General features: G+C 40.8%; 4 protein-coding genes across 5 annotated transcripts in view; 1 reads left to right on the top strand and 3 right to left on the bottom strand.

Moving 5' to 3' along the window:
- The window catches only part of Spg11 (SPG11 vesicle trafficking associated, spatacsin), a 51,137-nt gene extending 41,306 nt beyond the window's left edge, over window positions 1–9,831 (top strand). The window contains 10 exon segments of the mRNA XM_036184286.1: window positions 2,517–2,708; window positions 3,552–3,750; window positions 4,128–4,265; window positions 4,441–4,574; window positions 5,126–5,233; window positions 6,903–7,071; window positions 7,378–7,466; window positions 7,649–7,804; window positions 8,506–8,657; window positions 9,320–9,831. Coding sequence (XP_036040179.1) covers window positions 2,517–2,708; window positions 3,552–3,750; window positions 4,128–4,265; window positions 4,441–4,574; window positions 5,126–5,233; window positions 6,903–7,071; window positions 7,378–7,466; window positions 7,649–7,804; window positions 8,506–8,657; window positions 9,320–9,500 — 1,518 coding nt within the window. The 3' untranslated portion in view covers window positions 9,501–9,831.
- On the bottom strand, window positions 9,725–34,411 carry Eif3j (eukaryotic translation initiation factor 3 subunit J). Its single transcript, XM_036185302.1, has 8 exons — window positions 34,237–34,411; window positions 34,050–34,153; window positions 22,420–22,474; window positions 22,004–22,095; window positions 16,524–16,638; window positions 13,506–13,667; window positions 11,710–11,783; window positions 9,725–11,448 (listed from the first exon to the last, which is right to left on the bottom strand). The coding sequence occupies exons 1-8, from the start codon at window positions 34,286–34,288 to the stop codon at window positions 11,317–11,319; spliced, it is 786 nt and encodes a 261-aa protein (XP_036041195.1). The 5' UTR covers window positions 34,289–34,411; the 3' UTR covers window positions 9,725–11,316.
- Window positions 34,412–58,065: 23,654 nt separating this feature from the next.
- Ctdspl2 (CTD small phosphatase like 2) lies at window positions 58,066–106,300 on the bottom strand. Its single transcript, XM_036183882.1, has 13 exons — window positions 105,692–106,300; window positions 93,557–93,766; window positions 89,244–89,382; window positions 88,168–88,317; window positions 85,685–85,897; window positions 83,758–83,836; window positions 81,199–81,310; window positions 77,006–77,092; window positions 65,908–65,970; window positions 65,726–65,805; window positions 62,800–62,926; window positions 61,107–61,202; window positions 58,066–58,680 (listed from the first exon to the last, which is right to left on the bottom strand). The coding sequence occupies exons 2-13, from the start codon at window positions 93,740–93,742 to the stop codon at window positions 58,615–58,617; spliced, it is 1,398 nt and encodes a 465-aa protein (XP_036039775.1). The 5' UTR covers window positions 93,743–93,766; window positions 105,692–106,300; the 3' UTR covers window positions 58,066–58,614.
- A 30,465-nt stretch (window positions 106,301–136,765) lies between these two features.
- On the bottom strand, window positions 136,766–207,680 carry Golm2 (golgi membrane protein 2). 2 transcript variants are annotated; one of them, XM_036184079.1, is made up of 10 exons: window positions 207,011–207,680; window positions 179,701–179,755; window positions 176,306–176,408; window positions 174,051–174,141; window positions 171,357–171,498; window positions 170,663–170,743; window positions 163,643–163,741; window positions 159,450–159,620; window positions 145,406–145,573; window positions 136,766–137,639 (listed from the first exon to the last, which is right to left on the bottom strand). In XM_036184079.1, exons 1-10 carry the CDS (start codon window positions 207,335–207,337, stop codon window positions 137,569–137,571), a joined length of 1,308 nt encoding a protein of 435 aa, XP_036039972.1. In that variant the 5' UTR covers window positions 207,338–207,680; the 3' UTR covers window positions 136,766–137,568. The 2 variants fall into 2 exon arrangements, with proteins under 2 accessions (XP_036039972.1, XP_036039973.1); XM_036184080.1 differs by lacking the exon at window positions 145,406–145,573 and having other exon boundaries at window positions 207,011–207,679.
- Between the last annotated feature and the right edge of the window lie 485 nt (window positions 207,681–208,165).

The following is a 208,165-nucleotide window of genomic DNA, read 5'->3' as shown; positions in this document are numbered from 1 at the left end:
CACACCCACACACAAGCAGTCAACCTGGGGGCCAGATATCGGGGTAAAAAGCTGAGAGATCAGAAAAGCAGAAAGAAGCCAGCCACGTCCTTACCACTTGGAGATCCTCAGCCGAAGAGCATAGTTTGTGATTTTTGAGGAAACCTTTTCTTTCCTGCTTTCTGGATGATTTGGACTGTTTTCTTTTCTACCACATTATGCATTGTTTTTTGTTGTTGTTTCTTAAGAAATGTGCATGGGTGTTTTTCACTGTGTGTATATCTGTGCACCGTGTGTGCCTGGTGCTCGCACAGACCAGTACAGGGTATTGGATCCGGTGGAAATAGAGTTATAGACAGTCGTAAGTCTCCATGTGGATTCTGAGAATCCTCTAGAAGAACAGCCAGCATTCTTGACTGCTGAGCAGTTTCTTCAGCCCCTCACCTCTTTTTGACACAGGGTCTTTCTATGTAGCCCCAGCTGGCCTGGAACTCACTATAGACCCATGTTTGTCTGTACATCATATGTGTATCCATTGCCCTCAGCAGACAGCAGAGGGTATCCACCCCCTGGAACAGGAGTTAGGGTTGGTTGTGAGCTGCCATGTGAGTACTGGGAATTGAGCCCAGATTCTCTCCAAAAAGCAGTATGGTTTACCTCCTCCCAACCCCCAACTCACTGCAGCCTCTACCACCACTGCCAAGAGGTGGCTTGGATGCCAGGGCGGGGGAGAGTAAGCACAGGTGTTTATGCTCTACCTTAAAAACAATGGCTTGCTCGAGTGCTCTTCTATACGGACACACTCAGTCTCTCCTCTGCCTCCATGCTCAGGTCTAGGTTTCTACAGCTTACTAGACACAGGAAATGCCAGTTCTGGTCACCTCCAGTGTCCTTGCTTTGCTCTCAGGCTCCTCATACAGCCACTGCATGTCTAGGAGTTATACAGCCGGCGTTTGGGGGAGGAACAGAGTGCAGTGAGCCAATTTCCTCTTGCTAGCACTCAATGCCCTTAGTGAGGGATTCACATGGCCTGAGTTGTGCTCCATTTATCATCACCACCACCATCGTCATTTGGGGGTTGGTTTGTTGTGTTTTGAGACATAGCCTAGGCTGGCCTCCAACTGGCTGTGTAGCCAAGGATAACTTTGAACTCTTGACCTCCTACCCCCAAAGACTGGGATCAGAGAGATATCCCCCAAAACCCTGCTTCACTTTTAAAGTGTATGTTTTTAGACTTAAGCTGTTTTTGTTTGTTTGTATCACTGTATGGCCAGCGGTGGCCTTGAGCGTCTTACTGAATCTCTGTGTCCACTTCTGGAGGGCTGGGATCATAGGCTTGTGCCACTGTGCTGACTTTTGAGACAATGCAAGTGGAGCCCAGGGCTCCAGGCATGCTAGGCAAGCACTTGGCCAAGTGAGCTACAGCTTCAGCTCATGATGCTTAATAGAAGCATAAAAGTTTGCCATGCTTAGTTAACAAATGACAGAGTACAGTCAGGTAAAATGCGAAAAGTAAATTCAATGCTATCTTTTCAAAGTTGCCAGAATGCCAGTCTTTTGCTTGCATGGTATATGTTATTTTCTGCATGCCAGTACAAGCACATACAAAACATTTCCCCAAAAGTTAGATTCTGTCATATTAATCTAAATGTTTTCCCTGTCAGGATGTACCAGTAGACTCTCTAATGAGGAAAGGTTATTCTACTGAGTGGATGAGCCATAGTTTGTTGGTGTTTTATTGATAGTAAACTCTGCACTACACAAACAGCAAGGTGGCAGCTCACACCTATAATCTAAGCACTTGGGACGCTGAAGCAGGACAACCACTTCAAACTTAAGGCCAGACTGGGCTACGAAAAGGAGTTTCAGGCTAGCTGGTGCTAAGAGACAAAAAGGAAACAGTGTTATATATTCTACTTTCTTTTTTTCCTCATAGAAACCTTTTACCAAGTAAGCAACATTTCTCCTATTTCAGGCTAGGGTTTGGGATTTTTACAGTGCTGGGATTGTACCTAAGGCAAACACTCTTCTGCATGCCTGGCCTTACAATTTCTTTTTTTTTTCCCAGAGCTGAGGACCCAACCCAGGGCCTTATGCTTGCTAGGCAAGCGCTCTACCACTGAGCTAAATCCCCAACCCCACAATTTCCTTTTTAAAAACCCAGAATAAGACTGTAAAGGAGTGATTTGAAGGAGAAGGGAGGCTGGCAGCCAGGGGCAGAGCAGGGTGAAGTGAGGACCAAGGAGATTGAGAGATAGTCTGGAGATCAGGAGATGTATTGGCTGTGCAAACTGAGGCATTATTCAGGAGCAGAGGGGTCTGACAGTGTCTTGGTGCTGACCTCTAGAGTATCAGGAAGCTTTGAGTCTGAGGTAGTGTGAGATCATTGAAGAAATCATGGCTGGATTCCTGAAAGGTGGTGATCCAAGTTTAAGTGGGGCTCTGTCAGAGTGGCCCCAGACCCAGGAGCATCATGGGTGTTCAGTTGGGTGGGGGGGGGGGAACAGTACTTTTCAGAGTGATAAAGTCATGGGGAGCTCTCGGGAGAGGCCAGCCTAAAGCTCCCTTCAGACTTGGGTTTGCTTTCAGCTTCAAGTTTGGATAGTCAGTCATCTATGATGCTGCCATCTACGGATGAAGTGGCAAGGACTCTCCGAGGCCTCACAAGCAAGTGCCTCCATGGGAAGAGCTACTGCCGGCAGGTCCTCTGTCTCTATGAACTTGCCAAGGTATGTGTGAGAGGGGGATCCCCACAGAGCACTGTCTGAAAGGGAAGTGGGAAGTTGGGGGACTTTGGACATTGCAGTGGCAGCTCTTGAGATGATAATTATGAAAGTGTCAGGGGTAGAGTGTACGCCTAGCATGAGCAGGTCCCTGGATCCTCAAAGCCACAAGAAAACGGGGAACTATGACTTGTACGTAAGGCCCTTATCAAGATGTTGGCCCATCTGGGGACGAGTGCAGAGGATGCCAGGTCAGTTTGAAACGTAGGGCAAGGTACTAACCTTCCATGGGCTCCTGGCTCTTCTCTATAAATGATTTGAACATGAGTTCCTTCTAGACTTCATGATTCGAACATTACATATAACATTTGATGCATACAAAGAGGCAGGATTGCCAGGAGTTTGAGGCCAGCCTGGGCTGTGTAGTGAGACTGTCTCCTGCTTCATCTCCTTACTGCAAAAGATCCAGAGCAGCCAGGATTTGTATGTGGCCCTGTGCTGGTTGAAAAACAGTCAGAAAATGCAGATATGAGGGAAACAAGGCTGAGCAGTGCAGCCCTTTGCCTTAGACTGGGGTCTCTGGAGACTTAGGCCTCAGCTTATGCTCCAGGAATAAAGGGTCTTTCACATTTCATTCCACTCCTTTACATTGTATTATTGAAAAGACCAATGTTCATCACAAGGTGAGGAACCTGACTTGGTAAAATGGCAGGACTAGAAGGCACACTACTAGCTGCTTCTGGAGTGCTGGGATTGCTAATCTCTGGCAGCAGTGGTCTGCCCACACATTTCAGAATGCATTCTCTTACTTTTTGCTTAAAAAATGACTCTGCTCCTCCTTCCACTTAGGAGTTGGGCTGCTCCTATGCAGATATTGCTGCCAGGGACAGTGAAGCCATGCTCCGGACAATCTTGGCTTCTCAGCGGCCTGACCGATGCAGACAAGCCCAGGTCTTCATTAGCACCCAGGGCATTAAGCCAGACACTGTGGCTGAACTAGTGGCTGAAGAGGTGACCCGAGAGCTGCTGACCTCATCAGAGAGAACAGGTATCCTTCTCTCCAGACCTCCCCAACCTCGGACAGCACTGTTTCCCAGTACTAAAGATTGGAATGTTACAGTCATACACAGCTTGTATGTTATCCTTTCAAGATTCCAGATTGTTAAAAAACAAACAAACAAACAAACAACAACAACAAAAAAAACCTTTACATTCATCTTATTGCTCTGTATTGTTTTACGATCATGGTTAGAACAGTTCTGCCAATGAAGAATGCCCCTGTCCTATAGGACCAGAGGGAAAGCTGTCAGAATTCCCTCCTGCTGCCAGGCCTGGACAAAGCTGGCCTCCTGGCCCCATGCTCTGGTCCTTTTGCCAGCTCTTTTATGGCAAGCTCAGTGCCTGTCTCCACATCTTTCTGTGCAGGAGAAAAGCAGCCTTTCAACCCAGCAGAGGAAAGCCAGACATTTCTTCAGCTAACTGCTGTGTGTCAAGACCGCACACTGGTAGGCATGAAGTTGCTGGACAAGATTCCCTCTGTCCCCTACGGGGAGCTGTCCTGCAGTAAGTCCTCATAACTAAAACTTTTATACTGTTGTAGCACCTTTAGACTGCTTCCAGTTCTTGCTATTTAAGTTTAAGACTGTCTGAGGATGAGAGCTCTCTGCCAGGCTCTTCACTTTCCTGCCAAGCAAAAGTCAACAGTAGTAACAAGCCCATCTTACCCATCTTAACCTAGCCACAGAGCTCCTGATCCTGGCCCATCACTGCTTCACCTTCACATGCCACATGGAGGGGATCATCAGAGTCCTACAGGCTGCCCGGATGCTTACAGATAACCACCTGGCTCCCAACGAGGAGTACGGGCTGGTGGTGAGTAGTCCCCTCAAACCCACTCTCATCCTGAGGCAGCTTTGAAGAGAAACAGACAAGGGCCCCAGCTCACAGCTGATAGGGTCTTGGGGAATTTTGCCCTCTGGATCCCCACATCTACTTGATTACTGGCCAGACAGTTCAGCCCTTTGTTCCTGGTTGATTTGTTAAAGTAGTGTCCCAAAAGAGCAGCAAGATGTCCCCTGCCATGTCCCAGGGCTATTGTACCTTCTTGCCAGGTAAGTCAACTTTTCCAGGGGAAAGAACTGCTTCTCCTCCAAACCAGGTTCAAGCATGATGTGTCCCCAAATTAACCTCAGTGGGATGAGGAGTGACGAGAGGAAGCACCCACTTAGCAAGGTGTTTTGTAGACAGAGTGACAGCCAACGACATCCCAAAGATTGATTTCCAAATTATCCAGAGAAACCTCAGTGAGTGACTGGGAGGGAATGAAGCATGGTAGCCTGACCATTAACCCTTGTCATCACGGAGCTTGGCATTTGGTGATGGGGGTGGTTTGGCTCCAGGAACTCAAGTACTCTTTCCCTTAGGTACGCCTCCTCACTGGCATTGGAAGGTACAATGAGATGACATACATATTTGACTTGCTGCATCAGAAGCACTATTTTGAAGTTCTGATGAGGAAGAAGCTAGATCCGGTACGTGTTTAGTTATGATATAAGCCCCTCCTGCTCTTGGGACTGTATCTGTGTAGGGCTCTACAATGTTCAGAGGCCAAGGACTTCTGCTGGGTGCACACTACCACCAGTGACTTGAGCTAGTCAAGATGCTGAGAGCCAGGGCAGGTCTCCCATTCTGACAGAGGGCTCAGGTGTCTAATTCTGAGGTGAGGGCAGAAGATTGTAAAAGCCAGTAAAGTTAGACAGCTGCAAGGAAGCAATGTCTTCCAGACATAACAGGGCTGAAACACTGAGGAACTGGCAGCAAGCACCAGCCCAGCCCGAGTTCAAACCAGACAAAATTCCAGCACAGAAAAAGGGAAAAGGACACAAAACCCACCAGGAAGTCATTTGTAATTGATGCCTTCTGGGAGAGAGAAGTCACTTATGGCTGGTCTGTCAACCACACTCCAACTCCATGCTTTTTCTGTTTTGTTTTTGGTCACCACATAACAAACTTTTTTTTTTTTTTTTTTTTTTGAGAAAGAACATGAAGCTGAGTGGGTCTGGAGGATTTAGGAGGTGTTGGAGAAAAAAAGAATAGGATCAAAGTATATTGCATGGGGGAAAAAAAACACTCTAAAGCCAAAGTAAAAAAAAAAAAAAAAAAAACCACCAAGATAGGAAGCAGATGCATAGACCTGGGCCAGAGAACCATTTATAACAACCAGGAAAAAGCCTTGTAAACAGAGGCCTGGCTTGCTGGGTCTTTGGGCCGCTTTATCCCCATAATGTGCCATGACATGAGATATGTCACTCATGCATTGTTTACAAAGCATTTGGGTTGGAGGGTTGTCTTTGTTCATTTCTCCTGTCAAAAAACACAAAGTTAAGAAAAATCTGTTAGTTCATTTCAAGACAATCCTGCTGATGACAAAGGAGCAAGACCCTACACAGATCTGTCTTCAGGACCCCCAGATTTTAAAATTGCTGTTTTGAGGCACTTTTGCATTTAAAATTTTTTAATAACTTTTTTCTGATTACAAAAGTAATACATACTCCATATAAGACACTTAGAAAACAATATGGAAGACCTGTGTCCACCGTCTGGAGATGGCCACTACTGATATGATAAACCCTTTTTCTTTGCACATGCACCCCAAAAATATAAAAATCCACATTTTAGCAAAATTTTATGCTTTGAAAATAAGAGATAATTGAGGTTCTCCTTTTACAGTGTCTCCTATTGGCTGTTTCCCAAGTCAAGGTAGTCTGAGTGGCAGAGGCCATGGTTAAGTGGTAAAGCATGTGCTTAGCCCTAGGTTCAGTTCCCCAGTGGGGGGCTCCTTCAGCAATTTAATGGCTACAAGGTATTCTTAGCCTTTATTTGGGGCATCCAGGCTGCTTTTAATTAATGTTGTTAAATCTGCTGCGTTCACCTTCACACTTGTGTCTTGAGGATAGAGTCCTAGCAAACAGAATAACAGGTCAGTGTATGCTCTTATACTGCCTTTATCTGGTCAAGTTAACTTTATACTCCCAACAAGGACACATCTGTTCCCTTATCCTCCAGACAGCTTAAGACTGCAGTCATTTTCATCATTTACCTTTCCTTGGCTATTTTCCAGTTTATAAAAACCAAGGGACTCAGCTGATGTCCCCTGGGGTCCCTGCTTAAGACCTTGGATATCCCTTTTTTTCTGGGCAGAGTGGCACCCTGAAGACAGCCTTGCTAGACTACATCAAACGCTGCCGCCCTGGAGACAGCGAAAAGCACAATATGATTGCCCTGTGCTTCAGCATGTGCCGAGAGATAGGGGAGAATCATGAGGCAGCGGCCTGTATCCAACTGAAGATGATTGAGTCTCAGCCCTGGGGTGAGTGAGGTGTAGCACCTCCACAGCGGTGCCAACACGAACCCTGCCAGCTCTTTAGGAGGAAGGGCACTCGGTAGCAGCCCAGATGGCAGGGGATGGCAGCTCACAGAAGCTTTGAACCTTAGGACTACCCTCCTAGGGTGTTAGCCATCAAACCCTAGAGTTAAGTTCTAGTAAGGACATTTCTTGCCTGAGTGAAACATTCCTACCTATGAATATACTTAGACTCTGTTTCTCTCATGTAGCCTGCCTTCACTGAGTGGTCTGAGAAGTCACTCAGCTTTACAAGTATCCTTTATTCTGCAGAGGAAAGCCTCAAGGATGGAGCCCAACTAAAACAGCTCTTGCTTAAAGCCCTGACTCTGATGTTGGATGCAGCAGAGAGTTACGCCAAGGTAACCAGTGTTATTCTAGCCTGGCACTGGCATCCATAGTAGGAGAAATTACTTTGGCTTGGGCTCTTCCAAGTGAAGAGGGAGTGTGGAATGGGTCAAGCCAAGGTCAGGTACGTGAGTACAGAAGCTATGGTAACACAAAATTCTCCCTCCGTGTGCCTCCTCCACCGATCGTCCCTCAGGACTCGTGTGTGCGACAGGCCCTACACTGTAACCGGCTCACCAAGTTGATCACGCTACAGATCCACTTTCTCAACACTGGTCAGAACACAATGCTCATCAACTTGGGCCATCAGAAACTAATGGACTGCATCATGGCCCTACCTAGGTTCTACCAGGTAAGAACATTCTGACAGGCACTGCCAGTATAATCCTGTGAGTCTCACTCTTGGTACCCAGAGGCTGAGTAACAGAGGTCTCAGGGCTAGGGACAGACCCAGGGCAAACTAGTTATCCCAACTTAGCTAACAGTACCACGAAGAGGCAATTTGAGATAGATGTGCATGTGTTTTGTAGTGATTCAGATCAAACAAGGTCTTCACAAATGCTGGGCCAAGTGCTCTACCATCTAAGGCACACTCCCAGCACTATTTGGTGTATTATCTCTAGTACATCGTGTGGGCAAAGTTAGAGAATTTTGATGTTTGGCAGTTACAGTTCTAAGAAACTTTCTTGGCCTGTCCTCTTTAATAGTCTTGCAGACTGTGTCAATGGAATGGTGCATGCAGGTTAGCACTGAGAATCAAGTCTGCCCAGAGATTGGTTCTAGTCCTTTAAAATGAAAGGGACTAATGTCCCAACATCAGCTCTTTCCTGCATCCCACACAGTTAAGTTATAGAAATAATTATTCACATCAGTTTTACTGTCCATTATGAGGAAGACTAAAAACAAGTCACCAGAGGGTGTTTTATGGGAGGGAAATGCAAACACCAGACAACCTGATAGCCTTTAACACTGTGCTGTTTGCTAGACTTTGCCTTCAATTTCCCACAGCATGGGATCTAACAGCCACTTTCCCTTCACTTACATCCCTTTAAGGCTTCTATTGTAGCTGAGGCCTATGACTTTGTTCCTGATTGGGCTGAAGTTCTCTACCAACAAGTGATTCTTAAAGGAGACTTTAGTTACTTGGAAGAATTTAAACAGCAAAAGTTACTAAGACCCAATATATTTGAAGACATTTCCAAAAAGTAAGTATTAAAGTTGACTCTAATCACAGCACTTGCTTCAAGTCCTAGTGTGTGCCAGGACAGTCAAGGCTACATATGGAGATGCTGTCTTTTGTTTGTTTTTGTTTTGTTTTGTTTTTCCAGACAGGGTTTCTCTGTGTAGCTTTGCGCCTTTCCTGGAACTCACTTTGGAGACCAGGCTGGCCTCGAACTCACAGAAATCCGCCTGCCTCTGCCTTCCGAATGCTGGGATTAAAGGCATGCGCAACCACAGCCCGGATGCTGTCTTTTTTTTTTTTTTTTTTTTAAAGGGGGGGAGGGGGAATTGATTGTGAATGAGAAACTTTAGCAAGAGTGTCTTTTGCAGTAGTACTAAAGTTAATTAAGGTAGGTGCTGACATATTTTGTTTTGGGTTTAGCCCTAGCTGTCCAAGAACTTGACCAGACTGGCCTCAAACTCAGAGATCTGCCTATCTCTGCTTCCTAAGTGCTGGGATTAAAGGTATAAACCACCAATGTCCAGCGACATACTTGTTTTTAATGAAATTAATTCATCAAAATCCAATACTAGCTTGATTTCCTAAGCTGTAACACCCCTGCAGATAGTGGTGGCAGAGCAGACCCCCACCCACCCCTTGTTGATGATACAGTATTTAACCTGTACTTTACACATTTTTGTGTAGATATAAACAACACCAGCCTACCGACAGGGTCACAGAGAACCTGAAGAAGTTACTTTCATATTGTGAAGATATCTACCTGCATTACAAGTTGGCATATGAACACAAATTTTTTGAAATTGTAAATGTGCTTCTGAAGGACCCTCAAACAGGATGCTGTCTTAAAGATATGCTCGCCGGTTAGAAGATCTGAAAGATACCTGATTGCCTTTTGTACCTATACGGCAATAAAGTATTGGGAGATCTTTATCCCCACTTGAGGTAAAAAGCCCATAAATACACAGTATCACATCAGTCATTTGTGGCTGTAGGGAATGAAGGAGAAATTGGTATTAAGATCAAAAGCTTGTTAGAATGTCTTCTACATTAGGAGAAACAGTAGTGATTAAAGAATACCTGTGCCTGCAGGTTCCAGTTTCAAAGCAATTTAATCTTATTTACACAGTTAAGGAACAGGTGATACATTTTCATGAGTTAGAAACTGATCTTTCTATAATAAAATAGGTTTTAATTCAGTGTCTGTCATTATTACTGCTAAGGAGATCTTAGCCCTTGTCTGCCTTCAACAGTATTTACTATAGTTATTGCTGTGTAGTCACGGCCTTCTATTAATTCAAGTCATTTAGATGGTCCTGTTTTCCACTTAGTAGTCTGAGAGCTTTGAGGTTCCTATTGCCTAAACAAGAGAAATTAAAAATTTTTGCTCTGGTTGTGACAATTATGGGGACAAAAAAACTAACCATAAATTTGGTTAAAATTACTTAAAATGATCACCCATTATGTTTACTGTAATAATGTGAGCAGTAGGCGTCAATACTCCAAATAAATAGTTCTAGGTACTTAATTGGGCCTTAGCATCTAAACAAGATAATTTCCCAAATAAACAAGAGGAAGAAGGTAGCCTCTGTTGCTCTACACTAAACTAAAGACCCCAAACATTCTTGCTTCAAAGCTGAAACTACATCAGGCACTGGTTAAGCCTTTTTGAGTACACAGAGAATTCCACCCAAGAGCTGCATCCTGTACTCTCAACTATCTCTTGGGAGGTAACACAAAATTTAAGTCCTCACAATAGTGATTTTATTAAATTAGTTGCTTTATAAAACATTGCAGATGTCATAATTGTTAACATAACAATTTACCAAACTGTAGTTAACTGGTGCAGTTTGCTGAGCATGTTTTATAAAGAAAAGGAAATGCCAAAACCCTGTTAAGTTTTTCCGTTGCAGCCTAGAACAGAAAGATTTGTTTCTCAGACCCTTGAACCAGGCAGATAGAAACAGAGTTCCCTCCCTCGTCTGAAGTCCTCCATCAGTAGAGATAGGCCGATAAATGACTAGACAGTCAATGGCTGGGGCGTCCACCACTTGCACTGTAATGATGGAGAGGTTACCTTCTTCAGCTTCAAAGTTGAAGGGTTTCGGTCATTAAAATCTTAAGTATCAAACTAGTATTTTTCAGCCACAGTATCTTCGCTCTGAGATAAGCAGTCTTCTTCACAACATGTTTTTAATATCCTCACTCTCAATTTTAAGACAAAGCAAGTTTAATACTAGGTGCATCCCACATGCCCTTGTTTGCTGCAAACTGCTTTTCTTGACAAGGTATGAAGTAGTTCAAGGAGGTATGGTTAAGGCTGTATTACTGAATGGTGCTGGTAAATACTACACAATTTTTTTGTCATGTTGCAACCTTTGTTTCCAATTTAGTGACTGCTGCTATGGAATCAGATAGCAACAATGACAACATTATTAGGTTTCTTTTGTTTTTAAACTATGATTTAGTAGCAACTGAGGTTCCCAATTTTAACCCCTTGGCAACAAGATCCAAGTTCCCTCATTTGCTCATTAGCACCTGAGTGTCAAGGGGTTAAATAACCAGCACAAAAGATACTGCACTTCTGATTGTAGCATTTGGCAGAACTGAAAAGAAAGAAAGTTGTGCTACATGTTGAAGGGATTGTGGGCAACAGAAAGAAGACACCAGGAGAAGGTAAAATGTCACATGAAGTCTTCATAGTCTTGTACATATCCTCCATCATATCCACCATAATCTGCCAGATCGTCTTTCATGGTGGCCTTTAATCCCCCTCCAGGAACCACACCTTTCTTCTTCTTTTTGGCTTTGCTTTGCTAAAAATGAAGGAAGAGTTAAATTCATGAACCTTTATCTGCTATGGGCATTTCATCTGTCACAGCAAGCACTCAAAGAGATGCTAAAGCTATAGCAATTTTTATTGTCTCAGAAAAGAACACAAATCTGTGAATGGAGACAACAGGCACCACACTGCTGTTCAGTTCTGAGAATTTCAATGGGCTCTTTACTGTGTTGAGGGAATTCTGCCCACAGCCCCACCCTAACCTAAGTCATTTCTCTGTACTGCTTGCTCTTACCTTTTCTTGCTTCTGTTTTTCACTGCAAAGCACAGTCAATGAATTGGTAATCTTTTTCAAGTCATCAATTTCCACTTTAAAAAAGAGAGAGACATACTACTAAACTTCAATTTTTAAGCATTTAAAAAAATAAAATCAAAATAGATATCCTTATAAAAACTCATTTGTATGTCATTAAACTTAGGTAACTCCATTAAAACAACTATGGATTTCTCCTTCATAAATAAACAGGTAAGTAATTGTTCAGTCTATGGCTAGGCTCAGTGATAGCTCACTAAAGTACAAAGGTAAACTCAATGACTATAAAAACTTTAATTAGCCAGTCAGTGGCACATGCCTTTAACCAACACTGGGGAGGCAGAGGCAAGCAGATCTGAGTTCCTGTCCAACCTGGTCTATAGAGTGAGATCCAGGACAGCCAAGGCTACACAACACAGTGAAACCCTGTCTTTAAAAAAAAAAAAAGGGTTGGGGATTTAGCTCAGTGGTAGAGCGCTTGCCTAGCAAGCACAAGGCCCTGGGTTCGATCCTCAGCTCAAAAAAAAAAAAAAAAAAGGAGAAAAACAACAAAAAACAAAACTGTATTTGTGAACCCTTTAACATTTGTACTGCTTCTTGCTGTCTTTGCTCAGTCTAAACAGGGGAGAATAGCCACAGCCTCTATAATCATTGAGTAGCAGCTATATTGAATATGCAATGATAATTAAACACACAAATGATAAGCCTCTGCCATGTTTTCTAGCCCAGGAACAACACCATCTAGGAGACGACAACATATCCTTTTACTTTAAAAAAAAAAAAAAAAAAGACTGGAAAAGAAATCAGTCAGTCAGTCTTAGATACAGAAAATGTTAGGGTTTGGTCAGAACCTCGCCCCTGCAAAAGAAACACAGGAAAAACAGTACATGTAAAATGAAAACCCTGGGCCAGGCAGTGGTGGCGCACGCCTTTAATCCCAGCACTCGGGAGGCAGAGGCCAGCCTGGTCTCCAAAGCAAGTTCCAGAAAAGGCGCAAAGCTACATAGAGAAACCCTGTCTCGGGAAAAAAAAAAAAAGTGAAAACCCTGGGCTGGAGAAAAGGCTCAGAGGTTAAGAGCACTGTCTGTTCTTTCAGAGTCCTGAGTTCAATTCCCAGCAACCACATGGTGGCTCACAACCATTGGTAATGAGATCTGGCGCCCTCTTCTGGCCTGCAGGGATACACACAAACAACACCGTATACATAATAAATAAATAAATCTTTAAAAGAAAAAGAAAACAAGGAAACCTTGTGGGTTAGCAATCACTTTGAGCATCCCCTGCTTAGTCATCACTCCTCAAAGAAAATACAACTCCTAATTCATATGAGCTTTATCTCACCACTCCTAGACATTCCTGGTGTGGTGTCCCAGCATAAAGGTCCCCAGTTCTGTTGGGCAATTTGGACAGCATCTCAGACTCCATTTATAAACCAACAGTTCTTAAGGGTCTTGCTGAGCTCTAAACCTGAGGAACCCCTAGTCCATTCCTTCTAAAGACACTTTGTAGTCCTTTAGGAGATTATGTGCTTTTGCTTGGCATAAACCGGCTATCTCTGAAAAGCCCCTCACAACAATGAAAGCAGCCTGTCCCCACCCCCAAATACTCAAACTGGAGAACATTCCAAAAATATCTGCTAAGAAGGAAATCCCAAAGTCTACATTATATAGCATTAAAGCTATATTTAAAAAAAAAAAAACAAAAACAAAAACACTTTCCTAAGTACGGTGTTCTTAATATATTCATATCAAAAGGGGCTAGAAATCAGCATCACTTACATGAAATACAGACATCTCGAACTAAGGCTTCCAAAAAACTGGCATAATATAGTGATTTTTCATATTGTGTAATTTTATCTTTTAGTAACTTCCCGAACTCTGTGAAGTCATCTCTTGAAGATGGGTTCATAGCATCTATTCCATAACCTGTATTATTAACACCTGCAGGAAAGAAGACCTGAAGCATTAGGAAGATACAAACATTTTAAGTTCATCAACGAGGGGCTAGTGCAATGGCTCCCGGGTAGGAGAGCTTACCCGTGTAAAGATGGGGAGAAAGACCTGACTACACAGAACTGTCTTCTGACCTCCACAAGCCCCTCCCTGTAACAAAAACTTTAAAGTTCATAAACCAAGCTGCTATCTAAATCAGTTTTATTCTAAAGCAGGACTTAAAACACAAACCGTCACACCGTGGGCATCCCCCCCATGACCTACAGGTGGCCATCAGAGGTTAACTTTCACTCCCTCCCCCAATGAGCGTCCTGGGGAACCAAACTCAGGGTGCAGACTTACTACCCACTGAGCCACCACTCCAGCCTTAGGAAGCTTTTGAAACTACTGAGTTTTTTAACCTGGGCCTATTAGAGTTCTTGGACAGAATTCATAAGAGTGTCTTCAAAATTCAAATTTAAAAAGGAAAAAAAATCTATCGTGAATTTTACTGACCTCCAATTTTGCACTTGCTTCCATTTTTATTTTAGGCAACAAATCATATTTAACAACAAATCCCACCATGACTTCAGAGCACACTGCAGCTGGTGCAAATAACCCTCATCACTGTCTGCTCAGTACTGTCAAATACTATTAATAAAAAAGCACATGGAGTTGAGTAGTTACAAATACTTATAATTCCAGCACTTGGGAGGATGAAAAGTTCAAGGCCAGCCTGGCAAGAACCTGTCTCAAAAAAGAAAACAACCAACCAATAAAATAATAATAAAACCATATGGGCTGGGAATGTAGCTCAGGTAGTTTTTGTCTAACATGTATGAAGCCCTGAATTCAATCCCCTGCACTAAAAACCTATAATTCTGTGTCATGGATTTGTTTTGTGATTTGATTCCTGTTTCAGTTGAACAGGTTTCCTTTGTTAAAAATAAACAGTTAGAAAGCACCTTTAACCCTTGCATTCAGGAAGCAGAGGCAAGCTTTTCTGTGAGTTCCAAGCCAACCTGCTCTACCCAGTGAGTTCCAGATCAGCCAGAGCTACACAGAGAAACCCTGCCTCAAAAACAAAAACCACGCTAAAAAGGGACCCACAGGATTTACTAGCTGTCCAAAGAAGGAAGTTCTTAAAAGATCTGTCCAAGAAAAAGACAAAAGACGAAAGGGACGGGGTAGGAGATGGCTCAGTAGGTAAAGATATTTGTCACCAAGTGTGACTACCTACATTCAATCCCCTGAACCCCCATGGCAGGAGAGAAGCAACTCCACAAGTTGTCCTCTGGCTTCCACAGGCATCTTTGAATATATAAACCCAATAAATGTAAAAACAAAAACTTTTTACAAAGATGGGAAAGGATAAGAAAAAAGATGGATATAAAAATAATCAGCTAATAACTCCAAAAATTAAGTAGAGGTAACCATGTATTAAAACCTGAGAGAAACATTAATCTAGCCTAAAGGAATTCTGGGTTAAAAATACCTTTTTCAATGTCAAATAAATGATCTATCAATACCACAGATTCAGCACTGTAGTATAAGAAACAGTAAATTCCTATTAACCAAACAATGCCTGTGTTAGTTCATTTTTCACTTCTTAATCTGTAGCTGGTATCCTACATGAGATTTTCTGCACTGAGCATACACACATGAGCTGTCACAAATAGAGAAACACTCACAGTCACAGCTGACTAGAGACCCACTGAGGGGTATGGTCACACTTTCCTAAAAGGGGACCAAGCAAATCTCTTGTGTTCCAGAAAAGGGGGTTGGGTGGATTTTTTCACACCAGGTACTGACAAACTTGACAAATGAAGAAGTCTGGATTTCTCTGCTGTCTTTTAATATTCCTTAGGTGTGCTGGCTAGTTTTAAGTCAACATGACACAAACTAGAGTCTCCTTTGAGAAGTGGGAACCTCAACTAAGAAAATGTCCCTATCAGATTGGGCTGTGGTACATTTTCTTGATTACTGATTTATGTGGGACAGCCCAGCTCACTGTGGGCAGTGCCATCCCTGAGCAGATGGTCCTGGGAACTGTATAAGAAAGCAGACTGAACAAGCCATGAGGAAAAAGCTAATAAGCAGCAATCCTCCATGGCTTTTGCTTCAGCTCTTGCCCTGATTTCCCTGATGATGGACTATAAACTGTAAGATAAATAATGGCCCTGGCCGGGCGGTGGTGGCACATGCCTTTAATCCCAGCACTTGGGAGGCAGAGCCAGGCGGATCTCTGTGAGTTCGAGGCCAGCCTGGGCTACCAAGTGAGTCCCAGTTAAGGCACAAGAAGGTACACAAAGAAACCCTGTCTCGAAAAACAAAAAAAAAGGCCCTGAAAGATGGAGTATTATAAAGGCCAAGAAAAAGAAACAACCCTGAACACAAGGCAAAGCCACTACTGAATATTCTACATGGACCGACATGCTCTGCCCAAGTCCTAGCTAGACTTATGGCACCAGAATGCCCCAAAGACAGTTCGATATTTTAATTTCAAAGCTATAGACAGCAGACATCTATCCAGTTCATAAGTTTAGGTAACAGTACACTTTACTGTGTCTACTGATGTCTTCTGGAGGGGTTTGGGAGGAACAGTCTTGCTATATAACCCTAGCTGGCCACCACTTCTGACCCTCCTGTCTCAGCCTTCCAAATGCTAGGATTATAGGCATGTGTTATAAATGATGTCTTATATTTAATAATATGGTACTCTTAAAAAAATTACTCAAGAAATCTGAAAACATGTCTATACTTTGTTAAGTAATCTTAAATATATAAACAAGAGCTTAAAACTGTTCTCTAATTTCAGTAAGAATGTATGTGTCCTTTAACTCAACATTGCACCCACCATCTTACCAAACGTTTCTTTTGCTAATTCAAGGTCTGACTCTTCCTGTAGCTTCTTTAGCCGAAGTTTATCTGCTAATTGCTCTTCAGGTGTTAGCACTTTAGGTTCTTCCGGCTCTTCTAACTAAAATGAAACACAAGTTTCACTTACAAAAGCCAAGCTTATAGAGAACACAGTCTATTTTTCTATTATATGAATTTTATGTCAGCACTTAACACAAAGAACTAAGTACATACAAAATGATTACTGTATTTTAGCATTCTTCTAAACACTTTAAAGGATAGTCATATCTCAATTACACAGATAATTAAATAAAACTTGGAGACACAGCGGCATAAAAAAACTCGTACACAGTAATAGGAGGTAACATCTAACAGAAGTGATATTTGAACCCAGAAGGTAGACGCTATTTGTTTCCCTATCCATTGTTAAAAATGAGGAGATGAACTTATAGGCAAGATGAAATGGCAATCTTCATATACTGCCACAACAGACACTGAACAACCTTTCTAGGGCAATATGGAAACCTGTATCAGACATCTTAAAATATTTCTACATGCTTTCATCAAGCAATTCTATAATATTTGTGTTAAGAAACCTGAGATGGGAGCTGAAGAGATGGCTCAATGGTTAAGAGCACTAGCTGCTCTTCCATAGAACTGAGTTAAAATCCCAGCATCCCCATGTTAACTCATAAATCTAAGTTCCAGGAGCTAAAGGCCCTCTTCTGGTCTCCACAGGTACCACATGAGCACAGTACACATACATGCAGGCAAAACCCTCGAAAAATACTTTTTTTTAAAGGGAGGAGTCACTAAGATGGCTTGGTGGTAAAGATCACAACTGGATGTTCTTTCAGCACCCACATGGGGCTCACAACCATCTCTAACTCCAGTCCCAAGGGATCCAATGCCCTCTTCTGGCCTCAAGGGCACCAGGCACTCAAGTGGTACAAAAAGATATGCATGCAGGCAGAACACCCATTCACATAAAATGAGGGGAGGGGGAGAGAACACGACACCAAAGATACACACAAAGAGAACTATTGGAATCTTATTTATAATTGCAAGTAAATTTAGTGACATCCTAAATGTTCAACTACCAAATGATTAAAGTGTAGCATTGTGCTGGGAGGTGGTAGCACACACCTTTAATCTCAGCACCTGGAAGGCAGAGGCAGGTGGATCTCTGTGAGTTCCAGGCCAGCCTGGTCTACAGATCGAGTTCCAGGACAGCCAGGACTGTTACACAGAGAAACCCTGTCTCAGGAAAAGAAAAAAAAAATGTTTTCAAAGCATGGGGGAAAAAGTTCTATTTTATTTTAGAGTTACAAACAAATGTAATCAAAACAACCATGTGACACCCCAGTAATGTAAAGCTCTTACTTATTCCCCAACCCTCTGAAAGGGTAGATAGCAGTCTGGTGTCTTTTCTCCACCTGGTGATATAATTTCCTACAGATGTATGTTACTCGTAATAATAGTTCCTGGGAGAAGTAAAGCACCTTTGACTCTTCATGTATGTTCCTGCCTGTGCAAATTCTCATTCTGAAAACGTAGTTCCTTGTTCATGGAGAGGAAATGTAAAGAGGCTTAAAAGAAAAAATGAAATATTTCCAAGTGTCTTTAGACCTAGACAAGGATCAAAATTGAAAATATCTTGCTGGGCGGTGGTGGCGCACGCCTGTAATCCCAGAACTCGGGAGGCAGAAGCAGGCAGATCTCTGTGAGTTCGAGGCCAGCCTGGTCTACAGAGCGAGTTCCAGGACAGGCTCCAAAGCTACAGAGCAACCCTGTCTCGGAAAAAAAAAAAAAAGAAAAGAAAAGAAAATATCTCAATGTCAGGCCTAAGACAAACTAAGTATAATCAAGTTAAGGTCTCTCCAGGTTGGAAATTAAAAAACTTGAAAACCTAAGTGCCTAAGAGTCATTCAACATAATGCCTTAGGCTGAGTTATGATTTTACTGCTTGTTCTGATCATGAAAGCACACAGAGGTACCTTTAAATATACAAATTATAACGAGGCAGGCTGTTCACAAATGCAGAAAAGCACAGCCCCATATGGACAACAATTTAGGGGCTGGAGAAGTGCTCAGGGATCAAGAGCATCGACCGCTCTTCCAGAGGTCCTTTGCCAAGTCATGGCCCCACAGTAGTGAGGATGAAATCTCTGCTTCTGAACACTGAATAGAAAGGATTTTGTTTTGGGCTTCATACCAGTTAGGCTATACAATGCTAAGATCTTATATTTGAATTTCACCTGAAGCTGCAAATAGGTGAAAACAAACTAACCAGGTATGGTGGTACATGCCTGAAATCCTAGTGCTCAGTAGTTAAGAGACAAGAGGACCAAGAATTCAAGGTCATCATCAGCTACACAGCAAGTCTGAAGGTAATTTGAACTACATGAGCCTATCTCAAAAAAAAAAAAAAAAAAAAAGTAAGCAAATAAAGTATGTATTGAACTGTACATAAAGTAGCACATGGAAAATAATAAAATAACAGAACTTACTACGTTAATTACACACTTAACATGATATATTCTTTAAAATCTTTAAAAAAAAAAAAAAGGTGGGGGGGTAGTTTGAAATAATCCTGACAAGGTGGCACACACCTATAATCTCAGCACAGGCAGGTAGAATTCTGAGTTAGAGGCCAGCCTGGTCTACATTGTAAATTCCAGGCCAGCTAAGGAGGCTATATAAAAAGACCATGTCTCAAAAAGTTGGGATATAGTCTAAATTGAAAAAAAAATATAAAGAAATCCTACACTAGGCACAGTAGTACATGCCTTTAATCCCAGCACTCAGGAGACAGAGGCAGGTGGATCTCTGAGTTCTAGGCCAGGTCTGTTCCAGGACAACCAGGGGTGCACAGAGAAACCTGTCTCAGAAAACAAAACAAAAGTACTAAACTCCAGTTAGCAGATTTGAACTTTATTCTATAATCCATTATAGAATTTTTTCAAGTTTTTTTTATTTTATAATTTTTTTTTTTTAGATCGTAAGATGTAAGGAATGGATGAGATTACAGGTATACACCACCATTCACAGCTCTTACAAATTTGTTTGCTTCTTTATTGAGACACGGTCTCTATCTGTACCTCAGGCTATCCTCAAACTTGTAACCCTCCCACTGGGATTATAGGCATATAGAACCACACCCTGCTTGTAACTTCAATGTTTTTAGCCTCATACAGTTATTCATTCATATATGTATGTATCATTATGATTGGTGTGAACAAACAGACAGACAGACAGCCTCCCCCACCCCCCAGGGCTGGCCTCAAACTCACTATGTAACTCTAGATGACTCGAACTCCTTATCCTTCTGCTTCCATCTCCCAAGCAATGGGATTATAGGCATGTACTGTACCGCCACATTGTTTTAGGAAGTGCTAAGGATTGAACACAAGGATTTGTAGATGGTCCTATACCCATCTACATACTGGCAGCACTAAGTAGACTCTGATTTTTTGGCAGAGTTAGGCATGGTGGCACACACCTTTAATTCCAGCACTTGGAGGCAGAAGCAGACAGATCTCTGAGTTCAAGGCCAGCCTAGTCTACAGGAAGTCCCAGGACAGTGAAGACTATACAGAGACACTGTTGCCCCCACAAATCCCTCCCCCCAAAAAGAAGCAACACTGGGGATTGAACCATAGCACCTTCCACACAGGCAGGCACTCTATCACATCTTAGAGATGTAGATCTCATGCCACATCTCTCTTATGCTAGTAAAATATATATAATGTGTGTGTGTGTATGTATAGATATAGATCAAGAGGTATACACATGTATGTGTATACATACAGAGAGAAAGAGAGTGCTTCAAATCTAGAAATACAGATTTTTAGAATATCAGGTTGTATTTATGTAATCATATGAAAAAAAATCTCCTTTCAGAGGTTTAAAGGTAAAATGTATATTGGCTATATTAAGCAAAACAGAAGTAGATGAAACAAATCTGGGAACACACTAACAATATGTACTATTTGTTGTTGAGACAGTCTCACACTATACAGCCCTAGCTGGCCTAGAACTTGCTATATAGACCAGGCTAGCATCCAACTTTTAGCAATCTTCCTTCCGCTTCCTAAGTACCAGGATTATAGGTATGAACACCACCACATCTGGCTTTATGAGACTGGGCCTTACAATACAGCCCAGGGTAGTCTTGAACTTACAGTAATATAATTTGGGCTTCCAGAGTACTGGGATTTCAGGAGTGCACCACCATGCCTGATTATTTTCCTACTTGCATATTTGAAGATTTTGTTCTTAATAAAAAGTAAAAAAGGCCATAGGGTGGTGGCACACACTTTTAATCCCAGCACTCAGGAAACAGACATGCAGACAGATCTGAGTTTGAGGCCAGCCTGGTCTATAGAAGTGAGTTCCAGGACAGCAAAGGCTACACAGAGAAACCCTGTCTTTAAAAACAAAACAAAACAAAGAAAAAAAAGTAAAGAAAACTATTAGAGGTACTTCCATGTTAGAATTCACACTACACATGTTATGTATGGAAAGTGAAGTGGAAACTATACAAGGACAGCCAGTCAGTGATGCATGTGTGTAATCTCAGCACTTTGGAAGTGGAGGCAGGAGGAAATCAAGTTTAAGGTCAGCCTAGGTTATACAGCTAAAGCCTACCTCAAAGAGATAGGGATAATACATACAGAAATATAAAGATAGCTCGGAAAGGTAAGGGACAAGTGTTTACATGTGGATAGTGGGAAAGACAGAATAAATAACTAAAGGTTTAGGAGTGTTTTGTAATAGTTTTTATGTCTGAATTATGAAAATGTTTCCTATTAAGGAGAAAATTAATTAATAAATACAGTAGAGGGCTGGAGAGATGGCTCAGTGGTTAAGAGCGCTGACTCTTCTTCCAGAGGACCCGAGTTCAATTCCCAGAACCCACATGGCAGCTTACACCTGTCTGTAACTCCAGTTTCAGGGGACCCCACACCCATTGCAAAACCACAAATGCACCTATAAATGAATAAATAAATAAATAAATAAATTAGGTAGGGTTTCTGGATCCTGCTACAAATAATCAAACCACTTTGGGACATGACAAAGGTTTGCTCAGTGAGTCACTGTGTGTAACTGTGACTAGAAATAGCTGCAGGTGAGCTGGGCATACAGCTCAGTAGTAGAGGGATCACTTACATGCATGAGGCCCTGATTCAATCCCAGCACTGAAAGAAAAAAAACAAACTGCAGGTGCTAGCAGAAAACAGTAAGTGTGCTCACTGCACAATCTAACTGTCTGATGAAACTGAAAATATTTTCAGATATAAGACTTCTGGGTTCAATTTTTGCAAAATCAATTTGTTCTGGGCTTCACCTATCTTATGGTATATCCATTTTGTCTTTACAGAGCCCTTCAAGTTACTAGGTAATATTTGCAGTCAGTTAAGACACTGTACCAATTGACACATTATGAGTTCTGTATGCATTGTAAGGAAACTGACAGAACTTACCCTCTTTTTAATTTCTTCTTGCCTTTTCTTCTGCTGCCGTTCTTTCTCTTTTATCTTTTCTGCTATTTTTTTCTTTTCTGAAATTTTTACTTCTGAAAGAAATATTTTATTTACAATTATATTGAATACTTTCTAGTCTATAGTTAAGGCAGACATGATGCTTGAACACTTGAAGAAATGAAACCTTCCCCTAGCTTTCAGATGGTGAAATTCTGGCAATGATAGTTCTTTTCCTTTCAGATCTTATCCCCGAAGGTCCAAATAGATGATCCCCTACTCTTTTCTCCTATGAGATGGCCCAGCAGTCCAACAGAAAAGCAGCAGGCACTTACCCTGACTGCTGAGAGGACAGAGAGGGAGTACCGGGAGAGGAAGATGAGGTGCAGAGGGACACTGGGAAGGGGTAGAGTGCTCACCTGGCTTGACTTCTGCTTCCTCTTTACTTTCATCGTCGTCATCGTCCCAGTTGTCCTGAAGACAAGACCCATTAGTAATTCTTACATCTAGTCCCGTGCTCTCTAGAGTTAACCTAACTCTGCACAAACAAGCTTGTTGCTATTTTTGGTGTTATAGCCTTTATAGTAAGGCCCTTAGCCAAGGGTTATCTTCCCATTTTTCAAATCTACTTTTGTATCTCAGGAGTGTAAGATATATGTAGTTTTTCTTTGGGTTTGTTCCTAGTATTCTATAAATTCTGTTGCTTCTCTAAGCAGGTTCCCCTTGCTGCCATCATGCTCTATATTTAGTTATTTGTATATAGCAAAGGCTGCTGGGCTTTGAACATTAGTATTTGGGAGGACTGAGTCCAAAATAGCCCAGGCTGGCCTTGAACTCCTGAACTTTCTGCCACCACTTGCCAAGTGGGAGTAACAGGCCACCACACCCAGTCTTTGAATAGTAATTTTACCACTTAACTTAGATTTATCATCAATTCTTTGAAGTTGTCTAATTCAAAAATCTGCAATGTTTCAAAATTCAAAACATTTTTGAGTACCAAAATGTTGCTGCCACAAGAATATTCCACACTTAAAACAACTGGGCCTAGTACCACAAACCTGAATGTAATCCCAGCTACTTGGGAGACAGACCAATGTTTAAGGCCTGCCTCTACAAAGTAAGAAATCCTGTTTCAAAATTAAGTAAAAAAAACCAGAAAGCTAGGGAATATGGGAAATGCTTACCTAGCATGCACAAGACCTAGGTTCAATCCCCAGTGCTACCAAAAAATAAAAAATAGTAACAGAAAATTCCACATCAGATCCATTAATAGCTCTTTAGTCAAAGAGAATAAATGCTAAAAACAGTGTATAAAATTACCTTCCAGCTATGTGTATAAGGTAAATTTAAGACAAAAGAATTTCATGTTTACTTGTGTCCTATACCATTACACATACATATATACACCTCAAAATCTGAAGAAAAGAAAGTCCCTAAATGAAGATACTTCTGGTCTCAAGCATTTTGGATAAGTGACATACTATACAACCTGTACCACATCACCTGAAAACAACAGAAATGGTACACTACTTCTTGACTTTTGAGACAGGGTTCCCTATATAGTCCATGCTGACCTCCAATTCCTTCATCTACCCACCTCTGCCTCCAAGTGATGGGATCAAAGATGTGAAGGCCCTCCACAGCACGACTAATTTCTTCTAATTGTACTAACTCGATCTCCAGTATACTAGTAAGCAGAGCAAAGATAATAGGCACCCTTGTCTGTTCCTCTCTTAATGAAATTGTCCCTCAAATACAGTAAAATCTATGAGTCATTGGCTTTTGCTACCTCTGGATTTGCATTAAGTCAGAAAATCTCATACCAAAGAATTTACCATGTTTTCTTCTAGAATGGTTTCAATGTTTTTTAATTAGATTCCCTAATCCAGTTATAGTTAAAAAAAAAAAAAAAAAAAAAAAACCACAGATCTTGCCACATAGATTAGGCTAGTCTGAAACTTTCAATGATCCTGCCTCTATCTCCTGAGTGCAGAGATTATAGGTGTAACTAACACCCCATCTAGTACCACACTGCTTTCATTACAGAAGCTTTATGGTATGCATATATAAAATAATGTAAGTTTAATGTCCTTCCCCCTTTTAAGATTTTTAATGTTTTTACTATGGTGTTTGTTTTTTCCACATAAGCTCTTATATCCACTTATCTAATGCCATAAAAAGCTTACCAATTAAAATACAAGATAGCCAAGCTCAAATTTATAAGCCTTAAATCAGTTGCTATCTTATTTTTTAGTTTGACAGGTCTACCTATGTACCCCAAAATGGCCTTGAATTCATGATCCTCTTGCCTTCCCTTCCTGCATTCTGGGATTACAGTCAGGTGTTTACCACCCAACTTATCACTTATCAATTGTTTCGTTTACCAAATGGACCAAATATTCCACTCTCCAGCCAATGGGTCCATTTGTTTCAAGCAGTATTGCTTACAACACAACCATAGTCAATGAATCGAATTACACAATGTTTTTAGGCAGAGTATTAGAGATGAGTCAAGAAGTAATTAAACCTTTATGGCTCTGCCACCTTAAGCTGAGCAAGGCACTTTGAGGTAGACCTATACTCTGCTTTTTCTATGCCTAACTCTATCACTGAGCTACATATAAACCTAACATCAAACACAATTTTCTAAAGACTCTATAGAATTAGGTGATCCCTAATTTGGTAGGGATAGAGACAGCCTTCAATTTAAATTGAGCTTTAACCTATAGGTAAAACACAGTCTCAGCAACCATCAGACACAGTATGACATGTCATTTAAAGATGTGCCATCAGAGGGAAGGTACAAAGCAGGAAGCCCTGACGCTAGTAGAAGAGGCAAGGCTGACTAATATACCACAACTATGACACAAACACAAGCGTCTAGCTTTATAGCATTACAGATCACAGATCTAAATCAACCCAGGTATATATACTAAACCTCAATTAAGACAAGTTTATATAGCCAGCAAAGAAATCAAAAAATCCATCCTCCTGACTGAGGCTGCAATGAGTCAAACAAGCAGAGCAGGAATAATTTTATGTATATGTGTATGTCTAATTTTTTAAAACATTCTATTTTCTCTGTTTGGGTGTTCTGCCTTCATGTATGTATATGTATTACGTGTGCCCAGAGAGGCCAGAAGAGGGTTCAGACCACATGGAACTGGAGTTTATAGTTATGACCTACCATGGAAGTGCTGGGAAATCTAACCTGGGTTCTCTGGAAGAACAGCCAATGCTCTTACCCAATGAGCTAACTCTCTAGCCCCCAAGTAAATATATTTTTACAATCACTTGTCAAATTTAACCCATGGTTTTGAGTTTTAACAAACTGAAAACAAATCAATTAGTCATTATTTGAATAACTAAGACACTAGAGTTAGAAATTAAAAATGAAATGTTTGTATTGCCTTACTATTGTGCCTTAGTTCTTACATCAAAACTGTAATACAAAGGGAACCAAAGATCTAAAAACAGAATTAAACTACCAGGCATTTGGGGGTCTGTAATATGCTGCTTAGTCAGTGCTTCATATAATAGGGTCATGTGTATTTCTAGGGAGTGCAGATTTAAAACTGAGATAGTAATAGTAATAGCATATAGTGATGAGCATTTACTTTGCACCCAAAATTATACGAGGAGTTTTTTCATGTTTTAACATTAAGGTTAATCCTCATAACACTCGTAAAAGTAAGGTAGCACAATAAATATGCCCCCTCTAAAAGTAAGGTAGCATATTACATACCTATTACATATCCCATTTTACAGAAAAAGAAAACTGTAGCCCAGATGTAGCCAACAAATGATCTCAGTAAGAAACAATATAGGGACTTGCTCTAAATGGACCAGTGACACAGAACATAACTTCCTGTGAGACTTGAAATATAAAGTAACGACAAACTAAGTTCCTCCTACTAAGATTTGTTTTTTTCAATTAGTTCTAGAATATGCTCCCTTAGATCATAGGGAATCTCATTAAAGAGTAGCGTTAAGGTACATACTTATATGTAAAATATGCCCAGATACATACAACTGTATTAGTTACACACCTTCAAACCTCAAGATGCCTACAATGTCTTATTTTGTTTAGAAATTTAAAGACACTGATCTCCAAAGCTCTGTCTAGTACCACAAAGCCAAGAGAGAACTATAACTGAAAATAAGCAGTACCTTGGTGATACCTTCAACACAGAGAAGCACCCTTAGTAGCTTATCCACACCAACTCTATATCCCCTGTCCCTATTACTGGTTTCCCACAACAAAAGATAACCCCAGCTCCTATCCATGCAAACAGGAGGTTCCCTAGAAATCCTCCATTCCATCAAATTCCCTTTGGGGGGGGGGGGGGTTAGAGGGAGGTGTTATGGTTGGGTCTTGCTGTGTAGCTCAGGCTAGCCTTGAACTCATGATCCCCTTACTTCCACTTACAGAATGCTGGGCTTTGTGGCATGGGCCACTAAACCAAGCCAGAATGGGTTTTAGTAGCAAAAGAGGCAATTCCTGTAAATAAATTCTAGGCAGAGTCATGACACCTGCCTCATTGCACAAAGGACCATGAAAGGCAAGCCACTGTCTCTCACCATTACCCTCAAATACATGCAACAAACCTACCCTGGAATCACTACTAAACTATCATATTAATTCTCTTAAGAGAGCAAATAGCTGGAACTATCAAAGAAGGTTCAGTAGCTTCCTCGGGAATTTTTAAAATTTTGGCTCCTTAGTTATGAAATTAGCAAGTCCTAAAAAAATAAATGTACGGTAGAGAATGCCTACCACAAGTGCTACAGAAAAACTACAAACTATTCCTAAACACAAGGACTTTGTAAATACTGGCAAGTTTTTCAGATAAAATGACAAAAGTGTTGCAAAACACTTAAAACAGAGACTGTAAGCTTACCTATCACTGGAAGGAAGGAAGGGAGGAAGGGAGGGAGGAAGGGAGGAAGGGAGGAAGGGAGGAAAAAGATCAGCCTAGGTGTTATGTTCAAGATACAACCTATTAATATCCTATAAAAAGTACCTTCCCCAGAAGCTGGGGATATAGCTCAATTGATACATCATGTGCACAACATGCATGAGGTCCTGGATTCAACCTCTATTACTGAAACAAACAACAAACACTCCAGGAATCTGGTCCAGGTATCCTGGGGGTTTACAACTGTAATTCCAGCAGTTTGTGAGTAGACAGGAGGATCAATTCACAGCCATCCTCTGTGGAGTGGTCTAGGCCAGCCTGGACATTGAGACTGTAACGAAAACAAAAACATTCAAGGTGCCTTCCTAAAATGGCCAGCTTCTTTAGAAGAGAGGCTGTTTATAACTTCCTTATGTACATACATACATACTCATGCCCTACAAATAAATATACACCCAACATCATTTGAATTCAATTATTTCTCTGAAAGACATGGCTGCTTTTCAAGTCAAAATCCGCCCCCCACCCCCCGCCCCCAGACAGGGTTTCTCTGTGTAACAGCCCTAGCTATACTGGAACTCTGGAGACCAGGCTGTCCTTGAACTCACAGAGAGATCCACCTGCCTCTCTCTGCCTCCCAATTGCTGGGATTAAATGGATATGCCACTACCATCTGGCAAGTTCAAAATATTTTTCCTAACCAAACACAACCAAATAATAAAATCAAAACAAACACACACACATATATATATAATTTTTTTTAAATTTATAATAATGTACCTAACTAACCGTTGGCTGGTTCTGTCATTTTTACAATACTAAAATGCAGAGTGTCATATGCAATGAGAGAATATAGTCAAGGCCAAAAATGCTTTCCAACTGAAGGAAGACATATTTATGGATTGTCAAACAGGAATAGCTTCAAAAGAACAGTAAAACTGTTTTTGCCTCACAGCAATATCCCAAGAGCTAACTTATAATTCCCTCCCTTTTTCCTGAAAATAATTTGGTTTAGATAGAGCAAATTTAATTTAACTTTTATTTCCTTTTAAAGGCAAAGTAGCCCAGAGTAGCCTCAAACTCCCTATGAGTAGATGACCTTGAACTTATTCTCCTAAGTGCTGAGATCACAGGAGGGCACCACGGCCATGCCAGGGTTATGGAATGCTGGAAATGAAATCTAGAGCTCCATGTGTCCTAGGCAAGCACTATGACTATCAACTGAGCTATAACCCCAGCCCACAAAATATAGCAAATTTCTTACTGGAAAAACAACTTCTTAGTACTCTGTAAATTATGTGTTTTCTGCTCTAAACAGCCTTAGAACCGACAGAGCTACACTTTTCATAAAAATTCAGTTTTTAAAAGAAAGCTAAATAAATGTTCTACCATCCTTAGGTTAAAGTAATTGTTTCAGTAAATTCTACTCCAGTAAGACGGGACAGTATCCAGGAAGTAAAATAAATAGATGAATTAAAAACAAACAAACAAAAAACTGAACACCAGGGCTGGAGAGGTGGCTCAGTGGTTCAGAACACTTATCACTCTTGCCTCTTGCAGAGGCCCCTGGCTCACAATCATAACTCCAGGTTCATGGCCATGGGCACCAAGCAGACACGGTGCACATACACACATGCAGGCAAAACACTCAGACATATAAAATTAATCTTTAAAATCCCAAAACCAGACACCAACTAAACCAATAACTACCTTATTTGCAATGGCCCAATACAACAAATACAGTAAGTAAATACTTTTCAATAAAAAACATACTTCTTGAGATAACTGACTCCAAAGTTATCTATCTTTCGATTGTTACACATACAATGTAGCATGTGTGCCCATACAAAAAGAAAAAAATGTAAAGTATGTTTTAGGATTAAAAATGAAGTTCAAGCCGGGCGGTGGTGGCGCATGCCTGTAATCCCAGCACTCTGGAGGCAGAGGTAGGTGGATCTCTGTGAGTTTGAGGTCAGCCTGGTCTACAAAGTGAGTTCCAGGACAGCCTCCAAGGCTACAGAGAAATCCTGTCTCAGGGAAAAAAAAAAAAAAAAAGTTCAATGGTAGCACATTATGTGTATAAGCACCTAGATTTTATCTCCAGTAACTGCAAAATAACAATGATAACAATAATAATAATAAGCTTTCTAAGTAAAAACTTGCTATTTTACAAACTTTATCTTACAAAAATTATTACAGTACTGAAATGATTAGAATTTTCTTCACAGTAATCTGGTTGAAGCCAGACATGGTGGCTCCTTCACTCCCACAACCACTTGGGAGGCTAAGGCAGGAGAATTGACAGGGAGGGGTTTTAAGGCTAGTCTGGGCCATAAAAGTAAGGCTGTCTCAAGGGGGAAAAAATGATGGTGATTCTCTTCATTCAGTTGAGGAGCAGGAAGCAGTGAAGAACTTATTAAACTACTTCCGTATATTTGTACTTTTCTGTAAATTAGAAAAATAATCTCTTCAAGATAAGAATTTTCAGCCAAGCATGGTGGCAACACACTTGTAATTCCAGCACTCAGAAGACTGAGCAGGAAAAACTTGAGAGTTCAAGTCCAGCCTCATCTACATTACTAGACTGCTTCTCCTACCTCCCAAATAAAACAGGACTGGGGATATAGTTCAGTTGGTAATCAAGACATTCCGAGTTTGATTACTGGGACTGCATAAACCAGGCCCATAGCATACACCTGAAATCCCAGCACTTGGGAAGGCCAAGCCAAGAGACAAGAGTCCCAGGCTGTCCTTGGACAGGTACGCAGTGAATCTAACACAATCCTAGGCTGTAGGAGACACTGTTTTAAAGAAAACAAAACAAAAAGATACCTATTTTTTGCAAAATGGTCACCTTCTGAGTAATCACACTTTTCTCTAAAACATAGATCTTGAAGTGGTATGCACATATAATCAAAGAACTTCAATGGTCGAAGCAGGAGGATCCAAACTGGAGATCCTGCCTCAAAAATAAAATATAAGAAACAAAAATAGGGCCTGGAGAGATGGCTCAGAGGTTAAGAGCACCAGCTGCTCTTCCACAGGTCCTGAGTTCAATTCCCAACAACCACATGGTGGCTCACAACCATCTGTAATGAGATCTGGTGCCCTCTTCTGGCCTGCAGGCATACATACAGACAGAACATTGTATACATAATAAATAAACCTTAAAAAAAAAAAAAAAAATGGGCTGGAGAGATGGCTTAGAGGTTAAGAGCACCGACTGCTCCTCCAGAGGTCCTGAGTTCAATTCCCAGCAACCACATGGTGGCTCACAACCATCTGTAATGAGATCTGGCATCCTCTTCTGCATACATAATAAATAAATAAATCTTAAAAAATAAAATATAGATCTCCTCAAAATACTTGAAAAATGTCCTTATTATGTGAGATTTAAACTATTAGTTTCAATAGACCCTTAAAGAAAACAAGTAAGACATGACTGCTTAGTGCTCAGTTTTTACCTGGGTCATTTCTCTGAGATTTTGTATAATAAATCAACTTAGCTAGAGAAACGACTAGCTAAGGGCTGAAGATGTAGCCCAGTTGGTGGCTCGCCCTGGGTTCTATCCCCAAGTCAGCATATAAACTAGGGGTAGCTGTACATGCCTGCAATCCTAGCACTCAAGAATTCAACTGGCTAAGAGAGGCTTCCTAAAAAAAACTACACACACACACACACACACACACACACACACACACACACACACACACACACACGAGGGAGAGAGACAGAGACAGAGACAGAGAGAGAGAACAAAAAAAAAAAAGCCTGAGACAGCTGAACACAGCCAGAAGTTTCCTCTAAACATTTGTAACCTTTTGAATAAAGCTAATTTGTAACTTGTTCAATTGGAATATAGGGTATCTAGTAAGATGGATTTCAAGTTGTGTTGTCCCTGCTTCCAGTAGGTACCCAATCCTGCATTGCATCTACATCTGGCACATCATTCCAGTCATACACGCAAAGTAAAACATTCTTTCCACACCTCTGCATATCAGGTTGGTAAGAAAACATTCAAGTAAATAATGCCAGAAATCATGCTCCCTAGTTCTCACTTAAAAAACTAAAACACATAGATGTATGTCTGTCTGCCTGTCTGTGGGTATGTACGTGACAGACAGCAGGTCTATAAGAACGGAAACTCCGGATGCCCTGGAGCTAAAGCCACAGGCAATTGTGACACAAGTGCTAGGAAGCTGACTCTGGTCCCCAGGGAGAGAGGACTGCTCTTAACCGCTGAGCCATCTCTAGCCACTATTCTCACCCTTTTACGGGGAAAAGCCGACATCAATATTAAAGGTCTACCTACAGCTTTACTTCTAAGTCCATCTCTGCCACTGCAAGGCAGCTTCTGAAAAGGTAAAATACTGTCTACTGAAAAGGGCAGTCAACTAGAACAAGTAACTGAAGAAGATACTATAAGTAGCATTAAACTGGTCATTTATAAAGGTAAAGCACTTGGTCTTGACATCAAATAAAGAACACTCTCAGGTTTACGACAGAACTCTCACTCGATTGCCCACGTTGGCCTTAAAGCCCTGGATTAAGTGACCCTCCCCCAACTTCTCCAAAGTGCTCAAACTACAGGCACTTGACATTGTGCCCAACTCGGGTATTTTTTTTAAAGATGCACATATTGAACTGTTTAAGGACTATGATTATTTGATTTCATGAAAATCAATCCTTGCTTGCATACCCTCACAAAAAAAAGATTAAATGCTACAACATCAAAATTCAGAAGCTTGATACTCACTGCTATGCAAGATGACAAAATTCAATTTTAACAAATCTCCATCCAAACAGGCAAAAATCTGTTCAATAGCCATGATCTCCAATCCCCCCCAAAAAAACCCCACAAAATTCATAGTAAATAAATACTTTAGAAAATACTTAATCTTTCTACCCTTAGGAAATGATAAAATGGGGCACAAAATAAACCTCAGATACTAGATCTTAGCAGCCTAAATATTTTCATAGGATAAAAAAAAAAAAAAGAAAGAAAGAAAGAAAACATCACTGAAAACTAATATTTATTGAACACCTACCAAGTGCTAGGTGGCCCTGCTTAATGCTCATTTAAAATACAAAGTTACTCTCAGGCTGTTGCACTCCTTTAAGCTACACAATGAAAGCCTCTCTCAAAACAAAACAACAAAGTAACTATGTAATGCAGGGCTCATTATGACCATTTACATATTGAGAAAGTATAGCTTGCTTATGGCCACAAATCTAGTAAATGGCAAGGTAACATTAGAATCAGTATAATTCTAAAATCCAGGGGTCAAACTATTCTTATACTGTTATCAAGTCTCTAAAATTTAGATCTAACACTTAAGACTTACATACATCAGTTCTTAATTTATAGGTCTCAAACCCTTTGGGGGTCATATGATCCTTTCATGGGGGTCACCTATCAGATATTTACACTATGATTCAGAACAGTAAGAAAATTACAGTTATGCAATAGCAACGAAAATAATTTTATGTTGGGGGTCACCACAACTTGAGGACATGCTAAAAACAACATGTTAAAGGGTCACAGCATTGGGAAAGCTGAGAACCAATCTGTAGTGACAAGAATTAAAAACATCAGGAACAACACCATTTAGATTCCATAATCCCAGGTGAATACATCATTACAGACAACTTTAAACAACATTCTGGGACTTATTCCCAATTCCTCTAATTTCCCCAGCCCCGTTTTGATTCGAACTCACTCCCTTTCCTTTTTTAACTTTTTATGTCTTAACTTCCACTTCCCAGGAAAAGTGAAAAATCAAAACTGAAAATCTGCTGTTGTGTGGTAATGAAGGTCGGTAACAAATCACCCCCAAGTGCAGTGTATACAACAGGCAAACAAAGCATGTAAGTAACCATTCAATATACTATTAGTCATTATTAACTTCAATGTATGCAAAACTCACTTCATTCTTCAAATTCAGGTTGTCTGATAAAATGGACACACACTTCAACAAACTTCAGAGAAAAGCCAAAAAATCCAAACAGAACTATTAAATTCACAATATGATTACCTAGCTCAAAATTTTGAACACCAGCTGGGCCGTGATGGCGCACGCCTTTAATCCCAGCACTAGGGAGGCAGAGGCAGGCGGATCTCTGTGAAAGAAAAGGCGCAAAACTACACAGAGAAACCCTGTCTTGAAAAATCAAATAAATAAATAAATAAATAAATTTTATAGATAGATATAAAACAAGACTTTGAAAACTTCACTAGTATACAGTTATGGAGGTGAGACTTTTCAAACTTTTTTTTAATGAACACAGAAGATAATGAATTCTAAAGCTGTAGGATGAGCCCGAGGTAATTTTCAAAAACTATAAAGGTGAACAGGATTTGAATTCACAAGACAAGGAAAAACAAAACCACTGGCCCCTGGTCAACATCAACCACCAAATCTTTGGTTTATTTTTCTAGGCCTGTCCCTGTGTAGATGCATTAACTGTGAACTTTCCATTTTTCACAGTTGACAGTTCTGTCCTAGGTTTCTGTCCACTAACCTGCCAGTTATCTCGGTGCTGAGTGCATCCTTCTTACCAACAGAGTGGGGGAAGGGAGAGCTAAAAGTTGCTTTACTGTTCCCATTCTAATTAGGAAAAACCAAGGTATTTTCTGCATCCAACCGCTGGAACAAGCTACCGGCCCCTCAGGACCACGCCTAAGTTACTGACACCTGGGAGACCCGAACTAGGAAAGGCAGAGAAGTCTCCCTACTTTCCATATGGGACAAAACACCGAAACCGAGTCGCCAATCTGCTCGGCTCGTTCCGGCGAGAGGTCCTGGACTGCGGAGCTTGCACGTGGGCCGACCCGACTGCTGCTGTCACTTCTCGTCGCCAGTTAGGATCCAGGCCGGGGAGCGGACCCTCGGTGAAGGGCCGGGACTCGGGCAGCCACCACCCTCCCTCCGCAGAGTCCGGCCGGACACGCCGACGCCTGCTGCCCACATGGCCGGCCAGCCGAGGGAACCAGGGTACGGCTGGGCCGACGCTCACGCGGGACCCACGGCCCGCAGGCCCGGGCGGCGCCCTAGGGCCCCGAGTCCGCCCGCCCGCCCGCCCGCAGCCGGCGCCTGCCGCGCTGCCTGGCGCCCCGGCCCGCACCTACCTTCACGTCCTCGTCCTCGTCCTCGCCCTCCCAGCGGTCCCCGCCGGCCGTGCCGCCGCCCGCGACCTTCCGCATCGGGTCCTCCATAGAGAACGTGTCCGCGTCTACGGAAGAGAGTGAGGCGCGTTAGTACACGCGTGGGAGCGAGGCCGCCGCGGCCCGCACTCGGGCCGGAACTTCTGCTCACCCCAGGAGTCTGAGTCCCCCGCCGCCGCCGCCGCCGCCGCCGCCGCCGCCATCTCGAGTCGGGGGCGAGCGTGAGTGGAGGGAAGAGCTGCGAAGAGTTAGCGCGGCAGAGGTGAGTCACTGGGCTGCCTCTCGTTGGCCCGCGCGGGGCAGGCTGGGACCGTGGCTGACTGGGCGCCCGGCCGAGGCTCCGCCCCTTCGTGCGACGCGCGCGGCGGGGCGGGGCGGGGCAGGGCGGGACGGGGCGGGGCGGGGCGACGCTGGGCTAGGGGACGCCAACCCCAGCCAGGGGCCCCCAGGAAGGAAAAGGAAGTGCGCACGCGTGAGTAGGGAGGCGCTCGCCTGCCGGCCACCCATCATCTACTACTACAGGACTGGTGGCGGGCAGGCGAGCTGGGTGGAGGCAGCATTCGGCGTGCGGGCCTCCAGATCGAAGTTGATCCCGGGTTTTCCCTTCCCGTGAGCCCCCGGAGGCTAGCACGGTTCTTTGACGAAAACGTTTCGGAATCCCGTGGTCTGTGCCAGGCCTACGCTCTATTTGTCCTCAACCCAGTAGCAAAATAGTTATGTAAACAGATTCCGACACAGTGCGATGGCTGCAACAAAAAGAAGCATTATGAGGTTAGATGTAAAAAGGTAGCAGCATTAACGACGGCGGAGGTTGCAGTTTCCTGTCTGCCGTAGACCGCCTGCGGTAGGCACTGGTGAAGTTGAAGTTTGAGAAACTAAGTGACTTGTGCTCCGGTGCATTTCTGGTAGAGAGAAGGCTTGTGGTCCTCACCTGTCTGAGTGCAATGGAACGGGTAAACTAGTGATAAAGAACCTAAAAGGAGCAGAACTTTTTTCCTCTTTGGCACTGGGCTGCTCTGTAAGAACATTAAGAGACGAGCTATTTAGATATTTTGTTGTTTAAATTTATTTTCCCTGTATACTCATAGTTTTTAAAGTCTTCAAAAGTAGACAGTGATCAGCCATTCTCTTATCAGTCTCCGTTTCTTGTGTATTTTTGATCTAAAAATAAACGTTTCATAAGGTGGCCTTTCAAGAAATGTTCTACAGCATTATTAAATTGTGAGAAGATGGCGATCTCTAAAGAGAGCAACTATTTGTAAAGGTGGATTGAAAGTAAGCAGGAGAGACAGCAGCAAAAAGCTGGAATCGACATTCCTGAGGACACAAACATTCTCAATTTTTATCTTCAACATTTGGCAAAGTACCTAATACATAAATATAATTAATTAATTTGCTGTGCTAGGGATAAAACCAAGAGCCTTTGCAAGCCTTAAACTACCACTGAGCTATGCAACCCCCAACTTCAGTGAGAATTCAAGCCTAAATTAAGCTAAACTAAATGGAGAGGAAGGAACCAGTCTGAACCTAAAAGGAGCAGAATTTTTTTCTGAAAAAAATATTTAAAGATCAAAGGCAATAGAACTTAGTGATTGGATGGATTAATTTTATGTGTCAGCCTGACTAGATAGACTGTGGTACAAACACCAGTCTAGTTGCTGTAAATGTGTTAGATGTAATTAACGTTTAAGTCAATAAGCTGAGTAAAGCAGACAAATTATATATATATGGATACAGCCAGTAAGTCCAAATTAAGACAAGACCTTCAGGAAGGAAGACTTGTACCTCCAGACCACAGCATCAGATCTCCCTTGGGTCTCTATCCTGCTTGCCTGTTCTGCAGATTTTTGGATAGTTGTGATCTAAATTCCTTAAATTCTCTTTTTATACTTGCATCATATGTCTGTTTCATTCGAGAGCCCTAATATAGTGACTGAATGGATTGAAGCTCCGAGTAGGAAAGGTTATGCTTTAGGAGATTGAGTGGTGGTGACACTCACTGAGAAGTGTGAATCAAAACCTGAGAGCTGGGCTGGAGAGATGGCTCATCCGTTAAGAGCACTGGCTGCTCTTCCAGAGGTCCTGAGTTCAATTCCCAGCACCTACATGGCAACTCCCAAACATCTGTAATGAGATATGGTGCCCTCTTCTGGCATGTAGGCAGAACACTGTATACATAATAAATAAATCTTAAAAAAAAAAAAATCCTGAGAGCTATCCTTGATTTCTTGACCTCTCTGACCCCCTCCCGAATTCCATTTGTTTCCCAGTTTTGTAACTCTGTTTCCATAACTGAAATTCATCCCTTTCTCCACAATCCATCTCCCCCACAACAGTTTGCTTGCTTAAAAATATAATTTTTGCCAGGCAGTGGTGGCACACACCTTTAATCCCAGTACTCGGGAGGCAGAGGCAGGAGGATCTCTGTGAGTTCAAGGCCAGCCTGGTCTACAGAGTGAGTACAGCCAGAGCTACACAGAGAAATCCTGTCTGGAAAAAACAAACAAACAAACAAACAAAATAACAACAACAACAACAACAAAAACCTAATGTATACCAGGTGTGGTGATCCAGGCCTGTATCCCAGCACTCTTGAAACAGAAGCCAAAAGAGCCCAAGTTTCAGGCCAACCTGGGTTACATATCAAGACTCTGACTAAAACAGTAAATAATATTGCTTCCTCCCAAGTAAAATCTCTTTAACGACTTCTTGTTTATTTTTAGAAAAACATCAATTTCTTGACCTGGGAATGTAACTTAGTTGACAGAGTGCTTACCCAGAATGCACAAGGCCCTGAGTTTAATCTCTAGCACCACATAAACGATGTGGTAGCACACAGGAGATGGAGGCAGGAGGCTCACAAGGGCAAAGTCATCCTGAACTACACAGTGAGTTTGAGGCCAGCCTGGGTTACGTGTGACCCCATCCCAAAATGACTGTTCAACTTTTTTCATGGACAATAAGCCCTTGCACAGACTGTCCTACCTCCTGTCAGACATATGCTGATGTCTTATTCTCCCCCTTCCTTTCTCTTCTGTCTCTCCTTCCTTCTGGACTCCTGTCTCCTCCATCCTTTATTGCCTTCATTGCTGAGGCTCCTTTTTTCCTCTAGGAGCTTGCCTCACTGCTATTTCTTCCTGTGGTTCTCTTCCCACACTCTGCAAGGATGACCTCTCCTGTTTCACATCAAAGCTGAATGTTCCATTTGCAGAAATCCCTTCTGTGAGCTGAGCATGTAGCTCAGTTGGTACACTGTGTACCTAGCATGTGGAAGGCCCTGAATTGAGTCCGTAGACCAGAGTCTGGTGGCACATTCACTCTTGCTGTGGATATCACTCTGCATAAATAAAATGCTGTTTGGCCAGTGGCCAGGCAGGAAGTATAGGTGGGACAAGAGAGAAGAGAATTCTGGGAAGTGGAAGGCTGGGTGGAGAGACACTGCCAGCCGCCACCATGACAAGCAACATGTAAAGACACTGGTAAGCCACAAGCTACATGGCAAAATATAGATTAATAGAAATGGGTTAATTTAAGATAGAAAAAGTAGATAACAAGAAGCCTGCCACGGCCATACAGTTTGTAAACAATGTAAGTTTCTGTGTGTTTACTTGGTTGGGTCTGAGCATCTATGGGCCTGGCGGGTAAGAGAGATTTGTCCTGACTGTGGGCCAGGCAGGAAAACTCTAACTACACACTCTCCATCTCATCATTCTGTTTTCTGGTTTGTTGCATTTATTCTGTGATTATCTTGTTTTCTATATGAAGCTCAGTGTCTTGCCTGTTTCCCTTTGTTGTGAGGTAGCAGAGGGGGCATGAAACAAGGTCTTAGACGATGTAGTCCAGGCTAGACTGGAACTTCCTAGGTAGTTGTTTACTTCCACACTAGCTAGATTCATCCTCCTGCGTCTGCTTCCCAACTAGATGGGGTTGCAGTCCTGTATGCCACCATGTGTAGCACTTTGTGTTCTTTGTTGTTATATTCCTGGTACCTGGCACATAGTAAATGCCCAGTCAGTTCTCTTGAAAATGACTCAGTGAATACAGGGAAGAAGGGGTTGGAGATTTATCTCAGTGGTAGAGGGCTAGAGAGCTGGCTCAGAGGTTAAGAGCACCTACTGTTCTTCCAGAGGTCCTGAGTTCAATTCCCAGCAACCACATGGTGGCTCACAACCATCTGTAATGAGATCTGGCGCCCTCTTCTGTATACCTAATAAATAAATAAATCTTAAAAAAAAATACAGGGAAAATTATTTGGCTACGCTGTAGTCAGAAATTTTCCTGTGTCCTGCCCAGTCCACAGCTGCTCAGACCCAAGTAAACACACAGGCTTATATTAATTAAAACTGCTTGGTCATTAGCTCAGGCTTTCTACTGACTAGCTCTTACACTTAAACTCAGCCCATTTCTGTTAATTTATATGTCACCATGTGTTCGATGGCTTTACCTGTGGTGCCATTACATGCTGCTCCCTGGACAGCAGGCTGGTGTCGCCTGACTCAGCCTTCCTCTTCCTAGAATTCTCCTTGTGTGCTTATCCTGCCTATACTTCCTGCCTGGCTACTAGCCAATCAGTGTTTTATTAGACCAGTATACAAAAGCATCCCGCAGCATTTCCCATTTTCTGTTTAATTAAAACAAAGGTTTTAACTTTAACATAGTAAAATCACATATAACAAAGAAGCAAGAATTACAGTTACAATATCTAGTCTATTTGTAGTTAGCAAAATTAAAGAAAATATTCTATCTATCCTATATTTGTGAGTCTAAAGTTTTATATCTAATTTATCTTTTATTATAACCAAGGAAAATTACAACTATCTAGTCTTCAACTACATCAAAGACTTCAGGAAGGATACAGTATTACCTAAGTAAACAGAAAGATCATTGTAAGCAACTTCCAAAAATCTAGAATGACAGAGACAGCTCCCTGCCTGGACAGTTCTTAAAGATCCTCTGTAATGTTGGGGCATCCATCTTCAACCCATAGGCCTAGTCTCTCAGTCATTTTTTTTCTATGTTCTGTAGATTGTATGGCAGTTTCTTCTGTGAAGCAGGAACCTGAAGGACTGTCTTGCCATGCAAAGTTCACTGGTCACCTCCTTATGGGTCCTGCATGTCTAGTTTATATAACATATCATCAAGCAGTCAACACAGAGGCACTTTTTTTTGCACAGTGGCTAATTTTTACCACAAAGAAAGCAAACTCCATAATGAGTTTCTTCAATGCCCATTATCTTCTCCTAAATAGATTGGTGCTGCCAGGAGAAGACATGTCTCAATGTCCATAAAGTCAAAGTTCTTAAAACATTTTAAATTGCCATATTCTGTAGGTCTTTGAAGTGTTTGAAGATTATCTACCTAATTGAATTATATCTGTGTATATCTAGAAAATTAAACATGACTATAAGTTTGACTATCATAGAAGTCTAATTATTAGTCTGTATTTCTTAATTGTCCATTACAATTTAAATGAGCTGTACAAATGTAATATCTTAAACAAGAGTAGAAATATACATACAGTATAACAAAATTAACTTTAAGTTTGTATCAGTAAACTAAAATCAATACCAATGTAAAACATTTTAAGCAAGTTGCTCTTTAAAAGTAGTTTCAACAATCCACCCTTTTTTAAAAAAATATTTATTTATTTATTTATTATGTATACAGAAGAGGGCTCCAGATCTCATGACAGATGGTTGTGAGCCACCATGTGGTTGCTGGGAATTGAACTCAGGACCTCTGGAAGAGTAGTCGGTGTTCTTAACCTCTGAGCCATCTCTCCAGCCCTCAATAATCCACCCTTTTATCCTATCATATCTATATCCTGTATTTCCATATCATATCCCCCTTTCATCTTTTAGAAAGATATTGACTATGACCAATAACAATTTATAACCAACAACCTAAATAAAGACAAACATCCATAATCCATTTTTTTGGGGAATGTGGGTATAGTTTTCTAGGCTACTTCCTGCTGATAGAAGGCGCTGGAAATCTTATGGGAACACAAAGAATAGTTTAGAATTATGGTCAAATCCTGACTGGAATAGTCTGTGAGGCTGTATTCTCTGAACCAGTTGCCTTCAAGTTTCCTTTGGATGTTGGATGATTTGGGCCATGGTATCATTGGAGTCCTTTCAGGGGGTCTTGGCTGGTCAAACCATATTAGCCTGGAAGTGATCCACAGGTTCTCACCTTCTGTGGAAACAAAAGCAGAATCTCTTTTCCAAAGTAACGTATCCTTAGACATAAATTTTGAAATCAGGATATCTTTAAAATATACATATTGATTTAACTCAACGGCTTTTACAATCAAATGTCTCTCTGTAGTTAAAAATCCCAGAGACAACATAATCCAGATTCTCTGTGTAATATCCACTTGTATGTGGCTTATTTTTATATTATCTTTACTATCTCTTTAAAGACTTTATTTAACTGTCTATATTCCTTTTCCTCTCTCTTTCAAGCCTACTTACATTTTTACACATACTGTAAACCATTTAGAAGTTTATTTAATCCGAATCTGACTTACTGTGAATCTATTGCTTTAAATTTTAGAATGACTAGGACTGAAATGACAGTTTTGGCTGCTGGCTCTGCCCACCCCAGCTTCCCAACATGGTGGAACTACATTTACAGCCAGCTCTGGGAACCATGCTCACTGCTGACTCTGGGAAGCAGTGGGTCTATGCTTCCATCCAGCAGCGTGTAGCACAGAAACTTTTATTTTGTACTAGTAAAAGCTATATCCATCATACACCATATTGTACGGCTTGCAGAAACCTCTGTGTAACTCGGTGGGAATCTGCCATGCTGTAGCTCCGGCCCACATGCTATGAACCCGCCATGAGCAACATGAACTGGGAAGGTTCTCTTAGCTGCATTTACAATCTCTTCTTAAGCTCTCTCAGGTTTTAGGTGGAAACTCTTGCCGGGCGGTGGTGGCACACACCTTTAATCCCAGCACTGGGGAGGCAGAGGCAGGTGGATCTCTGTGAGTTTGAGACCATCCTGGTGTACAAAGTGAGTTCCAGGAAAGGCACAAAGCTACACAGAGAAACCCTGTCTCAAAAAACAAAAACAAAAAAGCGCATGCCCCCATTGGGCACCATTTTGTAATCAGAAGTTTTCCTGTGCCCTGCCTGGTCTGTAGCCACTCAGACCCAAGTAAGCACTCAGAGGCTTATATTAATTAAAATTGCTTGGTCATTAGCTCAGGCTTTCTACTGACTAGCTGTTACACTTAAACTCAGCCCATTTCTGTTAATCTATATATCACCACATTTTCCATGGCTTTACCTGCTCCCTGAACAGCAGGCTGACATCTCCTGACTCAGCCTTCCTCTTCCTAGAATTCTCCTTGTCTGATTATCCTGTCTATACTTCTTGCCTGGCTACTGGCCAATCAGTTTGTATTAAACCAGTGTACAAAAGCATTATCACACAGCAGCTACACAGATATTGACTAAATGTCTACTATTCTTTGGATTATTTTTGTATTCCAATTCTGTGTATTTACAATATGTGTAACTATACAATCCTATAGGATGTGGCTGGCACATTCTTCTAGCCACTCAAATGCTCTGCTTTCATTGAGCTGGCCACTTGTGCAATGCACTGTTGCTTTCTCCTTTTCTGGAAATTGCTGTAGTATACAATAGCCAATGAGATCCTCAGAGCCATGTCTGCTGTTTTACCATAGCAGAGAATTAGAAACAGATTAACTAAAGCTATTGGACCTGTAGTTCAGACTCCCTTATGCCATGGACCTCGTCTCATTTTCCAACAAGACTTCCAAATAATATGTGCTTCAAGGTAGATAGAGTTGGGACCTGTCCCTAAGTGGAGTTTTTGTTTTGTTTTGTTTCATTTTTGGCTTTTTGAGACAGGGTTTCTCTGTAGCTTTGCAGCCTGACCTGGAACTCACTCTATAGACCAGGATGGCCCCAAACTCACAGAGATCTGCCTGCCTCTGCCTCTTAAGTGCTGGGATTAAAGCCATGCACCACCACCACCCAGCTCTCCCAAGTGGAGTATAAGCAATCCAGTAACATCATCAAATGTGTGGTAACTCCTTTCCAATGTTGACTCCCTAGGGAACAGTATTTAAGTATTTATGTCATTGTCTTCACTTGGATCTGGACCTTTATGGTTTCTTTTTGAACTACTGAAATGTATAGAAACACACCCAGTCCTATGCCATAAAGTGACATGAAACCTACCTGTATTTCTTAGAGTGCTCTTGTAGATGCCAACTGCTCTTTAAGAAGTTTGGTTTTTTGTTTTTGTTTGTTTGTGTTTTGAGAATGGGACTCATTTAAACCAGATTGGCCCCAAACTCACTAAATGTAGGTAAAGATGGTCTTGAACTATACTGGTCTTTCTCCCTTTATTGCTCAAGTATTTGAATGATAGTTATGCACCACCACACCCCAACTCACATAAGAATTCTTTTTTTTTTTTTTGGTTTTTCAAGACAAGGTGTCTCTGTGTAACAGTCCTGGCTGTCCTGGAACTCACTTTTTTGTAGATCAGGCTGGCCTTAAACTCAAGGAAATCCACCTGCCTCAGCCTCACAAGTGCTGGGATTAAAGGTGTGTGCCACCATTGCCCGGCACATAAGAATTCTAAATGTTGGGCTGGAAAGGTGGCTCAGAGGTTAAAAAGCACTGACTACTCTTCCAGAGGCCCTGAGTTCAATTCCCCGCAACCACATGGTGGCTCACAAGCATCTAAAATGAGATCTGGTCCCCTCTTCTGGCCTGCAGGCATACATTCTGGCAAAACTTTGTATACAGAGTAAATAAATAAATCTTTAAAAAAAATCTTAATACCTTGAGATCACCATGCTTTGAGGACGTTCAAGTCAACTACATGGAAAAGCTGTAGAGGAAGAAATACTTAGCCAGACCATGACTAATTCAGTTGAGTTGCCACACATGAGTGTGAAGAAGCCATCTAGTATCCATCCTAATTAAGCCTTACACTATTTCATCCCTAGTCACCATTTGAACACAATTATGCAAAATCCTAAGCAAAAACTGCCCAGCTGACCTCATCAGTCTTCAAAAGTGGGAGAATCAAATTATTTTAAACATCTCTGTAGAACCGTTGTAAAGGAATAAGTAACTGAAAGATTGACTCCCCCAGAACATTAGAATTTGAAACTTGAATTCCTGGAGCCTAGGAGTTGATGGCTGAAGGTAGGGCCACAAACCTGCTTGATAATTTCTCAACTTTGCTTTACTGAGGTTAAGAGGTCTGCTCTCTCTTAACATAGCCCATGTCTTTCCAGTGAATTCTTGACCTCAGCTAACAATCTTAATACACAGTAAGGGAGTAATTGCAGTTGAGACATTCTTAAAGGCCAATGCTTTGCTGTAGATAGCAGGTATTTAGGTGGCCTTGAAGAACTGGGACCTTTAGCTGGGCATAGTGGCTGCAGCAGGTAGAGTTACAGAGAGAGCTCCAGCCCAGGTAGGGCTACGATGAGAACCCATCTTAACAAAGGGGAAAAGAGGAACTGTGTTTGTTTTGTTTGCAAGAAAAAGCTGCCCACAAGACCCCTGTTTTTCTTCATAAAAGGTAACCTGAAATGAATACAGCTGAGGCCTAAAGCAGCAAACATTTTTATTATATAAGCTAGCAAAGCTGAGTCTGTAATCAGAACCAATAAACAGGTGGCTAAGAAGATGTTGGGTCCAAATAATTAGCCCAACAAGAAGTCTCTAAAGTGGCAATGTAGCTGGCTGTATGTACTACCCAGATCCAGGGCTTCACATCAGCTATGAAACATGTTCTGAATACCCTCAGTCCCACCTGCCTGGAAATGTTGACAGTGTGTTTTTAAAATGTTAACTGAAAAAAAAAAATGTAATGCAGGGAAGGTAAGGCCAAGTAACAAAACTGATTTCTCATCAGAGAAAAGGTTAAGCTGACATATGGACATGTTTTTGTTTGTTTGGCACTGAACTTAGGACCTCATGGGTGCTTGCTGGTACTCTAATAGTGAGCACACCCTGTACCCCTGACCTGCAGATTTTAACAGATATTTATCTAGTAGACAGAATAACATCCTGTTAACTGGGTATTAGCAGTAACATTCTTTTAGTAGCTGGGTGTGGTAGCAGAAGATTGAAGGCAGAAGGATCAAGAGTTCAAGCCTAACCTCAGCTATATAGCTTGAAGCCGGCCAGGGCTATCTGAGACTCACTCCCACCCCCAAAAAGAAAAAAAAATTCTTTTAGTAGACATATTCTTCAGTTCTATTCAGTAAGATGTTTTCAATTGTGAACTCTTACAGAAAATAAATAAAATTGAGATTTAGACTTAAAAATTAGTATGTTGTGATTTTGTTTGGTATGAACCTGTTTCACTAAGTGTCATCAATTCCAGATGCAAAAAAAAAACAAAAAACAAACAAAAAAACCCAAAACAAAAACAAAAAAACACCACAAAACAGCCCTTCCCCCTTTTTGTCTAAATAAAAATGAAAGGGTTTTAAACATAGTAAGACTATATACAATAACAATTATCAAGTAAGAATTACATTTATCCTATTCTGTCTATTTGTAGTTAGCATATTCAGAGAAAATAATGCATTATCTATCCTACCTTAGTGAATCAAAAATTTTACACCTAGTTTCCTTTCTATCATAATTAAGGAAAACTGCAACTATAACTATCTAGTCTTCAACTCCATCAAAGACCCAGAAGGATGTAATATTATCTAACAACAGAAACATTTGGCTGCCTGGAAAGTCACCCGAAGTTCCTCTGCAACGTTGGGGCTTCATCTTCAGCCTACAGGCCTAGAGTACGGCCGAGTGTCCTCTTCTATAAAGCAGGAATTTTGGACTGTCCAGTCTTCTTCTGGCAAAGTTTGTCATTCACTTTCCTCTGTGTCCTGCACAATATCTGGCAGAGCCTTCAGTGAGGCAGGAATTTTGAAGGACTGTCCTGCCTTGTTTTGGCAAGTTCAACAGTCTTTTCCTGTGTGTCCTACATGTCCAGTCTGCACAGCACAGTGTCAGCAGTCAAAAGCAAGAACAGTTTCTTTACCCAGAGGCTAACTTTGCCATTATAAAAGCAAACTCCATAAGGAGTTTCTTCAATGCCCATCATCTTCTCTGAAGTAAATTGGTGCTGCCAGGATAAGATATGTCTCATTGTCATGAAAAACTTTAAATTAAGAAAACATTTTAAATGCCATATTCTATAGATGAAGTATTTGAAGACCATCTCTTTAAAATATATACCTATTTAACCTAGAAAACATACCTAACATATCTACAAATTTGATTGTTATAAATGACTAAATACTGACCTGTGTTTCTTGATTATCCTATATAGTTTATAATAGCTTTAAAAAATTAGAATTTTACCTTACATTTTTAAATAAGCTGCATAAGTACAATACCTTAAACAAGAATAAAAACATATATACAATATGTTGTAACAAAAATAACCTTAAATTTTTATCAATATTCAAATATCCTTTAAACAAGAGTAGACCTCTCTCCCCCTCTCTCCCTTCCTCTCCCTCTTTCCCCCTCTCTCCCTCTCTCCCAATAAAGCTCTAGAAAGGTAAAAAAAAAAAAAAAAGAAGAAAAGAAAAAGAAGAGTAGAAATATATATATACAGTGTAACAAAACTAACTTTAAATTTGTATCAATATTCTATATTCCTCTAAATGATAACAAACATCCATAACCAACAAAATAACCAAAAGCCACCCACACCCCCTAACTCCTGGGAATGTGGATGTAGTTTTCTCCATACTTCTTCCTGCTGTCTGTGGACGAAGCATCTTTAGAGTCCCAGAGAGAAAATTTTAAGATAATGACCAAGTTCTGGGAAGACCAGCAGTTACGTTTACTGATAGATATCACCTATTAAATTTCAGGAGGTCAGGACCGGACCTGTCCTTAGTGCATGAGCTGGCTGTTTGGAACCTTGGGCTTATGCAGGGACACTCTGCTCAGCCTGGAAGGAGGGGACTGGACCTGCCTATATTGAATCTACCAGGTTGAGCTTAATCCCCAGGGGAGTCTTGGCCCTGGAGGAGATGGGAATGGAGGGGAGGAGCTGGGGGGAAGGTGGGGGCAAGGGCGGGAGGGGGAGGACAGGGGAACCCATGGCTGATATGTAAAATTAAAACACAAATATAATTTTAAAAACTTTCAGGAAGTCTTGCCTGATCAGACCTGATCCATATTAACCCTGAAGAAATCCACAGCTTCTCATCTCCTGTGGGAACAAAACTCCAAAGCATTTTTGATTTCCATTTGACAAAAATATTTTTTTGACTTTTTAAAAGTTAAGGCATTCTGGGCTGGAGAGATGGCTCAGAGGTTAAGAGCACCGACTGCTCTTCCAGAGGTCCTGAGTTCAATTCCCAGCAACCACATGGTGGCTCACAACCATCTGTAATGAGATCTGGCACCCTCTTCCATATACATAATAAATAAATCTTTTTAAAAAAAGTTAAGGCATTCCTAAAGTATCTAGATAGGTTCAATTTAGCAGTCCAGTTCACAAACCCATGTCTTTTAGCAGCTGTTGTTTGCGTAACAACAATTAAAAAAAAATCAAAATCAATACAATAACATATAGAACCCAGATTCTCTGTGTATTTCCCATCTTACAGGGCGTTTTTTCTTTTACTCTCTAAGACTTTATTTTGTAAACTTCATTTTTTTTCTATGACAATACCCTTTTTCTTTGTTTCTTAAGCCTATGCACATTGTTAAACACATTGTAACCTGCTTAGAGGTTTTTCCCTCTGGACCTGTTTTATTGCATATCTTCAGCCTTTTTTTTTGACCATATGAACAAACCTTAGACTACTAAGCTACACTTGGGTCCTCTTCGTACTGGGCTCTCAGCTGGCTCCACCCACTTCTTGGGCCAGGAAAGCTAAGCATGAAACTCAAGCCATTTGAGGTTTGTCTGACCAGGAACTGCATTCGACCTTCCTAGAGCTCCAGAGTGCCAATGCTTGCACTGCGGCAGGCATTTTTGCTTAGGTTTTTTGTTGATGTTGTTGTTGTTCTTACTTAATGTACTAGCTGCTCAATGCCTCACTGACCAGCAGAAACGTCTGGCCAAAACTCTTAAAGGAGCCTTATTACACACATACACACACACACACACACACACACACACACACACACACACACCTTTGCTTTATTTTTAATTTTTTAAACTCAGCTTCCTTAAGCCCTGCATGGAATAATGGCCAATGTTGGAATGCCAAATTGTTGTTTTTGTCTCTTTTGTGGGGCTCGACACCCAGTTCCCCAATAAATCACACATAGGCTCATTATTGCTCATGAATGCCCAGCCTTAGCTTAGTTTCTAGCCAGCTTTCCTTAACTTAATTTATCCCATCTTCCTTTTGCCTCTGGGCTTTTCCTGTTCTCTTACTTCTGTATCTTTCTCTTACTCTGTGGCTTGCTGTGTAGCTGGGTGGCTAGTCCTGGAGTCCTCCTCTTTCTCTACCTGCTGGACTTTAGATCCCTCCTCCCAGATTTCTCCTTCCATATATCCTCTCTGCCTGCAAGCCCCGCCTATCCTTTCTCCTGCCTTGCTATTGGCTAGTTCTTTATTAAACCATCAAGTGTTTTACACAGGCACAGTAAAATAGCTTCACAGAGTTAAACAAATGCAACATAAAAGTAACACACCTTAAAATATTATTTCACAACACATACTCACATAGCAGCTAACAATTAACTATAGCTCCAGTTCTTGGGGATCCAACCACCAGGCATAACACAGTACACAGATATACATGCAAGCAAAACACTCTTCCACACACAATAAAGTAATAAAATACTTTAAAGGGGATTGGGAGGTTGAGGACTGGGGATGTGGCTTGGGAAATAGAGTACCTGCTTAACATGCACAAAGCCTTGGGTTCAACCTGGATCTCTAGCACTGCCTAAAGCAGATGTAGTGGTACTTATGTGTAATCCCAGTACCTGGGAAGTGGAAGCAGATCTGAGGTTTTGAAAGGTTTTGGGTTTTTTTTGTTTTTGTTTTTTTGTTTTTTTTGTTTTTTTGAGGGCCTTACTGTGTATGTAGCCCTGGCTGTCCTTGAACTGATGGAGCTCTGCGTGCCTTTGCTTTCTGAGTGCTATGATCAAAGGTGTGTGACAATGTGCCCAGCAGGAGGATCAGAAGTTCAAGGTCATGCTCCACTATACAGTAAGTTCAGGGCCCCCCTGAGATACCCGAGTTACTGTCTCTAAAACTGAACATCCACTTTGAAGGCTAGAGTGTGGCATTCTTGACTAGCTTGTTCAAAGTCCCATTTCAATCTTCAACACCACATAAACCCAGACATGGTAAGAGAAGTGGTTCTTGAACCTCCTAATGCTGCAGCCCTTTAATACAGTTCCTTATGTTGTGATGACCCCAACCATAAAATTATTTTCATTGCTACTTCAGAACTACTTTTGCTGTTATGAATTGTAAGTATCTGTGTTTTCCAGTGGTCTTAGGAGACCGCTGTGAAAGGTTCATGCCACTCCAAAGGGGTTGTGACCCATAAGTTCAGAAAAACTATGATAGAGCATGCCTCTAATTCTAGTACTTGGAAGGTGAAAGCTGGAGTCGGGAGTACACAGTCAATCAGCCTCAACTACATAGCCAGGTTTGGAGCCAGCTTGGATTACAAGAGGTTCTGTCTGAGAAATAAAAGGAGAAAAATGGGTTTGGAGGAGTCAAAGTTTGTATTAGTTACTTTTCTCATCACTGGGACAAAATGCCTGATAAAAGCAATTATTTTATTTTATTTTATTTTTCCGAGACAGGGTTTCTCTGTGTAGCTTTGTGCCTTTCCTGGATCTCACTCTGTAGACCAGGTTGGCCTCAAACTCACAGAGATCCACCTAGCTCTGCCTCCGAGTGCTGGAATTAAAGGCATGTGCCACCAACGCCCAACCAATAAAAGCAATTTAAAAATTTGATTTGTACTTCAGGGAATACAGTCCAAGGCAGGAAAGGCATAGTGGCAAGAGCAGGAGACAGCCAGTTACAGAAGGCTGAGAAGTCAAGGCTTGAAAGCAGTTGCTTTTTTATTCAGTCCAGGACCCTAGCCCATGGTATGGTGCTATCCACAATCGAGGTTAATTTTACCTAACCTGTTAATCTAATCTGCCTAATCCCTCACAAGCACAGGGCAATTCTAGATCCAGATGACAGTATTAATCATCCCAAGGTACTATGGAAAATATATTCACTATGTGCATGTATGCACCATTGATAACATTTTCAGTGCAGAATTTTTCTGTAGAATTGAAAATTGTAGCTCAAAATCTAATTGATCCTAATAAAAACCTGGGGCCAGATATCAGGGTAAATGCTGAAAGATCAGAGAGACAAAGGAGCAAGCCACAGCCATCTCTTACCTCGCCAACTCCTCAGCCTAAAAAGGGGCAGAGTGTTATCACTTCCTCTCTCCACCAGCCATACCACTTCCTTTATTGTGCTGGAATTAAAGGTGTGTGCCACCAATGCCTGGCCTCTATGGTTAACTAGTGGCAAGCTTTATTTGTTAGAGCACAAATTATCACCACAGGACATGTTTCTTTTTCAAACAGGAAAACAAGTGTCTAAAACTAAAGACTAACCTATTCATTGTACTCTCTAGGACTGTTTCTCAACCTGTGGGTCATGACCCCTTTAGGGTCACACATCAGATATTTACATTATTATTCATAACAGTAGCAAAATTACAGTTATGAAGTAGCAACAAAATAAATTTATGGTTGGGTCACAACTTGAGAGACTGTATCCACTGCTCTAGGGAAACTCTAAAATCATAAGTAATAATAGTCACCTCTCTCTGTGTGAAAGATTGGTTGGGCTCTTCAGCCTATGGGTAGCAACATCTATGGCTTCTCAAATCCTTTATATAAAATGGCTTAGAACTGCATAAAACTACACAATCCCCCATACTTTGCCAATCACCTATTATTATACTACCCAAGAGGAAGGCTGGGGGAGGGAGCCGCCCAGGCCTTTGGAATTTGCCCCATGTTGGGCGCCAGATATTGGTGAAATTATTAAGGCCACTCCACATAGTTAAAAGGGAGGTTTATTTTGTAGGGTAACTTACAAATGAAGGGATAGGTAACAGGGCCTGGCAAAGGTATGGTGCAGTCTGGCGGTGTTCTCTGGAGAACTCTGCTCGGTCTACCTCCCCCATCCAGGGTTCCAGAGCCAAGAGAGACCTCTCCTCTCGATCCTGGGTCTTCAGCTTCCTCCCTCCGCCCCACCTTGTGGACATGACCATTACCGAAGCCTCAATGGGGGTTGGAACTTCCAGGCCAAGGCTAGGATGGCTACCCACTACATCACGATTATATTATATCATTTAAGAGATAAAGATAAAGGGGTGGGGATTTAGCTCAATGGTAGACCGCTTGCCTAGCAAGCGCAAGGCCCAGGGTTCAATCCTCAGCTCAAAAAACAAAAAACAAAAAAACAATAACAAAAACCAAAACCAAACATCAGAAGGGAACTTCTGCCCTCCGGGGTCCCCCCATTATGCTGTAAGCCTGTATTTAAGACCTCCTCCCTCCTTCAATAAACAGCATTCGGCATTAAAAAAAAAAAAAAAAGAGGGGGTCAAGAACATGATGGGGAAACCCACAGACAGCTGACTGATGCTAGTTGGAGCTCACTGACTCTGGACTGACAGCTCGGGAACCTACATGGGACCAAACTAGGCCCACTGAATGCGGGTGACAGTTGTGTGGCTTGATCTGTTTGTGGGGTCCCTGACAGCAGGGCCAGGACTTATCCCAGGTGCATGAACTGGGTTTTTTGGAGTCCATTCCCTGTGGTGGGATACCTGGCTCAGCCTTGATACAATGGGGAGGGCCTAGGCTCTCCTTCAACTTGGTATGCCAGACTTTGTTGACTACCATGGGAGGCCTTACCCACTCTGAGGAGTGGATGGGGGTAGAGTGGGAGGGAGGTGAGGAGGTGGGAGAAGGGGAGGGAGGGGGAACTGGGGTCGATATGTAAAATAAAAAAAGTTTAATAAATAAATAGATTTAAATTAAAAAAAGAGATAAAGGTAAGTCTACAACCTTGGTACAGTGCATTGTTTTTTTCAAATATTTTCAATCAACAATTGTTCGAAAAAGTGAATATTCAACTGAAAGGTATAGAGGACTGACTGTATTCCTATTTTACAGATTTACAAAAAGAAAAAAATGTTTGGTTTTCAGAGACAGGGTAGTCCTGGCTGTCCTGGAACTTGCTTTATAGACCAGGCTGGCTTCCAATTCAGAGATCTACTTGCCTCTGCCTCCCAAGTGCTGGGATTAAAAATGCACCATGCCCAGCTAAAAATTTTTACTGAATTGTTTTGCTTTCAGACTGGGGATGTAACTCAGTGGTAGAACACTACTTGCTAAGCATGCTGGATTTGATTATCCAACAATACACTACGAAGGAACGCTTTCTTCACTTGGGCTTTCCCCCCCTTGTTTTGAGACCAAGTCTTGCTGTATCTATAAAGCCCAATCTGTCCTTGAATTTGGGATAAGCCCCAGCCCCCAATGCTAGGATTGCAAACATGTTCAACACTCCCAACTCAAGGAGTCTTGTTATTAAAGCTATTGAAAAATAAATGACATCTGAAATGAATCCAGGCTTTCTTGGCTGCTTTTTAAAGTGAAGTACTAGAGTTGTGATTCCTGTTTGCTGGTTGAATTCCAGCTATTTGGAAGCTGAGGCAGGAGGATCATCAGTAGTTTAAAGCTGACCCGAGTAACAGACTGTCTCTTAACAAAATCCCAAAATTGAGTCATTTGAAAAAAATGTTTTATTTCTGATTTGATACAGAAACAGCTAATTGACTTTTAACACTTTAACCCCAAATCACAATCAATCTCCAGTACCAAAAATAAAGTACAGGGACCAAGCATCTGCCTCAAACCCTCACACTTTTGGGGATGTTACAGAGCATCCCCAAATGGGACTCACTTCCCATTTCTGTCTACCCAGAGGAATAAATGTGCCTTTCTTCAAGGAGTACCCTAAATCCAGACTACTGGATTTATGCTCTGCCAAAATCTGACCAGTCTGTCTGCTACGACACTAGCAGCCAATGAGTGCCTTCAGCAGTTGAAGAAAGGGAATTCCCTTAACATATACATTGCTTTGAAAGGTCTCTCCTGTAGCAAGGGCTGTGTAAATCTGGGCCTGAACCTACTCCCACCTCCCCAGATGCTGGCATTCCAGGCCTATGCAAGCATATGCAATCAAGCCAAGCTTTGTGTGGAGTCACACAACTCCTAGCTGGTCTTCTCACTCCCTGAGAGACTCTTACTACTCCTTTGCTTGAACCTCTCCCATCCTTTGAAAACTGTTTATGGCCTGCCTTTTGCAGTTCTGCTTGACCCATTTTCCAGCAGTAACCAATGGTGATCTCCAGCGCTAGGCACTACACTTCGGCAGTTATCAGTTGACTAACAGTTAAGTAGGGAACTTTATTCAAATTCAGAGACCAAACCCAGGGCTTGTACATGCAAGGTAAAGCATTCTACCCACTGAACTATATTCCCAGCTTTCCAGATAGTATTTTAAAAGTAATCTGTCTTTAGGAAGGATAGTACATTCAACAAATATTGTTAAATATCCGTTTATATGGTCATTACTCAAAGCTCTGAGGCTCACTTTATCTTTTAGGAGGGCTTCTGGTATGGCAAGTCCTTTATTACTCTGTTCACACTTGTTAACTAGTTAGTACTTTGCATTGCTGAGGTTTAAACACAGGGTCTCACATATGCTAGGTACTTACCCCATGCTGAGTCCCCAGCCATTTCTCAACTAAACATACTCATAACAAACAAGTTCTCAACAACCATGGGTACCCTTTTCATTGACTACCCAATGTTATTGCACTCACTGCTCACATCTTTAAGAATTCTTGAGTTCTTTGGAGGTGTATTTACCCTACTATACCCTCTGCCTCCAACTTCATAAAACTTTGTGTACAATTCTCCCATCTCTATTTTGGAGACAGGGACTTACCTAATAGCCCTGGCTGGCCTCCTCTTCCTGGTATATGTGTGGTATGATACCAGTTACCATTTCAAACACCACCCCTCAGAAGACCATCGCCTTTGAAATTTCCATTCCTGCTGTTGACTTCTTTGTACTTTATAATGTGTTCATCTTTAGATTGCTCAAAGGTTTGACAAAAACTGAGACCCAGGAAACTGAATTCAGATCAAGACTCCAGTCAGCTTGTATGTCTGTAAGAGTCCTCATCAAGCTCACTGCCCAAAGCTAACCCCTTCTGTATATGGATTGACTTCAGATGTTTTCTTTCATCGTGGCTCACAGAAACTGCTAAGACTATGATGGAGTAATGGTGAGACCTGCATTCTACTCCCAGCTGTGACCTTTATCTACACAATAAAGAATTAATTTGGAAGCTGCAGTTTCCTTTTAGTTTTAAAACTGGATGCCTTTAGGTCCAGTTTATATGGGTCTGTATTCCTTTTTTATAACAGTATTTTGTAGACTACATTTCCGTACAAGGAAGTTTTGTATATATGTACAACCATGGTCATACAAGAATGCCAGCACACTGCAGTACTGCTTGAGTTTGTTCTTGGTTCCTAGCTCCGTCTTCACCTTGTCTCTCTATCAGTTTGACTTCATCTACAACACACTCTGATCTTAGAGCGTGTCCTAAGGTCAGAATCAAAAAGAACGTGAAAACACTGACTACTTACAAAACAAAAAGGAAGAATGCTCAAAATTCTGATGGCTGATAAAATGTCATCAAAGAAAAGTACTTCCATAAAAGTTTTATTTATCCCCACAACAACCCTGTGAGGTAGGGTGATCAGGGCATTTGAAGATGAGAAAACTAAATCTACATTACTTGTTCACGGCTATACTGCATAGTAAATAAGTAGAAATTAAATTGAGATTTTTAAATGTCCACGACTTCATATTGATTCATGTGGAAATAAGTAGAGAGAATATTAACTCCTCTCTACCTTAATACCAAAAGGACACTACCTTGAAAAATCCCATTTCAAAAGATGAAAGTAGCATTTCATTGCTCATTTCTACAAAGATTTATAAAATAAAAAAATAGTGAAATATTTTAGTTAATATATATATAATGGTCTCATTCAGGGACATGTCCTTCAGCTATGTAAATGATCAGCTATTCAGAGTTCTATAAACACAAATTCTCTAAAAAGCATAAATGACAAAAATGATAATGAGCAGTAGCCTCAATGTTCATTATTCCTCCTCATATCTTGAATAAGTTCTGTGAAATCTGGTCCCAGCATTTAAAAAACAAAAGTGGGGGGGGGGGGGAGAGAGAGAGAGAGAGAGAGAGAGAGAGAGAGAAACAAAGAAACAAAGAAAGAAAGCTACACAGAGAAAAGCCTGGTGAACTCTTGTAACCTATTCTCAAACCGAATTATTTAGAACAGGGACACTCCAAAGTTGTCTATTTGACTCACTGGGAGAACTTTAAAAACACACAATTCCCAACTGTGTTCCTGACACGTGAGGAAGCTTCCCAGGGGTAGGCTTTAGGAATCTGTAGTTTACAAGCTCCTCAGGGTAATTCTGATCAACAGGCAGCTTTGGGAATCACTATGTATCTTAAAATAACAGTATTAAACCATAAACTAGAATAAACTTGTTCTCTTAAATCCTTTTTAAAAGGATCCCACAACATGTGTGTTGACTAAACTGATTTACAATCGAATTTCAGTTCAAGATAACAGAGAAACATTTTATGAAAATGCATCCTAGTAGTGTGACTTGGATTTCAATAATTTAAGTAGCATTTGAATATAAGGTACTGAGTTTTGTGGTTCTAACTGAAAACTTTATAAGATATTTTATACAAATTCCTAGCAGGTTTTCAACTCAAGGGAAGACATGAAAAGCAATGCTATATTCAAATACATTAGCACTGAAAAAAAAAAAATCAAATACAGCCCATGAGAGAAATAAGAAAGTGAATAAATGACAACCTAAGGCCTCTTGGCCTTACATGTTTGTTCCCAGTCCACTCTTCCCCTATAAGGGGAAATAAAATAAACATTCTTTCCTAGTTCTTGGCATAGTTATTCGGTGGGTAACTATTCTAAGTTAATTTAGACATACAAGATTTAAAGAGGTAACAAATAAATACCTAGGAAGACGAAGAAGTCAGGTCACAAAACCTTAACTAGCTAGTGATGTAGTGTATAACACCATCATATCAGCACAAGGAAAGGAAGGCTTCAGTGTCCTTTATGTGACTGACACAGACGCGGAAGAGATCTGATCCTTATGAAGAATCTGTGCTTGCTGTAAGACTTGTAGGAATAATGAAACGCCTTCTTCAATGATGAGATGAAGTCTCTCTTACAGGCAAGTTGACAACACAATAAGAATGAACTCCGTTAGAAGGCTGAATGAAAGTAAAAGCTAGCAGAAAAAGTCATTGGCAAAAGGTAACTTAAAAAAAAAAATTACCCCGAAATATATATATATATGTATATATAAAACAATGTACACATCCATACCACTGACAGTTACAAGAAAATAGCATTTATAGAAGTCACACAATGCTTTCAACAAGTCCCAATACAACTTTGGGACACAAATAAAGCCAGTGATAAATAAATATACATACTAGCAAATATAAAACAACTTCTAGTTATGAATTGTCATCAATTCTTTTAGGACCCAGAGGAAAATGGTAGTAAATCTGGTCAGGACTACATATATTACATGGGATTAAAAAATACAACCAACTAAAACATCCTCTAACAATGATACAAATATTTAAAAGAATGTCTTAAAAGTCAAACATTCATAACTGGAAACAGCACAATTTTAATAGGTCCTTAAGAGCTGTAATGTGTACACAGGTAGCTTGCTGTGCCTCATGGATCCATGGACCCTGCATTTACTACAGTCATGTTTACTGTGTGCACTGACAGCTGGGCACGTAAATTCAAAAACTATACACCTCTGACTACCTAAATGGAAGTGTTCTACAGCTACCAACAAAGATAAGAGATGACTGGAAGATAATCTACTGAGATGGGAAGTAGCTGACTAAATTGTTTATTTATAATTTACACTTTGTGTCAACAACTTTAGAATTACCCAAATAAAGCAATGGAAAAAATAATAATTAATTTGGTCTCAACTCTCAGGTCATATAAACTTTCCCACAACGTATTTTGTCATTCTTACTCAGCTGACTTAAAGGAGCTCTCCTTGAATGCGTCTGCTTTTTTATTATCATTTAAGTGCCAACAGGCACAATGATATAAGTGTTTACATTTCCCCTTAAAGATGTGGGAAGGGCTTTGAGACTGTATTCATTTAATCAGGAAAACTTTCAACAATTATGCATGTCAAAAATTTGGATCTTGAATAGGTTTGGGATTTGCTATATTAGCATAAAAATGATGGGATCAGGAAGAAATTAACTAGGTTCACAATTTTGAGCAAGAGCATATGTAAAGGTAACGTATATACATTTTATTTCAAGAAAGACATAAGACAAACAGCATAAAGATGCCCAGGTGCCCTAAAGATAAATACACTTCAAAGATTCTCATTAAAATGAATCTGTAGTATTGTTCCTGCAAGCAAAATACCTTTTGTAAAATTAAAAAAAAAAAAAAAAATCAGTATTCTGAATTGCAAATGCTTTTGCTTTTTTTTTTTGCAGAAAATCTGCCATGATTATTTTTTTTTTAATGAATAAGGATTTTCCACAAAACAGGCTTGCTCTACATGCTAGGTTTTTAAACAGTTCAGTGACACATATGCTAACTACATACACAACAGATAATATAGTAAGAAAACACTCAACCTGATGAAAAGTTAAAATCTTCATTAATACACTGAAAACTGACAACTCATGCCTTTAAAATCAAAAATACAAAAATTAAATGTTTTCCTAAAAAGATTTCCTTATTTTAAGGATTCATTTGAAAATGAAGCTGCATGTAATTTGTACAATAAGTTGTACAAGTAAACAGGTAATATACATAAAAAATTAACTGACATACTCCTCAATTATCAGTTGTCCACCTTTAATTTCCAATACTGTACTTTCTTAACAAGCATACAAAATATCAAACTTCTCTTTAGAAAAAGTGCCGTTCTTTGACATCCTTTACACAAAAACAGTCTGAGCCTGCGGCATGTTAATGCAGTTGAGAGGCAAAGCATACTAACTCTTACAAATTCTACCTTCCATAAAAAGCCCCCTGAAAAGGAGATTACACGCCACTATAAAAATATCAACCTCTTGTGGTAGCTGCATTAGAGAACCAAGGCGTGACGACTATTTTCATATAGCATAGAAAACCACTATGAGCATATTAACTGCACTGGTGGCCGGGAGTGTACTGTGCCACAGGATTATGCATAGCTACTGTTAAGTACCAAGACTGTTACACAGAGTTTTAAACTGATTGTAACCAAGAGCATAACAGAGGTACTAACCAGCCCATGCAAAGAAAATACTGAGTCACTGTGCTGAATACTTCATTCCTGGAGAAACCCAAAGGCAGCAGTAACTGAATCAAGCTCAACGGAGACTGAACTCGTTCTCCTCAAAGGTTAGTGAGCACAGGGAGTCTGAGGTATACCTTTATCCATTAAATGTGTGCCATTGCAAGATATTACCATCTGGAATACATGTCATCACAATGGTTCAAATCGTTTGAATATTAGTCATTCGTATATTCTTACCTACCCAGTCTCTTGATTTTTAAAGATTTCACCTACAGTAGAATATTACAGAACAAAATATAAATGCATGTTTTTTTTTTAAATGAAACTTACATGGACTAAAAGTAGAGAATATTTTTAAACAAATATACAATATGCAGGCAGACAAAGCAGGAAAACGGCCATTCAAATGTATATTTAAAAAAAAAAAAAAAAAAAACTAAAAATTGACTATTTCCAGAAAACTATGAAGCGCCTCAACTAAAAGGAATGCATTATGAGATTCTAATCTAATACAGGTCAGAAATGTAAAAAGGTTATCAACCTTAACAGGAAAAATAAACAACTTGTACTGGCCATTCCTGTTGAAATGAGAACAGTGAAGTAACAGAAGAGTGGTTACTAACCCACTGAGAGCACCGGACAGAGAGAAAGTGGGAGTCCACTTTCACCTGTATTATCATAAAATCCTGTGTACTACAGGGCAAACTGCTGGTGGCAGAAACAGAATTCTTTATAAACTGCAGATGTCCTGTACATAAAAAGTTTCACTGGAGTTGTACTAGTTCTACAGACGCTTCTGTTTTAGCCTACCCACTGTATGTGTTCAATCTGAGATAGTCTCTCTCTGTAACCCTTGATTATTATTGGGCACCAAAGATAAGAAAAGCAAGACGGGGTACAAAAATGCAAAATTTCAACAGTAATGGCAATGTTTTTGTCTTAGTCCAAAGGGTCCTGCATTCTCTCTCCCCCTCAGTGATCTGACAAGTCTCTGAACTTAATCTGGGGGCAGCAAATCATGCAAGCGAAATCTGTCTCTGATGTGAGGTCGGACATCTTCATTCTGTGTGGAGAAAAGATTATTTTTGAAAAGTCACATGATTTCTAAGGTATGGTCCTATATAACACTATGAACACTCTTTTTTTTTTTTTTTTTTTTTGGTTTTTCAAGACAGGGTTTCTCTGTGTAGTTTTGCGCCTTTCCTGGAACTCGCTTTGGAGACCAGGCTGGCCTCGAACTCACAGAGATCCGCCTGGCTCTGCCTCCCGAGTGCTGGGATTAAAGGCGTGCGCCACCACCGCCTGGCTCTATGAACACTCTTTACAGAAGAAGTGGACTACTATTTTACTTCATGACACACTATTTTGCTTGGCAAATAAAGTCAGCTTCTATAACCAATCTATAGGCTCACATCTGTATTGGCGGACTTTTTTCTTTGCCATTAATCTCTAAACAATACAGAACAAACAATTTACTTAGCATTTACATTGTATTAGGTATTACCAAGTACTTTAGAGATAATTTTAAGCATTTGGATAGGGTATGTGAAGGTTCTATGCAAACACCAAACTCTCTAAGGGACTTGAGCACTTATAGATGTTGGTATCGTGGAGGATCCAGGATCCAATCTAGAAGGGTTATGGAGGGGTGACTAAGTATTATAATACAATATAAAATAAACAAAATTAAATTTAGACTTAACCTTTTTACATGGGGGGGGCAGTTAAGAAGCTAAACCAACAGGTAAGCAAAAGGGTTACACCACTAAATTCTACATTCTACAATTGACTGACTTATGGATAAGAAACCAATTCCTAGAATAAAGGTTTAATGGCAAAGCATTGCTTCTAAATGTGATTTATGACAGTAAAATGCATAAGCTCAGAGTAACTGTAAGCAAATGGGGAAGCTATGAAATGGTGATAACAAAGCATTCAGTCAATCAACTTTGAAATACTGACAGGCCTTATTTTTAGAATTTCTAATACAATTCAAAACTGCTCATGGAAAACAATAGTTGGCAGTAAGGATCAGGTTTAGAACCTACAGTGAGGCTACAGAATCACTAAATTTGTTCTGAGTCCTCTACCTTCGCCCAAGGAGGAGGGGGCCTTTTCTGAGTCCTTACTATCTCCAGTGCTTCTGGCTTCTCTGTTATTTCCCTCATATATCACTTAAAGAAGGAAAGCCTTGCAGAAGACATCTTTACCTGCTGGGCATGGTAGCACTCAAGAGGCAGGCAGATCTCTTAAGAGTTGGAGGCCAGCCTGATACATATAGCTAGTTCCAAGCCAGTCAAGTCTCTGAGTGAGACCCTGTCTCAAACAACAACAAAACAAAACAACAACAAACTGATCTTGACCATTTTGGTGCATTTCGTTTCACTAACCACTGATAATCTTCCCTTGAAGCCCAGCTGCATCATGGGAGGCTTGGTGCCCTGAGGTGAACCTTGGCAGTTCCAGCTGATAACATACTTCTCTGCTTCCAATCAAAACTACTCATGAGTATCCCAAATGATGTGTTCACCAGGAACTCCCAGGTCACTAGCCTATTCTCCAAGGTGATCTTTTTGTCTTCCCCAACCACACTCACAGCTGAGCTCTTCCACATTGGGGAAATACTGAGCAGAGTGTTTAGCCCTCACATTCCAGGTCACTCTTAACACCAAGCAAAACAGCTAGGGGAAGTCTGTAAAAGGTTTGAGCTCCGAGGCTAACTGGTCCAGTGTCTGCACCTCACAATGGAAGGTCAAGCTCACTCTCGTTACCACCAACAGCCCTACAGGCCCTCCGACGACTTACTCTTGTACATTCACAACAGGATTACAAGGGTTTGTAGGCAGTTTACTTTTCAATATGCAAACAGAAATAAACTGTAGAGAAAACTTTTTTTGTTTTTTTTTTGAGACAGGGTCTCTCTGTGTAGCTTTGCACATTTTCCTGGAACTCACTTGGTAGCCCAGGCTGGCCTCAAACTCACAGAGCTGGGATTAAAGGCGTCAGCCACTACCGCCTGGCACATTCTTTTTTTTAAAGACAAGAGTTCCATTTAGTCCCAGGCTGACCTCAAGCTCAGCATGTAGGTGAGAATCACCTTTAATTCCTGGTCTTCCTGCATCCATGGTCTCAGTGCTGGGATCAACTGACCATCCTTGTGCACCACGACACTCAGAAAACTTTGTTTCAATAGAAGAATGAGCCTAGTCCAATTTCTACTGCATATTAAGTTTTATTAAAACAACAAAACCAACCATAACCTTTTTAAACTTATGTTACAATCTTCTACCAGTTAACCACTCATTACTGTGACTCGTTGCTGTTCTTTTTAGGAGGATCTCTCTGTAACCCAGACTGACCCCATCCCATGTTTCTCTCATTAGCCTTCCAATGTTAACTTTAAAAGCCAAAACACATAAGAGATTTGTTCAATATAGTTAACAAAAACAAAACAAACAAACAAACAAATAAAATGTGCAATATACTTACCAGTTCTACAAGCTTCTCCAGAAATGGAATCAATTTTAGGAGTTCATTGTCATTTTTATCCATAAACCAACTTTCTATAGGGATTCCATTAGAAAGCTAAAACAATAAATATGTAATTAAGTTCTCTTTAATTATATTAGCCTGCTTTGGAAAACTTAAGAAAACTGACTTAAGTAGCTATGGGTATAAAAGTTCCCCTGGAAAGACATGCTACTAGGGTTTCACTGACAACTCAACAATGCAAAGGAGTTTAATGAAGAAACTGAAGAAATCAGCTAACTTAACTGATTGCTCAGTGTCATTTACTTCCTCGGCGAGTACAAAGGTAAACAATAAAAAGGTTCACTAAAGCAAACTCTACAATATTCATTCAAGAAAGTGACTAGCACAATGCTAGTCACTGTGGAGTAAAGAGACACTGCCAATCTAAACACTCTCCGAGAGCATGTGTGCATACTCTTTTTTCTTTTTTTTGAGCTGAGGATCGAACCCAGGGCTTTGAGCTTGCTAGGTGAGTACTCTACCACTGAGCTAAATCCCCAACCCTAAACATATTCTTTTGTTTTTTGAGACAGGGTTTCTCTGTGTAGCTTTGTACCTTTCCTGGAACTCACTTGGTAGACCAGGCTGGCCTCGAACTCACAGAGATCTGCCTGACTCTGCCTCCCGAGTGCTGGGATTAAAGGAGTGTGCCACCACCACTCACAGCCCTCTATTTTTTTAAAGATTATATGCTACCACCGCTCAATGTGTGCATACTTTTACAAAAGGACCAAGACCATCCTACTCATTGTTTTGTTTTTGTTTTCTTTTGGTCTCTCCTTGTTTTTTTGAAACAGGGTCTCACTCTGTAGTCACTGTTCTATTCTTTCAAAAAGAGGTCTTGAGCTGGGCAGTGATGGTGCACACCTTTAATCTCAGCACTCAGGAGGTGAGGCAAATGAGTCTCTGTGAGTTGGAGGCCAGCCTGGTCTACAGAGAAAATTCCAGGACAGCCAGGGCTACACAGAGAAACCCTGTTGCTCTGCTGCCCAGGCAGGCCTTTAACCCCTGTGCTTAGGCAATCCTACCTCAGTCTAACCATTTTAATGCTATCAACTCATGAGTACAAGTAGAAGTACAAGTATAGGGTGAGAAAAGCATTAATTTTAACAAAGTAAATACTAGGTCAGGCCTTTAATCCCAGTACTCAGGAGGCAGAGGCAGGCTGATCTCAAGTTCAAAGACGGCCTGGGCCACATAGAGAGGCCCTGTCTCAAAACAAACAAATAAAAAGCACCCAGTGTGAGTCTTCCAGTAGTTCAGCTGGTAGAACAGAGCTATAGGAATATTAGCAAAACAGAGAAAAATCTTGCTAAAACCACCTAAAAAAAACATTTCAGATTATTTAAGCCAATAGACTGGAATGTTGCTAATTTTCAATTTCAAAAAGGTTTATGATTTAAAAAAATATCAAAATGCTACTGAACAGTGTACTGCCCTCTCATTCTATCTGCAGATTTACTACTTAGATTTTTCTTAATTTATGTTGTACTTCATGGAGAAGACAATTTCCTCAAGTACTTGTCATTGGACATTTCTATCCTAAGAACGCAGTACACAGGAAAATGCTATTTTTGAAATCATACTCTTCATGGCAGCAGCTGTCTTCTTTGTACTTTTTCCAATTGATTCTTTAGAATCTTCTTCCTACCTGATAGGCAAAGGCTTGTGGTGAGTTGTCAATTATTATAGTTTTGGAAAGATCTCTTCCAAGGATATTTAAGTCCTTTATATAGTTTCCTTGTACACAAACACAATGTTCTCGGAAAAGCCGGTGCCTAAACAAAAATAAAACGAATTTTAAAACATGCACTGAAACATATTCATATACCATAAGCTTTCTAAGTATTCTTTTATCTCAGGAAGCAAATTCAAATACAAATATTGGGCCTAAGTTGCTGTATAGTTTCAATAAAAAATTTCTTAGCAATTATTGAGACCTTTTTAAAAATGATGGTTTAAACTACTTTGATTTATACTATAATGCCATACATTAAAAAAGGGAATTCAAACTTGAAGGTGGTTTTGTAATTTCATTACCCAGAACAGCTCAGCTCAGATGCAGCATCTGGTTGTCATCGAGGTCCTGCTTTTTAACCAATTTTCCAGATGGTTGACTGAGGCACAAGTGACTTGCCCAAGGTCACAGTAAGTCTGTGGTTAGCCTGGTATTGGAACCCAGGATCCTCCCGGCTCCCAGTCATTTGCTCTAACCAGTAGACCACACAGCCTCCCTATCCCTGTACATGCCAGAATAGAAAATATAAGAAGGTATGTTTTTGTATTGGAATTAAAATAATTTTTTAGTTTTCTTAATAGTTTTTGAGAAAAGATGCTGCTGAGGCCAAAACATTCCATCATTTCAACTTCCCCCAAACACATGTGTGTGTGTGTGTGTGTGTGTGTGTGTGTGTGTGTGTGTGTGTGATTCAAAGAAAAGGGACTGAAAAAATTCAGGTTCAAGTATTATAAATGTAAACTAAAAACCAATCTTACAAACTAAATAGAAAATTCTGTCATTTAAAAGCTATTAAAAGAGGTATAATTCTTAGATAATATAATAATTATGCAATCTGAGTTTACAATCAAGATATCATTCTCTAAATATTACTAATAATTAATACAGGTTTTCTACCTTGAAATACATTTATGCTGTATGCCTTAATAATTGAGTTTGTACTGTTTAATTTTTAACTAAACAAATTTTCATGAGTAATATACTACTCATGCCTGTACTTTTTGTTTTATAATTTCTTCCTTTCTTTTTTTTTCTTGGTTTTTTTTGAGACAGGGTTTCTCTGTGTAGCTTTGTGTCTTTCCTGGATCTTTCTCTGTAGCCCAGACTGGCCTCAAACTCACAAAGATCCGCCTGTCTCTGCCTCCTGAGTGCTGGGATTAAAGGCGAGTGCCGCCGCCGCCGCCGCCGCCGCCGCCGCCACCACCACCCAGCTGTTGTTTCATAATTTTAAGAAAGGAGTATTTTCAGCTGGGCATGGTGGCGCACACCTTTAATCTCAGCACTTGGAAGGCAGAGGCAGTTGAATCTCTGTGAGTTCAAGGGCAGTCAGGGTTATAGAGAAACCCTGTCTCGGAAAAAAAAGAAAAAGAAAAAGAAATAAAGAGTATTTTCTACCCATACACTGTTGCAGTTCAACAACATTTAAAAAGCACACACAAACTCATCTTAAAACTCCAGTGCTGATGGCAGTGATAGTGAGGGAGTTCATCTACCCAGTCACTAATATAATTCTCTAGAGCACTTCAACAAATCCCAATCATTTATATCTTTTTCTTCCTTATGCTTTTGAAAATCCAGTTTGGTAGAACAAATTGAAATTCCCAAGTGTGTCGATTTTATAAATCTAGCTATTTTAACACAATGTAACAGCATGACTGACTATTCCCCCAGGAAAATGAAAGCTGCCAGAGGGCCGGGACTGTGCTGCTTACAACTGTTGCTAGAATACTAGAAAGAGTGAACAGCAGTCTTTTACCATGAACAGTCAAAGCAAAATCTAAATTTATATACTTTTATTAAAGTTAGGTACAGGGAGCATCTTACAGTATACTTTGAATAGAAAATAACATTTCTTTTTACCTCTGTAGCTTATTTGATCCTTTCAATAAAAAATTCAAAATCACAGTTTAATAAAACCAAGTTAAGTGGTCACCGGGGAAAACCTTTCAATATAATTGCAACTATCCAATAAAGGTTCTTTTGAGTTTGTTTGTTGAGAGAGCATCTCACTATATATAGCTCAAGCTGGCATGAAACTCAGAGATCTATCTCTGTCTCACAAGCTCTGGGGTTAGAGTCTTGTGCCATGATATCTGGGGATAAAGAATTATTGGTAGTAAACTAGGGCTAAGATTTATAACTATGGGAGACAACACTAAAAGCAATATCCAGCTAAATAGCTGCTACGAGCTTCTTTTCTTATACCCTTTCTCTATTCTTCATCACTAAGTCAGGGTGGAGAAAGTACGAAAGTCTCTGATGACAGAAATAATGGAACTGATTTTCAAAAACCCCCAAGGCACCCCTGCTAACCAGGAACACACTTCATCTGCTGTTAATGTCATACACAAGGAACAGAGCCCAGATCAGGATAACCCGAATGATGAAGCCAATTTTAATTTTCAGATAGATGCATGAAGCATTTTCTTTACACGGGAGGAGGGAAATCTATTCTTAAGGAATCTTTTCTAATCTATTTCTACTTGTCTGATCCAACACAAATGCAATATAACAAGCATTCTCTCAGAGATATGGAAGTAAAACAAGTTCACAGTGAAACCTTCTTTCTACCCCCTCACTCGAATCCCCAAGGAAATGAAGATATACATGTAACAGTCAATAAATATATTTGACTTTGGGACCCTTTAAGGAATGTCTGTCTGAAAGTCACATAATTAGGAACTCTTAAAGAGTTATGGGACTTAAACTCACTTACCATTCAACACAATAAATCTCTAGATAGCGGCCAACTGAAAGTGGCCATTAAATTTAAATAAAGTCAAGGTAATTGCACAGATGAATGTGACAGACATTTCTATGATTTCTTAATTAAATTTACCTGACCAGTTGCTTTTTAGGGTCTAGTATGTTCAGTAACTTGTCTGCATACACCTTCTTAGAAGCAGTAAAAAGAATGATCTACAAATTCAGGGAAAAGAAGTAATCATTATACATGGTCTAATATGGGTACTATATTGAATAAAATAAAAATACATAGGTAATTAGTTTAAACACATTTACCTCATACATCTGAGACATTCGTTCAAGGAATTCCCTGAAGAATGGTCTTAATCTCACATAAACCTGAAGAAAGGCAAAGACAGTTTTCAGCAAATAAACCTAATATAAAAGTTCCTATTTTAAAGTAACAGAAATATTTACTAAATACCACTCAAGCCAAACATATTCCATGTACCAGAAGCACTTAAGATGGTCTTTTAGAGATAGTAGTCATTGCTGGTTTCATTTCTAAAGCAAATACAATAGTACTTCACTGAAATGTAATTTCAAAATCACTCCACTTAAAAACAGATTTCTCTCATTACAGATTTTGATCCACCAATCAGCTCCATCTTCCAAACAGGTAACATCCATCCAATTATGCTGCAGGTTGCGAGTTAAGCTTTAAGCTGACCTGTCTCAATGAACTTCCTCAATAATTACTTAGAACTTCTAAACAAATAACTGTTAAAAACACCTCTATTTAATTTTTTATATTAAGACAAGCAATAGTCAAGAAGGTGGTATCTGGATTGGTGAGTTTAAATACCCCCCTCCCTTTGTAAAAGAAACCAAACTTACCCTTCACATTTATGATTCAGATTTAACTGAGTTTGTAAGTGTACAAAGACAACAGTTCTCAAAGCTTACTGTTCAAGGTTTTATACATATAAATAATGAGAGAGAGAGAGAGAGAGAGAGAGAGAGAGAGAGAGAGAGATTGAGATTGAGATTGAGAGAAAGTGAGTTGGGTTGAGACAGTGTTTCTGTGTAGTCTTGGCTGTCCTGGGAACTCACTTGTAGACTAAGCTGGCCTTGAACTCAGAGATCCGCCTGCCTCCACTTGCCTCCGCAGTGCTGGAATCAAAGGCATGCACCACCCAGCTATATATTCTTATCTCGCTTCTTTCCTATCACTGTTCTTTTTTTTTCCCCCAGAGCTGATGACCGAACCCAGGGCCTTGCATTTGCTAGGTAAGTGCTCTACCACTGAGCTAAATCCCCAACCCCCACTATTGCTCTTGTAATATGCTGCATTATTCAGGAAAAGCACACAAATATAAGCCATAAGTAATTACTGAAATTACTTACAAAAGACTGTCCACTCCTCTTCTTATGTTCACTTGGTGACTAAATTTTATAAAAGTTTTGTATTCCACTGAAAGGTGACTACTGGTTTCATATATTGTAAATAAATACTTTTTATTAAGCTGAATTAAATAATTGTGACTTTGTAACAAACCTGTGGTGACTACACGTCTAATGTATGCATAGTGTTCAATTCTGCCATCTACGTAAAAATGTTCCTGTGACAAAAATGCCAGTTCTGGGACTATTTTATGGTAAAATAGAGAAAGCATGTAACAAAAGAAAACAAAGAAAAGGACATTGTCCAATCACTTCCAGATTAGACGAGACTGTAATTTATTATGCAACGTACTGCTATTTCTACATTTCAATATAACACACAACTTGTAATGTGACATTTCAAGATGAAAGGGAGCACTAAGAACAGAAGAAAGAGTACATCGCTAGTGTTTTATTACCCTGAGAATACAAAGGGTAAGAAGAGCTGCCTGTCAAAATTCCTATTTGCAGAACAGATAGATACACTATTTTATCAGAAAGATTCGACGACATAGATAACATAGCAGTTAATGGTGAAAAAAAAAATATTGGTCAGGTCTGTAATAAGGCTACATAGAGCTGTACCATGTGATACAAAAGCATACAACCATAAATAAAAATAGTCGAGATGAGGTACAAGCCCAACAGGGTCTTTGTCACTGTGATCTATTAGACATCAACAGAAATATATATGAATCAGCAAGACATAAGTTTTGTTCTAAAAGAAATAATAAAAGTTATGTATAATATAGTCTCTTTTTTGTTCATCTATTTCCTGGGGCAAGGTGTGTTTGTGGTGTGTACATAGTATCAGTTAGAGGATAACTTTTGAAAATCCATTTTCTTCTCTCACCATATGGGACCCAGGGACCAAACTCAGGTTGTCAGGCTTCGTGGCGAGTCTTTACCTGTGGAGCCATTTCATTGGCTCCATTTTTTTTTTCCCCCAAGACAGGGTTTCTCTGTGTAGCTTTGCGCTTTTCCTGAATCTTGCTCTGTAGACCAGGTTGGCCTCAAACTCACAAAGATCCGCCTGCCTCTGCCTCCCTAGTGCTGGGATTAAAGGCGTGTGCCACCAACGACCATCGAGTTGGCTCCAAAAATTTAATTCTTGACATTAACATTACTTAACTGTATTAGGTCACAAAGACAGACACAGGCATGCCCCTAATCCTTCAAAACCTATTCCACAAGTAATAGTTAGCTCCATTTTCCTTCTCCAAACTTCAGTCTTATACAGGATTCTATTCTAAAGTACCCACCTCTCATTTTCTACCAACTATTCTTCAAACTCACAACTTTTTGTTCTGTTGAGACAGGGTCTTCCTTACTCTGCAGTCCAGAGTACTCTGGAAGTTACTATGCAGCCAGGATGACTAGGGTACAATGGTGATCCTTCCTGTCCCAGCCTTCCCAATACTGACATTATAGGTGTGTGCAATCACAGCCAACCAAATTTAACTCTTAACTGTGTAAACTCTCAAAGACCAAAGGACTGATTTCACTCTAGTTAACATATATTCTTCCAAACCTATAGCAATGCCATTTAGGTTAAATTTGTTTTAAATAAACCAAGTATATTTTGAAAACTATGTAAGTTTAAAAATAATGCCTGGGGCTGGAGAGATGGCTCAGGGGATAAGAGCACTTGGCAACCACACGATGGCTCACAACCATCCATGAGATCTGGTGCCCTCTTCTGCCCTACAAGCATGCATGTAGGCAGAACACTGTATACATACTAAACAAATCTTTAAAAAAAAACAATAATAATGATGGGCTGGAGAGATGGCTCAGCAGTTAAGGAACACTGGCTGTTCTTCCAAAGGTCCTGAGTTCGATTCCCAGCAACCACATGGTGGCTCACAATCATCTGTAATGAGATCTGGTGCCCTCTTCTGGGCATGCAGGCAGTACAATGCATACATAATAAATAAATCTTTTTTAAAAAATGCCTAATGACAGTAATAAATGATTATTATCTGCAAGAATAACAACCACTCAAAAGAAGGGATATTTGAGTAAGTACATTTTGCAAAATTTTTAAAAATTAAAAATATTATAATCTGTTGGGTGGTGGTGGTGCACACCTTTAATCCCAGCACTGGGGAGGCAGAGACAGATCTCTTTGAGTTCAAGGATAGCCTGGTCTACAGAGCTAGTTCCAGAAGGACAGCCAAGGCGACACAAAGAAATCCTGTCTCAGGGGGACGAGACAACAACAACAAAAAACCCAAGAAACAAACCAGGCAGAGTGGCACACGCTTTTAATCCCAGGGTCCCTGGGAGTCTAGCCTGGTCTACATAATGAATTCCAAGAGCTACATAGTGAGACCCTGTTTCAGAAAAAGAAAAAAGAAAAAGGAAAGAAAGAAACAACAACAACAACAACAAGATTCTTAGACTCTATTAAGAACTAGTTTTACTAAAATTTAAATTTATATAGAAAAATATAGAGAGAAAAATAGTAAGAAACCAGTACACTACAATACAATACAATACAAAACAATACAATAATACTACCTGACAATGAATAATAGCTTATTTTCTGCATCCTCTTTGATAGCATGTCAATGAAAACTCTTAACTGTATGTTTATGGTACTAACAAAACACAATAGACCACACTTATTACAAATCAATTACATAGCCAGGCGGTGGTGGTGCACGCATTTAATGCCAGCACTTGGGAGGCAGAGCCAGGTGGATCTCTGTGAGTTCGAGGCCAGCCTGGGCTAGAGTGAGTTCCAGGACAGGCACAAAGCTGCACAGAGAAACCCTGTCTCAAAAAACAAAACAAAGTCAATTACATAGAAAACTACTTATAAATTGATTATAAACACTGAACAGTTAAGTCTGGTTAAATTCAAATTTAACTTATTTCTATTAGTTTATCAAAACTTCACCTGTTATTTTAACAATCAAACCAAGAAACAAAGCAAAATCCTGCCTACAGCAATTTCAACTTGTCAGAGAGTAAGAGAAAATTACTAGCCAACTTTTCTAGGAAAAATATTTTCCATGACTTACATACAAGCTCAGATTAACATTAAAAACTTTTTTTTTTTCTTTTTCTTTTTGCTGGACAATGGTGACACACACCATTAATCCCAGCACTTGGGAGGCAAAAGCAGGCGGATCTCTCTGAGTTTGAGGCCAGCCTGGTCTACAGAGTGAGTTTCAGGACAGTCAGGTTTACTCAGAAAAACCCTGTTTTAAAAAACAAACAAACAAACAAACATACAAAACTCAATACGTTTTTTTTAAGGCAGCCTTTGAACTTATTGATATACTATGACTATTATTTTAAAAAAATATTAAGTTTATAGGTTCAAGGATTACATGTGTGCTTGGCTTAGACAGGGCCCTGGGTTCCTTGGCTAGCACCAAAAGAAACATATAGTCAGTAGAACTCATTAGAGATATATGCCTTTGGCCCCACTACTCCAGAAGCTGAAGCAGATTTCGCCAATGTTAATACCAGTCTGAGCCACCTAATGGAATTGTATTTAAAAAACCACAAACACACAAATATACATCAGAGAGAGAAAGTACCCTAAGTTTTCTCTAAACAAAAAGGTAATTTGTGAGTGCTACTTATTTAATAAGTGGAGGCAAGTGCAGTGGTGCATGTCATGTCAGTATATGTGATCTTAGCACTTGGGGAGCTGAAATCAGAAAACATGATCCTGGAGTTTTTGAAGAATTAAATGCTAAATTATTGGGGAGGGGAGGAGGAAGTCTTCCAATTAATAGATACACTGGCATACAAAGAGGCCCTGCCAATTTCCAATGTTATAAAGGTTAAACAATACAGGTAAAGCATTTGGTATCATGATCACTGCATTTAATGTGACAAGAACTGTTAACTATTACCTACCTCTTTATTTAGAAGTAACCAGTCACCAGTATTATCTTACAGGATAGAACTGAGCAACCACTATTCTAAAGAGAAAGCCTTACAGCTACCACCTAGTCTCTTAGAAGAAAAATATTACTGACTCCCCCCACTAACATTTTCTTAGGATTAGTACCAAAACACAGAACAACGGTCAAATCTTCTCCAAAGATAGAAAGGCTGCTCAGGTAGGAGCCATGGAGACCTCAATTTCATAACCTATTAGGTTAATTTAATTATCATTTGTTTCACCTAGCTGCAATAAGAGGTAGGTAGAAATGGTATCTGTAGGGGAGTCAACTTGAGGATGAACAGAGAAGGACTAAAACATCAGAACCAGAATTTCCCCTAGCTATTAAAGATAATTCAATCTGAAAAAGGGTTTAGAGTCCAAATAGGATAAACTGAAATTTAATGTATTCAAGTACATTATTTATTAAGTTGTCAATGAAGCATATTTATGATGGGAAAAATGGCCATTTATTTGTACATAAATTTAGGTACATAAGTACATACATAAAACTTTTAATGACATATAAAGAGAAACTGCAATTACTTTGAGAGCAAAAAAGTAGCCATTTAAGTAACAAAATGTTGCCTTTAAAAATCACTCTAGCATACACCAACCAGAATGGTAGCCCACGTCTTTGATCCCAGCATTCAGGAGGCAGAGGCAGGCAGATCTCTGTGCTATTAAGGCCACCAGGTCAACAAAGTGAGTTCCAGGCCAGTCAGGGCCTCATAGTAAGACTTTGTCTCCAGCAGTAGTAGTTGTAACAATAATAATAACAATAACAACAGCAATAATAAATCATTCTAGCAAGCAATCAGGAAGTTGAAGGATTGTGAGTTCTAGGCCAGCCTGGGCTACACAGTGAGACCTTATCTCAAAAATAAAGTTAAAAAAAGTCACTCTCAACAATCAGTCTACAGGTAATGAACCCTCCAGTTTAGTGCATGCTATAATCAACTCTCATCTCTTCTATGTTTAAAATATTTTCAGCTGTTATGTAAGAACTTTCTGGTGTAGAGTCCATCTATTCTTCCCAGTATTACATAGCCCAAGCAAGCCTCAAGCTCACTCTCTCTCTGCTTCAGCCTTCTGAGCTGTGATGACAGGCATGCATCACCTGTCTGGCCATATAATCTGCTTTTTTAAATGAATTATTCCTATTTGAGATACTTTTAAGAATTCCCCATAAAATATATTTTCTAATTTTTGATACGGAGAAAAGTGTAAGTTTAACTTATATCATCTTTGAATCTAAAAATTAATAATAATTACAATGAAAACACAATGCCCATGATTACTTACTAAGAAGGATGGGAAAGTTACTTTAAAATTATTCTGAAGTGCTGTTTTAACACATTCTACAAGTAAGTTACTATCCAAATACTGCTCTCTCCTAGCTAAAAGTGACATCAGTACTAAATATTCATAACCTCAAATACTATACACAGGCATAATTACGTACAAACATACATATTCATATACAACAAAATAAGTTTATAAAACTAAGCAACAAAATGCCTCTTTAATAATACAGTCAGAATTTGCAAAAGAAAAAACATAGTCAGCTATTCTTACAACAGAATTCTTAAATATTTTTCTTCTTCATGAAGCAAAATAAAGCTGTTTTTTCTAGGAAGAGCTAGAAGCAAGCCATGACACTTCTAATTCTCTTTTTGTGGTATGAAAAAATACCCTGAGCTATATGATTTTCAAGAAAACAAAGTAGGAAGAGGCTGAGCTTTGCTATCCAGGCTCTCTACTGGCCTCTTTCCCACAACTTTCTCCATAAAAACAACCTCTACCAATAAAAGAAAGCATCCTTTACAAGTAGCTCCCTACAGCATCCTAGCTCCTTGAGTGCTTACCATAGTCTGATTTCTGGACAGCTGACCCAAAGTTTGTTGATTTTACTGATCCTCAGAAAGCCACTGACTGGCTAAAGTCTTAATGGTGAATACAGTCAAAAAATCAGATGCCCCTGCCTTACTGTACAGAATGAGGAGATGGACAACACAGTTGCGTTTGGGGCACTGTGGTGAGACATATGAGGTATCTTCTTTGTCTTCAATCAGCCACATTTGGGCTGAGTAGCTCTATTACATCTTCAAAAAACTGAGCTCCAGTTCTTGATGGAGACAGAGGAAGGTCATTGAGGAGGTGTTTCAGCTCAAGAGCTAAGTGAAAAATGTCTTTTGATTCAGTTCTGCTTGTGGATAGCAGTCATCTTCTGGATGGAAGAGGGGGTGAGATGACCTAGAGTCTTGAATTGGTGGATCTGCAGGAACAGAAACTAAATACAGTGGAGACCTCTTAACTGAGTAACACCATGAGATGGATTTCCTGACAATGTGTCAATATTAAACTAACTATAAGTTTAAACGTGCATTGGGAGTGTCATGCACCTCTTTTTTCAAATGAAATGCATCTGTACCATTTTATGAATAAATCCTTTCTTAATCATTATGCGACAATTTCTAGGAAAAATGTGTTTTAAAAGGTGCAGCAATTCAAATACTCTGTACCTCTTGTGAGTCTAATATCTCACTGTTAAGTCAGCTCTTTTCATATTTCCATATATACAACCCAGTCTGTCCATTTCATCTAGCATCAGGAGGAACATGTCAGCTTTAATTTGAGATGGAGCTTTTGTTTTCCCCTCTAAGAAATGGAATACTAAATTTAGACTTGAATGATTTATCTGCCTGAAAATTCTAAGGCTGGTATTATCTGAATTTATTCCCATTTACCAAAATAAGAAGAATATGTCATGAAGTATGGCAATCTAATTGTAAGGATAGTTGCTACCTGAAACTTCCCTCAACCTTAAAAAAGCCTATTACCAGGTCACTATGAATCTAAATTCTCTATATAAAAGCAAGAACTCTGATGAACATTTATTTACTTCTACTAAGACTTTAAGTGTATAAATTTATAGTATATCCTCCCAAAATTATGTCAGCAAATTAACACCTGTTAGCCAAATACAACCTACCACTTACTTTTTAAAGTATTAAGTTTTACTGCAAGACAACCATATTTTTTGTCTATTTTTTTGAGACAGGATCTCACTATGTAGCCCACTCTGGCCAGGAATTTGTACTATATATAGCCCAGGCTGGTCTCAAACCAATGATCTTCCTCCTTCCAGAGCCTCCCCTGTCCTGGGATTACAAAGTGCTGTATTATAGGTACATGCCACCACTTCTGCCCAACTCTTTCTCATGAATGGTTTGTTGCAGCAAGAGCTATAAAATCTAAAACCCCTGATTTAGATAATTTGTTTGTTTTTAGTTTTGTTCTTCAAGACAGGGTTTCTTTGTGTAGCCCTGGCTGTCCTGGAACTTGCTTTGTAGACCAGGCTGGCCTTGAACTCACAGAGATCCGCCTGCCTCTGCCTCCCAAGTGCTGGGATTAAAGGAGTGCGCCACCACCTCCCGGCTTTGATATTTTTAATGATATTTATACTTGAATTTAAATCTGAAACTGTTTTGAAATGAAAAATAGAATTGAAATTAGATATAGATGAACTAACAAACTGAACACAAACCAAAAATAAATTAAAAAAAAAAAACTATCTCACTTTTATTCAGAGCAAGAAGCTGATTTTTACACACACACCCACACCCACACACACGTGTACACACAAAAGAGGGGGGTGCTATGGAACAGATATATTTAAGAACACATAGGTAAGTGTCATGGATGTGCTATGTAAATTTCACCTCAATAAGTTATTTTAAAAGAAGAATATATACAGTATTTTATGGGTTTCCACCTTTAAGTGGGCCATGTTACATTACAGTGGTTAGATATGTAAGTTACATCTTACCTAATAATGTGGTTTCTCCAAAATCTCTTAGCTCATCCCAGACCCTTGTGTATATTCTTCTTTGCCAGTAGATGGAGACAACACCACTGAAAGTTTAAAAGACATCATTCCCTGTTTAAAGGGAGCTTGCTGGTCTGAAAAAAACTGGGGGGGAGCCCTAAGCCAAAGACTTCTCCATTTTTAAAAAGCTACGTTAAAACCAGAAATTCAAGGGAATGTACCCAATATTAACTACGGATATCTCAAAAAATTTACTAGAGGGGAATTATATATGTCCTTCATAAAATAAATCATAATACTAAAAATGCAATCATTTCTATAGCTTTTGAAACTCAAACTTCCTGCTCAATGCTATTTAGATGACAGGGTCACTTTTTATTCAGTTTCAGAAAGTGTAACTCAAAATATATGTGAAAAAAGTTTTTAGAATTCTATAAAGGTAGGTATAATATATTGTATAGCTTTCTAAGCATCACTTAATATGTGCTGTTATAAAAGCCTTTTATTCAAACACAATCAATTTACCCAGATCTACAGGAAACAGTAACTCCTAAAAAGAAGAAAAGGTAGAAATGGTGGAAGCAGTAAGAAAATTTTCAATATATACCCATACAGACAGGAGCCAAATGAATTGACTTCCCATTTATTTTACTACTCAAAACACAGAAACAAAAAAACTACACACACACACACACACACACACACACCCCAGAAGCCATTCATAAGAGATAAATTTCAAATCAGGAAACTTAAGAATTCTCAAGTAAGTTTTACTTTTGAAATCCAAAGGCCTAAAACCAGTTGTCAAAGTCATTCAAAATAAATAACTAAAACCAAACCACAAAGAACACAAGGCTACTGAACTGAAACAGAACACTAAGTATTGCCACGTTACTTATGTTGGCCTTTAAGACTCCCGTCCCTTAAGTGGACTAAACATGAGGAAAAGAAAAAAGACACACACACACACACACACACACACACACACACACACCCCAAAACAAAACAAAACAAAAACCTTATACCAAGAAATAATTCAAAATAGAAAAATTCTTTTAAATCCATTATTTTATGCGTTTCCCTCTCCCTCTAACACTGTATCAGGACTAATATCAGATCACTTTAAAAGGAGACGAATATACTATTCAGATACTAAATGGACTGAAAATCATTAGTAAAATAAATCCTCACGAAGTGTTTGGCAAAGTAGCCCAAAACTTCTAAACTCTGAAATCTTATGATTCCTGCGAGATAACAACTGAAATCTACCAAAAGACCTTAAGCACTCTGTACCTATCCACCAAGAGCACACACAAACCAAGGACCTGGTCATTACACACAGCAAATGCTACAACTTCATAAGCCCCTGAGATGGCTTGGCTTCCTCTTGACAAGAAACTTTTTGACCTTTTCCAATCATTCAGCAGCTGGTGTATATAAAGGTCATGCTAATACAAATGGGAACACACAAAAGGACTTTGCAGTTTTCATTCAAAGTATATTCATTTACTAATTAAGCTAATCCTGTCATAGGAAATTTTAATAAAAATATGGCCAACAGATAATCCACAGTAAAATCTAACAATATTTATAATTTTGCACTGTAACCTGTCCATCAACAAAGATGAGAGAAATGCTTGGACCTAAGTTCTTTATATAAAGCAATAACTACAGGAGTTCTTGAATTCTGTGATTAATATAAACTAGGTACACTGAACTGTAATTTTATAGATAACATTACTGTAGTAAATAAAAATGACCAACAAGGAATGAACTTTCTTTGAATTAATTAGATTTATGGGGGAAATTCTTGAATTCTGTGATTAATATAAATTAGATATATTAAACTGTAATTTTACAGATAACATTACTGTAGTAAGTAAAAGCGACCAACAAGGAATGAACTTTCTCTGTATTAACTGGATTTAGGGGGAATAAAGACAAACTGCCAGGCATTAACCTGGCGAGTTCTCCCTGGAGATCTGTGTCAGTGTCCCTTGCCTCCACCTGCTGGCAAAGAGTGTGAAACCAGTAGAGATCACAGTCAGCAAAGTTAGTATTTCTTGGTTACAAGTTCACGTTGTTCATGTGACTCTCTAACATGATGCTTCTTTGTGTTAATACAACATTAAAATACTGATTAAAAATTATTAATAAATCTACAGAAAGACATACTGAACATCACAAATTTTTTTCTAGGCTCAGAATGTTACCTAATAGTTTAAAAATTAGTTTTCAAATGTCTTAATTACCTGATAAATGACATCTTGGAAAAGGACTGGAAAAGTAAGTGCTGCATCTTCTAGCTCATTCAGACTACAGTGCACTAATGTTTCATCCTGAAAACAAACAGAGGAGAAGACGACATTGAAAGAAGCGTCAAAGGACAGTCTAATGTGGAGTCTGTATGCTGCATGTGACCCATTCGCATTTCTAGAGTCAGCATTCTTTGGTGTAACTCTAGAGCACAAACAGCAGCAACATCCTAGGGAACTATAGCGCTATTCCTGATGACTCACACATCTCAGGTACCTCTGCAGCATACTAAAGTTTCAAAACCACTGCTCAGAGTTCTGCAATTCAACTTTTTGTTATACAACATTTGTTATTCCTTTTGTAATCTAACTTCTTTAAAAAATTACCATTTCATTTCTTAAAGAAAGCCTCACTCTATAGTCTAGGCTGTCTTCAAATTCATGATCCAGTCCTCTTGTATAGCCTCTTGAGTGCTGACATTACAGAACCATGTGCCACCACCTTCTGCTTATACTAACTACATGTCTTTGAAATTAGCTCATCCAAGTTTAGAATCTAATTATTTGTTTTCTCATATAACTCATGTTCAAACTTTTCATAAAAGAAATCTTAATTTAGGATTAGATCGTATAGTACCTAAGTATATTCATCTACCTTGACTAAACAGCCAACAAAAACTTATCATCTTGAATATCAAATCCTGATTTCTTACTGAAAATAAGAAAAATAAAAGCTACTAAAAAAAAAAAAAAAAACAACAATAAAAAAATCAAGTCAATCCATTTCTTTCTTTTTTTTTGTTTTTTTTTTGTTTTGTTTTTCTAAACAGGGTTTCTCTGTGGTCAATCCATTTCTTAAAACCTGAATGTTAAAAAGGACCAGGAATTGACGGGTATTGACGGTGCACGCCTTTAATCTCTGTGAGTTCGAGGCGAGCCTAGTCTACAGAGAGAGAGATCCAGGACAGGCACCAAAACTACACAGAGAAACCCTGTCTTTAAAAACCAAAAAGGGGACCAGGAACACAGTTGAGTTGGAAGAGTGTTTCCTACCATGCACAAAGCCTCTATGTGATCCCCAGCACCACATATCAGATAAGGTGACATATGCCTATCTATTATCAACACTCGGAAGTAGAAAATCAGAAATTCAAGGCAATCCTTGGCTATAAAATGAGTCCAAGGATAGCTTAGGCTATCTCAAAAATAAAATGGACTGCCAGTAACTACTCTCAAACTTTTCAATGAGCTTAGTGAAAGATCAACTAAAATTGCCAGGCAGTGTTGGTGCATCTCTGTGAGCTTGAGCCCAGCTTGGTCTATAGATCGAGTTCCAGAACTGTTAGGGCTACACAAAGAAACCCTGTCACAAAAACCAAACAAACAAAATGAATCAGCTAAAATTAAGCATGAATATTCATATCTTATAATACCTGCTAGTTTTTTTTTTTTAAGTCTCTAAGTGGAACAAATGTGTATGTGGATATGTGTGTGATATATATTTGGAGCACGGGAGCAGTGATAGGGGTCAAATCCGGGCCTTGCACATGCTAAGCAATCTCCCAACTACCACTGGGCTATATTCCCCACCTTATTTTTTTTTTCTCACTACATGGTTAGCTTTAAACTCACAATTCTGCTGGAATTAGTCTTCCAATTGCTGGGATAAGTGCCAAGACACTTGGCTCCCTGATAACCTTTTTAAACAAAATAAGTCAGGTGTGGTGACATGTACTTTCAAGCACTTGGAAGGCTGAGGTAAGAGGACTGCAATAAATTCAAGGTTTGAGGCCAACCTTGTCTATAAAGCAAATGTTAGGCTAACCTGTGCTACACAACAAGCTCTTGCTTCAAAATATCACACTTCTAGAGACAGAGAATGAAAGTCAGGCACACAACTTTAAGGGTTTATTTATTTATTATATATACAACATTCTGCCTGCATGTGGTCTTGCAGGCCAGAAGAGGGCACCAGCTCTCATTATAGATGGTTGTGAGCCACCATGTGGTTGCTGGGAATTGAACTAAGGACCTCTGGAAGAGTAGTCAGTGCTCTTAACCGCTGAGCCACCTCTCCAGCCCCCATCATACTACTTTAATTTTAGTACTTGTAAGGCTTAAGGAGAAATAAGGGTTCAAGGTCAGCGTAAGTTATAGTTACCTTGTAACAATGACAAAAATGTGTATAAACATGTGTGCATGTATATCACATCTCTCCATATATATATGGAGAGAGTGCGAGCGAGCACAAATCAGCATTTCCAAAGCCTCTTGGTATGTATTTTCTATGTTAAGACATAATTATATTAATTCTTCACCTACTTCAATAAATTATTCATACTCATCCACTTACCTTTCCCTCTATATTTAGCCTTCATGTTAGAATCAAAATATGGCCAAACTTTCATTATTACTACACTAACTCTTAAATCCCAAGTGTAGCAAATTTCTTCCTCCATCTTGCATATCAACTCCTGAACTCACCATGATCAGTTTCATTTTTTTTCTTTTTCTTTGTAATTTAACCTCTAAAAATACTTTAGGATCCTGGTATTTCTTTTATATCTCTGACTCGTAAAGGCTTATGATTATAAAGTATGAAAACATAACTATTATGTAGTAATTTAAAAAAATGTGCTAGGTGGTGGTGGCACAGGCCTTTAATCCCAGTACTCAGGAGGCAGAGGCAGTGGATGTCTGAATTGCAGGCCAGCCTAGTCTACAGAGCAAGTTCCAGGACAGTCAGTGCTATACAGAGAAACCCTGTCTCTAAAAAAACCAAAAAACCCAACAAAACGAAGGAAAAGAACTGGAAAAAGCTTTGATAAAAACATAAAACTGTAAGCAAACAGTAAATATTTTATATATGTATATACATACATACATATATACATACATACACTGAAATGGGTTGGCAAAAGATGAGATATTCAATTCAAAGTTCTTCTGGTACCCAAAGGGTAATAAAACCATTCAGTTTTTTTCTGATGAAAGTCTTGCTATATTGCCCAGACTGGCCCCAAACCCTCACAAGCTACTCTTATGTCTCAGCCTCTTCTGCAGTTCAGGCTACAAAGCATATAAAGTCACATATCCTATACCAGGTATGCAAACTAGAAATTTTTAAATCACACTGAGAAAAGGGGGTTGATTGTTAATTAAATAATCTATTTTATTGGTAATTAAGTAATTTTAAAAGGTTGCCTGTTAACTGAATAAATTGAAAAATAAAAATAGGATAGGGATTCAGCTCAGCTGGTGAATTTCAGCATGCAAAGAGCCCTGGGTTTACCCCTGACATCAAACACACCAGGCACAGTGGCACATCACAGGCCTTAGATTCCAGTACTTGGGAGGAGGAAGTAGCAGGTTCAGAAGTTCAAGATCATCAGCTACAGGTGGAGTTTGAGGCCAGCCTAGGCTACAAGAGACCTCATCTTAAGGGGGAAGGAGTAGAAAAGAACGTGTTATTATAGTTAACTTACTGAAGATAAATTCTATTTGGTCCTTCAGGAAAACAAAATTATAAAAATAAGAGGAAATCTAAATTCTAGGCATCATTCTAATAGGATCAACTTAGAAATTGGCACCGGAGAGATACTCAATGATTAAGAAACCTTGCTGGTCTTGCAGAAGAGCTGGGTTCGGTTATAACCATCAATAGCTCCAGTTCCAGGGGATCCCTTCTGGCCTCCTGGGGCATCGGGTATTTACTGATGCACAGAGATACACATGCAGGCAAAATATTTACACATGTACCTCTGTGTACCAGAGAGAGAAAGAGAATTTAGTTAGGCAAAGCATATAATACAATGTATATAGCACCTGCCTTGCATATGTAAGACCCTGGATCAATTCCCAACTCCTCAGAAAACAAAACAAAACAAAAAAAAAGAAACAACCATCAAACAAATCACAGGATCTTAAGAATGTGGAGGGAAAAAAACTCATTTAAATGCAAAAGTAAAAATCTAATTGATTTTCAAAATATACCAGATTCCAATCAAACTAGTCTAATGTAGGAACTGTAGAGTACTTAGCTTTAGGCTACACTGAAATAAAAATATTCAAATATATTTACAGTCAATATGATGATTGTTTACTCGCTTGTATTCTTTCCAACACTTTGGACTATTACTTTAAGAGAATTTTAACCCTTATCTTTGTACCTGTAAAGATAACACACTCACCAGATCTAAGACCAGGGAAAACTCTGGTGTGCTTCTCGTTTTCAAAGGAAGAGCGGGTTTCCTATTTAGTTGTTCTTCTGTCAGAGGTGGAACATGTTTGATGAAATAATAGCTATAAATCAAATTTTAAGAAAATTTCAACATTCTGTTTCATATATCTCAAACATTACTAAATTTAAATTTTAATTAGCTAGGGATGTGCTCAGCTATTCAGTGCTTGCACAGAATGTGCCAAACCTTGGGTTCAATCCCTACAGTGCAAAATAAAACAAAAGCACCCTTGTGATGACTGGTTTTGACTGTCTAACCCACTGGATTATTAGACTGGTGCAAAGGAACTGTTATGTCACTCAATTTTAAACTGTTGTAACTAGATTCAAACGTATCTTAATTAATGTTAATCTTAATTAATCCCAGTAAGAACAATCAATACGTTTTGGCCTACAAGAAGTAAGTTTTGTTTTGTTTTTTTTCTATCTCTTATCTCCTGAAATAAGTCTGTTTATTCCAATAGTGCAGCAGTTCTCAACTTGTGGGATGCAACCCCTTTGGGGTTAAATGACCCTTTCACAGGGGTTGCATATCAGATATTCACATTACAATTCGTAACAGTAGCAAAACTAGTTATGAAGTAGAAATGTAATAATTTTATGGTTGGAGGTCACCACAACATGAGGAACTGTATTGAAAGGCAGCAGTGTTAGGAAGATTGAGAACCATTGCTCTATAAAAATCCAGGCTTCAGGACTGCACTGTATGTTTATTAGCAATTCCTAAGCCAAATTCACTACTGATATTGTGAGTTGTGTCATGCTTTACAACACATTTTGAACTCAAATAAAAAAATGGCTTGAACCAGGTGGTGTTGGCACATGCCTTTAATCCCAGCACTTGGGAAGAAGAGGCAGATGGATCTCAATGAGTTCAAGGCTAGCTTGGTCTACCGAGTGAGGACAGTGGGGGATACAGGAAAAAAATCTGTCTCAAAGAAATTAAACAAACAACAACAAAAACAAACAAACAAATAAACAAAATGGCTTGAATTTGCTTGTTTCGTATCATTTCCATAGTATAAATAAATATCACGGGCCAGGCACAGTGGCTTACAACTTTGATGCCAACACTTGTAAATTTGGGGCCACACTGGTCTACATACATGTCAAGTTCTAGGCCAGCCAAAGCTAAATAGTGAGACCCTACCTAAAAATACACAAAAAGGGGGTGGGGGATTTAGCTCAGTGGTAGAGCATTTGCCTAGTAAGCGCAAGGCCCTGGGTTCGATCCTCAGCTCAAAAACAAAGTATACATTAAACAATAGGTCAAAAACATAAAGCAAGAAGTGTGCATTAAAATGATGTGTAGAACAACCTCATTTATTTAAGTATTCCAGTATATAACACAAAGATTGCAAATTACTTTTGCACCAATCTAACAGGATCACCAAGAAGACAGACACCTTTCTGTGTGTCTCAGGGTGTTTCTTTCCAGAGGTTTATGCATGGGCAGCACTGTCTCATGGGCAGTGGAGAAAGCTAGTGCACAGAACATTCACTCCTCTGTTTTCTGACAGCAGACACAAAGTAATCAGCAGCTCATCCACCACAACTACCATGGTCTCACTGCCACATACCCTGCTATGAGGGACTGTAGCCTTAAGATACAAGCCAATATAAGACCCTCCTAAGTTGCTTCTTGTCAGCTTTATTTGGTCACATCAATGAAGCAGTAACTAATTCAACATTTCACATAGTAAACTAAAAGTACAGAGTAGTGTCTCCAAAACTTACTAGTAAGTATTAACACCCACAGGTCAAGCTCATACCATGGGATTATCCCCCATGTTTAGACAAAAATAACCTAAGTTAAAAAATGCATTTAATATACCTAGACTACCAAACACAGTACTAAGAAAATATAAAGCCTAAGTTAAACAATGCAGTGCTTCAGCTGTCTGCCCTCGTGAGTACACAGGAACGATTAGGAGATGGCGTTCTCTGCCCAACATCATGAGAGAGTATCCTGCTATGTACTGCCATGTGGTAATATATTGTGTACCCTAATAAAGTTGTCTGGGGATTGGAGGACAGAGCCAGCCACGGGATTAGACAGAGAAGCCAGACAATGGTGGCACACACCCTTAATCCTATCACTTGGGAGACAAGGCCACACTGGAAACTGAGCCAGGCAGGGGTGGCACACACCTTTAATCCAAGTACTGGGAAGCCCACACATCTTAATCCCAGGAAGTTATGTCTGGGCAGAGAAAGGTATATATAAGGTGTGAGTAAACAGGAAGTCTCTCTCTTGAGGCTAAGGATTTTGTAGAGGATTTTGTTGCGTTTCTCTGATCTTTCAGCTTTCACCCCAATATCTGGTTCTGGGTTTCCCCCCCTATTTATAATAAGACCCCTTAGCAATTCGTGTTACACTGCCCACTTGGGAAAAAGTTGAAACTCAACAATGAAGGTAAGGTTTCTACTAGACAAAAATAATTTTTCGGTTTCATCATGAGCTGCAAATTGTTCAAGAAGAATATTTGATAACCAGAAAACAACTCACGGGTCAAACACTTCCCAGTCTTCCTCATAGGTGGCCTCTGCATGGGCTGATGAGTAAGCACTCTCTGGAGTCACTGGTGCTATTTCGGAAGAGGAAAAGGAAAGATTACTTTCACTCATCTGAAACGTCCCACAAAGCACACACTTTTACTATTTCTATACAAGAGCTTCTTGAGGTCCTGTGTATCTTACATTAAAGATATAATTTATAAAGATCACTTAAAAACAAATTCAGTAAAACAGATTGAACTCTATATGCAAATGAAATTAGTTACTGCTATTGGTTACATGGCAAACTACAACATGGTTAGCAGGGTTAAGATGTCTATCAGCTAAGAGGAAACCTACCATTTATTATTAGAAAATAATATTCAGCAGCAAAAAGTATGCTAATTAGTTTTTTGTTAACTCAATCAAGCTAGAGTCCTTTTTGAAGGGGAAACCTCAATTATGAAAATGCCTCCATCAGATTGTTCTTCAGGCAAGTTTGTGGGCATTTTCTTGATTAACAATTAGTGTAGGAATGTCCAGCCCACTGTGGGTAGTGCCATCTCTGAGAAGGTTTATATTAAAAACAAGCTGAGTGAGCCATAAGGAGCAAGGCAACAAGCGAAGTTCCTCTGTGACCTCTGCTTCCTGCCTTGTCATGAGTTCCCAATAAGCTATGACATGAAATAAACCTGTTTCTTCCTAAGCTTTGGCTGTTCTGAAACTCACTCTATAGACCAGGCTGGTCTCAAACTCAGATATCTGCCTCCTGAGTGCTGGGATTAAAGGCATTCACCACCACCGCCTGGGTCCACTTTTGTTCATGACATTCATCACAGCAATAAAAAGCAAACCAGAACAACCATTTCTAATTGGACAGTTTACATGTGATAGTACTAAGACCATGCACATACAGGTAGTCAATGAATACCTGCGGACAACAAGCCAAATATACACAAAATCTAAGACCCATGAATACTCTTTAAGTAGTTCACTAATACAGACATTCAGAGCAGACGTGCAACTTGAGCATTGTGTTAAGTAAAATGAGTCAGATACAAAGAAGAGCATGTGAGCTCACTATGTGGCTGTTAGGAGAGAAGTATCAGTTTCAAAAAGAAGTTCTCATGTGCTATTGTACCAGAACTGTAGATATAATAATGTACTATACATTTTTTTTGTTGTTTTGTTTTTGTTTTTCGAGACAGCCCTGGCTGTCCTGGAATTCACTCTGTACCCGGTGTACTATACATTTTAAAAAGCTAGGGGAAAAAAAAAAACAAAAAACCCTGAATATCGTTTTATCATTAAGAAATGTCAAAACAGCTGGACAGTGGTGGCGCACCCCTTTAATCCCAGAGCTCAGGAGGCAGAGCCAGATAGATCCTTATGAGTTTGAGGCCATCCTCGTCTACAGAGCGAGATCCAAAACTACAAAGAGAAACCCTGCCTTGGAAAAACAAAAATAAAAATCCCAGCCTCCTAAATGCTGGGATTACAGGCGTGCACCACCACCGCCCAGCTCATCCTGTACTTTTTATGAACCTGGACTACAGTAGTCAGAAGTAATAAATTCAGATATCATGTGTTCCACATTTTAATAGCAACTAGCACAGAAATGTAACAATTATGTTAGAACTTTGTAAGGACCTAAGATTAAACTGCAAAGCTTGGAATAGGGAAAGATCTCTTCTGGGTAAGGGGGCCTCCATTTATGAATCTAACAAATGTAAAGGTTTAAGACTGCCTCCTTCTATATAGGGACTTCAGTCTTAAGGGTCTAAGGCTATCGTGTACAATTATAGAATTTGGGGACAAAATTTGTTCAGCCTTTTTAACTTCAAGAAAGAAAAACTTAAGCACTCAATCTGGCCATTTAAGAAAAAATATTGTACTTTTAGAACTATTCATAAGGTGTGTTAAAGGGGTGCTTTCTTCACCTGTAAGAGGTGGGATATCCCGAGTAACTGTTTCTTCTGCTTCTTCTAAAGCATTATTTACCGATGGCCTCACTTGAATCGCTTGATTTGAGTAAGCTGCTCCGTTAGCTGACGCAGTGCTGGTAGTGATCTCAGCCACCTGTTCCATGTCCAGTTGCTTCACTATCTCCTCGGCTTCCACAGCCTGTCCTGGGGAATCCGAGCCTGACGTTCCTGAAATTGTCCATCAGTAAACTATGATTACTTCAAACCACAAATATCAGAAAGGCTAAATATGATCAGCACTACAATTTATTTAGATGACGACCATATAAAACAAAACTGAGGATATAATTGTTTGAAATACCTATAAAAATCCCACTAAACAATGGGAATAAGATTATTACAGGCTTCTGTTGTTTTTGTTTTTTAGTACTAGGCATTGAACCTAGGGGTTCACACATACTAGGCAAGCCCTCTGCCCCTGCACTACACCCCTAGTCTCCTTTCACTTGAACATTCAATCCTCCTGCCTCAGCTTCCCCAGCAGCTTGGGATTACAGACATGTGCCACCAGGCATGGCTACAAAAATATTTATGAACAAAGGTTTCCTTAAGTTCTCAAATAGTTCAGAACACCTCATAAGTCAAATAACAACCATGATTTAGAACGTTCCATTAAAGTACTGTGAGTCATTTGATAAGCATTCATTATCCCCAAACAGCTCTCCACCTTTACAGTTCAAATACACTGAACATTCTATTCATGAAGCACAACTAAATCTTCAACCACAGAAAAGTCATTCAAGAGCTGGCTAAACGTTCCCCTAACCACGAGAATCTTTTTACTAAAAGACCCAAGATTAAGTAATTTTTAAAAGACATAGATTAATCTTTAAGACCTAAGATTAATTTCATGATAAAATTCTATTTTTAGTAACAAAGAATAGTACTTAATTCTTCTCCCACTATGAAATTATACCAAGTGTTTCTTTCTAGAATCCTTCAAGCATAATCTTAAACAAAAATGATAAAATCAACTTCCAGTTTCTGAATCTCCTTGTATGATGCTCTTCCTTTACTGGTTTGTTTTTTTTTTTTTTCAGGACAGGATTTCTCTGTGTAGCTTTGCGCCTTTCCAGAACTCACTTTGTAGACCAGGCTGGCCTGGAACTCACAGAGATCCACCTGCCTCTGCCTCCCGAGTGCTGGATTAAAGGTGTGCACCGCCGGCCCCCGGCTTCCCTTACTGTTTTAAAGTTAACCCTCTCATAAAAGTATGTCTCTGCCTGAAACCCATGCCCAAAGTTTTCATTCTTCCAGCTCCACCATGCATCTACCTCCACTGCTGCCGCCAGTTAACTGACTTCCACTAACAGACAAAACAAAGAATCACGGCAGAAGCACTACTACTCTGAGATTAATGTTTTAATGTGGCTCTTTGTTGCCATCTCCCATAGACTACTGCCCACATCCTCTTAATTACACAAGTCTAAGGCACAGCTCCTAGTCTGCCATGTAGCAGAGTGTAACGCAGAGCTTCTTCCCCTCAGCCTCAGGAAAAAAATGTCTCCACTGTGTCTCAGGTCAATTCCTTATCTGTTCTCCTGAACCCAGATCAGCCAACAGCCACTAGTAGTTCTCATCCCTCTATCTTCAATCCCTTAATAGACCTTTCTTATCCTCAGGCATAAAGATATGCTTGGTCTCAAAGATACAGAACATTTCTTCAGACTATGTGACTTCTTTTTCTTTCATAATAAAATTTTCATGGGCTGGAGAGATGGCTCAGAGGTTAAGAGCACCAACTGCTCTTCCAGAGGTCCTGAGTTCAATTCCCAGCACCCACATGGTGGCTCACAACCACTTGTAATGAGATCTGGTGCCCTCTTCTGGCCTGCAGGCAGAATACTGTATCCGTAATAAATAAATCTTTAAAAAAATTTTTTTTTCATAAACTGCTACACTTGTGCCACCTCTAACTACCCATTTTATTCTTCTGATTCAATAGTACAGGGCTACCAAATTCAAGTGTTACTCTCCATTTTTGTTTGTTTGTTCTGGCAAAAGAAACCAATGCCCTTCCAGCTATCAAGCTCAGTCAGGTGTGTCTTTTTAATGTTCACCTCTAACTCCTCTATGACAAAATATACCAAGAAAACCAAAAAAGTTTTTGTTTTTGTTTTTTTTTTTTTTTAAAGATTTATTTATTTATTATGTATACAGAAGATGGTGCCAGATCTCATTGCAGATGGTTGTGAGCCACCATGTGGGTGCTGGGAATTGAACTCAGGACCACCTCTGAGCCATCTCTTCAGCACCTGCTTCTTCCTTTAAGGTGGGATTTCTCTGTGCAGACTTAGGCTGGCCTCAAATTCAGAGATCTGCCACTATTTCCCACCTCAAAAAGATTTTTAAAGATCTAGATTAAACCAGAAAAACTATAGTTTTAAAATCTAAATTATACTTAAAGCTTACCTATCTAAAAAATGATTTTTACTTACCATTTTTATTTGCTGGTGAAAAAAAGTTGAAGACAGGGGAAAATATGGTCCCCAGCAATGTAGTCCTTGGAGGACTACCTGAGGAAGGATTATCTTCTAATTTCCCATTTTGTTTTATATGTTGATTTGTCATTTCATAACTACCAGCTTCTAAGGAAGAAAGAGAGGAAAAAAAGTCATCCTAGAAAACACCGCATTTCAGAGTTTATGCTGTAAATCATTTTTAATGTATTTACATTATACATTAAAATTTAGTGTATTTACATTAAAATGTATTTAATGTAGACTAACATTAATGTTCTTAAGTGCTTATTAAAGAAATCCGAGGCAAATTCCTTCTTATAAATCAAATGATTTTAATCTATTATATATACTTTATAAATGTTAATATTCACTGAGTGTTTTTCAAAGTTGATTTACATCTAAAGTTAAATAAACTGAAAGGTTTCAAATCAGTACAGAACAACAGAAAATGAAAAAAATCCTTGTAAGCATCCCAACAAGTTACAATTCTAATGCTTAGACACAAGATTCCTGCTGTATACATTTTGGGACATTAGCTATTTCATAAAACTTTTCCTGACATCTATTTCTAGTGAATGACAGCTAAATGAATATAGTTTGATCCACAACCAGTTTTTGTACATAATTTCAACTAAATTGTCATAATGTTGATGCATATACCTTTTCTTGGTGTTGGAAACTGAGGAAGCTATGCAAGTATACTACTACTGAGGTACATTCCTCCTAGCCCCAATCCATGAATATTATATAATAAATAATATAAATTTGGTTATTCTGCCTGTATTCATTTTAATTCAAAGTAAAGAAATTTAGGAAAATAATTTTGAATTTCACTTGATGCTTTAAATTAATACTCAGTACAAAGAGATTATAAAAACAAGGGAAAATGGCTCTAAATGTCTGTTGTTGCTTGTTGATTTGTTGCCTAGCCTGGCCTTGACCTCCCAATCCTCCCGCACCATGCCTAGCCTCAAAGCAAAGGCCATGGCGGCAGGTGAGGAGGGACTTCGGCTTACAGGTACAGGAAAGTTAGAGTCAAGACTTCAACAAACCTCCATTGACTGGACTTTTCCGTCTTACTCGAGACAACTGTTTGTTAGGCTTTTCTCCAGCTCTTGGTGTTGATGTTATCAAATTATTATCTATATCACGTTCAATTCTACTCCGTTTCGAAGGATTTTCTCTCTCTTCCTTAAGATATAATAGGAAAAATTTCATTGAGCATTATTCTGCCTTTCATTTTAAATGAAATATACAACACATAATATTTTTCTCATGCTGTGCTTTTCATATCTTTTTTTTAAAAAAAGGTTTATTTATTTATTATGTATACAGTGTTCTTTCTGCACATATTCCTGCAGGCCAGAAGAGGGCACCAGATCTCATTACAGATGGTTGGGAGCCATCATGTGGTTGCTGGGAATTGAACTCAGCACCTCTGAAAGAGGAAGCAGTGCTCTTAACCTCTGAGCCATCTCTCCAGCCATTGGAGAGCTTTTCATATCTTGAAGAAACAAAATGCTATTAACACTGAAGAGAGAGACTGACAATGTGAAGTGTTAATGTAGTTATACTATATTACATTAATAACACCAGCATCCCCAGAAGCCAAGTTTTCTTTTTTTGGGGTGGTGGTGGTAGTGAGGGGGAGATTCAAGACAGGGTCTCTCTGTACCTTTGGAGCCTGTCCTGGAACTCACTCTATAGCCCAGGCTGGCCTTGAATTCACAGATCCACCGTCTCTGCCTCCTCAGTTATAAAAGGTATGCCACCACAGACGGCGAACCCAAATTTTCTAAACTCTTGAAACTCTGAGTTTTACAATATGCTCTGAATTAATGGCTAACTTTATCATTGATCTCATCCAAGACTTCTTGCCAAGCATAGTCACAGTAGTCAGACTTGGTGGACAGGCGTATAAACACCAGGACTTGAGAGGCTAAGGCAGGACTGCCAATTTGAGGTCAGACCAAGACCTCAACTTAAGAAAAAACACACAGAAAAAAGGAAGCGTAGTTATCAAGAGACATATTTTTTTAATGAATCTGTTCTTTGGGTACAATCAAAACAAAACTGATTCAAAGGAAGGTATGGCTGTAAGAATAAGTCTCTTCCACAGATACTAACTGGGTAACTATGTGTGGATGGGGGTGAAGAGGAAGAATTTTTCCTTCTCTACTTACTAATTTATCTACTAAGCTTGGTGTGGTGGCTCATAACTTTAATTCCACACTTATAGAGACTGAATCAAGACTGCTTGAGAGTTCAAGGCCAGCCTGTGCTACATAGTATATTCTTGGTCAGCCAGAGCTAAAGAAACTGTCTCAAAAAGACAAACAAGGGAGCTGTAGCTCAGTGCTTATTTTTCATGAGCAAGACCCTGGCTTTGATCCCCAGCAGCCCAAACAAGAGTGGTGATACATGTTTGTAGTCCCAGCAGTTTGGAGGCAGACACAGGAGGGTCAGGAGTCAAGGTCATCCTCTGATCTGATCCACAAGAGGTTGCGGTGAGACTAGACTGCATGCAACTGCTATAGGAAGGAGGAGAGAAGATCACCTACTTACTATGGCCCTGGGCCAGGGAGATGCCTTAGCAGGGAAAGATTCCTGCTGCCAACCTGCCAATTGGAGTTGGGTCCCTGGGACTCTCATGGCTGAGAGAACCCACAGTTATCCTGACCTTCACACCTGTGCTTTGGCATATACACACCCATACATGTACATATACGTGTACATAATAAACAAATAAAATCTAATAAAAATATTATGGTATTATGAGTTATTTCATTCTAAGGGTTACAATATTACAATCCAAGGTCAGGCATGGTGGCGCATACCTTTAATATCAGCACCTGGGAAGCAGTAAATGGAGTTCAAGGCCAGCCCAATCTACATAGCGTTCTAGGACAGCCAAGGCTATAGAAAAATCCTGTCTCGAGAAACTAAGTGAATAAATACATAAATAAAATGTATTTTAAAAAAAACCCAAACAAACAATATTACCATCCAAAGCCTAATACAAAACATTTCTTCAAGGAATCTTAGTTTCTTTTAATAGAAAATAATAGAAATGCTGAAAGCTAGTCGTGCATAATGCAGCGGAAGAGCAGGAAATACATAAATGCAACATGCTTTTTATTTGGGAAAGCAGGATGATATACGCTTTTAATTCTAGGACTCAGGAGACAGAGACAGGTGGATATCTGTGAGTTTCAGGACAGCCTGGTTTGTATAGAGTTCCAGGCTGGCCCGGATTTTTGGTGAGACTCTGATTAAAAAAAAACAAAACAAAAATGACCTACTAATGTGTTTTAGATTAGGGGACATAAATCTATCAGTGAATCATGAAATGAAATTAATTTAAAGCTTTATGATAATCTTTAAAAGAAATGACAGAACAAAAAAGATCAGAGTCCATTACAATACTGAGTTAAAAATTGGGTGTGGTGGCTCTTTACAATCCCATGACTCTGGAAGTTGAGGCAGGAGGATTGCTCTGAGTACCAGGCTAGCCTGAGCTACAGCAGGAAGAAGGGGAAGCTGAGGGTAGAACTCAGTGGTAATGTGCTTCCCTAGACTGCATGAGGGACGCCCTGGACTCAATCTTCAGTAATGTGTGTCTGCATCTATAAGTTGTTTTACATACGTAATATATAAAAAATTTGATAGATCATAAATAGATCTATAAATATGGATTTACTGTTGAGATATAAATACCTCAGCATTTCACAAAAATTATGCATCAAAACTATGAAGCTTTCACTTCAAATATGTATTAGAAATCTATGTGTTCTTGGTAGCAGTTTCAAAATTCTGAAGTCAGAGAAATGGTGAGTCTTTGGGCCAAAATATGGATTTGAAACACATTAAGGATTCCACTTACTTTGTTAAGGACAAATAATGGGAGAGAACAGCACATGGCTTTAAGGCATAGGCAGGCAGATCTCCTGTGAATTCAAGGCCAGCCTAATCTACATGAAGGAGTGCAAAGCCAGCAAGGACTACACAGTAAGACCCAGTGCTCAGGAAGCAGAGGCAGGTGAATCTGTTTGAGGCCAGCTTATTAGAGTGAATTCCAGAACAGCCAGAGTTACATACTGAGACCCTGAATAATAAAAATTCCAAAATGTAAGAAACAAAATTAGAAATAAGGGAGAAGCTAACAGTCATTTGCTGAAGCTGTATGTATTTGAAAATATGATCATACTGAAGAAAGAAGCTTTCAAAGGTAATTAAGGGGACAGAGAGAGATGGCTCAGTTTAAGAACAGTGAATACTCTGCCAGAGGACTCTGGTTCAATTCCCAACACCCATGTGGTAGCTAGCAACTGTCTATAACTCCAGTTCCAAGGGACCCAGTGTCCTTTTCTGGCCCCCATAGGTACACGGCAGTGTATACACACGCACACACGCACGCGCGCATGAATCACTCATGTACATAAAATAAAAATCTCAGCTGGGCAGTGGTGGCACATGCCTTTAATCCCAGCACTCAGGAGGCAGAGGGAGGTGGATCTCTGTGAGCTTGAAGCCAGCCTGGTCTATAAGAGTTCGAGGACAGCCAGGGCTACACAGAGAAACCCTGCCTAGCAGTTGGGGTTATCTCAAAAAATTTGTTACCTATAACCAAATCTATCACTATGAACAAGCCGAAAAACTGATTGTTATTTTTCAAATATACTTGTCCCAAGAAACAGAATAAACTCATATACAGTCATAATAAAATCTCCATCATAAATAGTAAGTTCCTAAGACCATCTTTGTACCATCTAGTCTAAAAATGATTCTGAGACCAAGTACTTGGCACAAATCCCTATTTCCCTGAGGCTTGGAAGAGTAACTGACTTCCTGAAACCACTTAAGACAACCCACACTACCAACGTAGAAGCTCTCCACGCCGCTCTTTCTTTAACCCTCTTGTTTCAGCTACAGGCAGCTGTGCTGTTCCTGCTAGGCCCATTGCGCATCACAGTATGCCAAATAAATCTGTTCTCTTTAATAATTCAAGAGAAGGAAGAAAATCCTCTTTTGCTTTCTACAATACTATGCTGAAAACCAAGAAGCTAGTGGAATACACTAGCTTATAATCCCAACACTCAACAAGTTAAAGCAGGGGACTGCCCTAAGTTTGAAGTTAGCCTGGGCTACATAGCAAATACCTCTCAAAAATACAACCATGACAAAAAGTTCAGTGGAATGTCTTGAACTTTCATTAAATACTTCACATGTAATATTACTGAAAATAAAGCCAAAATGTGTATTGCCCTTAAAATGGGCTCTATTAATATCAATTTCTCTTCTATATGCTTAGGGAAAACAACCTAAGCATGATGTTTTATATGTAGGTGTGAGGTTAAAGTATTACCTTGGGCGTGCTTCCTTTAATGAATTTTTTAATTGAAGACAATAAGCCAGTTTCATTCTTTGATGGTTTTTCTCCTCCTGAAGGCAAGCTATCCTCAACCTCTGAGTATTTCCTTTTTGCTCTGGCAGTGCGCTGTGTTTGGATTGGACTGGATTGCTGAGAAGCCTTCCGTGTTCTCAGCTTCATCTTTTATGGGTGCCACATGTAAACCTGTAGGAGAAAAATAGCACAAGTCATTACCCAATATGCCCAGTTAACTTACATGATAAAAATCTACTTCTTTAAAAGAGCCCAGATCTCTAAGAGGACTGAAATAAAAAAAAAAAACAAACATTCTTTTTCTCTTTCCGCTCTCTTCCCTCCGCATGGTCTCTCTGTTTCTCTGGTCCTTTCTTTCTCTCTCTCTCTCTCTCTCTCTCTCCCTCCCTCCCTCCCTCCCTCCCTCCCTCCCTCTCAATAAAGCTCTAAAAAGGTAAAAAAAATATATATATTTAACTGAAAAGCACTGTATTTTATATATGTAATCTACCAAGTAACCTCAAAAACATGTGGAATACTGCATCCTATAAGAGAAAATGGAGTAATACCAAAAAGAGTGTACAATCTTCCTCCAACACTGGGCTACCTCTACCTGTGCCAAAATTATGTTTAGTCATCATTTACTCTACAAATATTTATTGAGCAGTTAAACACACTTGAGACCTCAAGCTAGGTAAGCACTGAGATGATAGTAAACAAGGTAGGGAAGTTCTGTCCTTTTGACCTTAAGATGTATTAGGAGTAAAACCTGTAATTTGATGAATGAATTTCATAAATATAAATATAATTCTAAAAGCCAATAACCATGTAAGAGTTACAAGAGAGGCTGGATCAGTTTGATAAGAGTTCAATCTTATCACACATAATAAAACTAGATTTATGGGCTGAGGTGTGAACTAATGCTACATACAACATGAGAGGTCCCAGGTTCTGCCCCCAGCAACACATATACAAATACATATAATTAAAAAGAAATTATGGGGAGGGGGCTGGAAGATGGCTCAGCAGTTAATAGCACTTGTTGCTCTTCCAGGGAATCCAGGTTTGATTTCCAGCACCCACACTGAGGCTCACACCAATCTGACTCCAGTTCCAGGGGACCTGACGCCCTCTTCAGGGGTCTCCCAAGTACTAGCACATACACAATTGTTTTAGAAAGAGAAGTGTTGTAAATGAACACACTTGTGAGACAAGTTAACCCATAAAATAACCACACAGAAAAATCCAAAATCCAGAATCTGGTAGAGGGGAAACTTAGGAGATGGCTCAGGTATAGAAACTCTTGTCTCTTCAAAGCCTGCTTAAAACATCTTTAATTTCAGTACTCAGAGGCAGACAGCTCTGTGAGAGTAGGCCGCCAGTCTGAGCTACATGAGACCCTGTCTCAAAAAAGAATAATAAATCAGGGGACTGGAGAGATGGCTCAGAGGTTAAGAGCACTGGCTGCTCTTCCAGAGGTCCTTGAGTTCAATTCCCAGCAACCACATGGTGGCTCCCAACCATCTGTAATGAGATCTGGTGCCCTCTTCTGGCCTGCAGTCATATATGCTGTATACATAATAGATATATAAATCTTAAAAAAAAAAAAAAAAAAAGACTAAATCAGACATCAAAATTAAAAGTATTTGCCGGGAAATGGGGGTGCATGCCTTTAATCCCAGCACTCAGGAGGCAGAGGCAGGCGGCTTGTGACTTTGAAGCCAGCCTGGTCTACAGAGTGAGTTCCAGGAAAGGCTCCAAAGCTACACAAAGAAACCCTGTCTCAACAAAAACAAAACAAAAAATAAAAAATAAATTAAAAATAGTTGTGTAGAAAGGACCCTAATGTACAAAGTCAAAAAGCAACTCAAGAGCCAATGAGATGGATCAATGGGTAAACATGGTTTGAGTTCAATCCTCAGAACACACACGATGGGAGATTAGAGTCCCATAAATTGCCCTCTGACCGCCACATGCATATTGTAGCATGCATATGTGCATACATATAAAGAAAATGTGTACAAATCATTCATCTTAAGGAACTGATATTCAGACTATATAAACCTCACCGCAGACTAGAAATTGACTTGATTCAAAAAGAAATGTTAGCAGCAACAGACAAGGTAGTCAATTCCTTTAATCCTAGCAGTCTGGAGACAGGCAGCTCAGAGGCCAGCCTGTTCTACAGAAACACCCAGCTTTAGGGCTCAGGAAAATGTAATCCAAGGCCAAGTAAGGCATTGTTTTCTCTTTACCAGCCTGACTTGAACCCAGGTCCTCTGGAACATTAATCAGTGCTCTTAACCACTGAGTCATCTCTCTCCTCTCCAGGTTTTTTCTTTTTCTTTAAAAAAAAAGATTTATTTATTTATTATGTATAGTGTTCTGTCTGCATCTTTGCCTGCAAGTCAGAAGAAAACGCCAGATCTCATTACAGGTGGTTGTGAGCCACCATGTGGTTGCTGGGAATTGAACTCAGAACCTCTGGAAGAGCAGCCAGATGCTCTTAGCCGGTGAGCCCTCTCTCCAGCCCCTCCAGGTTCTTTTCAAGAGCAACAAATGCTCTTGACCACTAAGCCATCTCTCCAGTCCTTAAAACTGTTAACAGACTGGATGTATATGGGCTAGCATGAGCACACAACACAGGTGCTGGAGCAACCTCTAGTGTAGGAAACAGAGTCCAAACTGGATTTTCTCCCTTAAGGTCTAAAACTGTGAAGGCTCTGGAGGGGCAGCAAGTCCAGTTAGACACCCCGGCCCAAGAGAAGCTATCATTAAGGATAAGAAGAGTGGAAGGTGCTCACAACTGCCAGTAGGATAGACTACATCAGCTAACACAGAGGCAGAGAGTAAACAAAAGCCAGAGCTGGTCAGGAAAACTGAGGAACGTTCCCACATTCCAACTATGATTCTGAGCCAAGTAACAAGGGAACTTAATTAAGCCAATGATACACAAAGGTACCCTCTGCAAAGAAGCTGAAACTCAACTCTTGACTAGGCTAACCCAAACGCCTTCACTTACAAGTCCAGGAATCCAATTTTCCAAATATACTGTACCAGCATTTACTTTCTATTCATAATATTTAGTATTCAGTCAAAATATTCCCAAAGCTGGCAAAGTGGCAAATTGAGCACTTGCCATGCAAGCCTGGCAACCTGAGTTCAAGCCCAAGAGCCCAGATAAAGGTGAAAGGCAAGTTGTCCTCTGGCATCTATATGCACTGTAGCATGCTCCCCCAATACACACAAACCCCCATTCTCACACACACACTAGCAACAAATGCAACCAACTGTCAAGAAATTCCACAAAACAAGGCCAGTGATGGGAATTTCAGCTTGGGGCAGAGCACTGTCTTAGCAGCATGCATAAGGCTTTAGGTTGTCCCTAGAACTATAAAATGGAGGGAGGAGTCAATGTGACCAGAATGGAAGGAAGAGTCAATGCAACCAGAAGTTGACTATTTATTTGTTTTTATTTACTTAGCCATCTATCTATCTATTTATTTAATTATAAACAGGGTCGGTCTGTCTATCTATCTATCTATCTATCTATCTATCTATCTATCTATCTATCTATAGACAAGGTTTCTCTGTGTAGCTCTCCCTGGCTGTCCTGGAACTCCCTCTGTAGACCAGGCTAGCCTTGAACTCACAAGAGATCTGCCTGCCTCTGCCTCCTGAACACTGGGATTAAAGGTATGCACCACCACTGCCTGGCCAGAAGTTGACCTTTTAAAAACAGATCAGTAAATTAATAAAACTTCTGGCAAGAATAAGAAAAAGGATACAATTTACCAATATTGGGAATGAAAACTTGAAAATAACAACAGAGACTGTAGACTTAGAAAGAATTATGGAGAATTCCAAACATCTTTACATTTACCAATTCAGGCAAATGAGACAAATCCCTCAAAAGAGTCATAAGCAGGAGACAGTGTAGCACGTAACTGCAATCCCAGTAGTCAGGAGGCCAAGGGAGGATCAGAACTTCCAGGCCAACCTGAGACACAGCAAAACTTGTCTCAACAAAAGTTCAAACCTTACCCAATGATAAACAGCCCAAGTAACCTCATATTTAAAATGGAATATGTAGTAAAAACCTTATGTAAAACACAAGGGGCTGGAGAGATGGTTCAGCGGTTAAGAGCACTGGCTATTTTTCCAGAGGTCCTGAGTTCAGTTCCCAGCAACCACATGGTTGCATCTATAATGAGATCTGATGCCCTTCTGGTCTGCAGGCAAAACATGTAGGCAGAACACTGTATACATAATAAATAAATAAATAAATAAATAAATCTTCAAACAAACAAACAAACCACAAGGTCCAGATGGCTTCACTATATAATCCAATCAACACTTCAGATATATCTATTTTACATGTATAGGTGTTTTGCCTGCATGTGTGTATGTACCAGAAGATATCCAAATCCCTGGAGCTTGAGTTACAGGCACTTAGTGAGCTGCCTGATGAGGGTGCTGGGAACTGAACTCGGGCTTCTGGAAGAGCACTAAACCACTCTAAATCACTGAGCTATTTATCTTTACAGCCCTCCATATAATTTTTTTCAGTAACACTTAAAAAGTAGAAGACTGATCAGGATTAGTAAAAAAGTCTAGGACTAATGAATAAAAGTGATAAAATATAAGAATGATACTTTAGGGCAGCGCTCATTTTTTTAAACATTCCAACCAGGTATCATTTAGGATTATAAAACGTTGGTTGCCCAGAAATCTAAAAACTGAGCAGTAATTTGTTCTGTAGTTACTTGATGTCCAGGTAAACAAACAGTTTACAGAGGAGGGGTGTTGGTGCCAGAGAAAGTGTTCTAAAAGTTCACTAGAAACAGCAACGTAACTCTGCTAGCTTTCTAAACCACCATATAAATTTCAGACTCACATGTATCTATCATGTTTGGAACCTCAAAATCTTTTGTTTGTTTGTTTGTTTGTTTGTTTGTTTTTCGAGACAGGGTTTCTCTGTGTAGCTTTGTGCCTTTCTTGGATCTCGCTTGGTAGCCCAGGCTGGCCTCGAACTTACAAAGATCCGACTGCCTCTGCCTCCCAAGTGCTGGGATTAAAGGCGTGCGCCCCCACCGCCCGGCGGAACCTCAAATTCTAACTTACACAAAACTAAATTCATTTTTCTCATCCCCAAAATATCTTCTTCCTGATGTATTTTTCTCCTATAGTTACCCACAACCAAGAAACCTAAACTCCATCAACCACCTAGTTGTGAAACCCTGCCCTTACCCGCTATAGTCAATTATCAAATTTGGATTTGTAACCTCTAAAATTAAATTTTCAGTCTTTCCCTTTAAATCCATCCTCTGAACTGCAAAAGTTTGCCTATTTCTCTTACCTGGTTTCATCAACTGCTTTCCAATAAAAACTAAACTCACCAGCAAATATATCACCCTACAATACGTACTACAGAGAGAGAGAGAAAGAGAGAGAGGAGAGAGAGAAGGAGAGAGAGAGGGAGAGAGAGAGAGGGAGAGAGAGAGAGAGAGAGTTGCAAATGCATCGAGGTGTTCATGTGTGCTGATGATCCTGTGTGGAGGACAGAGGTAGACATGAGGTGCATTCCTCAGTCTTTCTCCAACTTAGTAAGACAGGGTCTCACAGCACTTGGAACACACAATCAGCACCAGCAATCCCCTGTCTTAATTCCTCAGAGAGGGTCCCAGGTGCAGTCTTTCGTCCGTCCTTGTTTTTGGCCGTCATTCTCTGTAAAAGTTGCTTACACTCTGAGCTCTCTACCCACCTTTCTATCCTCTTTACCACAAATATTATTTCAACTAATTATGTAGTTAACTTCACTGTTTAAAACTCAGCCCAAGTATCATATAACCAATAAAAAACCACCCCCACACCCATAAACTTCCGTGAACCCTGAGGCCATCTCTCCATCACTCCTACCAAATCACACTAAAACTATCTCCTGTGACATACTCGATTGCACTTGACAAAGTCAGTCCCGACAGCAAGGACAGGAGGTGTAGCTCATGAGTTGAACCCTTGGTGAGCTTGCAAAGCACTGCAAAGAATTAAAACTCTTGAAGGCAATGATCTAATCCATAACTCTAAGAACTCAGTCTTCACTGAACTCAACCATAATTTTTCCCACATCTCTTAAAAAGATCACAAGAGAAAATGATATCCCTGGAACAATCAGAAGAATGTTTACAAAATGGGGTCCAACTAGCAAAAAAGTTCCCCTTCCTCGTCACAAAATTCCTGCTACCTACCAAAGCTATAATTTATTTTAAATTTTACTAATATCCTGTTTGTGCCTGAGAGTATGTATGGGTACCTACATGACACTGCACACCTATGAGGATCAGAAAACAACCCCAGGATGTGTTTGTTTTCTCCTTCTACCTTGTGGGTTCAGGGGCTCAAACTCAGCTGGTCAGACTTGGCAACAAACACCCTTACTCTCTGAGCCATCTCACTGACCCCAAGCCATTTTTGAGGCAGCCAATTACAATTATAAATTATCTTAGTTTACTAGATTACAATATTGGTACAAGTATAGGACTGGCTTTATCTAGGTGGTTCCTTCAACAATGCAGCAATTCACAATAATAGTAAAGTATCAATTCAGTCGGCAGTTTGTCATGAAGGTCTGATGTTCCTCCTGATGTCTGTTCTTAGGAAATACCACTCCAAGTTTGAGGCCCACCTGGGCTACACAGAGTGAGAGCCTGTCTCAAAACATACATGCATACATATATACTAAATAAAAATGAAAGACGAGTCACTGATCTATCCTGTCCACATTCTTGTATCTTATACAAGTCATCCTACAGCACTTTAATTAAACATTTGTTACACACTTAAGTCTCAGTGGGTAAAGGTGCTTCCTACCAAGCCTGATGACATGCGTTTGGACTCCAGAATCTACCTGGTGGTGAAAGTCAAGACCTGACTCCTACACACTGTCCTCTCACTACCACATGTACACCACAGTGTATGTGCTACACACGCACAATCACACACATGCACAGAGTAAATGAATGTAAAACTTTTTAATTAAAAAAAAAAAAAACAACCCTCAGTTTTAGAACAATGAACTTAATTTTTGGTTTTTCGAGACAGGGTTTCCCTGTGTAGCTTTGGGCCTTTCCCTGGAACTCACTTGGTAGCCCAGGCTGGCCTTGAGCTCACAGAAATCCGCCTGCCTCTGCCTCCAGAGCGCTGGGATTAAAGGCATGCACCACCACGGTGCTGTGGGATGTTCTATATGTCAAATGTGTTGCTCTGATTGGTTAAAATAAATAAAGTGCTGATTGGCCAGTTGCCAGGCAGAAAGGATAGGGTAGACGGGACAAGGAAGAGAAAAAGGCTGGGAACAGAAAGGCTGGGAGGAGACACTGCCAGCCGCCGCCATAAGAAGCAACATGTAAAGACACTGGTAAGCCACAAGCCATGTGGCAAAGTATAGACTAACAGAAATGGGTTAATTTAAGATAAAAGTAGATAACAAGAAGCCTGCCACGGCCATACAGTTAGTTTGTAAACAATGTAAGTTTCTGTGTGTTTACTTGGTTGGGTCTGAGCATCTATGGGCATGGTGGGTGAGAGAGATTTGTCCTGACTGTGTGCCAGGCAGGAAAACTCTGACTACACCACCGCCTGGCCATATTTCTTTATTTAAAAAAAAAAAAAATGAAGCCGGGCGGTGGTGGCGCACGCCTTTAATCCCAGCACTCGGGAAGTAGAGGCAAGCGGATCTCTGTGAGTTTGAGGCCAGCCTGGGCTACAGAGCTAGTCCAGGACAGGCTCCAAAGCTACTGAGAAACCCTGTCTAAAAAAAACAAAAACAAACAAACAAACAAAAAAAAATGCAGCAATTATGAAAGTGTGACTGTTAGAAATTCAACTCAAGTACTGTTAGTAACGTTCAATCTCCCTTTCTTTCAATCTATTATAGACAGCTACACATATCATGAAATACAGGATCCCAGTATAGTTAACTTTCCTATTGTGACTTTATGTCAAGATTATTTGTTGCTAGACATGGTGGCTTAAGCCTGTAATCAAAACACTTTGCGGTAGAGGCAGGAGGACCAGAAGAGGTTCAAGGTCAGCCCCTGCTACAGAGAAGATTTGAAATCTGTCTGCTCTGCCCCAAAACAAAAGAAAAAGCATTTGTCTATAACGTCTTATCCTGAGGCCACACTTAAATCTGACCATTCCTTACTGCTGGGTTCACCAAAGCACCAAAAGGCCTGGAGGCCTAAAAGTCTATGTAAATTTTACTCTCGTCATGCTTGTCCTACTAGACAATACGATCTCAACATACTTATCTCCTGGTCACAACCAGTATATAAAAATTTAACTTTCTTTGTTGGGCAATGGTGGCACATGCCTTTTATCTCAGCACTCAGAAGGCAAAGGCAGATGAATCTGAGTTTGAGGCCAGCCTGGTCTACAGAACCAAAAAGGCCAGGACTACACAAATAAACCCTCTCTCAAAAAAAAAAAAAAAAGAAAAAATTAACTTTTCTCAATTCCACTGTCTCTGAACCCTCACCTATGTGTAGTTTAACAAGCTATTCTATATGAATAAAATACAATGATATTTTTATCTAAGAATTTGTAATTTGTTTTGAGACAAGGTCTTTCTGTGTAGCCCTGGCTATCCTGGAACTTGATCTGTAGACCAGGCTGGCCTCAAACTCACAGAAAACCACCTGCTTCTTCCTCCCAAGCACTGGGAATTAAAGGTATGTGCCACTACACCCAGGTGAATTTGTATTTTCAACAATGCATTTCAGAAGGAATTCCATAAAACTGAGCATATATAAATTAAGTCAAGCATGGCAATTCTCAACAAAATCTCAACCACCTAGGTCTTTTTGTAAGATAGGTTCAATAACAATTTAATACAGTTTAAATTTTAAAATGCATTTACTCAATGGCCGTGGTGATGATCATTAGTCCCAGGACTTACAAGGCAGAGGCAAGATTATCTCTGTGAGTTCAAGGCCAGCCTGGTCTACATTCCAAGTTTCAGGCCAGTCAGAGCTATACAGTGGGACATTTTCTTTTCTTTCTTGATTTTCTCTGTGTAGCTTTGCGCCTTTCCGGGAATTCACTCTGTAGCCCAAGTTGGCCTCCAACTCTCAAAATTTGGCCTGCCTCTGCCTCCTGGGTGCTGGGATTAAAGGCATGAGCCACCATGGCCCGGCTGGGACTTTTTCTTAAGAGAAAACAACAAAACAAAAAACGAGTACTCATACAAACAGTGAATATGTGTGGCTTAGGCTAGAGCATAAGGATGTCAGGGTAAATAAGAAAAAACTGAAGTCAGAATTGTTCATTCTAGTAAGTTTCATACCTGTTAAATAGCCTAATTCTGGGACATGGTGGCACTAACCTATAGTCTCAGTGCTCCTGGCTGAGGCAGAAAGATCCGGAGTTTGAGTAAGCTTGGGCTACATAGCCAGACCCTGTCTCATTAAAAAAACAAGCAAGTAAATAAATAAACTCACCCTCAATGTAGCACAAATGACCCCCTGTAGTCAATACAGTTTAAAATGGCTTGGCAACTTTAACCAACTAAAAATTACTTAAGAGCATACCATATATGAGGTCCTCTTCACAATTTGACATTTGTGACTTAAACTATCTTCTTCCCCTTGTATTTCCATAATAACTTGATAAATTACAAATACAACCAGATGCCGCCTTTTTTCAAATTCTGGCAAATCACCATATTCTTTAACTCATCAATCAAAAGTATAGTGCTGTAACCAAGATAACTTAATTCTACTTTATTCAATCTGCAGCTACAAATCTACTGTCTAGTACATCCTTTTCACACAGGTCCAAGACTTTTAGAAACAGGGCCTTATGTAGCCCAAGCTGGTCTCCAACTTGTAATATAACAACACCTACTCAAATGAAATGTCCAAAAGGCACTAGCACACGTAGAACAGAGTATTCTAAAACACACATCTAGTCTATCTGGCATCCCTACTCAAAGTTAAGGACTACACCACCTGACAGCTCTTACATCCTTTCAAATGACGCACACAAAAGTATTAAGAATGTAAGGACTAGGGCTGGAGAGACTAGGGCTGGAGAGACAGCTCAGAGGTTAAGAGCACTGGCTGCTCTTCCAGAGGTCCTGAGTTCAATTCCCAGCACCCACATGGTGGCTCGCAACCACCTGTAATGAGATCTGGTGCCCTCTTTTGGCCTGCAGACACGCATGCAGACAGAACACTGTATACATAAAAAAATACATAAATCTTAAAAAAAAAAATGTAAAGACTAGCTCGGTAGTGGTGGCGCACGCCTTTAATCCCAGGAGGAGGGAGGCTGAGGCAGGCAGATCTCTTTGAGTTTGAGGCCAGCCTGGTCTACAAAGTGAGATCCAGGAGAGAGAAAACCTGTCTCAAAAAAGAAAAACAAACAAATGAATGTAAGGACTAATTGAATGTAGTAGTAACTAACTTGGGAAAATCCTGGAGACAGTCTACAATGCTGATTCTGCTACCTATCAACTAAATTTTATCAAAAAACTACCCCAAACATCTTAAAATACAAAGCCTGTACTAGACACATAACTTAGTCTAATTCTTCTAAGTAACATAACTGATCCCATTTTTTCAAAATAAATAGACTCAACAAGTATCTAGTATTTTTACACTTCCACTGATGAACACCCTAAGTCAAGCGATCCTAAAAAAGCAGTGAGGTTCATTTCACTTGTAAGACTAATTCACATAAGAGCTACAATTTACCTTGACTTTCTTTATGACCTTGGGCTAAGTCTTTCAAATGAGAACTATAATGATGTTTGCATGTGTCTGCTTATTACTGAAATTTAATCCTAACCTGAACATGAAGTACTAGAGGCTGGATCTATGGAGCAGAAAAATACTGACTGATAAACATTAACTGATATGTAATATAAGCCATGTTTTAATCTTCATTTTTATTAATTTAAACACCTATAATGCCCCAAATTCTACATGACCAAAACATTGAAGAAACTGAGTACCTCTTTGCATTTAGAAAGACTGAGTAAAAAACAGTTTCAAATTGCCATTTCGCTGCTTTTACAAAGATAACTGCTGGATCGCAAACAAAAATGTGTGACTTGGCATCTGATGAATCGAAGTAACAAGCAATCTACAATCTAAAAATTATGCAGATAAGCCTATCATCTCATGTCACTAATTTGTATACCGACGCAAAGGAGTAATCTTGGTACTGCCTTACTAGCATCCGAAAGATAAATTCCTGCCTTAGAGGAACATCTAAGTACATTCATCTCGGGAGTTTAGGGTCGTTTCCCAGCAGTCTCTCTCCGTAGGTTTTCCTGAGGTACTCTGGAAGTGCTTAGCATCATTCACACATTCGGCTACCACTAGGGTGAGAAGTAAATAAACACCATTTACTTATGCAATTATTTATAACAGAATCCTGGTCAAGAATGCAAAAGTAAACTCATACGGACATACCCAAAGTAAACAGCATGTTAAGTGTAATTAAGAGTCACCCTTAACTGACTACCATGGAAACCAGAGGTCTCCCCACACAGGCTGGTTTTTAACTACCACTCCTGATTTTACAAAGTAGTAATGTCAACTCCACATTTTACCAGTACAGACGACACAAGTTCCTGGAACCTCTCTCTCCAGATTCTCAAAGGATGTTTACGAGAGCTGCGCTGGAGCAACGCCCCCCAAAACACCGTACAAGAATACAACACCGAAAAAACACTACGTGGGCCCACAGGAAGGTTCGAAAAGACAATCTAACTGAATTAGCCACCAGGACCACGGGGGTCAGAGACTAGGGACGCGAGATGGGGTGGGGGGTGGGTAGCAAAGTGAAACCCAACCCCAGAAATCACAACACAGGCCGCAGCCTAGGAGCTGAAGCTGGCGGGAAGTGAGCTCCCTTTCCGTTCCCAGGGGAAAGTCCAGGCCAGAGCGGCTTCCACACTGCGGACGTACAAGGCGCCAACAGTGCATGCCTCCGGACGCGCTGGAACCGCTGAAAGCTCGGCTGGGGAAGGGGAGGAGATCCCGGCAGACGGCCCTGGAAGAGGACTGAGCTTGGGAGCCACGGCAGCGTCTGGACCCAGGGAATTACCTTCACTGTGACGACAGAAGTGTGTCCTCAGGCTCCGGCGACGGTCCCGACTGCGCAATAGGTGGTGTCTTTCCCGCGTCTCCCTCGGCAGCAACAGAATCAGCTCCTTCAGCCAGTCGCCATTTCCCGCCTACCGACCTGCTGCACCGCACGGACAGGGACCCGGATGGAAAGCGGCCTCTCCGCGCAGGCGCCCTGGCTCCCTCCTCCCCCGCCCGCCACTCTCCGTCTAGGCGGGAGGGAAGGAATGCGGGAGGCCGGGGCGGCGGAGGGGAGGGGGGTGGGGCTGGTACTTCCGTCTAGAGGCTGAAGTTTCTGCCGCCCGAGGGAACTCACCGGCGCGAACTCCTGAGCAGAAACACCACCACCACCACCACCACCACCACCACCTCCGACAAAGACAAAAAGCCAGCCCAGGGCCTCGCGCCCGAGGAGTTAGCCGGGACGCAGCTCCTGAAGCGGGGCACGGGGCCTGGGGGACGTTTGTACTTCGGGGGCCTCCGTAGCGGGCTGCAGGGTGGTCGCAGGGGGAGTAGGGAGGAAAGCGTTAGCCGCGGAGGCGGGGACGCCGGGGACGGTTTTCCCTCCCGCCGCTAACGGAACCGCCTAGGGCCGAGCGACGACGGGAGCGCGCCCTCGCCCGGGAGGCGGGGTTTAAGAACGCGCCGAGCACCCGGCGGCCAGGGGTAGAGACCGGGCGGCGGGCGGTGGGTGGAGCCGCCCGGGAGGGGCGGTGCCAACGGCTTGGCGCGCTGCAGCGGGGAGCCAGTGCCCGGCTCTCCCCGGGCCAGACCCAGCCTGGTGCCCAGGCTTCCAGCCGTTGTCGGGGATCCGCGAGGTCCCCCTTCCTGCTGGCTTTCCTAGCGGGAGCGACTGTAGCTCTGGGACCTGTGAGACAAACCCATGCCCCTCGCTTGCTCGCGAGGTGGACGGTGATCATCCCTCCTCTACGTTGAAAACGCGGATCTTTCCAAATGCGTTTCCACACGCGACTCTGGGCTCCAAGCCCGAGGAAAATGTAGCTAGCTATCTGAATCAGAGGTTCTCCACCTTCCTACTGCTGCGGCCCTTGGTGACCCCCCCTCCCCAACCATAAGATTATTTTAGTCGCTGCTTCGTAACTAATTTTGGTGCCGTTATGAATCGTCAATACCTGTTTTCCCCCACCACCACCCCCCGGGGTCGAGACCCACAGGTTGAGAACACTTGCCTAGATAGCGCTTTTAGCTTTGGATTGAAACTCTAAGCCGTTTTCATTATTCTGTAAGACGTGCTTATTGGAAACGTACTGTGTAGAAGGAATATAACAGTGAGTTAAGAAAATAATTGACTTAACACTCCACCAAAGAAAACAGGTCTAAGGGTGTGATAAAGTGAGTTGTAGAGGTGATGGGATTGCTCCAGCTACGGGGTCTGGGAGGCTTTTCATAAGAGTTAATTAAGTGAGCTGGGTGGTGGCGCACGCCTTTAAAACCAGCACTCAGGAGGCAGAGCCAAGTGCATCTCTGAGAGTTCGAGGCCAGCCTGGTCCACAGAGCGAGTTCCAGGGCAGGCTGCAAAGCTACAGAGAAACCCTGTCTCGAACCCTCCTCTCCCCCCCCCCAAAAAAAAAGAAAGAAAAATGAGAACCTGGCTCCAAAAGAAAAGGCGTGGTGGTGGAGTTAAGACATCTTTGAATGCAACATCGAATGAGAACCGATGGTGAACAGCACAGAATGAGTTGGGAGTGCGTATAGTCACAGGTTCCTGAAAGACTAACCAAAAATCAAAAGATAATTAATGGTCATCTAATGCGTATATTGGGAAAGTAATAGAATATAAACCAAACAAGTATCTCCGTTGAGTACTAAAATTACTTTGTATACATATTTGTGTGCGTGTGTGTGGGCACGCAAGCCACTGTTGAATGTGAAAGTCAGAGGACAATTCTGTGGTTCGCTCCTGCCACCTTGTGTGATCCAGAGATGGCACTCATGTCATCAGGCTCTCAATCTAAACCTTTTTCCCCCTCTTTTTCTGTGTGTATGAATGTTTCATCTGCATGTACGCTATGTACCACATGTGTGGCTGATGTCCAAGGAGGCCAGAAGAGGGCGCTGGACTTGGGAACTTTGGAAGAATAAATTAAAAACGCCTACATCAGTAGTCTGAAATGGCATGTTTTATTTAAGTTTTAGAAGCATGCAAGTTTGAAAATGCTACTTTTTCGAACTTTTTAATTTTTGTCTTAAAATTTTTAGGGGTATGGAGAAATGGCACCCTGGTTAAGAGCCCTGGCTGCTCTTACAGGCCACCAAGTTGAGGCTAAAGGCACCACTGTGTCCATTATACCACCTGGGGGAAGTGTTAGACTGTTAAATTGGTTACATTTAGAAAAGTTGCAGGTGGTAAACCCAAATGTTTTTGCAATTTATGTATTTTTTACCCTTTTGTCTTTTTGTTTGTTTGTTTGTCTTTGTTTTTGTTTTTAATCTTTTGTTTTTGAGACAAGGTTTCATGTTGCCCCAACTGGCCTCCAACTCACTCTGGACACAAGGTGGGCCTTCTGCTTCACTTCCCAAGTGCTGGGTTACAGGTGTTCTTAACCTCTAAAATCATTCCCACCAAAGAGTAGTGAATTCATTATTTCTGGCTTTCAACTTGGCTATCATTTATTTCCTCTCAGGTCTACTTCTGCTACCTCCATACCCTCCATTATCAAAGTGAATTAAATCTAAATATGAATTTCACTTAAAATTATAGGTGGTTCCATTTGTACCCTAGAATAAAGGACACAGTAAAAAGCTGTTAGATGAGATTATCTACACTCATTCAAATGAGATTATTTACAAAGAACTCAGCAAGGTGCTTTTCTTGCTTTTTTGTTTTTGTTTTTTTTGTTTGTTTGTTTTGTTTTTTCGAAACAAGGTTTCTCTGTAGCTTTGGAGCCTGTCCTGAACTAGCTCTGTAGACCAGGCTGGCCTCAAACTCATAGAGATCCACCTGCCTCTGCCTCCCGAGTGCTGGGATTACAGGCATGCGCCACCAATGCCCGGCTTTTCTTGCCTTTTAATAGGGTAGCTGCTAATGTCATTAAGCTCTGGAAATGTCCAAGCCAGGCATAGTGGTAGATGCCTTTAATCCCAGCACTCAGGCGGCAGAGGAAGATGTGTCTCTTGAGTTTGAGGATAGCCTGGTCCACATAGTGAGTTGCAGTTAAGCTTTTACATAGGAAGACCCTATCTCAAGAAAAATAACCCAGTCCAAGCCAGGGGGTGGTGGCGCATGCCTTTAATCCCAGCACTTCAGAGACAGTGACAGATGGATCTCTGTGAGTGAGTTTGAGTCCAGCCTGGTCTACAGAGTGAGTTCCAGGAAAGGCCCAAAGCTACACGGAGAAACTCTGCCTCAAAAAAAAAAAAAAAAAAAAAAAAAAAAAAAAAAAAAAAAAAAATTCCGGGCTGGAGAGATGGCTCAGAGGTTAAGAGCACTGCTTACTCTTCCAAAGGTCCTGAGTTCAATTCCCAGCAAACACATGGTAGCTCACAACCATCTGTAATGAGACCTGGTGCCCTCTACTGGCCTGCAGGTAGTACAATGTATACATAATAAATACATCTTTTTTAAAAAATCCAAAATTTTAGACTAAAAGTCTAAAAATTTGAACTGGGTACAGTTATACACCTGAATCTTACACACATGAACCTCAGCTATTTGGGAGGATGAGGAAGAAGGATAGTTTGAGGCCAGTTGGAGCAGCATGAGAGAGAGGAGACAGAGAGAGAGAGAGAGAAAGATCACTTAATTATAAAGAACTCTTCATCACAACCAGATGTGGTGGCACATACCTTTAATCCCAGCACTTAGGAGGCAAGCAGGCAGATTTCTGTGAGTTTGAGGCCAGCCAGCCTGGTCTACAAATTGAGTTCCAGGACAGGAAAAAACAAAAACAAAACAAAAACCCAAAGCTCTGCATCACACAAATACAATGCCCGATAGAAGAAAGAGAAACTAGTTAGGAACAGGAAAAGAAATATCGGGTATGGTTAAAACATAGGTTTGAAAATGCCATAATAAAACTCATTATGTATGATTAGTCTTCTGAAAAAAAAAATTAAAGGGGATTTTGTTGTTGCTGCTGATGACTTTGGCTGAGTTTCTTTGTTGTTTTTGAAACAGTTTCATTATATATCCTTGGCTGCCCAGCAACTCAGTATGTACACAAGGCTGGCCTTGAACTGAGATCTGCCTGCCTCCTCCAAGTGCTGGTATCAAGGGTATGTATCACCACATTCAGCGTTGGCTTTGGTTTTTTAAGACAGTGTCTCCGTAGTTAGATCTCGTCTCAAACTCCATACTTAGCTGAGAATGACCTTGAACTGACCCATCTGCTTCTACCGTGCAAGGGCTGAGATTACAGACATGTGCCATCATGCCTCAATTTTGAAGAAAGGTTTCTGGAAAAAAAATAACATATGATGCTGTGTGATGGTCTTTCTGTATGCTATGAATATATGTTGCTACCATTGAATAATAAAGAAGCTGTTCCGGCCTATGTCAAGATAAGTGATAACCAGGTAGGAAATCCAAAAGAGACATGGAGAAAAAAGGCAGAGTCGGGCAGACGCCATCCAGCTGCCCAAGGAACAAGATGGCAGCAGACCAAGAATGCCACAGCTGGGTGGTGACAACATGGATTGTAATTTAAGATAAAGAGCTAGTTAGCAATAAGCCTGAGCCATAGACCAAACAGTGTGTGATATTAAGCCTCTGAGTGATTATAAGCTGCTGCAAGGCTGGGCAGGACACAGAAAAGCTTCCAGTTACAATATGATATTCGTATTCACAAAATAATGCATCTCAGATCTTTATTCTGTGGTACAATTGGGACATCCTTGTTGTGGCTGTGGTCCCCAACTGGAAGCAGTATTTGGGGTGGTGCAGGCTTCTGGAGGAAATACGTCACTGGGAGTGAGCTTCGAAGGTTTATAGCTCTACCCCACTTCCTGCTTGCTCTCTCTGCTTCCTGTGTGTGGTCAAATTGTGATCAGGATGAAGTATGATCAGCTGACTTCCCAGTCCTGATGCAATGCTGTCCCCAGCACTATGGAATCTAGTCCTCTGGAAACAAGTGTGAGCTCCTCATTTGCTTTTAGTTCCAGTGCTTTATCTCAGCAACAGAAAAGCAGCTAACTCAGGACAAAACAACAAATTGCTCCAGACATCCAAAACTTTTGAATCTTCACTAACACCAAAAGTAGAAAATTCCATGGGGGTTGGGGATTTAGCTCAGTGGTAGAGTGCTTGCCTAGTAAGCACAAGGCCCTGGGTTCGGTCCTCAGCTTGGGGGTGTGTGTGTAGAAAATTCCACACTTGACCTTCATGTGACAGTCAAATTCAGGTTAACTAAAAACTTCAGGCTATGTACATAAGGTGCAGAGGAAACAAATTCTGTTTACTCTTGATCCCACCTCCACAATAACTGACACATGTGGAAATATTCCAAGACCAAAAAACCTGAAATCTGAGGCTGGAGAGATGGCTCAGAGGTTAAGAGCACTGATTGCTCTTCCAGAGGTCCTGAGTTCAATTCCCAGCAACCATATGGTGGTTCACAACCATCTGTAATGAGATCTGGTGCCCTCTTCTGTATACATAATAAATTTAAAAAAAAAGAAAAAAGAAAAAAAGAAAGGTGCTTGCCACCACTGCCCGACTGATGGGGGGGCATTCTTATTAAAAACAAACCTGGGGGGGGATCTGAAATCTAAACCACTTTTAGTCCCAAGCATTTCAGATCACTTAACCTATATAAGAACTATTATTTTTATTTTATTACTATTTATTTTTTAGTTGAATCATATGAATTTATCATTAAATCCATGGTGTATAGCTGGAGAGCTTTTCTCCAGGTCCTACTAAGCCCCAGCAGTCCCATAGCCCACTTCCAAAATGAACACACAGACGCTTATATTATTTAAACTGCCTGGCCATTAGCTCAGGCCTGCCATTGTCTAGCTCTTACTCTTATATTCAGCCCATTTCCTTTAATCTATACTTTGTTACGTGGCTCGTGGCTTACCAGTACCTTACATCTCACTTGTCATGGCAGCGGCTGGCCGGTCTCTCTTCCCCAGCCTTCACTTCCCAGAATTCTCTCCTCTGCTTGTCCTGCCTATACTTCCTGCCTGGCTACAGGCCAATTAGTGTTTTATTTATTAACCAATCAGAGCAACGCATTTGACATACAGACCATCCCACAGCACTTGCCCTTTTCTCTTTTTTAAAAAGGAAGGTTTTAACTTTCACATAGTAAAATTACAGATAACAAAACAGTTATCAAGCAAGAATTACAGTTATAATATCTAGTCTATTTATAATAACTAGTCTATTTGGCAAAATTAAAGAAGATATCTATCTTATATTTGTATGTTTAAGGTTTCATATCTAACTTAAGGATATACCAGTCTATCACTATTCAATACTCAGCAAATGATCACCTGTGTAAATGCTAAACTAACAAAACAAACAGGTGCCTTAAATAAACTACCTTAAATAAGACTTGTCTCAGGTAAAAATTAAGCAGAGTACTAGAACATCACAGCCACCTTTCTAACATGTCTCCATCCAGACAGGCCAGATCTACCTCAGATAAATGTCAACTCCAAAAACAAAATAATAATGAGTCTTTTCTCTAAGCTTTTATGTCACCAGTGTCCTGTCAGACAGAAGGTTCCCAGCCACACCATGAAGGATGGACACAGCTGCAGGACTTCAGGAGCCAGCTTCCCCATTTCCCTTCAAGGACCAATCGACGTCCACCATTCAGCCTGAAGCAGTCTTTGAGAGAAACGGCGCCCCATACCCACTCATCCACATTTTTTTTTCTTTTTTTAAGAGAAAATAAGTCAGGAATGATAGGAAATCACAACATATCCACACAGTTGGGCTTTCCCAGCAGACTGCCTAGTTATTTCCGGTTCAAAATAGCCATTTCCAGGTCAGAACATCTCCATGACTAGGACTCCGTGGCTTTTCATGGTTGCGTAAAGCACGGGCGGCCATGTAATCTACGCGCATGCGTGGAGTAGCCACATGCGGTCCTGTACACATGCGAGGCCCACTCCTTAAAAAGCTGGCGCCATTTTGCACAGGTCTTTCTCCTCTTCTTCTCTTCTCTCCTCACTCACGTGTGTGCTTCACACAGGCCTGTCACCTCTATCCTCTATCCTATATTAATAAACAGCTCTTCTGTGGATTTGTCGTGTTCGGGACGTGTTCCTCACGGGGTAAGAGCGCTGCTAAATAACTAAGAGTAAGGCCTCCCATGGTAGTTAACAAAGTCTGGCATACCAAGTTGAAGGAGAGCCGAGCCCCTCCCCATTGTATCAAGGCTGAGCAAGGTATCCCACCACAGGGAATGGGCTCCAAAAAGTCAGTTCATGCATCTGGGATAAGTTCTGGTCCTGCTGCCAGGGACCCCACAAACAGATCAAGCCACACAACTGTCACCCACATTCAGTGGGCCTAGTTCAGTCCCATGCAGGTTCCCGAGCTGTCAGTCCAGAGTCAGTGAGCTCCAACTAGCACCAGTCAGCTGTCTCTGTGGGTTTCCCCATCATGATCTTGACCCCTCTTTCTTCTTTCTTTCTTTCTCTTTCTTTCTTTCTTTCTTTCTTTCTTTCTTTCTTTCTTTCTCTCTCTCTTTCTTTCTTTATTGAATGCTGAATGTCGTTTATTGAAGGACGGAGGAGGTCTTAAATACAGGCTTACAGCACAATGGGAGAACCCCGGAGGGCAGAAGTTTGCTTCTGATTTTTTTTTTGGGGGGGGGCTGAGGATTGAACCCAGGGCCTTGCGCTTGCTAGGCAAGCCCTCTACCACTGAGCTAAATCCCCGACTGGCTTCTGATGTTTTACAATCTTGCATCTAAACTGTTAATGCCCAATATGCAGGATACTCAGACAAGGAGTTTCCCTTAAGCATTCAGGAGGGTGGAATCTTGCATGGAATTAGCATAGGGAGAAGGTCAAGGTCAACAAGTAATGCAACAGTTACCCAAAACTGGAGCCAGAGTCCTACAGGTCCCCCCTTTTACTAAAAAATTAGCTTCTTACTTAGGTTGTATGGGACATCAGCAGGTCACCTTACCTGTCATGGAGACACCTGTCCAGGCCACACAGGCGTTCTGTCTTAGGTTGGTGAGTACCCCCCAGGAATTACCCATCTCTGAATACTCATTACTATACAGGCTCAAGCATGTGAGAGCTGCGGAGTTACCTGTTGCCAAAGATCTCTAAGTGGTGCTGGGCTTGCAATCTGTGTGTTCGACACAGAAAAGACCAATAGAAAGTCTTTACCCACGCTTAGCGGGTAGGCTAAGGGCAACTGAGCCATTCCCTTCCTTAATGAGCCTTACTGCAAATTGGAGTCTTTGTAAGATGGTATCCCCAAAGCAAATGGAACTTGAGTTTGTAAATTTATAACTTTCAAAGCCAATTGAAATGTATATAACTATGGATTTGAATTTGTCATGCCCAATAGAATGAAAGATTAATTAACTGTGGTAGCTACTTTTGCTGCCAGGGTATCTACTATGCTAGCTGTAGTAACCAATTATGAAATGGCAATCCCAGAAACAGTAGTAGCAGTGGTTGTCACTGTTATAACAGCAACAATGGCAGCAGTGATGTCAAATTCTCTTCTGGAGCATGTGGGTATCCACTGGCATGGACACAACTCCAGGAACACAAACCACCGAGGCCCATTATTCTTGATCCCAGAACGACTTAAGCTGGCAGCTCTGCAAAAGAACAACTAAGAACCATAAAGAAAAAACAGGCAGCTCACAAGGAGCAGAACTAATGGTCTCATAATGGCTATATTCAGGCTCACAAAATTTAAGGTATCTTCAAAGGGGGCAAAATCAATTTCAGGAGGCCAAAAAATGTTGCGCAGAGCCACTTCTGAGAAGTAGGTACTGCTCCAGCTTGAACAGGATTGTGAAAATGAAAATGCTTAGCTGGCATGCTACTGCTAATAAATGGAGGGCAGTGATCTTCAGTGTTATTTTTAATCTCCTAGGTGTCTGGGTGACATGTCCTTAAACATACTTGAAAAAGCAGTTACCATACATTACCTTCTGGAGAATCCAACCTCATGGCTACAGTTCCTAGGCTTACATTAATGCTTGCCAAAGCTGGCCAAATTGGGCTTTCAATCCCCATTGGCATCCAGAAGGGGAGAATTTTTCATGAAGGCCCAATAGGTTTCTGCCATATTGGGCTTCAGCTGCAGCCACAGGGCGCACTCAGCACTCAGAAACCCAATGAGGAATTTCATTGTTCTGAGGAAAGCCATAAGCAGAACCCCGGGCCCACACCATCACCAGATTGGGTCCCCTCCAAGTGTCAGTAGAAAGATCCTTCCATTGTTCCAGAGGGCAATTTGCAACAGGAGCCCTCCAGTGCTTATCTGTAGTGGATACTCCAGCAGAATCCACCGATAAAAAATTTAAATATATAATACAAAGGAAAGAATAGAATGTGGAGAGGAATGATGAGCCCCTAGATTCCCCTTTTTGCTGTAGCAAAATATATTTGTTTGTTTATTTTTTTAATAGTTCAATTTTTTCTTTTTTCTTTTTTAGATTAATTAATTTATTTTTCTATTATCAGCTTGATACAGTATAAATTCTTATCTTAATAGTATAATGTTTCATTGAGGGTTGCTCAGTAATCGAGTAAAATCAAATCTTATTATAAGCAATAGTCATCCTAAGGTCCTCCATGCCATATATATAGCCTTATGGTTCTGTGGGTTGCAGTCTGATTGTTCTTTTCTTTCTATCTAGAATCTGCTTATGAGTGAGTACATACCATGTTTGTCCTTCTGGGTTTGGGTTACCTCACTCAGGATGATTTTTCTCTAGTTCCATCCATTTGCCTGCAAATTTTATGCTGTCATTGTTTTTCTCAGCTGAGTAGTACTCCATTATGTATACATACCACATTTTCTTAAACCATTCTTCAGTTGATGGGTATCTAGGTTGTTTCCAGGTTCTGGTTGTTACAAATAATGCTGCTATGAACATAGTTGAGCATGCATCTTTGTGGTATGTTTGAGCATTCCTTGGGTATATGCCCAAGAATGGTATAGCTGGGTATTGAGGTAGATTCGATTCCCAATTTTCTGAGAAACCACCATACTGATTTCCACAGTGGTTGTACAAGTTTGTATTCCCACCAACAGTGGAGGAGTGTTCCCTTTGCTCCGCATCCTCTCCAACATTGCCTGTCCTTAGTGTTTTTGATCATAGCCATTCTGACAGGTGTAAGGTGGTATCTCAGAGTCGTTTTGATTTGCATTTCTCTGATGATTAAGGATCTAACTTATCTTTTATCATAACTAAGGAAAATTGTAACTATCTAGCTTCAACTACATTAAAGACCCCAAGAGGATATAATATTACCTGAGTAACAGGAGAAGGATGCAAGCAACTTTCGGGAGTCTTGCCACAATAGACAGAGACAGCTGGCAGCCTGGGCCGTCATCCAAAGTTCCTTTGTAAAGTTGGGACATTTGTCTTCAGCCCACAGGGTTAGAGTCTCTCAGTCACTTCTCTCTGTGTCCTGTAGAATGTCTGGCAGTTTCCTCTGCAAAGCAGATACCTGAAGGACCATTTCGCCAAGCAAAGTTCAGTGGTCACTTTCTTATGGGTCCTGCATGTCCACTCGATACATTTTTTTAAGCAGTCCAGGCAATAACAGTTTCTTGCCCAAATGGCTATTTTTTGTCAGGAAGAAGATAAACTCTATATAGAGTGTCTTTGATGCCCATCCTCCTCTCTGAAGTAAATCAGTGCTGCCAGGAGCAGACATGTCTCACTGTCCAGAAAGTCTACATTTTAAAAATATTTTAAGGGTTTGGAGATTTAGCTCAGTGGTAGAGCACTTGCCTAGCAAGCACAAAGCCCTGGGTTTGATCCTCAGCTCAAAAAAAATATTTTCTTTTAAATGCCACATTCTGTAGGTCTTTGAAGTATTTGAAGATTACCTATCTATCTGAAATATCTCTATGTACACCTAGAAGACTTAACTAACATGGCTATGAGTATGATTATCATAGGTGACTAATTATTAGTCTAATTTTTAATTATCCATTACAATTTTAAATGAGCTGTACAAATATAATACCTTAAACAAGAGTAGAAATATACACATAGTATAACAAAATTAACTCTAAGTTTGTATCAATAGACTAAAATCTATACCAATGTTAAACATTTTAAACAAGTTGTTGCTCTTTAAAAGTAAGTTCATTAATCTACCCTTTCATCCTATCATATCTATATCAATGGTGCAATCAATTTATTAATGCAATAATATATTTAATATTGGGATACCCAGTCTGTCATTTCGCTCTGTAATGACTGGACAGCAATGACTACCTGAAACTTTATATGGTCCAAACTAGATTTTTCTCTTATCCATTTACCTCAGTATTTTAGACCTTGGTAAAGATATGTTTTCTTCCACCCCACATGCAATCCAGCTGGACTTCAATATACTACCTGTTCCATATCCAGTGGATTCACCCCAAGATATAAAAAAAGTCTTTACTGTGTATGCTACCCGCTTTTGTTATTGTCCCCTAAACAATACAATGTAATAATTATTTACACAGCACTTACAATGTATCAAGGACTGTAAACAACCTAGAGATCACTTGAAGATTTGAGATGATTTAAAAGGCCAGGGATTTAGATGCAAGATTGTAAAACTTCAGAAGCGGGTTAGGGACTTAGCTCAGTGGTAGAGCACTGGCCTAGCAAGCTCAAGGCCCCAGGGTTCCATCCTCAGCTAAAAAACAAAAACAAACAAACAAACAAAAACCACATCAGAAGCGAACTTCTGTCCTCCGGGGTTCTCCCATTGTGCTGTATGCCTGTATTTAAGACCTCCTCCTTCCTTCAATAAACGGCATTTGGCATTCAAAAAGAAGAAAAGAAGAGGAGAAGGAGGAGGAGGAGGAGGAGGAGGAGGAGAAGAAGAAGAAGAAGAAGAAGAAGAAGAAGAAGAAGAAGAAGAAGAAGTCAAGATCATAATGGGGAAACCCACAGAGATAGCTGACTGGTGCTAGTTAGTATGTAAAGTGAAAAAAATTTTAATAAACAAAAAAATTCTCATTCCCACCCCCCACCCCTCCCACCCCCCCCACCCCCCCCCCACCCCCCACCCCCGCAAAAAAGGCCAGGGATGTAGTCGAGGGCTTGGCAGCATCCAGTAATAGTTGTGATATCAACTCATCACAAATTAGAACTGAAGAACTGTCTTGATAGCATTAACTGATGTGGGAAGACTTACTCCCAAGGGTGGGCTATTGATAGTAACTCAGGTTTTGTTTTTTTTATAAGATCTTTATTGACAGATAATTCACAAAGTATACAAATTTCCTGTTTTTTCTGTTTGCACAATTTCATAGACTTTAGTACAGCATCCTCATAGGCCCATGACACCATCACCACTTCCTGTTTTAGAACATCACTGTCTTCAATATTTCTTTCTTTCTTTTTTTTTTTTTTTTGAATGCCAAATGCCATTTATTGAAGGAGTGGGGAGATCTTAAATACAGGCTTACAGCACAATGGGAGAACCCTGAGGGCAGAAGTTCACTTCCGATGTTTTACAATCTTGCATCTAAACTGTTAACGTCCAATATGCAGGATACACAGACAAGGAGCTTCCCTTAAGCATTCAGGAGGGTGGAATCTCGCAGGGAATTAGCATAGAGAGGAGATCAAGGTCAAGGTCAGCAAGTAATGCAACAGTTACCCAAAACAGGAGCCAGGGCCCTACAGGTCCCTCCTTTTACTAAAAAGTGAGCTTCTGACTTAGGTTGCATGGGACATCAGCAGGTCACCTTACCTGTCATGGAGACACCTGTCCAGGCCACACAGGCATTCTGTCTTAGGTGAGTGCCCCCAGATATTACCCATCTCTGATACTCATTATCATACAGGCTTAAGTGTGTGAGAGCTGCAGAGTTGCTGTGGATATTGCTCTGTATAAATAAAATGCTGTTTGGCCAGTGGCCAGGCAGGAAGTATAGGCGGGACAAGAGAGAAGAGAATTCTGGGAGGTGACTCATTACTATACAGGCTCAAGCATGGAGAGCGCGGAGTTACCTGTTGCCAAAGATCTCTAAGTTGGTGCTTGGGCTTGCAATCTGTGTGTTTGACACAGAAAAAGACCAATTAGAAAGTCTTTACCCACACTTAGCGGGTAGGCTAAGGGCAACTGAGCCATTCCCTTCCTTAATGAGCCTTACTGCAAATTGGAGTCTTTGTAAGATGGTATCCCCAAAGCAAATGGAACTTGAGTTTGTAAATTTATAACTTTCAAAGCCAATTGAAATGTATATAACTATTGATTTGAATTTGTCATGCCCAATAGAATGAAAGATTAACTGTGGTAGCTACTTTTGCTGCCAGGGTATCCACTGTGCTAGCTGTAGTAACCAATTATGAAATGGCAATCCCAGAAACAGTAGTAGCAGTGGTTGTCACTGTTATAACAGCAACAATGGCAGCAGTGATGTCAAATTCTCTTCTGGAGCATGTGGGTATCCACTGGCATGGACACAACTCCAGGAACACAAACCACCGAGGCCCATTATTCTTGATCCCAGAACAACTTAAGCTGGCAGCTCTGCAAAAGAACAACTAAGAACCATAAAGGAAAAAACAGGCAGCTCACAAGGAGCAGAACTAATGGTCTCATAATGGCTATATTCAGGCTCACAAAATTTAAGGTATCTTCAAAGGGGGCAAAATCAATTTCAGGAGGCCAAAAAATGTTGCACAGAGCCACTCCTGAGAAGTAGATACTGCTCCAGCTTGAATAGGATTGTGAGAATGAAAATGCTTAGCTGGCATGCTACTGTTAATAAATGGAGGGCAGTGATCTTCAGTGTTATTTTTAATCTCCTAGGTGTCTGGGTGACATGTCCTTAAACATACTTGAAAAAGCAGTTACCATACATTACCTTCTGGAGAATCCAACCTCATGGCTGCAGTTCCTAGGCTTACGTTAATGCTTGCCAAAGCTGGCCAAATTGGGCTCTCAATCCCCATTGGCATCAGAAGGGGAGAGTCTTTCATGAAGGCCCAATAGGTTTCTGCCATGTTGGGCTTCAGCTGCAGCCACAGGGCGCACTCAGCACTCAGAAACCCAATGAGGAATCTCATTGTCTTGAGGAAAGACATGAACAGAAATCCGGGCCCACACCAACACCAGATCAGGTATTTTTGTTGTTGTTGTTGTTGTTGTTTTTAAGAGCATGGCAGTCATTCTTTTTTTGCCCACTGGGCTTTCCCTCTTGCTGCCAAATTGGTTTATCCTGTTGTCGCTGCTGAATCCTTTGCTTATATCAGAACCAGCCCTTCCAGGCTTCCATCATTGACCAATGGCTCTACAGGAACCTTTCAGGGTTTCCTTGCCAGGTTGGAACTGCTGAGACACCCAGCCTTGAACAGCTAGCTAACAGGCTGTCAGCCTCTCTAGTGTGAGAGAGCCACAAGGAGGCAGCTCCAACTGTGGCAGGACCCAGCCTCCAGGACCAAGGAATTCCTGTGTTCTCAGTCTTTCAGGCGTGAGCCAACTGTTGTTACATTTTTAAAATGTAAACTGATTTAATACATTTATTAATGTATTAGATATATATTAAATAATATGTATACATTTTCCTCATCCTATCTATTTCTCTAGAGAACCTTGACTAATAAACATGACCTAGGACATAGGGTTGAATCTCTAGCACTGTGTAAACTGGAATGGTGGCACACTTCTGTAAACCTAACCCTTAGGAATGTCGGTGGAAAGATCAGGATTCAGCTACACAGGGAATTCAGTGACAGCCTGTGCTATGTAAATTTGTCTCCAAATTACTTTGTGGCTTATATACAGCAAAATGTCTTGCTATGAGATCAGAATGACCCCAAACTTAGAGAGATCCCACTGCTGCTGCCTCCTAAGTTCTGAGATAAAGCCCACCACACCTGCTCACAGTGGCTGGTTTTGTGTTAACTTGACACAAGCTAGAGTCATCTAAGAGGAAGGAGCCTCTGTAGATGTAATTTTGAACGGTTTTATTAAATAAGAAACACAGAACCAAATGCAGATTTAAAAGCTCCAGAGGTCAGAGAACAGTAGCTAAGAGCTGAGACCAAGACCACCTTCTTACCACCCGCTGCTGCTGCTGTCCTTTCCCTGAGAAAGAGACCTACTTCCTGTGTGTCTGTCTTTTTTTGTTTGTTTTGTTTTGTTTTTTGAGACAGGGTTTCTCTGTATAGCTTTGCACCGTTCCTGGACCTCGTTTTGGAGACCAGACTGGCCTCGAACTCACAGAGATCTACCTGCCTCTGCCTCCCAAGTGCTGGGATTTAAGGAATGTGCCACCAACGCCCGGCTGTCTGTCTTTTTATTTACTTTCTGTTCTGCCTTCTCATTGGTTGTAAACCCAACCACCTGACTTCCTCGTCACTGCCTGTCTATACAGACGTCCAGGTCTCTATGGTTGGTACTGAGATCAAAGGCATGTGTCTCCATGCTGGCTGTATCCTTGAACACACAGAGATCTGCCTGTCATGTGATGGGGATTAAGGGTGTGTGCTACAACTTCCAGATTTCTGCTAAATGGCTTGCTATTAGCTCTGACCCCCAGGCACTTTTATTTATTAACATACAAATAAAATCACATTTCAGCACAAATAAAATATCACCATAAGCCTCAGTTGAGGAAATGCATCCATGAGATCTAGCTGTAAAGCATTTTCTCAATTAATAATCAACTGGGGTGGGCCCAGCCCATGGTGGGTGGTGCCATCCTGGGCTGTTGGCCCTGGGTTCTATAAGAAAGCAAGGGGCCGGGCGGTGGCGGCACACGCCTTTAATCCCAGCACTGGGGAGGCAGAGGCAGGCAGATCTCTGTGAGTTCGAGGCCAGCCTGGTCTACCAAGTGAGTTCCAGGAAAAGGTGTAAAGCTACACAGAGAAATCCTGTCTTGAAAAACCAAAAAAAAAAAAAAAAAAAAAAAAGAAAGCAAGGGAAGCTGGGCGATGGTAGTACAAACCTTTAATCCCAGCACTTGGGAGGCAGAGGCAGGTGGATCTCTGTGAGTTCGAGGTCAGCCTGGTCTACAAATCGAGTTCCAGGACAGGCTCCAAAGCCACACAAAGCTATAGGCTTCCAAGAGAAAAAAAAAAAAAAAAAGCAAGGAGCCAGGGGGAATAATCCAATAAGCAGCTCCACTCCACAGCTTCTGCATCATCTCCTGCTTCCAGGATACTGACCAGTTTGAGTTCCTGCCCCACCTTCCTTCAATAATGAACAGTAATATGGAAATGTATGCCAAATTAATCCAACTTGTTTTTTGGTCATGGTGTTTCCTGGCAGCGACAGAAACCCTAACCAAGGCCCTGGCTTACTATGCTTTTTTGAGATAGGGTCTCTTGTAGCCCTGGCAGGCCTTTAATTCACTATGTAGCCAAGGTTGGCTATTTCCTTCCTCCACTTCCCAAATGCTGAAAACTGGATGCTAAGCTCATCACTTTTTATTTATGTGTTTTATGTGTACGGGTGTATTTGTCTGCGTGCATGTCTGTGCACCAGAAGAGGAGGACATCAGATCCTATGACAGATAGTTACAAGCCATCATGTGGACGCTGGAATCAAACCCGGGGCCTCTGGATGGGCAGCCAGTGCTCTTAACTGCTGAACTATCTTTCCAACCCCTAATCAATTTTCTTTAAAAAGTATTTTTAAATAATTTTCAATTATGTGTATATGTGGGGTGCATGTGCATGTGTGTACACGTGCCCTCAGGAGAGGGTATCACAAACCCAGAAGGACAAACATGGTATGTATTCACTCATAAGAGGATACTAGATGTAAAGCAAAGGACAATCAGACTGCAACCCACAAATACAGGGAGGCTACATAGCAGGGGGGGACCCTAGGAAGACTGTGGCTTATAATAAGTTTTGGTTTTACTCAATCACTGGCCAAGCTTTAGTGAAACATTTCACTATTAGGATAAGAATTTGTACTGTATCAAGCTGATAATAGAAAAAAAAAAAAAAAAGAAGAGGGCATCAGATTCCTTTGGAGCTGGAGTTACAGGTGATTCTGAGCTGCCTAATTTAGGAGCTGGGGACTGAGCCTCCTCCAGTCCTGTGCAAAAGCAATAAGCATAAACATCATCATAACCTCACAGCCCCATTATATATATATATATATATATATATATATATATTTGGAGACAGGATCTTACTGTGTCATTCTGGCTGCCATAGAATTCACTACGAAAACCAGGCTGTACTCAAAGATCTACCTCTGCCTCCTGAGTGCTGAATTTTTTTTTTCAGGTTTTTTTTTTGTTTTGGTTTTTTGAGACAGGGTTTCTCTGTGTAGTTTTGCGCCTTTCCTGGAACTCGCTTTGTAGACCAGGCTGGCCTCAAACTCACAGAGATCCACCTGCCTCTGCCTCCCGAGTGCTGGGATTAAAGGCGTGTGCCACCACCATTCACAGCCCTCTATTTTTTTAAAGATTATATTTTGTTTAAATAGCTAGTCTATTGGTGAAATTAAGGCCACTCCACATAGTTAAAAGGGAGGTTTATTTTTTGGGATAACTTACAAATGAAGGGATAGGTTGCAGGGTCTGGGAAAGGTATGGCGCAGTCCAGCTGTGTTCTCTGGAAAACTCTGCTCGGTCTACCTCCAGCGTCCAGGGTCCCAGAACCAAGAGAGACCTCCTCTTGATCCTGGGTCTTCAGCTTCCTCCCTCAGCCCCGCCTTGTGGGCGTGACCATTACCGAAGCCTCAATGGGGGTTGGAACTTCCAGGCCAAGCCTGGGATGGCTACCCACTACACTAGTCACTTCTTAAAGATTTCTTATTGCTTTTAAATGTTGTTTCTCTGTGTGTCTCTGTGTGGGTATGCGCATGTCAGCACAGGTGACTGCAGCGTTCAGAAGTGGGTATCAGATTCCTTGGAGCTGGAGTTATAGGCAGCTTCGAGCTGCTCATTGTGGGTGCTGAGAATTGTACTCAGGTCTTCTGGGAAAGCAACAAGAGCTTTTAACACTGAGCCATCTTTCCCAGACCCCTTAGCTAGTGATTTTTTTTCACTGAACACTGGAAGTGTGAATAATGTAAAGACTCGAGATTCTGTTCCAGACTCTGAAAAATGCTTCACATTCTTGTTTCAGCACCTTTCCAGTTAGCTTGAATTTGTGTCTGTGCACCGTGTACATGCCTGGTGCCTGCAGAGCACAGAAGAGGACATTGGATCCTGTGGAACTGGAGTTATGTGAACTACCATGTGGGCTCTGGGAACTAGACCCTGGGTCCTCTGCCATAGCAGCAAGTGCTCTGAACCACTGAGTCATCTCTAGCTCCTGAACTTGTTTTGTTTTGTTCATTTGTTTGTTGTTGGGGTTTTTGTTGATATTTTCAAGTCAGGGTTTCTCTGTGTAGTCCTGGCTGTCCTGGAACTCTATATAGCAGGCTGGTCTCGAGCTCAAGAGATCTGCCTGCCTCTGCCTCCTGAGGGCTGGATTAAAGGCATGAGCTGCCACCCTCCAGCATGAACTTGGCTTTTATGTGGATGCTGTGGCTCCAGACTTGTGCAGCAAGCACTTTACTGACTGAGCCATCTACCCGACTCTCAGGATTAGTTCCTTTATTTTGTGTTTTGTTTGTATCCTTAGCTGGCTTTAAACTCTCTATGTAGTTGACGATAACCTTGAGTTCCTGATCTTCCTGCCAAGTGTTAGGGTCCAGGTCCCAAGAGTCAGGGGCTAGGTCATGCCTGGCTTATGCAGTACAAGGGGTAGAACCCAGGCCCTCATGCATTCTAGACACATACTACCTAATGAGCTGCCCCTTCCTGTTCATTTTTTTTTTTTCCCAGAGCTGAGGACTGAACCCAGGGCCTTGTGCTTGCTAGGTAAACGCTGTACCACTGAGCTAAAACCCCAACCCCCTTCCTGTTCTTATCTTCAGAAAGTTCCAAGAGTTTTTCAAGTCCTAACTTGGCAGGATTTAATCTGGCTAGTGTTTTCTCTGACATTATCATCAGCGGCTTGATGTTTGGCTGTATCTGAACAAGGCAGGTCTAGAATAGATCCTCCAAAAAGGACATACTGTTAGCTGCCAAGGACAGACGGCTTTCCTTCCTTCCTTCCTCCCTCCCCCCTCCCTCCCTTCCTTCCTTCCTCCCTTCCTCTCTTCCTCCCTCCCTCACTCCCTCTTTCCTTCCTTCCTTCCTTCCTTCCTTCCTTCCCCCTGCCTCCCTTTCACCCTCTTTTTCTTTTCTCTTTTCTCTTTTTGAAATAGGGTCTCTTTACATGCTCCTGGCTGTCCTGGAACTCTGTATGTAGACCAGGCCTGTCTCAAACTCACAGAGATCTGCCTGTTTCTGGCCCCCCTGCTGAGACTAAAGCATCCACCACTATATCTGGCCCCTCCCTTTTTTTCTTCTTGCACTGCAAGAAGATCAAATCCCTAGCCTCACACAAGGCTAGGCAGGCTCTATCACACGCCAGGTGGTCTCAATTTGAGCACAGTGCAGCTCAGCTCTCGATCCTCTATGACATGGGCCTGTGTGTTTCTAGGGCTGTATCACTCCACAGCTCCCTCTTCTCTGGTAGCCCACCCACCCAACAGACTCCTGCTGTCTGAGCTGTGCCTTACAATGGTCTCAGCTCAGAGCCACTGTGTTTTGAAATGGATAATTAAAAATAGATTAATAATTAGTCATCTATGATAATCATACTCGTAGCCATGTTAGTTAAGTCTTCTAGATATACATAGACGTATTTCAGATAGATAGGTAATCTTCAAATACTTCAATGACCTACAGAATATGGCATTTAAAATACTTTTAAAATTTAGACTTTCTGGACAGTGAGACATGTCTGCTCCTGACAACACCAATTTACTTCAGAGAGGAAGATGGGCATTAAAGACACTTCATATCTTATCTTCACCTTGGCAAAAATAGCCATTTGGGTAAGAAACTGTTCTTGCCTGGACTGCTTGATTGACTGAACATGCAGGACCCATAGAAAGGTGACCACTAAACTTTGCTTGACAAAATGGTCCTTCAGGTTCCCGCTTCACAGAGGAAACAACCAGACATTCTACAGGACACAGAGAAAAATGACTGAGAGACTCTAGCCCTGTGGGCTGAAGACAAATGCCCCAACTTTACAAAGGAACATTAGGTGACTGTTCAGGCTGCCAGCTGTCTCTGTCTACCCTGCAGGACTCCCGAAAGTTGCTTGCATCCTTCTCCTGATTCTCAGGTAATATTATATCCTTCTGAGGTCTTTGATGTGGTTGAAGACTAGATAGTTATAATTTCCTCAGTTATGATAAAAGATACGTTAGATATAAAACCTTAGACTCATAAATATAAGATAGGATATTTTCTTTAATATTGTAACTGTAATTCTTGCTTGATAATTGTTTTGTTATATGTAATTGTACTATGTAAAAGTTAAAACCTTCCTTAAAAAAAAAGAAAAAGGGAAGTGCTGTGGATATCGCTCTGTGTAAATAAAGTTCTGATTGGCCAGTGGCCAGGCAGGAAGTATAGGTGGGACAAGAGAGAAGAGAATTCTGGGAAGTAGAAGGCCAGGAGAAGCAACATGTAAAGACACTGGTAAGCCACAAGCCACGTGGCAAAGTATAGATAAGCAGAAATGGGTTAATTTAAGATGGAAAAAGTAGATAGATAACAAGAAGCCTGCCACAGCCATACAGTTTGTAAACAATGTAAGTTTCTGTGTGCTTTCTCGGTTGGGTCTGAGCGACTGTGGGACTGGCGGGTAAGAGAGATTTGTCCTGACTGGGCCAGGCAGGAAAACTCTAACTACATTCTGACAGTACAGGAAGCTTGGGTGATTGTGGGGCTCATAGCCTGTTTCCCTTCTCTTAAAAATGGTTGCCTTAGCCAGTCTCCTGTTTGCAATTCCAGCATTAAGAAGCCTGAGGCAGGGGGATTGCCCGGAGTTTGGTGTGATCTTCAGCTACGAGGTAAGTTTCCAGCAAGCCTGGGCTCTAGTATGAGAACTATCTTTTGATCTTCCTGCCTCCTCCATCTCTTCAGCTTATCCTCCCGTTGTGTGCCACCAGGATAGGTGACACTGTCTCAAAACAAAACCCCAGAAGGACTTTTAGTCATGGGCTGCCTGGAAACAGCTGCCCAGCATGTCCACTTTGGTCATTTCTAGTTATCCAGGAGACACAGTCAAGTTACTCCATTAGCCAGCTGCAAAAGACTCTTCTCTCCTATTGCTAAGGGAAGAGGTCTAGGGCTGGAGAGATGGCTCAGTGGTTAAGACCACTGTCTGCTGCTCTTCCAGAGTACTTGGGTTCAATTCCCAGCACACATATGACAGCTCACAACTGTCTATAACTCCATTTCCAGGAGACCTGACATCTTCATATCAGTGCACATAAAATAAAATAATTTAAGAAAAAAAGAACCACACGCTTAAGAAGTATATATATATATATAATTTAAAATATAAAATACAACCACACTCTAAAGGAAGAGGTCTGGTTTCTCTCAGTAACAAAAATAGGAAAATTTGACTTTCAATGAATGTGACATGTAAAGAAGAAATAGAAGGGTTGGGGATTTAGCGCAAGGCCCTGGGTTCGATCCTCAGTTCCGGTGAAAAAAAAAGAAAAAAAAGAAAAAGGAATTGAAACAAAATCATGGCTACATTCAAGTCCTTGTCTGAATTCCTTGTCTTTAAGTCCAGTAGACTCCTGTCCTTTATAAAGTTTTCTTACTGTGCTGGCTAGTTTATGTCAACTTGACACAAGCTAGAGTCACCCGGAAGGAGGAACCTCAACTGAGAAAATGCTGCCTCTGTAAGATCCAGCTGCAGGACATCCTTGCTTCCTTTCTTCTTTCTTTCTTTCTTTTCTTTCTTTCTTTCTTTCTTTCTTTCTTTCTTTCTTCTCTCTTTCTTTCTTTCTCTCTCTCTCTTTCTTTCTTCTTCCTTCTTTCTTTTTTGTCTTTCTCTCTTTCCTTACTTTTTAAGAAACAGGTTTCTTTGTGTAGCCCTGGCTGTGCTAGGACTCACTCTGTAGACCAGGCTGGCTTTAAACTCAAGAGATCCACCTGCCTCTGCCTCCCAGAGTGTGCTCCACCACTGCCCAGTAGGAACTTGGCTTTTTATGTGGATGCTGTAAGGCATTTTCTTAATTAGTGATTGTTTGGGAGGGACAAGCCCACTGTGGATAGATGGGGACATCCCTGGGCTGGTGGGTTCTGTAAGAAAGCAGGCTGAGGAATCCTTCAGGAGCAAGCCAGTAAGCAACATCCCTCCATGGCCTCTGCATCAGCTTCTGCCTCCGTGTTCCTGGCCTGTGATTCCTGCCCTGACTTCCTCCAAAGATGAATGGATATGTAAACCAAATGAACCCTTTCATCCCCAGTATGCTTTTGGTTGTGGTGACTTACTACAGCAAAAATAATACTGACACTTACACAGATCGTTCAATTTCCCCCCTTTCCTTAGTTGGCTCAATTTTCACTTGAAACTTTGAGAGAGAAGTCTAAAGGAGCTGGAAAAGTAACAATAGAAGACGCTGGACGGGCTAGATGTGGCCTAAATAGACAAGGATGTTGATGACTCTCAGGTGATGCAGAGACAAAGCTGGAGTTGGAGCTGGAATGGATTCCTACTGCACGAAGAGCGTGGGCGCTCCTTTTTGCTAAGTCCCACCCACTCAGCTGACTGCAGAGCCTAGCGGAAGCAGGGTAGACCAAAGGCAGGATAAAGCTTGGCGCCACTGCTTTCTTCCTGTCTTAGACTGAGCTGGATTTCTGTAACACTCTACATGTAGAGGAGCTAATCACTAAAGGGACGTGCAGCTAGAGAAGGTAATCCTCCCTCTTCTGCAAGGCCCAGGACACTAGCACCAAAGTATTTTAAAGATTTTCCAACAATATAATCAACAGGTTAGGCAGCTTTCGGAACATCCTTTTCTAGACCCCTGAAATGGCACCTAGAGGGCCCATTGCCTCAAACCTGCCAGGGACAGTGAGTGATTTTTTTCCCCCAGAGCTGAGGACCAAACCCAGGGCCTTTTGCTGGCTAGGCAAGCACTCTACCACTGAGCTAAATCCCCAACCCCTCAGTGAGTGATCTTTATACACGACTCTTTGGTGGGGTTGGCCCCTAAACAAGAGGAACCACCTCACAGGAAAAGCCAAACTGCCCCCATAGGTGGCAAGACTCACCCTAGAACCTCCAAATACTAGAACTGAGACAATGTTCAGCCAGGCAACAGTTTGACCAAGACTGCCTAATTATGCATGTCTCCTGCCTGTGGCCTTGAGTCTTCAAAGCTCTGGTCAGCAGCACTTATAGCACCAAGGATGTTTGATCCCTTTTGACTTCCATGCTGAATTAAAAAAAAAAATTTTTTTTTTTTTGGTTTGGTTTTTCACAAGGCTGCCCTCACAGGCTTTTAATATTTTTTAATTAAGATTTTTAAAAAAGCAGGGCAGTGGTGGCACACATCTTTAATCCCAGTGCTTGGGAGGCAGAGGCAGGCAGATGGATCTCTGTGAGTTCAAGGCCAGCCTGGTCTAACAGAGTGAGTTCCAGAACAGTCAGCATTACACGGAGAAACCCTGTCTCCAAAAATAAATAATTCTTTTTTTGTTGTTTATTTGTTTTGCGAGACAGGGTTTCTCTGGAGCCTGTCCTGGAACTCACTCTGTAGACCAGGCTGGCCTGGAACTCACAGAGATCCGCCTGCCTCTGCCTCCCTAGTGCTGGGATTAAAGGTGTGTGCCACCACTGCCCAGCGAATAAATAATTCTTAAAGATTATCTTTATTTTTAAAAATTTAAAGTATAATTACATCATTCCTCCCTCCTGCCCCCACTCCATGCAACCCCTCTCTAGCCCAAATCCACAGGGCCTCCTCCTCTTTAACTACTGCTGTTCAGTGTTGCCTGCCCATGTTTCTAAGGCTGACCACTTGGTGCTGGGTAACCAATCAGGGGGAATTATCCCTGGGAACACTAATTCTCCCATTCACAGCAGTTGTTAATTGCTTAGAATTCTTTAGGGGTTGTATCCCAGAAGACAGCTCCCATCTACACTGGGCCATCAGCTGTTGCTTAGGTCTTGTTTAGGCATCCGTGTGGTTGAGATTTCATGGTGTAGCTTCCTCCTCATAGTCAGTCTCACAGCAGACTTCCTGGTCCTCTGGCCCTCACAAGTTTTCTGTTTGAGCCTCAAATGCAAGAATGGGGTTGTGGATTCTCAGTTATGGTTGGGCCCCTCATCATCAGTTGTTCTCTGCATTTTGAGTAGCTGTGACTTTTTCTATAATGACCTCCTGCTGCAAAAAGCTGGGTTTTGTTTTGAGGGGTGAGATTGATACTCATCTGTAGATGTAAAGGTAAGTTTTTGGAGTGTGATTAGGAATTACACTGGTCAGGAAAGTCTTGGCAGTAGGTTCTTCTCCAGCCACAGGTAGCTGCCTAGGTTTATAGTGCAGGCATGATTTCCCTCCTGTTCAGCAGGCCTGTAAGTTCAGTTAAATACGTGGAGTCAGGAGTCATGAGCCAGATGCAGAGGAAGCAAGATGAGAATGTCCTTCTGAGAAAAGGTACCAAGCCACGTGGCTAAACATAGATAAGAATTATGGGTTAATTTAAGTGTAAGAGCTAGTTAACAGCCGTGCATTTATAATTAATATTAAGCCTCTTGACTGGTTATTCAGGAACTGGTGGGTGGGAGAGAAACGTCTGATTACATACGGCACTTCAACATGCGCAAATTGCCCACACATCCACATAAGGCCTGAGAAAGCTTTAAAAAAAAAAAAAAAGGTCCTAGAACACATAGAGCCAAAACCAGTTTCCTAGTTGTGTCTCATGTGGGCCACAGTACAGAGATGCCACAGCATGCAGGTTTGAGCTACAGCATGGTGGATTCTCACAGAGGTACACAGAGGCGTCTCTAAGCTGTGCAGCATGCTGCGAGGTGGATTTAGCTTTTGCTCATACAGACGAAAAGGGTTAAGAAACACAGTAAACTCAGCTGAGACAGGTCCAGTCCCCTCCTCCCTACACCAAGGCTGAGCAAAGTGTCCCAGCATAGGCTTCAGGCTCCAAAAAGCCAGCCCATGCACCAAGGACAGGTCCCTGCTCCACTGCCTGGAGGCCTCCTAAATAGTTCAAGCTTATCCAGAGGGCCTGGTCCAGTCCCATGGGGGCTCCTCAGCCATTGGTTCACAGTTCATGCGTTTCCACTAGTTTGGCTATTTGTCCCTGTGCTTTTTCCAATCATGGTCTCAATATCTCTTGCTCATACAATCCCTCCTCTCTTGCAGATTGGACTCCACCTGGGGCTTGGATGGGGGAATCTGTGGCTGATATGTGAAATTAAGTTAATTATAAAATAAAAATATTTAAAAAAAAGAGACGGGCGGTGGTGGCGCAGGCCTTTAATCCCAGCACTCAGGAGGCCAAGTGGATCTTTGTGAGTTCGAGGCCAGCCAGCCTGGTCTACAGAGAGAGTTCCAGAAAAGGCGCAAAGCTACACAGGGAAACCCTGACTCGAAAAAAAAACAAAAAAAAAAAAAAAAAAAAAAAAAAAAAAAAAAAGGAAGAAAGAAAGGAAGAAAAGAAAAACAGACTCAGAAAGGCTTCTAAACAGGTTACAGAGTGTTTAAAACAAAGGCTTAGGCTTGAGAGAGAAGAGAGAAAAGAGAAAAATATAAAAATATACAGCCTTAAATTATAGACTTAAAATAATAAAATAAAGTCCTTAAAAAGGGGAGTAAAGAATATAAAGACAATGAGCCACATGAGGATGGAAAGTAGAGAGTTCAGATTACGTATATTGTTGTGTTTCCTTTGGATTTTTTGACCGTTAACGAATTAACTGCTGAGAGACATTTGATTGTGGGTACTGCTAGGTTAAACCAACCTATATATTTAAAAAACATCTTGACTTCAAAATTTGAGTCTGGGGATGTGTTGCTTTGGAAGGGAGGTTCTGCTTTTATTTCCACAGAAGGTGAGAGTCTATGGATTAATTCCAGGTTTGGAAAAATCAGTTTGATTAAGGAAGACCCATGAAAATCCTGACTACAGTCATGAAAAAATAAACCTAAAGTAACTACAAGACATGTGATGCATATTTTAGCTGCTCAAATATAAAACAAAAAATTATCTTTGGCTGGCTTGTGTACAATACAGTTTGTTTATATAATACATATATAAGTTACCTTTAAAAGTTTATATATTGCTGGGCAGTGGTGGTGCACGCCTTTAATCCCAGCACTCAGGAGGCAGAGCCAGGCAGAGGCTCTGTGAGTCGAGGCCAGCCTGGTCTACAGAGCGAGTTCCAGGATAGCTAGGGCTGTTACACAGAGAAACCCTGTCAAAAAAGTTTATTTATTTTCAGAACAAGGGGACCAGATAATCTAGTGTTTCAGAGTGCCTCTATTGAAGTTTACTCTGAGTTCTGCATCCAGAACAGCTTCAAGGCTGCTGGCTGAGATGAGCCAGCCTCACAGACTACTCCAGTCAGGCCTTGACCATAATCCTAAATTTTCTCAGGGCCCCCCAAAGATTATTAGCACCCCCAATCAGCAGAAAGTAGCCTGAAGAACTACACCCACATTCCCAAAATATTGGTTATAAATGTTTGTTTTCACTTAAGGGAGGTTGGTTACAAATTGTCAATCTCTTTCTAAAATAAAGGGGGGTATGATACAGAAACGATGGGGAAAAGGGTAGATTACTAAATCTACATTAACCCCCCAAACAACTGCTAATCATATATTTTACATTAGTATGGATTTTGGTTTATTGATAAAAATTTAAAGTTAATTTTGTTATACTTATCTATTTCTACTTTTGTTTAGGGTATTATGTTTATGCAGCTCATTTGAAAATGTAATATATAGGGGCTGGAGAGATGGCTCAGAGGTTAAGAGCACTGGCTGCTCTTCCAGAGGTCCTGAGTTCAATTTCCAACACCCACATGGTGGCTCACAACCATCTGTAATGAGATCTGGTACCCTCTTCTGGCCTGCAGGGATACATGCAGACATTACACTGTATATATAATAAATAAATAAATCTATAAAAAATGTAATATATAATTAAGAAATCCAGATTAATAGTTATCTATAATAGCAAATTTATAGTCATGTTAGGTATGTTTTCAAGATCATATAGAGATGTATTTCAGATAAGCAATCTTCAAACACTTCAAAGACCTACAGAATATGGCATTTAAAATATTTTATTTTGGGGGTTGGAGAGATGGCTCAGTGGTTAAGAGCACCGACTGCTCTTCCAGAGGTCCTGAGTTCAATTCCCAGCACCCACATGGTGGCTCACAACTGTCTGTAATGAGATCTGGCGCCCTCTTCTGTATACATAATAAAAAAATCATATATATATATACACACACACACACACATATACACATATACATATATAGAGAGACAGGGTTTCTCTGTGTAGCTTTGTGCCTTTCCTGGAACTCACTCTGTAGCCCAGGCTGGCCTCGAACTCATAGAGATCCGCCTACCTCTGCCTCCCAAGTGTTAGGATTAAAGGCGGGCGCCCAGCTCTTAACATATTTTAAAAACAGACTTTTTTCAACAGTGAGACCGTCTGCTCCTGGCAGCACCAATTACTTCAAAGAGAATGATGGGCATTGAAGAATCTCCATGTGGAGATTGCTTTATGGCAAAAGCTAGTCATGTGGGCAAAGAAATTGCCCTTGCCACAACTACTGACAATAAGTATGCTACCCAATCTGGACAAGCAGGACACAAAGAAAAGAGACTGCCGAACTTTGCCAAGACAGTGTAGGACAGTCTCTCAAATTTTCCTGCTTTTGAAAAAAGTCTTTCAGATATTCTAGGCCTATAAGCCAAAGTTGGATGCCCGAAAGTTATAGAGGCACTTTGGGTAACTGTCAAGGCAGTCAGATGTTTCTGTCATTTCTACAGTTTTGGAATGCACTTCCTATTTACTCAGATATATCCTTCTTGGGTCTTTGATGGAATTGAAGACTAAATAGTTATGATTATAGTTTTCTTTAGTTATAATAGAAAGTAAATTAGACATAAAACTTTAGACTCACAAAAATAGGAAAGATATTTTAATTTTACCTAGGACAAATAGCCTAGATATTGTAACTGTAATTCTTGCTTGATAATTGTTTTATGTAATTTTACTAAGTTAAGTTAAAAACCTTCCTTTTTGATTAGACAGAAGAGGGGAAATGTTGTGGAACAATCCTTTTCTACATTAGGAATTTGTATTACTCTCACTTGCTAATAAAAGCTGACAGGCCAGTAGCTGGGCAAGAAGTTAGGCAGGAAAGGTAGGAGAACTCTGGGAAGAGGAAGGGTGGGGTCAGGAGTCGTGAGCCAGGCACAGAAGAAGCAAGATGAGAATGTACTGAGAAAAGGTACCAAGCTATAGATAAGAATTATGGGATAAGTGTACGAGCTAGTTAGTAATAAGCCTGAGTTACTGGCTGAGCATTTATAATTAACATTAAGCCTCTGACTGGTTATTTGGGAACTGGCAGGCAGGAGAGAAACGTCCAATTACAGGTATGTATGTGTCATTATTTTACATGGTAGATATGTTGTTGGTCCAGTAACTGTGGTTCATAGGCTTTACAGCTGGGTAGGACTGCCCAGTGCTGCTCTTCCTTGGCAGCCTGCACAGCACTGAGTGTAAAAGCCACTCCTCAGGGAGGAGGTTTCCAGATCAGTACCATTACTCCAAGTTCTACCTGAGATATATCAAGTCTTCAGCAATGAGAGACAACCAGGGCAACAGCAAGAGCCTATATTGTTTTGTCTCTTGGAATTCTCTTACCCAACAAGTTGAGAGAGGTTTCTCATGCATAGTATTAGGGTTTTTGTTAGATAGTCCAAGGCTCTTTCAGGAAGCATCATTGCCCCAAGTGGCTCAACTTCTTTTAACAATTCCCCACCCCCACCCCGTGTGTGTGTGTGTGTGTGTGTGTGTGTGTGTGTGTGTGTGTGTGTGTGTACACCTTTGTGGTGGTTTGAAGGAGGATGGCCCCCACAGACTCATAGATTTGAATGCTTGGTCACCAGGGAATGGAACTATTAGAAGGTATGGACACTTGTTGGAGGAGGCATGTCACTGGGGGTGGGCTTTGAGGTTTCCTTTGAGGTTTCCAAAGCCAAACCCAGGCCCAGTGTGTCTATCTGAAATATACTTAGTGTTACTTAACCTTCCTCCCCAGGTAAAGGGCCCCCTCCCTTTTTCCCATCTCTCCATTTTATCATATTTTGTCTGATTCATTTGGGAGCTGACTGCTTCCAATTGAATGTAAGCTCTAGAACAGACCTTGTCCATCTTGTTTACTTATTCACACAGAAGACTTTCTACCTTTGCCAAATAAGCTGGCTCTACAGTAAACAACCCTACTTGTGTAGTTCAGTTTAACTTAAAATAAATGCTAACATTTATTCAAATTTCAGTGTCAAGATGCAAATGTTTACATTCATGTAATTTTATATATATCTAGCAAAATCAAAACTGTGAAACAAGTTTAACTTTTAATTTATTAGAACCCAGTAAGATTTTTAAAAGCAGCGTTCCTGTCAAATTAACACTTAATTCAGGGCAAAAATACACTAAAACAAAACAAAACTAACAATCCTAATTCTTAAGGCAGAAGTAAAACACTGTAAACAAAACAAAACACCATGTTTAATACAGACTGTAGAATGTCACAATTTAAAGAGATCCACATAGTACTTTACAGCACTAAATTGTTAATACAGTCAGAAATATCAGTTGGTCCAAGATTTCCCAGTTTATAAAATGTCTAGGCTGCTAAATGAAGTTTTTGCTGTGTATGGATAGTTACCATACAACCAATTGACCATTTTTATGACAATGGAATTGGCAGGAGACCTTATGCTTTTGTCTCTCCAGTTCTACAATATCAACTATGGAGTATCTCTAGACATTTGTAGATTTGGCTCCCCTTGCTAACTGCTGTGGATGTGCATCACTTCCCTTTGACTTCATTTTAATGTAATCATACTTTTTTACTTTAGGCCTCACTTTACTGACAACAAAAGTATGAACTGTTTGGTGTGTGTATGACTGTGTTTGTGTGCACAAGCAGTTACATGTGTGCAGGTGTGGGTGAATATATATGAAGACCAGAGGTCAACCTGTGTGTGTGGGGTGTTCCTCACAAGCTGTCCCTTACTGTGTCCTGGAACTTGCTAATTAGGCCAGGATGGCTGGCCAGCGAGCTCCATGGACCCATCTGTCTCTGCCTCAACACTGGATAATCTGATATAGTAGAAAAACAAATTTTAATAAATTACTCCACCTTTTTCTGGCCATTAAATAACTTTGGACTGAATTATAAGAACTTAGGTTTTATACAATAACAATCATCTCTTCTATAGATTAGTAGTTTGAACAAAGCCTTAGTATGGGGGCTTTTCATGTGTGTTTACTTTGTTGATTATTTTTCAGTGCTGGAAGTCAGTCCCAGGCCTCACACTACCGCTGAGCCATGTCACTCCCAATATTTCATGTGTATGTGCAATTAAAGAAGCCCTTCTAAAAAAGGGGGTTTACAGCCTTACATCCCCCCCTTATGATCAATACCTTTCATTTTTAGGGAACACTAAAAAAATTTAAAAGTGCTTGAAACCAGAAAAGAAGGATTAGCTAGCTTATACATCCTAATGAAATAATGGCAAAAGACACAATACCCTGAAAATAATTCAGTAAGTCTAGCAAATGAGCTTGGTGGGTTCTTAACTAACATTAATTACAAATATTCATTTTTATTACAAAGTTTTCGGCTATTTCAATAAAACAGCTGTAGACTTCACGGTACTTCTATTTATCCATTCATTAATAAAAACCTATTAAAATCCCTTACTTAGTAGTTCTGGAAAAGTCTAATCAAATACAATCATTAAAACTACCAGAAAAGCTTTGCTGTATTGATCGCAGACTCATTTCAAGGTGGATTTAGTCACTTTCAGGATCTGTCATGTAAACGGTGAATGCATTGAATGCATTCACCAGATTCAACTCTGAAAATATAAAGAATTTTAGCCAGTGCTGACTACAGTTAAACAGTACTGGTATTACTTGAAAAAATAAAAATTCATTGTCAACCATGCATTCCGCAACTTCAAGAACTAAGTAAGGAATAACTTATAAATATTGTTACGATGACTTGGACTTTCCTCAAGTAAAATAAAAGGAGCAGGAAGGTCATTCTGTACACACATTGCCCACTGCTTGGCATCCAGGTCCCCACTTTTGTGTGTAACTGTTCTAGCGTGACTCTTTAAAGAGTGTGAAATGAGGGGCAGAGGAGGACACCTATGGGGGGGGGAGGTAACAAAAATGTGTTAGTGTCTAGAGTTTTCAGCTGAATAACTAACTTCCAACTGCCATTACACTATGTGCAGCATATAACCTGTACAAACATCTGTTCCCGTTTGTCTTTTTGTGAAAAAAAAAATTAGGTTCAATAAAATGTGAAATTTACATTAGTTTGCTTTAAATGCAAAGATTAACTGTTTTTGGCTCAGCTGTGTTGTAACCAAAAAAGTACCTGCTTTGATAATACAATATGAAAAAATTCACATATGTACACTGGTACATTCCTTCATTAAAATTTCCTTAAATCTATCTCAATGTATCTTTACAACTGATCTTTACAACAGAAGTGAAAATTGACAAGTAGAGATGATTCACTGCACAGCATTTTGGGTTTTGGGCATCCCTTAGACTTAAAGGACATCATTGAAGCGCTGTTTGCCATAGTCTGCAGGATCCATCTGGAGCTCCCGTTCTTCATCATCTGCAAACAAAATAACACATATCAAGAACAGGGTCCAGAGTTGTCACAGCCAGCCAGCTTCAAACTGCCTCCAGTTTTCAGCCTTACAGCAGTCTTTTCTCATTTCTTATCTGCTATCTTCACTGTTTCTTAGCTGCACGGCTGACGAGTGAAGAGTCTAACACTGCTTTGCAAGACTTAATTTTAACAAACTTTCTGAGTCGGGCATGGCGGCTCACACCTGTAATCCCAGCACTAGGGAAGGATCAGGAGTTCAAGACCTGGACTACATTGAGAGTTTGAGGTTAACCTGGGCTACATGAGACCCTATCTCAAAGAAACAAACCACAGCAACCATCTTCAACCTAAAAAGAAAACAAGAACCATCTCTGACAGGTATGTACAGACAAATGTACAATAGACAGAGCTAACAAAACGCTAGGAATCCCCAGGACTGAAGAGCTAGTGCTGTGCATATGTTACTTAAAAACCAGCATCGTAGCTGGTCATGGGCTTTGATGTGCCTGTGAGGTCAGAGTTTCAGGTCATTGCTAGCTCCAGGGCCAGTTCCAGGACAGCCTGAGGCTACGGGAGACACTCTCAAAAACCCACCACCATCACCTCAAATTACAAAGATAATCTACAGTGGTCATGACAAAAATCAGAAAATAAGAGAATATAAGTTCTCCTCAGTCCCAACAGAGCACTTTAGTGAAGTTCTCTGCAACTAGCTTTCTTTCTCTTGACTTTCAAAATGCAGCACACTAACCAAAACTTAACTCTTCCTAAAAACAAATACAATTGTTAGCCCCTCAAAGCCTTTTCGAACAGCTGTATGAAATGACTAATGAATGCCTTGCAGTAACGACTCCTCTGGCTACAGTCTCCTTATATGTCAGCTGCCATTTTGTACTGTCAGTTTATCTCAATAACAACCCCTTTTTAAAAAATAAAATATTGTATATATAACTGCTCAAAATAAGTAAAATCATGTTATAATAAGAATGAGAGGCAGAGGTTAAGAGCACTGGCTGCTCTTCCAGAGGTCCTGAGTTCAATTCCCAGCACCCACATGGTGGCTCACAACCATCTGTAATGAGATCTGATGCCCTCTTCTGGCATGCAAGTACAAATGCAGGCAGAACACTGTATACATAATAAATGATTTATTGAATATCATACTGAAAATGAAGAGCATGCTTTTGTAAGTACTATTGTGGAGTGGTATTTGCTCCGCCCATGACCTTGGGCTATAGGGCTGGGAGGAGGAGGTGCTGCTTGCTGTTGTACAGGACCTCTTAAAAGGAAAGGGGGGTGGGGGTCACAAGGTTCCTTCTCCCTGTTTCCTGCTTCCTGGTGTGATCAAACTGCCAGGTAGATTTGCTCTGGGTCAGATCCGCGGATGACTTCAGGTGTCTACTCAGTTCTGTGTTCATGAACATATTTCCTCAATTTATATCCTAATAAATTCTCTAACAGTCCTTAAGCAGACTCCTGTGGAATTCTCGCTTTACTATTAGAAAGCTGAAAAATCATACACTGGACCATTATAAATTAGGGATCATCCTTGAATCTTAATTATATTGAATCAAAATATTTTTATTAATTCTTTTTGAGAATTTAATATATAAATTTTGATCATATTGACTCCCACTGCCCACACCTCAACTCTTCCCAGATCCAACAGTTTGTTTTTGAGACAATTTCTCTATGTAGCTCAGGCTGGCCTTGAACTCATAATCTTCCTGTTTCAACCTTCCATGTGCTATCTTGATCTTTCAAAAATGACAAACAAGCCAACTTTCTTTTGTACCATATTCTTAAAACTGATCACTTTTTTGTTTTTTAGGAGGGAGTACTATGGACTGAAAAGTGCTCGACCACTGAAGTACATCCTTAGCCTGTTTATATTTGTTGGCTCATTCGTTTTTCATCTGTTCTGTGGTGGTACAGATGGACCCAAGGCTCTGACCATGCTGCTCACTGTGCCATATCCCTAGATTGCTTTTACTCTTTGAGATAGCATCTCACTAAAAGTTGCACAGGCTGGTCTTGAACTTGCAATCCCCTGTCCTCAGTCTACAGAAGAGCTGGGATTAGAGGCCTGTGCCACCAAGCCTTGCTTGATGATCACACATCTCTAAAGTAAAATGCACCAGGATCTATCACAACTTTTGTAAAGGCTGAAGTTATACTATATTCACATTTGTGTGTTATAATCATGAAAGTCACTTTCTTATAAAAAACAAAATTGAAAACCACACTTAGAAAAAAATATACCAAAACTATCTTTGGTTTTAAAAGGGGAAAGAATCACGGACACTTTTCTAGAATGCCCTCTGGAGAACCTGTGTTATGAGACCTCAATCTATGCCTTTGAACACATCTTCCAAGACATTAGTAATTAAATGAAGACAATCACTATGGAGCAATGGAACATTTTGAGGAAGTCAACACAAAAGTTACTGCAGAAAAAATGTTGTTACTTTTCTGAATTTTTATACGAATAAATACAAAGAGAAAATGAGATAAAAGCAAAGGTTCTAGAAACAGAAAACACTGAAATTTGTTACTGGATCAAAACACAGCCTAGTTCCTATTCTTTGGACCTGCACTGTACCTTCTCAGTACAACAAGAACTGTCCTACTTCAGAATAAAATGACGTAACTGCAGTTTCTGTTTGCAAAGTCCTCTATAAATATGAAGTTAGGTAAACTAAATCTATGCTCTTTACTTGTACATGTGTGTGCGTTGTAGCTAAGGACTAATCCAGGAGCTGGACAAGCACTCTACCACTGAGCTAGATAGCTCCAGTCCCACTTGAGTACAATTTTGGTATGATGCTTATCCACTGATTTCAGGAATTCCATAGGACTTTTGGAATACTTTAGTGAGCACCATTTACACTGACTACACTCTGTGTTCAGTGTAGTTATTCAAGTTTCTATCAACCACTTCTTTATAGTTAGCTACACACCTATACATTACCTGACAGAATATAACTGACACACCAATAATAATCACAGAGAATGAGAGTTTAGTTTTTAGAGAAAGCAGCAGAACCTACCAGTAGCTAACCATGAGGAAAAAAACAAGGAAATATAACCAGAGAGATACCCATCATTTGTGCTGTCAGTGATGTAAGGAAGGACTAGCAACTAAAGAGCTCCTCGGATGCTGAGGCCACAGTCACAAGCTCACCCTCAGGGCGCAGGACAACTATCTTTCAAAGGAAGCAATCCAGAGAGAAAATTCTAGATTTTCCTTTATTTAAAAAATTATTGAGCAAACACTTAGACAGTGCTTTATAGAATGAAGTACTCTTTCTTTTCTCTCTCTCTCTCGCTTTCATTTTTATTATATATACAGTGTTCTGCCTACATTCATGCTTGCAGGCCAGAAGAGGGCACCAGATCTCATTACAGATGGTTGTGAGCCACCATGTGGTTGCTGGGAATTGAACTCAGGACCTCTGGAAGAGCAGTGCTCTTAAACCGCTGAGCCACCTCTCCAGCCCCGAAGTACTCTGTTTTAAGTGCTGATTGATATCATATAGTCTATACAACTTCTGCTAGATAAGTACATGTATTTCTGCTTTATAGTTGTGGGAATTATGAGAGAGAATTAGAATCCAGGCTTTTCATCACTGGGATGCAGGCTCTGAAATACTCGGCTAAGCTTCTGTAAGCAAACAATGCTTACTGTTTATTATTATTTACAAATAAATTGGGAACTCCTTTGAGATTAAAGAGTAAAGGAAATTTACAAATTTTTATCTTCTTGTTAAAAAGATTTTTCCCCCAGAGCTGAGGACCGAATCCAGGGCCTTGCACTTGCTAGGCAAGCGCTCTACCACTGAGCTAAATCCCTAACCCCAAGATTTTATTTTTGACCTGGAAAGATGGTTCAGCAGTTAAGAGCACTTGCTGCTCTTCCAGAGGACCTGAGTTCAGTTCTCAGCACCCACAGCAGGTGGCTAGTTCTAGGGGATCTGATGACACAGACACACACTTAAAACTAACAAATCTTTAAAAATTTTATGTATGTGAGTGTTTTGTCTGTGCTCAACCTAGACAGGCTGGAGGCCAGAAGAGGATGTTGGATCTCCTGGAACTGGAGTTACAAATGGTTGTGAATTGCCATGTAGATGTTGGGCATTGAACTCAGGTCCTCTGAAGAACAGCTGAGCCGTCTCTCCAGCCAAGTTTCTACCTTCTTATAAGAATAAAGAATGAAATCCCACCAGGCGACAGTGGCGCACGCCTCTAATCCCAGCACTTGGGAGGCAGAGGCAGGAGGATCTGTGTGAGTTTGAGGCCAGCCTGGTCTATAGAGCGAGTTCCAGGATAGCTGGAGCTACACAGAAAAACCCTGTCTTGAAAAGCAAAGCAAAGCAAAACAAACAAATAAAAAGAATAAACTAAAAGATTTGTTATCTATCAGAGGCATAGTGTTTCCAGAGTTACTCTTTTCAAATTTTTACACTAATGCAAATAAATTATTTCCTTTAGGATACTCTTAAGAATTTGAAATAAAAGTAAGTCATTATTATCAACACAGGAAAAGGAGGCCTTATTTAATTCTATAAGCAAACACTGGAGGTAACAGTAATAGTGCCGACTCCAGTATCAGTATGCACAAACAGAGTAAGGCTGGAATGCTTTAGCTTCCTATTGGCCAAAGCTACCATTTCCCAATCCTGACTTGTCTGAGATCCAAGTCAGAGTGTATTTAACAGAATCTTAGGCTTCAGCTGGAGTCTCTAACCTTTTATACTCGTATCTCAAGAAACTGCTTCCACAATCAACAGAGCAGACTATGCCTACAGAACCTTAACAATGCTTCTGAGGGCCCTCCTTCCTCCCGTTTCTTTCTCTCAATGTCTTGGGGCTGGAGAGATGGCTCAGCAGTAAGTGCACTAGCTGCTCTTCTAGGGGACCCAGGTTCAATTCCCTGCACCTACATGGTGGCTTACAACCACCTGTAATTCCAGTTCCAGGGGATACAACACCCACTTCTGTTCTCTTCTGGCACAGACAAACACACACATAAAATAGCAAAAATTTTAAAGTGAAAGAAAAGATGTGGCTCTGTAGCTCAGAATAGCCTAGAGCTCTCTCTGTTCTCCTGTCTAGGCTTCCTGAGTGCTGGGATTATGAGTGTGGGCCACCATGCTCAGCCACACTTCAGGGTTCGTTTGTTTTTATTTTTGGTCATAAGATTCCAACAGTGGCAAAAATAATTCTCTTTCCTGAGTTTGGGAGTAGAGTGCCTCAGGCATTTTGAAATCGGAATTGTACGAGGGCCATATTTTAGTTCTGATGACAAAACTGCACAGGATTCTATGTGACTTAACTCTAAGTCCACCGTGTCCTCTAGCCCCCACTACTCACTCAATTTTAAGACCTGCTTGGGCCAGAAAAGCATTATAATTATATCGACACAGTGACAAAATGATTTCAACGCTGCAAATTCTGACCTTGCAATAACACCTGGAATCTAACTTGTTAAGTTGTGGCTAAGTCTCCCCCACTCCCCCGCTCTTGGGACAGTTAATAATGAACCTAATCTTACAAATATTTCTGAAATTATTTTAGGTCTTTAAAATACTTCTGTTAAAGTCAGTTTACCCAATTTATTTCCCTTTACTGGGGCTGCTGTTCCTGCTTATTTCTTGATCTGTGATGAGTCTCTACTATTACTAGTGGATACCAAAATAAGATAAACGTTAAGTAGCAACTCTCAATCAAGTAAGATTTACTTGAAAATACTGAAGTAAAAAATTTAGAACTGGAGATGTGGCTTAGTTGGTAGAGTGCTCACCCACTACCTGTGAGGCCCTGGGTTTCTTCTCCAGCACCACAAAAACTGGATGTGTTGGCATATGCTTGTAATTCAGCACTTGGGAGATGGAGGCAGGAGGATCAAGAGTTCAAGGTTGTTCTCAACTATATACCAAGGGTTAGCCTGGGTTACAAGAGATCCTAAGGGGGGGGGACACCTCCCTACTTCACTGAAAATATCTTAGGCCTCTTACATCCCTTAGAACCAATGAATTTATTATTATTTTTGTGTGTGTGTGAAAGGAAAAGCATAGCAGTAATAAGAATGGATGTGAGGAGGATACAAGAAAGGGAGAGAGAAGTCACTGAAGATAATCACTCACTGTGCATAAAACCGATACAAATATTAAATGAAATTCTGTGATTAAAAAAATCATCAGGCTTAAGACAGGCAAAAATGTAAGGATTATTAATAATACTTACAATTAACCATCTATTAAAAACCTCAAAATTATCTAGTTAAATGAAAGAGATCCTTAAGGGGAAAAAAACCCCTCAAAGTGCAAACAAGCAAGCAGTGACCAGTGTTAAAGAGCATTCATCCAGTTGGTTCCAAGAACAGAGCCAACGGAAAAGCCTAACATTAGCAATTAATAGCATTGTTTGGGCCCTGACTACAAACATTATGGAAGAGCTGGTACAAAAAAGAACACAAATAAAAAGAAAGGAAAAATAAACGAAAATTCCTGTTCCTCAAGAGTTTACAATCTAATTGGTGATATGATACACGCATGAAAAAAGGCATAAAGTGTTACAGATAAAGGCAAACAAATGTAATCCAATAAAATCACAAAAGCAATGAGAAAAGGGAAAATTTATGAGAAAAGGATGAGATGATGTCCTTATAGAACTTCCAGTACCTATTAATCTCCTTTTTATTTTTTTTAAAAATACCTATATTTATCCCCAAACTAGAGTGGACCACAAAATAATGCCTAGGAAGTCAGATCACTAGTTTTCCCTTTTATACTAACTACATAGTATTCTAGGGCAATTATATTATTTTCTTGTATTTTTGGTTGTGAGCCTAGCCTTTAACAGCTGAGCTATCTCTCCAGTCCTATTTTCTAAGTTTAAAAAAATAATGCTTGTCTTGAACCTAAGTAAAATTTTTATAGCTATAAAAAGTAAGAAATCAAAACTGGTTACCCCAGAAAACTCATGCATTGTATTATAAAAATCTTATCTTTTATACCCTAAGATCATAGGTAACTTTAATAGAAAAGACTTTAAAACTCCATAAATATTACTGAACACAAGCAGGCAGAAAAGAATCCCAAAGCCTCATGACAGCACAGCAATGTGGTCTGAGGCATGCACACAGGTAAGATTCTGAACTTTCACCACATTAAAAGCTCAGAAGCAATAGTTAACAAGAAAAAATGTGTTGAATCTGTGTATTAAACATGAAGCTAAATCTTACAAAGCCTGCATTAAATATAAACGTTACAGCCCTCAGAACACTTCACCTTGTCATGTCCCATCAGCGGCAGAGTAAATTTCTGTTCCTTAAGGAGACCATTTCCTTTGTGGCTTTGCTTTAACAAAAAGGCTGTCTGGGCAATATTTGTATATACTTACAATCATAAGTATTCTCCAATGAGATTAAAAAAAAAAGATACTTTGTGGAAGTATTTGCCTTAGCCTAGAGTCATTTCAAACAATTTAATCATAAAAATTTTGAGGACTCAGTATTTCAAATTGTCACTACATCAATAATATATAAGACAATCTAAAAATGAAAATAAAGACCCTTCCAATTACTCATAGCTAAACTTTTAATGTCATAAAATAGTTCTCAAAACTGAAAAATTGCACAGACTCTCTTGAGTTAAGATTAAGCTACTGCTATGATTGTAAGTGGGGGAAATTCTACACAAATTCAACCAAAAACCTAAAAGGTGAGTTTCACGGTCACAGCATGGAAGCCAGGCCACGCTCACCTTGGACGTCTTCCTCTCCACCATCACCATCTTCTTCCTCATTGTAAGCCAGCTCAGCCTGCTTGTCTGCCTCATACTCACCTACGTTACCATCATCCCCATTATAATCCGCCAGTTTAGAGCCATGCTGCGGATCAACAGGGGATTCATTTTCATCAAAGAATCGGCCTGTGAAGTAGGTAGAGGATTAATTCAAGAGTAAAGAGCAGAAAAGAAGGGACCTATACTGAAGACAGATGAGAAAGTAGGTAAGAGAAACCCAGCAACTTTCAGGTACTGGTCACAAAAGAACACATTTTATGAAGATTATACAAAGGTAATTAAGAATGAAGACTCAAAATACCTTAAAAAATAAGTTTATTGATCATACTTCAAGAGAATAGTGGGCTGAGCTGCAACTCTATCCCTGCTGGCACCCCCAAATAAAATTTTTTTCAATGATTTCCCTTCTGTGTTTAGTGTTTCCTGTTAAGATTTAATGTTTTCTGCAGGTAGTTATGGCGCACATCTTTAATCTTAGCACTTGAAAGGCAGAGGCAGGAGGATCTCCCTGAGTTCAAGGCCAGCCTGGTCTACAGAGCAAATTCCAAGACAGCCAGGACTACAAAAAGATTAATGGTTTTCTTTTTGTTGTTGTTGAGAGAAAGTCTGTGTAGCTCAGGTTGGTGATTTGAAAGTTTTCTTAAAGAAAAGGGTGCCGTGTTTAGAATATCCTTTCTAATGACCTGCAACCTTTTTCTCTTCCTCCCACTTCTTTTCTTTTTTTTTTTTTGAGACAGGGTTTCTCTGTGTAGCCCTGGTTGTCCCTGTCCTGTAGACCAGGCTGGCCTAAAAAACTCAAGAGTTCTGCCTGCCTCTGCCTCCTGAGTGCTGGGATTAAAGGCGTGTGATTTCATTACTGTAAGTACTGGTTGAAAGTGACATTGTAGGGAGAGAATAAATATAACACACACTTGAAATTTGTAGTTATTTACTGCTATATATCATTCACGAATAATTTGAGGACTATTTTAAAGGAACCAATGAGTTCTATGCAAGCTAAGTTCTCTTCAAATTGTAAAACAAACACCATCTGAAGGCTACCTCAGATTCCTCTAGTAATACTGACTTTCCATAGCCACGAGCATCTAAGGAAGCAGGGCAGACAGTACACATCAGATCCTTACTAGTTTGTCTTGAAAAAAAAAAAAAAACAAACAAACAAAAAACTCTAGGTTATCCCTTCCTGTCCTAGGTCAGGTTTTTTTAAATGTCAATGGAGCTTAAAGAAGTGGGTCTATGTCAAATCATTATATACGTTCATAACAATGAAAATTCAAGAAGGGTAATAAACCTAATACCTCACATAAAAAGTTGTTTAATTACTGGACATTAAAAACACAAATGGGGCCGGTGAGATGGCTCAGCAGGTAATGGGCCTTCTTCTGCCCTCTCTCTCCCTGATACACAAACACACGCATTCCAAAATGTAAACGTAGACACTCCAGGTACAGTAAAATCTAATCCACCAACAGACGAGGGCCGGGAGTAAAGTTCAGTGTTAGATCACTTGTCTAGAATATAAAAGGCTATGTGATTAATTCCTAGGCCTACAACAAATAAAGCAATAAAAACTCCACAAAACTACTTTAGCATTAAATTTACCAGGATGAAAATTAGTATGAAAGGGCAGGAGATAACTTCTCTGGTAAGGGAGTTCCTACAGAAGTCTGATGACCTCAGTTCAATCCCGGAACCCAAAGCAAATATGAAAGGAGAAGGACTCCCACAAGTTATCTTCTGACCTCCGTACTCTCACCATGGTGCACACATGTGTGTACACACACACACACACACACACACACACACACTTGAAAATAAGAAAAATTTTATAATCCCCAAATAGGAATTACTAAGGGCATAAAGGAACCTGCAGCCAAGCCTGAGGACCCGAATTTCATCCTTAAAGGTGCCCATGCCTTTAATCCCAGCACTCTGGAGGCAGAGGCAGGTGGATCTCTGTGAGTTCAAGGCCAGCCTGGTCTACTGAGTGAGTTCCAGGACAGCCAGGGCTACATAGTGAAACCCTATCTCAAAGAAAAAACAAAAAACAAAAAAACCCAACAACAACCACCAAAAAGGCACACTGTGAAAGGAAAGAGGGCCAAGTTGTCCTTTGGCTGACATGTACACACTGTAGTAGGTGTATGAACACACATACAAAATAAATGTAATAAATATTGGCAATCATGTCCAATTAAAAAAAAATGACGAAGATCCACAATTTGTTAGCTGGATATAGTCACGAGTCATAAAGTTTTCTATCTCTGCAAAAAACTTTTAAACAAAACATTGTGAACATATAGTTATAGCCCAATAAAAGATCAAATCACCAAATTTAATAGAAGTCTGACCATTCCTATAAACTGTAATCTCCTAATAAACAAGAAGGTTTAAACCCTCACCTTCAATTGCAAATATTCTTCCACCTATTTGGAATGTAGTTCAAGAAAGAAAAACTGATAGGAAGTCACAACATGCCCACATGGTTGGGCTTGCCTGGTGGACCACCTAGTTATTTCCGGGTCAAAACATCTCGCGTGACTAGGACTCAGTGGCTTTGCATGGTTGTGTAAAGCGCGCAAGCACGCGGCCATGTAATCTACGCACATGCATGGAGTAGCCACATGCGTCCCTGTATGCATACGTGGCCCACTCTTTAAAAAGCCGGCGCCATTCTGCACAGGTCTCTTCTCTTCCTCTCTTGTCCTCTTAATCACGTGTGTGCTTCACACAGGCCTGTCACGTCTGTCTCTTCCTATCCTATATTAATAAACAGCTCTTCTGTGGTCTTGTCGTGTTCGGGACGTTTTCTCGCAGGGTAAGAGTGCCAAATAACTAACAAAAATAAATAATTAAAATCAAGTCTGGGTATGGCAGTGCACACCTTTAATCCCAGCACTTGGGAGGCAGAGGCAGTTGGATCTTTGAGTTTAAGGCCAGCCTTAACTCAACAGATAAGAGTTCCAGGACAGCTAGGGTCACACAGTATACCCTGTCTCCAAAAACAAAACAACAAAACAATTAAAATCATAGAGAAAAATGTTCTAATACTTCTAGATGAAGAACAAAGTCAGAATAAAGTAGTAAAATATTCTCTCGTTTTCATTTATTTTTAAAAGCGTGTTTGTGAGTGTGCATGTGCACGTGTGTGCAGTGCCTGTGAAGGTCAGATGGTGGATCCTTTGGAGCTGATGCTGGAAACCTAACTCAGGCCCTCTGCAAAAGGACTAGGTTCTCTCAACTTCAGAGCCCTACTTCCAGCAACCAACCCCTCAGCTTTTCTTCTAGAGATAAGAGTCTCTCACTGAACCTGGGACTCTTCATTTCAGTTAAGCTGGCCCACCAGTGAGCCCCTCTACCCTAGTGATTAAAAAATGAAAACTGGCCGGGCGGTGGTGGCGCACGCCTTTAATCCCAGCACTCGGGAGGCAGAGCCAGGTGGATCTCTGTGAGTTCGAGGCCAGCCTGGGCTACAGAGCAAGATCCAGGACACCAACACTACACAGAGAAACCCTGTCTCACAAAAACCAAAATAAAAAAAGAAAACTGAAACAAAAAAATAACACACACACACACACACACACACACACACACACACACACACACACACGGTTTATTCATTTACTTATTTTGAGACAGGGTCTTACTGTGTAGTAAGGCCTAGATCTCATTATGTCAATCAGACGGGCCTGGAATTCACAGCGATCCACCTGTCTGTGCCGCTGGAGTTCCAGGATTAAAGGTGTGTATTGCCTTATAATTTTAAAATTAGAGAATACAAAATGTTTAGGGCTAGTCAGGTGACAGTAGCACACGCCTTTAATCCCAGCACTCAGGAGGCAGAGAGGCAGGCGGATCTCAGTGAGTTTGGGGCCAGCCTGGTCTACAGAGTGAGTTCCAGGACAGCTAAGGCTGTTATACAGAGAAATCCTGTTTTGGGCTAATAATCTTACACCAAAAAATATAAAATGAAAATATTAGTTGTACATAAGTATGATTATGTATTGAATAAATAATTTCATTGCTTATCTAAAGAAATACAAAATTCAAATACTGATAGGACAATTTTATCAGCATTTAACAAATGCTTGCTAGGCTGGGAGAACAAAAAGTAATAAACTCTCACCTACTGAAGTTATCATTTCAGCAGAGAAGGGAGAAAAGTCAACAGCCATTACAGAACCATGTGACATGCTGTATATACTAATGCAAGTATGCTCTTGAAGTAGTAGGAGACGAGAAACTGACTTGGACAAGATAGTACAGACATAAACTAGAACTGTACCAAATATGTGACAGTACAACAGAGTTTCAAAATACAAGTAAGCTTGCTAAAAGCAGAACGAAGGTATATTAAAGAATATTTTGCCGGGCGGTGGTGGTACACGCCTTTAATCCCAGCACTTGGGAGGCAGAGCCAGGCGGATCTCTGTGAGTTCGAGGCCAGCCTGGTCTACCAAGTGAGTTCCAGGAAAGGTGAAAAGATACACAGAGAAACCCTGTCTCGAAAAACAAAAAACCAAAACAACAACAACAAAAAAGAATATTTCTACTTCCAAGTAACAGTCTTGGGTTTAAAGCTGCAGGTAGGTAGCAGAGCACTTGCCTAGCAGGTGCATGACCTGGATTCTGTCCTTCGCAGCTGAGCAGACAACATGTTCCCAAAGCAGCATTCTCAAGCTTTAAGGTACATGTAAAAAGAGGTCTAAGTCAGGACCGGCAATCTTCATAGCAATCTGACCAGTGGTTGCTCTTTGTCATTCACTGACTCTCTGAGAAGTGGTGCTGTCTTAGACCATCTCTGGTGGTTCTTTGTACACAGAAAGTATAGTTCTAATAATCCTATTACTGAAAATTGTTGAAAGTGATATAAAAACTTAACAAGACTATTTGGTTATGAGGGCACATGCCTTTAATCCCAGTACCCAGGAGGTAGAGGCAGGCATATCTCTGTGTTGGAGGCTAGCCTGGTCTACATAGCAAGAACCAGGCAGATAGTTACATGGAGAGACCCTGTCTCAAAAAACAAAAAGCAAAACAAACAAATAAAAAAAGAGAGAGAGAAATTAACAAAGACGGAAACAAATGAGAAAATTCTAAGGCTGTCAGGGTCACTTGTCATTTTCACTTGACTGGATTCACAGTGTGTTCTACACTGATGGAAACAGACCTCTGGATGTGTCTAGGACATTTCTAGAAAAGGTTTAACTGAAGAGAAAGGCCCACCCTGAATGTGGATAGAACCATCCCATGGGCTAGGGTCTCCGAATGAAAAAGAGAAAGCTGCCAGCACCAGCATTTGTCCTTTGCCACCTTTTCTGACTGTGATCAGACCCCTGCCACATGCCTTCCCCACCACAATGGACTGTCTCCTCGTACTAGGAGCCAAAATAAACATTTCCCCCCTTAAGTTCTTCTTACAAGATGTTGTGATCATACCAATGGAAGTAACTAATATAAAATCCAAAAGGAAGAAAATTACAAGGTAAAACTATACTTTAAAATAAACTTTAAACTCAATGATGGTCACCCTCTGGAAAACAAAGCTGAATGAAAATAAGAATACTGATGACGTTATCTGAGTTTATAAATGGAAATGGTGGTAAAACTCATAGATCTACAGATATCAAGACATCATTTAAAAAAAAATTAGACTCTTTAAATAAAGGGAAACTTAATCACAAAGGCCAGTTTTACGCTTAAAGAAAAACATTAGATTTAACATTTTAAACACTATCAGAAATGTTGGTGCAAGAAATCTGAGTTAAGAATGATGAAAATAATTCTTCACAAATCCTTCTAAAAAAGAATTGACTGAATGCATGAGCAAATAGTAGCATAAAGCTACAAACTGAGAGGACACCTCATGTTAATTTCAGGTCTCCATATGCATGCACATACATGTGCCAGTGCCCCCATGTGCCCACATGCAAAAACAAAACACAGTGGGAAAAAAAACCTCCTAGTTTGAAATAACAAGGAAAAAAGTAAATATACAGTATCACCTGAACTTAAAGAGCAACAATTTCAGAGAGAATCATAAGACTACCAAAAGCCAAGGAAGTATGGAGTCTTGGATATAAAGATTAAAGATAATGATTAATATTGATATAGTAGAGAAAACAGGTTTTGTTGAGTAAAATAGTAGTAACAGTCTCAATTCAACATAAATTAAGTTTTCTGAAAACTGTTCATTAGAACTTAATCAACTGGGGCTCAGGATATAGAGGCCTAGCCTCTATAAGGTCTTGGATTCAAGTCACACACCTCAAAGAAAAAGAATATACTAACTGTAAATAAACATTTTTTGAGGGGGAAAATCCCAACATTTTTAAACTTAAAGGATCAAATCCATTACAAAACAGTAGTTCTCAAACTCAGAGACTCCAGATAAACACACTAATTAGACTTGACAGACAGTGAAGTGGCTCAGAGAGTAAAGGAGTTTGTTACATGAGAGGGCAACCTGAATTCAGTCCCTAGAACACAGGAAAAGGTGGAAAGAGAGAGCCAACTCCATAAAGTTCTCCTCTGGACTCCAGCATATCATGCTCTACAAATATATGTCTTCATACATATATAATAAGACTTTAAAGGAACTGACAAATGTAAAATTCTGGAAATGTGAAAGCTTCATCCTCACTGGCAAGCTTTCATGTTGCTGGAAGGTGCGATGCAGGCTACTGGAGGAGAAAAGTCACCATGAATCTCATCCAGCTACCAAAATGAATGGTCTGGCAAGACAGGCCCACTGGAGCAACAGTGTCATCAACATCATGGGAGTAACCACTGTCTGACTGAATGAATGTAACGCCTGCTCCACAAGAAGAAACCATACCTGGCATTATTATTGGGGCCAAGAACCTGTGTCTACACAGGTCATAGGCCCTACAGGAAAACCTACAACTATTATTCTCCTAGACATAGTAATAAACCAACTCCCAGTGCCTTATCATGATATCCACAGATGAATGCATCTCTCAGTCCTCATTAGTAAAGTTCCGATTTGTAGTAGATTGTGATGAACAAAGATATGCAAATTGGTCAAGGTGCAGAGAATCAGACTGCAGAATGCCCAATCCTAAACGGGACATCTGTATCAGAACACTTCCTCCCAAAGCTCAGGGGTCATTGTAGACAATGGGGAAGAAAGAGTGTGTAAGCCAGAGGTGACCCACGACAACAAGGAAACAGCAACTTCTGGACTAAACGGCAATTGTTGACAGCACGAACAAGTCCCAACAGGGAGAGGGCAAGTAGGCATCAAGTCCCACCTCTAGTCAAGGAACTCCTGGTAATTGATAACTGCTGGGTAAGGGAGAAGTCAATTTTCTTCAAGAGTGTAGTCCCATGGAAAGTCAACCACAACCCAGCAGAAGGCCATATATACAAGGTGATATGAAAGACAAAATTGGGTGGGAAGGGAACAAGATGGATCCAAAGAGTATGGGTGTGGGGGTGGATATGATCAAAACACATTGTATGAAATTCTCAAAAACACTGAAATTCATTATTATTATCTTAAATAAAACAGGGTCTCACTGTGCTGCCATGGCTGGCCTAGAACTCACTTTGAAAACTAGGATGGCCTCAAAAGTCACAGAAATCTGCCTGTCCCTGCCCCTCAAGTGCTGGGATTAAAGGTGTGTGCCAACACCCCTGCCCACTCCCACCCAAGGTTTAAGTAAGATAATTTAATAGGTGAATAATAGATCACAAGGACTATTCCCCCATCCTGGTTGTTCTTTCAACTTGATACAGCTACAGCTATCTAGGAAAAGAGAACTTCAACTGAGAAAATGCCTCTACTGGATTGCCTGAAAACACTTTTTTTAAATTAATGACTGACAGTTCAGTCCTTGGAACCCACATGGCACAAGGAGAGAACTGACTTTGCCAAGTTGTCCTTGGACCCCCATATGCACACACTAGATAAGTAAATGTAGAAAGTTTCTAAATGTTATGTATGGTGGCTCACGCCTGTAATTTTAACATCCAGGCGGCTTGAGGACTGACTGTGTTTCAGGCCTATCAGAGCTACACAAGACTGTCTCACAACAACAGGGAGCTGAGATGGCTGAATGGTTAAGAGCACTTGACATTCTTGCAGAGGACCCCTATCTCAAAAAACAAAAAACAGAGAAAGAAACTACAGACAGTATAGCTAAGTTACAGCATCCAATACATAGAGAAATCTAATAGCTACAGTATCCCCAATATATAAGAAACTCTTAATGAAATTTACGAATAAAAAGAAAAAATTCCTACAACTTAACAACAACCACCAAATTCAATTTTAAAACTGGGCAAAGGGCTTGAATGGACATTTCTCCAAAGAGGATAAACAAATGGAATACAAGGAGTTCAGTCTTGAGGGACACAAATCTAAACCAAAAGAACTGAAGCCTGGGATGCCAGTGCAAGACCTGGGTGGCACCCCCAGCCTGCAAAGAAATGAGAGATGGAGACAACCCATCGCATCCAGTGGGTGGGACTCCCAGTCTGCAAACGAATGAGGGAGGGAGACAACCCATCGCATCCAGTGGGTGGCAGCACAGACAAAGAGGGGCAGGGAAGGAGATAGATAGGGTTGGGGAAACTGCAACCTTTTTTTTTTTTTTTTTTTTTTGACAGGGTCTCAATGTAGTTTCAGCTGGCTTTCAACTCACTATAGAAGCTGAGATTACGTCTGGTTTTATGTGCTGCTGACAAAGAATCAAGGACAGAACAGGGCTTCCTGCATGCTAGGCAAGCATTCTATTCTACCAACTGAGCCATACCCCTGCCCTGGAACTCTTCCTTATTACTGGGCAGAATGCATTAATAAAATGGTGCAGCTGTTATGGAAAACAGCTAAACATAGTGTTGTTATGTGACTCAGCAACTCTACATCTAGGTACATACCCCCAGAGCTGAAAACAGGTGTCTAGCAAGAAACCCGTGCTTTAACCTTCATGGCAGCACGCATAATAGTCAAACAGAAATAAATCAAGTGCCCATCAATAGATGAATACTGAATGCATCCATAAACCGATGGTTATCTAACTTATAAAGGAATAAACAGTGATACATGCTATACCACACTGAGACTCCAAATATGCTAAGATGCCAGGCACTAAAGGGCACCTTCTCATTTGGTAGGACTTTGAACGTCAGATCCTTCTGCCTCTCCGTCTTAGATGCTGGACTCACAGGAGTGTAGTACCATACTTGGTTTAAGGCCACATATTTTACGATTCTATTTATTGAAATGTCTACAATAGGCAGTTGATTTCCTGTTGCCTGAAGATGCAGCACTCCCAGCTCCAGCACCAACTCTGCCTCATACCACCATGCTCCCCACCATGATGGACTGCACCTCTGAACTGTAAGCAAGCCACACAATTAAATGTTCCCTTTATAAGAAAAAAAAAAGGGAGAGTTTTGGGGATTTAGCTCAGCAGTAGAGTGCCTGCCTAGCAAGCATAAGGCCCTGGGTTCAGTCCTCAGCTCTGGTCAAAAAAAAAAAAAAAAAAAAAAAAGAAATATCTACAAGAGCAGATTAGTATTTGCTAGGGACTCTTAGGAGAGAATAGAGAATGACAACTTAGTAGGCTCAGGATTCTTCTAGAGGATGAGAGTTCAGTTCTCAGCACCTACATGGCGGTTTACAACTGTCTGTAACTCCAGTTCCAGAGCACCCAGAGTCCTCTTCTGGCCTCTGTGGGCACTGCACATACATCTGCACATACTTTACTCCCAAAATACACATAAATTAAAAAAAAATCAGTCAATTAATCTATTAATTAAAGGAAATACATACATAAATAAAGCCTTCTACCAGGAAAGGCACCAGAGTAGGATAAACATTAAAAAGTCATTTATTAAAGGGTAATATCTGAATTATTCTAACAGATACACATAAGTATATAGAAACAATTTATAAAACTTTCAGGGTAAGTGGTTTTAAAAAAGTCAACATACAGAGTATATAGCAGGAAATCATTAAAGTAAAAGCTCTCACTAAAACAATGAGGCATCCAGGCTGCTCAGCAGGCTAAGGGGATCATGGGAGCAGTGAAGAACTACTGCTCAGGTCGGCCTAGGCATTAGTGAGATCCTGTCTCAAAAATAGTAAAATAATATTAAAAAACAGGCCATCAGAATTTAGGGCTGGAGATTGAACCAAGGATCTTGTACAAGCTGGAGAAGTGTGCTACTACTGAGCTACACCTTCAACTCCACCAAATACCCTGAAGGAATCGTTATAGTTTAAATACCCTCTAAGAGATAAAAATCAGTGTAGACAGGTCACAGGTAACATTAACTAGCTGCCCCATGACTGTCAAACTGTTCTAAGGAAGAATGAGATGACCTAATAGCTACAAAGCTGAGCAAAGTACTTGACTCAGTAATTTCATTCTTTGAAGAAATACTCAAAAGTAGGAGGAATAAATAATCTGGGAAAAAACAAAGTCATAATCATGACAACTAAAATAAGAAAATATGAAATAATTATTTAATAAGAGTAAAAGGCACAATGGAATATAGATATTAAAAATGTGTATGTGGGCAAGGCAGATGACTCAGTGGGTAAATGTATGCTCAAGACCCCAGGATCCCTGTAAAAGCCAATGGTAACCAAGCAATGGTAGTCCTATGGGTAGATGGGAGACAGGCAGAGACAGGTAAGTTCCCAGAAGTTCAAGAACTAGCTAGCCTGATGTGTAAAGTGGAAAAACAACAAATCAGCATCTATCCCAAACAAGGTGTAGGTAAGAGCCAGAGTGAGAGCAAACCTGAAGTTGTTCTCTGGCCACTTAAGCACTGTGGCACATGAGCCCACATTCATACACACATACAAAGAATATATATGTCTGTCTGTCTGTCTGTCTGTCTGTCTGTCTCTCTCTGTCTCTCTCTGTGTGTGTGTGTGTGTGTGTGTGTGTATGTGTGTGCAGCTTAATGACAAATATAAAATTGTTGGTTAAGGGGTTGGACAGATACCTCAGCAGTTAAAATGGCTTCTCTTCTAGAGGCCTTGGGTTGAATTCCCAGCACCCAGGTAGTGGCTCACAATGCCTGTAACACTTGTTCCACAAGTCTGATACCCTCTTATGCCTCCACAGGCACCAAATACAGAAGGGTACACAGACATACATGCAGGCAAAACACCTATACACATAAAAATAAATAAAGAAAATGATCAAAAGGTATGTAAGAGAGTGGGTGTAGTGGTACACACCTGTACCACTCAGGATGTTGAGATGGGAGAGAACTACAAGTTCTAGGTCATTCTGAGCTATACAGCAAGACCCTGCTCCCATTATCCCACAAAGGGCATGTAACAAATAATGTCTAGTGAATTAAAAACAGTGTTTTCGGGTCTGGAGAGACATTGAGTGGTTTAGAGCACTCTTGCTACTCTTGCAAAGGACCCAGGTTCTGCTCCCAGAACCAAAACAGTGGCTTATAATTGCCTGTAACTCCAGTTCTAAAAGGTGAACACTATCTTCGGAGCACTGCGTGTACATGGTGCATATACATGCATGTAGGCAAAACATATACATTTTTCTTAAACAATTGAGTACAATTATTTCAGTCCTTCATATACATTAATGATACATAGAAAATAACCGATGGGTCAGTAGGGGTCCTTCTAAGATAAGTTATAGAGAGTAATTTCCCAGCATTATTTACAGACATTCCCTAAGCACAGATTGATCTACGTATACATAAATACAAATCAATACTAGCAAAAAATTCTATAGAATCAATGTTAAATGAATCTAGGTGACAAATTAAGATACTTTATTTTGTTGTTGTTGTTGTTATTATTATTATTTAGTTTTTGAGACAGGGTTTCTCTGTATAACAGTCCTGGCTGTCCTGGAACTAGCTATACACCAGGTTGGCCTTGAACTCACAGAGATCTGCCTGCTTCTGCCTCCTAAGCACTGGGATTAAAGGCGTGCACCACCATGCCTGGCCCTATTTTGTTATTATTATAAACTTCTTTTTGTTAACATTTATTGTGTCTGTGCATGTGTGCACATATGTGTATGAGTACATGTGTGATGTAGTACATATATGTCGAGGTCAGAGGACAGTCTGCAAAAGTGTTATCTCTTTTATACACTGTGTGGGTCCTGGGGATCAAACTCGGATCATCATGCTTGTGAGCAAGCATTCTTACTCTCTGAGCCATCTTACCAGTCCTGTTTTTTTTTTCTTTTTCCTTCTTTTTTTTTTTTTTTTCCTTGAGAGAATTGCATGTATCCGAAACTCAAGGATAACCTTGAACTCATACCGCTTCTACCTCCGAAAGGCTGAGATGAAGGTGTGCTCTATCAATCCTGGTTTGTGTGTTGGGCTGGGATTCAAATCTAGGGCTTCATGCACGATGGGCAAGCACTCTATCAACTTAGATGTATCCTCAGATCCCTGCTGTCCTTTTTTAGATAAGGTTTACTATGCAGTCCAGGCTGGCCTTGAACTCACTAACCTTGGTTGGCTTCAAATTTGTGATCCTCCTGTCTCAGCCTTCCAAGTGCCTAGGAATATAGACAGGTGTTGGCCACTAGGACCAGTTCTTTAAGACTCTTGTTTAATGTTGTCCTCTGTCCTTGTCCAGATAAATGTTTTCAGGCTGTGATGGTCAACACTGTCAACTTGCTAGGATCTATGCTCGCTGAAGAGACTAGCCTCTGGCATGTCTATGCAGTATTATCCAGATCAGATTAATTTAAGTTGCAAGATCCACTCTGAATGTGGGTGGTGTCACCCATGGTTGGGATCCCAGACTGAATAAAAAGGAGAAAGTGAGCTTAGCAAGAGCACTCAGCACTCTCTGCTTCCCGCCTGAGGATGTGCGGAGCTAAGCTGCCTCAAGCTGCTGCTGACACGTCTTCCCTGATGTGATGGGCAGTACTCCAACTGTGGGCCAAATAAACCCTTCCTCAAAGGGCTTTCTTCAGGGATTTTATCACAGCAATGAAACAAGGAACTAATGCAAATTCCACAGTGGGACTTTAAGAAAATGTGTTTTTCCCAACATATTTAAGATGTGAGCTAAATTCTTACAAATGAAACATTATTTATGTATCATTTTAATCAAGATGCACAAATATGCTTTAAAATATCATGGAAAGCCAAGTAATAGCTAAAATACACACACACACACACACACACACACACACACACACACACACACACACACAACTGTTAGAAAACAACCGAAGTATTTGAATAAATGATATATACTGTCCACTTCTCAACCCATACAAAACCTGTGTGCAAACAATACTATGGTTCTGGGACAGCTGCTACCGTAACTGGAGGAGAGGAGAAGCCACTAGGAGAAAATGGAACGGAAAGCACAGTTTAAGGAGATAACCAAGGGACAGCTACAGTAAACTCTCTCTGCTACCGTGGGTCTCCTAACGGGTCCCAAGAATCTACTAACTAGAGTTACACAGATTCAAAGAAACGTTAACTTGCCAAAAATCAATGTCTCTGAAGTAACTAAGCAGCATACTTCATTGCACAATACTATGACTGTTCACACCTACATGGGGCAGAAACAACTGGAAGGGATGGAGGAGGAGATGATAGTGAGCTTCCCACTACAGCAGCCTCATCAGGTGCCTGTTCTCCCGAGAATATGCCACTTTTCAAAACTACCTTCCTGCCTTCCTAATCAAAGTTTCCAATCATTAGACTCACAAAGCGTATCTTTCCTTATTTCTCAAAAAAGTCTAACTGCACAAGAACGAAGCATTTTGAAGAAATCAACTCACCTGAAATTTATTAACAGTGGGGACCATGATAAGCCTTTTATAATTTCTTTAGCCTAGTTTCTACCATTTATAACCTATTTTTCTTTTAAATTTTAACAGAACCATACTTTCTCATTTTACATATTTGTTATAGCATAACAGTGAGATCATAATTCAGTCTTGCAAACAAATACATTGTACTTAAAGAACTCCTGTTAGCATAGTATTCATCAACTGATTCTTACTTTGCTTCAGCTTGTGGAAATCACTGACTCTGTCCCTGGTGGCCTGCTTTAGTGAGTCTGTTTGAATTCTGGGTTCCCGCTCTAGGTTTGAGCCTGGAATTAAGCGCTGAAGAGGATTCAAAGGGTTCTGTTTTGAAGTACCAGGATTTTCATTCTGGTTTAGCTGTGAACCTGTGGAATAAAAACATCAAATTAAAAGAATGTAATGAGCTGGGTGGTGGTGTCGAACCCCTTTAATCCCAGCACTCGGGAGGCAGAGGCAGGTGGATCTCTGTGAGTTCAAGGCCAACCTGGTCTACAGAGTGAGTTCCAGGACAGGCTCCAAAGCTACACAGAGAAACCCTGTCTCGAAAAAACAAAAAGTAACTCTTTAACAGAACAATTTCATGTGACCTGCTTTAGAAAAGCAAAAACCCATGACCATCTGACCTTGGGAGGTCATAGAACTGGTTTGCTATTAATCTTTACTAATTTATCTTATCAAATGCCACCTTACCTGTGGATAAGTATCTCCACCACTGACTGACTACAAGCCTATTCAACTTTTTGTCTGTGGCTTTCTACACAGATGCTCATTTTTTCTTCTTGCTGTAAACGCTAAACAGCTGCTAGAAATTTCTAGGATCTACCAGGGTTTGAACACTTTTAAAATCTATGTCATCTTCATCTATACAGTGAATCGTAACTGTTACCTCTCTCACTCATCAGCATGTCTTTTATCTCATCAATGTCTTGGCTTTTATTTTTTTTCCAGCATTGAGAATAAAAACCCGGGGTTGGGGATTTAGCTCAGTGATAGAGCACTTGCCTAGCAAGCGCAAGGCCCTGGGTTCGGTCCTGAGCTCTGGCAAAAAAAAAAAGAGAGAGAGAGAGAGAGAGAGAGAGAGAGAGAGAGAGAGAATAAAAACCCATGGTTTCTCACCAGCTAGACAACTGCTGTATTACTGAGCTGTATCCCCAGCCCACTAGACTTTTTTTTTTTTTTTTTTTTTAAGCAGAGGATTGTACCCAGGGCCTAGTGCTCTACCACTGAGCTAAATCCCCCCCCCCCCCCCCCCCTTTTTTTTTTTTTTTTTTTTTTTTGAGACAAGGTTTCTCTGTGTAGCTCTGGCTGTCCTGGAACCAGCTTTGTAGACCAGGCTGGCCTGGAACTCACAGAGATCCGCCTGCCTCTGCTTCTCATGTGCTGGAACCACAGGTGTGGGCCACCACCACCTGGCTTCTATTTTGTTTTTTGACATAATGTCTCTCACTGGGACCTGGAGTTCTCTGATTAGACCAAGTAGGCTAGCCTGTAAGCTCCAGGGGTGGGACTGTCTCCACCTCCTGGTCCTGCACAGGACTGCAAGTGGCGGTTGTCATGCCCAGCTTTTACCTGGGTCCCAAGGGCCACACTTCACCTGAATGCCTGGGCAGCACGACAGTGCTGTCTTCCTAGTGCTAGTCTCTGTATTGTCCTTTCCCATTCTCTCCTCACAGCAGCTTCTTCAATCACAGCTGCTTTTATGTTAGGAGAATATTATTGTAAAATCAAATTAGTACTGCGTAGAAAACAAACACATTCCTAAATAAAGGGTTTAATAGATATACTAGTTTTAGGAAGCTTCTATGAGAACTATACATTTTGAATAAGGCAAATCTATTTTAGCCTGTAGCATGAATCTTAAAGGGTCTTATTAATAAAATCAAAGCCAGCTAGCTAGAAGATCAGAGAAGCAGAATGAGCCAAAGCCACCTCACCTGGCCAATTCCTCAGCTGATCCTGTTTCCTCAGACTGGAAGCCTCTGAGTTCTCATTCGAAAGAATCTCAGCTGAACTGCTGCTCAAAAGCCTAAAAGCTTAACCAGCTCTGGTTCCTGGTTTCCATGTCTTATATATCTTTCTGCTTTCTGCCATTACTTCCTGGGATTAAAGGCGTGAGTCACCATGCCTGGTTATTTCCAGGGTGGCTTTGAACTGAGATCCAGCTGGATCTCTGCCTCCAGAATGCTAGGATTAAAGATGTGTGTGCCACCATTTTCTGGCCTCTATGTCTATCTAGTGGCTGTTCTGTTCTCTGACCCCAGATAAGTTTATTAAGATGTATAATATATTGGGGGACACAATATATCACCACATTAGCCTGACAGAGTTAAAGGGAACACAGTTTAAAGTGGGACAACAAATAATTCGTGTGATCTTAAGTAAAAGACTAAAAATGTATTAAATAAATAGTTTATTTGTATTTCTTCATTTTGTTAATTTGAAACAGGGTTTCATATTAGCTCAGGTTGGCCTCAAACTAGCTTTCCAGTGGATGATTGTGGTGGCTGGATAAAAATGGCTCCCACAGGCTCATATATTTGAATGTTTAGTAATCAGGGGGTAGAACTGTTTGAATGCTTAGGAGGTGTGGCCTTGTTGGAGGAAGTGTGTCACTGGGAGTAGGTTTTGAGCTTTCAAAAGTTCACACCAGTCCCAGGCTCTCTACCTGCCGCCTGTGGATCAGAATGTAAGCTCTCAGTCCCACGTCTACCGGCATGCTGCCATGCTTCCTACCATGATGCTTACAGACAAAGCCTCTAAGACTGTAAGCAAGGCCCCAATTTTTTTTTTTTTTTTAAGTAAGAGTTGCCTTGGTCATGGTGTCTCTTCACAGCAATAGAACACTGACTAACACAACCATAGTACTCAACATTTTTGTTTTGAGTGTTGAGATTAGGGTCTCACGACATGAAGCTCAGGCCAGTCTTGAATTTGAGATGATCCTCTGCCTCAGCCTCTTGAGTGCAGGAATAAGCCATTTACACATTACAGGCTGAGCCATCACACTCATTTTAAAATCCAATTTTATACATATTTGTTTGTTTATTTACTTGTGTGTGTGTGTGTGTGTGTGTGCACATGCGCACACACACAAATGCTAACATGCATATGTAGAGATCAGAGAACAACTCACAACTTTTAGTTGATTCTTTCCTTCTACCATATGGGGCCAGAGACCAAACTCAGGTTGCCAGGCTTGGTACCAAGTGCCTTCACCTGCTGAGCCATCTAGCCAGTTGTTGCTTAATTTTTTGAGATGGTCTCATGTGGCCCAGGCTGGTCTTAAGCTACTAGAGGATAATTTTTCCTTTTCTTTCTTTTTTTTTTTTTTAAATCCTTCAAGACAAGGTTTCTCTGTGTAGCCTTGGCTGCTCTGGACCTAGCTCTGTATGCCAGGCTGGCCTCAAATTCACAGAGATCACCTGCCTCTGCCTCTTGAGTGCTGGGATTAAATGTGTGCACCACCACTGCCCAGCCAGAGGATGATTCGAACCCTGGGCCTTGCGCTTGCTAGGCAAGTGCTCTACCACCGAGCAAAATCCCCAGCCCCCAGAGGATGAATTCTAACTTCTGACCATCCTCTGGTATACTGGTGTGATAGTTTGAATGTAACTGACCCCCATAAGCTCACAGGGAATGGCACTACTAGGAAGTGTGGCTTTGTCAGAGCAGGGGTGCCCTTGTTGGAGGAAGTGTGTCACTGTGGGGGCGGGCTTAAGATACTGCTCAGTATCACAGTCCTTCCTGTTGCCTTTTTTTTTTTTTTTTTTTTTTCCCCAGACAGGGTTTCTCTGTAGCTTTGGAGGCTGTCCTGGAACTCACTTTGTAGACCAGGCTGGCCTCGAACTCACAGAGATCCACCTGCCTCTGCCTCCCGAGTGCTGGGATTACAGGCATGTGCCACCACCGCCCGGCTCCTGTTGCCTTCTGATCAAGATGTAGCCAGCCCCATGTCTGCCTGCACACCGCCATGCTCCCCATCATGATGATAATGGACTGAACCTCTGAAACTGTAAGCCACCTCAATTAAGTTTTCCTCATTAAGAGTTGCTGTGGTCATGGTGCCTCTTCGTAGCAATAGAAACCCTAAGACAACTGGTATTACAAGTATACACCACCACAGCCAGTTTTATGTGATGCTGAAGACAGAACCCAGAGCTTTGTACATTCAGCATAAGCACTCTACCAACTGGGCAACATTCTCAGACCTAAAAGTGCAGTGTTAGATTATCATTTCTCCCTGAACTTTTGCCAATCATTTAAAAATATTAATTTCAAGAACAAATGCTACTTTACCAAGCTGCTAAGTGGCATGCTCTATTTACTCTATAGTAACACTTGAACAGTAAGTAGGTTCTGAAATGAAATGCTAAGAGAGACTTTATACCTGGAGCCATGTTAGCTGAGAGAGGCTGTCCAGTCGGAAGATGGGAGATTGTTTGATGACTTTCATGTGGAGAAGCTAACACAGGGGGCTTCTTTAAAGCTACAAGAAAAAAGAGATCCACATTATTCCCATTAATACTGTGATTTTTAAAAGCCAAACATCATGAATCAATTTACACTGTAGTAAATCCTATGGTGCTTTCCTAATTTTTAAAAATAATTTATTATTTTATTTTATGTGCATTGGTATGAGGGTGTCAGATCCTCTGGAACTGGAGTTACAGACAATTGTGAATGGCCATGTGGGTTCTGGGAATTGAATCCAGGTTCTCTGGAAGAGCAGCCAGTATTCTTAACCACTGAGCCATTTCTTCAGTCTCATCTTATCCTAATTTTGTAATCCTTATCCTTGGCATATTAAATAACTCTTATATGATGATGATTATTTTTTTATATAATATTTTTATTGATTATTTGGGAATTTTACATCATGCACCCCATCCACATCCCAGTCTTTTCAGGTCTGCCCCCCACCTCTTGTGATATCTCCCCCCAAAAAAGAAGAGATTAAAAACAACAACAAAAAATCCAATTTATATTGCCCATATATTCGCTAGAGCATTGTCAAACTCCCAGTGGCCAGCCTCTTAAAGAAAACTGAGTCCTTCCCTACCCCCACCGCCAGGAGTCATCAATTGTGGACAGCTACACTTCAGCATCCTTAATCACAATTTTTACGAGTTCTCTTTGACAGCTTTCTGTCTAGGCTATCACTTTTTTGAGGACTGGGGGAGCAAGAGGGGCTGTCATAGAACCTTCTATGTCCCTCTTTCTCAATTGTGCACCTGCAGTTATCAATACCATTGCAAAAGTAGCTTCCTTGCTCTTTACAGTCAGTGGGAACATGGTTCCTGGACTTCCTCATGGTTTCTGTTGACTGTACAGATCACAGACCATAGACATCCACATGGTCTCTGGCATCAGTACATGCCAAAGACCTCAGCATGGTCTCCCATGGCAGTACAGACATTAACATGGCCCTCTGCAGCACCCTGGCCCATGGACACCATCATAACCCTTGATAGTAGCACAGACCAAGGACATCAACACAGCCTCTGGGGCAACATGGACCATGGACACCAATATGATCTCCATACATCAACATGGCCTCAGGTGGTGGCACAGACCACAGACACTCATATGGTCTTTGGTGGCAACATGGCTCCATGGGCATCAACATGGCCCCAGGCAGCAGAACAGACCATGGACACTTGCCTGATCCTAGGTCACTGACATCAACACGACCCCTGGCAGGACTACAGATCCCACCAAGGCCTTCTGCAACAGCACAGACCATGGCCTTCAGTGGCAACACAGCCCCATGGACATCAACATAGCTTCAAATGGCAGCACAGTGCACGGGCATCTGCATGGTCTTCAGTGGTAACATGGGCCTTGGACATCAACACCGCACCTGGCTGCAGTAGGACCACGGATCCAGACATGGCCCTAAGTGACAGCACAGACCACTGACATTAACATGGCCTCAGGCGGCTGTACAGGCCACTCACATCAACATGACTCTTGGTTTCAGCATGGCCCACTAACATCAACATGGCTTCAGGTGGCAGCATAGAACATGAACATCCACATGGATTCTGGTGGTAACAGGGGCCAGGGACATTAGCACAGCCCCTGCCCCTTCCCTGCTGCTACAAGACCACAGACAACCACATGAACCTCAGGGGATACCAACGTGGCCTCCAGGGGCAGCATGGACTATAGAGGTTTGTCAAGGAGGTCCAATCCAGTGAATGAACTATGCTTCATCTTGGACATTCTGCCACTGCTCAGAATCAGGGTGATCATGCAGCTGGGGGGCATGTCCAGGGTCTGAGTCTGCTCAAGCTCCAGGATATTGCACATCACCTTGTCAGCCCTACTCAGCAAGGACATGCACCCTACCCACCCACCCACTGCAGCCTTTACAGCCTTCTCTCACACATTACCTCCATTGCATCTCTAGTTCCAACATACACTCACAGCTCCATTCCTCCATATTTCCCACCTCTCCATCACATAGAGCCCTAAGCTCCCCATCTCCCAGCAGGGCAAACAGCGCAGGTAGCAGCCTCAGTGTCTCCATTAGAGGCTGGCCAGCCAAGCCCTATTCAGTAACGACCTGTTTCTGCGGAGCTCCAGGCAGTTCTCTGTCACGGGTGATGGCAGCCCTGTGGCTCACGGGACATGACCTTTGTGTTTGTGGTCTGCAGGCTGAGATGTGGTGGTAGAGCACCACGCACAGTTCTGTTCCATCGTCTGTCTTTCCTTCCATAAGACTTGCATTTTTTTTCTTTTGTTGTTCCAAAGCTACTTCAGGCTCTGCAGACCCCTTTTCTGATGCTGTGGAACCTCCATGGGTCTCTCAGACTCCTCGGAGCTCCACAGTAGGTGCTGTCAGCCCCTGCCATTTCTGTTTTCCTCCTTGTATGATTATTAATTGACACACTGTACTATCTATTCTGTCTTGCTGACTACCATGTTCTAACTGTTCCTGGTACATAATAGGCATTCAGAAAATATTTTATGAATAAACAAACAAGTTAATCTCCTCACATATAATCTCTTTACAACCACGAGATCTTTTTATATAAATAAGTACAAGCAAAACTTTGCACTTTGCGGATTAGGTAAACATTAAGATTATGGTACCCTCTTGCTCAAAAATTTTATTACATTTGTATTTACTTATTTTGTGTAGATGAGTATGTTGGGGGAAGGTGGAAGCAGGACACCACAAGGTGGGTCATGGGGACTGAACTCAGATAATCAGGTGTGGTGGGAGGTGCCTTTACCCACTGGGCAATCATGCTGAACCCTCAATGTAAACAAAACAAAACATGAGTTTTTATTTATTTATATATGACAAGGTCTCACACTGTATCTCAGGTGGGCTTGGAATTCATTCTTTAGCACAGGCTGGACTCAAATATGTGGCTATATCCTGACCGTATGCTGAGATTACAGTCCTGAGCCACCATGTTTATTTAGCTCTGGAATTTTTGTTGTTGTTTTGTTTTGTTTTGTTTCTTGGTTTTTCCAGACAGGGTTTCTCTGTAGCTTTGCGCCTTTCCTGGAACTCACTTGGTAGTCCAGGCTGGCCTCGAACTCACAGAGATCCGCCTGGCTCTGCCTCCTGAGTGCTGGGATTACAGGTGTGCGCCACCACCACCCAGATTGTTTTGTGTTTCTTAAACACTCATTTTAATTTTATGTGTGTGTGTGTGCCCGAGTGTATGTGTGTCCACTGTGTGCGTGCTGAAGAAGCCTGTGGGAGTCGGAGCTGGAGCTGCAGATGACTGTGCGCTGCCACGCGGGTTGCTGGGACTGAAGCCAGGTCCTTACCAGGGTAGTCAGTACTCTTAACCACTGAACTATCTCTCCAGTCCCTAGAATTTTATTCTTAAGGTGGAAATGGAAAATGTTATTTGTGCACAGAGCTTTACCAACAAGAAGGAACTTAAGAGTTAGGATTTTCTTCTTGTTTAAGAAATGAAGGCCGCCGGGCACACCTTTAATCCCAGCACTCCGGAGGCAGAGCCAGGTGGATCTCTGAGTTTGAGGCCAGCCTGGTCTACAGAGCGAGATCCAGGACAGGTACCAAAACTACACAGAGAAACCCTGTCTTGAAAAACAAAACAAATCAAAACACCAAAAAAAAAAAAAAAAAAAAAAAAAAAAAAATAAAAAAAAAAAAAGAGAAAGAAATTAAGGCCAGTAGAGAGGTGTATTGGCTCATGCCCTTTAAACCTGTACTCTGAAGGCAGAGGAGGTGGATCACTGAGTTCAAAGCCAGTCTGGTCTACAGAGCAAGTGCCAAGACAGGTAGGGCAGTTATATGGGAAAAAACCCCAAAAAGAAATGAAAGTCAGCCAGGCCCCAGGTGGAGCTCCAGGAGTCCAATTGTCAAGAAAGAGGAGGGACTGTAAGAGTGTGAATTGTTGAGACCAAGATCGGAAAACCACAGGGACAAATAGCCAAACTAATGGAAGCACATGAATTATGAACCAAAAGCTGTGGGGCCCCCAGCTGGATCAGGCCCTCTGGATAAGTGAGACAGTTGAATAGCTTGATCTGTTTGGGAGGCACCCAGGCAGAGGGACCCAGACCTGTCCTTAGTGCATGAGCTGGATGTTTGGAACCTTGGGCTTACATAGGTACACTTTGCTCAGCCTGGAAGGAGGGGACTGGACCTGCCTGTACTGAATCCACCAGGTTTAAATGAATCCCCAGGGGGAGTCTTGGCCCTGGAGGAGATGGGAATGGAGGGGAGGGGCTGGGGGGAGGGTGAGGGCAGGAGGCAGGAGGACAGGGGAACCCATGGCTGATATGTAGAATTAAAACACAAATATAATAAAAAAAAAAAAAAAAGAAATGAAAGCCAACAAGGAAAGATGATGATGATGATGGTGGTGATGGTGATGGTGATGATTGGTTTTTCGAGACAGGTTTCTGTGTACTCTGGCTATCCTGGAACTCACTCTGTAGACCAGGCTGTAGATCTCTCTGTAGGTCCACCAGTCTCTGCCTGAGTGCTGAGATTAAAAGTGTGTGTCACCACAGCCCGGCTAAAATTATTTTTTTATACATCACTGCTCACTGCAATATATCCCTTGGCAAAAGAACATGACCGAAAAGTAGACAGTTAACAAGGAAACAAAGGAGAAAGGAAACAAGAGGGGAAGAAAAGCAGGAACTCCTACCTATAAATTCCAGCAGAGTTTATTCCTCACAGACTGTGTGGCAAATTTGATGGTATATCTTCCTATTTTGTGTTTTTAGTAGATACAGAACTAGCTTTCTCTTGTGGTTAGGTGACAAGGGCCCTTAATTTTGACATTGAAGGTACAGATGAAACTGAATATTTCACTCTTTTTGTTTTTTGAGACAGGGTTTCTCTATGTAACAGTTCTGGCTGTCCTGGAACTTACTCTGTAGACCAGGCTGGCCTTGAACTCATGGTGATCTGGCTGTCTCTGCCTCCCAAGTACTGGGATTAAAGGCATGTGCCACCATGCCCAGCTTAAATACATCATTTCTTATTTGGGCCATCAAATACAGGCAAATCACCTACAATCTTTCCTTTCTACAACACAGAAGGCTAACATTAACATTGTGGTATCATGACAGAAGCCACTGTTCACATGAGTATTCAAAAAGAGCCACCCAAGCCTACATCAAGCTTTAAGATGGATAATAAAGCCTTTATTATTTTAAGCTGCTGCAATTTGAGGGTGTCTATTAAAAGATCATATCCAGCTGTGCAGTGGTGATATATGCCTTTAATCCTAGTACTCAAGAGACAGAGGCAAGTGGATTTCTGTAAGTTCCAGGACAGCCAGGGGTACATAGAGAAACCCTGTCTTGAAAAACCAAAAAAAAGAAAAAAAAAAAAAAAAAGGAGAGAGAGAGAGAAAAAAAAGGATACTATCATATCCCAGTCTATCCTAACTAGCACATTTTACTTGGGCCATTTTTACAGTTTGTTGAAATGATTTTATGTAACTTATTATTATACAGTTTCTAAACTTAAGTCTACAAGAAGCCTGGCATTTACTCTGAGACCCCCACTCAAATACACAGTGCTGGTTCCCTCATCACTCAGTACCTTGTTCCCACTGCCGTCTGCGATATACAGCACACACTTTTGCACACAAAGCTGCTGATAACCAGCAACTTACGCCTTTAGAGAAGAGCGCTTCTCTAGGGTCAACAGTGTAACTGTGACTTGCTAATGGACCCAGGGGTGGCTTGGTCTTGTCCATAAATGCTGGTCACTGCTGTCCTTAGCACAAGTCCTAAGACAGATAGAGGTGCTTCTTGGCCTTTTGGCTAAGATCAAGTGCAGAAGAAAGAGAGGCATCTCCATTACTAAAGAATAATCAGTCATGTTAAGATTTATAGTATAGGGTTGGGGATTTAGCTCAGTGGTAGAGTGCTTGCCTAGCAAGCGCAAGGCCCTGGGTTCAATCCTCAGCTTCAAAAAAAAAAAAAAAAAAAAGATTTATAGTATAATGAATCCTGCTCAAAAACAAAGTGACTTTAAAAATAAACTATGATTTAGATCAGTGGTTTTCAACCTGTGGGTTGAGAACCCTTTGGAGGTTGAACAACCTTTTCACAGGAGTTGCCTAAGACTATCAGAAAACACAGATGTCTATGATTCCTAACAGTAGCAAAATTACAGTTATGAAGTAGCAACAAAAATAATTCTGTGGTTGGGGGGGTCACTCCAACATGAGGGACTGTACTAAGGAGTCACAACATTAGGAAGGTTGAGAAGCACTGGTCTAGAAAGACAGGTAAAACAAGGCCGGATTAAACAGACAAACCTTTATGAGACTCCCACAGATGCTTAGAAGTGATATAACAACAGAGCAGCAAGGTACTTTCACCTCTTTCTGTCTCTCTCTTAACTGTTTCTCTCTCTCTTTCTTTCTACTTAGCAAAAATTTCCTAAAAATTATTTTTAAAAAATCCTGGAATTGGCCAGAGAGATGGTTCGGTGGGTAAGGCAACTACCACCGAGCCTAACAACCTGAGTTTGATTCATCTCCCACAAGTTGTCCTCTGACCTTCACACATATGTCATGCATGGCACACACTAATCCCCCTAACCACACACACAAATAAATGCAATAAAAAGTTTGTTTTACATTCTGGTAGTTAATGAGCAGCATCAACCACACATATCTGTAAGTTTTCTAGGTTCTACAAAAACAAAACAAACAAACAAACAAACAAAAAAACAAGAACAGAGCATGGTGGTACATGCCTGTAACTCCATCACTCAGGAAGCTGAGGCAGGAAAATCTGAGTTCAAGACTAGCCGGTACTACAAAGAAATTTCAAGCCTGGGCTACATAGTTGCAGTCTCAAAACAACAACATAAAAGAGAACGGGGCACATAAAAACAATATAATCATTTCGGTTTAACTGTCAGGTAACTACCTTCACTTACCAGCAGGAAGTTCATCTGCTTTTGCTAGATCATTCTCTTCTACTCCAGGCATCCCTGCATCACCAATCCGTTTGACTTGTTCTGCCCAAATAACAAAATATGATACAATTATGTTTATACTAATATAAATAAAGAAAGCTTTGAAGGAAAGTAAAAGTCAGTTTCTAAAGGCACAGGTTACAACTGAACACCTTTTTTAGAACTTAGTTTTGTTTCATTTTTGTCCTTTTAATTTTTTCAAGAACATACTTTCAACAGAATGTGTATGCGCATGTGCCCCTGTGCAGTTGGAGGGAGTCAGCTGTTTTCCTTCCACTGCCTGGTAGGGTCTCTTCTGTGTGCTGCTGTGCTGCACATACCAGGCTAGTGGGCCTGAGTGCTTCCAGAAAAATCTGTTTCCACCTCCTGCCTCATCACTGGCCTGGGATTGCGGAGGTGCGCGGCAATGGGCGGCGATGTTGTAACACAGGTCTGAGGAGCTGACTCTGGCTGCCTACTTGCATAGTGTCTGCCCTCTGAGCCGACTCCGGCCCAGACAGGTTTAACTAAGTGTCTTACTATCAAAGGATCCAAATGTACAGCACAGACACTCAATCATCTCGAAATTACAATCAAACATTTTTAATGACTGAACGTATTTCAAAACAGGAAGAAGTGGTCGGTATCCTATCAACACAAAACAATAAAACATTACCTTTCCCATGTGGAATATGATTGCTTGAGGGCTCCTCATTCTTATTTGCATCATTTTCAGCCACATTTGGATTATTTTTAGGTGCTACATGATCATTTATACCCATTTCTTTTCCATCATTTGATTGACTCTTGTGGGCCTCCTGCCAAAGATAAGATTTGATAACAGTATTTTTCAGTTTCGAATTATTAAGTCACTGATAAAACTATTAATTTGTGTTGAGTGTGCGCACACGTGGTGCCATGCAGGCACGTGGAGGTCAGAGGACAACTTGCAAGAGTCATTTCTTTCTTTCCACCATGTGGGGAGTGGGGATCAAACTCAGGTCATCAGGCTATTGATAAGTGCCCTTACCCACTAAACCATCTAAGGGCTACAAAAATATTTACAAAACCAAAAGCAAAACAAGTTAATAAAGGGATTTTCCTTCTAATGTCATCACCTTTGTTTGAATGAATAACTTTTAAATAGTCTGTTTCCACCTCCCCACTTTCTTCTGAGACACAAAGTTACAGTCTATGCTGTCTAAAACTTCTTAGGTAAGATAGACCAGGCTGGCCTCAAAAGTTTGGTGATTTTCCTGCCTCTGTCTACCAACTGCTGGCATTATAGGTTTAAGACACCATGTAGAGTCTTAAATATTACAAGACAACTTTCTTAAAATAATGTTTTGTGATTTAGTGAGGGGATTCCTCATTGATTTTTAGGAAATTTTTTATTATGGAATTTATTTATTTAATTTTGGTTTTTTGAGACAGGGTTACTCTGTGTAGCTGTCCTGGAACTTGTTCTGTAGACCAGGTTAGCCTCGAACTCAAGAGATTTGCCTGCTTCTGCCTCCCACATACTGAGGGAAAAGACATGTGCCACCACCATCACCCAGCATGAAATAATATGCTGGGTTGGATACCCAGAATTGCATAAGGTAGACAGGGAGCATACATCTATAATACCAGCACAGAGGCGATAAAGGCAGGAAAATCATAAGTTCAAGGCCACTGTTGGCTACATAGGGAATTTAAGACCAGTCTCAGCTACATAAGACCTTGCCAAAAAAGAAAAAGATTCCAAGTCTCCTTATTCTCCTCTGGTCCATCTAGTCTTTCTGTCCTTGTTTCACAAAAACAATATAGAATTTTATTTATGAACACAGTGAAATTTTAATAATATCTCCATGTCATGAAATGGTATGCTTTTGAGTTCTCAACCCTATTTTTTCCAAACCACCTGAAAAATAACTAATGAAAGCTTGCAATAAATCACCTGACAACACAGCAAACCCTTCTCCTTCCTTTCACATTACACTGTACTCCTCTAAACTTCCAGGATCTCAATACCATCTTCTAACTGCACACAGTGCCTACATAGACGCTCATCACTCAATACCATCTTCTAACTGCACACAGTGCCTACATAGACGCTCATCACTCAAGCCTGTCTTCTCCCACCAGCCCATTCTCACACTCTTCAAAGCAGAGACAGATAAACAGCAACTGTTTCAATCTGTAGACTGAAACACTGTGAGAGATACAACACCCTCAATATCCCCCTGAAACACTGAGGAAAATCCAACAAAAACCTGGTACCCTTGACTTCTAGGCCTTATATGCTATCAAAGAACAAAAGAAGTATTTTTCATTACTGAGTCACTCTTTTAATAACAAGATTTTAAACAAACCACATTTAATCAACTGAGCAAAGAGTATAAAAGAAATTCACATCCATAATGGTTAGTGGTCTTTAGAAAAATGTCTTCTATTTATTTTCTTTCTTCCTCCCCCATCCCCCCATGATAGAGTTTCCCTGTGTAATGGTAACAGTCTTGCCTGTTCTGGAACTTACTTTGTAGACCAAGTTGGCCTTGAACTCACAGAGATCTACCTGTCTTTGTCTCCCTGAGTGCTGGGATTAAAGTCGTATGCCACCATGCCCAACTAATTCCCTCTATTTCTACAATGACCTTTATGATAGCTCAACTCAAAATAAACAAATAAAGAATCTGCTGACTCAAAATGTATCAGTCAGGGTTGGACATGTAGCTCAACAGAACACATACTTAGTTTATAGGAAGCCACAGATCTCTTCCACAGTACTCTGAGAAAATACAAGTCAAAATTAGTTATATAGTATCTTGCTGTGTTCTTTCTGCTTTAAGATAAGGCTCCAGACTACTAGAGACTAATTAAAAAAAAAAAAAAAAAAAAAGGCTTGACAATTCTGTTCTGTTTTCTCAAATTCATAAAACAAAAAAAACTGAAGGTAGGTGTGGGTGTCATCCCTTTTTAACAACAGCACTTGAAATGCTGAGGCAAAGGGATTGGGAGTTCAAGGCCAATTTGGGCTACACAGTAAGATAATGTCTCAATTAGAAGAAAGAGTATGAAGAAAAGGAGGGAGAGAAAGGAAGGCCTTCCAGTAAAAAGCCATCCACCTTAAAATCTGATATTAACAATAATCACAACCATAGTAATAATATTTGCCTAGCATATGCAAGGCTCTAAGTTCAATTCCTAGCCATAAAACAAGTAAGCTGATATATGTTTACAGACACCCACTCTACTCAGCTAATACACATCCTTTTTTAAAATTAGGCTGGCTAGAATATTTATGTGTTATGATAAAAGCACATCTATTTCTACATTACATGTACTACAACTAAAGCACATATTGTTTAGATATTTATTTTTAATTTACCTTTTGTTCCTGCAAAAACTGATCTGCTAATTTTTTAATATTTTCTTCATGTTGTGCTCTTAATTCCTTGATCTGCTGTCCACACTGAAAACTAAATTAGAAAGTCATTCTTTTAGACTCCATTGAACTGAGTTCTCCAAGTTTGTCCAGAAGCTGGCACATACGTTTAGAAAGACAAAACATCAGTCAGTAGAGAACAGCAGAAAAGAGATACAGTGAAATGCAGTCAGAATCATAGAACAGTTGAATCTTTAACAGGGGAAAAGAAATATTGCTAAAGTTAACTACAAACAAACCAACCAACCAGAAATCAGACAGATACAAACAATCCTTTCAAGTGTTTTACAAATTACACCTATAAAGAAACAAGTGTCAAGGCCAACTTCAATCAAAAGAGAAAAATACTGTATTAAAGAAAACTGTCGGTTCTCATCAAATAGAGGAAAAATGCTAGAATTAGGAGCTAATAAGGAATGGTAGCTATTGACTTGTTCAATAGTACTTAGTCTTTTTCTATCCCACCAGCCAGCTCCCAAATAATGACACAGAGACTTCTTACTAATTATGAAGGCTCAGCCTATAGTTTAGGCATGTTCCTAGCTCTCATAACTTAAATTAACCCACTTATATTAATTTACATTCTATCATGTGGCATTATCTCTCTTCTATCTTGTACCTCCTGTTTCCTCTGTGTCTCCTAGCATCTCCCATGTGCCTTGATTATCTGCTCCTACTTCTCTCTGCCCAGAACTCCCCCCATACCTCCTTCCTGGCTATTGGCCATTCAATCTTTTATTACACCAATCACAGCAATATATCTTTACACAGTGTAAAGATATCCCACAACAGTACTCTGAATACCACGATAAAGTTTATACCATGGAATAAAGAAAAAGGAAGAAACACCACAGTATCAGAAAAAAAGTGAGAACAGATAAAAATGGTAACTTTCTGCTGGACAAGTAGTCAAAGGATACAAATAGACATTGTTGCAAATAGAAATAAGCACTTAATGAATACAGAGACACAAGTTAATGTTCATATTATTATCACAAATTAAACTTCCTATATTGATATACTTGTACTATCTTATTCTTACATCTCCCAAATTAAATTCAAATTATAAAAAATGTTGGTATAACAATGAGACAATATCTACATTATAAATTAGTATAATTACCTAGAAAGCAATCTTTCATTTATGGATACAGCAGCTAATAGATAAAACATTTTTAGTAAATGTATATTTGTGAATATATACTAGTGAAATACTAAGAGGGGAAAAATCTCTTACATAATAATAATAATAATAATAATAAAAATGCAATAATCTAAAATCATTTATTTTATTTTACCATTATTATTACTGTTACATGTCTGTGTGTGCACTGTGCGTGTCGATGTAACTACTTGTAGACATGTGAGTGCCACAGTGCACCATGGCATACATGTAGATGTTAAGAGAACAGCTTTCAGGAGTTAGTCCTCTTCTTTCCATGGCAAGATCCAGGATCACACTCAGGAAATCAGACTTGCACAGCAAGTGCCTTTTACCCAACTGAGCCATCTTGCTGGCCCAAGAAATACTGAGAAAAAGAAAATTTCTATAATGGTCCCACAGAGTGTAAAAACTAAGTTTTGATAAGTTATTATGCTAGAAACTATATATCTCACTGTTTTAGTCTTCAATCCTATAGATGTATGAAAAAACACTGAAAACTGGTAGTTAAAATACGTACATACATTATACATTGATATTATAGTAGTAAGAAGTCGGAAACAGATAAACTGTTGAGCCTAACTTCTGGTGTACAGACCTACAGAAAAACAACCCTTTACCATCAAGCTGACTAACAGAGTACAGTCTAAGAACTTCCTCTTGTCTTCATTACGGAGAGGCGTGAGTGAGGTGCACAAGCTATTTTGAGGACATGTCCTAGTGTTGTTCTCATCTTCTGGAAGTCCCTCAAAAAAAAAACATTCTTCTTTCAGTCCTTACCATATCCAATTCAACAAAAGCTACCCTTAGTAAGATTTCTGTTTTACAATCTAGAAAAACCCAACATACTATAATAGAGATGTTTTCATAGTGTTTAACATATTTAGATAAAAGATTATGAATTCCCAAGAGCCTTTGAAAGACAAGATAAAGAAAATGACAGCATGAGCAGGAGACAGGAAGGAAGAACTGAACTATGTACAAAAACTGGACAGACACTGGAAACTCACAGAGGCTGCAGCATGCAGCATCTTACCTCTCATATTCTAACCTCTTCACAAGGTATGTGTTATTTTTTCTGTAGTCTTGAAGCTGATCTTCTTGTCGAAGAAACTCCTGACGAAGCTCAGCCAGTTGTTCTAGCCATACAAGAAGAAGAGCCAAGGAGTGATCACATTTACTTACTGTAATGCTTCTGAGAACCTATGGAGGGGTCTTTTAATTATGTACATTTTCAATTTCTCATATCCTTAGACGCTAGATAGTATGTGTGATGGGGAGAGGTCAACCTTGGGTGTAGTCCTCAGGAGCCCTCTACCTTGGTTGTTTTTGTTATTTATTTTTTGTGCATGAGTGTCTGTCTGTGCACCACATGTGTGTAGAAGCCCTTGGAGGTCAGAAGAGGGGTGAGATCTCCTTCACCTGGAGTTTACAGATGGCTATGAGCTGCATGTGTGTGCTAATGAATCAAATTCTGGGTCCTCTACAAGGACACTAACTAAGTACTCTTAACTGCCAAACCATCTCTCCAACCCTTCCCCTTGGGTTTTTTGAGACAAGGTCTTCCACCTCACTGGGGCTCACTGAGTAGCTCCGGGCTTACTGAGGCCTTCTTCATTGCTCAGACTGTGGCTCATGTAAGACTCATGGAGATGACTCCAGTACCCAAATTTAAAACCCAGTATTCAGCTCATGTAGAAACATATTTTTTACTACTCATATAACAAATACCTCCCATTCTGCTATACAACAGCTTTAGTTGCTGACTCAACTTTCTCAAATTTTAAAAATATCCATACTCTATCATTGGGGCACCAGAAATTTCAAATATCACACATTTTCCAACTTTGCCATATTTTTTTACATTTTTCTTTGGCTTCAACTTTGAAGTCTCCTGTGCCAACCATGTTCCTCAGCAGGCCCATGTTAATAGAACACATGAGTGTTTCAGTATGATTTGAACACAAGTTCTAAAATGCATCCTGCATTGCAGTCCCACTTTTTCTTGAGACAGGGTCTCTCTATGTTGTAACTCTGCTGTCCTGGAACTCACAGCAATTCACCTGTTTTGCCCTGAGTGCTGGGGTTGCACCAGTATACCTAGTTAACTGTTCTTTTTTTCTGGTTTTTTGAGACAGGGTTTCTCTGTGTCCTGAAACTCACTCAGTAGACCAAGTTGGCCTTGAACTCAAGAGACCCATTTGTCTCTGCCTCCTGAGTGCTGGGATTAAAGTTGTGCATCACCACCACCTGACTACACTGCATTTCCTTAATATGAGCTCAAAGATAAGGTCCAGTGAAGCTGCTACTGGACACTATTATAGGATTCTTGGGGTGCCAGGTATAGTGTCACAGGAATACATGCCAGCACCCACTGTAAGTTTGAAGCTAGTCTTGGTCACATAGGAAGACCTTAACTTTAAAAAATTATTCTAAAAAACCCATGGAATGGTGCCACTCACATTTAGGGTAGGTCTTTGCTCCTCCATTACATTCCCCTTAAACCACCCTCACAGACACGCCCAGAGTTGTTTCTCCCAGGTGATTATAAATCCAGTCAAGCTGACAATGAAGATTAAACCATCACATGCTCTAATTCCCAAAGGCAAGCTGATAGGTGAAGTGATGGAGAGCTTGCTCTCCTTAGCTATTCTTTCTATAAAGCTGTAACTATCTCCTATCACTTCATCTAAAACAAAATGGCACATGGTCCTGAATGCTGTAAGAGAGCAGGCTGAGCCAAGCCATAGAAAGCAAGCCAGTAAGTAGCTACCTTCCATGGCCTCTGCATCAGTTTCTGCTTCCAGGTTCCTGCCTTGACTTCCCTGGATAGTAGACTACAATCTACCAGAGGAAATAAGCCATCTCTTCCCTAAATTGCTTTGGTCAATGGTGTTTTATCAAAGCAATAGAAAAGTAACTAATATAATGTATTTTTTAAATTGGGGTTTTTAATTTATTTATTACTCATTTCCTTACATTCCATGTTTCTTTTTGTCTCCGGAGTATCCAATGCATTAAGCTTAGAGAACCTCACAAAAGCGTCCTCACATCTGAATGGGTAATGTCGCAGGTTAGACATAGTGCAGAAGAATCACCCCATCTTTTTTTTTCTAGAAATTTGATTGTCACACAAGCTACAGTTCAACTTTCTTTGAGAATTTTTTATGTGTGTTTATGTGCCTGTACAAATGCATACATGTGCACATGGAGTCCAGAGAGCAAACACTGTGTGTCTTCCTCTATTCTTCTCCACTTTATTTTTTGAGATAGAATCTCTCATTGAATCTGAACTCAAAGATTTTGTGAGACTAGCTGGCCAGCAAGCTCCAAGGATCACCTGTCTCTATCTCCCCAGCATTAGAATTACAGGTGTGCACCACCACACCCAGCGTTTTATGTGGGACCCTGAGTCCTCATGACACGACAAGGGTTTTGTTTTGTTTTGTTTTTGTTTTTTGTTTTTTTTTTTTTTTTTGAGACAGGGTTTCTCTGTAGCTCTGGAGCCTGTCCTGGACTAGCTCTGTAGACCAGGCTGGCCTAGAATTCACAGAGATCCGCTTGGCTCTGCCTCCCAAGTGCTGGGATTACAGGCGTGCGCCACCACCGCCTGGCCACAACAAGCATTTTGCTAACTAACCAAGCCTTTCAGTCCTGCTTTGAGTACTTTGTGTATACGTGCACACGTTTGTCCATGCCATATGTGTGGAGGTCAAAGGACAAGCTTAAGTATAGGTCCTTGACTTTCACCTTGTTTAGGACAGGGTCTCTTTGTTCACAGTTGCAGACATCAACTGGCCCATTAGGCTTTAGGTTTCCTCCTGCCTCTGTCTCCTAGCCTGCCTTAGGAGTGCTGGAATTACAAATGCTAACATGTTATTTTGCCCAGATTTACATAGGATTCAAATATTGGTTCCTACTCCTATAGGACTAGCAGTTTGCCAACTGAACCATATCTCCAGCCCTTTTTGAGGATTCTTTGAAGACTATTTTATCGTAGGAACTCTGTCTATGCACAAGATTAAAATACTGGCCTCAAACTCTTATACTTACTGCACACACAGCAACATTAAGTTTTTTTCTTTTTAATATTTTAAGGTAAAGAGATATTCTGCCATCAAAGTAACTATGTCCAGAAAATTTTATTTCTTTCATCCATCTATTTCTTTCTTTTTCTTTTCTCTTCTTTTTTTAAAGATTTATTATTAATACAGTGTTCTGCCTGTATGCCAGAAGAGGGTACCAGATCTCATTAAAGATGGCTGTGAGCCACCATGTGGTTGCTGGGAATTGAACTCAGGACCTCTGGATCAGAGCCTCCTGTGCTCTTAACTTCTGAGCCACCTCTCCAGCCCTCCATCTATTTCTTAATGCTTGAAAATTTCAGATATGAAGTAGTCTTTACCTTTACTCTATAATTAAGTTTCTTACCCTTTAAATGATGTATGTCTGCCATCTGATACGATATGTTGTTCTGCAGCTTAACCTAAAAAAGAAATTGTTTTCATTTTAATAAAATATGTAGTTTCTTTTTTTAACACAACATCCTATGTAGCTCAAACTATTCTTGAACTCCCTATGTTATTTTTATTGTTGCTGTTTGCTTGATTTAGGCTTTTCTTTTTGAGACAGGGTCTATCTATTTAGCCCTGGCTAATCTGGAGCTACTATGTAGACCAGGCTGGCCTTGAACTCATACAAATCTACCTGTCTCTGCCTCCAGTGCTGGGATTAAAGGTGTGTGCCACCACACCTGCCTCAACTCTCTACAAAGCCAAGGATGACCTGACTACTTGAGTTTCATGCCACCACCTCCCTAGTGCTTACATGGATGCACCACTTCACCCACTAAGAATATGTAGTTTCATTCATATTCACTCATAGCCACTTTGAACTGAATCATAAATGCAAATAAAACTCTATTTATACCCAACCTCTATTTCAAAAGAATTAAGATATAAACTCTAATTCTGTAAGGCGTTTTTAAAAATTGCATGGAACCGTTTACCTGATATACAGTATAACAATTTTCAAAAGTTTTTTTAAATTTATTTAACTTTATGTGCATTGGTATAAAGGTGTCAGATTCCCTGGAACTGGAGTTACAGACAGCTGTGAGATGCCATGTGGGTACTAGGAATTGAGCCCAGGTCCTCTGGAAGAACAGTCGGTGCTCTTAACTGATGAGCCATCTCTCCAGCCCCGAATTCTCAAGTTTTAAAGTTTGAGTTGAACATCATTAAATGAGTGACTCTCCACCCCAAATCTTACAGAAAACCTCTCACTAACTCAACATTAAGCTAGCATTAACTGTTTGAAACATTCACTATCAAACCAAAAGTAATTCACACTTATCAGGCTTCTCTAGGGCAACACAGTGTTGGAGGTATGTGCTCAGGATTCCAAGTGGTGGTCACTGTCCTTTAGGAATCAGTATACATGAATGCCAATAACAAGCATGTGTGAATGTGAGTGTGTGAGTACACACATGTGTACACACAGATCAGAGGACCAATTGCAGGAACTGGTTCTTTTCTTCCATCATGTGGATCCAGGAGATCAAACTCAGGCCATCAGGTTTACAGACATCCCACCAACTCTCACACTATCTTTTATAGCCACACACATTCCTTTCCCTACCATCTAGTGTCAACATACTGGCAAGAATATAAAACAGAGAAAGCATAAGAGCATTTTCAAGGAATCAGTAGGCAAAGTAGTACCTAAAGAGTATAATTCCTATGGTAATTCAGAGATTTTTATGGAAAAGATTCTGTCTGAAATAGGAATTAAAGGCTGGGTAAAACTTGAAGCAAGTAGAAAGCACTTTAGAAAAGAAAAAAATAACCAAGAAATGTATAGAGTCAAGAAGGCCTGATGTATACAAGAACACTCCAAAGTACTATCTGGTGATACAGTAAAAAGAATAGTAGGAAAAGGAGCTAGGGGTGGTTTAGGCAAGGAAGGACCTTTAGAATCAAGCGCGGTCTTCAGCCCAATGACTTAAGTTCCAATGACTTAATACTCGAGGTGAAAGTTTATCCATAAATGAAGAGCAGATGAAACCAGAACTGTCCCAAGTCTTAGGGGCTTTGAAGAAGGAAGTTAAATAATAAGGCTAATACACAGTTATAAAAAAGGTTAGCTGGGTGGTGGTGGTGCACGCCTTTAATCCCAGCACTTGGGAGGCAGAGCCAGGTGGATCTCTGTGAGTTCGAGGCCAGCCTGGGCTACCAAGTAAGTTCCAGGAAAAGGCGCAAAGCTACACAGAGAAACCCTGTCTCGAAAAACCAAAACAAAACAAAAAAGGAATGAAGCACTAGTATATGGCACAATACAGGTACACTCTGAAAACACTATACAGGCAAGTCAAAGAAGAAACCACAAACGGCAAAACATTTCTGATCCCATCCATATGAAACACACCAAAAAGGCCAGTCCACAAGGACAGAAAGACAATGGCTGCCATTTGGGGAAGGAAGGTAACAGGAGTCTCTAAAGATAAGTGAGAGCCTTTCACAAACATATGCGCTACACCTGAGCAGTATCCCCAGCATGCAAAGTGACTTCTTATGTGCACAGATTTCATTTTGGGAGATGAACGTATTTTAGAATCAGACAGTGGTGACCAGATGTGTAACACTATAAGTTTGCTTCTAAAAAACTCCACTGAACTATATACTTTAAAAAGGTTAACTTGATATTATATCAATTGCATCTACATTTTTTACATACATTTTATAATGCAAAAAAGAAAGAAGCATAAGAATACTGATTGTGCTATGAACAGCACACAGAAAAATGCAGCCAGAACACACACTGTATGCTCAAGGACCTCATTATTCAGGAGAGACACTACAGAAAACAGGCAATTACAGCATGGTAAGAGAAGTGGTATCGTGAGGTTCTACAGACATGTAGAACACAGTAGAAGCAGCATGTAAATCCAGCCTCAGGAGAAAACAAGGCCTCTGGAGATGACAAGAATGCCTGACATGACGCCTACAGAAAGAGTAATGCTCACCCCAGTGGAAGTAGGGAGGTAAAGAGGAAGGACATGTAAGGATGCATCAAAACTTAGAAGCGAAAATCACTGAACATTTTAGGAGCTGCAATCACACCCAAGGAGCTGGGATAATGAATTAAGGTGAAATAGTAAGATTTTCTCTTAAAAATTCATCAAGGTCTATAGCACAAGGGTCTTACAGAGAGGGTAAGCACTTCCCATGAAATCTTAAAAGGACTTTTTGGCAAGAGCACGATTCCAACTTGTAATATTGAGGTAAATCTGGCTTCAGTATAATGAGTAGAACAGAGGGACAAGACCAAACAGAGGAAAGCAGGTCATTTTATAGGTCAGTCTCTAAACTAGGCCTGTTTGTATAGGGATGACAAGCTAAGGATCATTGGTTACAATTTATTGGTTGGAGGACAATTGCCCCCAAATATTTTACGATATTGAGTTACATAATTTTCCAATGTCTATAAATAGTTTTATGGGAAATGAGCCACACTGCTTGTGTCTATGCCTGCCTGATAGCTGTGGTGATAGTGACAGAGATAGTATATGGCCACCAAAGCCTCAAGTGCTTACTGTCTGGCTTTTTACAGGAAAGGTCCAATTACTCCTAATCTAACAGAATAAGAATAGAAAGGCAGCACCCTGAAATGGCTAAGTGGCTAAAGGTGCTTGCTACCAAGTCTGATGACCTGGGTTTGACCCCTAGAACTCACACGGTAGGAGAGAAGTGACTCCTGAAGTTGTCTTCTAATGTAAGTACAGTGACATGGGCATGGTCCCCACCCTCAATAAATAAATGTAAATGAGATACACGAGGGGGTGGGGGTGGGGCACACAGACAAGTCAGCCAAGGAACAGTTTGCAGTACAGTAAGATATGAGATGCTAACTGAAAATCACTGGAGCTGGAGTCACAGACAATTGTCAGCAGCTCAACATGGGTGCTGGGAACCGAACTCAGGTCCTATGGAAGAGAACAAGGTGCTCTTAATCACTGAGCCATCTGCCTAGCCCCTAATTTGGGTTCTTATCACTACTGATTAATTTTATATTAATTAGTAATTAATTTGGGTTCACCACATAGCCACACACACTGCTAAATTGCCAATGTTCTAGAAAGCTCTAGAAATACTTTAGCTTTTTTTCTAAATATCTTCTAGATAAGAAACAGCACAAAACCTCAATGCATTATTATCTCACAAAAGGATTCTCACAATCTGGGTTCTATGTGGCCTCCTTCTTTCCTTACTAGCTTTCACAGTGATCTCTTTGTTTCTGGAACTGGGAATTAAATCCAGGGCCACAAGCCAGGGAAGTGTTCTACGACTAAGATACACCCCAGTCCTACTTTCAGGCTTTTTACTTAAAATATGTAGGATATTCTTACTTAAAGTACACAAGAGTAAGTTTCTTCGCAGGTAAATGGTGTGATGGGTGGATAGACAACAGTCACAAACATAGCTCATCTCTTGCCCAAATTACATCTGTATCAGCCACTGTGGTGGTTGGAATAAGAATGGTCCACACAGGCTCAATATTTGAATGCTTAGTCACTAGGGAGTGGCTCTATTAGAAAGGATTAAGATGATTAGGAGATGTGTCCTTGTTGGAGGAAATGTGTTACTGGGAATGGGAAGTCCATGCCAAGCCCCAAGTTTCTCTCTACCTGCTGCCATGCTCCCTGACATGAGGATAATGAACTAACCCCCTGAAACTGTAAGCAAGTCCCAATTAAATATTTTTATAAGAGCTGCTTTGGTCATGGCGTCTCTTCACAGAAATAGAACAGTGACTAAGGCAGACACCAAACCAGACTTCAAACACCTAACATGGTGGCTAGGAATACTGGCCTTCAGTTATATAGTCTTAGTAACTGGACAGGCTGAGGCAGAAAGACTGCTTGAGCCCAAGAATTCAAGGTCAATGTGGAAAATATAGCAATATACCATGTATAAAGAAAGAAAGAAAAAGCTTTCTGTAATGTTGAAAACAACTTGCCTGGTTTCAGATTCTACTAAGTAATCTGCTCATAAGCAATCCATTAAAAACAACTGTTAATATTCTGATCTGCCCCTTGAAATCTCACCCCTTGGCGCCGCCCTGAGTCTTGATGTAAAAATCCTCATTCTAAGGAAAGACTCCTCCCCTTCCTCTCTCTCTCCCACTTTCCCTCTCACGAGGTGTGCCCTTGACCTCTCTCTCTTCCTCTCTTCTCTTTCCTATCTTTCTCTTCATCTCTCTATTATAATAAACTCTCGACGTGCATGCAGAGTCTGGATTGTGAATTACTGGCTGCCATCACCGCTGCTGCCATGCCTGCATGGTGTGCATCTGCCCAGCATGTTTCCCTGCATGCCCAGGATACCCTCAGGGGTTCCCCCTATGCAATAATTCATAACACTGATGCCCAATGTCACCAGGCAATCCCACCGCAGTCTAAGGAGCTCTGGGATCCAGTACTACCCATCATTTTTCAGAGTGGAGCACCACCAGGTACTCTTCACCCTACTGAATTAGTAAGATTCCTCCCTTCCCTTCTGGCCATTTTTCCACCAGCGAGAATTGATCTTGTTTTGCTCACTGGTACCATGTGTCTTTCAAGCTCTAAGCCCCTCGGCCCATCCCTGCCCCTATGTGACCGCATATGGAGACAGCTTGTGCCCACTCAATTTCATGGCGCACAGCCTTTGTTACAGTGGTCCATTGGCAATCTTGAACCATTATCATTGGCTCTCTCTCACTAACCCTCTGGGACACCAGAGGTCAGTCCACTGGGCCTTAGACCTCATTGTAGAAAAATGCCCCTATGTCCCCCCGTCCTCACCACTGCCGCTGACTCATGGTTCATTCCCCTGCAGCTGCTCGCACTATGCTGCAGCCCTGGGGAGTCCCTATCTCCTTGCTCGGCTGCACTGCTACTTCTCTGTCTTCCTTTCACAAAGTCTATTTCCTATGTGTGAATGGAAATGTATGATTGATATGGCCATCTATATTTCTTGCTGACTGACTTTTATTTATTTATTTTTTTCCCCGAGACAGGATTTCTCTGTGTAGCTTTGGTGCCTGTCCTGGATCTCGCTCTGTAGACCAGGCTGGCCTCAAACTCACAGAGATCCTCCCGGCTCTGCCTCCCCAATAAGGGATTAAAAACGTGCACTACCGCAGCCCAGCCTGACTGACTTAAATGCTTTAATGTATCTGTTCCTTATCAGCTCAGTTTATTTTGGAGGAGAAAAAAAAAAAAGCCCACATGAACACATGGATAGGCCCCATATTTGATAGGGGTGATCATGTGATCAAGGCACCATCTTAAATAAGGGCAATAATGGTCTAGCTGCCATCTTGGCTAAGGTCAAAACAGGCAGGTTATATGACCTTACCACCATCTTTACTAAGGGCAGCATGGGTGGGGCACCTGGTGCTTAGGCCATCATTATATTAAGATTTTAAATTTCAGATTTTAACATTAATACAATTCTGATACACTTTGGGTCACAAGCTCAGGATTTTATGGGTATAAGTCTACTGCTTTTCAGATGTCCCATCCCTGCTCCAGTTCAGGAGTCTTTCTCACCTGTCTATTCCTAAGGATGGCATTTTCTCTCTCCTGGTCTCCAATTACTAAAACTACAGTCCTGAAGCTTTCAAATAAATTCAATAAATTATTTTTAATAAATTTTAACACTTTCTCTAATCTGTATCTATTTCAGTGGGCTTCCATCTGGCTGAATGACTTCAACCTGTGACACATAGACTTGCTGAAAGCTGATATGGTCCAGCCAAACATTATTATTTTCTATCTATACAACTAGCCAGAGTCCTGACCACCTGCACCCTGTTTCAGCTTGAAGCAGCTACAGAGAATATGTCGTCCTGTGCTCCCTGATCCCAGGACAGAAGGGCTAGGTTAGGGATGGAAACCCTGGCATAGAGTCAACTAAGAGGGTCCTTTTCCTTTTTCTCAGAGTTGGGCTGCACCCTGACTCACAAGTCCCTTTTCCCCTGTTCTCATTCGGCCTTGGGATCTTTCTCCTGTCACTCTTCTTTGCCTTCTCAGGGGACAGCCTAAGAAATAATTATTTCTGGGTAGGGGATTTAGCTCAGAGGTAGAGCACTTGCCTGGCAAGCCCAAGGCCCTGGGTTTGGTCCTCAGCTCAAAAAAAAAAAAAAAAAAAAGAAATAATTATTTCTATATAAGTCATTCAGGATTATAATCTGGCTGTACTCAAAGATCAGAACTACGGCTATAGGGCCTTAAAAATGGTAATAGACTTAGATATCACAGCCAACAACTTAAAGAATGTCTCTCCTTACTCAAGGTTTAATCAGGCTTAAGAATGTGAGCCTCCTTGTCCTTGCTAACTTTATTAAGCTGTAACTAACTGGAGAACCTGTATATTCAGATTTAAGTCACATATATGCTCTCAAAGTTATAAATATATCTAACATATTTTGTTCCCCCAGTCCTTAAACACCTGTAGAGATATGAGAATATGGCACTTAATATAAAAGCTTTTTATGATAGAGAGACATGCCAGTTCCTGGCAGCATCCTGTATCTCCTCCAAGAAGATAGATGGCCGCAGAAGAACTTCTACCCAGCAGCTTATGGCAAGGCTGGCCATGCAGCGAAAAGCTGACATCTTGCCCAGACTGTGAATAAGAAAAACAACAGGGATTGGATGTCCTCTCTGCTAAGACAGGTAGGTATGATGACAACCCCCCTCCCAATTTCTATTTCACAAAGAAAAAAAAAATCTGTCAGATCTTCTGGGCTTATCAGCTGAACCAATGCTGCCTTTGGGGCCTCTGTCCCTCAGCAACCATGGAGAGACTTGGGATTGCTGCCTACGTAGCTGGAAAGCTGTCTCACTTCTTAAAATTATCTTTCTCAGATCTGATGATGTTTGATGACTAGGGTGTATCAGTTTAACAGACCCAATCCCAAGATTTTATACACACACACACACACACACACACACACTCTCTCTCTCTCTCTCTCTCTCTCTCTCTCTCTCTCTCTCTCCAATTACAGACAGCTATGCCTCATTCACAGAATTCATGGTACAGGATAGACTGATTTCAGATATAACTCCAGAGGTTCAAAGTTTTAATACTGATAAATGTAGCTTTGATAAACTGATAGAACATTGACTACAAAGAGTTCTTAAGAGTCCTTAAATGGATTTTTTAACCCTTCTGCCATGATGTAAATTCATCCCAGCTCTCTTACAGATACCTATAGGCTCCTGGGAAAAGTTTTGCTACTGCATCAAGAAATCTGGTCTGACGAAAACTAATCTCCAGAGCCCATTTCTGACCCCACCTATTTTTCAAGCATATTTTGCAGATTCATTGTTTCCACCTGACCTCCAGAGAAATAGCAGATGCCATGGCTTCTATACTCCTGATTTGGCATGCCATTTCCCCCCCCACCCCAAGCTCCTGGAACACCACTGCTGCAACCTGCCTCCTCAGCTCCCTCAAGGAACGTTCCTGAGATATTCTGCTGTGCGTGACTCCTGGTTTCCCCCTCCCCACTTCACCCCTTGTCAGCTTGAAACAGCCTCAAGAATTCAGTGCCCTTGTTCCCCCACATGCTCCTATAACCCACCTCTTTTTATAATAATTCAGACAGAGGAATGTTAATGTTCTGATCCACCCTCTGAAACCCCCCCGCCACCCTGCATCCTGACATCAAAGCCTCATTCTAAGGACAAACTCCTCCCCTCCCTCTCTCTTCCCATTTTCCTTCCACGAGGTGCGCCCCCTTGACCTCTTTCTCTCTCTCTCTTCATCTCTCTATTATAATAAACTTTCTGCGTGGATGCAGCATCTGGATTATGGATTGCTGGCCAATGCCATGCTCACATGGCATGCATCTGTCCAGCATGCCAGCAGGTTTCCCAGGCCATGTGGGATACCCTCAGGGGTCCCCAGTGCAATAATTCATAACAACTTTTTTTTTCAAAAGTTACATATGGTCTTATTTCCAGTGCAAATGCCACTTAAGACTGTTGTCAACCCTCAATGTTTATCAGAAGTGAGGATTCTGAGAGTAAGAATTATGGCTCAGCTGAGTGGTGGAGGCGCACCCCTGTAATCCCAGCACTCAGGAGGCAGAGGCAGGCAGGTCTCCGCGTTCGAGGCCAGCCTGGATGTATGTTTGCTGAGTGACTCCCTAGACCTGTATGCTCCATGCTTTGTGCTTTATACTCTTCCCTATAAATTATGTTCATTCATGCTTCATTTAAAATTAATTTTAATTAGTGATCAAGATGGGGGGGCGGAGGCAAGGTCTGGTATCCTAGGCTGGCTTCAAACTAAGTATATAGGTGAGAATGACCTTGAAACTTTTTTCTTTTTCAAGACAGGGTTTCTCCGTGTGGCTCTGGCTGTCCTGGAACTTTTTGTGTAGACCAGGCTGGCTTCACACTCACAGAGATCAGCTGGCCTCTGCCTCCCTAATGCTGGGATTAAAGGCATGAACTATCATCACTGGGCTAACCTTGAAACTTCTAATGATCCTGCCTCCACCTCCCAAGTGCTGGGATTACAAGTTGTGCATCCATACCTAGTTTATGTAGTGCTGGGACTGAGCCCCGAGTCTAGTACATGCTAGGCAAGCATTATGCCAACTAAGCTACATTCTGAACCCCTCACAGATTTTTGAACTTCCTCACTTAATTCCATCAACACTTTCATTGTCTTAAGAGTTTATTTCTCCTCCACTTTCCTGTAATACTGACCTTTAGGATTGGAGTCAATTCACTATACTCTCTCTAGCCTCTGCCATGTCAATGTTTTGTTTATTTCCTGGCTACATTTCTCACTGCTGTGACAGAATAGTCAACAGAGACAACCTAAGGGAATCTATAGTTATACAGTCCTGAGTCCACAATATCTTATCTGATCTTGGAAGCTGAACGAAGTGGGGCTTAGTTAGTACTTACATTAGAGAAACAAAGTAAAGGGACCAAGGTTTACTGCTGGTTTACAGTTTCAAGTGAGTGTAGTCTTGTCACCTGCCTTCATATATTCGGGCAGACTATCAAGGTAGTAAGACTATGGAGTAGTTCTGAGGTATTTTGTTCCTGACCCCTTCCTGTCTTCCTCTTTGAAATACCTTATGGCCCCACCTCCAGGCACCTATTTCCTTCAGTCAAGCTCTATCAAGTTTCCAGACCTCCCAAATTAACACCAACCCCCGGGGACTAAGCCCCAAACACATAAGCGTTTTTGAGGACACCTCATGTCCAAATAGTAGCACTGTTCTTCCTAAGACCTCTTTTCTGAGGCACGGGTTCTTGTCTCTTCTCAGGAAGAATTTCCTTCTTATAGTTCCTAGCATACTTCTTATTCATTCCCAGCTATTTCATACATGTCCTCTAACCTTTCATCCTCTACTACCTAAAACCTTTTCTTTATTCACCGACCAGCCCTTGCTGAAATTCTTTTAACACTTTCCCCAGCCCTTGTGGTTTGTCTAGATTAATGTTGGCAGCTGTTACCAGCTCAGCTGCTGTTCTCCTTTTCATCTGGGGGCCTGAAAATGGCTCAGCTGTGTCTGCTTACCTTTCATTATGGCTTGTTCTCGGGCAATTAGCACAGCTATGACCAATTACGACAAAGGTTACATATACTTAGCTTTTAATAAGCTACCATCATTTCTCTCTCCTTTGTCTCCAACACCAAAAAGTGTCTGCTTCCCACCCCCATTTTAAAACTCTATCTCAGGTCACACTCAAATGATCTCTACAAACAGTTCTCTCTTCTTTAATATATTTGGTAGTAATATAAACACACACACATATATGTATGTATGTATTATGTTTTGGTTGTTTTTGGTTTTTAAACTGGGCTGGTGAGATGGCTCAGTGGGTTAAAGAACTTGCCACCAAGCCAGACAACCTAAGTTTGATTCCCCAGAACCCTCATGCTGGATAGGAGAGAACTGACTTTCACAAGTTATCCTCTGACCCCTAATACGTGCTATGGCCACATTTACACACTAAATAAATACATAAATGTAATAAAAATTAAGACATTTTCTAAACTGAGAAGCAAAAGCAGGAGAATCACAAATTCAAGCCATCTTACACTATTGTAGTTTTTGTTTTTTACTCTTTTGGGGGCCCCACCACCTAGCTCCCAAATAAATACACACATGGAGGTTTATACTTAATTATAAACACCTGGCCTTAGCTTGGCTTGTTTCTAGCCAGCTTTCCTTAACTTATCCTATCTATCTTTTGCCTTTGGGCTTTTATCTTTCTCTATTTCTGTGTACCTTTCATTATTTCTTACTCTGTGGCTTGCTGTGTAGCTGGGTGGCTGACCCCTGGAGTCCTCCTTCTTCTATGGCTACTTCTCTTTTCCTCTCAGATTTCTCCTTCTATATATTCTCTCTGCCTGCCAGCCCTGCCTATCCTTTCTCCTGCCTTTCTTTTGGCCATTCAGTTCTTTATTAGACCATCAAGTGTTTTAGACAGGCACAGTAACACAGCTTTACAGAGTTAAACAAATGCAGGATAAACAAAAGTAACACACCTCAGAATAATATTCCCCAACACAATACAAATAAAGCAAGTTATAGACTTCAAAATTCACAAAGAAACAAGCAACAAAAAACCCATAGTCTTTCCCCTCCACCACTTAGCAAGATTCAGAAACCTAGGAATGATGGTAACAGGAACTCAAGAAGATTCTGATAAATAGCCAGGTATAGCAATCACTAATCTATACTGTTTTTGGCTAGAAAATATGCCAGCTGTCTAAAAATGGAGCACCATTAACAACTATTCTACCATTGATAACCAACTATAAGGAAAAAAGATTTATTTAGACTTTTCTTTCTAAGATTTCAGTTCACAGCCACATGGTCCCTTTGTCCCTTGGGCCTGTTGCAAGATAGCACAACATGACAGGGAATACATGGAAAAGGCCTGCTCATCTCTGCTGGGAAGCAAAGAGAGGAAGCAGATGGGCTGGGATATCAATTTCTCCCTCGAGGGCCTGGCCTCAAAGGCTCCACTTGTTTCCACTAGGCCTTACCACTAGTCCTACCAGCTCCCAATAGTACTGAGCACTGGGAACAAAGCCTTTAACACATGGACTTTTCAGCAATGTTCAAGCTCTAAATTAGGGGCTGAAGAGATGTCTCAGCAGTTAAAAGCACTTGCTGCTTTTCCAGAGGACTTGGTTTCAGTTCCTAGCATCCATATGGCAGTTCACAACTGTCTGTAACTCCAAGTTTCAGAGAATCTATGCCCTCTTCTGGCCTCCAAGGAAAGAGGCACTCACATGGTGCACATACATACCTTTAGGCAAAACTCATACACATGAAAAAAAAGAGCCAAGTTATAGCATAGTGAATGTATATTGTTTATTTTATACCAGCTCCTGTGATAAATTCTCTTTCTATATATAACCTCATTTAATGCTTACAACCACCCTACAAAGTAGGCATAGTAATATTCTCCATTTCACAGATGTGGACTCTGTGCCCTAAGTCATAGGCACAGATCCTGGATACTCTTCCAAGCAGTATCAATCCAAAGACTGTGCCTGTGACCACTGTGCATGTATTATATGTGATAGGAGAGTAATCTTTTCCATTTCACAACATTTCAAATACACTTGTTTCTTTTACTTGATCCATTAAGACCTGTCTCTCTTGAAATAGTAGAGGAAACCACACTTTACTGCATGGAGAGTAGGATATGTAAGTCAAAGTCTTGTTATATAGCCCTGGGTGCCCTTGAACTTGCAGCAATATTCCTGCCTCTTTTTAAGTGCTTGGTTTAAAAGCACTTGTCTGCGGTGATATATTGTGTCCCCCAATATATCGTGCATCCTAATAAACTTATCTAGGGTCAGAGGACAGAACAGCCGCTAGATAGACATAGAGGTGAGAAAATGGTGGTGCACACACCTTTAAACCTAGCATTCTGGAGGCAGAGATCCAACTGGATCTCTGTGAGTTCAAAGCCACACTAGAAACAGTCAGGCATGGTGACTCAAGCCTTTAATCCCAGGAAGTGATGGCAGAAAGCAGAAAGGTATATAAGGTGTGAAAACCAGGAACTAGAGCTGTTAAGCTTTTGGGCTTTGAGCAGCAGTTCAGCTGAGATTCATTCGGATGAGGACTCAGAGGCTTCCAGTCTGAGGAAACAGGATCAGCTAAGGAATTGGCCAGGTGAGGTTAGCTGTGGCCTGTTCTGTCTCTCTGATCTTTCAGCATTCACCCCAGTACCTGGCTCCAGGTTTGTTTTTATTAATAAGACCTTTTAAGATTCATGCTACACTTGTCTTATTACATACTTTTAAAAATAATTTTATTATATTAACTTATTTACTGCATGTTTGTGTACATGGGTGGTGGTCAGAAGAAAACTTACAGGAGCTGGTTCTTTCCTTCACCATGTGGGTTCCAGAGATTGAAATGATTGAACTCAGGTCATTAGGCCTAGCCACAAGTGCATTTACTTGCTGGACCATTAGCTACCTCATTGGCCCTATTCGTTATATACTTTAAATCAGCACTCAAAATCTTTGGTCATAATTGGCTATAAGGAACCACAATTTTTTTCATTTAGTCATTAATTGTATTTTATTGTGGTATACATTCATTATTCATTCAATTAATAATTTATAAAGTATTTACTGAGTGCACTATGTGCTAAGACTGGGCATACAAAGTATTTTGTTTGTCTGTTAAAACACTGAAATCATTCATTTCATTAGACAGTGACAAGGAAATACTGAGCACCCAGTAGGTGAAGGACACTGCAGAGATTAAAGATATAGGAAACACATAGGAAGCCGGATGGTAGTGGTACAGGCCTTTAATCCCAGAACTTGGGAGGCAAAGGCAGGTGGATTTCTGTGAATTTGAGGCCAGCCTAGTCTACTGAAGGATAGCCAAGATACACAAAGAAACCCTATCTGGAAAAACAAAGAAAGACACAAGAAACAGAAGGGAGTTCTGACTGGATGATACAAACTCCGAAGTCATGGTCTTGCAGAGAATAACTGAAGTTTTGTGAGCAAATATGGTTACTTAGGAAAAGAATAAAATGAAGAGGCTTCAAACTAAAATGAATGAATGGTACTAAACAATGGTAAGCAGAGATGAATCCAGCAAAGGAGAGTAAGACACAGAAAACCAGGGAAAACTGGTATCATGGGAGCCAAGAGCACAGTGAACGGGACAAAAGGTGCTGAGACCTGAGGAGTGGAAAAGAAAATGCAGGCATGAGAAAAAGAATTCTCTTCAAGAATATCTGACTGCAAAGGGGGAAGATCTAAGTATCTGTAAATGCTACAGAGCATTTGTTTGTTTGCTTGATTTTTGAGACAGGGATTCTCTACGTAGCCCTGGCTATCCTCGAACTCACAGAGATCCGCCGCCTGCCTCTGGTTTCAATGGTATGCTTCACAATTGTCTAGCAAGGGAGCAAATTTATAGAGAGATTTGTTAAAGGTCTCCAAAGCAAGTAGGAAGATTGACAGAAGGACCTTCCTTTAACTAAAGACTAAACAGTGCAGATGTGAGTATGCCTGGAGATTTGGTAGAACAAGTCTTACCATACAATTCTTAAACAGGCAGGGGACAGCCTTGAGAAAGGAGAAAAGGAATTTAAATGGGGGAAAGGGTGAGAAAAAGGAGTTGGTCTAAACAGGGAAGAGATCTGAAAAGTATTCTAAAGGACATACTGCCTAGAGAAATTTACTTAAGGTGTGGCTATTTAGTTTGCTGACCAAAAATTTCTACAAGTATGGTTACATGACTTTCTCCAACAATGCTTGAAATAAGCACATGAGACAGAGCACAGCCAAGTGTAGTACTACATGTGAACAATGCCAGTATTGCAGGGGGGTAGGGGCAGGGGCAGGAGGACCCTAAGTTCAAGACTTGCTAAGTTGCATAGTGAGTCCCAGAGCAGCCTAAGGTATTTAGCAACCTACCAGAGGACAGGAAAGAAGGGAACTAGGCAAACATTCTGCCAACTGAGGTATAATCTCAGCCTTCGATGCAATTTTAATACGCATCCCCCAAAGACTAAGAGTGCTGAACATTTTTTCATGCATTTATTGACATTTTTAATTTCTTCTTTTTAAAAAATTAACTAATATTTCCATATGTGGGTGTTCTGTCTGCATGTATGTCTGTGTACCACATGTGTACCTATTGCTCACAGAGGTCAGACAAGGGTGTCAGACCCCCTGGGACTGGAGCTGCCATGTGGATTCTGGGAACTGAACCCGGGTCCTCTTTCTCTTAACCACTGAGCCATCTCTTGAGCTCCTTTTATTTCTTCTTTTGAGAATTCTTTCAATTCTATTCCACTGATTTACAAGTCAGTTTGTTTCAGTGCCATGCTGGAACATGAATCTTGTTACAATGAATGGCTCTGTGGTATAATTTGAAATCAGGTATTGTGATGTCTCCAGCATCACTCTTTCTACCTAGGACTGCTTTGACTGTTCTGTCTTTTGTGTTTTTACACAAATTTTATGTGTTTTTTTCTCTTTTAATTTTGTGAAGCATGCCACTGGAATTTTGATGGGGACTGTGTTGCATATGTATTGGTTTAAATATTAAGGAAACTCCTAGTTAAAAGGGAGGTTTATTTTGTGGGGTAACTTACAAGTAAAGGGATAGGTTACAGGATCTGGGAAAGGTGAAGCACAGTCCAGCGTTGTTCCCTGGAGAACTCTGCTCAGTCTACTTCCAGCATCCAGGATCCAGGAACCAAGAGAACTCACCCATCCGGATCTTGAGTCTTTAGGGGTCCTCTCTTGGCTCCGCCTTGTAGGCATGACAAGTTACTGAAGCCTCAAAGGGGGTGGTACTTCCAGGTCAAAGATGGAATGGCTACCCACTACACATATGTAGATCACTTTTGGTAATATAGCCATTTTTATAATATAAATTTTGCCAAACTTTGAGCATGGGAGATCTTTTCACATTATAATGTCTTCAATATCTCTCTTCCATTTTAAAGTTTTCATTGTGGAAGTCGTTCACATCCTTGGTTAGGCTTATCTTTAGTCTTAGTTCTTTTTTGTTGTTGTTTGTTTTTAAGCTACTGTGAATGTTTTCCCTTCCTCTTATTTCTTTCTCAGCGAGTTCACTACTAAAAGACAGTAAAGCAACTAATCTTCATGTGTTGGTTTAGTATCCTTCTGTACTGCTAAAAGCATTTATGAGACCTTAAGAGTTTTCTGGGACATAGCAGTAGTTCTCAACCTGTAGACATTGACCTCTTAGGGATCAAATGACCTTTTCACAGGGGTTGCATATCATATATCTTGCATATCAGACATATACAGTACCATTCATAACAATAGCAAAATTACAGTTATGAAGTAGCAACCAAAATAATGTTATGGTTGGGGATCACCATTAACATGAGGAACTGTATTAGGGTCACAGCATTAGGAAGGTTGAGAACCAATAGTCTAGAGTGTCTTTAAGTATGGGATCACACAAACAGGGATAATTTGTCTTCTTCCTTCTCTATTTGGAGCTCTCTTACTTCCTTCTCTTGTCTCACTGCTTTAGCTAAGTCCTCAAGCATTATACTAAGTGGAGCAGATATTATTTCTCATTTCTGATTTTAAAAGAAACACTGTCAGTTTTTCCTGATCTAATAGTATATTGGCTGTTGGTCTATCATATTATCTTTATTATGCTCAAGTATGTTCTTTCTATTTGTTTCTTTGGGGCTTTTATCATGAAATGATGTTGAATTTTGCCAAAGGCCTTTTCATGTCTATTGGGGTGATCATGTGAAATATGTGTGTGTGGTGTATGAATACATCTGTGTGTGCTTGATGTTCATGTGTATGAAGGTCAGAGGCTGATGTCAGGCATCACCTTCTTTTTCTCCTCCTCCTCCTCCTCCTCCTCCTCCTCCTCCTCCTTCTTTTTGGTTTTTCGAGACAGGGTTTCTCTGTGTAGCTTTGCGCCTTTCCTGGAATTCGCTCTGTAGACCAGGCTGGCCTCCGACTCACAGAGATCTGCCTGCCCCTGCCTCCGGAGTGCTGGGATTAAAGGCATGCACTACCACTGCCCAGCCAGGCATCACCTTCTAATGAGTTTCTGCTGTATTTTTTGAGGGTCATTCAGTTTCACCATCTCTCACTAAACCTGGACTTCACCTTTTCAGTTACAGGGGCTGACTAAGGAGCCACTGGGATCTACCAGTAGTCCCCCATTTCCCTCCCAGCCCCAAGCACTCAGGTCACAGGCAGGCTGCCATGTCTTTCATATGGGTAATGGGAATCTCAACTCAGATTCTTATGCTTAAGCAGCAAGGACCCACTGAGTCATCTCCCCAGCCTGGTTTCTGTCTTTAAGCATGTGCATGTGCTATATTATATTTATTGATTTGAACCATCCCTGAATGAAACTCTGGAATGAAACCAACTTGATTATAGTGTGTGGTCTTTGTAAATGTGTTACTGAATTTGGTTTGTAAATACTTTACTGTTAATTTTTGTTTCTATGTTCATGGTGGAAGAAATTGGTCTAAAGTTTTCTTTCTGTGTCCTTACCTGATTTTGGTATCTGGGTAATACTAGACTCACAGAATGAATGTTTGTATTCCTTTGCTTTTTATTTTATATGACAGGAGCATTGGTATGAGCTCTTCTTTAAAAGTCTAATAGAATTCAGCAGTGTATCTGTCCATCCTGGGCTTTTCTTTGTTGGAACTCTTCATTGCTGCTTCAATTTCACTGCCTGTGATAGGTCTATTACATGGCTTACATCTTCTGGATTTAAGTAGGTCACATGTGACTAAGAATTTATATCCTTATCTTCATTTTCTAGTTTTCTTTAAATGTAAAATTTCAGGGTGTTCCTTAACAATCTTGTGTCTTAGGGTTTTTATTGCTGTAAAGAGACACCATGGCCATGGAAACATTTAACTGGGGAGGCTCGCTTACAGTTTCAGAGGTTCAGTCCATTGTTTTCATGACAGAAGCATGGTGGCGTGCAGGCAGTTGTGGTGCTGGAGTAGTAACTGACAGTCCTACATCTTGCATGCAACAGGAAGTCTGCTGAAACACTGGGCTGTATCTTAAGCATAGGCAAGCTCAAAGCCCGCCCCACAGTGACACACTTCCTCTAACAAGGCCATACCCACTCCAACAAAGCCATGCCTCCTGATAGTGCCACTCCTTATGAGTTTATGGAGTCCAATTACATTCAAACTAGCACATCTTGTAAAGTTTACAAAGTTTCCTTCTAGTTCTTCAATTTCTTTTGACTACTTTTGCTAAGACTTTCTTATCTTGTTTGGTTTTCCAAAGAACTTTTTGTTTTGTTAGTTTTTTGTATTATTTTTTTTAATCTCCATTTCATTAGTTCCTGCTCTGATCTTTATTATTTCATCTACTGTTTTGGGATTTGGTTTGCTCTTTTTCCTTCTCTTCTTTTGTGACTGTGAGGTGTGTTATTAGGTTATTTATTTGAGATTTCTCTAATATTTCAATGTTGACACTTACAGATAAAAACTTACCTCTCAGACTTGCCTTAGTTGTAATCCCAAAGGGTCTGGTAAGTTGTTTTCACTTTCATTTGATTCTAGAAACTTAATTTGTTCCTGATTTTTCAATGCTATCTTCAATAATAAAGGAGAGTATTGTTTACTCTCTGAAGTTTTATATTTTCTGTGGAATCTCTTGCTATTGAGTTCTAGTTTTATGACACAATACAAGAAATTATTTTTATTTATTTTTTTATTTGTTAAGACTTGCTTTATGGCCTAAAATATGATCTATTTTAGAGAAAGTTCCATGTGCTGCTAAGAGGAATATGTATCTCAGTCTTACTGGATGGGATATTCTATAAATGTCTATTAAATTCATTTAATCTATAGTACAGCTCAGCCCTTAAATTTCTTGATTTTTAGTCTAGATGACCTATCTACTGATGATAGTGAGGAACTAAAGTCATCTACTATTATTTTGTCAGGACTTATGTATACTTTGGTGTCTATTAGTTTTGTTTTATAAAGTTGAGAGCCCCAATGTTGGGTGCATAAATATTTACAATTATTATATCTTCTTTTAACAATTGTTTAGTTAATCTTAGTTTGTGGAGACATGCAAGCCACCCCATATATGTGGAGGTCAGAGGACAACTTGTAGAAGTTGGTTCTCTCTTTCCACAATGTTAGTCCCAGGGATCAAACTCAGATCATCAGGCTTGCAACAAGTACCTTCAGCTGCTAGGCCATCTTGCCTTCATAACTGTTCTATCTTCTTGATGAACTGTTCCCTTAGTATATATGGCCTTTTTCATCTTTCCTGGCCAATTTTGGCTTGAAGTCTATCTTATCAGATAGCAGAGTAGCTACACCATTTGTTTTCCATTTGCATTTGCTTGGGATATTAACTTAAATCCTTTCACTTTCAGCTCATGGTTGTCTTTGGTATGGATATTTTAACAGTATTCTTTCTTCCAATCAGTGATCAGGAGATAGGAGATACCTTTCCATTTTTTGTATTCTTCAATTTCCTTCATTAGTGTTTTGTAATTTTCTTTTCTTTCTTTCTTCTTCTTCTTCTTCTTTTTTTTTTTTTTGTTTTTTTTTTTTGTGGAGCTGAGGATCGAACCCAAGGCCTTGCCCTTGCTAGGCAAGCGCTCTACCACTGAGCTAAATCCCCAACCTGTAATTTTCAATGTAGGAGCTTCTCATCCCTTTTTAAAATCCCAAGTGTTTTTTTTTTTGTTTTGTTATCAATGTGAAGAGAATTGTTAAGGATATGCTTCAACAGTTCACTGACTATAAACAGAAGCAGAACTGATTTTTTCTGTCTTGGTTCTGTAATCTGAAGTTTTACCAGATTTTTTTTGCTCTACCCATTGTTTTGTTTTGTTTTGGCAAGGTGTATTCCCAATTTTTTATTTGTTTTAAGACAGGGTCTTACTGTGTAGCTCTGGCTGGCCTGGAACTCATTAAACACACCAGGCTAGTTTCAAGCTCATAAACATCCACTTGCCTCTGCCTCCCAAGTGCTGGGATTAAAAGCATATGCTGCCACATTCAGCCAATTTTTAATTCTTTTTTAGTAGCTCTAAGCTAATTATATTACAAGGAAGTACATTTTGGATTATCTTCTCCTAACTACTTCAATTATCCACTCTGAATATATAGTTAATGATTTTCCTGTGGCTATCTCCTTCAAGAGCGTCAGCTATGAGCTGGAATTGTTAGTGCTTGCCTTTAATCCCAGCACTCAAGAGGCAAAGGTAGGCAGGTCTCTGAATTTGAGACCAGCTTGGTCTACAAAGTAAGTTCCAGGACAGCCAGAGTTGTACAAAGAGACTTGGTCTCAAAACAAAACAAAACAAAGAATATTAACTATGGGCCAGTGTAAGGAAGGAAGGGAACTTGCCCTCCAGCCTGACAATCTGAGCTTGATCCCAGAAAACCACAAAGTGGAGGGAGAGAATAATCTCCACAAGTAGTCCTCTGACTTCTATGTGTACATGACATAAACAATGTCAGTCAAATTCCCTCCCAGGAGGAGATATAAACAATGTCCCTTCTCCAAAGGTCCCAACAACAGACAGAAGCATGATTCTATCAAATTTCACTCAGAGAGCCAGTGTTTTTATTGGGCTTCCTTGCAGAGTACTGATAAGGGTTTACTTAAGGGAGGGGTGTTGGTGCTCCTCCCTCAGCAGATCACACCCAATAGAGATGAGGGCTTTCCCACAGCTGTACAGACTGAATCCTTCTCCCTAGTCTTTAGTAGCCTATATACTCTAGTCCCCCCCCCCCCTTTTTTCCCCCCAGACAGGGTTTCTCTGTGTAGCTTTGTGCCTTTCCTGGAACTCACTTTGGAGACCAGGCTGGCCTTGAACTCACAGAGATCCACCTGCCTCTGCTTCCCGAATGCTGGGATTAAAGGCGTGCACCACCACCGCTTGGCCTAGTCCCCCATTTTTATGTGGCTCTGGGATCAAACTTAGGTCCTCATGATTATAAGGCAAGTACTTTACTGAAAATTATCTCCTCAACACGAACATTATTATTATTATTATTATTTTGGTTTTTGAGACAGGGTTTCTCTGTATAGCCTTGGCTACCCTCAAACTCACAGAGATCTGCCTGCCCCTGTCTCCTAAATGCTGGGATTAAAGGCGTGCACCCCGACCCCCACCCCTATCTGAACATTATTTCTAAAAGCTTCCATTTCCTGGGTTTACAGATATGTGCTGCAATGCCCAGCTCTTACCTTTTCAAAATAAATTTTATTATATTATTCCTCTTACCCTTGAGAATTAACTAAAACCCCTTAGTATGGCATTTAAAACTGTCAAGTGTCTGGCCCTAAGAGGCCCAAAACAAGTCAACACGTATACAATCAACTGATTTTCTACATAGATGCCAAGAGAGTTAATGGAGAAAGAAGAGGCCCGTATCAGTTTTTCCACAATGACAGGGTACCTGCTGTAAACTTAAGAAGGAGGATTTATTTGGGTCAGTTTGAGAAGTTCAGGACAGCTGGCTTCAATACTGCTGGGCCTAGCTTCAAGCATAATAGCCTAACAAAAAAAGCATATGATACAGGAGCTTGTTCACCTTATGGCAGGAAGCAGAGAACAGTACAAAAATGGACCAGGACTTATCTTCTAAAGGAATCCCTCCAGTGACCCACTTTCTCCCCCACAACAGTCTACTCGAATACTGAATCCATTAGAAGATGAAACCACTGTTTAGGTCAGAGCCCTCACAAACTCTCTGGAAACATCCTCATAGACACTTGAGACATGCTTTACTAACCCCCTAGATGTCTGTCAATCCAATTACATTGGCAAGATTAATCATGACAAGTTTCTTCAACATGCTAGGACAACTGAATAAACCATATGCAAAGCAACATTGTATCATGTCATATAGGAACAAAGGCCTCAACAGAAGTAGAACTGTGTAACTTTTAGAACAGGAAAAACTGTTCATGACCCTGGATTTTATAATTATTTCTTAAATTTAATAACAAAAAGCAGAAAAAAAACTAAAGAAAAAAATAAAACTGAACCTCATCAACATTCAAAACTTCAAACAACACTAGCGACAGCCTACAAAATTAAGGGGTAAAATTACAGATCATGTGTGATTGAGTTTGACACCTAGAATACATAAAGAATGACAGTTCAGTAACAACAACAATGTCAGATATAAAAATGAACAAAGTGGGGTGGTGGAGAGATGGCTCAATGGTTAAGAGCACTGGCTGCTCTTCCAAAGGCCCTGAGTTCAAATCCCAGAAACGACGTGGTGGCTCACAACATCTATAGTGGGGATCTGATGCCCTCTTCTGCCATAAAATCAATAGAGCATTCATATACATAAATCTTTAAAAAAATGAACAAAGGGAGCCTCAATAGCCACCATGCCCTGACATGCCTCTGAAGGAGGAGGAGGCCAAGGAGGCCAAGGACAATGACGACATGGAGGTGGGTGCTAAAGAGATGGCCCAGTGGTTAAGAGCACTGGCTATTCTTCCAAAGAACCTGGGCTCAATTACCAGTATTTACATGGTGACTCATAACCTTCCATAACTCCAATTCCAAGAAACCCAACAGCCTCTTCTGATCTCTTCAGGCACTTGCACAGACATACCAGAAAGCAAAACAGTCATAAACACCACCCCCCAAACAGGGCTTCTCTGTGTAGTCTAACAGAGCCCCAGACTCAGCAGGCCCTGAGACTTTAGTACAACTAACTCTGTGGTAAAAGTACCATTCTGGCTAAAAAATTCAACATGTAGACAGCACTTGCCAAAAGTGAAACACAGACCTAATCCATCAAAGTCCATAGTCACGAGGAAAGTCTCTAAATGTACTAATCTTCCGTTTTGGCTTCTATAATTCTGCTTGAACCCAGGATTATAAGACTAGAGTGAGCAACACAGCAAGACTCCATCTCAAAATTAACTAATCCGGGAGGGTGTGTAGGGAAAAAAAATATGAAGGAAACAAAAACAATATTCTCCTCATGCTAAAAATACAATGCGTTGATGATGGATGGTTTTACATCAGAATATTTTGATCATATCTTCCAAAGGTAGTGCAGTGCATTCAGAGAAGTGGGTAATCTCTGTTGAGCAGCCCAGCACATATTTACACATGCTTTGGTTCCAAAACCAGGGCAAACTGCCAAATCAGTCATCAAATATTTACTGAGTCCACACATAATTTGTAGTGCCAAATCTGTGCTTACAACACTCAGTTTTTAGTTTTCTATTTTATTTTGATATATAATACTCATACATAGAGCACATGTGATGTTTTGATACACCTATTCAATGTATATTGATCAAAGCAGAGTAATTAATGTATCCATCACCTCAAATGCTTTTCATTTCTTGCTGGGGAAACACTTAAAACCCTTACCGTTATCTTGAAACACATACACAGTGCATGACTGTTACCTGTAGTCAGCTGATTGTGCAAGAGAACATCCTGTCAATTAGCCCTGCACCTGTTGCCCAGCCTCTCCCAACGCCTACTCCCTACCAGACTTCAATTTGTCTTGTTTTGCTGCCCTAGGGATCAGACTGAGGGCTCAGATAGATATATAGCTTAGCAGTAGTGTGCTTATCTACATATGCAAGGACCTGGGTTAGAGTCTTTGCAACTCAAGTGCACGCGCGTGTACACAAACACACACACAAACACACACACACACACACACACCCTACTACATGCTAGGCAAGCACTCTGCTATTGAGCTACACATCCTCCCTGTGCAGACTAGATTTTCAAACTCCAGACAGAATATATTTGGGGGGTGGGGGGAGAGAAAAGTAGGTCCAAACCAGGAACAGAGCACACCTGCAATATAAATTAAAAAATAAAACAACAAAAAAACAGAACTAACCTAATATAATACAGAATTCAACTAGACCTCAAAAGAAGAATATCAACACTCCTCAAATTATTCCATAAAAAAAAGTAAGTTACACTTCTAAATTCCTTTAACAAAGCCAGTATTACTCTGATACCAAAACCAGAAAAAGATCCAACAGAAAAAGAAAATTATAAATCAAGCTCTATGATGAACATATATGCAAAAATTCTCAACAACCCATGTCTTTTTTTAAAGATTTATTAATTGTGTATATAGTGTTCTGTCTGCATGCACACCTGCACGCCAGAATAGGGCATCAGATCTCATTACAGATGGTTATAAGCTGCCATGTGGTTGTTAGGAATTGAACTCAGAACCTCTGAAAGTGCAGCCAGTGCTCTTAACCTCTGAGTCATCTCTCCAGCCCTCAACAATGTATTTTTAAGAGCACTGACTGCTTTTCCAAAGGACCTAGGTTCGAGTCCCAGCACTCACATGGCAGCTCACAACCATCTGTAACTCCAATTCCAGGGGATGCAACACCTTCTTGTGGCCTCACTGGGTACCAGACACACACATGGTACACAGACATATTTGCAGCAAAACTCTCAAACATATAAAATAAAAAATAAGAATAAATTAATAAATATAAAGCTTTTTTAAAAAGTAATTTTTAAGCCAAAGTAAAAAAAAAAAACAATAAGATAATTTAGTTCATTTTATTTTTATATGAAAAGAGCTGGAATGCTTTTTTCTATGCAGGCACAGGTAAACTCCTGAAGATGATGTTTGTTTTACTTCAATAAGTCACGTACAGCCAGAACCTAAGAAGATGAGGCACTGGGGATGCACACACATAGGGAATGCCATGGCAGGATAAGGGAGCAAGAAGGCCATCATCTGCAGCCAAGGTGAGCAGTCTCAGAGAAAACCAGCCCTTGCCAATACCTTGACATGGGACTCCCTGCCTCCACGGCTGTGTACAAATTAAAGTTCTCTATCTAGTCTGTGGTACCATTGTGGCAGCCCTGGCAAATTAATAACTCCTCCAAGATAAAATCCTTTACAGAACAGAATAAAATACAGTAAATTGGAGAGAATCTAGAGAAATGGGTCTGATTTCCTACTTTCCTGGACAGTGATTAGAACACTTTCAAGCTATCTTATTCTCCTGACAGAAATGGCACAATAAACTGAAGGAAGCAAATAATATCACCTTCCTGGTTCCAGAGCTGGGATTCCTGTATCTCTGAGGTAGCTTGAATAAGAATGGTTCCGATGGGCTCACATGTTTGAATACTTGATCCCCAGTTGGTGGAACTGTTTGGGAAGGATTAGGAGGTATGGCCTTGTTGAAGGAGGTGTGTCACTGGGGACAAGTGTTGTAGAATATTAGTTTAAAGATGTGTTACATTCGTTTATGCTGTGGAATATTTGTTTAATGATGCAAAGATGTGTTGCATTCTTTTATGTTGCATTTGTTTAACTCTGTAGAGCTGTGTTACTTTGCCTGCCTAAAATATCTGATTGGTCTAATAAAGAGCTGAATAGCCAACAGCTAGGCATGAGAGAGAAACGGGCGGAGCTGCCAGGCAGGGAGAATAAATAGGAGGAATCTGGGCTCAAGGGAGAAGAACAGGAAGAGTGAGAAAAGGAGGAGAGTTCGACACTAGGGGCCAGGCACCCAGCCAGCCATGGAGAAAGAAGGAAAGAAAGATAAATAGAATAAAGAAAGGTAAAAGCCCAGAGGCAAACTGTAAAGAGAAACAGGCTAATTTAAGTTAGAAAAGCTGGCTAGAAACAAGCCAAATTAAGGCCAGGAATTCATAAGTAGAAATAAGTCTCCATGTATTTATTTGGGAGATGGGTGGCAGGCCCCCTAAAGAGTAAAAAAAAAAATTCAACTACAGGCAGGCGTTGAGGTTTCAAAGGACTCATGTCATTCCCAGTGTTCCTCTGTGCCTTCTGCAGGAGACCTGGCTTCAATTCCCAGCACTCATAAGGTGGCTCAAAACCACCTGTAACTCCAGTTCCAGGAGACTCAAAGCTTTCTTCTGGCTTCCTTGGGAACCAGATACTCATGAGGTGCATAGATAAACTCACAGTCAAAACATCCGTACACATAAAATAATAAAATGCATTCTTCTAAGAGTTGCCTTGATCAGGGTGTGCTATCGGCAAAAGGAAACTGAAACACTTCCAAGTCCATCAAACGGCAGAGCAAGGGACCAACTGGGAGCTCATTTTTGATCCACAACGAGGAAGGCAGAGAGAGCTAACTCAAAAGGGTGTCTTTGTCCATCTTGAAGACCTTATTAGTTTAACACTCCAAATTCTCAGTTTTCTCTACCTACTGTATTCAAGAGTTTTTCATGCTCAGAGTTCAGTGTGTAGCAGGTGCTAAGGCTGCTGAGCCCTAGCCCTCTCAGAAGAGGTCCATACTGTATCATGAAGAAAGGGTCGCCACAAACATGGAGAGCCTCAGTTTTCATGGAATAAGAAGCAAGGTAGAAGTCAGAGGGGAAGAAGTTGGGAGCTCATGAAATCTCATGGAACTTGAGTTCCATCCCCAGGCCCAGCATGGTAGAAGGAGAAAAATGACTCGTACAGGTTATCCCCTGAAATCCACATGGGCACTCTGATGAATACACATACACACACACAAAAATAAGACTTAATTTAAGGGCCAGCAACATAGCTCAGCAAGTAAAAATACGTGCTGACAAGACAGGTGACCTGAGTTCAGTCCCTGAAACTCCCGAACAGGATAGAAGGAGAGAAATGACTCCAGAAAGCTGTCCTCTGATCTCCACACGTGTACTTTGGCATGTGTGTGCAGGCGTGCGCACGCGCGCACGCACACGCACACACACACACACACACACACACACACACACAATAAATGTCAATTTAAATTGTTTTTTAAAAGCCCAGAAAAGTTGTCTACTATAGTGCCCATCTAGAAATTTTCGAAATTCTGCTATACCAACTGAAGTTGCCTAAGTTATAAACTATCAATAAAATGGTGAAAACAAATATAAATAAGTAGGATACAATCACAGTTGTCTTAAGCTTTTTAAACTTAAAATTTTGTATTTTCTACCTGTACTTAACAACAGCCCTAATATCTACTTAAGTATACATAATTTTATTTCAAGAATAATGACACAGACTTAAGATTCTGTTCCTAAGAACTTATTTTTAGATTTTACCATTTTGGCTAATTTCATTAACAATTCAAATTGAGAACATAATAGATTAACGGTGCCCAAGTCACAAGTGTGGCTCATATATGATTCCTGACTCATCTATCACACCACTTGCAACACAAAAATGATTTGGTTTTTACTGAACAAAATACATCGACTTATGGAGATTTTAAAAAGTCATACTGTTTAAAAATATATGTTGAGCACCAAAAGGGAAGGGAAGCCACATTCTGGAATAAAGAAATTAATATTGATCAGTCTGCACAGAATGAGGATGAGACAATGCCCATACCATACCTGGCAGTCTGCAGATTTCTGTGCCCGTGAACGTAAGGCAGCCACACACAGGCCAGATGGTTACCACTGCCAGCTCAGCAGCTGAGCTCTTGGAGAAAAGGCGGCATCTACCCCATAGGCCACTAGAGAACTAGAACTTACAGCCAGTCTCTCTGGAAGCGAATGGAGAATGTGGCGCTGATACCGGGAAAGTCTGACAACGACCGGGATTGCTGGGGAGCTTCCAGGGCTACCTTGCTGAAGGCATACAGCATCCGCCCGTGGGCTAATATTAATACCTCACCCCAGAGGTGGAAAGAAGAACTCCAGGAGGGCCGAGGACAGGGCTCGACCTTACCTTGTCATCCTCGCATCTCTTCCCCAGGCCCTCCCTGGCCTGCAGCCGGCTGCTCAGGCGGCCGTAGTCGGCCTCCTTCTGGTCGATCTGCTTCTTATGCGTGTCCACCAAGAGCAAGAGGTCCGAATTGCGCTTCTCCAGGCGCCCACGGGCCACCTCGGTGCGCTGGACTTGGCCCTGCAGCTCGGCCACCTCCTCCTGAAGCAGAACGTGGCGGGAGGAGATGCTCCAGTAGTTGAAGGCAAGGACGACGATGACCACCAGCAGCACCACCAGCACGAAGGAGGGCAGGCGGCCGGCCCGCCGGTTGGCCCCGAAACCCACCATGGGGCCGGTGGCTCCGCCGCTGCCGACACCTGCGGGCAGCGCCGGCCTCCTGCGCTCCGAGCCGCCTCGGGACCAGGTTCCCCCGGAGGCGGGCCTAGCGGCCGGAGCGCGGAAGGGGGCGGGGCGTCGCGGGTCCTCCCCGCCCCCTCTGCGCCCCTAGCCGCAAACCCTCCGAGCGTCGAAGCCGAGCTAGCGCCCGCCGCAGGGGACCGGGAGAAGAAGGCGCCGGTACCCGCGGCCCGACGCCTCAGGGCTGGGGGCGGGGACGCGGGCCGGAAGGGGGCGGGTTTCCTCCGTCCCCGCCCACCGGCTGGGGCCGGGGCGCCCAGGGGGCCATTTGCTCGTTTCCGCCGACGCCCCCTCTTCTCGCGAGATAGTGGGCTTACTCTCGTTTCCCACCCCCACTGCGGTCCTGTCTCGCGAGGGTTCTCTGGAGGCTGGGGTGCGGTGTCGGGGTCGCGCTGCGTACCTGGGTGGGTGTGCCTGCCGCTGTTACCTGGTTGGTTCCTTTGAAGCCAGGTCTAGGGAGAGCCTGCTTTCAGCTGCCCTTTGGCGGAGTTGTGTCTGTCGGGAATTCTGGGATTGTTACCACCAAGTCGGGAAGGCTCTAGGTGAGGTGCGACCAGAGAGGGGTGTCTAGAAAGGTTTTCTGCTTGTTCTTGTCTGTGCCAACGACGTGGAAAAAACAAAACGGTTAACATCAGCCCACAAAACAGCCGTGCCCAGACCACACGAAAAGAAAGCAAGAAGCAGCTCAGCTTTAGGAAGCTCTGGGATTGAGATGTGTTAGCAGCCTGGTTTCCAAGGTTACTGCTGTCACAGACAGAA

This window comes from Onychomys torridus, chromosome 4 (genome assembly GCF_903995425.1).
Source record: "Onychomys torridus chromosome 4, mOncTor1.1, whole genome shotgun sequence".
Classification (NCBI taxonomy): Eukaryota; Metazoa; Chordata; class Mammalia; order Rodentia; family Cricetidae; genus Onychomys; species Onychomys torridus.
The sequence above is the reverse complement of the archived record's forward strand: the minus strand, read 5'-3'. Positions and strand labels throughout refer to the sequence as shown.

What these genes read in the sequence shown, in the direction of transcription:
- Eif3j (XM_036185302.1), bottom strand. Translation starts at nt 34,288, where the DNA reads ATGGCGGCGGCGGCGGCGGCGGCGGCGGCGGCGGGGGACTCAGACTCC. An exon ending in GGGGGACTCAGACTCCTGGG is followed by an intron (nt 34,154 to 34,236) that starts GTGAGCAGAAGT and finishes TCTCTTCCGTAG; the next exon opens with ACGCGGACACGTTCTCTATG. An exon ending in ACGAGGACGAGGACGTGAAG is followed by an intron (nt 22,475 to 34,049) that starts GTAGGTGCGGGC and finishes TCTTGTCTTCAG; the next exon opens with GACAACTGGGACGATGACGA.
- Ctdspl2 (XM_036183882.1), bottom strand. Translation starts at nt 93,742, where the DNA reads ATGAAGCTGAGAACACGGAAGGCTTCTCAGCAATCCAGTCCAATCCAA. An exon ending in GGATATCCCACCTCTTACAG is followed by an intron (nt 83,837 to 85,684) that starts GTGAAGAAAGCA and finishes CTTCCGAAATAG; the next exon opens with CACCAGTGACTCCAGAGAGT. An exon ending in GACTGGGAAGTGTTTGACCC is followed by an intron (nt 81,311 to 83,757) that starts GTGAGTTGTTTT and finishes TTTGATTTATAG; the next exon opens with CTATTATTTCATCAAACATG.
- Golm2 (XM_036184079.1), bottom strand. Translation starts at nt 207,337, where the DNA reads ATGGTGGGTTTCGGGGCCAACCGGCGGGCCGGCCGCCTGCCCTCCTTC. An exon ending in CTCAGCTAACATGGCTCCAG is followed by an intron (nt 159,621 to 163,642) that starts GTATAAAGTCTC and finishes TTTATTCCACAG; the next exon opens with GTTCACAGCTAAACCAGAAT. An exon ending in TGGAGAGGAAGACGTCCAAG is followed by an intron (nt 137,640 to 145,405) that starts GTGAGCGTGGCC and finishes TTTTGTTTGCAG; the next exon opens with ATGATGAAGAACGGGAGCTC.